Here is a 288,358-nt window from a genome sequence, read left to right on the forward strand (position 1 = left end):
CACAGATGCAACAAGCCCAACTTACACCTATCTCTAACACCCCAGCGGTGACAGTGCCACGTTTCTCCTCTTCGTGACATAACATCAAAGACAAGTGGGAATTCATGCCCTCCTATAGGCCACAGCAGTGACAGCCTCAGTTTTCCTCTCTCTGGGAGATCACTGCACTGACAAGTCCAATTGACACCTCTCTGTGACACCACGGCGCTGAAAGACCCATTATTCCCCTCTCTGGGACATCACATCAGAACCAATTTAAAACTCTCTGTCATACCACAGCCCTAACAACCCCAATTCCATCCCCTTTGTGGCAACAGACAAGTCATAGCACCTGTGGAACTTTCTCTGGGACTGCACAACTGTGATCACTCCACTTTTCCCCTCTCCGGGACACCACAGCAGTGACAGACTCACTTTTCCCCTCTTTGTGACACCACAGAAGTGACAGGCCCAATTGATGCCTCTCTGTGACACCAGTGCAGAGGCAGTCTCAGTTTTTTCCTCTCTGTGACATCACACCAATCAGGGACCCATTTTCCCCTCTCTATCACATCACTGCAGTGACAACTCTCATTTACGCCTCTCTGTGACACCACAGTGCTGACAGAGGCATTATTCCCCTCTCTGGGACATCACAGTCATGACAGCCTCAAATTCATCCCCTCTGTAACACCGCAGCAGTGACTGATCCACTTTTCCTCCATTTGTGACATCAGAGCAGTGACAGGCCCAACTTACATCTGTTGATGACACCAAAGTGGTGGCAGCCTCAGTTTCTTCCTCTCTGTGACATCACAAAAATGAGTGACCCAGCTTCACCTCTCTCTGACATCACTGCAGTCAGTGACAAGTCCAATTTACGACTCTCTGGGACACCACAGCGGTGACAGACTCATTATTCCCTTCTCTGTGACATCACAGCAGAGACAGAACCAATTCAAACCTCTCCCTGATACCATAGCCATGACATCCCCAACTGCATCCCCTCTGTGGCAACAGACAAGTCAGAACACCTCTGTAACTTTCTCTCAGACTCCACAGCTGTGATAGCCTCTCTTTTCCCCTCTCTGGGACATCACAGCAGTGGGACACCCCAATCTACGCCTCTCTGGGACATCACAGCAGTGAAAGAACTCCAGTTTCCACCCTTTAAGACATCACAGCACTGACAGACCTAATTTCACTCTTTCTGTCACACCACAGATGCAACAAGCCCAATTTACACCTATCTCTAACACCCCAGCGGTGGCAGTGCCACGTTTCTCCTCTCCGTGACATAACATCAAAGACAAGTGGGAATTCATGCCCTCCTATAGGCCACAGCAGTGACAGCCTCAGTTTTCCTCTCTCTGGGAGATCACTGCACTGACAAGTCCAATTGACACCTCTCTGTGACACCAGGGCGTTGAAAGACCCATTATTCCCCTCTCTGGGACATCACATCAGAACCAATTTAAAACTCTCTGTCATACCACAGCCCTAACAACCCCAATTCCATCCCCTTTGTGGCAACAGACAAGTCATAGCACCTGTGCAACTTTCTCTGGGACTGCACAACTGTGATCACTCCACTTTTCCCCTCTCCGGGACACCACAGCAGTGACAGACTCACTTTTCCCCTCTTTGTGACACCACAGAAGTGACAGGCCCAATTGATGCCTCTCTGTGACACCAGTGCAGAGGCAGTCTCAGTTTTTTCCTCTCTCTGACATCACACCAATCAGGGACCCATTTTCCCCTCTCTATAACATCACTGCACTGACAACTCTCATTTACGCCTCTCTGTGACACCACAGTGCCGACAGAGGCATTACTCCCCTCTCTGGGACATCACAGTCATGACAGCCAAAAATTCATCCCCTCTGTAACACTGCAGCAGTGACTGATCCACTTTTCCTCCATTTGTGACATCAGAGCAGTGACAGGCCCAACTTACATCTGTTGATGACACCAAAGTGGTGGCAGCCTCAGTTTCTTCCTCTCTGTGACATCACAAAAATGAGTGACCCAGCTTCACCTCTCTCTGACATCACTGCAGTCAGTGACAAGTCCAATTTACACCTCTCTGGGACACGACAACGGTGACAGACTCATTATTCCCATCTCTGTGACATCACAGCAGAGACAGAACCAATTCAAACCTCTCCCTGATACCATAGCCATGACATCCCCAACTGCATCCCCTCTGTGGCAACAGACAAGTCAGAACACCTGTGGAACTTTCTCTCAGACTCCACAGCTGTGATAGCCCCTCTTTTCCTTTCTCTGGGACATCACAGCAGTGGGACACCCCAATCTACGCCTCTCTGGGACATCACAGCAGTGAAAGACCCAGTTTCCACCCTTTAAGACATCACAGCACTGACAGACCTAATTTCACTCTTTCTGTCACACCACAGATGCAACAAGCCCAATTTACACCTATCTCTAACACCCCAGCGGTGACAGTGCCAGGGTTCTCCTCTCCGTGACATAACATCAAAGACAAGTGGGAATTCATCCCCTCCTATAGGCCACAGCAGTGACAGCCTCAGTTTTCCTCTCTCTGGGAGATCACTGCACTGACAAGTCCAATTGACACCTCTCTGTGACACCACGGCGCTGAAAGACCCATTATTCCCCTCTCTGGGACATCACATCAGAACCAATTTAAAACTCTCTGTCATACCACAGCCCTAACAACCCCAATTCCATCCCCTTTGTGGCAACAGACAAGTCATAGCACCTGTGGAACTTTCTCTGGGACTGCACAACAGTGATCACTCCACTTTTCCCCTCTCCGGGACACCACAGCAGTGACAGACTCACTTTTCCCCTCTTTGTGACACCACAGAAGTGACAGGCCCAATTGATGCCTCTCTGTGACACCAGTGCAGAGGCAGTCTCAGTTTTTTCCTCTCTCTGACATCACACCAATCAGGGACCCATTTTCCCCTCTCTATCACATCACTGCACTGACAACTCTCATTTACGCCTCTCTGTGACACCACAGTGCCGACAGAGGCATTACTCCCCTCTCTGGGACATCACAGTCATGACAGCCTCAAATTCATCCCCTCTGTAACACTGCAGCAGTGACTGATCCACTTTTCCTCCATTTGTGACATCAGAGCAGTGACAGGCCCAACTTACATCTGTTGATGACACCAAAGTGGTGGCAGCCTCAGTTTCTTCCTCTCTGTGACATCACAAAAATGAGTGACCCAGCTTCACCTCTCTCTGACATCACTGCAGTCAGTGACAAGTCCAATTTACAACTCTCTGGGACACGACAACGGTGACAGACTAATTATTCCCTTCTCTGTGACATCACAGCAGAGACAGAACCAATTCAAACCTCTCCCTGATACCATAGCCATGACATCCCCAACTGCATCCCCTCTGTGGCAACAGACAAGTCAGAACACCTGTGGAACTTTCTCTCAGACTCCACAGCTGTGATAGCCCCTCTTTTCCTTTCTCTGGGACATCACAGCAGTGGGACACCCCAATCTACGCCTCTCTGGGACATCACAGCAGTGAAAGACCCAGTTTCCACCCTTTAAGACATCACAGCACTGACAGACCAAATTTCACCCTTTCTGTCACACCACCGATACAACAAGCCCAATTTACACCTATCTGTAACACCCCAGCGGTGACAGTGCCAGGTTTCTCCTCTCCGTGACTTAACATCAAAGACAAGTGGGAATTCATCCCCTCCTATAGGCCACAGCAGTGACAGCCTCAGTTTTCCTCTCTCTGGGAGATCACTGCACTGACAAGTCCAATTGACACCTCTCTGTGACACCAGGGCGTTGAAAGACCCATTATTCCCCTCTCTGGGACATCACATCAGAACCAATTTAAAACTCTCTGTCATACCACAGCCCTAACAACCCCAGTTCCATCCCCTTTGTGGCAACAGACAAGTCATAGCACCTGTGCAACTTTCTCTGGGACTGCACAACTGTGATCACTCCACTTTTCCCCTCTCCGGGACACCACAGCAGTGACAGACTCACTTTTCCCCTCTTTGTGACACCACAGAAGTGACAGGCCCAATTGATGCCTCTCTGTGACACCAGTGCAGAGGCAGTCTCAGTTTTTTCCTCTCTCTGACATCACACCAATCAGGGACCCATTTTCCCCTCTCTATAACATCACTGCAGTGACAACTCTCATTTACGCCTCTCTGTGACACCACAGTGCTAACAGAGGCATTATTCCCCTCTCTGGGACATCACAGTCATGACAGCCTCAAATTCATCCCCTCTCTAACACCGCAGCACTGACTGATCCACTTTTCCTCCATTTGTGTCATCAGAGCAGTGACAGGCCCAACTTACATCTGTTGATGACACCAAAGTGGTGGCAGCCTCAGTTTCTTCCTCTCTGTGACATCACAAAAATGAGTGACCCAGTTTCACCTCTCTCTGACATCACTGCAGTCAGTGACAAGTCCAATTTACACCTCTCTGGGACACCTTAGTGGTGACAGACTCATTATTCCCTTCTCTGTGACATCACAGCAGAGACAGAACCAATTCAAACCTCTCCCTGATACCATAGCCATGACATCCCCAACTGCATCCCCTCTGTGGCAACAGACAAGTCAGAACACCTGTGGAACTTTCTCTCAGACTCCACAGCTGTGATAGCCCCTCTTTTCCCCTCTCTGGGACATCACAGCAGTGAAAGACCAAGTTTCCACCCTTTAAGACATCACAGCACTGACAGACCAAATTTCACCCTTTCTGTCACACCACCGATACAACAAGTCCAATTTACACCTCTCTGGGACACCACAGTGGTGACAGACTCATTATTCTCTTCTCTGTGACATCACAGCAGAGACAGAACCAATTCAAACCTCTCCCTGATACCATAGCCATGACATCCCCAACTGCATCCCCTCTGTGGCAACAGACAAGTCAGAACACCTGTGGAACTTTCTCTCAGACTCCACAGCTGTGATAGCCTCTCTTTTCCCCTCTCTGGGACATCACAGCAGTGGGACACCCCAATCTACGCCTCTCTGGGACATCACAGCAGTGAAAGACCCAGTTTCCACCCTTTAAGACATCACAGCACTGGCAGACCAAATTTCACCCTTTCTGTCACACCACAGATGCAACAAGCCCAATTTACACCTCTCTCTAACACCCCAGCGGTGACAGTGCCAGGTTTCTCCTCTCCGTGACTTAACATCAAAGACAAGTGGGAATTCATCCCCTCCTATAGGCCACAGCAGTGACAGCCTCAGTTTTCCTCTCTCTGGGAGATCACTGCACTGACAAGTCCAATTGACACCTCTCTGTGACACCACGGCGCTGAAAGACCCATTATTCCCCTCTCTGGGACATCACATCAGAACCAATTTAAAACTCTCTGTCATACCACAGCCCTAACAACCCCAATTCCATCCCCTTTGTGGCAACAGACAAGTCATAGCACCTGTGCAACTTTCTCTGGGACTGCACAACTGTGATCACTCCACTTTTCCCCTCTCCGGGACACCACAGCAGTGACAGACTCACTTTTCCCCTCTTTGTGACACCACAGAAGTGACAGGCCCAATTGATGCCTCTCTGTGACACCAGTGCAGAGGCAGTCTCAGTTTTTTCCTCTCTCTGACATCACACCAATCAGGGACACATTTTCCCCTCTCTATCACATCACTGCACTGACAACTCTCATTTACGCCTCTCTGTGACACCACAGTGCCGACAGAGGCATTACTCCCCTCTCTGGGACATCACAGTCATGACAGCCTCAAATTCATCCCCTCTGTAACACTGCAGCAGTGACTGATCCACTTTTCCTCCATTTGTGACATCAGAGCAGTGACAGGCCCAACTTACATCTGTTGATGACACCAAAGTGGTGGCAGCCTCAGTTTCTTCCTCTCTGTGACATCACAAAAATGAGTGACCCAGCTTCACCTCTCTGTGACATCACTGCAGTCAGTGACAAGTCCAATTTACACCTCTCTGGGACACGACAACGGTGACAGACTAATTATTCCCTTCTCTGTGACATCCCAGCAGAGACAGAACCAATTCAAACCTCTCCCTGATACCATAGCCATGACATCCCCAACTGCATCCCCTCTGTGGCAACAGACAAGTCAGAACACCTGTGGAACTTTCTCTCAGACTCCACAGCTGTGATAGCCTCTCTTTTCCTTTCTCTGGGACATCACAGCAGTGGGACACCCCAATCTACGCCTCTCTGGGACATCACAGCAGTGAAAGACCCAGTTTCCACCCTTTAAGACATCACAGCACTGACAGACCAAATTTCACCCTTTCTGTCACACCACCGATACAACAAGCCCAATTTACACCTCTCTCTAACACCCCAGCGGTGACAGTGCCAGGGTTCTCCTCTCCGTGACATAACATCAAAGACAAGTGGGAATTCATCCCCTCCTATAGGCCACAGCAGTGACAGCCTCAGTTTTCCTCTCTCTGGGAGATCACTGCACTGACAAGTCCAATTGACACCTCTCTGTGACACCAGGGCGTTGAAAGACCCATTATTCCCCTCTCTGGGACATCACATCAGAACCAATTTAAAACTCTGTCATACCACAGCCCTAACAACCCCAATTCCATCCCCTTTGTGGCAACAGACAAGTCATAGCACCTGTGCAACTTTCTCTGGGACTGCACACCTGTGATCACTCCACTTTTCCCCTCTCCGGGACACCACAGCAGTGACAGACTCACTTTTCCCCTCTTTGTGACACCACAGAAGTGACAGGCCCAATTGATGCCTCTCTGTGACACCAGTGCAGAGGCAGTCTCAGTTTTTTCCTCTCTCTGACATCACACCAATCAGGGACCCATTTTCCCCTCTCTATAACATCACTGCACTGACAACTCTCATTTACGCCTCTCTGTGACACCACAGTGCTAACAGAGGCATTATTCCCCTCTCTGGGACATCACAGTCATGACAGCCTCAAATTCATCCCCTCTCTAACACCGCAGCACTGACTGATCCACTTTTCCTCCATTTGTGTCATCAGAGCAGTGACAGGCCCAACTTACATCTGTTTATGACACCAAAGTGGTGGCAGCCTCAGTTTCTTCCTCTCTGTGACATCACAAAAATGAGTGACCCAGTTTCACCTCTCTCTGACATCACTGCAGTCAGTGACAAGTCCAATTTACACCTCTCTGGGACACCACAGTGGTGACAGACTCATTATTCTCTTCTCTGTGACATCACAGCAGAGACAGAACCAATTCAAACCTCTCCCTGATACCATAGCCATGACATCCCCAACTGCATCCCCTCTGTGGCAACAGACAAGTCAGAACACCTGTGGAACTTTCTCTCAGACTCCACAGCTGTGATAGCCTCTCTTTTCCCCTCTCTGGGACATCACAGCAGTGGGACACCCCAATCTACGCCTCTCTGGGACATCACAGCAGTGAAAGACCCAGTTTCCACCCTTTAAGACATCACAGCACTGACAGACCTAATTTCACTCTTTCTGTCACACCACAGATGCAACAAGCCCAATTTACACCTATCTCTAACACCCCAGCGGTGACAGTGCCAGGGTTCTCCTCTCCGTGACATAACATCAAAGACAAGTGGGAATTCATCCCCTCCTATAGGCCACAGCAGTGACAGCCTCAGTTTTCCTCTCTCTGGGAGATCACTGCACTGACAAGTCCAATTGACACCTCTCTGTGACACCACGGCGCTGAAAGACCCATTATTCCCCTCTCTGGGACATCACATCAGAACCAATTTAAAACTCTCTGTCATACCACAGCCCTAACAACCCCAATTCCATCCCCTTTGTGGCAACAGACAAGTCATAGCACCTGTGGAACTTTCTCTGGGACTGCACAACAGTGATCACTCCACTTTTCCCCTCTCCGGGACACCACAGCAGTGACAGACTCACTTTTCCCCTCTTTGTGACACCACAGAAGTGACAGGCCCAATTGATGCCTCTCTGTGACACCAGTGCAGAGGCAGTCTCAGTTTTTTCCTCTCTCTGACATCACACCAATCAGGGACCCATTTTCCCCTCTCTATCACATCACTGCACTGACAACTCTCATTTACGCCTCTCTGTGACACCACAGTGCCGACAGAGGCATTACTCCCCTCTCTGGGACATCACAGTCATGACAGCCTCAAATTCATCCCCTCTGTAACACTGCAGCAGTGACTGATCCACTTTTCCTCCATTTGTGACATCAGAGCAGTGACAGGCCCAACTTACATCTGTTGATGACACCAAAGTGGTGGCAGCCTCAGTTTCTTCCTCTCTGTGACATCACAAAAATGAGTGACCCAGCTTCACCTCTCTCTGACATCACTGCAGTCAGTGACAAGTCCAATTTACAACTCTCTGGGACACGACAACGGTGACAGACTAATTATTCCCTTCTCTGTGACATCACAGCAGAGACAGAACCAATTCAAACCTCTCCCTGATACCATAGCCATGACATCCCCAACTGCATCCCCTCTGTGGCAACAGACAAGTCAGAACACCTGTGGAACTTTCTCTCAGACTCCACAGCTGTGATAGCCCCTCTTTTCCTTTCTCTGGGACATCACAGCAGTGGGACACCCCAATCTACGCCTCTCTGGGACATCACAGCAGTGAAAGACCCAGTTTCCACCCTTTAAGACATCACAGCACTGACAGACCAAATTTCACCCTTTCTGTCACACCACCGATACAACAAGCCCAATTTACACCTATCTGTAACACCCCAGCGGTGACAGTGCCAGGTTTCTCCTCTCCGTGACTTAACATCAAAGACAAGTGGGAATTCATCCCCTCCTATAGGCCACAGCAGTGACAGCCTCAGTTTTCCTCTCTCTGGGAGATCACTGCACTGACAAGTCCAATTGACACCTCTCTGTGACACCAGGGCGTTGAAAGACCCATTATTCCCCTCTCTGGGACATCACATCAGAACCAATTTAAAACTCTCTGTCATACCACAGCCCTAACAACCCCAGTTCCATCCCCTTTGTGGCAACAGACAAGTCATAGCACCTGTGCAACTTTCTCTGGGACTGCACAACTGTGATCACTCCACTTTTCCCCTCTCCGGGACACCACAGCAGTGACAGACTCACTTTTCCCCTCTTTGTGACACCACAGAAGTGACAGGCCCAATTGATGCCTCTCTGTGACACCAGTGCAGAGGCAGTCTCAGTTTTTTCCTCTCTCTGACATCACACCAATCAGGGACCCATTTTCCCCTCTCTATAACATCACTGCAGTGACAACTCTCATTTACGCCTCTCTGTGACACCACAGTGCTAACAGAGGCATTATTCCCCTCTCTGGGACATCACAGTCATGACAGCCTCAAATTCATCCCCTCTCTAACACCGCAGCACTGACTGATCCACTTTTCCTCCATTTGTGTCATCAGAGCAGTGACAGGCCCAACTTACATCTGTTGATGACACCAAAGTGGTGGCAGCCTCAGTTTCTTCCTCTCTGTGACATCACAAAAATGAGTGACCCAGTTTCACCTCTCTCTGACATCACTGCAGTCAGTGACAAGTCCAATTTACACCTCTCTGGGACACCTTAGTGGTGACAGACTCATTATTCCCTTCTCTGTGACATCACAGCAGAGACAGAACCAATTCAAACCTCTCCCTGATACCATAGCCATGACATCCCCAACTGCATCCCCTCTGTGGCAACAGACAAGTCAGAACACCTGTGGAACTTTCTCTCAGACTCCACAGCTGTGATAGCCCCTCTTTTCCCCTCTCTGGGACATCACAGCAGTGAAAGACCAAGTTTCCACCCTTTAAGACATCACAGCACTGACAGACCAAATTTCACCCTTTCTGTCACACCACCGATACAACAAGTCCAATTTACACCTCTCTGGGACACCACAGTGGTGACAGACTCATTATTCTCTTCTCTGTGACATCACAGCAGAGACAGAACCAATTCAAACCTCTCCCTGATACCATAGCCATGACATCCCCAACTGCATCCCCTCTGTGGCAACAGACAAGTCAGAACACCTGTGGAACTTTCTCTCAGACTCCACAGCTGTGATAGCCTCTCTTTTCCCCTCTCTGGGACATCACAGCAGTGGGACACCCCAATCTACGCCTCTCTGGGACATCACAGCAGTGAAAGACCCAGTTTCCACCCTTTAAGACATCACAGCACTGGCAGACCAAATTTCACCCTTTCTGTCACACCACAGATGCAACAAGCCCAATTTACACCTCTCTCTAACACCCCAGCGGTGACAGTGCCAGGTTTCTCCTCTCCGTGACTTAACATCAAAGACAAGTGGGAATTCATCCCCTCCTATAGGCCACAGCAGTGACAGCCTCAGTTTTCCTCTCTCTGGGAGATCACTGCACTGACAAGTCCAATTGACACCTCTCTGTGACACCACGGCGCTGAAAGACCCATTATTCCCCTCTCTGGGACATCACATCAGAACCAATTTAAAACTCTCTGTCATACCACAGCCCTAACAACCCCAATTCCATCCCCTTTGTGGCAACAGACAAGTCATAGCACCTGTGCAACTTTCTCTGGGACTGCACAACAGTGATCACTCCACTTTTCCCCTCTCCGGGACACCACAGCAGTGACAGACTCACTTTTCCCCTCTTTGTGACACCACAGAAGTGACAGGCCCAATTGATGCCTCTCTGTGACACCAGTGCAGAGGCAGTCTCAGTTTTTTCCTCTCTCTGACATCACACCAATCAGGGACACATTTTCCCCTCTCTATCACATCACTGCACTGACAACTCTCATTTACGCCTCTCTGTGACACCACAGTGCCGACAGAGGCATTACTCCCCTCTCTGGGACATCACAGTCATGACAGCCTCAAATTCATCCCCTCTGTAACACTGCAGCAGTGACTGATCCACTTTTCCTCCATTTGTGACATCAGAGCAGTGACAGGCCCAACTTACATCTGTTGATGACACCAAAGTGGTGGCAGCCTCAGTTTCTTCCTCTCTGTGACATCACAAAAATGAGTGACCCAGCTTCACCTCTCTGTGACATCACTGCAGTCAGTGACAAGTCCAATTTACACCTCTCTGGGACACGACAACGGTGACAGACTAATTATTCCCTTCTCTGTGACATCACAGCAGAGACAGAACCAATTCAAACCTCTCCCTGATACCATAGCCATGACATCCCCAACTGCATCCCCTCTGTGGCAACAGACAAGTCAGAACACCTGTGGAACTTTCTCTCAGACTCCACAGCTGTGATAGCCTCTCTTTTCCTTTCTCTGGGACATCACAGCAGTGGGACACCCCAATCTACGCCTCTCTGGGACATCACAGCAGTGAAAGACCCAGTTTCCACCCTTTAAGACATCACAGCACTGACAGACCAAATTTCACCCTTTCTGTCACACCACCGATACAACAAGCCCAATTTACACCTCTCTCTAACACCCCAGCGGTGACAGTGCCAGGGTTCTCCTCTCCGTGACATAACATCAAAGACAAGTGGGAATTCATCCCCTCCTATAGGCCACAGCAGTGACAGCCTCAGTTTTCCTCTCTCTGGGAGATCACTGCACTGACAAGTCCAATTGACACCTCTCTGTGACACCAGGGCGTTGAAAGACCCATTATTCCCCTCTCTGGGACATCACATCAGAACCAATTTAAAACTCTCTGTCATACCACAGCCCTAACAACCCCAATTCCATCCCCTTTGTGGCAACAGACAAGTCATAGCACCTGTGCAACTTTCTCTGGGACTGCACAACTGTGATCACTCCACTTTTCCCCTCTCCGGGACACCACAGCAGTGACAGACTCACTTTTCCCCTCTTTGTGACACCACAGAAGTGACAGGCCCAATTGATGCCTCTCTGTGACACCAGTGCAGAGGCAGTCTCAGTTTTTTCCTCTCTCTGACATCACACCAATCAGGGACCCATTTTCCCCTCTCTATAACATCACTGCACTGACAACTCTCATTTACGCCTCTCTGTGACACCACAGTGCTAACAGAGGCATTATTCCCCTCTCTGGGACATCACAGTCATGACAGCCTCAAATTCATCCCCTCTCTAACACCGCAGCACTGACTGATCCACTTTTCCTCCATTTGTGTCATCAGAGCAGTGACAGGCCCAACTTACATCTGTTGATGACACCAAAGTGGTGGCAGCCTCAGTTTCTTCCTCTCTGTGACATCACAAAAATGAGTGACCCAGTTTCACCTCTCTCTGACATCACTGCAGTCAGTGACAAGTCCAATTTACACCTCTCTGGGACACCACAGTGGTGACAGACTCATTATTCTCTTCTCTGTGACATCACAGCAGAGACAGAACCAATTCAAACCTCTCCCTGATACCATAGCCATGACATCCCCAACTGCATCCCCTCTGTGGCAACAGACAAGTCAGAACACCTGTGGAACTTTCTCTCAGACTCCACAGCTGTGATAGCCTCTCTTTTCCCCTCTCTGGGACATCACAGCAGTGGGACACCCCAATCTACGCCTCTCTGGGACATCACAGCAGTGAAAGACCCAGTTTCCACCCTTGAAGACATCACAGCACTGGCAGACCAAATTTCACCCTTTCTGTCACACCACAGATGCAACAAGCCCAATTTACACCTATCTGTAACACCCCAGCGGTGACAGTGCCAGGTTTCTCCTCTCCGTGACTTAACATCAAAGACAAGTGGGAATTCATCCCCTCCTATAGGCCACAGCAGTGACAGCCTCAGTTTTCCTCTCTCTGGGAGATCACTGCACTGACAAGTCCAATTGACACCTCTCTGTGACACCAGGGCGTTGAAAGACCCATTATTCCCCTCTCTGGGACATCACATCAGAACCAATTTAAAACTCTCTGTCATACCACAGCCCTAACAACCCCAATTCCATCCCCTTTGTGGCAACAGACAAGTCATAGCACCTGTGCAACTTTCTCTGGGACTGCACAACTGTGATCACTCCACTTTTCCCCTCTCCGGGACACCACAGCAGTGACAGACTCACTTTTCCCCTCTTTGTGACACCACAGAAGTGACAGGCCCAATTGATGCCTCTCTGTGACACCAGTGCAGAGGCAGTCTCAGTTTTTTCCTCTCTCTGACATCACACCAATCAGGGACCCATTTTCCCCTCTCTATAACATCACTGCAGTGACAACTCTCATTTACGCCTCTCTGTGACACCACAGTGCTAACAGAGGCATTATTCCCCTCTCTGGGACATCACAGTCATGACAGCCTCAAATTCATCCCCTCTCTAACACCGCAGCACTGACTGATCCACTTTTCCTCCATTTGTGTCATCAGAGCAGTGACAGGCCCAACTTACATCTGTTGATGACACCAAAGTGGTGGCAGCCTCAGTTTCTTCCTCTCTGTGACATCACAAAAATGAGTGACCCAGTTTCACCTCTCTCTGACATCACTGCAGTCAGTGACAAGTCCAATTTACACCTCTCTGGGACACCACAGTGGTGACAGACTCATTATTCTCTTCTCTGTGACATCACAGCAGAGACAGAACCAATTCAAACCTCTCCCTGATACCATAGCCATGACATCCCCAACTGCATCCCCTCTGTGGCAACAGACAAGTCAGAACACCTGTGGAACTTTCTCTCAGACTCCACAGCTGTGATAGCCCCTCTTTTCCCCTCTCTGGGACATCACAGCAGTGGGACACCCCAATCTACGCCTCTCTGGGACATCACAGCAGTGAAAGACCAAGTTTCCACCCTTGAAGACATCACAGCACTGACAGACCAAATTTCACCCTTTCTGTCACACCACCGATACAACAAGCCCAATTTACACCTCTCTCTAACACCCCAGCGGTGACAGTGCCAGGGTTCTCCTCTCCGTGACATAACATCAAAGACAAGTGGGAATTCATCCCCTCCTATAGGCCACAGCAGTGACAGCCTCAGTTTTCCTCTCTCTGGGAGATCACTGCACTGACAAGTCCAATTGACACCTCTCTGTGACACCAGGGCGTTGAAAGACCCATTATTCCCCTCTCTGGGACATCACATCAGAACCAATTTAAAACTCTCTGTCATACCACAGCCCTAACAACCCCAATTCCATCCCCTTTGTGGCAACAGACAAGTCATAGCACCTGTGCAACTTTCTCTGGGACTGCACAACTGTGATCACTCCACTTTTCCCCTCTCCGGGACACCACAGCAGTGACAGACTCACTTTTCCCCTCTTTGTGACACCACAGAAGTGACAGGCCCAATTGATGCCTCTCTGTGACACCAGTGCAGAGGCAGTCTCAGTTTTTTCCTCTCTCTGACATCACACCAATCAGGGACCCATTTTCCCCTCTCTATAACATCACTGCACTGACAACTCTCATTTACGCCTCTCTGTGACACCACAGTGCTAACAGAGGCATTATTCCCCTCTCTGGGACATCACAGTCATGACAGCCTCAAATTCATCCCCTCTGTAACACCGCAGCACTGACTGATCCACTTTTCCTCCATTTGTGTCATCAGAGCAGTGACAGGCCCAACTTACATCTGTTGATGACACCAAAGTGGTGGCAGCCTCAGTTTCTTCCTCTCTGTGACATCACAAAAATGAGTGACCCAGTTTCACCTCTCTCTGACATCACTGCAGTCAGTGACAAGTCCAATTTACACCTCTCTGGGACACCACAGTGGTGACAGACTCATTATTCTCTTCTCTGTGACATCACAGCAGAGACAGAACCAATTCAAACCTCTCCCTGATACCATAGCCATGACATCCCCAACTGCATCCCCTCTGTGGCAACAGACAAGTCAGAACACCTGTGGAACTTTCTCTCAGACTCCACAGCTGTGATAGCCCCTCTTTTCCCCTCTCTGGGACATCACAGCAGTGGGACACCCCAATCTACGCCTCTCTGGGACATCACAGCAGTGAAAGACCCAGTTTCCACCCTTTAAGACATCACAGCACTGGCAGACCAAATTTCACCCTTTCTGTCACACCACAGATGCAACAAGCCCAATTTACACCTATCTGTAACACCCCAGCGGTGACAGTGCCAGGTTTCTCCTCTCCGTGACTTAACATCAAAGACAAGTGGGAATTCATCCCCTCCTATAGGCCACAGCAGTGACAGCCTCAGTTTTCCTCTCTCTGGGAGATCACTGCACTGACAAGTCCAATTGACACCTCTCTGTGACACCAGGGCGTTGAAAGACCCATTATTCCCCTCTCTGGGACATCACATCAGAACCAATTTAAAACTCTCTGTCATACCACAGCCCTAACAACCCCAATTCCATCCCCTTTGTGGCAACAGACAAGTCATAGCACCTGTGCAACTTTCTCTGGGACTGCACAACTGTGATCACTCCACTTTTCCCCTCTCCTAGACACCACAGCAGTGACAGACTCACTTTTCCCCTCTTTGTGACACCACAGAAGTGACAGGCCCAATTGATGCCTCTCTGTGACACCAGTGCAGAGGCAGTCTCAGTTTTTTCCTCTCTCTGACATCACACCAATCAGGGACCCATTTTCCCCTCTCTATCACATCACTGCACTGACAACTCTCATTTACGCCTCTCTGTGACACCACAGTGCTAACAGAGGCATTATTCCCCTCTCTGGGACATCACAGTCATGACAGCCTCAAATTCATCCCCTCTCTAACACCGCAGCACTGACTGATCCACTTTTCCTCCATTTGTGTCATCAGAGCAGTGACAGGCCCAACTTACATCTGTTCATGACACCAAAGTGGTGGCAGCCTCAGTTTCTTCCTCTCTGTGACATCACAAAAATGAGTGACCCAGTTTCACCTCTCTCTGACATCACTGCAGTCAGTGACAAGTCCAATTTACACCTCTCTGGGACACCACAGTGGTGACAGACTCATTATTCTCTTCTCTGTGACATCACAGCAGAGACAGAACCAATTCAAACCTCTCCCTGATACCATAGCCATGACATCCCCAACTGCATCCCCTCTGTGGCAACAGACAAGTCAGAACACCTGTGGAACTTTCTCTCAGACTCCACAGCTGTGATAGCCCCTCTTTTCCCCTCTCTGGGACATCACAGCAGTGGGACACCCCAATCTACGCCTCTCTGGGACATCACAGCAGTGAAAGACCCAGTTTCCACCCTTGAAGACATCACAGCACTGACAGACCAAATTTCACCCTTTCTGTCACACCACCGATACAACAAGCCCAATTTACACCTCTCTCTAACACCCCAGCGGTGACAGTGCCAGGGTTCTCCTCTCCGTGACATAACATCAAAGACAAGTGGGAATTCATCCCCTCCTATAGGCCACAGCAGTGACAGCCTCAGTTTTCCTCTCTCTGGGAGATCACTGCACTGACAAGTCCAATTGACACCTCTCTGTGACACCAGGGCGCTGAAAGACCCATTATTCCCCTCTCTGGGACATCACATCAGAACCAATTTCAAACTCTCTGTCATACCACAGCCCTAACAACCCCAATTCCATCCCCTTTGTGGCAACAGACAAGTCATAGCACCTGTGGAACTTTCTCTGGGACTGCACAACTGTGATCACTCCACTTTTCCCCTCTCCGGGACACCACAGCAGTGACAGACTCACTTTTCCCCTCTTTGTGACACCACAGAAGTGACAGGCCCAATTGATGCCTCTCTGTGACACCAGTGCAGAGGCAGTCTCAGTTTTTTCCTCTCTCTGACATCACACCAATCAGGGACCCATTTTCCCCTCTCTATAACATCACTGCAGTGACAACTCTCATTTACGCCTCTCTGTGACACCACAGTGCTAACAGAGGCATTATTCCCCTCTCTGGGACATCACAGTCATGACAGCCTCAAATTCATCCCCTCTCTAACACCGCAGCACTGACTGATCCACTTTTCCTCCATTTGTGTCATCAGAGCAGTGACAGGCCCAACTTACATCTGTTGATGACACCAAAGTGGTGGCAGCCTCAGTTTCTTCCTCTCTGTGACATCACAAAAATGAGTGACCCAGTTTCACCTCTCTCTGACATCACTGCAGTCAGTGACAAGTCCAATTTACACCTCTCTGGGACACCACAGTGGTGACAGACTCATTATTCTCTTCTCTGTGACATCACAGCAGAGACAGAACCAATTCAAACCTCTCCCTGATACCATAGCCATGACATCCCCAACTGCATCCCCTCTGTGGCAACAGACAAGTCAGAACACCTGTGGAACTTTCTCTCAGACTCCACAGCTGTGATAGCCCCTCTTTTCCCCTCTCTGGGACATCACAGCAGTGGGACACCCCAATCTACGCCTCTCTGGGACATCACAGCAGTGAAAGACCCAGTTTCCACCCTTTAAGACATCACAGCACTGGCAGACCAAATTTCACCCTTTCTGTCACACCACAGATGCAACAAGCCCAATTTACACCTATCTGTAACACCCCAGCGGTGACAGTGCCAGGTTTCTCCTCTCCGTGACTTAACATCAAAGACAAGTGGGAATTCATCCCCTCCTATAGGCCACAGCAGTGACAGCCTCAGTTTTCCTCTCTCTGGGAGATCACTGCACTGACAAGTCCAATTGACACCTCTCTGTGACACCAGGGCGTTGAAAGACCCATTATTCCCCTCTCTGGGACATCACATCAGAACCAATTTAAAACTCTCTGTCATACCACAGCCCTAACAACCCCAATTCCATCCCCTTTGTGGCAACAGACAAGTCATAGCACCTGTGCAACTTTCTCTGGGACTGCACAACTGTGATCACTCCACTTTTCCCCTCTCCGGGACACCACAGCAGTGACAGACTCACTTTTCCCCTCTTTGTGACACCACAGAAGTGACAGCCCCAATTGATGCCTCTCTGTGACACCAGTGCAGAGGCAGTCTCAGTTTTTTCCTCTCTCTGACATCACACCAATCAGGGACCCATTTTCCCCTCTCTATAACATCACTGCAGTGACAACTCTCATTTACGCCTCTCTGTGACACCACAGTGCTAACAGAGGCATTATTCCCCTCTCTGGGACATCACAGTCATGACAGCCTCAAATTCATCCCCTCTCTAACACCGCAGCACTGACTGATCCACTTTTCCTCCATTTGTGTCATCAGAGCAGTGACAGGCCCAACTTACATCTGTTGATGACACCAAAGTGGTGGCAGCCTCAGTTTCTTCCTCTCTGTGACATCACAAAAATGAGTGACCCAGTTTCACCTCTCTCTGACATCACTGCAGTCAGTGACAAGTCCAATTTACACCTCTCTGGGACACCACAGTGGTGACAGACTCATTATTCCCTTCTCTGTGACATCACAGCAGAGACAGAACCAATTCAAACCTCTCCCTGATACCATAGCCATGACATCCCCAACTGCATCCCCTCTGTGGCAACAGACAAGTCAGAACACCTGTGGAACTTTCTCTCAGACTCCACAGCTGTGATAGCCCCTCTTTTCCCCTCTCTGGGACATCACAGCAGTGGGACACCCCAATCTACGCCTCTCTGGGACATCACAGCAGTGAAAGACCAAGTTTCCACCCTTTAAGACATCACAGCACTGACAGACCAAATTTCACCCTTTCTGTCACACCACCGATACAACAAGCCCAATTTACACCTCTCTCTAACACCCCAGCGGTGACAGTGCCAGGGTTCTCCTCTCCGTGACATAACATCAAAGACAAGTGGGAATTCATCCCCTCCTATAGGCCACAGCAGTGACAGCCTCAGTTTTCCTCTCTCTGGGAGATCACTGCACTGACAAGTCCAATTGACACCTCTCTGTGACACCAGGGCGTTGAAAGACCCATTATTCCCCTCTCTGGGACATCACATCAGAACCAATTTAAAACTCTCTGTCATACCACAGCCCTAACAACCCCAATTCCATCCCCTTTGTGGCAACAGACAAGTCATAGCACCTGTGGAACTTTCTCTGGGACTGCACAACTGTGATCACTCCACTTTTCCCCTCTCCGGGACACCACAGCAGTGACAGACTCACTTTTCCCCTCTTTGTGACACCACAGAAGTGACAGGCCCAATTGATGCCTCTCTGTGACACCAGTGCAGAGGCAGTCTCAGTTTTTTCCTCTCTCTGACATCACACCAATCAGGGACCCATTTTCCCCTCTCTATAACATCACTGCAGTGACAACTCTCATTTACGCCTCTCTGTGACACCACAGTGCTAACAGAGGCATTATTCCCCTCTCTGGGACATCACAGTCATGACAGCCTCAAATTCATCCCCTCTCTAACACCGCAGCACTGACTGATCCACTTTTCCTCCATTTGTGTCATCAGAGCAGTGACAGGCCCAACTTACATCTGTTGATGACACCAAAGTGGTGGCAGCCTCAGTTTCTTCCTCTCTGTGACATCACAAAAATGAGTGACCCAGTTTCACCTCTCTCTGACATCACTGCAGTCAGTGACAAGTCCAATTTACACCTCCCTGGGACACCACAGTGGTGACAGACTCATTATTCCCTTCTCTGTGACATCACAGCAGAGACAGAACCAATTCAAACCTCTCCCTGATACCATAGCCATGACATCCCCAACTGCATCCCCTCTGTGGCAACAGACAAGTCAGAACACCTGTGGAACTTTCTCTCAGACTCCACAGCTGTGATAGCCCCTCTTTTCCCCTCTCTGGGACATCACAGCAGTGGGACACCCCAATCTACGCCTCTCTGGGACATCACAGCAGTGAAAGACCAAGTTTCCACCCTTTAAGACATCACAGCACTGACAGACCAAATTTCACCCTTTCTGTCACACCACCGATACAACAAGCCCAATTTACACCTCTCTCTAACACCCCAGCGGTGACAGTGCCAGGGTTCTCCTCTCCGTGACATAACATCAAAGACAAGTGGGAATTCATCCCCTCCTATAGGCCACAGCAGTGACAGCCTCAGTTTTCCTCTCTCTGGGAGATCACTGCACTGACAAGTCCAATTGACACCTCTCTGTGACACCAGGGCGTTGAAAGACCCATTATTCCCCTCTCTGGGACATCACATCAGAACCAATTTAAAACTCTCTGTCATACCACAGCCCTAACAACCCCAATTCCATCCCCTTTGTGGCAACAGACAAGTCATAGCACCTGTGGAACTTTCTCTGGGACTGCACAACTGTGATCACTCCACTTTTCCCCTCTCCGGGACACCACAGCAGTGACAGACTCACTTTTCCCCTCTTTGTGACACCACAGAAGTGACAGGCCCAATTGATGCCTCTCTGTGACACCAGTGCAGAGGCAGTCTCAGTTTTTTCCTCTCTCTGACATCACACCAATCAGGGACCCATTTTCCCCTCTCTATAACATCACTGCACTGACAACTCTCATTTACGCCTCTCTGTGACACCACAGTGCTAACAGAGGCATTATTCCCCTCTCTGGGACATCACAGTCATGACAGCCTCAAATTCATCCCCTCTCTAACACCGCAGCACTGACTGATCCACTTTTCCTCCATTTGTGTCATCAGAGCAGTGACAGGCCCAACTTACATCTGTTGATGACACCAAAGTGGTGGCAGCCTCAGTTTCTTCCTCTCTGTGACATCACAAAAATGAGTGACCCAGTTTCACCTCTCTCTGACATCACTGCAGTCAGTGACAAGTCCAATTTACACCTCCCTGGGACACCACAGTGGTGACAGACTCATTATTCCCTTCTCTGTGACATCACAGCAGAGACAGAACCAATTCAAACCTCTCCCTGATACCATAGCCATGACATCCCCAACTGCATCCCCTCTGTGGCAACAGACAAGTCAGAACACCTGTGGAACTTTCTCTCAGACTCCACAGCTGTGATAGCCCCTCTTTTCCCCTCTCTGGGACATCACAGCAGTGGGACACCCCAATCTACGCCTCTCTGGGACATCACAGCAGTGAAAGACCAAGTTTTCACCCTTTAAGACATCACAGCACTGACAGACCAAATTTCACCCTTTCTGTCACACCACCGATACAACAAGCCCAATTTACACCTCTCTCTAACACCCCAGCGGTGACAGTGCCAGGGTTCTCCTCTCCGTGACATAACATCAAAGACAAGTGGGAATTCATCCCCTCCTATAGGCCACAGCAGTGACAGCCTCAGTTTTCCTCTCTCTGGGAGATCACTGCACTGACAAGTCCAATTGACACCTCTCTGTGACACCAGGGCGTTGAAAGACCCATTATTCCCCTCTCTGGGACATCACATCAGAACCAATTTAAAACTCTCTGTCATACCACAGCCCTAACAACCCCAATTCCATCCCCTTTGTGGCAACAGACAAGTCATAGCACCTGTGCAACTTTCTCTGGGACTGCACAACTGTGATCACTCCACTTTTCCCCTCTCCGGGACACCACAGCAGTGACAGACTCACTTTTCCCCTCTTTGTGACACCACAGAAGTGACAGGCCCAATTGATGCCTCTCTGTGACACCAGTGCAGAGGCAGTCTCAGTTTTTTCCTCTCTCTGACATCACACCAATCAGGGACCCATTTTCCCCTCTCTATAACATCACTGCACTGACAACTCTCATTTACGCCTCTCTGTGACACCACAGTGCTAACAGAGGCATTATTCCCCTCTCTGGGACATCACAGTCATGACAGCCTCAAATTCATCCCCTCTCTAACACCGCAGCACTGACTGATCCACTTTTCCTCCATTTGTGTCATCAGAGCAGTGACAGGCCCAACTTACATCTGTTGATGACACCAAAGTGGTGGCAGCCTCAGTTTCTTCCTCTCTGTGACATCACAAAAATGAGTGACCCAGTTTCACCTCTCTCTGACATCACTGCAGTCAGTGACAAGTCCAATTTACACCTCTCTGGGACACCACAGTGGTGACAGACTCATTATTCTCTTCTCTGTGACATCACAGCAGAGACAGAACCAATTCAAACCTCTCCCTGATACCATAGCCATGACATCCCCAACTGCATCCCCTCTGTGGCAACAGACAAGTCAGAACACCTGTGGAACTTTCTCTCAGACTCCACAGCTGTGATAGCCTCTCTTTTCCCCTCTCTGGGACATCACAGCAGTGGGACACCCCAATCTACGCCTCTCTGGGACATCACAGCAGTGAAAGACCCAGTTTCCACCCTTGAAGACATCACAGCACTGGCAGACCAAATTTCACCCTTTCTGTCACACCACAGATGCAACAAGCCCAATTTACACCTATCTCTAACACCCCAGCGGTGACAGTGCCAGGTATCTCCTCTCCGTGACTTAACATCAAAGACAAGTGGGAATTCATCCCCTCCTATAGGCCACAGCAGTGACAGCCTCAGTTTTCCTCTCTCTGGGAGATCACTGCACTGACAAGTCCAATTGACACCTCTCTGTGACACCAGGGCGTTGAAAGACCCATTATTCCCCTCTCTGGGACATCACATCAGAACCAATTTAAAACTCTCTGTCATACCACAGCCCTAACAACCCCAATTCCATCCCCTTTGTGGCAACAGACAAGTCATAGCACCTGTGCAACTTTCTCTGGGACTGCACAACTGTGATCACTCCACTTTTCCCCTCTCCGGGACACCACAGCAGTGACAGACTCACTTTTCCCCTCTTTGTGACACCACAGAAGTGACAGGCCCAATTGATGCCTCTCTGTGACACCAGTGCAGAGGCAGTCTCAGTTTTTTCCTCTCTCTGACATCACACCAATCAGGGACCCATTTTCCCCTCTCTATAACATCACTGCACTGACAACTCTCATTTACGCCTCTCTGTGACACCACAGTGCTAACAGAGGCATTATTCCCCTCTCTGGGACATCACAGTCATGACAGCCTCAAATTCATCCCCTCTCTAACACCGCAGCACTGACTGATCCACTTTTCCTCCATTTGTGTCATCAGAGCAGTGACAGGCCCAACTTACATCTGTTGATGACACCAAAGTGGTGGCAGCCTCAGTTTCTTCCTCTCTGTGACATCACAAAAATGAGTGACCCAGTTTCACCTCTCTCTGACATCACTGCAGTCAGTGACAAGTCCAATTTACACCTCTCTGGGACACCACAGTGGTGACAGACTCATTATTCTCTTCTCTGTGACATCACAGCAGAGACAGAACCAATTCAAACCTCTCCCTGATACCATAGCCATGACATCCCCAACTGCATCCCCTCTGTGGCAACAGACAAGTCAGAACACCTGTGGAACTTTCTCTCAGACTCCACAGCTGTGATAGCCCCTCTTTTCCCCTCTCTGGGACATCACAGCAGTGGGACACCCCAATCTACGCCTCTCTGGGACATCACAGCAGTGAAAGACCCAGTTTCCACCCTTTAAGACATCACAGCACTGACAGACCAAATTTCACCCTTTTTGTCACACCACCGATACAACAAGCCCAATTTACACCTCTCTCTAACACCCCAGCGGTGACAGTGCCAGGGTTCTCCTCTCCGTGACATAACATCAAAGACAAGTGGGAATTCATCCCCTCCTATAGGCCACAGCAGTGACAGCCTCAGTTTTCCTCTCTCTGGGAGATCACTGCACTGACAAGTCCAATTGACACCTCTCTGTGACACCAGGGCGTTGAAAGACCCATTATTCCTTTCTCTGGGACATCACATCAGAACCAATTTAAAACTCTCTGTCATACCACAGCCCTAACAACCCCAATTCCATCCCCTTTGTGGCAACAGACAAGTCATAGCACCTGTGCAACTTTCTCTGGGACTGCACAACTGTGATCACTCCACTTTTCCCCTCTCCGGGACACCACAGCAGTGACAGACTCACTTTTCCCCTCTTTGTGACACCACAGAAGTGACAGGCCCAATTGATGCCTCTCTGTGACACCAGTGCAGAGGCAGTCTCAGTTTTTTCCTCTCTCTGACATCACACCAATCAGGGACCCATTTTCCCCTCTCTATAACATCACTGCAGTGACAACTCTCATTTACGCCTCTCTGTGACACCACAGTGCTAACAGAGGCATTATTCCCCTCTCTGGGACATCACAGTCATGACAGCCTCAAATTCATCCCCTCTCTAACACCGCAGCACTGACTGATCCACTTTTCCTCCATTTGTGTCATCAGAGCAGTGACAGGCCCAACTTACATCTGTTGATGACACCAAAGTGGTGGCAGCCTCAGTTTCTTCCTCTCTGTGACATCACAAAAATGAGTGACCCAGTTTCACCTCTCTCTGACATCACTGCAGTCAGTGACAAGTCCAATTTACACCTCTCTGGGACACCACAGTGGTGACAGACTCATTATTCTCTTCTCTGTGACATCACAGCAGAGACAGAACCAAATCAAACCTCTCCCTGATACCATAGCCATGACATCCCCAACTGCATCCCCTCTGTGGCAACAGACAAGTCAGAACACCTGTGGAACTTTCTCTCAGACTCCACAGCTGTGATAGCCCCTCTTTTCCCCTCTCTGGGACATCACAGCAGTGGAACACCCCAATCTACGCCTCTCTGGGACATCACAGCAGTGAAAGACCCAGTTTCCACCCTTTAAGACATCACAGCACTGACAGACCAAATTTCACCCTTTCTGTCACACCACAGATGCAACAAGCCCAATTTACACCTATCTGTAACACCCCAGCGGTGACAGTGCCAGGTTTCTCCTCTCCGTGACTTAACATCAAAGACAAGTGGGAATTCATCCCCTCCTATAGGCCACAGCAGTGACAGCCTCAGTTTTCCTCTCTCTGGGAGATCACTGCACTGACAAGTCCAATTGACACCTCTCTGTGACACCAGGGCGTTGAAAGACCCATTATTCCCCTCTCTGGGACATCACATCAGAACCAATTTAAAACTCTCTGTCATACCACAGCCCTAACAACCCCAATTCCATCCCCTTTGTGGCAACAGACAAGTCATAGCACCTGTGCAACTTTCTCTGGGACTGCACAACTGTGATCACTCCACTTTTCCCCTCTCCGGGACACCACAGCAGTGACAGACTCACTTTTCCCCTCTTTGTGACACCACAGAAGTGACAGGCCCAATTGATGCCTCTCTGTGACACCAGTGCAGAGGCAGTCTCAGTTTTTTCCTCTCTCTGACATCACACCAATCAGGGACCCATTTTCCCCTCTCTATAACATCACTGCACTGACAACTCTCATTTACGCCTCTCTGTGACACCACAGTGCTAACAGAGGCATTATTCCCCTCTCTGGGACATCACAGTCATGACAGCCTCAAATTCATCCCCTCTGTAACACCGCAGCACTGACTGATCCACTTTTCCTCCATTTGTGTCATCAGAGCAGTGACAGGCCCAACTTACATCTGTTGATGACACCAAAGTGGTGGCAGCCTCAGTTTCTTCCTCTCTGTGACATCACAAAAATGAGTGACCCAGTTTCGCCTCTCTCTGACATCACTGCAGTCAGTGACAAGTCCAATTTACACCTCTCTGGGACACCACAGTGGTGACAGACTCATTATTCTCTTCTCTGTGACATCACAGCAGAGACAGAACCAATTCAAACCTCTCCCTGATACCATAGCCATGACATCCCCAACTGCATCCCCTCTGTGGCAACAGACAAGTCAGAACACCTGTGGAACTTTCTCTCAGACTCCACAGCTGTGATAGCCCCTCTTTTCCCCTCTCTGGGACATCACAGCAGTGGGACACCCCAATCTACGCCTCTCTGGGACATCACAGCAGTGAAAGACCCAGTTTCCACCCTTTAAGACATCACAGCACTGACAGACCAAATTTCACCCTTTCTGTCACACCACCGATACAACAAGCCCAATTTACACCTCTCTCTAACACCCCAGCGGTGACAGTGCCAGGGTTCTCCTCTCCGTGACATAACATCAAAGACAAGTGGGAATTCATCCCCTCCTATAGGCCACAGCAGTGACAGCCTCAGTTTTCCTCTCTCTGGGAGATCACTGCACTGACAAGTCCAATTGACACCTCTCTGTGACACCAGGGCGTTGAAAGACCCATTATTCCCCTCTCTGGGACATCACATCAGAACCAATTTAAAACTCTCTGTCATACCACAGCCCTAACAACCCCAATTCCATCCCCTTTGTGGCAACAGACAAGTCATAGCACCTGTGCAACTTTCTCTGGGACTGCACAACTGTGATCACTCCACTTTTCCCCTCTCCGGGACACCACAGCAGTGACAGACTCACTTTTCCCCTCTTTGTGACACCACAGAAGTGACAGGCCCAATTGATGCCTCTCTGTGACACCAGTGCAGAGGCAGTCTCAGTTTTTTCCTCTCTCTGACATCACACCAATCAGGGACCCATTTTCCCCTCTCTATAACATCACTGCAGTGACAACTCTCATTTACGCCTCTCTGTGACACCACAGTGCTAACAGAGGCATTATTCCCCTCTCTGGGACATCACAGTCATGACAGCCTCAAATTCATCCCCTCTCTAACACCGCAGCACTGACTGATCCACTTTTCCTCCATTTGTGTCATCAGAGCAGTGACAGGCCCAACTTACATCTGTTGATGACACCAAAGTGGTGGCAGCCTCAGTTTCTTCCTCTCTGTGACATCACAAAAATGAGTGACCCAGTTTCACCTCTCTCTGACATCACTGCAGTCAGTGACAAGTCCAATTTACACCTCTCTGGGACACCACAGTGGTGACAGACTCATTATTCTCTTCTCTGTGACATCACAGCAGAGACAGAACCAATTCAAACCTCTCCCTGATACCATAGCCATGACATCCCCAACTGCATCCCCTCTGTGGCAACAGACAAGTCAGAACACCTGTGGAACTTTCTCTCAGACTCCACAGCTGTGATAGCCTCTCTTTTCCCCTCTCTGGGACATCACAGCAGTGGGACACCCCAATCTACGCCTCTCTGGGACATCACAGCAGTGAAAGACCCAGTTTCCACCCTTGAAGACATCACAGCACTGGCAGACCAAATTTCACCCTTTCTGTCACACCACAGATGCAACAAGCCCAATTTACACCTATCTGTAACACCCCAGCGGTGACAGTGCCAGGTTTCTCCTCTCCGTGACTTAACATCAAAGACAAGTGGGAATTCATCCCCTCCTATAGGCCACAGCAGTGACAGCCTCAGTTTTCCTCTCTCTGGGAGATCACTGCACTGACAAGTCCAATTGACACCTCTCTGTGACACCAGGGCGCTGAAAGACCCATTATTCCCCTCTCTGGGACATCACATCAGAACCAATTTAAAACTCTCTGTCATACCACAGCCCTAACAACCCCAATTCCATCCCCTTTGTGGCAACAGACAAGTCATAGCACCTGTGCAACTTTCTCTGGGACTGCACAACTGTGATCACTCCACTTTTCCCCTCTCCGGGACACCACAGCAGTGACAGACTCACTTTTCCCCTCTTTGTGACACCACAGAAGTGACAGGCCCAATTGATGCCTCTCTGTGACACCAGTGCAGAGGCAGTCTCAGTTTTTTCCTCTCTCTGACATCACACCAATCAGGGACCCATTTTCCCCTCTCTATAACATCACTGCACTGACAACTCTCATTTACGCCTCTCTGTGACACCACAGTGCTAACAGAGGCATTATTCCCCTCTCTGGGACATCACAGTCATGACAGCCTCAAATTCATCCCCTCTCTAACACCGCAGCACTGACTGATCCACTTTTCCTCCATTTGTGTCATCAGAGCAGTGACAGGCCCAACTTACATCTGTTGATGACACCAAAGTGGTGGCAGCCTCAGTTTCTTCCTCTCTGTGACATCACAAAAATGAGTGACCCAGTTTCGCCTCTCTCTGACATCACTGCAGTCAGTGACAAGTCCAATTTACACCTCTCTGGGACACCACAGTGGTGACAGACTCATTATTCTCTTCTCTGTGACATCACAGCAGAGACAGAACCAATTCAAACCTCTCCCTGATACCATAGCCATGACATCCCCAACTGCATCCCCTCTGTGGCAACAGACAAGTCAGAACACCTGTGGAACTTTCTCTCAGACTCCACAGCTGTGATAGCCCCTCTTTTCCCCTCTCTGGGACATCACAGCAGTGGGACACCCCAATCTACGCCTCTCTGGGACATCACAGCAGTGAAAGACCCAGTTTCCACCCTTTAAGACATCACAGCACTGACAGACCAAATTTCACCCTTTCTGTCACACCACCGATACAACAAGCCCAATTTACACCTCTCTCTAACACCCCAGCGGTGACAGTGCCAGGGTTCTCCTCTCCGTGACATAACATCAAAGACAAGTGGGAATTCATCCCCTCCTATAGGCCACAGCAGTGACAGCCTCAGTTTTCCTCTCTCTGGGAGATCACTGCACTGACAAGTCCAATTGACACCTCTCTGTGACACCAGGGCGTTGAAAGACCCATTATTCCCCTCTCTGGGACATCACATCAGAACCAATTTAAAACTCTCTGTCATACCACAGCCCTAACAACCCCAATTCCATCCCCTTTGTGGCAACAGACAAGTCATACCACCTGTGCAACTTTCTCTGGGACTGCACAACTGTGATCACTCCACTTTTCCCCTCTCCGGGACACCACAGCAGTGACAGACTCACTTTTCCCCTCTTTGTGACACCACAGAAGTGACAGGCCCAATTGATGCCTCTCTGTGACACCAGTGCAGAGGCAGTCTCAGTTTTTTCCTCTCTCTGACATCACACCAATCAGGGACCCATTTTCCCCTCTCTATAACATCACTGCACTGACAACTCTCATTTACGCCTCTCTGTGACACCACAGTGCTAACAGAGGCATTATTCCCCTCTCTGGGACATCACAGTCATGACAGCCTCAAATTCATCCCCTCTCTAACACCGCAGCACTGACTGATCCACTTTTCCTCCATTTGTGTCATCAGAGCAGTGACAGGCCCAACTTACATCTGTTGATGACACCAAAGTGGTGGCAGCCTCAGTTTCTTCCTCTCTGTGACATCACAAAAATGAGTGACCCAGTTTCACCTCTCTCTGACATCACTGCAGTCAGTGACAAGTCCAATTTACACCTCTCTGGGACACCACAGTGGTGACAGACTCATTATTCTCTTCTCTGTGACATCACAGCAGAGACAGAACCAATTCAAACCTCTCCCTGATACCATAGCCATGACATCCCCAACTGCATCCCCTCTGTGGCAACAGACAAGTCAGAACACCTGTGGAACTTTCTCTCAGACTCCACAGCTGTGATAGCCTCTCTTTTCCCCTCTCTGGGACATCACAGCAGTGGGACACCCCAATCTACGCCTCTCTGGGACATCACAGCAGTGAAAGACCCAGTTTCCACCCTTGAAGACATCACAGCACTGGCAGACCAAATTTCACCCTTTCTGTCACACCACAGATGCAACAAGCCCAATTTACACCTATCTGTAACACCCCAGCGGTGACAGTGCCAGGTTTCTCCTCTCCGTGACTTAACATCAAAGACAAGTGGGAATTCATCCCCTCCTATAGGCCACAGCAGTGACAGCCTCAGTTTTCCTCTCTCTGGGAGATCACTGCACTGACAAGTCCAATTGACACCTCTCTGTGACACCAGGGCGCTGAAAGACCCATTATTCCCCTCTCTGGGACATCACATCAGAACCAATTTAAAACTCTCTGTCATACCACAGCCCTAACAACCCCAATTCCATCCCCTTTGTGGCAACAGACAAGTCATAGCACCTGTGCAACTTTCTCTGGGACTGCACAACTGTGATCACTCCACTTTTCCCCTCTCCGGGACACCACAGCAGTGACAGACTCACTTTTCCCCTCTTTGTGACACCACAGAAGTGACAGGCCCAATTGATGCCTCTCTGTGACACCAGTGCAGAGGCAGTCTCAGTTTTTTCCTCTCTCTGACATCACACCAATCAGGGACCCATTTTCCCCTCTCTATAACATCACTGCACTGACAACTCTCATTTACGCCTCTCTGTGACACCACAGTGCTAACAGAGGCATTATTCCCCTCTCTGGGACATCACAGTCATGACAGCCTCAAATTCATCCCCTCTGTAACACCGCAGCACTGACTGATCCACTTTTCCTCCATTTGTGTCATCAGAGCAGTGACAGGCCCAACTTACATCTGTTGATGACACCAAAGTGGTGGCAGCCTCAGTTTCTTCCTCTCTGTGACATCACAAAAATGAGTGACCCAGTTTCGCCTCTCTCTGACATCACTGCAGTCAGTGACAAGTCCAATTTACACCTCTCTGGGACACCACAGTGGTGACAGACTCATTATTCTCTTCTCTGTGACATCACAGCAGAGACAGAACCAATTCAAACCTCTCCCTGATACCATAGCCATGACATCCCCAACTGCATCCCCTCTGTGGCAACAGACAAGTCAGAACACCTGTGGAACTTTCTCTCAGACTCCACAGCTGTGATAGCCCCTCTTTTCCCCTCTCTGGGACATCACAGCAGTGGGACACCCCAATCTACGCCTCTCTGGGACATCACAGCAGTGAAAGACCCAGTTTCCACCCTTGAAGACATCACAGCACTGACAGACCAAATTTCACCCTTTCTGTCACACCACCGATACAACAAGCCCAATTTACACCTCTCTCTAACACCCCAGCGGTGACAGTGCCAGGGTTCTCCTCTCCGTGACATAACATCAAAGACAAGTGGGAATTCATCCCCTCCTATAGGCCACAGCAGTGACAGCCTCAGTTTTCCTCTCTCTGGGAGATCACTGCACTGACAAGTCCAATTGACACCTCTCTGTGACACCAGGGCGTTGAAAGACCCATTATTCCCCTCTCTGGGACATCACATCAGAACCAATTTAAAACTCTCTGTCATACCACAGCCCTAACAACCCCAATTCCATCCCCTTTGTGGCAACAGACAAGTCATAGCACCTGTGCAACTTTCTCTGGGACTGCACAACTGTGATCACTCCACTTTTCCCCTCTCCGGGACACCACAGCAGTGACAGACTCACTTTTCCCCTCTTTGTGACACCACAGAAGTGACAGGCCCAATTGATGCCTCTCTGTGACACCAGTGCAGAGGCAGTCTCAGTTTTTTCCTCTCTCTGACATCACACCAATCAGGGACCCATTTTCCCCTCTCTATAACATCACTGCACTGACAACTCTCATTTACGCCTCTCTGTGACACCACAGTGCTAACAGAGGCATTATTCCCCTCTCTGGGACATCACAGTCATGACAGCCTCAAATTCATCCCCTCTCTAACACCGCAGCACTGACTGATCCACTTTTCCTCCATTTGTGTCATCAGAGCAGTGACAGGCCCAACTTACATCTGTTGATGACACCAAAGTGGTGGCAGCCTCAGTTTCTTCCTCTCTGTGACATCACAAAAATGAGTGACCCAGTTTCACCTCTCTCTGACATCACTGCAGTCAGTGACAAGTCCAATTTACACCTCTCTGGGACACCACAGTGGTGACAGACTCATTATTCTCTTCTCTGTGACATCACAGCAGAGACAGAACCAATTCAAACCTCTCCCTGATACCATAGCCATGACATCCCCAACTGCATCCCCTCTGTGGCAACAGACAAGTCAGAACACCTGTGGAACTTTCTCTCAGACTCCACAGCTGTGATAGCCTCTCTTTTCCCCTCTCTGGGACATCACAGCAGTGGGACACCCCAATCTACGCCTCTCTGGGACATCACAGCAGTGAAAGACCCAGTTTCCACCCTTGAAGACATCACAGCACTGGCAGACCAAATTTCACCCTTTCTGTCACACCACAGATGCAACAAGCCCAATTTACACCTATCTGTAACACCCCAGCGGTGACAGTGCCAGGTTTCTCCTCTCCGTGACATAACATCAAAGACAAGTGGGAATTCATCCCCTCCTATAGGCCACAGCAGTGACAGCCTCAGTTTTCCTCTCTCTGGGAGATCACTGCACTGACAAGTCCAATTGACACCTCTCTGTGACACCAGGGCGCTGAAAGACCCATTATTCCCCTCTCTGGGACATCACATCAGAACCAATTTAAAACTCTCTGTCATACCACAGCCCTAACAACCCCAATTCCATCCCCTTTGTGGCAACAGACAAGTCATAGCACCTGTGCAACTTTCTCTGGGACTGCACAACTGTGATCACTCCACTTTTCCCCTCTCCGGGACACCACAGCAGTGACAGACTCACTTTTCCCCTCTTTGTGACACCACAGAAGTGACAGGCCCAATTGATGCCTCTCTGTGACACCAGTGCAGAGGCAGTCTCAGTTTTTTCCTCTCTCTGACATCACACCAATCAGGGACCCATTTTCCCCTCTCTATAACATCACTGCACTGACAACTCTCATTTACGCCTCTCTGTGACACCACAGTGCTAACAGAGGCATTATTCCCCTCTCTGGGACATCACAGTCATGACAGCCTCAAATTCATCCCCTCTCTAACACCGCAGCACTGACTGATCCACTTTTCCTCCATTTGTGTCATCAGAGCAGTGACAGGCCCAACTTACATCTGTTGATGACACCAAAGTGGTGGCAGCCTCAGTTTCTTCCTCTCTGTGACATCACAAAAATGAGTGACCCAGTTTCACCTCTCTCTGACATCACTGCAGTCAGTGACAAGTCCAATTTACACCTCTCTGGGACACCACAGTGGTGACAGACTCATTATTCTCTTCTCTGTGACATCACAGCAGAGACAGAACCAATTCAAACCTCTCCCTGATACCATAGCCATGACATCCCCAACTGCATCCCCTCTGTGGCAACAGACAAGTCAGAACACCTGTGGAACTTTCTCTCAGACTCCACAGCTGTGATAGCCTCTCTTTTCCCCTCTCTGGGACATCACAGCAGTGGGACACCCCAATCTACGCCTCTCTGGGACATCACAGCAGTGAAAGACCCAGTTTCCACCCTTGAAGACATCACAGCACTGGCAGACCAAATTTCACCCTTTCTGTCACACCACAGATGCAACAAGCCCAATTTACACCTATCTGTAACACCCCAGCGGTGACAGTGCCAGGTTTCTCCTCTCCGTGACTTAACATCAAAGACAAGTGGGAATTCATCCCCTCCTATAGGCCACAGCAGTGACAGCCTCAGTTTTCCTCTCTCTGGGAGATCACTGCACTGACAAGTCCAATTGACACCTCTCTGTGACACCAGGGCGCTGAAAGACCCATTATTCCCCTCTCTGGGACATCACATCAGAACCAATTTAAAACTCTCTGTCATACCACAGCCCTAACAACCCCAATTCCATCCCCTTTGTGGCAACAGACAAGTCATAGCACCTGTGCAACTTTCTCTGGGACTGCACAACTGTGATCACTCCACTTTTCCCCTCTCCGGGACACCACAGCAGTGACAGACTCACTTTTCCCCTCTTTGTGACACCACAGAAGTGACAGGCCCAATTGATGCCTCTCTGTGACACCAGTGCAGAGGCAGTCTCAGTTTTTTCCTCTCTCTGACATCACACCAATCAGGGACCCATTTTCCCCTCTCTATAACATCACTGCACTGACAACTCTCATTTACGCCTCTCTGTGACACCACAGTGCTAACAGAGGCATTATTCCCCTCTCTGGGACATCACAGTCATGACAGCCTCAAATTCATCCCCTCTCTAACACCGCAGCACTGACTGATCCACTTTTCCTCCATTTGTGTCATCAGAGCAGTGACAGGCCCAACTTACATCTGTTGATGACACCAAAGTGGTGGCAGCCTCAGTTTCTTCCTCTCTGTGACATCACAAAAATGAGTGACCCAGTTTCACCTCTCTCTGACATCACTGCAGTCAGTGACAAGTCCAATTTACACCTCTCTGGGACACCACAGTGGTGACAGACTCATTATTCTCTTCTCTGTGACATCACAGCAGAGACAGAACCAATTCAAACCTCTCCCTGATACCATAGCCATGACATCCCCAACTGCATCCCCTCTGTGGCAACAGACAAGTCAGAACACCTGTGGAACTTTCTCTCAGACTCCACAGCTGTGATAGCCCCTCTTTTCCCCTCTCTGGGACATCACAGCAGTGGAACACCCCAATCTACGCCTCTCTGGGACATCACAGCAGTGAAAGACCCAGTTTCCACCCTTGAAGACATCACAGCACTGGCAGACCAAATTTCACCCTTTCTGTCACACCACAGATGCAACAAGCCCAACTTACACCTATCTCTAACACCCCAGCGGTGACAGTGCCAGGTTTCTCCTCTCCGTGACATAACATCAAAGACAAGTGGGAATTCATCCCCTCCTATAGGCCACAGCAGTGACAGCCTCAGTTTTCCTCTCTCTGGGAGATCACTGCACTGACAAGTCCAATTGACACCTCTCTGTGACACCAGGGCGCTGAAAGACCCATTATTCCCCTCTCTGGGACATCACATCAGAACCAATTTAAAACTCTCTGTCATACCACAGCCCTAACAACCCCAATTCCATCCCCTTTGTGGCAACAGACAAGTCATAGCACCTGTGCAACTTTCTCTGGGACTGCACAACTGTGATCACTCCACTTTTCCCCTCTCCGGGACACCACAGCAGTGACAGACTCACTTTTCCCCTCTTTGTGACACCACAGAAGTGACAGGCCCAATTGATGCCTCTCTGTGACACCAGTGCAGAGGCAGTCTCAGTTTTTTCCTCTCTCTGACATCACACCAATCAGGGACCCATTTTCCCCTCTCTATAACATCACTGCACTGACAACTCTCATTTACGCCTCTCTGTGACACCACAGTGCTAACAGAGGCATTATTCCCCTCTCTGGGACATCACAGTCATGACAGCCTCAAATTCATCCCCTCTCTAACACCGCAGCACTGACTGATCCACTTTTCCTCCATTTGTGTCATCAGAGCAGTGACAGGCCCAACTTACATCTGTTGATGACACCAAAGTGGTGGCAGCCTCAGTTTCTTCCTCTCTGTGACATCACAAAAATGAGTGACCCAGTTTCACCTCTCTCTGACATCACTGCAGTCAGTGACAAGTCCAATTTACACCTCTCTGGGACACCACAGTGGTGACAGACTCATTATTCTCTTCTCTGTGACATCACAGCAGAGACAGAACCAATTCAAACCTCTCCCTGATACCATAGCCATGACATCCCCAACTGCATCCCCTCTGTGGCAACAGACAAGTCAGAACACCTGTGGAACTTTCTCTCAGACTCCACAGCTGTGATAGCCCCTCTTTTCCCCTCTCTGGGACATCACAGCAGTGGGACACCCCAATCTACGCCTCTCTGGGACATCACAGCAGTGAAAGACCCAGTTTCCACCCTTTAAGACATCACAGCACTGGCAGACCAAATTTCACCCTTTCTGTCACACCACAGATGCAACAAGCCCAATTTACACCTATCTGTAACACCCCAGCGGTGACAGTGCCAGGTTTCTCCTCTCCGTGACTTAACATCAAAGACAAGTGGGAATTCATCCCCTCCTATAGGCCACAGCAGTGACAGCCTCAGTTTTCCTCTCTCTGGGAGATCACTGCACTGACAAGTCCAATTGACACCTCTCTGTGACACCAGGGCGCTGAAAGACCCATTATTCCCCTCTCTGGGACATCACATCAGAACCAATTTAAAACTCTCTGTCATACCACAGCCCTAACAACCCCAATTCCATCCCCTTTGTGGCAACAGACAAGTCATAGCACCTGTGCAACTTTCTCTGGGACTGCACAACTGTGATCACTCCACTTTTCCCCTCTCCGGGACACCACAGCAGTGACAGACTCACTTTTCCCCTCTTTGTGACACCACAGAAGTGACAGGCCCAATTGATGCCTCTCTGTGACACCAGTGCAGAGGCAGTCTCAGTTTTTTCCTCTCTCTGACATCACACCAATCAGGGACCCATTTTCCCCTCTCTATAACATCACTGCAGTGACAACTCTCATTTACGCCTCTCTGTGACACCACAGTGCTAACAGAGGCATTATTCCCCTCTCTGGGACATCACAGTCATGACAGCCTCAAATTCATCCCCTCTCTAACACCGCAGCACTGACTGATCCACTTTTCCTCCATTTGTGTCATCAGAGCAGTGACAGGCCCAACTTACATCTGTTGATGACACCAAAGTGGTGGCAGCCTCAGTTTCTTCCTCTCTGTGACATCACAAAAATGAGTGACCCAGTTTCGCCTCTCTCTGACATCACTGCAGTCAGTGACAAGTCCAATTTACACCTCTCTGGGACACCACAGTGGTGACAGACTCATTATTCTCTTCTCTGTGACATCACAGCAGAGACAGAACCAATTCAAACCTCTCCCTGATACCATAGCCATGACATCCCCAACTGCATCCCCTCTGTGGCAACAGACAAGTCAGAACACCTGTGGAACTTTCTCTCAGACTCCACAGCTGTGATAGCCTCTCTTTTCCCCTCTCTGGGACATCACAGCAGTGGGACACCCCAATCTACGCCTCTCTGGGACATCACAGCAGTGAAAGACCCAGTTTCCACCCTTGAAGACATCACAGCACTGGCAGACCAAATTTCACCCTTTCTGTCACACCACAGATGCAACAAGCCCAATTTACACCTATCTGTAACACCCCAGCGGTGACAGTGCCAGGTTTCTCCTCTCCGTGACTTAACATCAAAGACAAGTGGGAATTCATCCCCTCCTATAGGCCACAGCAGTGACAGCCTCAGTTTTCCTCTCTCTGGGAGATCACTGCACTGACAAGTCCAATTGACACCTCTCTGTGACACCAGGGCGCTGAAAGACCCATTATTCCCCTCTCTGGGACATCACATCAGAACCAATTTAAAACTCTCTGTCATACCACAGCCCTAACAACCCCAATTCCATCCCCTTTGTGGCAACAGACAAGTCATAGCACCTGTGCAACTTTCTCTGGGACTGCACAACTGTGATCACTCCACTTTTCCCCTCTCCGGGACACCACAGCAGTGACAGACTCACTTTTCCCCTCTTTGTGACACCACAGAAGTGACAGGCCCAATTGATGCCTCTCTGTGACACCAGTGCAGAGGCAGTCTCAGTTTTTTCCTCTCTCTGACATCACACCAATCAGGGACCCATTTTCCCCTCTCTATAACATCACTGCACTGACAACTCTCATTTACGCCTCTCTGTGACACCACAGTGCTAACAGAGGCATTATTCCCCTCTCTGGGACATCACAGTCATGACAGCCTCAAATTCATCCCCTCTGTAACACCGCAGCACTGACTGATCCACTTTTCCTCCATTTGTGTCATCAGAGCAGTGACAGGCCCAACTTACATCTGTTGATGACACCAAAGTGGTGGCAGCCTCAGTTTCTTCCTCTCTGTGACATCACAAAAATGAGTGACCCAGTTTCACCTCTCTCTGACATCACTGCAGTCAGTGACAAGTCCAATTTACACCTCTCTGGGACACCACAGTGGTGACAGACTCATTATTCTCTTCTCTGTGACATCACAGCAGAGACAGAACCAATTCAAACCTCTCCCTGATACCATAGCCATGACATCCCCAACTGCATCCCCTCTGTGGCAACAGACAAGTCAGAACACCTGTGGAACTTTCTCTCAGACTCCACAGCTGTGATAGCCCCTCTTTTCCCCTCTCTGGGACATCACAGCAGTGGGACACCCCAATCTACGCCTCTCTGGGACATCACAGCAGTGAAAGACCCAGTTTCCACCCTTGAAGACATCACAGCACTGACAGACCAAATTTCACCCTTTCTGTCACACCACCGATACAACAAGCCCAATTTACACCTCTCTCTAACACCCCAGCGGTGACAGTGCCAGGGTTCTCCTCTCCGTGACATAACATCAAAGACAAGTGGGAATTCATCCCCTCCTATAGGCCACAGCAGTGACAGCCTCAGTTTTCCTCTCTCTGGGAGATCACTGCACTGACAAGTCCAATTGACACCTCTCTGTGACACCAGGGCGTTGAAAGACCCATTATTCCCCTCTCTGGGACATCACATCAGAACCAATTTAAAACTCTCTGTCATACCACAGCCCTAACAACCCCAATTCCATCCCCTTTGTGGCAACAGACAAGTCATAGCACCTGTGCAACTTTCTCTGGGACTGCACAACTGTGATCACTCCACTTTTCCCCTCTCCGGGACACCACAGCAGTGACAGACTCACTTTTCCCCTCTTTGTGACACCACAGAAGTGACAGGCCCAATTGATGCCTCTCTGTGACACCAGTGCAGAGGCAGTCTCAGTTTTTTCCTCTCTCTGACATCACACCAATCAGGGACCCATTTTCCCCTCTCTATAACATCACTGCACTGACAACTCTCATTTACGCCTCTCTGTGACACCACAGTGCTAACAGAGGCATTATTCCCCTCTCTGGGACATCACAGTCATGACAGCCTCAAATTCATCCCCTCTGTAACACCGCAGCACTGACTGATCCACTTTTCCTCCATTTGTGTCATCAGAGCAGTGACAGGCCCAACTTACATCTGTTGATGACACCAAAGTGGTGGCAGCCTCAGTTTCTTCCTCTCTGTGACATCACAAAAATGAGTGACCCAGTTTCACCTCTCTCTGACATCACTGCAGTCAGTGACAAGTCCAATTTACACCTCTCTGGGACACCACAGTGGTGACAGACTCATTATTCTCTTCTCTGTGACATCACAGCAGAGACAGAACCAATTCAAACCTCTCCCTGATACCATAGCCATGACATCCCCAACTGCATCCCCTCTGTGGCAACAGACAAGTCAGAACACCTGTGGAACTTTCTCTCAGACTCCACAGCTGTGATAGCCTCTCTTTTCCCCTCTCTGGGACATCACAGCAGTGGGACACCCCAATCTACGCCTCTCTGGGACATCACAGCAGTGAAAGACCCAGTTTCCACCCTTGAAGACATCACAGCACTGGCAGACCAAATTTCACCCTTTCTGTCACACCACAGATGCAACAAGCCCAATTTACACCTATCTGTAACACCCCAGCGGTGACAGTGCCAGGTTTCTCCTCTCCGTGACTTAACATCAAAGACAAGTGGGAATTCATCCCCTCCTATAGGCCACAGCAGTGACAGCCTCAGTTTTCCTCTCTCTGGGAGATCACTGCACTGACAAGTCCAATTGACACCTCTCTGTGACACCAGGGCGCTGAAAGACCCATTATTCCCCTCTCTGGGACATCACATCAGAACCAATTTAAAACTCTCTGTCATACCACAGCCCTAACAACCCCAATTCCATCCCCTTTGTGGCAACAGACAAGTCATAGCACCTGTGCAACTTTCTCTGGGACTGCACAACTGTGATCACTCCACTTTTCCCCTCTCCGGGACACCACAGCAGTGACAGACTCACTTTTCCCCTCTTTGTGACACCACAGAAGTGACAGGCCCAATTGATGCCTCTCTGTGACACCAGTGCAGAGGCAGTCTCAGTTTTTTCCTCTCTCTGACATCACACCAATCAGGGACCCATTTTCCCCTCTCTATAACATCACTGCACTGACAACTCTCATTTACGCCTCTCTGTGACACCACAGTGCTAACAGAGGCATTATTCCCCTCTCTGGGACATCACAGTCATGACAGCCTCAAATTCATCCCCTCTGTAACACCGCAGCACTGACTGATCCACTTTTCCTCCATTTGTGTCATCAGAGCAGTGACAGGCCCAACTTACATCTGTTGATGACACCAAAGTGGTGGCAGCCTCAGTTTCTTCCTCTCTGTGACATCACAAAAATGAGTGACCCAGTTTCACCTCTCTCTGACATCACTGCAGTCAGTGACAAGTCCAATTTACACCTCTCTGGGACACCACAGTGGTGACAGACTCATTATTCTCTTCTCTGTGACATCACAGCAGAGACAGAACCAATTCAAACCTCTCCCTGATACCATAGCCATGACATCCCCAACTGCATCCCCTCTGTGGCAACAGACAAGTCAGAACACCTGTGGAACTTTCTCTCAGACTCCACAGCTGTGATAGCCCCTCTTTTCCCCTCTCTGGGACATCACAGCAGTGGGACACCCCAATCTACGCCTCTCTGGGACATCACAGCAGTGAAAGACCCAGTTTCCACCCTTGAAGACATCACAGCACTGACAGACCAAATTTCACCCTTTCTGTCACACCACCGATACAACAAGCCCAATTTACACCTCTCTCTAACACCCCAGCGGTGACAGTGCCAGGGTTCTCCTCTCCGTGACATAACATCAAAGACAAGTGGGAATTCATCCCCTCCTATAGGCCACAGCAGTGACAGCCTCAGTTTTCCTCTCTCTGGGAGATCACTGCACTGACAAGTCCAATTGACACCTCTCTGTGACACCAGGGCGTTGAAAGACCCATTATTCCCCTCTCTGGGACATCACATCAGAACCAATTTCAAACTCTCTGTCATACCACAGCCCTAACAACCCCAATTCCATCCCCTTTGTGGCAACAGACAAGTCATAGCACCTGTGCAACTTTCTCTGGGACTGCACAACTGTGATCACTCCACTTTTCCCCTCTCCGGGACACCACAGCAGTGACAGACTCACTTTTCCCCTCTTTGTGACACCACAGAAGTGACAGGCCCAATTGATGCCTCTCTGTGACACCAGTGCAGAGGCAGTCTCAGTTTTTTCTTCTCTCTGACATCACACCAATCAGGGACCCATTTTCCCCTCTCTATAACATCACTGCAGTGACAACTCTCATTTACGCCTCTCTGTGACACCACAGTGCTAACAGAGGCATTATTCCCCTCTCTGGGACATCACAGTCATGACAGCCTCAAATTCATCCCCTCTCTAACACCGCAGCACTGACTGATCCACTTTTCCTCCATTTGTGTCATCAGAGCAGTGACAGGCCCAACTTACATCTGTTGATGACACCAAAGTGGTGGCAGCCTCAGTTTCTTCCTCTCTGTGACATCACAAAAATGAGTGACCCAGTTTCACCTCTCTCTGACATCACTGCAGTCAGTGACAAGTCCAATTTACACCTCTCTGGGACACCACAGTGGTGACAGACTCATTATTCTCTTCTCTGTGACATCACAGCAGAGACAGAACCAATTCAAACCTCTCCCTGATACCATAGCCATGACATCCCCAACTGCATCCCCTCTGTGGCAACAGACAAGTCAGAACACCTGTGGAACTTTCTCTCAGACTCCACAGCTGTGATAGCCTCTCTTTTCCCCTCTCTGGGACATCACAGCAGTGGGACACCCCAATCTACGCCTCTCTGGGACATCACAGCAGTGAAAGACCCAGTTTCCACCCTTGAAGACATCACAGCACTGGCAGACCAAATTTCACCCTTTCTGTCACACCACAGATGCAACAAGCCCAATTTACACCTATCTGTAACACCCCAGCGGTGACAGTGCCAGGTTTCTCCTCTCCGTGACTTAACATCAAAGACAAGTGGGAATTCATCCCCTCCTATAGGCCACAGCAGTGACAGCCTCAGTTTTCCTCTCTCTGGGAGATCACTGCACTGACAAGTCCAATTGACACCTCTCTGTGACACCAGGGCGCTGAAAGACCCATTATTCCCCTCTCTGGGACATCACATCAGAACCAATTTAAAACTCTCTGTCATACCACAGCCCTAACAACCCCAATTCCATCCCCTTTGTGGCAACAGACAAGTCATAGCACCTGTGCAACTTTCTCTGGGACTGCACAACTGTGATCACTCCACTTTTCCCCTCTCCGGGACACCACAGCAGTGACAGACTCACTTTTCCCCTCTTTGTGACACCACAGAAGTGACAGGCCCAATTGATGCCTCTCTGTGACACCAGTGCAGAGGCAGTCTCAGTTTTTTCCTCTCTCTGACATCACACCAATCAGGGACCCATTTTCCCCTCTCTATAACATCACTGCACTGACAACTCTCATTTACGCCTCTCTGTGACACCACAGTGCTAACAGAGGCATTATTCCCCTCTCTGGGACATCACAGTCATGACAGCCTCAAATTCATCCCCTCTCTAACACCGCAGCACTGACTGATCCACTTTTCCTCCATTTGTGTCATCAGAGCAGTGACAGGCCCAACTTACATCTGTTGATGACACCAAAGTGGTGGCAGCCTCAGTTTCTTCCTCTCTGTGACATCACAAAAATGAGTGACCCAGTTTCACCTCTCTCTGACATCACTGCAGTCAGTGACAAGTCCAATTTACACCTCTCTGGGACACCACAGTGGTGACAGACTCATTATTCTCTTCTCTGTGACATCACAGCAGAGACAGAACCAATTCAAACCTCTCCCTGATACCATAGCCATGACATCCCCAACTGCATCCCCTCTGTGGCAACAGACAAGTCAGAACACCTGTGGAACTTTCTCTCAGACTCCACAGCTGTGATAGCCCCTCTTTTCCCCTCTCTGGGACATCACAGCAGTGGGACACCCCAATCTACGCCTCTCTGGGACATCACAGCAGTGAAAGACCCAGTTTCCACCCTTGAAGACATCACAGCACTGACAGACCAAATTTCACCCTTTCTGTCACACCACCGATACAACAAGCCCAATTTACACCTCTCTCTAACACCCCAGCGGTGACAGTGCCAGGGTTCTCCTCTCCGTGACATAACATCAAAGACAAGTGGGAATTCATCCCCTCCTATAGGCCACAGCAGTGACAGCCTCAGTTTTCCTCTCTCTGGGAGATCACTGCACTGACAAGTCCAATTGACACCTCTCTGTGACACCAGGGCGTTGAAAGACCCATTATTCCCCTCTCTGGGACATCACATCAGAACCAATTTAAAACTCTCTGTCATACCACAGCCCTAACAACCCCAATTCCATCCCCTTTGTGGCAACAGACAAGTCATAGCACCTGTGCAACTTTCTCTGGGACTGCACAACTGTGATCACTCCACTTTTCCCCTCTCCGGGACACCACAGCAGTGACAGACTCACTTTTCCCCTCTTTGTGACACCACAGAAGTGACAGGCCCAATTGATGCCTCTCTGTGACACCAGTGCAGAGGCAGTCTCAGTTTTTTCCTCTCTCTGACATCACACCAATCAGGGACCCATTTTCCCCTCTCTATAACATCACTGCACTGACAACTCTCATTTACGCCTCTCTGTGACACCACAGTGCTAACAGAGGCATTATTCCCCTCTCTGGGACATCACAGTCATGACAGCCTCAAATTCATCCCCTCTGTAACACCACAGCACTGACTGATCCACTTTTCCTCCATTTGTGTCATCAGAGCAGTGACAGGCCCAACTTACATCTGTTGATGACACCAAAGTGGTGGCAGCCTCAGTTTCTTCCTCTCTGTGACATCACAAAAATGAGTGACCCAGTTTCACCTCTCTCTGACATCACTGCAGTCAGTGACAAGTCCAATTTACACCTCTCTGGGACACCACAGTGGTGACAGACTCATTATTCCCTTCTCTGTGACATCACAGCAGAGACAGAACCAATTCAAACCTCTCCCTGATACCATAGCCATGACATCCCCAACTGCATCCCCTCTGTGGCAACAGACAAGTCAGAACACCTGTGGAACTTTCTCTCAGACTCCACAGCTGTGATAGCCCCTCTTTTCCCCTCTCTGGGACATCACAGCAGTGGGACACCCCAATCTACGCCTCTCTGGGACATCACAGCAGTGAAAGACCCAGTTTCCACCCTTTAAGACATCACAGCACTGACAGACCAAATTTCACCTTTTCTGTCACACCACCGATACAACAAGCCCAATTTACACCTCTCTCTAACACCCCAGCGGTGACAGTGCCAGGGTTCTCCTCTCCGTGACATAACATCAAAGACAAGTGGGAATTCATCCCCTCCTATAGGCCACAGCAGTGACAGCCTCAGTTTTCCTCTCTCTGGGAGATCACTGCACTGACAAGTCCAATTGACACCTCTCTGTGACACCACGGCGCTGAAAGACCCATTATTCCCCTCTCTGGGACATCACATCAGAACCAATTTAAAACTCTCTGTCATACCACAGCCCTAACAACCCCAATTCCATCCCCTTTGTGGCAACAGACAAGTCATAGCACCTGTGCAACTTTCTCTGGGACTGCACAACTGTGATCACTCCACTTTTCCCCTCTCCGGGACACCACAGCAGTGACAGACTCACTTTTCCCCTCTTTGTGACACCACAGAAGTGACAGGCCCAATTGATGCCTCTCTGTGACACCAGTGCAGAGGCAGTCTCAGTTTTTTCCTCTCTCTGACATCACACCAATCAGGGACCCATTTTCCCCTCTCTATAACATCACTGCAGTGACAACTCTCATTTACGCCTCTCTGTGACACCACAGTGCTAACAGAGGCATTATTCCCCTCTCTGGGACATCACAGTCATGACAGCCTCAAATTCATCCCCTCTGTAACACCGCAGCACTGACTGATCCACTTTTCCTCCATTTGTGTCATCAGAGCAGTGACAGGCCCAACTTACATCTGTTGATGACACCAAAGTGGTGGCAGCCTCAGTTTCTTCCTTTCTGTGACATCACAAAAATGAGTGACCCAGTTTCACCTCTCTCTGACATCACTGCAGTCAGTGACAAGTCCAATTTACACCTCTCTGGGACACCACAGTGGTGACAGACTCATTATTCTCTTCTCTGTGACATCACAGCAGAGACAGAACCAATTCAAACCTCTCCCTGATACCATAGCCATGACATCCCCAACTGCATCCCCTCTGTGGCAACAGACAAGTCAGAACACCTGTGGAACTTTCTCTCAGACTCCACAGCTGTGATAGCCCCTCTTTTCCCCTCTCTGGGACATCACAGCAGTGGGACACCCCAATCTACGCCTCTCTGGGACATCACAGCAGTGAAAGACCCAGTTTCCACCCTTTAAGACATCACAGCACTGACAGACCAAATTTCACCCTTTCTGTCACACCACCGATACAACAAGCCCAATTTACACCTCTCTCTAACACCCCAGCGGTGACAGTGCCACGTTTCTCCTCTCCGTGACATAACATCAAAGACAAGTGGGAATTCATCCCCTCCTATAGGCCACAGCAGTGACAGCCTCAGTTTTCCTCTCTCTGGGAGATCACTGCACTGACAAGTCCAATTGACACCTCTCTGTGACACCACGGCGCTGAAAGACCCATTATTCCCCTCTCTGGGACATCACATCAGAACCAATTTAAAACTCTCTGTCATACCACAGCCCTAACAACCCCAATTCCATCCCCTTTGTGGCAACAGACAAGTCATAGCACCTGTGCAACTTTCTCTGGGACTGCACAACTGTGATCACTCCACTTTTCCCCTCTCCGGGACACCACAGCAGTGACAGACTCACTTTTCCCCTCTTTGTGACACCACAGAAGTGACAGGCCCAATTGATGCCTCTCTGTGACACCAGTGCAGAGGCAGTCTCAGTTTTTTCCTCTCTCTGACATCACACCAATCAGGGACCCATTTTCCCCTCTCTATAACATCACTGCACTGACAACTCTCATTTACGCCTCTCTGTGACACCACAGTGCTAACAGAGGCATTATTCCCCTCTCTGGGACATCACAGTCATGACAGCCTCAAATTCATCCCCTCTCTAACACCGCAGCACTGACTGATCCACTTTTCCTCCATTTGTGTCATCAGAGCAGTGACAGGCCCAACTTACATCTGTTGATGACACCAAAGTGGTGGCAGCCTCAGTTTCTTCCTCTCTGTGACATCACAAAAATGAGTGACCCAGTTTCACCTCTCTCTGACATCACTGCAGTCAGTGACAAGTCCAATTTACACCTCTCTGGGACACCACAGTGGTGACAGACTCATTATTCTCTTCTCTGTGACATCACAGCAGAGACAGAACCAATTCAAACCTCTCCCTGATACCATAGCCATGACATCCCCAACTGCATCCCCTCTGTGGCAACAGACAAGTCAGAACACCTGTGGAACTTTCTCTCAGACTCCACAGCTGTGATAGCCCCTCTTTTCCCCTCTCTGGGACATCACAGCAGTGGGACACCCCAATCTACGCCTCTCTGGGACATCACAGCAGTGAAAGACCCAGTTTCCACCCTTGAAGACATCACAGCACTGACAGACCAAATTTCACCCTTTCTGTCACACCACCGATACAACAAGCCCAATTTACACCTCTCTCTAACACCCCAGCGGTGACAGTGCCAGGGTTCTCCTCTCCGTGACATAACATCAAAGACAAGTGGGAATTCATCCCCTCCTATAGGCCACAGCAGTGACAGCCTCAGTTTTCCTCTCTCTGGGAGATCACTGCACTGACAAGTCCAATTGACACCTCTCTGTGACACCAGGGCGTTGAAAGACCCATTATTCCCCTCTCTGGGACATCACATCAGAACCAATTTAAAACTCTCTGTCATACCACAGCCCTAACAACCCCAATTCCATCCCCTTTGTGGCAACAGACAAGTCATAGCACCTGTGCAACTTTCTCTGGGACTGCACAACTGTGATCACTCCACTTTTCCCCTCTCCGGGACACCACAGCAGTGACAGACTCACTTTTCCCCTCTTTGTGACACCACAGAAGTGACAGGCCCAATTGATGCCTCTCTGTGACACCAGTGCAGAGGCAGTCTCAGTTTTTTCCTCTCTCTGACATCACACCAATCAGGGACCCATTTTCCCCTCTCTATAACATCACTGCAGTGACAACTCTCATTTACGCCTCTCTGTGACACCACAGTGCTAACAGAGGCATTATTCCCCTCTCTGGGACATCACAGTCATGACAGCCTCAAATTCATCCCCTCTCTAACACCGCAGCACTGACTGATCCACTTTTCCTCCATTTGTGTCATCAGAGCAGTGACAGGCCCAACTTACATCTGTTGATGACACCAAAGTGGTGGCAGCCTCAGTTTCTTCCTCTCTGTGACATCACAAAAATGAGTGACCCAGTTTCACCTCTCTCTGACATCACTGCAGTCAGTGACAAGTCCAATTTACACCTCTCTGGGACACCACAGTGGTGACAGACTCATTATTCTCTTCTCTGTGACATCACAGCAGAGACAGAACCAATTCAAACCTCTCCCTGATACCATAGCCATGACATCCCCAACTGCATCCCCTCTGTGGCAACAGACAAGTCAGAACACCTGTGGAACTTTCTCTCAGACTCCACAGCTGTGATAGCCTCTCTTTTCCCCTCTCTGGGACATCACAGCAGTGGGACACCCCAATCTACGCCTCTCTGGGACATCACAGCAGTGAAAGACCCAGTTTCCACCCTTGAAGACATCACAGCACTGGCAGACCAAATTTCACCCTTTCTGTCACACCACAGATGCAACAAGCCCAATTTACACCTATCTGTAACACCCCAGCGGTGACAGTGCCAGGTTTCTCCTCTCCGTGACTTAACATCAAAGACAAGTGGGAATTCATCCCCTCCTATAGGCCACAGCAGTGACAGCCTCAGTTTTCCTCTCTCTGGGAGATCACTGCACTGACAAGTCCAATTGACACCTCTCTGTGACACCAGGGCGTTGAAAGACCCATTATTCCCCTCTCTGGGACATCACATCAGAACCAATTTAAAACTCTCTGTCATACCACAGCCCTAACAACCCCAATTCCATCCCCTTTGTGGCAACAGACAAGTCATAGCACCTGTGCAACTTTCTCTGGGACTGCACAACTGTGATCACTCCACTTTTCCCCTCTCCGGGACACCACAGCAGTGACAGACTCACTTTTCCCCTCTTTGTGACACCACAGAAGTGACAGGCCCAATTGATGCCTCTCTGTGACACCAGTGCAGAGGCAGTCTCAGTTTTTTCCTCTCTCTGACATCACACCAATCAGGGACCCATTTTCCCCTCTCTATAACATCACTGCACTGACAACTCTCATTTACGCCTCTCTGTGACACCACAGTGCTAACAGAGGCATTATTCCCCTCTCTGGGACATCACAGTCATGACAGCCTCAAATTCATCCCCTCTCTAACACCGCAGCACTGACTGATCCACTTTTCCTCCATTTGTGTCATCAGAGCAGTGACAGGCCCAACTTACATCTGTTGATGACACCAAAGTGGTGGCAGCCTCAGTTTCTTCCTCTCTGTGACATCACAAAAATGAGTGACCCAGTTTCACCTCTCTCTGACATCACTGCAGTCAGTGACAAGTCCAATTTACACCTCTCTGGGACACCACAGTGGTGACAGACTCATTATTCTCTTCTCTGTGACATCACAGCAGAGACAGAACCAATTCAAACCTCTCCCTGATACCATAGCCATGACATCCCCAACTGCATCCCCTCTGTGGCAACAGACAAGTCAGAACACCTGTGGAACTTTCTCTCAGACTCCACAGCTGTGATAGCCCCTCTTTTCCCCTCTCTGGGACATCACAGCAGTGGGACACCCCAATCTACGCCTCTCTGGGACATCACAGCAGTGAAAGACCCAGTTTCCACCCTTTAAGACATCACAGCACTGACAGACCAAATTTCACCCTTTCTGTCACACCACCGATACAACAAGCCCAATTTACACCTCTCTCTAACACCCCAGCGGTGACAGTGCCAGGGTTCTCCTCTCCGTGACATAACATCAAAGACAAGTGGGAATTCATCCCCTCCTATAGGCCACAGCAGTGACAGCCTCAGTTTTCCTCTCTCTGGGAGATCACTGCACTGACAAGTCCAATTGACACCTCTCTGTGACACCAGGGCGCTGAAAGACCCATTATTCCCCTCTCTGGGACATCACATCAGAACCAATTTAAAACTCTCTGTCATACCACAGCCCTAACAACCCCAATTCCATCCCCTTTGTGGCAACAGACAAGTCATAGCACCTGTGCAACTTTCTCTGGGACTGCACAACTGTGATCACTCCACTTTTCCCCTCTCCGGGACACCACAGCAGTGACAGACTCACTTTTCCCCTCTTTGTGACACCACAGAAGTGACAGGCCCAATTGATGCCTCTCTGTGACACCAGTGCAGAGGCAGTCTCAGTTTTTTCCTCTCTCTGACATCACACCAATCAGGGACCCATTTTCCCCTCTCTATAACATCACTGCAGTGACAACTCTCATTTACGCCTCTCTGTGACACCACAGTGCTAACAGAGGCATTATTCCCCTCTCTGGGACATCACAGTCATGACAGCCTCAAATTCATCCCCTCTCTAACACCGCAGCACTGACTGATCCACTTTTCCTCCATTTGTGTCATCAGAGCAGTGACAGGCCCAACTTACATCTGTTGATGACACCAAAGTGGTGGCAGCCTCAGTTTCTTCCTCTCTGTGACATCACAAAAATGAGTGACCCAGTTTCGCCTCTCTCTGACATCACTGCAGTCAGTGACAAGTCCAATTTACACCTCTCTGGGACACCACAGTGGTGACAGACTCATTATTCTCTTCTCTGTGACATCACAGCAGAGACAGAACCAATTCAAACCTCTCCCTGATACCATAGCCATGACATCCCCAACTGCATCCCCTCTGTGGCAACAGACAAGTCAGAACACCTGTGGAACTTTCTCTCAGACTCCACAGCTGTGATAGCCTCTCTTTTCCCCTCTCTGGGACATCACAGCAGTGGGACACCCCAATCTACGCCTCTCTGGGACATCACAGCAGTGAAAGACCCAGTTTCCACCCTTGAAGACATCACAGCACTGGCAGACCAAATTTCACCCTTTCTGTCACACCACAGATGCAACAAGCCCAATTTACACCTATCTGTAACACCCCAGCGGTGACAGTGCCAGGTTTCTCCTCTCCGTGACTTAACATCAAAGACAAGTGGGAATTCATCCCCTCCTATAGGCCACAGCAGTGACAGCCTCAGTTTTCCTCTCTCTGGGAGATCACTGCACTGACAAGTCCAATTGACACCTCTCTGTGACACCAGGGCGCTGAAAGACCCATTATTCCCCTCTCTGGGACATCACATCAGAACCAATTTAAAACTCTCTGTCATACCACAGCCCTAACAACCCCAATTCCATCCCCTTTGTGGCAACAGACAAGTCATAGCACCTGTGCAACTTTCTCTGGGACTGCACAACTGTGATCACTCCACTTTTCCCCTCTCCGGGACACCACAGCAGTGACAGACTCACTTTTCCCCTCTTTGTGACACCACAGAAGTGACAGGCCCAATTGATGCCTCTCTGTGACACCAGTGCAGAGGCAGTCTCAGTTTTTTCCTCTCTCTGACATCACACCAATCAGGGACCCATTTTCCCCTCTCTATAACATCACTGCAGTGACAACTCTCATTTACGCCTCTCTGTGACACCACAGTGCTAACAGAGGCATTATTCCCCTCTCTGGGACATCACAGTCATGACAGCCTCAAATTCATCCCCTCTGTAACACCGCAGCACTGACTGATCCACTTTTCCTCCATTTGTGTCATCAGAGCAGTGACAGGCCCAACTTACATCTGTTGATGACACCAAAGTGGTGGCAGCCTCAGTTTCTTCCTCTCTGTGACATCACAAAAATGAGTGACCCAGTTTCACCTCTCTCTGACATCACTGCAGTCAGTGACAAGTCCAATTTACACCTCTCTGGGACACCACAGTGGTGACAGACTCATTATTCTCTTCTCTGTGACATCACAGCAGAGACAGAACCAATTCAAACCTCTCCCTGATACCATAGCCATGACATCCCCAACTGCATCCCCTCTGTGGCAACAGACAAGTCAGAACACCTGTGGAACTTTCTCTCAGACTCCACAGCTGTGATAGCCCCTCTTTTCCCCTCTCTGGGACATCACAGCAGTGGGACACCCCAATCTACGCCTCTCTGGGACATCACAGCAGTGAAAGACCCAGTTTCCACCCTTGAAGACATCACAGCACTGACAGACCAAATTTCACCCTTTCTGTCACACCACCGATACAACAAGCCCAATTTACACCTCTCTCTAACACCCCAGCGGTGACAGTGCCAGGGTTCTCCTCTCCGTGACATAACATCAAAGACAAGTGGGAATTCATCCCCTCCTATAGGCCACAGCAGTGACAGCCTCAGTTTTCCTCTCTCTGGGAGATCACTGCACTGACAAGTCCAATTGACACCTCTCTGTGACACCAGGGCGTTGAAAGACCCATTATTCCCCTCTCTGGGACATCACATCAGAACCAATTTAAAACTCTCTGTCATACCACAGCCCTAACAACCCCAATTCCATCCCCTTTGTGGCAACAGACAAGTCATAGCACCTGTGCAACTTTCTCTGGGACTGCACAACTGTGATCACTCCACTTTTCCCCTCTCCGGGACACCACAGCAGTGACAGACTCACTTTTCCCCTCTTTGTGACACCACAGAAGTGACAGGCCCAATTGATGCCTCTCTGTGACACCAGTGCAGAGGCAGTCTCAGTTTTTTCCTCTCTCTGACATCACACCAATCAGGGACCCATTTTCCCCTCTCTATAACATCACTGCAGTGACAACTCTCATTTACGCCTCTCTGTGACACCACAGTGCTAACAGAGGCATTATTCCCCTCTCTGGGACATCACAGTCATGACAGCCTCAAATTCATCCCCTCTGTAACACCGCAGCACTGACTGATCCACTTTTCCTCCATTTGTGTCATCAGAGCAGTGACAGGCCCAACTTACATCTGTTGATGACACCAAAGTGGTGGCAGCCTCAGTTTCTTCCTCTCTGTGACATCACAAAAATGAGTGACCCAGTTTCACCTCTCTCTGACATCACTGCAGTCAGTGACAAGTCCAATTTACACCTCTCTGGGACACCACAGTGGTGACAGACTCATTATTCTCTTCTCTGTGACATCACAGCAGAGACAGAACCAATTCAAACCTCTCCCTGATACCATAGCCATGACATCCCCAACTGCATCCCCTCTGTGGCAACAGACAAGTCAGAACACCTGTGGAACTTTCTCTCAGACTCCACAGCTGTGATAGCCTCTCTTTTCCCCTCTCTGGGACATCACAGCAGTGGGACACCCCAATCTACGCCTCTCTGGGACATCACAGCAGTGAAAGACCCAGTTTCCACCCTTGAAGACATCACAGCACTGGCAGACCAAATTTCACCCTTTCTGTCACACCACAGATGCAACAAGCCCAATTTACACCTATCTGTAACACCCCAGCGGTGACAGTGCCAGGTTTCTCCTCTCCGTGACTTAACATCAAAGACAAGTGGGAATTCATCCCCTCCTATAGGCCACAGCAGTGACAGCCTCAGTTTTCCTCTCTCTGGGAGATCACTGCACTGACAAGTCCAATTGACACCTCTCTGTGACACCAGGGCGCTGAAAGACCCATTATTCCCCTCTCTGGGACATCACATCAGAACCAATTTAAAACTCTCTGTCATACCACAGCCCTAACAACCCCAATTCCATCCCCTTTGTGGCAACAGACAAGTCATAGCACCTGTGCAACTTTCTCTGGGACTGCACAACTGTGATCACTCCACTTTTCCCCTCTCCGGGACACCACAGCAGTGACAGACTCACTTTTCCCCTCTTTGTGACACCACAGAAGTGACAGGCCCAATTGATGCCTCTCTGTGACACCAGTGCAGAGGCAGTCTCAGTTTTTTCCTCTCTCTGACATCACACCAATCAGGGACCCATTTTCCCCTCTCTATAACATCACTGCACTGACAACTCTCATTTACGCCTCTCTGTGACACCACAGTGCTAACAGAGGCATTATTCCCCTCTCTGGGACATCACAGTCATGACAGCCTCAAATTCATCCCCTCTGTAACACCGCAGCACTGACTGATCCACTTTTCCTCCATTTGTGTCATCAGAGCAGTGACAGGCCCAACTTACATCTGTTGATGACACCAAAGTGGTGGCAGCCTCAGTTTCTTCCTCTCTGTGACATCACAAAAATGAGTGACCCAGTTTCACCTCTCTCTGACATCACTGCAGTCAGTGACAAGTCCAATTTACACCTCTCTGGGACACCACAGTGGTGACAGACTCATTATTCTCTTCTCTGTGACATCACAGCAGAGACAGAACCAATTCAAACCTCTCCCTGATACCATAGCCATGACATCCCCAACTGCATCCCCTCTGTGGCAACAGACAAGTCAGAACACCTGTGGAACTTTCTCTCAGACTCCACAGCTGTGATAGCCCCTCTTTTCCCCTCTCTGGGACATCACAGCAGTGGGACACCCCAATCTACGCCTCTCTGGGACATCACAGCAGTGAAAGACCCAGTTTCCACCCTTTAAGACATCACAGCACTGACAGACCAAATTTCACCCTTTCTGTCACACCACCGATACAACAAGCCCAATTTACACCTCTCTCTAACACCCCAGCGGTGACAGTGCCAGGGTTCTCCTCTCCGTGACATAACATCAAAGACAAGTGGGAATTCATCCCCTCCTATAGGCCACAGCAGTGACAGCCTCAGTTTTCCTCTCTCTGGGAGATCACTGCACTGACAAGTCCAATTGACACCTCTCTGTGACACCAGGGCGTTGAAAGACCCATTATTCCCCTCTCTGGGACATCACATCAGAACCAATTTAAAACTCTCTGTCATACCACAGCCCTAACAACCCCAATTCCATCCCCTTTGTGGCAACAGACAAGTCATAGCACCTGTGCAACTTTCTCTGGGACTGCACAACTGTGATCACTCCACTTTTCCCCTCTCCGGGACACCACAGCAGTGACAGACTCACTTTTCCCCTCTTTGTGACACCACAGAAGTGACAGGCCCAATTGATGCCTCTCTGTGACACCAGTGCAGAGGCAGTCTCAGTTTTTTCCTCTCTCTGACATCACACCAATCAGGGACCCATTTTCCCCTCTCTATAACATCACTGCAGTGACAACTCTCATTTACGCCTCTCTGTGACACCACAGTGCTAACAGAGGCATTATTCCCCTCTCTGGGACATCACAGTCATGACAGCCTCAAATTCATCCCCTCTCTAACACCGCAGCACTGACTGATCCACTTTTCCTCCATTTGTGTCATCAGAGCAGTGACAGGCCCAACTTACATCTGTTGATGACACCAAAGTGGTGGCAGCCTCAGTTTCTTCCTCTCTGTGACATCACAAAAATGAGTGACCCAGTTTCACCTCTCTCTGACATCACTGCAGTCAGTGACAAGTCCAATTTACACCTCTCTGGGACACCACAGTGGTGACAGACTCATTATTCTCTTCTCTGTGACATCACAGCAGAGACAGAACCAATTCAAACCTCTCCCTGATACCATAGCCATGACATCCCCAACTGCATCCCCTCTGTGGCAACAGACAAGTCAGAACACCTGTGGAACTTTCTCTCAGACTCCACAGCTGTGATAGCCTCTCTTTTCCCCTCTCTGGGACATCACAGCAGTGGGACACCCCAATCTACGCCTCTCTGGGACATCACAGCAGTGAAAGACCCAGTTTCCACCCTTGAAGACATCACAGCACTGGCAGACCAAATTTCACCCTTTCTGTCACACCACAGATGCAACAAGCCCAATTTACACCTATCTGTAACACCCCAGCGGTGACAGTGCCAGGTTTCTCCTCTCCGTGACTTAACATCAAAGACAAGTGGGAATTCATCCCCTCCTATAGGCCACAGCAGTGACAGCCTCAGTTTTCCTCTCTCTGGGAGATCACTGCACTGACAAGTCCAATTGACACCTCTCTGTGACACCAGGGCGCTGAAAGACCCATTATTCCCCTCTCTGGGACATCACATCAGAACCAATTTAAAACTCTCTGTCATACCACAGCCCTAACAACCCCAATTCCATCCCCTTTGTGGCAACAGACAAGTCATAGCACCTGTGCAACTTTCTCTGGGACTGCACAACTGTGATCACTCCACTTTTCCCCTCTCCGGGACACCACAGCAGTGACAGACTCACTTTTCCCCTCTTTGTGACACCACAGAAGTGACAGGCCCAATTGATGCCTCTCTGTGACACCAGTGCAGAGGCAGTCTCAGTTTTTTCCTCTCTCTGACATCACACCAATCAGGGACCCATTTTCCCCTCTCTATAACATCACTGCACTGACAACTCTCATTTACGCCTCTCTGTGACACCACAGTGCTAACAGAGGCATTATTCCCCTCTCTGGGACATCACAGTCATGACAGCCTCAAATTCATCCCCTCTCTAACACCGCAGCACTGACTGATCCACTTTTCCTCCATTTGTGTCATCAGAGCAGTGACAGGCCCAACTTACATCTGTTGATGACACCAAAGTGGTGGCAGCCTCAGTTTCTTCCTCTCTGTGACATCACAAAAATGAGTGACCCAGTTTCACCTCTCTCTGACATCACTGCAGTCAGTGACAAGTCCAATTTACACCTCTCTGGGACACCACAGTGGTGACAGACTCATTATTCTCTTCTCTGTGACATCACAGCAGAGACAGAACCAATTCAAACCTCTCCCTGATACCATAGCCATGACATCCCCAACTGCATCCCCTCTGTGGCAACAGACAAGTCAGAACACCTGTGGAACTTTCTCTCAGACTCCACAGCTGTGATAGCCCCTCTTTTCCCCTCTCTGGGACATCACAGCAGTGGGACACCCCAATCTACGCCTCTCTGGGACATCACAGCAGTGAAAGACCCAGTTTCCACCCTTGAAGACATCACAGCACTGACAGACCAAATTTCACCCTTTCTGTCACACCACCGATACAACAAGCCCAATTTACACCTCTCTCTAACACCCCAGCGGTGACAGTGCCAGGGTTCTCCTCTCCGTGACATAACATCAAAGACAAGTGGGAATTCATCCCCTCCTATAGGCCACAGCAGTGACAGCCTCAGTTTTCCTCTCTCTGGGAGATCACTGCACTGACAAGTCCAATTGACACCTCTCTGTGACACCAGGGCGTTGAAAGACCCATTATTCCCCTCTCTGGGACATCACATCAGAACCAATTTAAAACTCTCTGTCATACCACAGCCCTAACAACCCCAATTCCATCCCCTTTGTGGCAACAGACAAGTCATAGCACCTGTGCAACTTTCTCTGGGACTGCACAACTGTGATCACTCCACTTTTCCCCTCTCCGGGACACCACAGCAGTGACAGACTCACTTTTCCCCTCTTTGTGACACCACAGAAGTGACAGGCCCAATTGATGCCTCTCTGTGACACCAGTGCAGAGGCAGTCTCAGTTTTTTCCTCTCTCTGACATCACACCAATCAGGGACCCATTTTCCCCTCTCTATAACATCACTGCAGTGACAACTCTCATTTACGCCTCTCTGTGACACCACAGTGCTAACAGAGGCATTATTCCCCTCTCTGGGACATCACAGTCATGACAGCCTCAAATTCATCCCCTCTCTAACACCACAGCACTGACTGATCCACTTTTCCTCCATTTGTGTCATCAGAGCAGTGACAGGCCCAACTTACATCTGTTGATGACACCAAAGTGGTGGCAGCCTCAGTTTCTTCCTCTCTGTGACATCACAAAAATGAGTGACCCAGTTTCACCTCTCTCTGACATCACTGCAGTCAGTGACAAGTCCAATTTACACCTCTCTGGGACACCACAGTGGTGACAGACTCATTATTCCCTTCTCTGTGACATCACAGCAGAGACAGAACCAATTCAAACCTCTCCCTGATACCATAGCCATGACATCCCCAACTGCATCCCCTCTGTGGCAACAGACAAGTCAGAACACCTGTGGAACTTTCTCTCAGACTCCACAGCTGTGATAGCCCCTCTTTTCCCCTCTCTGGGACATCACAGCAGTGGGACACCCCAATCTACGCCTCTCTGGGACATCACAGCAGTGAAAGACCCAGTTTCCACCCTTGAAGACATCACAGCACTGACAGACCAAATTTCACCTTTTCTGTCACACCACCGATACAACAAGCCCAATTTACACCTCTCTCTAACACCCCAGCGGTGACAGTGCCAGGGTTCTCCTCTCCGTGACATAACATCAAAGACAAGTGGGAATTCATCCCCTCCTATAGGCCACAGCAGTGACAGCCTCAGTTTTCCTCTCTCTGGGAGATCACTGCACTGACAAGTCCAATTGACACCTCTCTGTGACACCACGGCGCTGAAAGACCCATTATTCCCCTCTCTGGGACATCACATCAGAACCAATTTAAAACTCTCTGTCATACCACAGCCCTAACAACCCCAATTCCATCCCCTTTGTGGCAACAGACAAGTCATAGCACCTGTGCAACTTTCTCTGGGACTGCACAACTGTGATCACTCCACTTTTCCCCTCTCTGGGACACCACAGCAGTGACAGACTCACTTTTCCCCTCTTTGTGACACCACAGAAGTGACAGGCCCAATTGATGCCTCTCTGTGACACCAGTGCAGAGGCAGTCTCAGTTTTTTCCTCTCTCTGACATCACACCAATCAGGGACCCATTTTCCCCTCTCTATAACATCACTGCAGTGACAACTCTCATTTACGCCTCTCTGTGACACCACAGTGCTAACAGAGGCATTATTCCCCTCTCTGGGACATCACAGTCATGACAGCCTCAAATTCATCCCCTCTGTAACACCGCAGCACTGACTGATCCACTTTTCCTCCATTTGTGTCATCAGAGCAGTGACAGGCCCAACTTACATCTGTTGATGACACCAAAGTGGTGGCAGCCTCAGTTTCTTCCTTTCTGTGACATCACAAAAATGAGTGACCCAGTTTCACCTCTCTCTGACATCACTGCAGTCAGTGACAAGTCCAATTTACACCTCTCTGGGACACCACAGTGGTGACAGACTCATTATTCTCTTCTCTGTGACATCACAGCAGAGACAGAACCAATTCAAACCTCTCCCTGATACCATAGCCATGACATCCCCAACTGCATCCCCTCTGTGGCAACAGACAAGTCAGAACACCTGTGGAACTTTCTCTCAGACTCCACAGCTGTGATAGCCCCTCTTTTCCCCTCTCTGGGACATCACAGCAGTGGGACACCCCAATCTACGCCTCTCTGGGACATCACAGCAGTGAAAGACCCAGTTTCCACCCTTTAAGACATCACAGCACTGACAGACCAAATTTCACCCTTTCTGTCACACCACCGATACAACAAGCCCAATTTACACCTCTCTCTAACACCCCAGCGGTGACAGTGCCACGTTTCTCCTCTCCGTGACATAACATCAAAGACAAGTGGGAATTCATCCCCTCCTATAGGCCACAGCAGTGACAGCCTCAGTTTTCCTCTCTCTGGGAGATCACTGCACTGACAAGTCCAATTGACACCTCTCTGTGACACCACGGCGCTGAAAGACCCATTATTCCCCTCTCTGGGACATCACATCAGAACCAATTTAAAACTCTCTGTCATACCACAGCCCTAACAACCCCAATTCCATCCCCTTTGTGGCAACAGACAAGTCATAGCACCTGTGCAACTTTCTCTGGGACTGCACAACTGTGATCACTCCACTTTTCCCCTCTCCGGGACACCACAGCAGTGACAGACTCACTTTTCCCCTCTTTGTGACACCACAGAAGTGACAGGCCCAATTGATGCCTCTCTGTGACACCAGTGCAGAGGCAGTCTCAGTTTTTTCCTCTCTCTGACATCACACCAATCAGGGACCCATTTTCCCCTCTCTATAACATCACTGCACTGACAACTCTCATTTACGCCTCTCTGTGACACCACAGTGCTAACAGAGGCATTATTCCCCTCTCTGGGACATCACAGTCATGACAGCCTCAAATTCATCCCCTCTGTAACACCGCAGCACTGACTGATCCACTTTTCCTCCATTTGTGTCATCAGAGCAGTGACAGGCCCAACTTACATCTGTTGATGACACCAAAGTGGTGGCAGCCTCAGTTTCTTCCTCTCTGTGACATCACAAAAATGAGTGACCCAGTTTCACCTCTCTCTGACATCACTGCAGTCAGTGACAAGTCCAATTTACACCTCTCTGGGACACCACAGTGGTGACAGACTCATTATTCTCTTCTCTGTGACATCACAGCAGAGACAGAACCAATTCAAACCTCTCCCTGATACCATAGCCATGACATCCCCAACTGCATCCCCTCTGTGGCAACAGACAAGTCAGAACACCTGTGGAACTTTCTCTCAGACTCCACAGCTGTGATAGCCCCTCTTTTCCCCTCTCTGGGACATCACAGCAGTGGGACACCCCAATCTACGCCTCTCTGGGACATCACAGCAGTGAAAGACCCAGTTTCCACCCTTGAAGACATCACAGCACTGACAGACCAAATTTCACCCTTTCTGTCACACCACCGATACAACAAGCCCAATTTACACCTCTCTCTAACACCCCAGCGGTGACAGTGCCAGGGTTCTCCTCTCCGTGACATAACATCAAAGACAAGTGGGAATTCATCCCCTCCTATAGGCCACAGCAGTGACAGCCTCAGTTTTCCTCTCTCTGGGAGATCACTGCACTGACAAGTCCAATTGACACCTCTCTGTGACACCAGGGCGTTGAAAGACCCATTATTCCCCTCTCTGGGACATCACATCAGAACCAATTTAAAACTCTCTGTCATACCACAGCCCTAACAACCCCAATTCCATCCCCTTTGTGGCAACAGACAAGTCATAGCACCTGTGCAACTTTCTCTGGGACTGCACAACTGTGATCACTCCACTTTTCCCCTCTCCGGGACACCACAGCAGTGACAGACTCACTTTTCCCCTCTTTGTGACACCACAGAAGTGACAGGCCCAATTGATGCCTCTCTGTGACACCAGTGCAGAGGCAGTCTCAGTTTTTTCCTCTCTCTGACATCACACCAATCAGGGACCCATTTTCCCCTCTCTATAACATCACTGCAGTGACAACTCTCATTTACGCCTCTCTGTGACACCACAGTGCTAACAGAGGCATTATTCCCCTCTCTGGGACATCACAGTCATGACAGCCTCAAATTCATCCCCTCTCTAACACCGCAGCACTGACTGATCCACTTTTCCTCCATTTGTGTCATCAGAGCAGTGACAGGCCCAACTTACATCTGTTGATGACACCAAAGTGGTGGCAGCCTCAGTTTCTTCCTCTCTGTGACATCACAAAAATGAGTGACCCAGTTTCACCTCTCTCTGACATCACTGCAGTCAGTGACAAGTCCAATTTACACCTCTCTGGGACACCACAGTGGTGACAGACTCATTATTCTCTTCTCTGTGACATCACAGCAGAGACAGAACCAATTCAAACCTCTCCCTGATACCATAGCCATGACATCCCCAACTGCATCCCCTCTGTGGCAACAGACAAGTCAGAACACCTGTGGAACTTTCTCTCAGACTCCACAGCTGTGATAGCCTCTCTTTTCCCCTCTCTGGGACATCACAGCAGTGGGACACCCCAATCTACGCCTCTCTGGGACATCACAGCAGTGAAAGACCCAGTTTCCACCCTTTAAGACATCACAGCACTGGCAGACCATATTTCACCCTTTCTGTCACACCACAGATGCAACAAGCCCAATTTACACCTATCTGTAACACCCCAGCGGTGACAGTGCCAGGTTTCTCCTCTCCGTGACTTAACATCAAAGACAAGTGGGAATTCATCCCCTCCTATAGGCCACAGCAGTGACAGCCTCAGTTTTCCTCTCTCTGGGAGATCACTGCACTGACAAGTCCAATTGACACCTCTCTGTGACACCAGGGCGTTGAAAGACCCATTATTCCCCTCTCTGGGACATCACATCAGAACCAATTTAAAACTCTCTGTCATACCACAGCCCTAACAACCCCAATTCCATCCCCTTTGTGGCAACAGACAAGTCATAGCACCTGTGGAACTTTCTCTGGGACTGCACAACTGTGATCACTCCACTTTTCCCCTCTCCGGGACACCACAGCAGTGACAGACTCACTTTTCCCCTCTTTGTGACACCACAGAAGTGACAGGCCCAATTGATGCCTCTCTGTGACACCAGTGCAGAGGCAGTCTCAGTTTTTTCCTCTCTCTGACATCACACCAATCAGGGACCCATTTTCCCCTCTCTATAACATCACTGCAGTGACAACTCTCATTTACGCCTCTCTGTGACACCACAGTGCTAACAGAGGCATTATTCCCCTCTCTGGGACATCACAGTCATGACAGCCTCAAATTCATCCCCTCTCTAACACCGCAGCACTGACTGATCCACTTTTCCTCCATTTGTGTCATCAGAGCAGTGACAGGCCCAACTTACATCTGTTGATGACACCAAAGTGGTGGCAGCCTCAGTTTCTTCCTCTCTGTGACATCACAAAAATGAGTGACCCAGTTTCACCTCTCTCTGACATCACTGCAGTCAGTGACAAGTCCAATTTACACCTCTCTGGGACACCACAGTGGTGACAGACTCATTATTCTCTTCTCTGTGACATCACAGCAGAGACAGAACCAATTCAAACCTCTCCCTGATACCATAGCCATGACATCCCCAACTGCATCCCCTCTGTGGCAACAGACAAGTCAGAACACCTGTGGAACTTTCTCTCAGACTCCACAGCTGTGATAGCCCCTCTTTTCCCCTCTCTGGGACATCACAGCAGTGGGACACCCCAATCTACGCCTCTCTGGGACATCACAGCAGTGAAAGACCCAGTTTCCACCCTTGAAGACATCACAGCACTGGCAGACCAAATTTCACCCTTTCTGTCACACCACAGATGCAACAAGCCCAATTTACACCTATCTCTAACACCCCAGCGGTGACAGTGCCAGGTTTCTCCTCTCCGTGACTTAACATCAAAGACAAGTGGGAATTCATCCCCTCCTATAGGCCACAGCAGTGACAGCCTCAGTTTTCCTCTCTCTGGGAGATCACTGCACTGACAAGTCCAATTGACACCTCTCTGTGACACCAGGGCGTTGAAAGACCCATTATTCCCCTCTCTGGGACATCACATCAGAACCAATTTAAAACTCTCTGTCATACCACAGCCCTAACAACCCCAATTCCATCCCCTTTGTGGCAACAGACAAGTCATAGCACCTGTGGAACTTTCTCTGGGACTGCACAACTGTGATCACTCCACTTTTCCCCTCTCCGGGACACCACAGCAGTGACAGACTCACTTTTCCCCTCTTTGTGACACCACAGAAGTGACAGGCCCAATTGATGCCTCTCTGTGACACCAGTGCAGAGGCAGTCTCAGTTTTTTCCTCTCTCTGACATCACACCAATCAGGGACCCATTTTCCCCTCTCTATAACATCACTGCACTGACAACTCTCATTTACGCCTCTCTGTGACACCACAGTGCTAACAGAGGCATTATTCCCCTCTCTGGGACATCACAGTCATGACAGCCTCAAATTCATCCCCTCTGTAACACCGCAGCACTGACTGATCCACTTTTCCTCCATTTGTGTCATCAGAGCAGTGACAGGCCCAACTTACATCTGTTCATGACACCAAAGTGGTGGCAGCCTCAGTTTCTTCCTCTCTGTGACATCACAAAAATGAGTGACCCAGTTTCACCTCTCTCTGACATCACTGCAGTCAGTGACAAGTCCAATTTACACCTCTCTGGGACACCACAGTGGTGACAGACTCATTATTCCCTTCTCTGTGACATCACAGCAGAGACAGAACCAATTCAAACCTCTCCCTGATACCATAGCCATGACATCCCCAACTGCATCCCCTCTGTGGCAACAGACAAGTCAGAACACCTGTGGAACTTTCTCTCAGACTCCACAGCTGTGATAGCCCCTCTTTTCCCCTCTCTGGGACATCACAGCAGTGGGACACCCCAATCTACGCCTCTCTGGGACATCACAGCAGTGAAAGACCCAGTTTCCACCCTTTAAGACATCACAGCACTGACAGACCAAATTTCACCTTTTCTGTCACACCACCGATACAACAAGCCCAATTTACACCTCTCTCTAACACCCCAGCGGTGACAGTGCCAGGGTTCTCCTCTCCGTGACATAACATCAAAGACAAGTGGGAATTCATCCCCTCCTATAGGCCACAGCAGTGACAGCCTCAGTTTTCCTCTCTCTGGGAGATCACTGCACTGACAAGTCCAATTGACACCTCTCTGTGACACCACGGCGCTGAAAGACCCATTATTCCCCTCTCTGGGACATCACATCAGAACCAATTTAAAACTCTCTGTCATACCACAGCCCTAACAACCCCAATTCCATCCCCTTTGTGGCAACAGACAAGTCATAGCACCTGTGGAACTTTCTCTGGGACTGCACAACTGTGATCACTCCACTTTTCCCCTCTCCGGGACACCACAGCAGTGACAGACTCACTTTTCCCCTCTTTGTGACACCACAGAAGTGACAGGCCCAATTGATGCCTCTCTGTGACACCAGTGCAGAGGCAGTCTCAGTTTTTTCCTCTCTCTGACATCACACCAATCAGGGACCCATTTTCCCCTCTCTATAACATCACTGCACTGACAACTCTCATTTACGCCTCTCTGTGACACCACAGTGCTAACAGAGGCATTATTCCCCTCTCTGGGACATCACAGTCATGACAGCCTCAAATTCATTCCCTCTGTAACACCGCAGCACTGACTGATCCACTTTTCCTCCATTTGTGTCATCAGAGCAGTGACAGGCCCAACTTACATCTGTTGATGACACCAAAGTGGTGGCAGCCTCAGTTTCTTCCTTTCTGTGACATCACAAAAATGAGTGACCCAGTTTCACCTCTCTCTGACATCACTGCAGTCAGTGACAAGTCCAATTTACACCTCTCTGGGACACCACAGTGGTGACAGACTCATTATTCTCTTCTCTGTGACATCACAGCAGAGACAGAACCAATTCAAACCTCTCCCTGATACCATAGCCATGACATCCCCAACTGCATCCCCTCTGTGGCAACAGACAAGTCAGAACACCTGTGGAACTTTCTCTCAGACTCCACAGCTGTGATAGCCCCTCTTTTCCCCTCTCTGGGACATCACAGCAGTGGGACACCCCAATCTACGCCTCTCTGGGACATCACAGCAGTGAAAGACCCAGTTTCCACCCTTGAAGACATCACAGCACTGACAGACCAAATTTCACCCTTTCTGTCACACCACCGATACAACAAGCCCAATTTACACCTCTCTCTAACACCCCAGCGGTGACAGTGCCAGGGTTCTCCTCTCCGTGACATAACATCAAAGACAAGTGGGAATTCATCCCCTCCTATAGGCCACAGCAGTGACAGCCTCAGTTTTCCTCTCTCTGGGAGATCACTGCACTGACAAGTCCAATTGACACCTCTCTGTGACACCACGGCGCTGAAAGACCCATTATTCCCCTCTCTGGGACATCACATCAGAACCAATTTAAAACTCTCTGTCATACCACAGCCCTAACAACCCCAATTCCATCCCCTTTGTGGCAACAGACAAGTCATAGCACCTGTGGAACTTTCTCTGGGACTGCACAACTGTGATCACTCCACTTTTCCCCTCTCCGGGACACCACAGCAGTGACAGACTCACTTTTCCCCTCTTTGTGACACCACAGAAGTGACAGGCCCAATTGATGCCTCTCTGTGACACCAGTGCAGAGGCAGTCTCAGTTTTTTCCTCTCTCTGACATCACACCAATCAGGGACCCATTTTCCCCTCTCTATAACATCACTGCACTGACAACTCTCATTTACGCCTCTCTGTGACACCACAGTGCTAACAGAGGCATTATTCCCCTCTCTGGGACATCACAGTCATGACAGCCTCAAATTCATCCCCTCTCTAACACCGCAGCACTGACTGATCCACTTTTCCTCCATTTGTGTCATCAGAGCAGTGACAGGCCCAACTTACATCTGTTGATGACACCAAAGTGGTGGCAGCCTCAGTTTCTTCCTCTCTGTGACATCACAAAAATGAGTGACCCAGTTTCACCTCTCTCTGACATCACTGCAGTCAGTGACAAGTCCAATTTACACCTCTCTGGGACACCACAGTGGTGACAGACTCATTATTCTCTTCTCTGTGACATCACAGCAGAGACAGAACCAATTCAAACCTCTCCCTGATACCATAGCCATGACATCCCCAACTGCATCCCCTCTGTGGCAACAGACAAGTCAGAACACCTGTGGAACTTTCTCTCAGACTCCACAGCTGTGATAGCCCCTCTTTTCCCCTCTCTGGGACATCACAGCAGTGGGACACCCCAATCTACGCCTCTCTGGGACATCACAGCAGTGAAAGACCCAGTTTCCACCCTTGAAGACATCACAGCACTGGCAGACCAAATTTCACCCTTTCTGTCACACCACAGATGCAACAAGCCCAATTTACACCTATCTGTAACACCCCAGCGGTGACAGTGCCAGGTTTCTCCTCTCCGTGACTTAACATCAAAGACAAGTGGGAATTCATCCCCTCCTATAGGCCACAGCAGTGACAGCCTCAGTTTTCCTCTCTCTGGGAGATCACTGCACTGACAAGTCCAATTGACACCTCTCTGTGACACCAGGGCGCTGAAAGACCCATTATTCCCCTCTCTGGGACATCACATCAGAACCAATTTAAAACTCTCTGTCATACCACAGCCCTAACAACCCCAATTCCATCCCCTTTGTGGCAACAGACAAGTCATAGCACCTGTGCAACTTTCTCTGGGACTGCACAACTGTGATCACTCCACTTTTCCCCTCTCCGGGACACCACAGCAGTGACAGACTCACTTTTCCCCTCTTTGTGACACCACAGAAGTGACAGGCCCAATTGATGCCTCTCTGTGACACCAGTGCAGAGGCAGTCTCAGTTTTTTCCTCTCTCTGACATCACACCAATCAGGGACCCATTTTCCCCTCTCTATAACATCACTGCACTGACAACTCTCATTTACGCCTCTCTGTGACACCACAGTGCTAACAGAGGCATTATTCCCCTCTCTGGGACATCACAGTCATGACAGCCTCAAATTCATCCCCTCTCTAACACCGCAGCACTGACTGATCCACTTTTCCTCCATTTGTGTCATCAGAGCAGTGACAGGCCCAACTTACATCTGTTGATGACACCAAAGTGGTGGCAGCCTCAGTTTCTTCCTCTCTGTGACATCACAAAAATGAGTGACCCAGTTTCACCTCTCTCTGACATCACTGCAGTCAGTGACAAGTCCAATTTACACCTCTCTGGGACACCACAGTGGTGACAGACTCATTATTCTCTTCTCTGTGACATCACAGCAGAGACAGAACCAATTCAAACCTCTCCCTGATACCATAGCCATGACATCCCCAACTGCATCCCCTCTGTGGCAACAGACAAGTCAGAACACCTGTGGAACTTTCTCTCAGACTCCACAGCTGTGATAGCCCCTCTTTTCCCCTCTCTGGGACATCACAGCAGTGGGACACCCCAATCTACGCCTCTCTGGGACATCACAGCAGTGAAAGACCCAGTTTCCACCCTTGAAGACATCACAGCACTGGCAGACCAAATTTCACCCTTTCTGTCACACCACAGATGCAACAAGCCCAATTTACACCTATCTGTAACACCCCAGCGGTGACAGTGCCAGGTTTCTCCTCTCCGTGACTTAACATCAAAGACAAGTGGGAATTCATCCCCTCCTATAGGCCACAGCAGTGACAGCCTCAGTTTTCCTCTCTCTGGGAGATCACTGCACTGACAAGTCCAATTGACACCTCTCTGTGACACCAGGGCGCTGAAAGACCCATTATTCCCCTCTCTGGGACATCACATCAGAACCAATTTAAAACTCTCTGTCATACCACAGCCCTAACAACCCCAATTCCATCCCCTTTGTGGCAACAGACAAGTCATAGCACCTGTGCAACTTTCTCTGGGACTGCACAACTGTGATCACTCCACTTTTCCCCTCTCCGGGACACCACAGCAGTGACAGACTCACTTTTCCCCTCTTTGTGACACCACAGAAGTGACAGGCCCAATTGATGCCTCTCTGTGACACCAGTGCAGAGGCAGTCTCAGTTTTTTCCTCTCTCTGACATCACACCAATCAGGGACCCATTTTCCCCTCTCTATAACATCACTGCACTGACAACTCTCATTTACGCCTCTCTGTGACACCACAGTGCTAACAGAGGCATTATTCCCCTCTCTGGGACATCACAGTCATGACAGCCTCAAATTCATCCCCTCTGTAACACCGCAGCACTGACTGATCCACTTTTCCTCCATTTGTGTCATCAGAGCAGTGACAGGCCCAACTTACATCTGTTGATGACACCAAAGTGGTGGCAGCCTCAGTTTCTTCCTCTCTGTGACATCACAAAAATGAGTGACCCAGTTTCACCTCTCTGTGACATCACTGCAGTCAGTGACAAGTCCAATTTACACCTCTCTGGGACACCACAGTGGTGACAGACTCATTATTCTCTTCTCTGTGACATCACAGCAGAGACAGAACCAATTCAAACCTCTCCCTGATACCATAGCCATGACATCCCCAACTGCATCCCCTCTGTGGCAACAGACAAGTCAGAACACCTGTGGAACTTTCTCTCAGACTCCACAGCTGTGATAGCCTCTCTTTTCCCCTCTCTGGGACATCACAGCAGTGGGACACCCCAATCTACGCCTCTCTGGGACATCACAGCAGTGAAAGACCCAGTTTCCACCCTTTAAGACATCACAGCACTGGCAGACCAAATTTCACCCTTTCTGTCACACCACAGATGCAACAAGCCCAATTTACACCTATCTGTAACACCCCAGCGGTGACAGTGCCAGGTTTCTCCTCTCCGTGACTTAACATCAAAGACAAGTGGGAATTCATCCCCTCCTATAGGCCACAGCAGTGACAGCCTCAGTTTTCCTCTCTCTGGGAGATCACTGCACTGACAAGTCCAATTGACACCTCTCTGTGACACCAGGGCGTTGAAAGACCCATTATTCCCCTCTCTGGGACATCACATCAGAACCAATTTAAAACTCTCTGTCATACCACAGCCCTAACAACCCCAATTCCATCCCCTTTGTGGCAACAGACAAGTCATAGCACCTGTGCAACTTTCTCTGGGACTGCACAACTGTGATCACTCCACTTTTCCCCTCTCCGGGACACCACAGCAGTGACAGACTCACTTTTCCCCTCTTTGTGACACCACAGAAGTGACAGGCCCAATTGATGCCTCTCTGTGACACCAGTGCAGAGGCAGTCTCAGTTTTTTCCTCTCTCTGACATCACACCAATCAGGGACCCATTTTCCCCTCTCTATAACATCACTGCACTGACAACTCTCATTTACGCCTCTCTGTGACACCACAGTGCTAACAGAGGCATTATTCCCCTCTCTGGGACATCACAGTCATGACAGCCTCAAATTCATCCCCTCTCTAACACCGCAGCACTGACTGATCCACTTTTCCTCCATTTGTGACATCAGAGCAGTGACAGGCCCAACTTACATCTGTTGATGACACCAAAGTGGTGGCAGCCTCAGTTTCTTCCTCTCTGTGACATCACAAAAATGAGTGACCCAGTTTCACCTCTCTCTGACATCACTGCAGTCAGTGACAAGTCCAATTTACACCTCTCTGGGACACCACAGTGGTGACAGACTCATTATTCTCTTCTCTGTGACATCACAGCAGAGACAGAACCAATTCAAACCTCTCCCTGATACCATAGCCATGACATCCCCAACTGCATCCCCTCTGTGGCAACAGACAAGTCAGAACACCTGTGGAACTTTCTCTCAGACTCCACAGCTGTGATAGCCTCTCTTTTCCCCTCTCTGGGACATCACAGCAGTGGGACACCCCAATCTACGCCTCTCTGGGACATCACAGCAGTGAAAGACCCAGTTTCCACCCTTTAAGACATCACAGCACTGACAGACCAAATTTCACCCTTTCTGTCACACCACCGATACAACAAGCCCAATTTACACCTCTCTCTAACACCCCAGCGGTGACAGTGCCAGGGTTCTCCTCTCCGTGACATAACATCAAAGACAAGTGGGAATTCATCCCCTCCTATAGGCCACAGCAGTGACAGCCTCAGTTTTCCTCTCTCTGGGAGATCACTGCACTGACAAGTCCAATTGACACCTCTCTGTGACACCAGGGCGTTGAAAGACCCATTATTCCCCTCTCTGGGACATCACATCAGAACCAATTTAAAACTCTCTGTCATACCACAGCCCTAACAACCCCAATTCCATCCCCTTTGTGGCAACAGACAAGTCATAGCACCTGTGCAACTTTCTCTGGGACTGCACAACTGTGATCACTCCACTTTTCCCCTCTCCGGGACACCACAGCAGTGACAGACTCACTTTTCCCCTCTTTGTGACACCACAGAAGTGACAGGCCCAATTGATGCCTCTCTGTGACACCAGTGCAGAGGCAGTCTCAGTTTTTTCCTCTCTCTGACATCACACCAATCAGGGACCCATTTTCCCCTCTCTATAACATCACTGCAGTGACAACTCTCATTTACGCCTCTCTGTGACACCACAGTGCTAACAGAGGCATTATTCCCCTCTCTGGGACATCACAGTCATGACAGCCTCAAATTCATCCCCTCTGTAACACCGCAGCACTGACTGATCCACTTTTCCTCCATTTGTGTCATCAGAGCAGTGACAGGCCCAACTTACATCTGTTGATGACACCAAAGTGGTGGCAGCCTCAGTTTCTTCCTCTCTGTGACATCACAAAAATGAGTGACCCAGTTTCACCTCTCTGTGACATCACTGCAGTCAGTGACAAGTCCAATTTACACCTCTCTGGGACACCACAGTGGTGACAGACTCATTATTCTCTTCTCTGTGACATCACAGCAGAGACAGAACCAATTCAAACCTCTCCCTGATACCATAGCCATGACATCCCCAACTGCATCCCCTCTGTGGCAACAGACAAGTCAGAACACCTGTGGAACTTTCTCTCAGACTCCACAGCTGTGATAGCCTCTCTTTTCCCCTCTCTGGGACATCACAGCAGTGGGACACCCCAATCTACGCCTCTCTGGGACATCACAGCAGTGAAAGACCCAGTTTCCACCCTTTAAGACATCACAGCACTGGCAGACCAAATTTCACCCTTTCTGTCACACCACAGATGCAACAAGCCCAATTTACACCTATCTGTAACACCCCAGCGGTGACAGTGCCAGGTTTCTCCTCTCCGTGACTTAACATCAAAGACAAGTGGGAATTCATCCCCTCCTATAGGCCACAGCAGTGACAGCCTCAGTTTTCCTCTCTCTGGGAGATCACTGCACTGACAAGTCCAATTGACACCTCTCTGTGACACCAGGGCGTTGAAAGACCCATTATTCCCCTCTCTGGGACATCACATCAGAACCAATTTAAAACTCTCTGTCATACCACAGCCCTAACAACCCCAATTCCATCCCCTTTGTGGCAACAGACAAGTCATAGCACCTGTGCAACTTTCTCTGGGACTGCACAACTGTGATCACTCCACTTTTCCCCTCTCCGGGACACCACAGCAGTGACAGACTCACTTTTCCCCTCTTTGTGACACCACAGAAGTGACAGGCCCAATTGATGCCTCTTTGTGACAACAGTGCAGAGGCAGTCTCAGTTTTTTCCTCTCTCTGACATCACACCAATCAGGGACCCATTTTCCCCTCTCTATAACATCACTGCACTGACAACTCTCATTTACGCCTCTCTGTGACACCACAGTGCTAACAGAGGCATTATTCCCCTCTCTGGGACATCACAGTCATGACAGCCTCAAATTCATCCCCTCTCTAACACCGCAGCACTGACTGATCCACTTTTCCTCCATTTGTGACATCAGAGCAGTGACAGGCCCAACTTACATCTGTTGATGACACCAAAGTGGTGGCAGCCTCAGTTTCTTCCTCTCTGTGACATCACAAAAATGAGTGACCCAGTTTCACCTCTCTCTGACATCACTGCAGTCAGTGACAAGTCCAATTTACACCTCTCTGGGACACCACAGTGGTGACAGACTCATTATTCCCTTCTCTGTGACATCACAGCAGAGACAGAACCAATTCAAACCTCTCCCTGATACCATAGCCATGACATCCCCAACTGCATCCCCTCTGTGGCAACAGACAAGTCAGAACACCTGTGGAACTTTCTCTCAGACTCCACAGCTGTGATAGCCCCTCTTTTCCCCTCTCTGGGACATCACAGCAGTGGGACACCCCAATCTACGCCTCTCTGGGACATCACAGCAGTGAAAGACCCAGTTTCCACCCTTTAAGACATCACAGCACTGACAGACCAAATTTCACCCTTTCTGTCACACCACCGATACAACAAGCCCAATTTACACCTCTCTCTAACACCCCAGCGGTGACAGTGCCAGGGTTCTCCTCTCCGTGACATAACATCAAAGACAAGTGGGAATTCATCCCCTCCTATAGGCCACAGCAGTGACAGCCTCAGTTTTCCTCTCTCTGGGAGATCACTGCACTGACAAGTCCAATTGACACCTCTCTGTGACACCAGGGCGTTGAAAGACCCATTATTCCCCTCTCTGGGACATCACATCAGAACCAATTTAAAACTCTCTGTCATACCACAGCCCTAACAACCCCAATTCCATCCCCTTTGTGGCAACAGACAAGTCATAGCACCTGTGCAACTTTCTCTGGGACTGCACAACTGTGATCACTCCACTTTTCCCCTCTCCGGGACACCACAGCAGTGACAGACTCACTTTTCCCCTCTTTGTGACACCACAGAAGTGACAGGCCCAATTGATGCCTCTCTGTGACACCAGTGCAGAGGCAGTCTCAGTTTTTTCCTCTCTCTGACATCACACCAATCAGGGACCCATTTTCCCCTCTCTATCACATCACTGCAGTGACAACTCTCATTTACGCCTCTGTGACACCACAGTGCTAACAGAGGCATTATTCCCCTCTCTGGGACATCACAGTCATGACAGCCTCAAATTCATCCCCTCTCTAACACCGCAGCACTGACTGATCCACTTTTCCTCCATTTGTGTCATCAGAGCAGTGACAGGCCCAACTTACATCTGTTGATGACACCAAAGTGGTGGCAGCCTCAGTTTCTTCCTCTCTGTGACATCACAAAAATGAGTGACCCAGCTTCACCTCTCTCTGACATCACTGCAGTCAGTGACAAGTCCAATTTACACCTCTCAGGGACACCACAGTTGTGACAGACTCATTATTCCCTTCTCTGTGACATCACAGCAGAGACAGAACCAATTCAAACCTCTCCCTGATACCATAGCCATGACATCCCCAACTGCATCCCCTCTGTGGCAACAGACAAGTCAGAACACCTGTGGAACTTTCTCTCAGACTCCACAGCTGTGATAGCCCCTCTTTTCCCCTCTCTGGGACATCACAGCAGTGGGACACCCCAATCTACGCCTCTCTGGGACATCACAGCAGTGAAAGACCAAGTTTCCACCCTTTAAGACATCACAGCACTGACAGACCAAATTTCACCCTTTCTGTCACACCACAGATGCAACAAGCCCAATTTACACCTCTCTCTAACACCCCAGCGGTGACAGTGCCAGGGTTCTCCTCTCCGTGACATAACATCAAAGACAAGTGGGAATTCATCCCCTCCTATAGGCCACAGCAGTGACAGCCTCAGTTTTCCTCTCTCTGGGAGATCACTGCACTGACAAGTCCAATTGACACCTCTCTGTGACACCAGGGCGTTGAAAGACCCATTATTCCCCTCTCTGGGACATCACATCAGAACCAATTTAAAACTCTCTGTCATACCACAGCCCTAACAACCCCAATTCCATCCCCTTTGTGGCAACAGACAAGTCATAGCACCTGTGCAACTTTCTCTGGGACTGCACAACTGTGATCACTCCACTTTTCCCCTCTCCGGGACACCACAGCAGTGACAGACTCACTTTTCCCCTCTTTGTGACACCACAGAAGTGACAGGCCCAATTGATGCCTCTCTGTGACACCAGTGCAGAGGCAGTCTCAGTTTTTTCCTCTCTCTGACATCACACCAATCAGGGACCCATTTTCCCCTCTCTATCACATCACTGCACTGACAACTCTCATTTACGCCTCTGTGACACCACAGTGCTAACAGAGGCATTATTCCCCTCTCTGGGACATCACAGTCATGACAGCCTCAAATTCATCCCCTCTCTAACACCGCAGCACTGACTGATCCACTTTTCCTCCATTTGTGTCATCAGAGCAGTGACAGGCCCAACTTACATCTGTTGATGACACCAAAGTGGTGGCAGCCTCAGTTTCTTCCTCTCTGTGACATCACAAAAATGAGTGACCCAGCTTCACCTCTCTCTGACATCACTGCAGTCAGTGACAAGTCCAATTTACACCTCTCAGGGACACCACAGTTGTGACAGACTCATTATTCCCTTCTCTGTGACATCACAGCAGAGACAGAACCAATTCAAACCTCTCCCTGATACCATAGCCATGACATCCCCAACTGCATCCCCTCTGTGGCAACAGACAAGTCAGAACACCTGTGGAACTTTCTCTCAGACTCCACAGCTGTGATAGCCCCTCTTTTCCCCTCTCTGGGACATCACAGCAGTGGGACACCCCAATCTACGCCTCTCTGGGACATCACAGCAGTGAAAGACCAAGTTTCCACCCTTTAAGACATCACAGCACTGACAGACCAAATTTCACCCTTTCTGTCACACCACAGATGGAACAAGCCCAACTTACACCTCTCTCTAACACCCCAGCGGTGGCAGTGCCAGGGTTCTCCTCTCCGTGACATAACATCAAAGACAAGTGGGAATTCATCCCCTCCTATAGGCCACAGCAGTGACAGCCTCAGTTTTCCTCTCTCTGGGAGATCACTGCACTGACAAGTCCAATTGACACCTCTCTGTGACACCAGGGCGTTGAAAGACCCATTATTCCCCTCTCTGGGACATCACATCAGAACCAATTTAAAACTCTCTGTCATACCACAGCCCTAACAACCCCAATTCCATCCCCTTTGTGGCAACAGACAAGTCATAGCACCTGTGCAACTTTCTCTGGGACTGCACAACTGTGATCACTCCACTTTTCCCCTCTCCGGGACACCACTGCAGTGACAGACTCACTTTTCCCCTCTTTGTGACACCACAGAAGTGACAGGCCCAATTGATGCCTCTCTGTGACACCAGTGCAGAGGCAGTCTCAGTTTTTTCCTCTCTCTGACATCACACCAATCAGGGACCCATTTTCCCCTCTCTATCACATCACTGCAGTGACAACTCTCATTTACGCCTCTGTGACACCACAGTGCTAACAGAGGCATTATTCCCCTCTCTGGGACATCACAGTCATGACAGCCTCAAATTCATCCCCTCTCTAACACCGCAGCACTGACTGATCCACTTTTCCTCCATTTGTGTCATCAGAGCAGTGACAGGCCCAACTTACATCTGTTGATGACACCAAAGTGGTGGCAGCCTCAGTTTCTTCCTCTCTGTGACATCACAAAAATGAGTGACCCAGCTTCACCTCTCTCTGACATCACTGCAGTCAGTGACAAGTCCAATTTACACCTCTCAGGGACACCACAGTTGTGACAGACTCATTATTCCCTTCTCTGTGACATCACAGCAGAGACAGAACCAATTCAAACCTCTCCCTGATACCATAGCCATGACATCCCCAACTGCATCCCCTCTGTGGCAACAGACAAGTCAGAACACCTGTGGAACTTTCTCTCAGACTCCACAGCTGTGATAGCCCCTCTTTTCCCCTCTCTGGGACATCACAGCAGTGGGACACCCCAATCTACGCCTCTCTGGGACATCACAGCAGTGAAAGACCAAGTTTCCACCCTTTAAGACATCACAGCACTGACAGACCAAATTTCACCCTTTCTGTCACACCACAGATGGAACAAGCCCAACTTACACCTCTCTCTAACACCCCAGCGGTGACAGTGCCACGTTTCTCCTCTCCGTGACATAACATCAAAGACAAGTGGGAATTCATCCCCTCCTATAGGCCACAGCAGTGACAGCCTCAGTTTTCCTCTCTCTGGGAGATCACTGCACTGACAAGTCCAATTGACACCTCTCTGTGACACCAGGGCGTTGAAAGACCCATTATTCCCCTCTCTGGGACATCACATCAGAACCAATTTAAAACTCTCTGTCATACCACAGCCCTAACAACCCCAATTCCATCCCCTTTGTGGCAACAGACAAGTCATAGCACCTGTGCAACTTTCTCTGGGACTGCACAACTGTGATCACTCCACTTTTCCCCTCTCCGGGACACCACAGCAGTGACAGACTCACTTTTCCCCTCTTTGTGACACCACAGAAGTGACAGGCCCAATTGATGCCTCTCTGTGACAACAGTGCAGAGGCAGTCTCAGTTTTTTCCTCTCTCTGACATCACACCAATCAGGGACCCATTTTCCCCTCTCTATCACATCACTGCAGTGACAACTCTCATTTACGCCTCTCTGTGACACCACAGTGCTGACAGAGGCATTATTCCCCTCTCTGGGACATCACAGTCATGACAGCCTCAAATTCATCACCTCTGTAACACCGCAGCACTGACTGATCCACTTTTCCTCCATTTGTGTCATCAGAGCAGTGACAGGCCCAACTTACATCTGTTGATGACACCAAAGTGGTGGCAGCCTCAGTTTTTTCCTCTCTGTGACATCACAAAAATGAGTGACCCAGCTTCACCTCTCTGTGACATCACTGCAGTCAGTGACAAGTCCAATTTACACCTCTCTGGGACACCACAGTGGTGACAGACTCATTATTCCCTTCTCCGTGACATCACAGCAGAGACAGAACCAATTCAAACCTCTCCCTGATACCATAGCCATGACATCCCCAACTGCATCCCCTCTGTGGCAACAGACAAGTCAGAACACCTCTGTAACTTTCTCTCAGACTCCACAGCTGTGATAGCCTCTCTTTTCCTTTCTCTGGGACATCACAGCAGTGGGACACCCCAATCTACGCCTCTCTGGGACATCACAGCAGTGAAAGACCCAATTTCCACCCTTTAAGACATCACAGCACTGACAGACCAAATTTCACCCTTTCTGTCACACCACCGATACAACAAGCCCAATTTACACCTCTCTCTAACACCCCAGCGGTGACAGTGCCAGGGTTCTCCTCTCCGTGACATAACATCAAAGACAAGTGGGAATTCATCCCCTCCTATAGGCCACAGCAGTGACAGCCTCAGTTTTCCTCTCTCTGGGAGATCACTGCACTGACAAGTCCAATTGACACCTCTCTGTGACACCAGGGCGCTGAAAGACCCATTATTCCCCTCTCTGGGACATCACATCAGAACCAATTTAAAACTCTCTGTCATACCACAGCCCTAACAACCCCAATTCCATCCCCTTTGTGGCAACAGACAAGTCATAGCACCTGTGCAACTTTCTCTGGGACTGCACAACTGTGATCACTCCACTTTTCCCCTCTCCGGGACACCACAGCAGTGACAGACTCACTTTTCCCCTCTTTGTGACACCACAGAAGTGACAGGCCCAATTGATGCCTCTCTGTGACACCAGTGCAGAGGCAGTCTCAGTTTTTTCCTCTCTCTGACATCACACCAATCAGGGACCCATTTTCCCCTCTCTATCACATCACTGCAGTGACAACTCTCATTTACGCCTCTCTGTGACACCACAGTGCTGACAGAGGCATTATTCCCCTCTCTGGGACATCACAGTCATGACAGCCTCAAATTCATCCCCTCTGTAACACCGCAGCACTGACTGATCCACTTTTCCTCCATTTGTGTCATCAGAGCAGTGACAGGCCCAACTTACATCTGTTGATGACACCAAAGTGGTGGCAGCCTCAGTTTCTTCCTCTCTGTGACATCACAAAAATGAGTGACCCAGTTTCACCTCTCTCTGACATCACTGCAGTCAGTGACAAGTCCAATTTACACCTCTCTGGGACACCACAGTGGTGACAGACTCATTATTCCCTTCTCTGTGACATCACAGCAGAGACAGAACCAATTCAAACCTCTCCCTGATACCATAGCCATGACATCCCCAACTGCATCCCCTCTGTGGCAACAGACAAGTCAGAACACCTGTGGAACTTTCTCTCAGACTCCACAGCTGTGATAGCCTCTCTTTTCCCCTCTCTGGGACATCACAGCAGTGGGACACCCCAATCTACGCCTCTCTGGGACATCACAGCAGTGAAAGACCAAGTTTCCACCCTTTAAGACATCACAGCACTGACAGACCAAATTTCACCCTTTCTGTCACACCACAGATACAACAAGCCCAATTTACACCTCTCTCTAACACCCCAGCGGTGACAGTGCCAGGGTTCTCCTCTCCGTGACATAACATCAAAGACAAGTGGGAATTCATCCCCTCCTATAGGCCACAGCAGTGACAGCCTCAGTTTTCCTCTCTCTGGGAGATCACTGCACTGACAAGTCCAATTGACACCTCTCTGTGACACCAGGGCGTTGAAAGACCCATTATTCCCCTCTCTGGGACATCACATCAGAACCAATTTAAAACTCTCTGTCATACCACAGCCCTAACAACCCCAATTCCATCCCCTTTGTGGCAACAGACAAGTCATAGCACCTGTGCAACTTTCTCTGGGACTGCACAACTGTGATCACTCCACTTTTCCCCTCTCCGGGACACCACAGCAGTGACAGACTCACTTTTCCCCTCTTTGTGACACCACAGAAGTGACAGGCCCAATTGATGCCTCTCTGTGACACCAGTGCAGAGGCAGTCTCAGTTTTTTCCTCTCTCTGACATCACACCAATCAGGGACCCATTTTCCCCTCTCTATAACATCACTGCAGTGACAACTCTCATTTACGCCTCTCTGTGACACCACAGTGCTAACAGAGGCATTATTCCCCTCTCTGGGACATCACAGTCATGACAGCCTCAAATTCATCCCCTCTGTAACACCGCAGCACTGACTGATCCACTTTTCCTCCATTTGTGTCATCAGAGCAGTGACAGGCCCAACTTACATCTGTTGATGACACCAAAGTGGTGGCAGCCTCAGTTTCTTCCTCTCTGTGACATCACAAAAATGAGTGACCCAGTTTCACCTCTCTCTGACATCACTGCAGTCAGTGACACGTCCAATTTACACCTCTCTGTGACACCACAGCGGTGACAGACTCATTATTCTCTTCTCTGTGACATCACAGCAGAGACAGAACCAATTCAAACCTCTCCCTGATACCATAGCCATGACATCCCCAACTGCATCCCCTCTGTGGCAACAGACAAGTCAGAACACCTGTGGAACTTTCTCTCAGACTCCACAGCTGTGATAGCCCCTCTTTTCCCCTCTCTGGGACATCACAGCAGTGGGACACCCCAATCTACGCCTCTCTGGGACATCACAGCAGTGAAAGACCCAGTTTCCACCCTTTAAGACATCACAGCACTGACAGACCAAATTTCACCCTTTCTGTCACACCACCGATACAACAAGCCCAATTTACACCTCTCTCTAACACCCCAGCGGTGACAGTGCCACGTTTCTCCTCTCCGTGACATAACATCAAAGACAAGTGGGAATTCATCCCCTCCTATAGGCCACAGCAGTGACAGCCTCAGTTTTCCTCTCTCTGGGAGATCACTGCACTGACAAGTCCAATTGACACCTCTCTGTGACACCAGGGCGCTGAAAGACCCATTATTCCCCTCTCTGGGACATCACATCAGAACCAATTTAAAACTCTCTGTCATACCACAGCCCTAACAACCCCAATTCCATCCCCTTTGTGGCAACAGACAAGTCATAGCACCTGTGCAACTTTCTCTGGGACTGCACTGTTGCTATATTTTATATATTAGTAAAGGCCTGTATGCACAAACCAGCCTTTGAAATAAGTCGTGATATTAAGGGCTAAAATCCTTGAAACTTACCTGCAGAAAGTAAAACAATGTTCTTGTGCAATAAGACAAGAATGTAAACTGTGTGTGTTAACCAATAGTAGCTCACTCTGCCTGCAAACCCTGTAGAACCCTATAAAAGTGTGCTGATAATAGAAATAAACTGGCGTTCACAATTACTTCTGTGAAGACTGGTGAATTGCTCGGGGGTTCTTCAATATTTGGCGCTCCGACCAAGGCCACCCCTGCAGGCAGAGGGGCTTTGGAGTCAGCGGAGTGGATCTGGGCATTAATCGTCGCGGGCTCGGATCGGCACCAGATAGGCAGCCTGAGCGCGGTGAGACGCGGAGCGGTTAGACGTGGAAGTAGGGCTGCCGGGGGGGACCCAGGAGGCAAGTGCGTGTGAGAGGGATCGCGACCTTCCGACTTGCGGGTGCTGTCGGCATGGAGACAGAATTTGCGACAGCGAAAAAACTGCTTCTCTGCATCCTCGTTAAACGAGGCGAAGCAGCCCAGGAAAGGGACCTGGATATGCTCATTATATGGGCTAATTGTCTTGAGCATTTGCAGTGCTCACTGCTTCTTGCGGGGCAAGAACGGACTGATAGATCGGCACTGATATGGGAAACGGCAATTACGGAAAAGAGCAAGGACACTGTGTTTCTCGGTCGAACTTGGCAGATTGTAATTAATACCCTAAAAAACAGAAAAGTGAGATATGCTGAAGCTGTGAGCTCCGTGGTTCTACCTGCGTCACAGCGGCAAATGCCTTTACCTCCCACTGCTGGGCAAGCTCTCCTATTTATATTGCCCATGGAGAGAGGGAGGGAGAGTTAGGGAAAAGAAAATAATGAGAAAAAAAGTTCCACAGGGAACGCTGAAACAACGAACAGAATCTGTTCAGTTATGGCAGGATGTGATACATCCAGAACTATTTGCTTCATTTTTGGAGTCACTTTTAGCACTACAACCTTATTTAAGTTCCATCTTTACCACCCTGAAAGAAAAGAAGCCGGATTTGGACTGGTTTCCACCTAAACCAGGGGGAAATGAGGGAGCAGCGAGGTGAGCGCAAAGAACAAAGGCACCCTGGGGGTAGAAGCAGCGCAAGAAAAGTTCCAAGGCCACTCTGAACAATTACGGAAACAACTGAGCAAAAACAGGTGGCTCAGACAGCTTCAAAGAGAGACAAACTAGTCAAAAAATCTCAAACTAAATGGTATCTAGTTCAAAATTCATCCTTGTAATTAGAAGCTGATAAACCGCAATGATCACCGTTGCTAGCACCTGGCCGTGAGAGACTTTTCGTGTAAAATCTCCTGCTTTTGCAAAATCATGCCTTTTTCCTCTATCAGCAAACAACAAGAGAGATTGAGGGAAAAAACTGCATTTGTTAAAGTTAACTTTGTGAGGCTTTTTTTTTTTTTTCTTTCTCTCCGTTTTTCCTCGCTGCAAGAGTATGTGGAGAATGTGAAGAAAGATAAGAGCAGAGCTGCAGCAGCGGCGGGGCGGGCAGTCCACCCCCCCGCTCCCTCTCTCGGGGGGGGGGCACTGGGACGGTGCCTGGCTTGTTGCAGAGTCGTGATTTATTGGGTTTTCAAAATGTTTTTATATACCATTGTAGAGTTAATTTTGTGTTTTAAGTAATTATGAGTTTATGCAATTGTAGTTTTTAGGATTTTACTATAGAAATTATTGTGGTTTTTAAAAGTTAAGAAAAAAAAAAAAAAAAGTGTTTAAGGTGAATACTAATAAAAGTTGCCTTGCAATAATTGGTTTTAGAACCCAAGGTTAAAACATGGTGTGATTTACAGCTTCTAGGAAAACCTTCTAATTAATGTTATTTATAGAAGAGATTTGTGGTTTAAACAATAATTAGTTAAGAGAATTTTACTGTATAAGATAAAGCTAAGTTAAAGTATATATTATCCATTTGTTCGTTTTTTTCCACAATTTTAATAAGGTAGTTTTAATGTAAGTTTTTTTTTTGCTATATAAAACACATATAACTGTATATTTACCAATTTGGATTTTGGGTTTTAGTTTAAAAACTGGACTTAATGTTTTTGAAAAGTGCTACAAAAGCTGGATGGCAACTTGCCAAATCCCATGTTGTTGTGGTGGTTTTTCTTTAGAAAAACTGCACTTTAACATCCTAACCAATTTAAGCATATATTAGGCAAATTTCTATTATGAATAAGTATTTTTAGTAACATTTGCAGTTATTGTGAGTTATTTTTAAAGCTAGATGACATAAAATTGTGACATGTTTGGTACATTTTTATAATCTTTATAGTGAATTTATGTTATTGTTATATTGTGTTTAAAAGGTATATATCAAATTTTTAGTTGCTCTTTTATAATAACAGAATAAGATTAAGTTATGTTTTCATTTAATATAGATTAAGTGTTAATAAAATTAAAGATAGTCAAGTTTTATAATATTTAGGCTTGAATGCTTTTAAGTTAAGTTTTTTAACTTAGATATTTTTTTAAGGTTAAGTTTGTTATTTCCTTTTATCATATATAATTATTGTTAAGTTTAGATATTGTTTAATTTAAATTGTTTTATGTTTTTTTGGAGACACTTGTTTAAACTGTAAAGTATAGCTGTTTTCCTAGAGAGAGGAGGACGGCCACAGCTGAGACAGCTGTGATGGAGCACTGGTGAACACCTGCTTGTGGATGGAAGTGAATGCAGTCTGTGACACCCTTGACTTTATCAGGAGTTCTATTGGTTGTTGCAATTTCTGCAGTTTTGTTTGTCATAGCTTTCTTATTTTCAGTGTTTCCAGAATTTTAAGAAGATGTGCCATTGTTGAGGATCAGCTGCCATAGGAGAGGCTTCAGATTAAACCAACTGCTGCATGGTTTAATTGGTCTGGTACCTACGGCTTCTGATCATTTGCTTTATACAAATGCATTTTAACAGTTTGCTATGCTATAAGCATCTCATAGCTGCTACTATTGAGAACCTTGTTTTAAAAATAAGTTAAGAGACATCTTTCCAGTTTAAAGCCTAGGCCCTGGCCAAGCCTTGACTTTACCTGGACAGAATGTTTGCCAACAAATCCAGATATTTTCTGTCCCAAATCAGTATTTGAGTCACTTTTTGACTCAGCAATTTGACCCTATTAATATGACAGCTGGATCAATTCTGAAGTGGGCTTGGAGAATCATTTTCCGGAGGTGATTATCCAATCCTTCACTGATTTTTGTTTCTGTTTGTTTGCTAACTATGGGATGCTAGTGCAGTGTTTTAATAATTAATAGTAGTTTTATATTATATATGTTATTAATAATGTTTAAAATTTAATTGATTTTTAACTAGTATAAGTTCTTATTAATTGTGTATAAAGTTTTGTGTTGATGTTGTTGCTTATAACAAAAGTACATCTCATTTTTATTTTTTTTTAAGAAAAACGGGGGGAAATGGATGCCCCACAAGCATTTAATTAGTGTAATTCATTAACTTCAAGGAGAGAAGTGTCTGTGTTTTGTTGGCAGGTTCAAAAAGGTCACCTGTCCATCTGACCAGACTGTCTGCCTCTGAACACATGAGATCCAGTGAACAGAGAAGTCATCACACAGCCTTGGTATTCCAGCCATGGATCAGAAGTGGACCTGTCAGGACACAGTTGTGTCTGAACACTATATAGACAGTTGCCAACAGAAATTCTATGTTGTTATTATGATGTTGTGTCTCTACCAATTTTTCAGGTATCCTTTGTTTTAAGATTTAAAAAGATCTGAAGAACAACTTGAACATCAAAGCCCTCAGTCACCGATCAACTGCCAGCTGACATCATAGGAGCAGTGAACGTTCCAGGACTGAATCGTGCTGGAGAAATTCTGTAGAAGATCTAAGAAGTGTAGAGACTCCATTTAATTGTATATAAAGTAAATTGTAGTTGTGTGTTTACCCTTTTAGCAAATTGCTTTTACGCTTAGACTACATATATACCAGAGCACGTGTGTTAAAAGTAGTTAGATAATAGTTTAAGTGTTTAGCTTGTGTAGTAATTGTTATATTAGTATAAAGTATAAGCATTCCCTCTTCAAGAGGTAGTGTAAGCATCTTTGAAAGTTCATTTAACGATTGAAGTTCTAGCTGTGAGTCTGCAAATATGGTGTCATTTACATGGTAAAATGCTTATGGTAATTGTGTTGTGTATAGTCATGACCAACTGTCTGCTAACTAACATCCAAAAGTGACAGAACATATGGGTCACTCTGGCACATTGAACTGGCCAAAGGTCAATGTGTCTGAGCTTAGCCACCCCTGGAGATCCTTTCGCACCTGTCTCGTAGGAGTCCCTGAATGGGATCCTCCAGCATTTAAAGTTTAATTAGTAATGAGACTCAAATGAATCGATTGGCAGTGTTGCAAGAGTGCAGTCGCACTGTTGGCTTCACATTAAGACAATTTGAAGCCTGTTAGCAAACAAAAATTACCAAAGTTCTTAATGTTACAACCCTCAGAAGAATTAGATTTGTTATGTTCCACCAATACCTCACGTGGATGGATAATGTTTAAACCCCCGACAAAAAGTCATTCTAACAAAGTAATACAGCACTGGGTTGCAGTCAACCCTATAGCTGATCTCGTTACTACCACTGTAAGTAAAGCCTTTATTTGTGGTGCAATCTCACAAGACAATTACCAAAACGATCACCTAGTTCCATATTCCTAATCTGTAGAGATAGAGCATGGAATTAGATTCTTGCTAATCCACATGGAAGACCCTGTTATCTTGGAAAACTCACTTTGTTCCACCCAAGCTTACATCAATTGTTGAATATAGCTAGCAAAATGAAGAACATCAAACAGTCAAAGCGAAGCCTGAATGAATTAAAGTTTAGTCACCCTAAAAGGGCTCGCTTGCTGGACTAGGAAAGAATTAAACTTAACATCCACAATGTTAAGTGAGCTTTCAGCTGATGTGAGTAGTGTGTATCATGCAGTATTATGAAATCAAGTTGCAATTGACTTTTTGCTCTTAGCACAAGGACATGGTTGTGGAGAGTTTGAAGGCATGTGCTGCTTGGATCTTACTGATCATTCAGCTTCCATCCATGAGCAACTACATCAGCTACAGGATGGGTTACATGCCCTGAAGGAAGACAGTGATCCCATTGAAAGTTGGTTCGCCAGCTGAGGCATCACTAGATGGTTGAAGTCTCTTATGCTAGAAGGGGGACAGACTTTACTTATAATGTTAATTGGGATGACAGTCTAAGTTGTATGTTATCTTATCCAAAGCCTGGTTTGTGCAAAAAGAGAAAGGGGGATTTGTTGCTATATTTTATATATTAGTAAAGGCCTGTATGCACAAACCAGCCTTTGAAATAAGTCGTGATATTAAGGGCTAAAATCCTTGAAACTTACCTGCAGAAAGTAAAACAATGTTCTTGTGTAATAAGACAAGAATGTAAACTGTGTGTGTTAACCAATAGTAGCTCACTCTGCCTGCAAACCCTGTAGAACCCTATAAAAGTGTGCTGATAATAGAAATAAACTGGCGTTCACAATTACTTCTGTGAAGACTGGTGAATTGCTCGGGGGTTCTTCAATACTGCACAACTGTGATCACTCCACTTTTCCCCTCTCCGGGACACCACAGCAGTGACAGACTCGCTTTTCCCCTCTTTGTGACACCACAGAAGTGACAGGCCCAATTGATGCCTCTCTGTGACACCAGTGCAGAGGCAGTCTCAGTTTTTTCCTCTCTCTGACATCACACCAATCAGGGACCCATTTTCCCCTCTCTATCACATCACTGCACTGACAACTCTCATTTACGCCTCTCTGTGACACCACAGTGCTAACAGAGGCATTATTCCCCTCTCTGGGACATCACAGTCATGACAGCCTCAAATTCATCCCCTCTCTAACACCGCAGCACTGACTGATTCAGTTTTCCTCCATTTGTGACATCAGAGCAGTGACAGGCCCAACTTACATCTGTTGATGACACCAAAGTGGTGGCAGCCTCAGTTTCTTCCTCTCTGTGACATCACAAAAATGAGTGACCCAGTTTCACCTCTCTGTGACATCACTGCAGTCAGTGACAAGTCCAATTTACACCTCTCTGGGACACCACAGTGGTGACAGACTCATTATTCCCTTCTCTGTGACATCACAGCAGAGACAGAACCAATTCAAACCTCTCCCTGATACCATAGCCATGACATCCCCAACTGCATCTCCTCTGTGGCAACAGACAAGTCAGAACACCTGTGGAACTTTCTCTCAGACTCCACAGCTGTGATAGCCCCTCTTTTCCCCTCTCTGGGACATCACAGCAGTGGGACACCCCAATCTACGCCTCTCTGGGACATCACAGCAGTGAAAGACCCAGTTTCCACCCTTTAAGACATCACAGCACTGACAGACCAAATTTCACCCTTTCTGTCACACCACCGATACAACAAGCCCAATTTACACCTCTCTCTAACACCCCAGCGGTGACAGTGCCAGGGTTCTCCTCTCCGTGACATAACATCAAAGACAAGTGGGAATTCATCCCCTCCTATAGGCCACAGCAGTGACAGCCTCAGTTTTCCTCTCTCTGGGAGATCACTGCACTGACAAGTCCAATTGACACCTCTCTTTGACACCAGGGCGTTGAAAGACCCATTATTCCCCTCTCTGGGACATCACATCAGAACCAATTTAAAACTCTCTGTCATACCACAGCCCTAACAACCCCAATTCCATCCCCTTTGTGGCAACAGACAAGTCATAGCACCTGTGCAACTTTCTCTGGGACTGCACAACTGTGATCACTCCACTTTTCCCCTCTCCGGGACACCACAGCAGTGACAGACTCACTTTTCCCCTCTTTGTGACACCACAGAAGTGACAGGCCCAATTGATGCCTCTCTGTGACACCAGTGCAGAGGCAGTCTCAGTTTTTTCCTCTCTCTGACATCACACCAATCAGGGACCCATTTTCCCCTCTCTATAACATCACTGCAGTGACAACTCTCATTTACGCCTCTCTGTGACACCACAGTGCTGACAGAGGCATTATTCCCCTCTCTGGGACATCACAGTCATGACAGCCTCAAATTCATCCCCTCTCTAACACCGCAGCACTGACTGATCCACTTTTCCTCCATTTGTGACATCAGAGCAGTGACAGGCCCAGCTTACATCTGTTGATGACACCAAAGTGGCGGCAGCCTCAGGTTTTTCCTCTCTGTGACATCACAAAAATGAGTGACCCAGTTTCACCTCTCTCTGACATCACTGCAGTCAGTGACAAGTCCAATTTACACCTCTCTGGGACACCACAGTGGTGACAGACTCATTATTCCCTTCTCTGTGACATCACAGCAGAGACAGAACCAATTCAAACCTCTCCCTGATACCATAGCCATGACATCCCCAACTGCATCCCCTCTGTGGCAACAGACAAGTCAGAACACCTGTGGAACTTTCTCTCAGACTCCACAGTTGTGATAGCCCCTCTTTTCCCCTCTCTGGGACATCACAGCAGTGGGACACCCCAATCTACGCCTCTCTGGGACATCACAGCAGTGAAAGACCAAGTTTCCACCCTTTAAGACATCACAGCACTGACAGACCAAATTTCACCCTTTCTGTCACACCACCGATACAACAAGCCCAATTTACACCTCTCTCTAACACCCCAGCGGTGACAGTGCCAGGGTTCTCCTCTCCGTGACATAACATCAAAGACAAGTGGGAATTCATCCCCTCCTATAGGCCACAGCAGTGACAGCCTCAGTTTTCCTCTCTCTGGGAGATCACTGCACTGACAAGTCCAATTGACACCTCTCTGTGACACCAGGGCGTTGAAAGACCCATTATTCCCCTCTCTGGGACATCACATCAGAACCAATTTAAAACTCTCTGTCATACCACAGCCCTAACAACCCCAATTCCATCCCCTTTGTGGCAACAGACAAGTCATAGCACCTGTGCAACTTTCTCTGGGACTGCACAACAGTGATCACTCCACTTTTCCCCTCTCCGGGACACCACAGCAGTGACAGACTCACTTTTCCCCTCTTTGTGACACCACAGAAGTGACAGGCCCAATTGATGCCTCTCTGTGACACCAGTGCAGAGGCAGTCTCAGTTTTTTCCTCTCTCTGACATCACACCAATGAGGGACCCATTTTCCCCTCTCTATCACATCACTGCAGTGACAACTCTCATTTACGCCTCTCTGTGACACCACAGTGCTAACAGAGGCATTATTCCCCTCTCTGGGACATCACAGTCATGACAGCCTCAAATTCATCCCCTCTGTAACACCGCAGCACTGACTGATCCACTTTTCCTCCATTTGTGTCATCAGAGCAGTGACAGGCCCAACTTACATCTGTTGATGACACCAAAGTGGTGGCAGCCTCAGTTTCTTCCTCTCTGTGACATCACAAAAATGAGTGACCCAGCTTCACCTCTCTCTGACATCACTGCAGTCAGTGACAAGTCCAATTTACACCTCTCTGGGACACCACAGTTGTGACAGACTCATTATTCTCTTCTCTGTGACATCACAGCAGAGACAGAACCAATTCAAACCTCTCCCTGATACCATAGCCATGACATCCCCAACTGCATCCCCTCTGTGGCAACAGACAAGTCAGAACACCTCTGTAACTTTCTCTCAGACTCCACAGCTGTGATAGCCTCTCTTTTCCCCTCTCTGGGACATCACAGCAGTGGGACACCCCAATCTACGCCTCTCTGGGACATCACAGCAGTGAAAGACCAAGTTTCCACCCTTTAAGACATCACAGCACTGACAGACCAAATTTCACCCTTTCTGTCACACCACACATGCAACAAGCCCAATTTACACCTATCTCTAACACCCCAGCGGTGACAGTGCCAGGGTTCTCCTCTCCGTGACATAACATCAAAGACAAGTGGGAATTCATCCCCTCCTATAGGCCACAGCAGTGACAGCCTCAGTTTTCCTCTCTCTGGGAGATCGCTGCACTGACAAGTCCAATTGACACCTCTCTGTGACACCACGGCGCTGAAAGACCCATTATTCTCCTCTCTGGGACATCACATCAGAACCAATTTAAAACTCTCTGTCATACCACAGCCCTAACAACCCCAATTCCATCCCCTTTGTGGCAACAGACAAGTCATAGCACCTGTGCAACTTTCTCTGGGACTGCACAACAGTGATCACTCCACTTTTCCCCTCTCCGGGACACCACAGCAGTGACAGACTCACTTTTCCCCTCTTTGTGACACCACAGAAGTGACAGGCCCAATTGATCCCTCTCTGTGACACCAGTGCAGAGGCAGTCTCAGTTTTTTCCTCTCTCTGACATCACACCAATCAGGGACCCATTTTCCCCTCTCTATAACATCACTGCACTGACAACTCTCATTTACACCTCTCTGTGACACCACAGTGCTGACAGAGGCATTATTCCCCTCTCTGGGACATCACAGTCATGACAGCCTCAAATTCATCCCCTCTCTAACACCGCAGCACTGACTGATCCACTTTTCCTCCATTTGTGTCATCAGAGCAGTGACAGGCCCAACTTACATCTGTTGATGACACCAAAGTGGTGGCAGCCTCAGTTTTTTCCTCTCTGTGACATCACAAAAATGAGTGACCCAGTTTCACCTCTCTCTGACATCACTGCAGTCAGTGACACGTCCAATTTACACCTCTCTGGGACACCACAGTGGTGACAGACTCATTATTCCCTTCTCTGTGACATCACAGCAGAGACAGAACCAATTCAAACCTCTCCCTGATACCATAGCCATGACATCCCCAACTGCATCCCCTCTGTGGCAACAGACAAGTCAGAACACCTGTGGAACTTTCTCTCAGACTCCACAGCTGTGATAGCCTCTCTTTTCCCCTCTCTGGGACATCACAGCAGTGGGACACCCCAATCTACGCCTCTCTGGGACATCACAGCAGTGAAAGACCAAGTTTCCACCCTTTAAGGCATCACAGCACTGACAGACCAAATTTCACACTTTCTGTCACACCACCGATACAACAAGCCCAATTTACACCTCTCTCTAACACCCCAGCGGTGACAGTGCCAGGGTTCTCCTCTCCGTGACATAACATCAAAGACAAGTGGGAATTCATCCCCTCCTATAGGCCACAGCAGTGACAGCCTCAGTTTTCCTCTCTCTGGGAGATCACTGCACTGACAAGTCCAATTGACACCTCTCTGTGACACCAGGGCGTTGAAAGACCCATTATTCCCCTCTCTGGGACATCACATCAGAACCAATTTAAAACTCTCTGTCATACCACAGCCCTAACAACCCCAATTCCATCCCCTTTGTGGCAACAGACAAGTCATAGCACCTGTGCAACTTTCTCTGGGACTGCACAACAGTGATCACTCCACTTTTCCCCTCTCCGGGACACCACAGCAGTGACAGACTCACTTTTCCCCTCTTTGTGACACCACAGAAGTGACAGGCCCAATTGATGCCTCTCTGTGACACCAGTGCAGAGGCAGTCTCAGTTTTTTCCTCTCTCTGACATCACACCAATCAGGGACCCATTTTCCCCTCTCTATAACATCACTGCACTGACAACTCTCATTTACGCCTCTCTGTGACACCACAGTGCTAACAGAGGCATTATTCCCCTCTCTGGGACATCACAGTCATGACAGCCTCAAATTCATCCCCTCTGTAACACCGCAGCACTGACTGATCCACTTTTCCTCCATTTGTGTCATCAGAGCAGTGACAGGCCCAACTTACATCTGTTGATGACACCAAAGTGGTGGCAGCCTCAGTTTCTTCCTCTCTGTGACATCACAAAAATGAGTGACCCAGTTTCACCTCTCTCTGACATCACTGCAGTCAGTGACAAGTCCAATTTACACCTCTCTGGGACACCACAGTTGTGACAGACTCATTATTCTCTTCTCTGTGACATCACAGCAGAGACAGAACCAATTCAAACCTCTCCCTGATACCATAGCCATGACATCCCCAACTGCATCCCCTCTGTGGCAACAGACAAGTCAGAACACCTGTGGAACTTTCTCTCAGACTCCACAGCTTTGATAGCCTCTCTTTTCCCCTCTCTGGGACATCACAGCAGTGGGACACCCCAATCTACGCCTCTCTGGGACATCACAGCAGTGAAAGACCAAGTTTCCACCCTTTAAGACATCACAGCACTGACAGACCAAATTTCACCCTTTCTGTCACACCACAGATGGAACAAGCCCAACTTACACCTATCTCTAACACCCCAGCGGTGGCAGTGCCAGGGTTCTCCTCTCCGTGACATAACATCAAAGACAAGTGGGAATTCATCCCCTCCTATAGGCCACAGCAGTGACAGCCTCAGTTTTCCTCTCTCTGGGAGATCACTGCACTGACAAGTCCAATTGACACCTCTCTGTGACACCACGGCACTGAAAGACCCATTATTCCCCTCTCTGGGACATCACATCAGAACCAATTTAAAACTCTCTGTCATACCACAGCCCTAACAACCCCAATTCCATCCCCTTTGTGGCAACAGACAAGTCATAGCACCTGTGCAACTTTCTCTGGGACTGCACAACAGTGATCACTCCACTTTTCCCCTCTCCGGGACACCACAGCAGTGACAGACTCACTTTTCCCCTCTTTGTGACACCACAGAAGTGACAGGCCCAATTGATGCCTCTCTGTGACACCAGTGCAGAGGCAGTCTCAGTTTTTTCCTCTCTCTGACATCACACCAATCAGGGACCCATTTTCCCCTCTCTATAACATCACTGCAGTGACAACTCTCATTTACGCCTCTCTGTGACACCACAGAGCTACCAGAGGCATTATTCCCCTCTCTGGGACATCACAGTCATGACAGCCTCAAATTCATCCCCTCTGTAACACCGCAGCACTGACTGATCCACTTTTCCTCCATTTGTGTCATCAGAGCAGTGACAGGCCCAACTTACATGTGTTGATGACACCAAAGTGGTGGCAGCCTCAGTTTCTTCCTCTCTGTGACATCACAAAAATGAGTGACCCAGCTTCACCTCTCTCTGACATCACTGCAGTCAGTGACAAGTCCAATTTACACCTCTCTGGGACACCACAGCGGTGACAGACTCATTATTCCCTTCTCTGTGACATCACAGCAGAGACAGAACCAATTCAAACCTCTCCCTGATACCATAGCCATGACATCCCCAACTGCATCCCCTCTGTGGCAACAGACAAGTCAGAACACCTCTAACTTTCTCTCTGACTCCACAGCTGTGATAGCCTCTCTTTTCCTTTCTCTGGGACATCACAGCAGTGGGACACCCCAATCTACGCCTCTCTGGGACATCACAGCAGTGAAAGACCAAGTTTCCACCCTTTAAGACATCACAGCACTGACAGACCAAATTTCACCCTTTCTGTCACACCACACATGCAACAAGCCCAATTTACACCTATCTCTAACACCCCAGCGGTGACAGTGCCAGGGTTCTCCTCTCCGTGACATAACATCAAAGACAAGTGGGAATTCATCCCCTCCTATAGGCCACAGCAGTGACAGCCTCAGTTTTCCTCTCTCTGGGAGATCGCTGCACTGACAAGTCCAATTGACACCTCTCTGTGACACCACGGCGCTGAAAGACCCATTATTCTCCTCTCTGGGACATCACATCAGAACCAATTTAAAACTCTCTGTCATACCACAGCCCTAACAACCCCAATTCCATCCCCTTTGTGGCAACAGACAAGTCATAGCACCTGTGGAACTTTCTCTGGGACTGCACAACAGTGATCACTCCACTTTTCCCCTCTCCGGGACACCACAGCAGTGACAGACTCACTTTTCCCCTCTTTGTGACACCACAGAAGTGACAGGCCCAATTGATGCCTCTCTGTGACACCAGTGCAGAGGCAGTCTCAGTTTTTTCCTCTCTCTGACATCACACCAATCAGGGACCCATTTTCCCCTCTCTATCACATCACTGCACTGACAACTCTCATTTACACCTCTCTGTGACACCACAGTGCTGACAGAGGCATTATTCCCCTCTCTGGGACATCACAGTCATGACAGCCTCAAATTCATCCCCTCTCTAACACCGCAGCACTGACTGATCCACTTTTCCTCCATTTGTGACATCAGAGCAGTGACAGGCCCAACTTACATCTGTTTATGACACCAAAGTGGTGGCAGCCTCAGTTTCTTCCTCTCTGTGACATCACAAAAATGAGTGACCCAGCTTCACCTCTCTCTGACATCACTGCAGTCAGTGACAAGTCCAATTTACACCTCTCTGGGACACCACAGTGGTGACAGACTCATTATTCCCTTCTCTGTGACATCACAGCAGAGACAGAACCAATTCAAACCTCTCCCTGATACCATAGCCATGACATCCCCAACTGCATCCCCTCTGTGGCAACAGACAAGTCAGAACACCTCTGTAACTTTCTCTCAGACTCCACAGCTTTGATAGCCTCTCTTTTCCCCTCTCTGGGACATCACAGCAGTGGGACACCCCAATCTACGCCTCTCTGGGACATCACAGCAGTGAAAGAACCCCAGTTTCCACCCTTTAAGACATCACAGCACTGACAGACCAAATTTCACCCTTTCTGTCACACCACAGATGGAACAAGCCCAACTTACACCTATCTCTAACACCCCAGCGGTGGCAGTGCCAGGGTTCTCCTCTCCGTGACATAACATCAAAGACAAGTGGGAATTCATCCCCTCCTATAGGCCACAGCAGTGACAGCCTCAGTTTTCCTCTCTCTGGGAGATCGCTGCACTGACAAGTCCAATTGACACCTCTCTGTGACACCACGGCACTGAAAGACCCATTATTCCCCTCTCTGGGACATCACATCAGAACCAATTTAAAACTCTCTGTCATACCACAGCCCTAACAACCCCAATTCCATCCCCTTTGTGGCAACAGACAAGTCATAGCACCTGTGCAACTTTCTCTGGGACTGCACAACAGTGATCACTCCACTTTTCCCCTCTCCGGGACACCACAGCAGTGACAGACTCACTTTTCCCCTCTTTGTGACACCACAGAAGTGACAGGCCCAATTGATGCCTCTCTGTGACACCAGTGCAGAGGCAGTCTCAGTTTTTTCCTCTCTCTGACATCACACCAATCAGGGACCCATTTTCCCCTCTCTATAACATCACTGCAGTGACAACTCTCATTTACGCCTCTCTGTGACACCACAGTGCTAACAGAGGCATTATTCCCCTCTCTGGGACATCACAGTCATGACAGCCTCAAATTCATCCCCTCTGTAACACCGCAGCACTGACTGATCCACTTTTCCTCCATTTGTGTCATCAGAGCAGTGACAGGCCCAACTTACATCTGTTGATGACACCAAAGTGGTGGCAGCCTCAGTTTCTTCCTCTCTGTGACATCACAAAAATGAGTGACCCAGCTTCACCTCTCTCTGACATCACTGCAGTCAGTGACAAGTCCAATTTACACCTCTCTGGGACACCACAGTTGTGACAGACTCATTATTCTCTTCTCTGTGACATCACAGCAGAGACAGAACCAATTCAAACCTCTCCCTGATACCATAGCCATGACATCCCCAACTGCATCCCCTCTGTGGCAACAGACAAGTCAGAACACCTCTGTAACTTTCTCTCAGACTCCACAGCTGTGATAGCCTCTCTTTTCCCCTCTCTGGGACATCACAGCAGTGGGACACCCCAATCTACGCCTCTCTGGGACATCACAGCAGTGAAAGACCAAGTTTCCACCCTTTAAGACATCACAGCACTGACAGACCAAATTTCACCCTTTCTGTCACACCACACATGCAACAAGCCCAATTTACACCTATCTCTAACACCCCAGCGGTGACAGTGCCAGGGTTCTCCTCTCCGTGACATAACATCAAAGACAAGTGGGAATTCATCCCCTCCTATAGGCCACAGCAGTGACAGCCTCAGTTTTCCTCTCTCTGGGAGATCGCTGCACTGACAAGTCCAATTGACACCTCTCTGTGACACCACGGCGCTGAAAGACCCATTATTCTCCTCTCTGGGACATCACATCAGAACCAATTTAAAACTCTCTGTCATACCACAGCCCTAACAACCCCAATTCCATCCCCTTTGTGGCAACAGACAAGTCATAGCACCTGTGCAACTTTCTCTGGGACTGCACAACAGTGATCACTCCACTTTTCCCCTCTCCGGGACACCACAGCAGTGACAGACTCACTTTTCCCCTCTTTGTGACACCACAGAAGTGACAGGCCCAATTGATCCCTCTCTGTGACACCAGTGCAGAGGCAGTCTCAGTTTTTTCCTCTCTCTGACATCACACCAATCAGGGACCCATTTTCCCCTCTCTATAACATCACTGCACTGACAACTCTCATTTACACCTCTCTGTGACACCACAGTGCTGACAGAGGCATTATTCCCCTCTCTGGGACATCACAGTCATGACAGCCTCAAATTCATCCCCTCTCTAACACCGCAGCACTGACTGATCCACTTTTCCTCCATTTGTGTCATCAGAGCAGTGACAGGCCCAACTTACATCTGTTGATGACACCAAAGTGGTGGCAGCCTCAGTTTTTTCCTCTCTGTGACATCACAAAAATGAGTGACCCAGTTTCACCTCTCTCTGACATCACTGCAGTCAGTGACACGTCCAATTTACACCTCTCTGGGACACCACAGTGGTGACAGACTCATTATTCCCTTCTCTGTGACATCACAGCAGAGACAGAACCAATTCAAACCTCTCCCTGATACCATAGCCATGACATCCCCAACTGCATCCCCTCTGTGGCAACAGACAAGTCAGAACACCTGTGGAACTTTCTCTCAGACTCCACAGCTGTGATAGCCTCTCTTTTCCCCTCTCTGGGACATCACAGCAGTGGGACACCCCAATCTACGCCTCTCTGGGACATCACAGCAGTGAAAGACCAAGTTTCCACCCTTTAAGGCATCACAGCACTGACAGACCAAATTTCACACTTTCTGTCACACCACCGATACAACAAGCCCAATTTACACCTCTCTCTAACACCCCAGCGGTGACAGTGCCAGGGTTCTCCTCTCCGTGACATAACATCAAAGACAAGTGGGAATTCATCCCCTCCTATAGGCCACAGCAGTGACAGCCTCAGTTTTCCTCTCTCTGGGAGATCACTGCACTGACAAGTCCAATTGACACCTCTCTGTGACACCAGGGCGTTGAAAGACCCATTATTCCCCTCTCTGGGACATCACATCAGAACCAATTTAAAACTCTCTGTCATACCACAGCCCTAACAACCCCAATTCCATCCCCTTTGTGGCAACAGACAAGTCATAGCACCTGTGCAACTTTCTCTGGGACTGCACAACAGTGATCACTCCACTTTTCCCCTCTCCGGGACACCACAGCAGTGACAGACTCACTTTTCCCCTCTTTGTGACACCACAGAAGTGACAGGCCCAATTGATGCCTCTCTGTGACACCAGTGCAGAGGCAGTCTCAGTTTTTTCCTCTCTCTGACATCACACCAATCAGGGACCCATTTTCCCCTCTCTATAACATCACTGCACTGACAACTCTCATTTACGCCTCTCTGTGACACCACAGTGCTAACAGAGGCATTATTCCCCTCTCTGGGACATCACAGTCATGACAGCCTCAAATTCATCCCCTCTGTAACACCGCAGCACTGACTGATCCACTTTTCCTCCATTTGTGTCATCAGAGCAGTGACAGGCCCAACTTACATCTGTTGATGACACCAAAGTGGTGGCAGCCTCAGTTTCTTCCTCTCTGTGACATCACAAAAATGAGTGACCCAGTTTCACCTCTCTCTGACATCACTGCAGTCAGTGACAAGTCCAATTTACACCTCTCTGGGACACCACAGTTGTGACAGACTCATTATTCTCTTCTCTGTGACATCACAGCAGAGACAGAACCAATTCAAACCTCTCCCTGATACCATAGCCATGACATCCCCAACTGCATCCCCTCTGTGGCAACAGACAAGTCAGAACACCTGTGGAACTTTCTCTCAGACTCCACAGCTTTGATAGCCTCTCTTTTCCCCTCTCTGGGACATCACAGCAGTGGGACACCCCAATCTACGCCTCTCTGGGACATCACAGCAGTGAAAGACCAAGTTTCCACCCTTTAAGACATCACAGCACTGACAGACCAAATTTCACCCTTTCTGTCACACCACAGATGGAACAAGCCCAACTTACACCTATCTCTAACACCCCAGCGGTGGCAGTGCCAGGGTTCTCCTCTCCGTGACATAACATCAAAGACAAGTGGGAATTCATCCCCTCCTATAGGCCACAGCAGTGACAGCCTCAGTTTTCCTCTCTCTGGGAGATCACTGCACTGACAAGTCCAATTGACACCTCTCTGTGACACCACGGCACTGAAAGACCCATTATTCCCCTCTCTGGGACATCACATCAGAACCAATTTAAAACTCTCTGTCATACCACAGCCCTAACAACCCCAATTCCATCCCCTTTGTGGCAACAGACAAGTCATAGCACCTGTGCAACTTTCTCTGGGACTGCACAACAGTGATCACTCCACTTTTCCCCTCTCCGGGACACCACAGCAGTGACAGACTCACTTTTCCCCTCTTTGTGACACCACAGAAGTGACAGGCCCAATTGATGCCTCTCTGTGACACCAGTGCAGAGGCAGTCTCAGTTTTTTCCTCTCTCTGACATCACACCAATCAGGGACCCATTTTCCCCTCTCTATAACATCACTGCAGTGACAACTCTCATTTACGCCTCTCTGTGACACCACAGAGCTACCAGAGGCATTATTCCCCTCTCTGGGACATCACAGTCATGACAGCCTCAAATTCATCCCCTCTGTAACACCGCAGCACTGACTGATCCACTTTTCCTCCATTTGTGTCATCAGAGCAGTGACAGGCCCAACTTACATGTGTTGATGACACCAAAGTGGTGGCAGCCTCAGTTTCTTCCTCTCTGTGACATCACAAAAATGAGTGACCCAGCTTCACCTCTCTCTGACATCACTGCAGTCAGTGACAAGTCCAATTTACACCTCTCTGGGACACCACAGCGGTGACAGACTCATTATTCCCTTCTCTGTGACATCACAGCAGAGACAGAACCAATTCAAACCTCTCCCTGATACCATAGCCATGACATCCCCAACTGCATCCCCTCTGTGGCAACAGACAAGTCAGAACACCTCTAACTTTCTCTCTGACTCCACAGCTGTGATAGCCTCTCTTTTCCTTTCTCTGGGACATCACAGCAGTGGGACACCCCAATCTACGCCTCTCTGGGACATCACAGCAGTGAAAGACCAAGTTTCCACCCTTTAAGACATCACAGCACTGACAGACCAAATTTCACCCTTTCTGTCACACCACACATGCAACAAGCCCAATTTACACCTATCTCTAACACCCCAGCGGTGACAGTGCCAGGGTTCTCCTCTCCGTGACATAACATCAAAGACAAGTGGGAATTCATCCCCTCCTATAGGCCACAGCAGTGACAGCCTCAGTTTTCCTCTCTCTGGGAGATCGCTGCACTGACAAGTCCAATTGACACCTCTCTGTGACACCACGGCGCTGAAAGACCCATTATTCTCCTCTCTGGGACATCACATCAGAACCAATTTAAAACTCTCTGTCATACCACAGCCCTAACAACCCCAATTCCATCCCCTTTGTGGCAACAGACAAGTCATAGCACCTGTGGAACTTTCTCTGGGACTGCACAACAGTGATCACTCCACTTTTCCCCTCTCCGGGACACCACAGCAGTGACAGACTCACTTTTCCCCTCTTTGTGACACCACAGAAGTGACAGGCCCAATTGATGCCTCTCTGTGACACCAGTGCAGAGGCAGTCTCAGTTTTTTCCTCTCTCTGACATCACACCAATCAGGGACCCATTTTCCCCTCTCTATCACATCACTGCACTGACAACTCTCATTTACACCTCTCTGTGACACCACAGTGCTGACAGAGGCATTATTCCCCTCTCTGGGACATCACAGTCATGACAGCCTCAAATTCATCCCCTCTCTAACACCGCAGCACTGACTGATCCACTTTTCCTCCATTTGTGACATCAGAGCAGTGACAGGCCCAACTTACATCTGTTTATGACACCAAAGTGGTGGCAGCCTCAGTTTCTTCCTCTCTGTGACATCACAAAAATGAGTGACCCAGCTTCACCTCTCTCTGACATCACTGCAGTCAGTGACAAGTCCAATTTACACCTCTCTGGGACACCACAGTGGTGACAGACTCATTATTCCCTTCTCTGTGACATCACAGCAGAGACAGAACCAATTCAAACCTCTCCCTGATACCATAGCCATGACATCCCCAACTGCATCCCCTCTGTGGCAACAGACAAGTCAGAACACCTCTGTAACTTTCTCTCAGACTCCACAGCTTTGATAGCCTCTCTTTTCCCCTCTCTGGGACATCACAGCAGTGGGACACCCCAATCTACGCCTCTCTGGGACATCACAGCAGTGAAAGAACCCCAGTTTCCACCCTTTAAGACATCACAGCACTGACAGACCAAATTTCACCCTTTCTGTCACACCACAGATGGAACAAGCCCAACTTACACCTATCTCTAACACCCCAGCGGTGGCAGTGCCAGGGTTCTCCTCTCCGTGACATAACATCAAAGACAAGTGGGAATTCATCCCCTCCTATAGGCCACAGCAGTGACAGCCTCAGTTTTCCTCTCTCTGGGAGATCGCTGCACTGACAAGTCCAATTGACACCTCTCTGTGACACCACGGCACTGAAAGACCCATTATTCCCCTCTCTGGGACATCACATCAGAACCAATTTAAAACTCTCTGTCATACCACAGCCCTAACAACCCCAATTCCATCCCCTTTGTGGCAACAGACAAGTCATAGCACCTGTGCAACTTTCTCTGGGACTGCACAACAGTGATCACTCCACTTTTCCCCTCTCCGGGACACCACAGCAGTGACAGACTCACTTTTCCCCTCTTTGTGACACCACAGAAGTGACAGGCCCAATTGATGCCTCTCTGTGACACCAGTGCAGAGGCAGTCTCAGTTTTTTCCTCTCTCTGACATCACACCAATCAGGGACCCATTTTCCCCTCTCTATAACATCACTGCACTGACAACTCTCATTTACGCCTCTCTGTGACACCACAGTGCTAACAGAGGCATTATTCCCCTCTCTGGGACATCACAGTCATGACAGCCTCAAATTCATCCCCTCTCTAACACCGCAGCACTGACTGATCCACTTTTCCTCCATTTGTGTCATCAGAGCAGTGACAGGCCCAACTTACATCTGTTGATGACACCAAAGTGGTGGCAGCCTCAGTTTTTTCCTCTCTGTGACATCACAAAAATGAGTGACCCAGTTTCACCTCTCTCTGACATCACTGCAGTCAGTGACAAGTCCAATTTACACCTCTCTGGGACACCACAGTGGTGACAGACTCATTATTCTCTTCTCTGTGACATCACAGCAGAGACAGAACCAATTCAAACCTCTCCCTGATACCATAGCCATGACATCCCCAACTGCATCCCCTCTGTGGCAACAGACAATTCAGAACACCTCTGTAACTTTCTCTCAGACTCCACAGCTGTGATAGCCTCTCTTTTCCCCTCTCTGGGACATCACAGCAGTGGGACACCCCAATCTACGCCTCTCTGGGACATCACAGCAGTGAAAGACCCAGTTTCCACCCTTTAAGACATCACAGCACTGACAGACCAAATTTCACCCTTTCTGTCACACCACCGATACAACAAGCCCAATTTACACCTCTCTCTAACACCCCAGCGGTGACAGTGCCAGGGTTCTCCTCTCCGTGACATAACATCAAAGACAAGTGGGAATTCATCCCCTCCTATAGGCCACAGCAGTGACAGCCTCAGTTTTCCTCTCTCTGGGAGATCACTGCACTGACAAGTCCAATTGACACTTGTCTGTGACACCACGGCGCTGAAAGACCCATTATTCTCCTCTCTGGGACATCACATCAGAACCAATTTCAAACTCTCTGTCATACCACAGCCCTAACAACCCCAATTCCATCCCCTTTGTGGCAACAGACAAGTCATAGCACCTGTGCAACTTTCTCTGGGACTGCACAACAGTGATCACTCCACTTTTCCCCTCTCCGGGACACCACAGCAGTGACAGACTCACTTTTCCCCTCTTTGTGACACCACAGAAGTGACAGGCCCAATTGATGCCTCTCTGTGACACCAGTGCAGAGGCAGTCTCAGTTTTTTCCTCTCTCTGACATCACACCAATCAGGGACCCATTTTCCCCTCTCTATAACATCACTGCACTGACAACTCTCATTTACACCTCTCTGTGACACCACAGTGCTGACAGAGGCATTATTCCCCTCTCTGGGACATCACAGTCATGACAGCCTCAAATTCATCCCCTCTCTAACACCGCAGCACTGACTGATCCACTTTTCCTCCATTTGTGTCATCAGAGCAGTGACAGGCCCAACTTACATCTGTTGATGACACCAAAGTGGTGGCAGCCTCAGTTTCTTCCTCTCTGTGACATCACAAAAATGAGTGACCCAGCTTCACCTCTCTGTGACATCACTGCAGTCAGTGACAAGTCCAATTTACACCTCTCTGGGACACCACAGTGTTGACAGACTCATTATTCCCTTCTCCGTGACATCACAGCAGAGACAGAACCAATTCAAACCTCTCCCTGATACCATAGCCATGACATCCCCAACTGCATCCCCTCTGTGGCAACAGACAAGTCAGAACACCTCTGTAACTTTCTCTCAGACTCCACAGCTGTGATAGCCTCTCTTTTCCTTTCTCTGGGACATCACAGCAGTGGGACACCCCAATCTACGCCTCTCTGGGACATCACAGCAGTGAAAGACCCAATTTCCACCCTTTAAGACATCACAGCACTGACAGACCAAATTTCACCCTTTCTGTCACACCACCGATACAACAAGCCCAATTTACACCTCTCTCTAACACCCCAGCGGTGACAGTGCCAGGGTTCTCCTCTCCGTGACATAACATCAAAGACAAGTGGGAATTCATCCCCTCCTATAGGCCACAGCAGTGACAGCCTCAGTTTTCCTCTCTCTGGGAGATCGCTGCACTGACAAGTCCAATTGACACCTCTCTGTGACACCAGGGCGCTGAAAGACCCATTATTCCCCTCTCTGGGACATCACATCAGAACCAATTTAAAACTCTCTGTCATACCACAGCCCTAACAACCCCAATTCCATCCCCTTTGTGGCAACAGACAAGTCATAGCACCTGTGCAACTTTCTCTGGGACTGCACAACTGTGATCACTCCACTTTTCCCCTCTCTGGGACACCACAGCAGTGACAGACTCACTTTTCCCCTCTTTGTGACACCACAGAAGTGACAGGCCCAATTGATGCCTCTCTGTGACACCAGTGCAGAGGCAGTCTCAGTTTTTTCCTCTCTCTGACATCACACCAATCAGGGACCCATTTTCCCCTCTCTATCACATCACTGCACTGACAACTCTCATTTACGCCTCTCTGTGACACCACAGTGCTAACAGAGGCATTATTCCCCTCTCTGGGACATCACAGTCATGACAGCCTCAAATTCATCCCCTCTGTAACACCGCAGCACTGACTGATCCACTTTTCCTCCATTTGTGTCATCAGAGCAGTGACAGGCCCAACTTACATCTGTTGATGACACCAAAGTGGTGGCAGCCTCAGTTTCTTCCTCTCTGTGACATCACAAAAATGAGTGACCCAGTTTCACCTCTCTCTGACATCACTGCAGTCAGTGACAAGTCCAATTTACACCTCTCTGGGACACCACAGTTGTGACAGACTCATTATTCTCTTCTCTGTGACATCACAGCAGAGACAGAACCAATTCAAACCTCTCCCTGATACCATAGCCATGACATCCCCAACTGCATCCCCTCTGTGGCAACAGACAAGTCAGAACACCTGTGGAACTTTCTCTCAGACTCCACAGCTTTGATAGCCTCTCTTTTCCCCTCTCTGGGACATCACAGCAGTGGGACACCCCAATCTACGCCTCTCTGGGACATCACAGCAGTGAAAGACCAAGTTTCCACCCTTTAAGACATCACAGCACTGACAGACCAAATTTCACCCTTTCTGTCACACCACAGATGGAACAAGCCCAACTTACACCTATCTCTAACACCCCAGCGGTGGCAGTGCCAGGGTTCTCCTCTCCGTGACATAACATCAAAGACAAGTGGGAATTCATCCCCTCCTATAGGCCACAGCAGTGACAGCCTCAGTTTTCCTCTCTCTGGGAGATCACTGCACTGACAAGTCCAATTGACACCTCTCTGTGACACCACGGCACTGAAAGACCCATTATTCCCCTCTCTGGGACATCACATCAGAACCAATTTAAAACTCTCTGTCATACCACAGCCCTAACAACCCCAATTCCATCCCCTTTGTGGCAACAGACAAGTCATAGCACCTGTGCAACTTTCTCTGGGACTGCACAACAGTGATCACTCCACTTTTCCCCTCTCCGGGACACCACAGCAGTGACAGACTCACTTTTCCCCTCTTTGTGACACCACAGAAGTGACAGGCCCAATTGATGCCTCTCTGTGACACCAGTGCAGAGGCAGTCTCAGTTTTTTCCTCTCTCTGACATCACACCAATCAGGGACCCATTTTCCCCTCTCTATAACATCACTGCAGTGACAACTCTCATTTACGCCTCTCTGTGACACCACAGAGCTACCAGAGGCATTATTCCCCTCTCTGGGACATCACAGTCATGACAGCCTCAAATTCATCCCCTCTCTAACACCGCAGCACTGACTGATCCACTTTTCCTCCATTTGTGTCATCAGAGCAGTGACAGGCCCAACTTACATCTGTTGATGACACCAAAGTGGTGGCAGCCTCAGTTTCTTCCTCTCTGTGACATCACAAAAATGAGTGACCCAGCTTCACCTCTCTCTGACATCACTGCAGTCAGTGACAAGTCCAATTTACACCTCTCTGGGACACCACAGCGGTGACAGACTCATTATTCCCTTCTCTGTGACATCACAGCAGAGACAGAACCAATTCAAACCTCTCCCTGATACCATAGCCATGACATCCCCAACTGCATCCCCTCTGTGGCAACAGACAAGTCAGAACACCTCTAACTTTCTCTCTGACTCCACAGCTGTGATAGCCTCTCTTTTCCTTTCTCTGGGACATCACAGCAGTGGGACACCCCAATCTACGCCTCTCTGGGACATCACAGCAGTGAAAGACCAAGTTTCCACCCTTTAAGACATCACAGCACTGACAGACCAAATTTCACCCTTTCTGTCACACCACACATGCAACAAGCCCAATTTACACCTATCTCTAACACCCCAGCGGTGACAGTGCCAGGGTTCTCCTCTCCGTGACATAACATCAAAGACAAGTGGGAATTCATCCCCTCCTATAGGCCACAGCAGTGACAGCCTCAGTTTTCCTCTCTCTGGGAGATCGCTGCACTGACAAGTCCAATTGACACCTCTCTGTGACACCACGGCGCTGAAAGACCCATTATTCTCCTCTCTGGGACATCACATCAGAACCAATTTAAAACTCTCTGTCATACCACAGCCCTAACAACCCCAATTCCATCCCCTTTGTGGCAACAGACAAGTCATAGCACCTGTGGAACTTTCTCTGGGACTGCACAACAGTGATCACTCCACTTTTCCCCTCTCCGGGACACCACAGCAGTGACAGACTCACTTTTCCCCTCTTTGTGACACCACAGAAGTGACAGGCCCAATTGATGCCTCTCTGTGACACCAGTGCAGAGGCAGTCTCAGTTTTTTCCTCTCTCTGACATCACACCAATCAGGGACCCATTTTCCCCTCTCTATCACATCACTGCACTGACAACTCTCATTTACACCTCTCTGTGACACCACAGTGCTGACAGAGGCATTATTCCCCTCTCTGGGACATCACAGTCATGACAGCCTCAAATTCATCCCCTCTCTAACACCGCAGCACTGACTGATCCACTTTTCCTCCATTTGTGACATCAGAGCAGTGACAGGCCCAACTTACATCTGTTTATGACACCAAAGTGGTGGCAGCCTCAGTTTCTTCCTCTCTGTGACATCACAAAAATGAGTGACCCAGCTTCACCTCTCTCTGACATCACTGCAGTCAGTGACAAGTCCAATTTACACCTCTCTGGGACACCACAGTGGTGACAGACTCATTATTCCCTTCTCTGTGACATCACAGCAGAGACAGAACCAATTCAAACCTCTCCCTGATACCATAGCCATGACATCCCCAACTGCATCCCCTCTGTGGCAACAGACAAGTCAGAACACCTCTGTAACTTTCTCTCAGACTCCACAGCTGTGATAGCCTCTCTTTTCCCCTCTCTGGGACATCACAGCAGTGGGACACCCCAATCTACGCCTCTCTGGGACATCACAGCAGTGAAAGAACCCCAGTTTCCACCCTTTAAGACATCACAGCACTGACAGACCAAATTTCACCCTTTCTGTCACACCACAGATGGAACAAGCCCAACTTACACCTATCTCTAACACCCCAGCGGTGGCAGTGCCAGGGTTCTCCTCTCCGTGACATAACATCAAAGACAAGTGGGAATTCATCCCCTCCTATAGGCCACAGCAGTGACAGCCTCAGTTTTCCTCTCTCTGGGAGATCGCTGCACTGACAAGTCCAATTGACACCTCTCTGTGACACCACGGCACTGAAAGACCCATTATTCCCCTCTCTGGGACATCACATCAGAACCAATTTAAAACTCTCTGTCATACCACAGCCCTAACAACCCCAATTCCATCCCCTTTGTGGCAACAGACAAGTCATAGCACCTGTGCAACTTTCTCTGGGACTGCACAACAGTGATCACTCCACTTTTCCCCTCTCCGGGACACCACAGCAGTGACAGACTCACTTTTCCCCTCTTTGTGACACCACAGAAGTGACAGGCCCAATTGATGCCTCTCTGTGACACCAGTGCAGAGGCAGTCTCAGTTTTTTCCTCTCTCTGACATCACACCAATCAGGGACCCATTTTCCCCTCTCTATAACATCACTGCAGTGACAACTCTCATTTACGCCTCTCTGTGACACCACAGTGCTAACAGAGGCATTATTCCCCTCTCTGGGACATCACAGTCATGACAGCCTCAAATTCATCCCCTCTCTAACACCGCAGCACTGACTGATCCACTTTTCCTCCATTTGTGTCATCAGAGCAGTGACAGGCCCAACTTACATCTGTTGATGACACCAAAGTGGTGGCAGCCTCAGTTTTTTCCTCTCTGTGACATCACAAAAATGAGTGACCCAGTTTCACCTCTCTCTGACATCACTGCAGTCAGTGACAAGTCCAATTTACACCTCTCTGGGACACCACAGTGGTGACAGACTCATTATTCTCTTCTCTGTGACATCACAGCAGAGACAGAACCAATTCAAACCTCTCCCTGATACCATAGCCATGACATCCCCAACTGCATCCCCTCTGTGGCAACAGACAATTCAGAACACCTCTGTAACTTTCTCTCAGACTCCACAGCTGTGATAGCCTCTCTTTTCCCCTCTCTGGGACATCACAGCAGTGGGACACCCCAATCTACGCCTCTCTGGGACATCACAGCAGTGAAAGACCCAGTTTCCACCCTTTAAGACATCACAGCACTGACAGACCAAATTTCACCCTTTCTGTCACACCACCGATACAACAAGCCCAATTTACACCTCTCTCTAACACCCCAGCGGTGACAGTGCCAGGGTTCTCCTCTCCGTGACATAACATCAAAGACAAGTGGGAATTCATCCCCTCCTATAGGCCACAGCAGTGACAGCCTCAGTTTTCCTCTCTCTGGGAGATCACTGCACTGACAAGTCCAATTGACACCTCTCTGTGACACCAGGGCGTTGAAAGACCCATTATTCCCCTCTCTGGGACATCACATCAGAACCAATTTAAAACTCTCTGTCATACCACAGCCCTAACAACCCCAATTCCATCCCCTTTGTGGCAACAGACAAGTCATAGCACCTGTGCAACTTTCTCTGGGACTGCACAACTGTGATCACTCCACTTTTCCCCTCTCCGGGACACCACAGCAGTGACAGACTCACTTTTCCCCTCTTTGTGACACCACAGAAGTGACAGGCCCAATTGATGCCTCTCTGTGACACCAGTGCAGAGGCAGTCTCAGTTTTTTCCTCTCTCTGACATCACACCAATCAGGGACCCATTTTCCCCTCTCTATAACATCACTGCAGTGACAACTCTCATTTACGCCTCTCTGTGACACCACAGTGCTGACAGAGGCATTATTCCCCTCTCTGGGACATCACAGTCATGACAGCCTCAAATTCATCCCCTCTCTAACACCGCAGCACTGACTGATCCACTTTTCCTCCATTTGTGTCATCAGAGCAGTGACAGGCCCAACTTACATCTGTTGATGACACCAAAGTGGTGGCAGCCTCAGTTTCTTCCTCTCTGTGACATCACAAAAATGAGTGACCCAGTTTCACCTCTCTCTGACATCACTGCAGTCAGTGACACGTCCAATTTACACCTCTCTGGGACACCACAGTGGTGACAGACTCATTATTCTCTTCTCTGTGACATCACAGCAGAGACAGAACCAATTCAAACCTCTCCCTGATACCATAGCCATGACATCCCCAACTGCATGCCCTCTGTGGCAACAGACAAGTCAGAACACCTGTGGAACTTTCTCTCAGACTCCACAGCTGTGATAGCCCCTCTTTTCCCCTCTCTGGGACATCACAGCAGTGGGACACCCCAATCTACGCCTCTCTGGGACATCACAGCAGTGAAAGACCCAGTTTCCACCCTTTAAGACATCACAGCACTGACAGACCAAATTTCACCCTTTCTGTCACACCACCGATACAACAAGCCCAATTTACACCTCTCTCTAACACCCCAGCGGTGACAGTGCCACGTTTCTCCTCTCCGTGACATAACATCAAAGACAAGTGGGAATTCATCCCCTCCTATAGGCCACAGCAGTGACAGCCTCAGTTTTCCTCTCTCTGGGAGATCACTGCACTGACAAGTCCAATTGACACCTCTCTGTGACACCAGGGCGCTGAAAGACCCATTATTCCCCTCTCTGGGACATCACATCAGAACCAATTTAAAACTCTCTGTCATACCACAGCCCTAACAACCCCAATTCCATCCCCTTTGTGGCAACAGACAAGTCATAGCACCTGTGCAACTTTCTCTGGGACTGCACAACTGTGATCACTCCACTTTTCCCCTCTCCGGGACACCACAGCAGTGACAGACTCGCTTTTCCCCTCTTTGTGACACCACAGAAGTGACAGGCCCAATTGATGCCTCTCTGTGACACCAGTGCAGAGGCAGTCTCAGTTTTTTCCTCTCTCTGACATCACACCAATCAGGGACCCATTTTCCCCTCTCTATAACATCACTGCAGTGACAACTCTCATTTACGCCTCTCTGTGACACCACAGTGCTAACAGAGGCATTATTCCCCTCTCTGGGACATCACAGTCATGACAGCCTCAAATTCATCCCCTCTGTAACACCGCAGCACTGACTGATCCACTTTTCCTCCATTTGTGACATCAGAGCAGTGACAGGCCCAGCTTACATCTGTTGATGACACCAAAGTGGCGGCAGCCTCAGGTTTTTCCTCTCTGTGACATCACAAAAATGAGTGACCCAGTTTCACCTCTCTCTGACATCACTGCAGTCAGTGACAAGTCCAATTTACACCTCTCTGGGACACCACAGTGGTGACAGACTCATTATTCCCTTCTCTGTGACATCACAGCAGAGACAGAACCAATTCAAACCTCTCCCTGATACCATAGCCATGACATCCCCAACTGCATCCCCTCTGTGGCAACAGACAAGTCAGAACACCTGTGGAACTTTCTCTCAGACTCCACAGCTGTGATAGCCCCTCTTTTCCCCTCTCTGGGACATCACAGCAGTGGGACACCCCAATCTACGCCTCTCTGGGACATCACAGCAGTGAAAGACCAAGTTTCCACCCTTTAAGACATCACAGCACTGACAGACCAAATTTCACCCTTTCTGTCACACCACCGATACAACAAGCCCAATTTACACCTCTCTCTAACACCCCAGCGGTGACAGTGCCAGGTTTCTCCTCTCCATGACATAACATCAAAGACAAGTGGGAATTCATCCCCTCCTATAGGCCACAGCAGTGACAGCCTCAGTTTTCCTCTCTCTGGGAGATCACTGCACTGACAAGTCCAATTGACACCTCTCTGTGACACCAGGGCGTTGAAAGACCCATTATTCCCCTCTCTGGGACATCACATCAGAACCAATTTAAAACTCTCTGTCATACCACAGCCCTAACAACCCCAATTCCATCCCCTTTGTGGCAACAGACAAGTCATAGCACCTGTGGAACTTTCTCTGGGACTGCACAACTGTGATCACTCCACTTTTCCCCTCTCCGGGACACCACAGCAGTGACAGACTCACTTTTCCCCTCTTTGTGACACCACAGAAGTGACAGGCCCAATTGATGCCTCTCTGTGACACCAGTGCAGAGGCAGTCTCAGTTTTTTCCTCTCTCTGACATCACACCAATCAGGGACCCATTTTCCCCTCTCTATAACATCACTGCACTGACAACTCTCATTTACGCCTCTCTGTGACACCACAGTGCTAACAGAGGCATTATTCCCCTCTCTGGGACATCACAGTCATGACAGCCTCAAATTCATCCCCTCTCTAACACCGCAGCACTGACTGATCCACTTTTCCTCCATTTGTGTCATCAGAGCAGTGACAGGCCCAACTTACATCTGTTGATGACACCAAAGTGGTGGCAGCCTCAGTTTCTTCCTCTCTGTGACATCACAAAAATGAGTGACCCAGTTTCACCTCTCTCTGACATCACTGCAGTCAGTGACACGTCCAATTTACACCTCTCTGTGACACCACAGCGGTGACAGACTCATTATTCTCTTCTCTGTGACATCACAGCAGAGACAGAACCAATTCAAACCTCTCCCTGATACCATAGCCATGACATCCCCAACTGCATCCCCTCTGTGGCAACAGACAAGTCAGAACACCTGTGGAACTTTCTCTCAGACTCCACAGCTGTGATAGCCCCTCTTTTCCCCTCTCTGGGACATCACAGCAGTGGGACACCCCAATCTACGCCTCTCTGGGACATCACAGCAGTGAAAGACCAAGTTTCCACCCTTTAAGACATCACAGCACTGACAGACCAAATTTCACCCTTTCTGTCACACCACCGATACAACAAGCCCAATTTACACCTCTCTCTAACACCCCAGCGGTGACAGTGCCAGGTTTCTCCTCTCCGTGACATAACATCAAAGACAAGTGGGAATTCATCCCCTCCTATAGGCCACAGCAGTGACAGCCTCAGTTTTCCTCTCTCTGGGAGATCACTGCACTGACAAGTCCAATTGACACCTCTCTGTGACACCAGGGCGTTGAAAGACCCATTATTCCCCTCTCTGGGACATCACATCAGAACCAATTTAAAACTCTCTGTCATACCACAGCCCTAACAACCCCAATTCCATCCCCTTTGTGGCAACAGACAAGTCATAGCACCTGTGCAACTTTCTCTGGGACTGCACAACAGTGATCACTCCACTTTTCCCCTCTCTGGGACACCACAGCAGTGAGAGACTCACTTTTCCCCTCTTTGTGACACCACAGAAGTGACAGGCCCCATTGATGCCTCTCTGTGACACCAGTGCAGAGGCAGTCTCAGTTTTTTCCTCTCTCTGACATCACACCAATCAGGGACCCATTTTCCCCTCTCTATAACATCACTGCAGTGACAACTCTCATTTACGCCTCTCTGTGACACCACAGTGCTGACAGAGGCATTATTCCCCTCTCTGGGACATCACAGTCATGACAGCCTCAAATTCATCCCCTCTCTAACACCGCAGCACTGACTGATCCACTTTTCCTCCATTTGTGACATCAGAGCAGTGACAGGCCCAGCTTACATCTGTTGATGACACCAAAGTGGCGGCAGCCTCAGGTTTTTCCTCTCTGTGACATCACAAAAATGAGTGACCCAGTTTCACCTCTCTCTGACATCACTGCAGTCAGTGACAAGTCCAATTTACACCTCTCTGGGACACCACAGTGGTGACAGACTCATTATTCCCTTCTCTGTGACATCACAGCAGAGACAGAACCAATTCAAACCTCTCCCTGATACCATAGCCATGACATCCCCAACTGCATCCCCTCTGTGGCAACAGACAAGTCAGAACACCTGTGGAACTTTCTCTCAGACTCCACAGCTGTGATAGCCCCTCTTTTCCCCTCTCTGGGACATCACAGCAGTGGGACACCCCAATCTACGCCTCTCTGGGACATCACAGCAGTGAAAGACCAAGTTTCCACCCTTTAAGACATCACAGCACTGACAGACCAAATTTCACCCTTTCTGTCACACCACCGATACAACAAGCCCAATTTACACCTCTCTCTAACACCCCAGCGGTGACAGTGCCAGGGTTCTCCTCTCCGTGACATAACATCAAAGACAAGTGGGAATTCATCCCCTCCTATAGGCCACAGCAGTGACAGCCTCAGTTTTCCTCTCTCTGGGAGATCACTGCACTGACAAGTCCAATTGACACCTCTCTGTGACACCAGGGCGTTGAAAGACCCATTATTCCCCTCTCTGGGACATCACATCAGAACCAATTTAAAACTCTCTGTCATACCACAGCCCTAACAACCCCAATTCCATCCCCTTTGTGGCAACAGACAAGTCATAGCACCTGTGCAACTTTCTCTGGGACTGCACAACAGTGATCACTCCACTTTTCCCCTCTCTGGGACACCACAGCAGTGACAGACTCACTTTTCCCCTCTTTGTGACACCACAGAAGTGACAGGCCCAATTGATGCCTCTCTGTGACACCAGTGCAGAGGCAGTCTCAGTTTTTTCCTCTCTCTGACATCACACCAATCAGGGACCCATTTTCCCCTCTCTATAACATCACTGCAGTGACAACTCTCATTTACGCCTCTCTGTGACACCACAGTGCTAACAGAGGCATTATTCCCCTCTCTGGGACATCACAGTCATGACAGCCTCAAATTCATCCCCTCTCTAACACCGCAGCACTGACTGATACACTTTTCCTCCATTTGTGTCATCAGAGCAGTGACAGGCCCAACTTACATCTGTTGATGACACCAAAGTGGTGGCAGCCTCAGTTTCTTCCTCTCTGTGACATCACAAAAATGAGTGACCCAGTTTCACCTCTCTCTGACATCACTGCAGTCAGTGACACGTCCAATTTACACCTCTCTGTGACACCACAGCGGTGACAGACTCATTATTCTCTTCTCTGTGACATCACAGCAGAGACAGAACCAATTCAAACCTCTCCCTGATACCATAGCCATGACATCCCCAACTGCATCCCCTCTGTGGCAACAGACAAGTCAGAACACCTGTGGAACTTTCTCTCAGACTCCACAGCTGTGATAGCCCCTCTTTTCCCCTCTCTGGGACATCACAGCAGTGAAAGACCCAGTTTCCACCCTTTAAGACATCACAGCACTGACAGACCAAATTTCACCCTTTCTGTCACACCACACATGCAAAAAGCCCAATTTACACCTCTCTCTAACACCCCAGCGGTGACAGTGCCAGGGTTCTCCTCTCCGTGACATAACATCAAAGACAAGTGGGAATTCATCCCCTCCTATAGGCCACAGCAGTGACAGCCTCAGTTTTCCTCTCTCTGGGAGATCACTGCACTGACAAGTCCAATTGACACCTCTCTGTGACACCAGGGCGTTGAAAGACCCATTATTCCCCTCTCTGGGACATCACATCAGAACCAATTTAAAACTCTCTGTCATACCACAGCCCTAACAACCCCAATTCCATCCCCTTTGTGGCAACAGACAAGTCATAGCACCTGTGCAACTTTCTCTGGGACTGCACAACTGTGATCACTCCACTTTTCCCCTCTCCGGGACACCACAGCAGTGACAGACTCACTTTTCCCCTCTTTGTGACACCACAGAAGTGACAGGCCCAATTGATGCCTCTCTGTGACACCAGTGCAGAGGCAGTCTCAGTTTTTTCCTCTCTCTGACATCACACCAATCAGGGACCCATTTTCCCCTCTCTATAACATCACTGCAGTGACAACTCTCATTTACGCCTCTCTGTGACACCACAGTGCTAACAGAGGCATTATTCCCCTCTCTGGGACATCACAGTCATGACAGCCTCAAATTCATCCCCTCTCTAACACCGCAGCACTGACTGATCCACTTTTCCTCCATTTGTGTCATCAGAGCAGTGACAGGCCCAACTTACATCTGTTGATGACACCAAAGTGGTGGCAGCCTCAGTTTTTTCCTCTCTGTGACATCACAAAAATGAGTGACCCAGTTTCACCTCTCTCTGACATCACTGCAGTCAGTGACACGTCCAATTTACACCTCTCTGGGACACCACAGTGGTGACAGACTCATTATTCCCTTCTCTGTGACATCACAGCAGAGACAGAACCAATTCAAACCTCTCCCTGATACCATAGCCATGACATCCCCAACTGCATCCCCTCTGTGGCAACAGACAAGTCAGAACACCTCTGTAACTTTCTCTCAGACTCCACAGCTGTGATAGCCTCTCTTTTCCCCTCTCTGGGACATCACAGCAGTGGGACACCCCAATCTACGCCTCTCTGGGACATCACAGCAGTGAAAGACCAAGTTTCCACCCTTTAAGACATCACAGCACTGACAGACCAAATTTCACCCTTTCTGTCACACCACACATGCAACAAGCCCAATTTACACCTATCTCTAACACCCCAGCGGTGACAGTGCCAGGGTTCTCCTCTCCGTGACATAACATCAAAGACAAGTGGGAATTCATCCCCTCCTATAGGCCACAGCAGTGACAGCCTCAGTTTTCCTCTCTCTGGGAGATCACTGCACTGACAAGTCCAATTGACACCTCTCTGTGACACCAGGGCGTTGAAAGACCCATTATTCCCCTCTCTGGGACATCACATCAGAACCAATTTAAAACTCTCTGTCATACCACAGCCCTAACAACCCCAATTCCATCCCCTTTGTGGCAACAGACAAGTCATAGCACCTGTGCAACTTTCTCTGGGACTGCACAACAGTGATCACTCCACTTTTCCCCTCTCCGGGACACCACAGCAGTGACAGACTCACTTTTCCCCTCTTTGTGACACCACAGAAGTGACAGGCCCAATTGATGCCTCTCTGTGACACCAGTGCAGAGGCAGTCTCAGTTTTTTCCTCTCTCTGACATCACACCAATCAGGGACCCATTTTCCCCTCTCTATAACATCACTGCAGTGACAACTCTCATTTACGCCTCTCTGTGACACCACAGTGCTAACAGAGGCATTATTCCCCTCTCTGGGACATCACAGTCATGACAGCCTCAAATTCATCCCCTCTCTAACACCGCAGCACTGACTGATCCACTTTTCCTCCATTTGTGTCATCAGAGCAGTGACAGGCCCAACTTACATCTGTTGATGACACCAAAGTGGTGGCAGCCTCAGTTTCTTCCTCTCTGTGACATCACAAAAATGAGTGACCCAGCTTCACCTCTCTGTGACATCACTGCAGTCAGTGACAAGTACAATTTACACCTCTCTGGGACACCACAGTGTTGACAGAGTCATTATTCTCTTCTCTGTGACATCACAGCAGAGACAGAACCAATTCAAACCTCTCCCTGATACCATAGCCATGACATCCCCAACTGCATCCCCTCTGTGGCAACAGACAAGTCAGAACACCTCTGTAACTTTCTCTCAGACTCCACAGCTGTGATAGCCTCTCTTTTCCCCTCTCTGGGACATCACAGCAGTGGGACACCCCAATCTACGCCTCTCTGGGACATCACAGCAGTGAAAGACCAAGTTTCCACCCTTTAAGACATCACAGCACTGACAGACCAAATTTCACCCTTTCTGTCACACCACACATGCAACAAGCCCAATTTACACCTATCTCTAACACCCCAGCGGTGACAGTGCCAGGGTTCTCCTCTCCGTGACATAACATCAAAGACAAGTGGGAATTCATCCCCTCCTATAGGCCACAGCAGTGACAGCCTCAGTTTTCCTCTCTCTGGGAGATCGCTGCACTGACAAGTCCAATTGACACCTCTCTGTGACACCACGGCGCTGAAAGACCCATTATTCTCCTCTCTGGGACATCACATCAGAACCAATTTAAAACTCTCTGTCATACCACAGCCCTAACAACCCCAATTCCATCCCCTTTGTGGCAACAGACAAGTCATAGCACCTGTGCAACTTTCTCTGGGACTGCACAACAGTGATCACTCCACTTTTCCCCTCTCCGGGACACCACAGCAGTGACAGACTCACTTTTCCCCTCTTTGTGACACCACAGAAGTGACAGGCCCAATTGATGCCTCTCTGTGACACCAGTGCAGAGGCAGTCTCAGTTTTTTCCTCTCTCTGACATCACACCAATCAGGGACCCATTTTCCCCTCTCTATAACATCACTGCACTGACAACTCTCATTTACACCTCTCTGTGACACCACAGTGCTGACAGAGGCATTATTCCCCTCTCTGGGACATCACAGTCATGACAGCCTCAAATTCATCCCCTCTCTAACACCGCAGCACTGACTGATCCACTTTTCCTCCATTTGTGTCATCAGAGCAGTGACAGGCCCAACTTACATCTGTTGATGACACCAAAGTGGTGGCAGCCTCAGTTTCTTCCTCTCTGTGACATCACAAAAATGAGTGACCCAGTTTCACCTCTCTCTGACATCACTGCAGTCAGTGACAAGTCCAATTTACACCTCTCTGGGACACCACAGTTGTGACAGACTCATTATTCTCTTCTCTGTGACATCACAGCAGAGACAGAACCAATTCAAACCTCTCCCTGATACCATAGCCATGACATCCCCAACTGCATCCCCTCTGTGGCAACAGACAAGTCAGAACACCTCTGTAACTTTCTCTCAGACTCCACAGCTTTGATAGCCTCTCTTTTCCCCTCTCTGGGACATCACAGCAGTGGGACACCCCAATCTACGCCTCTCTGGGACATCACAGCAGTGAAAGACCAAGTTTCCACCCTTTAAGACATCACAGCACTGACAGACCAAATTTCACCCTTTCTGTCACACCACACATGCAACAAGCCCAATTTACACCTATCTCTAACACCCCAGCGGTGACAGTGCCAGGGTTCTCCTCTCCGTGACATAACATCAAAGACAAGTGGGAATTCATCCCCTCCTATAGGCCACAGCAGTGACAGCCTCAGTTTTCCTCTCTCTGGGAGATCGCTGCACTGACAAGTCCAATTGACACCTCTCTGTGACACCACGGCGCTGAAAGACCCATTATTCCCCTCTCTGGGACATCACATCAGAACCAATTTAAAACTCTCTGTCATACCACAGCCCTAACAACCCCAATTCCATCCCCTTTGTGGCAACAGACAAGTCATAGCACCTGTGCAACTTTCTCTGGGACTGCACAACTGTGATCACTCCACTTTTCCCCTCTCCGGGACACCACAGCAGTGACAGACTCACTTTTCCCCTCTTTGTGACACCACAGAAGTGACAGGCCCAATTGATGCCTCTCTGTGACACCAGTGCAGAGGCAGTCTCAGTTTTTTCCTCTCTCTGACATCACACCAATCAGGGACCCATTTTCCCCTCTCTATCACATCACTGCAGTGACAACTCTCATTTACGCCTCTCTGTGACACCACAGTGCTGACAGAGGCATTATTCCCCTCTCTGGGACATCACAGTCATGACAGCCTCAAATTCATCCCCTCTGTAACACCGCAGCACTGACTGATCCACTTTTCCTCCATTTGTGTCATCAGAGCAGTGACAGGCCCAACTTACATCTGTTGATGACACCAAAGTGGTGGCAGCCTCAGTTTCTTCCTCTCTGTGACATCACAAAAATGAGTGACCCAGCTTCACCTCTCTGTGACATCACTGCAGTCAGTGACAAGTCCAATTTACACCTCTCTGGGACACCACAGCGGTGACAGACTCATTATTCCCTTCTCTGTGACATCACAGCAGAGACAGAACCAATTCAAACCTCTCCCTGATACCATAGCCATGACATCCCCAACTGCATCCCCTCTGTGGCAACAGACAAGTCAGAACACCTCTAACTTTCTCTCTGACTCCACAGCTGTGATAGCCTCTCTTTTCCTTTCTCTGGGACATCACAGCAGTGGGACACCCCAATCTACGCCTCTCTGGGACATCACAGCAGTGAAAGACCAAGTTTCCACCCTTTAAGACATCACAGCACTGACAGACCAAATTTCACCCTTTCTGTCACACCACCGATACAACAAGCCCAATTTACACCTCTCTCTAACACCCCAGCGGTGACAGTGCCAGGGTTCTCCTCTCCGTGACATAACATCAAAGACAAGTGGGAATTCATCCCCTCCTATAGGCCACAGCAGTGACAGCCTCAGTTTTCCTCTCTCTGGGAGATCACTGCACTGACAAGTCCAATTGACACCTCTCTGTGACACCAGGGCGTTGAAAGACCCATTATTCCCCTCTCTGGGACATCACATCAGAACCAATTTAAAACTCTCTGTCATACCACAGCCCTAACAACCCCAATTCCATCCCCTTTGTGGCAACAGACAAGTCATAGCACCTGTGCAACTTTCTCTGGGACTGCACAACAGTGATCACTCCACTTTTCCCCTCTCCGGGACACCACAGCAGTGACAGACTCACTTTTCCCCTCTTTGTGACACCACAGAAGTGACAGGCCCAATTGATGCCTCTCTGTGACACCAGTGCAGAGGCAGTCTCAGTTTTTTCCTCTCTCTGACATCACACCAATCAGGGACCCATTTTCCCCTCTCTATCACATCACTGCACTGACAACTCTCATTTACGCCTCTCTGTGACACCACAGTGCTGACAGAGGCATTATTCCCCTCTCTGGGACATCACAGTCATGACAGCCTCAAATTCATCCCCTCTCTAACACCGCAGCACTGACTGATCCACTTTTCCTCCATTTGTGTCATCAGAGCAGTGACAGGCCCAACTTACATCTGTTGATGACACCAAAGTGGTGGCAGCCTCAGTTTCTTCCTCTCTGTGACATCACAAAAATGAGTGACCCAGCTTCACCTCTCTCTGACATCACTGCAGTCAGTGACAAGTCCAATTTACACCTCTCTGGGACACCACAGCGGTGACAGACTCATTATTCCCTTCTCTGTGACATCACAGCAGAGACAGAACCAATTCAAACCTCTCCCTGATACCATAGCCATGACATCCCCAACTGCATCCCCTCTGTGGCAACAGACAAGTCAGAACACCTCTAACTTTCTCTCTGACTCCACAGCTGTGATAGCCTCTCTTTTCCTTTCTCTGGGACATCACAGCAGTGGGACACCCCAATCTACGCCTCTCTGGGACATCACAGCAGTGAAAGACCAAGTTTCCACCCTTTAAGACATCACAGCACTGACAGACCAAATTTCACCCTTTCTGTCACACCACACATGCAACAAGCCCAATTTACACCTATCTCTAACACCCCAGCGGTGACAGTGCCAGGGTTCTCCTCTCCGTGACATAACATCAAAGACAAGTGGGAATTCATCCCCTCCTATAGGCCACAGCAGTGACAGCCTCAGTTTTCCTCTCTCTGGGAGATCGCTGCACTGACAAGTCCAATTGACACCTCTCTGTGACACCACGGCGCTGAAAGACCCATTATTCTCCTCTCTGGGACATCACATCAGAACCAATTTAAAACTCTCTGTCATACCACAGCCCTAACAACCCCAATTCCATCCCCTTTGTGGCAACAGACAAGTCATAGCACCTGTGCAACTTTCTCTGGGACTGCACAACAGTGATCACTCCACTTTTCCCCTCTCCGGGACACCACAGCAGTGACAGACTCACTTTTCCCCTCTTTGTGACACCACAGAAGTGACAGGCCCAATTGATGCCTCTCTGTGACACCAGTGCAGAGGCAGTCTCAGTTTTTTCCTCTCTCTGACATCACACCAATCAGGGACCCATTTTCCCCTCTCTATAACATCACTGCACTGACAACTCTCATTTACACCTCTCTGTGACACCACAGTGCTGACAGAGGCATTATTCCCCTCTCTGGGACATCACAGTCATGACAGCCTCAAATTCATCCCCTCTCTAACACCGCAGCACTGACTGATCCACTTTTCCTCCATTTGTGACATCAGAGCAGTGACAGGCCCAACTTACATCTGTTTATGACACCAAAGTGGTGGCAGCCTCAGTTTCTTCCTCTCTGTGACATCACAAAAATGAGTGACCCAGCTTCTCCTCTCTGTGACATCACTGCAGTCAGTGACAAGTCCAATTTACACCTCTCTGGGACACCACAGTGGTGACAGACTCATTATTCCCTTCTCTGTGACATCACAGCAGAGACAGAACCAATTCAAACCTCTCCCTGATACCATAGCCATGACATCCCCAACTGCATCCCCTCTGTGGCAACAGACAAGTCAGAACACCTCTGTAACTTTCTCTCAGACTCCACAGCTGTGATAGCCTCTCTTTTCCCCTCTCTGGGACATCACAGCAGTGGGACACCCCAATCTACGCCTCTCTGGGACATCACAGCAGTGAAAGAACCCCAGTTTCCACCCTTTAAGACATCACAGCACTGACAGACCAAATTTCACCCTTTCTGTCACACCACAGATGGAACAAGCCCAACTTACACCTATCTCTAACACCCCAGCGGTGGCAGTGCCAGGGTTCTCCTCTCCGTGACATAACATCAAAGACAAGTGGGAATTCATCCCCTCCTATAGGCCACAGCAGTGACAGCCTCAGTTTTCCTCTCTCTGGGAGATCACTGCACTGACAAGTCCAATTGACACCTCTCTGTGACACCACGGCACTGAAAGACCCATTATTCCCCTCTCTGGGACATCACATCAGAACCAATTTAAAACTCTCTGTCATACCACAGCCCTAACAACCCCAATTCCATCCCCTTTGTGGCAACAGACAAGTCATAGCACCTGTGCAACTTTCTCTGGGACTGCACAACAGTGATCACTCCACTTTTCCCCTCTCCGGGACACCACAGCAGTGACAGACTCACTTTTCCCCTCTTTGTGACACCACAGAAGTGACAGGCCCAATTGATGCCTCTCTGTGACACCAGTGCAGAGGCAGTCTCAGTTTTTTCCTCTCTCTGACATCACACCAATCAGGGACCCATTTTCCCCTCTCTATAACATCACTGCAGTGACAACTCTCATTTACGCCTCTCTGTGACACCACAGAGCTACCAGAGGCATTATTCCCCTCTCTGGGACATCACAGTCATGACAGCCTCAAATTCATCCCCTCTGTAACACCGCAGCACTGACTGATCCACTTTTCCTCCATTTGTGTCATCAGAGCAGTGACAGGCCCAACTTACATCTGTTGATGACACCAAAGTGGTGGCAGCCTCAGTTTCTTCCTCTCTGTGACATCACAAAAATGAGTGACCCAGCTTCACCTCTCACTGACATCACTGCAGTCAGTGACAAGTCCAATTTACACCTCTCTGGGACACCACAGCGGTGACAGACTCATTATTCCCTTCTCTGTGACATCACAGCAGAGACAGAACCAATTCAAACCTCTCCCTGATACCATAGCCATGACATCCCCAACTGCATCCCCTCTGTGGCAACAGACAAGTCAGAACACCTCTAACTTTCTCTCTGACTCCACAGCTGTGATAGCCTCTCTTTTCCTTTCTCTGGGACATCACAGCAGTGGGACACCCCAATCTACGCCTCTCTGGGACATCACAGCAGTGAAAGACCAAGTTTCCACCCTTTAAGACATCACAGCACTGACAGACCAAATTTCACCCTTTCTGTCACACCACACATGCAACAAGCCCAATTTACACCTATCTCTAACACCCCAGCGGTGACAGTGCCAGGGTTCTCCTCTCCGTGACATAACATCAAAGACAAGTGGGAATTCATCCCCTCCTATAGGCCACAGCAGTGACAGCCTCAGTTTTCCTCTCTCTGGGAGATCGCTGCACTGACAAGTCCAATTGACACCTCTCTGTGACACCACGGCGCTGAAAGACCCATTATTCTCCTCTCTGGGACATCACATCAGAACCAATTTAAAACTCTCTGTCATACCACAGCCCTAACAACCCCAATTCCATCCCCTTTGTGGCAACAGACAAGTCATAGCACCTGTGGAACTTTCTCTGGGACTGCACAACAGTGATCACTCCACTTTTCCCCTCTCCGGGACACCACAGCAGTGACAGACTCACTTTTCCCCTCTTTGTGACACCACAGAAGTGACAGGCCCAATTGATGCCTCTCTGTGACACCAGTGCAGAGGCAGTCTCAGTTTTTTCCTCTCTCTGACATCACACCAATCAGGGACCCATTTTCCCCTCTCTATCACATCACTGCACTGACAACTCTCATTTACACCTCTCTGTGACACCACAGTGCTGACAGAGGCATTATTCCCCTCTCTGGGACATCACAGTCATGACAGCCTCAAATTCATCCCCTCTCTAACACCGCAGCACTGACTGATCCACTTTTCCTCCATTTGTGACATCAGAGCAGTGACAGGCCCAACTTACATCTGTTTATGACACCAAAGTGGTGGCAGCCTCAGTTTCTTCCTCTCTGTGACATCACAAAAATGAGTGACCCAGCTTCTCCTCTCTGTGACATCACTGCAGTCAGTGACAAGTCCAATTTACACCTCTCTGGGACACCACAGTGGTGACAGACTCATTATTCCCTTCTCTGTGACATCACAGCAGAGACAGAACCAATTCAAACCTCTCCCTGATACCATAGCCATGACATCCCCAACTGCATCCCCTCTGTGGCAACAGACAAGTCAGAACACCTCTGTAACTTTCTCTCAGACTCCACAGCTGTGATAGCCTCTCTTTTCCCCTCTCTGGGACATCACAGCAGTGGGACACCCCAATCTACGCCTCTCTGGGACATCACAGCAGTGAAAGAACCCCAGTTTCCACCCTTTAAGACATCACAGCACTGACAGACCAAATTTCACCCTTTCTGTCACACCACAGATGGAACAAGCCCAACTTACACCTATCTCTAACACCCCAGCGGTGGCAGTACCAGGGTTCTCCTCTCCGTGACATAACATCAAAGACAAGTGGGAATTCATCCCCTCCTATAGGCCACAGCAGTGACAGCCTCAGTTTTCCTCTCTCTGGGAGATCACTGCACTGACAAGTCCAATTGACACCTCTCTGTGACACCACGGCACTGAAAGACCCATTATTCCCCTCTCTGGGACATCACATCAGAACCAATTTAAAACTCTCTGTCATACCACAGCCCTAACAACCCCAATTCCATCCCCTTTGTGGCAACAGACAAGTCATAGCACCTGTGCAACTTTCTCTGGGACTGCACAACAGTGATCACTCCACTTTTCCCCTCTCCGGGACACCACAGCAGTGACAGACTCACTTTTCCCCTCTTTGTGACACCACAGAAGTGACAGGCCCAATTGATGCCTCTCTGTGACACCAGTGCAGAGGCAGTCTCAGTTTTTTCCTCTCTCTGACATCACACCAATCAGGGACCCATTTTCCCCTCTCTATCACATCACTGCACTGACAACTCTCATTTACGCCTCTCTGTGACACCACAGTGCTGACAGAGGCATTATTCCCCTCTCTGGGACATCACAGTCATGACAGCCTCAAATTCATCCCCTCTCTAACACCGCAGCACTGACTGATCCACTTTTCCTCCATTTGTGTCATCAGAGCAGTGACAGGCCCAACTTACATCTGTTCATGACACCAAAGTGGTGGCAGCCTCAGTTTCTTCCTCTCTGTGACATCACAAAAATGAGTGACCCAGCTTCACCTCTCTCTGACATCACTGCAGTCAGTGACAAGTCCAATTTACACCTCTCTGGGACACCACAGCGGTGACAGACTCATTAGTCCCTTCTCTGTGACATCACAGCAGAGACAGAACCAATTCAAACCTCTCCCTGATACCATAGCCATGACATCCCCAACTGCATCCCCTCTGTGGCAACAGACAAGTCAGAACACCTCTAACTTTCTCTCTGACTCCACAGCTGTGATAGCCTCTCTTTTCCTTTCTCTGGGACATCACAGCAGTGGGACACCCCAATCTACGCCTCTCTGGGACATCACAGCAGTGAAAGACCAAGTTTCCACCCTTTAAGACATCACAGCACTGACAGACCAAATTTCACCCTTTCTGTCACACCACACATGCAACAAGCCCAATTTACACCTATCTCTAACACCCCAGCGGTGACAGTGCCAGGGTTCTCCTCTCCGTGACATAACATCAAAGACAAGTGGGAATTCATCCCCTCCTATAGGCCACAGCAGTGACAGCCTCAGTTTTCCTCTCTCTGGGAGATCGCTGCACTGACAAGTCCAATTGACACCTCTCTGTGACACCACGGCGCTGAAAGACCCATTATTCTCCTCTCTGGGACATCACATCAGAACCAATTTAAAACTCTCTGTCATACCACAGCCCTAACAACCCCAATTCCATCCCCTTTGTGGCAACAGACAAGTCATAGCACCTGTGCAACTTTCTCTGGGACTGCACAACAGTGATCACTCCACTTTTCCCCTCTCCGGGACACCACAGCAGTGACAGACTCACTTTTCCCCTCTTTGTGACACCACAGAAGTGACAGGCCCAATTGATGCCTCTCTGTGACACCAGTGCAGAGGCAGTCTCAGTTTTTTCCTCTCTCTGACATCACACCAATCAGGGACCCATTTTCCCCTCTCTATAACATCACTGCACTGACAACTCTCATTTACACCTCTCTGTGACACCACAGTGCTGACAGAGGCATTATTCCCCTCTCTGGGACATCACAGTCATGACAGCCTCAAATTCATCCCCTCTCTAACACCGCAGCACTGACTGATCCACTTTTCCTCCATTTGTGACATCAGAGCAGTGACAGGCCCAACTTACATCTGTTTATGACACCAAAGTGGTGGCAGCCTCAGTTTCTTCCTCTCTGTGACATCACAAAAATGAGTGACCCAGCTTCTCCTCTCTGTGACATCACTGCAGTCAGTGACAAGTCCAATTTACACCTCTCTGGGACACCACAGTGGTGACAGACTCATTATTCCCTTCTCTGTGACATCACAGCAGAGACAGAACCAATTCAAACCTCTCCCTGATACCATAGCCATGACATCCCCAACTGCATCCCCTCTGTGGCAACAGACAAGTCAGAACACCTGTGGAACTTTCTCTCAGACTCCACAGCTGTGATAGCCTCTCTTTTCCCCTCTCTGGGACATCACAGCAGTGGGACACCCCAATCTACGCCTCTCTGGGACATCACAGCAGTGAAAGAACCCCAGTTTCCACCCTTTAAGACATCACAGCACTGACAGACCAAATTTCACCCTTTCTGTCACACCACAGATGGAACAAGCCCAACTTACACCTATCTCTAACACCCCAGCGGTGGCAGTGCCAGGGTTCTCCTCTCCGTGACATAACATCAAAGACAAGTGGGAATTCATCCCCTCCTATAGGCCACAGCAGTGACAGCCTCAGTTTTCCTCTCTCTGGGAGATCACTGCACTGACAAGTCCAATTGACACCTCTCTGTGACACCACGGCACTGAAAGACCCATTATTCCCCTCTCTGGGACATCACATCAGAACCAATTTAAAACTCTCTGTCATACCACAGCCCTAACAACCCCAATTCCATCCCCTTTGTGGCAACAGACAAGTCATAGCACCTGTGCAACTTTCTCTGGGACTGCACAACAGTGATCACTCCACTTTTCCCCTCTCCGGGACACCACAGCAGTGACAGACTCACTTTTCCCCTCTTTGTGACACCACAGAAGTGACAGGCCCAATTGATGCCTCTCTGTGACACCAGTGCAGAGGCAGTCTCAGTTTTTTCCTCTCTCTGACATCACACCAATCAGGGACCCATTTTCCCCTCTCTATAACATCACTGCAGTGACAACTCTCATTTACGCCTCTCTGTGACACCACAGTGCTAACAGAGGCATTATTCCCCTCTCTGGGACATCACAGTCATGACAGCCTCAAATTCATCCCCTCTGTAACACCGCAGCACTGACTGATCCACTTTTCCTCCATTTGTGTCATCAGAGCAGTGACAGGCCCAACTTACATCTGTTGATGACACCAAAGTGGTGGCAGCCTCAGTTTCTTCCTCTCTGTGACATCACAAAAATGAGTGACCCAGCTTCACCTCTCTGTGACATCACTGCAGTCAGTGACAAGTCCAATTTACACCTCTCTGGGACACCACAGCGGTGACAGACTCATTATTCCCTTCTCTGTGACATCACAGCAGAGACAGAACCAATTCAAACCTCTCCCTGATACCATAGCCATGACATCCCCAACTGCATCCCCTCTGTGGCAACAGACAAGTCAGAACACCTCTAACTTTCTCTCTGACTCCACAGCTGTGATAGCCTCTCTTTTCCTTTCTCTGGGACATCACAGCAGTGGGACACCCCAATCTACGCCTCTCTGGGACATCACAGCAGTGAAAGACCAAGTTTCCACCCTTTAAGACATCACAGCACTGACAGACCAAATTTCACCCTTTCTGTCACACCACAGATGCAACAAGCCCAATTTACACCTATCTCTAACACCCCAGCGGTGACAGTGCCAGGGTTCTCCTCTCCGTGACATAACATCAAAGACAAGTGGGAATTCATCCCCTCCTATAGGCCACAGCAGTGACAGCCTCAGTTTTCCTCTCTCTGGGAGATCGCTGCACTGACAAGTCCAATTGACACCTCTCTGTGACACCACGGCGCTGAAAGACCCGTTATTCTCCTCTCTGGGACATCACATCAGAACCAATTTAAAACTCTCTGTCATACCACAGCCCTAACAACCCCAATTCCATCCCCTTTGTGGCAACAGACAAGTCATAGCACCTGTGCAACTTTCTCTGGGACTGCACAACAGTGATCACTCCACTTTTCCCCTCTCCGGGACACCACAGCAGTGACAGACTCACTTTTCCCCTCTTTGTGACACCACAGAAGTGACAGGCCCAATTGATGCCTCTCTGTGACACCAGTGCAGAGGCAGTCTCAGTTTTTTCCTCTCTCTGACATCACACCAATCAGGGACCCATTTTCCCCTCTCTATAACATCACTGCACTGACAACTCTCATTTACACCTCTCTGTGACACCACAGTGCTGACAGAGGCATTATTCCCCTCTCTGGGACATCACAGTCATGACAGCCTCAAATTCATCCCCTCTCTAACACCGCAGCACTGACTGATCCACTTTTCCCCCATTTGTGACATCAGAGCAGTGACAGGCCCAACTTACATCTGTTTATGACACCAAAGTGGTGGCAGCCTCAGTTTCTTCCTCTCTGTGACATCACAAAAATGAGTGACCCAGCTTCTCCTCTCTGTGACATCACTGCAGTCAGTGACAAGTCCAATTTACACCTCTCTGGGACACCACAGTGGTGACAGACTCATTATTCCCTTCTCTGTGACATCACAGCAGAGACAGAACCAATTCAAACCTCTCCCTGATACCATAGCCATGACATCCCCAACTGCATCCCCTCTGTGGCAACAGACAAGTCAGAACACCTGTGGAACTTTCTCTCAGACTCCACAGCTGTGATAGCCTCTCTTTTCCCCTCTCTGGGACATCACAGCAGTGGGACACCCCAATCTACGCCTCTCTGGGACATCACAGCAGTGAAAGACCCCCAGTTTCCACCCTTTAAGACATCACAGCACTGACAGACCAAATTTCACCCTTTCTGTCACACCACAGATGGAACAAGCCCAACTTACACCTATCTCTAACACCCCAGCGGTGGCAGTGCCAGGGTTCTCCTCTCCGTGACATAACATCAAAGACAAGTGGGAATTCATCCCCTCCTATAGGCCACAGCAGTGACAGCCTCAGTTTTCCTCTCTCTGGGAGATCACTGCACTGACAAGTCCAATTGACACCTCTCTGTGACACCACGGCACTGAAAGACCCATTATTCCCCTCTCTGGGACATCACATCAGAACCAATTTAAAACTCTCTGTCATACCACAGCCCTAACAACCCCAATTCCATCCCCTTTGTGGCAACAGACAAGTCATAGCACCTGTGCAACTTTCTCTGGGACTGCACAACAGTGATCACTCCACTTTTCCCCTCTCCGGGACACCACAGCAGTGACAGACTCACTTTTCCCCTCTTTGTGACACCACAGAAGTGACAGGCCCAATTGATGCCTCTCTGTGACACCAGTGCAGAGGCAGTCTCAGTTTTTTCCTCTCTCTGACATCACACCAATCAGGGACCCATTTTCCCCTCTCTATAACATCACTGCAGTGACAACTCTCATTTACGCCTCTCTGTGACACCACAGTGCTAACAGAGGCATTATTCCCCTCTCTGGGACATCACAGTCATGACAGCCTCAAATTCATCCCCTCTCTAACACCGCAGCACTGACTGATCCACTTTTCCTCCATTTGTGTCATCAGAGCAGTGACAGGCCCAACTTACATCTGTTGATGACACCAAAGTGGTGGCAGCCTCAGTTTCTTCCTCTCTGTGACATCACAAAAATGAGTGACCCAGCTTCACCTCTCTCTGACATCACTGCAGTCAGTGACAAGTCCAATTTACACCTCTCTGGGACACCACAGCGGTGACAGACTCATTATTCCCTTCTCTGTGACATCACAGCAGAGACAGAACCAATTCAAACCTCTCCCTGATACCATAGCCATGACATCCCCAACTGCATCCCCTCTGTGGCAACAGACAAGTCAGAACACCTCTAACTTTCTCTCTGACTCCACAGCTGTGATAGCCTCTCTTTTCCTTTCTCTGGGACATCACAGCAGTGGGACACCCCAATCTACGCCTCTCTGGGACATCACAGCAGTGAAAGACCAAGTTTCCACCCTTTAAGACATCACAGCACTGACAGACCAAATTTCACCCTTTCTGTCACACCACACATGCAACAAGCCCAATTTACACCTATCTCTAACACCCCAGCGGTGACAGTGCCAGGGTTCTCCTCTCCGTGACATAACATCAAAGACAAGTGGGAATTCATCCCCTCCTATAGGCCACAGCAGTGACAGCCTCAGTTTTCCTCTCTCTGGGAGATCGCTGCACTGACAAGTCCAATTGACACCTCTCTGTGACACCACGGCGCTGAAAGACCCATTATTCTCCTCTCTGGGACATCACATCAGAACCAATTTAAAACTCTCTGTCATACCACAGCCCTAACAACCCCAATTCCATCCCCTTTGTGGCAACAGACAAGTCATAGCACCTGTGCAACTTTCTCTGGGACTGCACAACTGTGATCACTCCACTTTTCCCCTCTCTGGGACACCACAGCAGTGACAGACTCACTTTTCCCCTCTTTGTGACACCACAGAAGTGACAGGCCCAATTGATGCCTCTCTGTGACACCAGTGCAGAGGCAGTCTCAGTTTTTTCCTCTCTCTGACATCACACCAATCAGGGACCCATTTTCCCCTCTCTATCACATCACTGCAGTGACAACTCTCATTTACGCCTCTCTGTGACACCACAGTGCTAACAGAGGCATTATTCCCCTCTCTGGGACATCACAGTCATGACAGCCTCAAATTCATCCCCTCTGTAACACCGCAGCACTGACTGATCCACTTTTCCTCCATTTGTGTCATCAGAGCAGTGACAGGCCCAACTTACATCTGTTGATGACACCAAAGTGGTGGCAGCCTCAGTTTCTTCCTCTCTGTGACATCACAAAAATGAGTGACCCAGTTTCACCTCTCTCTGACATCACTGCAGTCAGTGACAAGTCCAATTTACACCTCTCTGGGACACCACAGTTGTGACAGACTCATTATTCTCTTCTCTGTGACATCACAGCAGAGACAGAACCAATTCAAACCTCTCCCTGATACCATAGCCATGACATCCCCAACTGCATCCCCTCTGTGGCAACAGACAAGTCAGAACACCTCTGTAACTTTCTCTCAGACTCCACAGCTGTGATAGCCTCTCTTTTCCCCTCTCTGGGACATCACAGCAGTGGGACACCCCAATCTACGCCTCTCTGGGACATCACAGCAGTGAAAGACCAAGTTTCCACCCTTTAAGACATCACAGCACTGACAGACCAAATTTCACCCTTTCTGTCACACCACACATGCAACAAGCCCAATTTACACCTATCTCTAACACCCCAGCGGTGACAGTGCCAGGGTTCTCCTCTCCGTGACATAACATCAAAGACAAGTGGGAATTCATCCCCTCCTATAGGCCACAGCAGTGACAGCCTCAGTTTTCCTCTCTCTGGGAGATCGCTGCACTGACAAGTCCAATTGACACCTCTCTGTGACACCACGGCGCTGAAAGACCCATTATTCCCCTCTCTGGGACATCACATCAGAACCAATTTAAAACTCTCTGTCATACCACAGCCCTAACAACCCCAATTCCATCCCCTTTGTGGCAACAGACAAGTCATAGCACCTGTGGAACTTTCTCTGGGACTGCACAACAGTGATCACTCCACTTTTCCCCTCTCCGGGACACCACAGCAGTGACAGACTCACTTTTCCCCTCTTTGTGACACCACAGAAGTGACAGGCCCAATTGATGCCTCTCTGTGACACCAGTGCAGAGGCAGTCTCAGTTTTTTCCTCTCTCTGACATCACACCAATCAGGGACCCATTTTCCCCTCTCTATCACATCACTGCACTGACAACTCTCATTTACGCCTCTCTGTGACACCACAGTGCTGACAGAGGCATTATTCCCCTCTCTGGGACATCACAGTCATGACAGCCTCAAATTCATCCCCTCTCTAACACCGCAGCACTGACTGATCCACTTTTCCTCCATTTGTGTCATCAGAGCAGTGACAGGCCCAACTTACATCTGTTGATGACACCAAAGTGGTGGCAGCCTCAGTTTCTTCCTCTCTGTGACATCACAAAAATGAGTGACCCAGTTTCACCTCTCTCTGACATCACTGCAGTCAGTGACAAGTCCAATTTACACCTCTCTGGGACACCACAGTTGTGACAGACTCATTATTCTCTTCTCTGTGACATCACAGCAGAGACAGAACCAATTCAAACCTCTCCCTGATACCATAGCCATGACATCCCCAACTGCATCCCCTCTGTGGCAACAGACAAGTCAGAACACCTCTGTAACTTTCTCTCAGACTCCACAGCTGTGATAGCCTCTCTTTTCCCCTCTCTGGGACATCACAGCAGTGGGACACCCCAATCTACGCCTCTCTGGGACATCACAGCAGTGAAAGACCAAGTTTCCACCCTTTAAGACATCACAGCACTGACAGACCAAATTTCACCCTTTCTGTCACACCACACATGCAACAAGCCCAATTTACACCTATCTCTAACACCCCAGCGGTGACAGTGCCAGGGTTCTCCTCTCCGTGACATAACATCAAAGACAAGTGGGAATTCATCCCCTCCTATAGGCCACAGCAGTGACAGCCTCAGTTTTCCTCTCTCTGGGAGATCGCTGCACTGACAAGTCCAATTGACACCTCTCTGTGACACCACGGCGCTGAAAGACCCATTATTCCCCTCTCTGGGACATCACATCAGAACCAATTTAAAACTCTCTGTCATACCACAGCCCTAACAACCCCAATTCCATCCCCTTTGTGGCAACAGACAAGTCATAGCACCTGTGCAACTTTCTCTGGGACTGCACAACAGTGATCACTCCACTTTTCCCCTCTCCGGGACACCACAGCAGTGACAGACTCACTTTTCCCCTCTTTGTGACACCACAGAAGTGACAGGCCCAATTGATGCCTCTCTGTGACACCAGTGCAGAGGCAGTCTCAGTTTTTTCCTCTCTCTGACATCACACCAATCAGGGACCCATTTTCCCCTCTCTATCACATCACTGCACTGACAACTCTCATTTACGCCTCTCTGTGACACCACAGTGCTGACAGAGGCATTATTCCCCTCTCTGGGACATCACAGTCATGACAGCCTCAAATTCATCCCCTCTCTAACACCGCAGCACTGACTGATCCACTTTTCCTCCATTTGTGTCATCAGAGCAGTGACAGGCCCAACTTACATCTGTTGATGACACCAAAGTGGTGGCAGCCTCAGTTTCTTCCTCTCTGTGACATCACAAAAATGAGTGACCCAGCTTCACCTCTCTCTGACATCACTGCAGTCAGTGACAAGTCCAATTTACACCTCTCTGGGACACCACAGCGGTGACAGACTCATTATTCCCTTCTCTGTGACATCACAGCAGAGACAGAACCAATTCAAACCTCTCCCTGATACCATAGCCATGACATCCCCAACTGCATCCCCTCTGTGGCAACAGACAAGTCAGAACACCTCTAACTTTCTCTCTGACTCCACAGCTGTGATAGCCTCTCTTTTCCTTTCTCTGGGACATCACAGCAGTGGGACACCCCAATCTACGCCTCTCTGGGACATCACAGCAGTGAAAGACCAAGTTTCCACCCTTTAAGACATCACAGCACTGACAGACCAAATTTCACCCTTTCTGTCACACCACACATGCAACAAGCCCAATTTACACCTATCTCTAACACCCCAGCGGTGACAGTGCCAGGGTTCTCCTCTCCGTGACATAACATCAAAGACAAGTGGGAATTCATCCCCTCCTATAGGCCACAGCAGTGACAGCCTCAGTTTTCCTCTCTCTGGGAGATCGCTGCACTGACAAGTCCAATTGACACTTCTCTGTGACACCACGGCGCTGAAAGACCCATTATTCTCCTCTCTGGGACATCACATCAGAACCAATTTAAAACTCTCTGTCATACCACAGCCCTAACAACCCCAATTCCATCCCCTTTGTGGCAACAGACAAGTCATAGCACCTGTGGAACTTTCTCTGGGACTGCACAACAGTGATCACTCCACTTTTCCCCTCTCCGGGACACCACAGCAGTGACAGACTCACTTTTCCCCTCTTTGTGACACCACAGAAGTGACAGGCCCAATTGATGCCTCTCTGTGACACCAGTGCAGAGGCAGTCTCAGTTTTTTCCTCTCTCTGACATCACACCAATCAGGGACCCATTTTCCCCTCTCTATAACATCACTGCAGTGACAACTCTCATTTACACCTCTCTGTGACACCACAGTGCTGACAGAGGCATTATTCCCCTCTCTGGGACATCACAGTCATGACAGCCTCAAATTCATTCCCTCTCTAACACCGCAGCACTGACTGATCCACTTTTCCTCCATTTGTGACATCAGAGCAGTGACAGGCCCAACTTACATCTGTTGATGACACCAAAGTGGTGGCAGCCTCAGTTTCTTCCTCTCTGTGACATCACAAAAATGAGTGACCCAGCTTCACCTCTCTGTGACATCACTGCAGTCAGTGACAAGTCCAATTTACACCTCTCTGAGACACCACAGTGGTGACAGACTCATTATTCCCTTCTCTGTGACATCACAGCAGAGACAGAACCAATTCAAACCTCTCCCTGATACCATAGCCATGACATCCCCAACTGCATCCCCTCTGTGGCAACAGACAAGTCAGAACACCTGTGGAACTTTCTCTCAGACTCCACAGCTGTGATAGCCTCTCTTTTCCCCTCTCTGGGACATCACAGCAGTGGGACACCCCAATCTACGCCTCTCTGGGACATCACAGCAGTGAAAGACCAAGTTTCCACCCTTTAAGACATCACAGCACTGACAGACCAAATTTCACCCTTTCTGTCACACCACCGATACAACAAGCCCAATTTACACCTCTCTCTAACACCCCAGCGGTGACAGTGCCAGGGTTCTCCTCTCCGTGACATAACATCAAAGACAAGTGGGAATTCATCCCCTCCTATAGGCCACAGCAGTGACAGCCTCAGTTTTCCTCTCTCTGGGAGATCGCTGCACTGACAAGTCCAATTGACACCTCTCTGTGACACCACGGCGCTGAAAGACCCATTATTCTCCTCTCTGGGACATCACATCAGAACCAATTTAAAACTCTCTGTCATACCACAGCCCTAACAACCCCAATTCCATCCCCTCTGTGGCAACAGACAAGTCATAGCACCTGTGGAACTTTCTCTGGGACTGCACAACAGTGATCACTCCACTTTTCCCCTCTCCGGGACACCACAGCAGTGACAGACTCACTTTTCCCCTCTTTGTGACACCACAGAAGTGACAGGCCCAATTGATGCCTCTCTGTGACACCAGTGCAGAGGCAGTCTCAGTTTTTTCCTCTCTCTGACATCACACCAATCAGGGACCCATTTTCCCCTCTCTATAACATCACTGCACTGACAACTCTCATTTACACCTCTCTGTGACACCACAGTGCTGACAGAGGCATTATTCCCCTCTCTGGGACATCACAGTCATGACAGCCTCAAATTCATCCCCTCTCTAACACCGCAGCACTGACTGATCCACTTTTCCTCCATTTGTGACATCAGAGCAGTGACAGGCCCAACTTACATCTGTTTATGACACCAAAGTGGTGGCAGCCTCAGTTTCTTCCTCTCTGTGACATCACAAAAATGAGTGACCCAGCTTCTCCTCTCTGTGACATCACTGCAGTCAGTGACAAGTCCAATTTACACCTCTCTGGGACACCACAGTGGTGACAGACTCATTATTCCCTTCTCTGTGACATCACAGCAGAGACAGAACCAATTCAAACCTCTCCCTGATACCATAGCCATGACATCCCCAACTGCATCCCCTCTGTGGCAACAGACAAGTCAGAACACCTCTGTAACTTTCTCTCAGACTCCACAGCTGTGATAGCCTCTCTTTTCCCCTCTCTGGGACATCACAGCAGTGGGACACCCCAATCTACGCCTCTCTGGGACATCACAGCAGTGAAAGAACCCCAGTTTCCACCCTTTAAGACATCACAGCACTGACAGACCAAATTTCACCCTTTCTGTCACACCACAGATGGAACAAGCCCAACTTACACCTATCTCTAACACCCCAGCGGTGGCAGTGCCAGGGTTCTCCTCTCCGTGACATAACATCAAAGACAAGTGGGAATTCATCCCCTCCTATAGGCCACAGCAGTGACAGCCTCAGTTTTCCTCTCTCTGGGAGATCACTGCACTGACAAGTCCAATTGACACCTCTCTGTGACACCACGGCACTGAAAGACCCATTATTCCCCTCTCTGGGACATCACATCAGAACCAATTTAAAACTCTCTGTCATACCACAGCCCTAACAACCCCAATTCCATCCCCTTTGTGGCAACAGACAAGTCATAGCACCTGTGCAACTTTCTCTGGGACTGCACAACAGTGATCACTCCACTTTTCCCCTCTCCGGGACACCACAGCAGTGACAGACTCACTTTTCCCCTCTTTGTGACACCACAGAAGTGACAGGCCCAATTGATGCCTCTCTGTGACACCAGTGCAGAGGCAGTCTCAGTTTTTTCCTCTCTCTGACATCACACCAATCAGGGACCCATTTTCCCCTCTCTATAACATCACTGCAGTGACAACTCTCATTTACGCCTCTCTGTGACACCACAGAGCTACCAGAGGCATTATTCCCCTCTCTGGGACATCACAGTCATGACAGCCTCAAATTCATCCCCTCTGTAACACCGCAGCACTGACTGATCCACTTTTCCTCCATTTGTGTCATCAGAGCAGTGACAGGCCCAACTTACATCTGTTGATGACACCAAAGTGGTGGCAGCCTCAGTTTCTTCCTCTCTGTGACATCACAAAAATGAGTGACCCAGCTTCACCTCTCTCTGACATCACTGCAGTCAGTGACAAGTCCAATTTACACCTCTCTGGGACACCACAGCGGTGACAGACTCATTATTCCCTTCTCTGTGACATCACAGCAGAGACAGAACCAATTCAAACCTCTCCCTGATACCATAGCCATGACATCCCCAACTGCATCCCCTCTGTGGCAACAGACAAGTCAGAACACCTCTAACTTTCTCTCTGACTCCACAGCTGTGATAGCCTCTCTTTTCCTTTCTCTGGGACATCACAGCAGTGGGACACCCCAATCTACGCCTCTCTGGGACATCACAGCAGTGAAAGACCAAGTTTCCACCCTTTAAGACATCACAGCACTGACAGACCAAATTTCACCCTTTCTGTCACACCACACATGCAACAAGCCCAATTTACACCTATCTCTAACACCCCAGCGGTGACAGTGCCACGTTTCTCCTCTCCGTGACATAACATCAAAGACAAGTGGGAATTCATCCCCTCCTATAGGCCACAGCAGTGACAGCCTCAGTTTTCCTCTCTCTGGGAGATCGCTGCACTGACAAGTCCAATTGACACCTCTCTGTGACACCACGGCGCTGAAAGACCCATTATTCTCCTCTCTGGGACATCACATCAGAACCAATTTAAAACTCTCTGTCATACCACAGCCCTAACAACCCCAATTCCATCCCCTTTGTGGCAACAGACAAGTCATAGCACCTGTGGAACTTTCTCTGGGACTGCACAACAGTGATCACTCCACTTTTCCCCTCTCCAGGACACCACAGCAGTGACAGACTCACTTTTCCCCTCTTTGTGACACCACAGAAGTGACAGGCCCAATTGATGCCTCTCTGTGACACCAGTGCAGAGGCAGTCTCAGTTTTTTCCTCTCTCTGACATCACACCAATCAGGGACCCATTTTCCCCTCTCTATCACATCACTGCACTGACAACTCTCATTTACACCTCTCTGTGACACCACAGTGCTGACAGAGGCATTATTCCCCTCTCTGGGACATCACAGTCATGACAGCCTCAAATTCATCCCCTCTCTAACACCGCAGCACTGACTGATCCACTTTTCCTCCATTTGTGACATCAGAGCAGTGACAGGCCCAACTTACATCTGTTTATGACACCAAAGTGGTGGCAGCCTCAGTTTCTTCCTCTCTGTGACATCACAAAAATGAGTGACCCAGCTTCTCCTCTCTGTGACATCACTGCAGTCAGTGACAAGTCCAATTTACACCTCTCTGGGACACCACAGTGGTGACAGACTCATTATTCCCTTCTCTGTGACATCACAGCAGAGACAGAACCAATTCAAACCTCTCCCTGATACCATAGCCATGACATCCCCAACTGCATCCCCTCTGTGGCAACAGACAAGTCAGAACACCTCTGTAACTTTCTCTCAGACTCCACAGCTGTGATAGCCTCTCTTTTCCCCTCTCTGGGACATCACAGCAGTGGGACACCCCAATCTACGCCTCTCTGGGACATCACAGCAGTGAAAGAACCCCAGTTTCCACCCTTGAAGACATCACAGCACTGACAGACCAAATTTCACCCTTTCTGTCACACCACAGATGGAACAAGCCCAACTTACACCTATCTCTAACACCCCAGCGGTGGCAGTGCCAGGGTTCTCCTCTCCGTGACATAACATCAAAGACAAGTGGGAATTCATCCCCTCCTATAGGCCACAGCAGTGACAGCCTCAGTTTTCCTCTCTCTGGGAGATCACTGCACTGACAAGTCCAATTGACACCTCTCTGTGACACCACGGCACTGAAAGACCCATTATTCCCCTCTCTGGGACATCACATCAGAACCAATTTAAAACTCTCTGTCATACCACAGCCCTAACAACCCCAATTCCATCCCCTTTGTGGCAACAGACAAGTCATAGCACCTGTGCAACTTTCTCTGGGACTGCACAACTGTGATCACTCCACTTTTCCCCTCTCCGGGACACCACAGCAGTGACAGACTCACTTTTCCCCTCTTTGTGACACCACAGAAGTGACAGGCCCAATTGATGCCTCTCTGTGACACCAGTGCAGAGGCAGTCTCAGTTTTTTCCTCTCTCTGACATCACACCAATCAGGGACCCATTTTCCCCTCTCTATAACATCACTGCAGTGACAACTCTCATTTACGCCTCTCTGTGACACCACAGTGCTGACAGAGGCATTATTCCCCTCTCTGGGACATCACAGTCATGACAGCCTCAAATTCATCCCCTCTCTAACACCGCAGCACTGACTGATCCACTTTTCCTCCATTTGTGTCATCAGAGCAGTGACAGGCCCAACTTACATCTGTTGATGACACCAAAGTGGTGGCAGCCTCAGTTTCTTCCTCTCTGTGACATCACAAAAATGAGTGACCCAGCTTCACCTCTCTCTGACATCACTGCAGTCAGTGACAAGTCCAATTTACACCTCTCTGGGACACCACAGCGGTGACAGACTCATTATTCCCTTCTCTGTGACATCACAGCAGAGACAGAACCAATTCAAACCTCTCCCTGATACCATAGCCATGACATCCCCAACTGCATCCCCTCTGTGGCAACAGACAAGTCAGAACACCTCTAACTTTCTCTCTGACTCCACAGCTGTGATAGCCTCTCTTTTCCTTTCTCTGGGACATCACAGCAGTGGGACACCCCAATCTACGCCTCTCTGGGACATCACAGCAGTGAAAGACCAAGTTTCCACCCTTTAAGACATCACAGCACTGACAGACCAAATTTCACCCTTTCTGTCACACCACACATGCAACAAGCCCAATTTACACCTATCTCTAACACCCCAGCGGTGACAGTGCCAGGGTTCTCCTCTCCGTGACATAACATCAAAGACAAGTGGGAATTCATCCCCTCCTATAGGCCACAGCAGTGACAGCCTCAGTTTTCCTCTCTCTGGGAGATCGCTGCACTGACAAGTCCAATTGACACCTCTCTGTGACACCACGGCGCTGAAAGACCCATTATTCTCCTCTCTGGGACATCACATCAGAACCAATTTAAAACTCTCTGTCATACCACAGCCCTAACAACCCCAATTCCATCCCCTTTGTGGCAACAGACAAGTCATAGCACCTGTGCAACTTTCTCTGGGACTGCACAACAGTGATCACTCCACTTTTCCCCTCTCCGGGACACCACAGCAGTGACAGACTCACTTTTCCCCTCTTTGTGACACCACAGAAGTGACAGGCCCAATTGATGCCTCTCTGTGACACCAGTGCAGAGGCAGTCTCAGTTTTTTCCTCTCTCTGACATCACACCAATCAGGGACCCATTTTCCCCTCTCTATAACATCACTGCACTGACAACTCTCATTTACACCTCTCTGTGACACCACAGTGCTGACAGAGGCATTATTCCCCTCTCTGGGACATCACAGTCATGACAGCCTCAAATTCATCCCCTCTCTAACACCGCAGCACTGACTGATCCACTTTTCCTCCATTTGTGACATCAGAGCAGTGACAGGCCCAACTTACATCTGTTGATGACACCAAAGTGGTGGCAGCCTCAGTTTCTTCCTCTCTGTGACATCACAAAAATGAGTGACCCAGCTTCACCTCTCTGTGACATCACTGCAGTCAGTGACAAGTCCAATTTACACCTCTCTGGGACACCACAGTGGTGACAGACTCATTATTCCCTTCTCTGTGACATCACAGCAGAGACAGAACCAATTCAAACCTCTCCCTGATACCATAGCCATGACATCCCCAACTGCATCCCCTCTGTGGCAACAGACAAGTCAGAACACCTCTGTAACTTTCTCTCAGACTCCACAGCTGTGATAGCCTCTCTTTTCCCCTCTCTGGGACATCACAGCAGTGGGACACCCCAATCTACGCCTCTCTGGGACATCACAGCAGTGAAAGAACCCCAGTTTCCACCCTTTAAGACATCACAGCACTGACAGACCAAATTTCACCCTTTCTGTCACACCACAGATGGAACAAGCCCAACTTACACCTATCTCTAACACCCCAGCGGTGGCAGTGCCAGGGTTCTCCTCTCCGTGACATAACATCAAAGACAAGTGGGAATTCATCCCCTCCTATAGGCCACAGCAGTGACAGCCTCAGTTTTCCTCTCTCTGGGAGATCACTGCACTGACAAGTCCAATTGACACCTCTCTGTGACACCACGGCACTGAAAGACCCATTATTCCCCTCTCTGGGACATCACATCAGAACCAATTTAAAACTCTCTGTCATACCACAGCCCTAACAACCCCAATTCCATCCCCTTTGTGGCAACAGACAAGTCATAGCACCTGTGGAACTTTCTCTGGGACTGCACAACAGTGATCACTCCACTTTTCCCCTCTCCGGGACACCACAGCAGTGACAGACTCACTTTTCCCCTCTTTGTGACACCACAGAAGTGACAGGCCCAATTGATGCCTCTCTGTGACACCAGTGCAGAGGCAGTCTCAGTTTTTTCCTCTCTCTGACATCACACCAATCAGGGACCCATTTTCCCCTCTCTATCACATCACTGCAGTGACAACTCTCATTTACGCCTCTCTGTGACACCACAGTGCTGACAGAGGCATTATTCCCCTCTCTGGGACATCACAGTCATGACAGCCTCAAATTCATCCCCTCTGTAACACCGCAGCACTGACTGATCCACTTTTCCTCCATTTGTGTCATCAGAGCAGTGACAGGCCCAACTTACATCTGTTGATGACACCAAAGTGGTGGCAGCCTCAGTTTCTTCCTCTCTGTGACATCACAAAAATGAGTGACCCAGCTTCACCTCTCTCTGACATCACTGCAGTCAGTGACAAGTCCAATTTACACCTCTCTGGGACACCACAGCGGTGACAGACTCATTATTCCCTTCTCTGTGACATCACAGCAGAGACAGAACCAATTCAAACCTCTCCCTGATACCATAGCCATGACATCCCCAACTGCATCCCCTCTGTGGCAACAGACAAGTCAGAACACCTCTAACTTTCTCTCTGACTCCACAGCTGTGATAGCCTCTCTTTTCCTTTCTCTGGGACATCACAGCAGTGGGACACCCCAATCTACGCCTCTCTGGGACATCACAGCAGTGAAAGACCAAGTTTCCACCCTTTAAGACATCACAGCACTGACAGACCAAATTTCACCCTTTCTGTCACACCACACATGCAACAAGCCCAATTTACACCTATCTCTAACACCCCAGCGGTGACAGTGCCAGGGTTCTCCTCTCCGTGACATAACATCAAAGACAAGTGGGAATTCATCCCCTCCTATAGGCCACAGCAGTGACAGCCTCAGTTTTCCTCTCTCTGGGAGATCACTGCACTGACAAGTCCAATTGACACCTCTCTGTGACACCAGGGCGCTGAAAGACCCATTATTCCCCTCTCTGGGACATCACATCAGAACCAATTTAAAACTCTCTGTCATACCACAGCCCTAACAACCCCAATTCCATCCCCTTTGTGGCAACAGACAAGTCATAGCACCTGTGCAACTTTCTCTGGGACTGCACAACTGTGATCACTCCACTTTTCCCCTCTCCGGGACACCACAGCAGTGACAGACTCACTTTTCCCCTCTTTGTGACACCACAGAAGTGACAGGCCCAATTGATGCCTCTCTGTGACACCAGTGCAGAGGCAGTCTCAGTTTTTTCCTCTCTCTGACATCACACCAATCAGGGACCCATTTTCCCCTCTCTATCACATCACTGCAGTGACAACTCTCATTTACGCCTCTCTGTGACACCACAGTACTGACAGAGGCATTATTCCCCTCTCTGGGACATCACAGTCATGACAGCCTCAAATTCATCCCCTCTGTAACACCGCAGCACTGACTGATCCACTTTTCCTCCATTTGTGTCATCAGAGCAGTGACAGGCCCAACTTACATCTGTTGATGACACCAAAGTGGTGGCAGCCTCAGTTTCTTCCTCTCTGTGACATCACAAAAATGAGTGACCCAGCTTCACCTCTCTCTGACATCACTGCAGTCAGTGACAAGTCCAATTTACACCTCTCTGGGACACCACAGTGGTGACAGACTCATTATTCCCTTCTCTGTGACATCACAGCAGAGACAGAACCAATTCAAACCTCTCCCTGATACCATAGCCATGACATCCCCAACTGCATCCCCTCTGTGGCAACAGACAAGTCAGAACACCTCTAACTTTCTCTCTGACTCCACAGCTGTGATAGCCTCTCTTTTCCTTTCTCTGGGACATCACAGCAGTGGGACACCCCAATCTACGCCTCTCTGGGACATCACAGCAGTGAAAGACCAAGTTTCCACCCTTTAAGACATCACAGCACTGACAGACCAAATTTCACCCTTTCTGTCACACCACACATGCAACAAGCCCAATTTACACCTATCTCTAACACCCCAGCGGTGACAGTGCCAGGGTTCTCCTCTCCGTGACATAACATCAAAGACAAGTGGGAATTCATCCCCTCCTATAGGCCACAGCAGTGACAGCCTCAGTTTTCCTCTCTCTGGGAGATCACTGCACTGACAAGTCCAATTGACACCTCTCTGTGACACCAGGGCGCTGAAAGACCCATTATTCCCCTCTCTGGGACATCACATCAGAACCAATTTAAAACTCTCTGTCATACCACAGCCCTAACAACCCCAATTCCATCCCCTTTGTGGCAACAGACAAGTCATAGCACCTGTGCAACTTTCTCTGGGACTGCACAACTGTGATCACTCCACTTTTCCCCTCTCCGGGACACCACAGCAGTGACAGACTCACTTTTCCCCTCTTTGTGACACCACAGAAGTGACAGGCCCAATTGATGCCTCTCTGTGACACCAGTGCAGAGGCAGTCTCAGTTTTTTCCTCTCTCTGACATCACACCAATCAGGGACCCATTTTCCCCTCTCTATCACATCACTGCACTGACAACTCTCATTTACGCCTCTCTGTGACACCACAGTGCTGACAGAGGCATTATTCCCCTCTCTGGGACATCACAGTCATGACAGCCTCAAATTCATCCCCTCTCTAACACCGCAGCACTGACTGATCCACTTTTCCTCCATTTGTGTCATCAGAGCAGTGACAGGCCCAACTTACATCTGTTGATGACACCAAAGTGGTGGCAGCCTCAGTTTCTTCCTCTCTGTGACATCACAAAAATGAGTGACCCAGCTTCACCTCTCTCTGACATCACTGCAGTCAGTGACAAGTCCAATTTACACCTCTCTGGGACACCACAGCGGTGACAGACTCATTATTCCCTTCTCTGTGACATCACAGCAGAGACAGAACCAATTCAAACCTCTCCCTGATACCATAGCCATGACATCCCCAACTGCATCCCCTCTGTGGCAACAGACAAGTCAGAACACCTCTGTAACTTTCTCTCAGACTCCACAGCTGTGATAGCCTCTCTTTTCCTTTCTCTGGGACATCACAGCAGTGGGACACCCCAATCTACGCCTCCCTGGGACATCACAGCAGTGAAAGAACCCCAGTTTCCACCCTTTAAGACATCACAGCACTGACAGACCAAATTTCACCCTTTCTGTCACACCACAGATGGAACAAGCCCAACTTACACCTATCTCTAACACCCCAGCGGTGGCAGTGCCAGGGTTCTCCTCTCCGTGACATAACATCAAAGACAAGTGGGAATTCATCCCCTCCTATAGGCCACAGCAGTGACAGCCTCAGTTTTCCTCTCTCTGGGAGATCACTGCACTGACAAGTCCAATTGACACCTCTCTGTGACACCACGGCACTGAAAGACCCATTATTCCCCTCTCTGGGACATCACATCAGAACCAATTTAAAACTCTCTGTCATACCACAGCCCTAACAACCCCAATTCCATCCCCTTTGTGGCAACAGACAAGTCATAGCACCTGTGCAACTTTCTCTGGGACTGCACAACTGTGATCACTCCACTTTTCCCCTCTCCGGGACACCACAGCAGTGACAGACTCACTTTTCCCCTCTTTGTGACACCACAGAAGTGACAGGCCCAATTGATGCCTCTCTGTGACACCAGTGCAGAGGCAGTCTCAGTTTTTTCCTCTCTCTGACATCACACCAATCAGGGACCCATTTTCCCCTCTCTATCACATCACTGCACTGACAACTCTCATTTACGCCTCTCTGTGACACCACAGTGCTGACAGAGGCATTATTCCCCTCTCTGGGACATCACAGTCATGACAGCCTCAAATTCATCCCCTCTCTAACACCGCAGCACTGACTGATCCACTTTTCCTCCATTTGTGTCATCAGAGCAGTGACAGGCCCAACTTACATCTGTTGATGACACCAAAGTGGTGGCAGCCTCAGTTTCTTCCTCTCTGTGACATCACAAAAATGAGTGACCCAGCTTCACCTCTCTCTGACATCACTGCAGTCAGTGACAAGTCCAATTTACACCTCTCTGGGACACCACAGCGGTGACAGACTAATTATTCCCTTCTCTGTGACATCACAGCAGAGACAGAACCAATTCAAACCTCTCCCTGATACCATAGCCATGACATCCCCAACTGCATCCCCTCTGTGGCAACAGACAAGTCAGAACACCTCTGTAACTTTCTCTCAGACTCCACAGCTGTGATAGCCTCTCTTTTCCCCTCTCTGGGACATCACAGCAGTGGGACACCCCAATCTACGCCTCTCTGGGACATCACAGCAGTGAAAGAATCCCAGTTTCCACCCTTTAAGACATCACAGCACTGACAGACCAAATTTCACCCTTTCTGTCACACCACAGATGGAACAAGCCCAACTTACACCTATCTCTAACACCCCAGCGGTGGCAGTGCCAGGGTTCTCCTCTCCGTGACATAACATCAAAGACAAGTGGGAATTCATCCCCTCCTATAGGCCACAGCAGTGACAGCCTCAGTTTTCCTCTCTCTGGGAGATCACTGCACTGACAAGTCCAATTGACACCTCTCTGTGACACCACGGCACTGAAAGACCCATTATTCCCCTCTCTGGGACATCACATCAGAACCAATTTAAAACTCTCTGTCATACCACAGCCCTAACAACCCCAATTCCATCCCCTTTGTGGCAACAGACAAGTCATAGCACCTGTGCAACTTTCTCTGGGACTGCACAACTGTGATCACTCCACTTTTCCCCTCTCCGGGACACCACAGCAGTGACAGACTCACTTTTCCCCTCTTTGTGACACCACAGAAGTGACAGGCCCAATTGATGCCTCTCTGTGACACCAGTGCAGAGGCAGTCTCAGTTTTTTCCTCTCTCTGACATCACACCAATCAGGGACCCATTTTCCCCTCTCTATCACATCACTGCAGTGACAACTCTCATTTACGCCTCTCTGTGACACCACAGTGCTGACAGAGGCATTATTCCCCTCTCTGGGACATCACAGTCATGACAGCCTCAAATTCATCCCCTCTCTAACACCGCAGCACTGACTGATCCACTTTTCCTCCATTTGTGTCATCAGAGCAGTGACAGGCCCAACTTACATCTGTTGATGACACCAAAGTGGTGGCAGCCTCAGTTTCTTCCTCTCTGTGACATCACAAAAATGAGTGACCCAGCTTCACCTCTCTCTGACATCACTGCAGTCAGTGACAAGTCCAATTTACACCTCTCTGGGACACCACAGCGGTGACAGACTCATTATTCCCTTCTCTGTGACATCACAGCAGAGACAGAACCAATTCAAACCTCTCCCTGATACCATAGCCATGACATCCCCAACTGCATCCCCTCTGTGGCAACAGACAAGTCAGAACACCTCTAACATTCTCTCAGACTCCACAGCTGTGATAGCCTCTCTTTTCCTTTCTCTGGGACATCACAGCAGTGGGACACCCCAATCTACGCCTCTCTGGGACATCACAGCAGTGAAAGACCCAGTTTCCACCCTTTAAGACATCACAGCACTGACAGACCAAATTTCACCCTTTCTGTCACACCACCGATACAACAAGCCCAATTTACACCTCTCTCTAACACCCCAGCGGTGACAGTGCCAGGGTTCTCCTCTCCATGACATAACATCAAAGACAAGTGGGAATTCATCCCCTCCTATAGGCCACAGCAGTGACAGCCTCAGTTTTCCTCTCTCTGGGAGATCACTGCACTGACAAGTCCAATTGACACCTCTCTGTGACACCAGGGCGTTGAAAGACCCATTATTCCCCTCTCTGGGACATCACATCAGAACCAATTTAAAACTCTCTGTCATACCACAGCCCTAACAACCCCAATTCCATCCCCTTTGTGGCAACAGACAAGTCATAGCACCTGTGCAACTTTCTCTGGGACTGCACAACTGTGATCACTCCACTTTTCCCCTCTCCGGGACACCACAGCAGTGACAGACTCACTTTTCCCCTCTTTGTGACACCACAGAAGTGACAGGCCCAATTGATGCCTCTCTGTGACACCAGTGCAGAGGCAGTCTCAGTTTTTTCCTCTCTCTGACATCACACCAATCAGGGACCCATTTTCCCCTCTCTATCACATCACTGCACTGACAACTCTCATTTACGCCTCTCTGTGACACCACAGTGCTGACAGAGGCATTATTCCCCTCTCTGGGACATCACAGTCATGACAGCCTCAAATTCATCCCCTCTGTAACACCGCAGCACTGACTGATCCACTTTTCCTCCATTTGTGTCATCAGAGCAGTGACAGGCCCAACTTACATCTGTTGATGACACCAAAGTGGTGGCAGCCTCAGTTTCTTCCTCTCTGTGACATCACAAAAATGAGTGACCCAGCTTCACCTCTCTCTGACATCACTGCAGTCAGTGACAAGTCCAATTTACACCTCTCTGGGACACCACAGCGGTGACAGACTCATTATTCCCTTCTCTGTGACATCACAGCAGAGACTGAACCAATTCAAACCTCTCCCTGATACCATAGCCATGACATCCCCAACTGCATCCCCTCTGTGGCAACAGACAAGTCAGAACACCTCTAACTTTCTCTCTGACTCCACAGCTGTGATAGCCTCTCTTTTCCTTTCTCTGGAACATCACAGCAGTGGGACACCCCAATCTACGCCTCTCTGGGACATCACAGCAGTGAAAGACCCAGTTTCCACCCTTTAAGACATCACAGCACTGACAGACCAAATTTCACCCTTTCTGTCACACCACCGATACAACAAGCCCAATTTACACCTCTCTCTAACACCCCAGCGGTGACAGTGCCAGGGTTCTCCTCTCCATGACATAACATCAAAGACAAGTGGGAATTCATCCCCTCCTATAGGCCACAGCAGTGACAGCCTCAGTTTTCCTCTCTCTGGGAGATCGCTGCACTGACAAGTCCAATTGACACCTCTCTGTGACACCAGGGCGCTGAAAGACCCATTATTCCCCTCTCTGGGACATCACATCAGAACCAATTTAAAACTCTCTGTCATACCACAGCCCTAACAACCCCAATTCCATCCCCTTTGTGGCAACAGACAAGTCATAGCACCTGTGCAACTTTCTCTGGGACTGCACAACTGTGATCACTCCACTTTTCCCCTCTCCGGGACACCACAGCAGTGACAGACTCACTTTTCCCCTCTTTGTGACACCACAGAAGTGACAGGCCCAATTGATGCCTCTCTGTGACACCAGTGCAGAGGCAGTCTCAGTTTTTTCCTCTCTCTGACATCACACCAATCAGGGACCCATTTTCCCCTCTCTATCACATCACTGCACTGACAACTCTCATTTACGCCTCTCTGTGACACCACAGTGCTGACAGAGGCATTATTCCCCTCTCTGGGACATCACAGTCATGACAGCCTCAAATTCATCCCCTCTGTAACACCGCAGCACTGACTGATCCACTTTTCCTCCATTTGTGTCATCAGAGCAGTGACAGGCCCAACTTACATCTGTTGATGACACCAAAGTGGTGGCAGCCTCAGTTTCTTCCTCTCTGTGACATCACAAAAATGAGTGACCCAGCTTCACCTCTCTCTGACATCACTGCAGTCAGTGACAAGTCCAATTTACACCTCTCTGGGACACCACAGCGGTGACAGACTCATTATTCCCTTCTCTGTGACATCACAGCAGAGACAGAACCAATTCAAACCTCTCCCTGATACCATAGCCATGACATCCCCAACTGCATCCCCTCTGTGGCAACAGACAAGTCAGAACACCTCTGTAACTTTCTCTCTGACTCCACAGCTGTGATAGCCTCTCTTTTCCTTTCTCTGGGACATCACAGCAGTGGGACACCCCAATCTACGCCTCCCTGGGACATCACAGCAGTGAAAGAACCCCAGTTTCCACCCTTTAAGACATCACAGCACTGACAGACCAAATTTCACCCTTTCTGTCACACCACAGATGGAACAAGCCCAACTTACACCTATCTCTAACACCCCAGCGGTGGCAGTGCCAGGGTTCTCCTCTCCGTGACATAACATCAAAGACAAGTGGGAATTCATCCCCTCCTATAGGCCACAGCAGTGACAGCCTCAGTTTTCCTCTCTCTGGGAGATCACTGCACTGACAAGTCCAATTGACACCTCTCTGTGACACCACGGCACTGAAAGACCCATTATTCCCCTCTCTGGGACATCACATCAGAACCAATTTAAAACTCTCTGTCATACCACAGCCCTAACAACCCCAATTCCATCCCCTTTGTGGCAACAGACAAGTCATAGCACCTGTGCAACTTTCTCTGGGACTGCACAACTGTGATCACTCCACTTTTCCCCTCTCCGGGACACCACAGCAGTGACAGACTCACTTTTCCCCTCTTTGTGACACCACAGAAGTGACAGGCCCAATTGATGCCTCTCTGTGACACCAGTGCAGAGGCAGTCTCAGTTTTTTCCTCTCTCTGACATCACACCAATCAGGGACCCATTTTCCCCTCTCTATCACATCACTGCACTGACAACTCTCATTTACGCCTCTCTGTGACACCACAGTGCTGACAGAGGCATTATTCCCCTCTCTGGGACATCACAGTCATGACAGCCTCAAATTCATCCCCTCTGTAACACCGCAGCACTGACTGATCCACTTTTCCTCCATTTGTGTCATCAGAGCAGTGACAGGCCCAACTTACATCTGTTGATGACACCAAAGTGGTGGCAGCCTCAGTTTCTTCCTCTCTGTGACATCACAAAAATGAGTGACCCAGCTTCACCTCTCTCTGACATCATTGCAGTCAGTGACAAGTCCAATTTACACCTCTCTGGGACACCACAGCGGTGACAGACTCATTATTCCCTTCTCTGTGACATCACAGCAGAGACAGAACCAATTCAAACCTCTCCCTGATACCATAGCCATGACATCCCCAACTGCATCCCCTCTGTGGCAACAGACAAGTCAGAACACCTCTAACATTCTCTCAGACTCCACAGCTGTGATAGCCTCTCTTTTCCTTTCTCTGGGACATCACAGCAGTGGGACACCCCAATCTACGCCTCTCTGGGACATCACAGCAGTGAAAGACCCAGTTTCCACCCTTTAAGACATCACAGCACTGACAGACCAAATTTCACCCTTTCTGTCACACCACCGATACAACAAGCCCAATTTACACCTCTCTCTAACACCCCAGCGGTGACAGTGCCAGGGTTCTCCTCTCCATGACATAACATCAAAGACAAGTGGGAATTCATCCCCTCCTATAGGCCACAGCAGTGACAGCCTCAGTTTTCCTCTCTCTGGGAGATCGCTGCACTGACAAGTCCAATTGACACCTCTCTGTGACACCAGGGCGCTGAAAGACCCATTATTCCCCTCTCTGGGACATCACATCAGAACCAATTTAAAACTCTCTGTCATACCACAGCCCTAACAACCCCAATTCCATCCCCTTTGTGGCAACAGACAAGTCATAGCACCTGTGCAACTTTCTCTGGGACTGCACAACTGTGATCACTCCACTTTTCCCCTCTCCGGGACACCACAGCAGTGACAGACTCACTTTTCCCCTCTTTGTGACACCACAGAAGTGACAGGCCCAATTGATGCCTCTCTGTGACACCAGTGCAGAGGCAGTCTCAGTTTTTCCTCTCTCTGACATCACACCAATCAGGGACCCATTTTCCCCTCTCTATAACATCACTGCAGTGACAACTCTCATTTACGCCTCTCTGTGACACCACAGTGCTAACAGAGGCATTATTCCCCTCTCTGGGACATCACAGTCATGACAGCCTCAAATTCATCACCTCTGTAACACCGCAGCACTGACTGATCCACTTTTCCTCCATTTGTGTCATCAGAGCAGTGACAGGCCCAACTTACATCTGTTGATGACACCAAAGTGGTGGCAGCCTCAGTTTCTTCCTCTCTGTGACATCACAAAAATGAGTGACCCAGCTTCACCTCTCTCTGACATCACTGCAGTCAGTGACAAGTCCAATTTACACCTCTCTGGGACACCACAGCGGTGACAGACTCATTATTCCCTTCTCTGTGACATCACAGCAGAGACAGAACCAATTCAAACCTCTCCCTGATACCATAGCCATGACATCCCCAACTGCATCCCCTCTGTGGCAACAGACAAGTCAGAACACCTCTAACTTTCTCTCTGACTCCACAGCTGTGATAGCCTCTCTTTTCCTTTCTCTGGGACATCACAGCAGTGGGACACCCCAATCTACGCCTCTCTGGGACATCACAGCAGTGAAAGACCAAGTTTCCACCCTTTAAGACATCACAGCACTGACAGACCAAATTTCACCCTTTCTGTCACACCACCGATACAACAAGCCCAATTTACACCTCTCTCTAACACCCCAGCGGTGACAGTGCCAGGGTTCTCCTCTCCGTGACATAACATCAAAGACAAGTGGGAATTCATCCCCTCCTATAGGCCACAGCAGTGACAGCCTCAGTTTTCCTCTCTCTGGGAGATCGCTGCACTGACAAGTCCAATTGACACCTCTCTGTGACACCAGGGCGCTGAAAGACCCATTATTCCCCTCTCTGGGACATCACATCAGAACCAATTTAAAACTCTCTGTCATACCACAGCCCTAACAACCCCAATTCCATCCCCTTTGTGGCAACAGACAAGTCATAGCACCTGTGCAACTTTCTCTGGGACTGCACAACTGTGATCACTCCACTTTTCCCCTCTCCGGGACACCACAGCAGTGACAGACTCACTTTTCCCCTCTTTGTGACACCACAGAAGTGACAGGCCCAATTGATGCCTCTCTGTGACACCAGTGCAGAGGCAGTCTCAGTTTTTTCCTCTCTCTGACATCACACCAATCAGGGACCCATTTTCCCCTCTCTATCACATCACTGCACTGACAACTCTCATTTACGCCTCTCTGTGACACCACAGTGCTGACAGAGGCATTATTCCCCTCTCTGGGACATCACAGTCATGACAGCCTCAAATTCATCCCCTCTGTAACACCGCAGCACTGACTGATCCACTTTTCCTCCATTTGTGTCATCAGAGCAGTGACAGGCCCAACTTACATCTGTTGATGACACCAAAGTGGTGGCAGCCTCAGTTTCTTCCTCTCTGTGACATCACAAAAATGAGTGACCCAGCTTCACCTCTCTCTGACATCACTGCAGTCAGTGACAAGTCCAATTTACACCTCTCTGGGACACCACAGCGGTGACAGACTCATTATTCCCTTCTCTGTGACATCACAGCAGAGACAGAACCAATTCAAACCTCTCCCTGATACCATAGCCATGACATCCCCAACTGCATCCCCTCTGTGGCAACAGACAAGTCAGAACACCTCTGTAACTTTCTCTCTGACTCCACAGCTGTGATAGCCTCTCTTTTCCTTTCTCTGGGACATCACAGCAGTGGGACACCCCAATCTACGCCTCCCTGGGACATCACAGCAGTGAAAGAACCCCAGTTTCCACCCTTTAAGACATCACAGCACTGACAGACCAAATTTCACCCTTTCTGTCACACCACAGATACAACAAGCCCAACTTACACCTATCTCTAACACCCCAGCGGTGGCAGTGCCAGGGTTCTCCTCTCCGTGACATAACATCAAAGACAAGTGGGAATTCATCCCCTCCTATAGGCCACAGCAGTGACAGCCTCAGTTTTCCTCTCTCTGGGAGATCACTGCACTGACAAGTCCAATTGACACCTCTCTGTGACACCACGGCACTGAAAGACCCATTATTCCCCTCTCTGGGACATCACATCAGAACCAATTTAAAACTCTCTGTCATACCACAGCCCTAACAACCCCAATTCCATCCCCTTTGTGGCAACAGACAAGTCATAGCACCTGTGCAACTTTCTCTGGGACTGCACAACTGTGATCACTCCACTTTTCCCCTCTCCGGGACACCACAGCAGTGACAGACTCACTTTTCCCCTCTTTGTGACACCACAGAAGTGACAGGCCCAATTGATGCCTCTCTGTGACACCAGTGCAGAGGCAGTCTCAGTTTTTTCCTCTCTCTGACATCACACCAATCAGGGACCCATTTTCCCCTCTCTATCACATCACTGCACTGACAACTCTCATTTACGCCTCTCTGTGACACCACAGTGCTGACAGAGGCATTATTCCCCTCTCTGGGACATCACAGTCATGACAGCCTCAAATTCATCCCCTCTGTAACACCGCAGCACTGACTGATCCACTTTTCCTCCATTTGTGTCATCAGAGCAGTGACAGGCCCAACTTACATCTGTTGATGACACCAAAGTGGTGGCAGCCTCAGTTTCTTCCTCTCTGTGACATCACAAAAATGAGTGACCCAGCTTCACCTCTCTCTGACATCACTGCAGTCAGTGACAAGTCCAATTTACACCTCTCTGGGACACCACAGCGGTGACAGACTCATTATTCCCTTCTCTGTGACATCACAGCAGAGACAGAACCAATTCAAACCTCTCCCTGATACCATAGCCATGACATCCCCAACTGCATCCCCTCTGTGGCAACAGACAAGTCAGAACACCTCTAACATTCTCTCAGACTCCACAGCTGTGATAGCCTCTCTTTTCCTTTCTCTGGGACATCACAGCAGTGGGACACCCCAATCTACGCCTCTCTGGGACATCACAGCAGTGAAAGACCCAGTTTCCACCCTTTAAGACATCACAGCACTGACAGACCAAATTTCACCCTTTCTGTCACACCACCGATACAACAAGCCCAATTTACACCTCTCTCTAACACCCCAGCGGTGACAGTGCCAGGGTTCTCCTCTCCATGACATAACATCAAAGACAAGTGGGAATTCATCCCCTCCTATAGGCCACAGCAGTGACAGCCTCAGTTTTCCTCTCTCTGGGAGATCGCTGCACTGACAAGTCCAATTGACACCTCTCTGTGACACCAGGGCGCTGAAAGACCCATTATTCCCCTCTCTGGGACATCACATCAGAACCAATTTAAAACTCTCTGTCATACCACAGCCCTAACAACCCCAATTCCATCCCCTTTGTGGCAACAGACAAGTCATAGCACCTGTGCAACTTTCTCTGGGACTGCACAACTGTGATCACTCCACTTTTCCCCTCTCCGGGACACCACAGCAGTGACAGACTCACTTTTCCCCTCTTTGTGACACCACAGAAGTGACAGGCCCAATTGATGCCTCTCTGTGACACCAGTGCAGAGGCAGTCTCAGTTTTTTCCTCTCTCTGACATCACACCAATCAGGGACCCATTTTCCCCTCTCTATAACATCACTGCAGTGACAACTCTCATTTACGCCTCTCTGTGACACCACAGTGCTAACAGAGGCATTATTCCCCTCTCTGGGACATCACAGTCATGACAGCCTCAAATTCATCACCTCTGTAACACCGCAGCACTGACTGATCCACTTTTCCTCCATTTGTGTCATCAGAGCAGTGACAGGCCCAACTTACATCTGTTGATGACACCAAAGTGGTGGCAGCCTCAGTTTCTTCCTCTCTGTGACATCACAAAAATGAGTGACCCAGCTTCACCTCTCTCTGACATCACTGCAGTCAGTGACAAGTCCAATTTACACCTCTCTGGGACACCACAGCGGTGACAGACTCATTATTCCCTTCTCTGTGACATCACAGCAGAGACAGAACCAATTCAAACCTCTCCCTGATAACATAGCCATGACATCCCCAACTGCATCCCCTCTGTGGCAACAGACAAGTCAGAACACCTCTAACTTTCTCTCAGACTCCACAGCTGTGATAGCCTCTCTTTTCCTTTCTCTGGGACATCACAGCAGTGGGACACCCCAATCTACGCCTCTCTGGGACATCACAGCAGTGAAAGACCAAGTTTCCACCCTTTAAGACATCACAGCACTGACAGACCAAATTTCACCCTTTCTGTCACACCACCGATACAACAAGCCCAATTTACACCTCTCTCTAACACCCCAGCGGTGACAGTGCCAGGGTTCTCCTCTCCGTGACATAACATCAAAGACAAGTGGGAATTCATCCCCTCCTATAGGCCACAGCAGTGACAGCCTCAGTTTTCCTCTCTCTGGGAGATCGCTGCACTGACAAGTCCAATTGACACCTCTCTGTGACACCAGGGCGCTGAAAGACCCATTATTCCCCTCTCTGGGACATCACATCAGAACCAATTTAAAACTCTCTGTCATACCACAGCCCTAACAACCCCAATTCCATCCCCTTTGTGGCAACAGACAAGTCATAGCACCTGTGCAACTTTCTCTGGGACTGCACAACTGTGATCACTCCACTTTTCCCCTCTCCGGGACACCACAGCAGTGACAGACTCACTTTTCCCCTCTTTGTGACACCACAGAAGTGACAGGCCCAATTGATGCCTCTCTGTGACACCAGTGCAGAGGCAGTCTCAGTTTTTTCCTCTCTCTGACATCACACCAATCAGGGACCCATTTTCCCCTCTCTATCACATCACTGCAGTGACAACTCTCATTTACGCCTCTCTGTGACACCACAGTGCTGACAGAGGCATTATTCCCCTCTCTGGGACATCACAGTCATGACAGCCTCAAATTCATCCCCTCTGTAACACCGCAGCACTGACTGATCCACTTTTCCTCCATTTGTGTCATCAGAGCAGTGACAGGCCCAACTTACATCTGTTGATGACACCAAAGTGGTGGCAGCCTCAGTTTCTTCCTCTCTGTGACATCACAAAAATGAGTGACCCAGCTTCACCTCTCTCTGACATCACTGCAGTCAGTGACAAGTCCAATTTACACCTCTCTGGGACACCACAGCGGTGACAGACTCATTATTCCCTTCTCTGTGACATCACAGCAGAGACAGAACCAATTCAAACCTCTCCCTGATACCATAGCCATGACATCCCCAACTGCATCCCCTCTGTGGCAACAGACAAGTCAGAACACCTCTGTAACTTTCTCTCTGACTCCACAGCTGTGATAGCCTCTCTTTTCCTTTCTCTGGGACATCACAGCAGTGGGACACCCCAATCTACGCCTCCCTGGGACATCACAGCAGTGAAAGAACCCCAGTTTCCACCCTTTAAGACATCACAGCACTGACAGACCAAATTTCACCCTTTCTGTCACACCACAGATGGAACAAGCCCAACTTACACCTATCTCTAACACCCCAGCGGTGGCAGTGCCAGGGTTCTCCTCTCCGTGACATAACATCAAAGACAAGTGGGAATTCATCCCCTCCTATAGGCCACAGCAGTGACAGCCTCAGTTTTCCTCTCTCTGGGAGATCACTGCACTGACAAGTCCAATTGACACCTCTCTGTGACACCACGGCACTGAAAGACCCATTATTCCCCTCTCTGGGACATCACATCAGAACCAATTTAAAACTCTCTGTCATACCACAGCCCTAACAACCCCAATTCCATCCCCTTTGTGGCAACAGACAAGTCATAGCACCTGTGCAACTTTCTCTGGGACTGCACAACTGTGATCACTCCACTTTTCCCCTCTCCGGGACACCACAGCAGTGACAGACTCACTTTTCCCCTCTTTGTGACACCACAGAAGTGACAGGCCCAATTGATGCCTCTCTGTGACACCAGTGCAGAGGCAGTCTCAGTTTTTTCCTCTCTCTGACATCACACCAATCAGGGACCCATTTTCCCCTCTCTATCACATCACTGCACTGACAACTCTCATTTACGCCTCTCTGTGACACCACAGTGCTGACAGAGGCATTATTCCCCTCTCTGGGACATCACAGTCATGACAGCCTCAAATTCATCCCCTCTCTAACACCGCAGCACTGACTGATCCACTTTTCCTCCATTTGTGTCATCAGAGCAGTGACAGGCCCAAGTTACATCTGTTGATGACACCAAAGTGGTGGCAGCCTCAGTTTCTTCCTCTCTGTGACATCACAAAAATGAGTGACCCAGCTTCACCTCTCTCTGACATCACTGCAGTCAGTGACAAGTCCAATTTACACCTCTCTGGGACACCACAGCGGTGACAGACTCATTATTCCCTTCTCTGTGACATCACAGCAGAGACAGAACCAATTCAAACCTCTCCCTGATACCATAGCCATGACATCCCCAACTGCATCCCCTCTGTGGCAACAGACAAGTCAGAACACCTCTGTAACTTTCTCTCAGACTCCACAGCTGTGATAGCCTCTCTTTTCCCCTCTCTGGGACATCACAGCAGTGGGACACCCCAATCTACGCCTCTCTGGGACATCACAGCAGTGAAAGAATCCCAGTTTCCACCCTTTAAGACATCACAGCACTGACAGACCAAATTTCACCCTTTCTGTCACACCACAGATGGAACAAGCCCAACTTACACCTATCTCTAACACCCCAGCGGTGGCAGTGCCAGGGTTCTCCTCTCCGTGACATAACATCAAAGACAAGTGGGAATTCATCCCCTCCTATAGGCCACAGCAGTGACAGCCTCAGTTTTCCTCTCTCTGGGAGATCACTGCACTGACAAGTCCAATTGACACCTCTCTGTGACACCACGGCACTGAAAGACCCATTATTCCCCTCTCTGGGACATCACATCAGAACCAATTTCAAACTCTCTGTCATACCACAGCCCTAACAACCCCAATTCCATCCCCTTTGTGGCAACAGACAAGTCATAGCACCTGTGCAACTTTCTCTGGGACTGCACAACTGTGATCACTCCACTTTTCCCCTCTCCGGGACACCACAGCAGTGACAGACTCACTTTTCCCCTCTTTGTGACACCACAGAAGTGACAGGCCCAATTGATGCCTCTCTGTGACACCAGTGCAGAGGCAGTCTCAGTTTTTTCCTCTCTCTGACATCACACCAATCAGGGACCCATTTTCCCCTCTCTATCACATCACTGCACTGACAACTCTCATTTACGCCTCTCTGTGACACCACAGTGCTGACAGAGGCATTATTCCCCTCTCTGGGACATCACAGTCATGACAGCCTCAAATTCATCCCCTCTGTAACACCGCAGCACTGACTGATCCACTTTTCCTCCATTTGTGTCATCAGAGCAGTGACAGGCCCAACTTACATCTGTTGATGACACCAAAGTGGTGGCAGCCTCAGTTTCTTCCTCTCTGTGACATCACAAAAATGAGTGACCCAGCTTCACCTCTCTCTGACATCACTGCAGTCAGTGACAAGTCCAATTTACACCTCTCTGGGACACCACAGCGGTGACAGACTCATTATTCCCTTCTCTGTGACATCACAGCAGAGACAGAACCAATTCAAACCTCTCCCTGATACCATAGCCATGACATCCCCAACTGCATCCCCTCTGTGGCAACAGACAAGTCAGAACACCTCTAACTTTCTCTCTGACTCCACAGCTGTGATAGCCTCTCTTTTCCTTTCTCTGGGACATCACAGCAGTGGGACACCCCAATCTACGCCTCTCTGGGACATCACAGCAGTGAAAGACCAAATTTCACCCTTTCTGTCACACCACCGATACAACAAGCCCAATTTACACCTCTCTCTAACACCCCAGCGGTGACAGTGCCAGGGTTCTCCTCTCCATGACATAACATCAAAGACAAGTGGGAATTCATCCCCTCCTATAGGCCACAGCAGTGACAGCCTCAGTTTTCCTCTGTCTGGGAGATCGCTGCACTGACAAGTCCAATTGACACCTCTCTGTGACACCAGGGCGCTGAAAGACCCATTATTCCCCTCTCTGGGACATCACATCAGAACCAATTTAAAACTCTCTGTCATACCACAGCCCTAACAACCCCAATTCCATCCCCTTTGTGGCAACAGACAAGTCATAGCACCTGTGCAACTTTCTCTGGGACTGCACAACTGTGATCACTCCACTTTTCCCCTCTCCGGGACACCACAGCAGTGACAGACTCACTTTTCCCCTCTTTGTGACACCACAGAAGTGACAGGCCCAATTGATGCCTCTCTGTGACACCAGTGCAGAGGCAGTCTCAGTTTTTTCCTCTCTCTGACATCACACCAATCAGGGACCCATTTTCCCCTCTCTATAACATCACTGCAGTGACAACTCTCATTTACGCCTCTCTGTGACACCACAGTGCTAAAAGAGGCATTATTCCCCTCTCTGGGACATCACAGTCATGACAGCCTCAAATTCATCACCTCTGTAACACCGCAGCACTGACTGATCCACTTTTCCTCCATTTGTGTCATCAGAGCAGTGACAGGCCCAACTTACATGTGTTGATGACACCAAAGTGGTGGCAGCCTCAGTTTCTTCCTCTCTGTGACATCACAAAAATGAGTGACCCAGCTTCACCTCTCTCTGACATCACTGCAGTCAGTGACAAGTCCAATTTACACCTCTCTGGGACACCACAGTGTTGACAGACTCATTATTCCCTTCTCCGTGACATCACAGCAGAGACTGAACCAATTCAAACCTCTCCCTGATACCATAGCCATGACATCCCCAACTGCATCCCCTCTGTGGCAACAGACAAGTCAGAACACCTCTGTAACTTTCTCTCAGACTCCACAGCTGTGATAGCCTCTCTTTTCCTTTCTCTGGGACATCACAGCAGTGGGACACCCCAATCTACGCCTCTCTGGGACATCACAGCAGTGAAAGACCCAGTTTCCACCCTTTAAGACATCACAGCACTGACAGACCAAATTTCACCCTTTCTGTCACACCACCGATACAACAAGCCCAATTTACACCTCTCTCTAACACCCCAGCGGTGACAGTGCCAGGGTTCTCCTCTCCATGACATAACATCAAAGACAAGTGGGAATTCATCCCCTCCTATAGGCCACAGCAGTGACAGCCTCAGTTTTCCTCTCTCTGGGAGATCACTGCACTGACAAGTCCAATTGACAACTCTCTGTGACACCAGGGCGTTGAAAGACCCATTATTCCCCTCTCTGGGACATCACATCAGAACCAATTTAAAACTCTCTGTCATACCACAGCCCTAAAAACCCCAATTCCATCCCCTTTGTGGCAACAGACAAGTCATAGCACCTGTGCAACTTTCTCTGGGACTGCACAACTGTGATCACTCCACTTTTCCCCTCTTTGTGACACCACAGAAGTGACAGGCCCAATTGATGCCTCTCTGTGACACCAGTGCAGAGGCAGTCTCAGTTTTTTCCTCTCTCTGACATCACACCAATCAGGGACCCATTTTCCCCTCTCTATCACATCACTGCACTGACAACTCTCATTTACGCCTCTCTGTGACACCACAGTGCTGACAGAGGCATTATTCCCCTCTCTGGGACATCACAGTCATGACAGCCTCAAATTCATCCCCTCTGTAACACCGCAGCACTGACTGATCCACTTTTCCTCCATTTGTGTCATCAGAGCAGTGACAGGCCCAAGTTACATCTGTTGATGACACCAAAGTGGTGGCAGCCTCAGTTTCTTCCTCTCTGTGACATCACAAAAATGAGTGACCCAGCTTCACCTCTCTCTGACATCACTGCAGTCAGTGACAAGTCCAATTTACACCTCTCTGGGACACCACAGCGGTGACAGACTAATTATTCCCTTCTCTGTGACATCACAGCAGAGACAGAACCAATTCAAACCTCTCCCTGATACCATAGCCATGACATCCCCAACTGCATCCCCTCTGTGGCAACAGACAAGTCAGAACACCTGTGGAACTTTCTCTCAGACCCAACAGCTGTGATAGCCTCTCTTTTCCCCTCTCTGGGACATCACAGCAGTGGGACACCCCAATCTACGCCTCTCTGGGACATCACAGCAGTGAAAGAATCCCAGTTTCCACCCTTTAAGACATCACAGCACTGACAGACCAAATTTCACCCTTTCTGTCACACCACAGATGGAACAAGCCCAACTTACACCTATCTCTAACACCCCAGCGGTGGCAGTGCCAGGGTTCTCCTCTCCGTGACATAACATCAAAGACAAGTGGGAATTCATCCCCTCCTATAGGCCACAGCAGTGACAGCCTCAGTTTTCCTCTCTCTGGGAGATCACTGCACTGACAAGTCCAATTGACACCTCTCTGTGACACCACGGCACTGAAAGACCCATTATTCCCCTCTCTGGGACATCACATCAGAACCAATTTCAAACTCTCTGTCATACCACAGCCCTAACAACCCCAATTCCATCCCCTTTGTGGCAACAGACAAGTCATAGCACCTGTGCAACTTTCTCTGGGACTGCACAACTGTGATCACTCCACTTTTCCCCTCTCCGGGACACCACAGCAGTGACAGACTCACTTTTCCCCTCTTTGTGACACCACAGAAGTGACAGGCCCAATTGATGCCTCTCTGTGACACCAGTGCAGAGGCAGTCTCAGTTTTTTCCTCTCTCTGACATCACACCAATCAGGGACCCATTTTCCCCTCTCTATCACATCACTGCACTGACAACTCTCATTTACGCCTCTCTGTGACACCACAGTGCTGACAGAGGCATTATTCCCCTCTCTGGGACATCACAGTCATGACAGCCTCAAATTCATCCCCTCTGTAACACCGCAGCACTGACTGATCCACTTTTCCTCCATTTGTGTCATCAGAGCAGTGACAGGCCCAACTTACATCTGTTGATGACACCAAAGTGGTGGCAGCCTCAGTTTCTTCCTCTCTGTGACATCACAAAAATGAGTGACCCAGCTTCACCTCTCTCTGACATCACTGCAGTCAGTGACAAGTCCAATTTACACCTCTCTGGGACACCACAGCGGTGACAGACTCATTATTCCCTTCTCTGTGACATCACAGCAGAGACAGAACCAATTCAAACCTCTCCCTGATACCATAGCCATGACATCCCCAACTGCATCCCCTCTGTGGCAACAGACAAGTCAGAACACCTCTAACATTCTCTCAGACTCCACAGCTGTGATAGCCTCTCTTTTCCTTTCTCTGGGACATCACAGCAGTGGGACACCCCAATCTACGCCTCTCTGGGACATCACAGCAGTGAAAGACCCAGTTTCCACCCTTTAAGACATCACAGCACTGACAGACCAAATTTCACCCTTTCTGTCACACCACCGATACAACAAGCCCAATTTACACCTCTCTCTAACACCCCAGCGGTGACAGTGCCAGGGTTCTCCTCTCCATGACATAACATCAAAGACAAGTGGGAATTCATCCCCTCCTATAGGCCACAGCAGTGACAGCCTCAGTTTTCCTCTGTCTGGGAGATCGCTGCACTGACAAGTCCAATTGACACCTCTCTGTGACACCAGGGCGCTGAAAGACCCATTATTCCCCTCTCTGGGACATCACATCAGAACCAATTTAAAACTCTCTGTCATACCACAGCCCTAACAACCCCAATTCCATCCCCTTTGTGGCAACAGACAAGTCATAGCACCTGTGCAACTTTCTCTGGGACTGCACAACTGTGATCACTCCACTTTTCCCCTCTCCGGGACACCACAGCAGTGACAGACTCACTTTTCCCCTCTTTGTGACACCACAGAAGTGACAGGCCCAATTGATGCCTCTCTGTGACACCAGTGCAGAGGCAGTCTCAGTTTTTTCCTCTCTCTGACATCACACCAATCAGGGACCCATTTTCCCCTCTCTATAACATCACTGCAGTGACAACTCTCATTTACGCCTCTCTGTGACACCACAGTGCTAAAAGAGGCATTATTCCCCTCTCTGGGACATCACAGTCATGACAGCCTCAAATTCATCACCTCTGTAACACCGCAGCACTGACTGATCCACTTTTCCTCCATTTGTGTCATCAGAGCAGTGACAGGCCCAACTTACATGTGTTGATGACACCAAAGTGGTGGCAGCCTCAGTTTCTTCCTCTCTGTGACATCACAAAAATGAGTGACCCAGCTTCACCTCTCTCTGACATCACTGCAGTCAGTGACAAGTCCAATTTACACCTCTCTGGGACACCACAGTGTTGACAGACTCATTATTCCCTTCTCCGTGACATCACAGCAGAGACTGAACCAATTCAAACCTCTCCCTGATACCATAGCCATGACATCCCCAACTGCATCCCCTCTGTGGCAACAGACAAGTCAGAACACCTCTGTAACTTTCTCTCAGACTCCACAGCTGTGATAGCCTCTCTTTTCCTTTCTCTGGGACATCACAGCAGTGGGACACCCCAATCTACGCCTCTCTGGGACATCACAGCAGTGAAAGACCCAGTTTCCACCCTTTAAGACATCACAGCACTGACAGACCAAATTTCACCCTTTCTGTCACACCACCGATACAACAAGCCCAATTTACACCTCTCTCTAACACCCCAGCGGTGACAGTGCCAGGGTTCTCCTCTCCATGACATAACATCAAAGACAAGTGGGAATTCATCCCCTCCTATAGGCCACAGCAGTGACAGCCTCAGTTTTCCTCTCTCTGGGAGATCACTGCACTGACAAGTCCAATTGACAACTCTCTGTGACACCAGGGCGTTGAAAGACCCATTATTCCCCTCTCTGGGACATCACATCAGAACCAATTTAAAACTCTCTGTCATACCACAGCCCTAAAAACCCCAATTCCATCCCCTTTGTGGCAACAGACAAGTCATAGCACCTGTGCAACTTTCTCTGGGACTGCACAACTGTGATCACTCCACTTTTCCCCTCTTTGTGACACCACAGAAGTGACAGGCCCAATTGATGCCTCTCTGTGACACCAGTGCAGAGGCAGTCTCAGTTTTTTCCTCTCTCTGACATCACACCAATCAGGGACCCATTTTCCCCTCTCTATCACATCACTGCACTGACAACTCTCATTTACGCCTCTCTGTGACACCACAGTGCTGACAGAGGCATTATTCCCCTCTCTGGGACATCACAGTCATGACAGCCTCAAATTCATCCCCTCTGTAACACCGCAGCACTGACTGATCCACTTTTCCTCCATTTGTGTCATCAGAGCAGTGACAGGCCCAAGTTACATCTGTTGATGACACCAAAGTGGTGGCAGCCTCAGTTTCTTCCTCTCTGTGACATCACAAAAATGAGTGACCCAGCTTCACCTCTCTCTGACATCACTGCAGTCAGTGACAAGTCCAATTTACACCTCTCTGGGACACCACAGCGGTGACAGACTAATTATTCCCTTCTCTGTGACATCACAGCAGAGACAGAACCAATTCAAACCTCTCCCTGATACCATAGCCATGACATCCCCAACTGCATCCCCTCTGTGGCAACAGACAAGTCAGAACACCTGTGGAACTTTCTCTCAGACCCAACAGCTGTGATAGCCTCTCTTTTCCCCTCTCTGGGACATCACAGCAGTGGGACACCCCAATCTACGCCTCTCTGGGACATCACAGCAGTGAAAGAATCCCAGTTTCCACCCTTTAAGACATCACAGCACTGACAGACCAAATTTCACCCTTTCTGTCACACCACAGATGGAACAAGCCCAACTTACACCTATCTCTAACACCCCAGCGGTGGCAGTGCCAGGGTTCTCCTCTCCGTGACATAACATCAAAGACAAGTGGGAATTCATCCCCTCCTATAGGCCACAGCAGTGACAGCCTCAGTTTTCCTCTCTCTGGGAGATCACTGCACTGACAAGTCCAATTGACACCTCTCTGTGACACCACGGCACTGAAAGACCCATTATTCCCCTCTCTGGGACATCACATCAGAACCAATTTAAAACTCTCTGTCATACCACAGCCCTAACAACCCCAATTCCATCCCCTTTGTGGCAACAGACAAGTCATAGCACCTGTGCAACTTTCTCTGGGACTGCACAACTGTGATCACTCCACTTTTCCCCTCTCCGGGACACCACAGCAGTGACAGACTCACTTTTCCCCTCTTTGTGACACCACAGAAGTGACAGGCCCAATTGATGCCTCTCTGTGACACCAGTGCAGAGGCAGTCTCAGTTTTTTCCTCTCTCTGACATCACACCAATCAGGGACCCATTTTCCCCTCTCTATCACATCACTGCACTGACAACTCTCATTTACGCCTCTCTGTGACACCACAGTGCTGACAGAGGCATTATTCCCCTCTCTGGGACATCACAGTCATGACAGCCTCAAATTCATCCCCTCTGTAACACCGCAGCACTGACTGATCCACTTTTCCTCCATTTGTGTCATCAGAGCAGTGACAGGCCCAACTTACATCTGTTGATGACACCAAAGTGGTGGCAGCCTCAGTTTCTTCCTCTCTGTGACATCACAAAAATGAGTGACCCAGCTTCACCTCTCTCTGACATCACTGCAGTCAGTGACAAGTCCAATTTACACCTCTCTGGGACACCACAGCGGTGACAGACTCATTATTCCCTTCTCTGTGACATCACAGCAGAGACAGAACCAATTCAAACCTCTCCCTGATACCATAGCCATGACATCCCCAACTGCATCCCCTCTGTGGCAACAGACAAGTCAGAACACCTCTAACTTTCTCTCTGACTCCACAGCTGTGATAGCCTCTCTTTTCCTTTCTCTGGGACATCACAGCAGTGGGACACCCCAATCTACGCCTCTCTGGGACATCACAGCAGTGAAAGACCCAGTTTCCACCCTTTAAGACATCACAGCACTGACAGACCAAATTTCACCCTTTCTGTCACACCACCGATACAACAAGCCCAATTTACACCTCTCTCTAACACCCCAGCGGTGACAGTGCCAGGGTTCTCCTCTCCATGACATAACATCAAAGACAAGTGGGAATTCATCCCCTCCTATAGGCCACAGCAGTGACAGCCTCAGTTTTCCTCTCTCTGGGAGATCACTGCACTGACAAGTCCAATTGACACCTCTCTGTGACACCAGGGCGTTGAAAGACCCATTATTCCCCTCTCTGGGACATCACATCAGAACCAATTTAAAACTCTCTGTCATACCACAGCCCTAACAACCCCAATTCCATCCCCTTTGTGGCAACAGACAAGTCATAGCACCTGTGCAACTTTCTCTGGGACTGCACAACTGTGATCACTCCACTTTTCCCCTCTCCGGGACACCACAGCAGTGACAGACTCACTTTTCCCCTCTTTGTGACACCACAGAAGTGACAGGCCCAATTGATGCCTCTCTGTGACACCAGTGCAGAGGCAGTCTCAGTTTTTTCCTCTCTCTGACATCACACCAATCAGGGACCCATTTTCCCCTCTCTATCACATCACTGCACTGACAACTCTCATTTACGCCTCTCTGTGACACCACAGTGCTGACAGAGGCATTATTCCCCTCTCTGGGACATCACAGTCATGACAGCCTCAAATTCATCCCCTCTCTAACACCGCAGCACTGACTGATCCACTTTTCCTCCATTTGTGTCATCAGAGCAGTGACAGGCCCAACTTACATCTGTTGATGACACCAAAGTGGTGGCAGCCTCAGTTTCTTCCTCTCTGTGACATCACAAAAATGAGTGACCCAGCTTCACCTCTCTCTGACATCACTGCAGTCAGTGACAAGTCCAATTTACACCTCTCTGGGACACCACAGCGGTGACAGACTAATTATTCCCTTCTCTGTGACATCACAGCAGAGACAGAACCAATTCAAACCTCTCCCTGATACCATAGCCATGACATCCCCAACTGCATCCCCTCTGTGGCAACAGACAAGTCAGAACACCTGTGGAACTTTCTCTCAGACTCCACAGCTGTGATAGCCTCTCTTTTCCCCTCTCTGGGACATCACAGCAGTGGGACACCCCAATCTACGCCTCTCTGGGACATCACAGCAGTGAAAGACCCAGTTTCCACCCTTTAAGACATCACAGCACTGACAGACCAAATTTCACCCTTTCTGTCACACCACCGATACAACAAGCCCAATTTACACCTCTCTCTAACACCCCAGCGGTGACAGTGCCAGGTTTCTCCTCTCCATGACATAACATCAAAGACAAGTGGGAATTCATCCCCTCCTATAGGCCACAGCAGTGACAGCCTCAGTTTTCCTCTCTCTGGGAGATCACTGCACTGACAAGTCCAATTGACACCTCTCTGTGACACCAGGGCGTTGAAAGACCCATTATTCCCCTCTCTGGGACATCACATCAGAACCAATTTAAAACTCTCTGTCATACCACAGCCCTAACAACCCCAATTCCATCCCCTTTGTGGCAACAGACAAGTCATAGCACCTGTGCAACTTTCTCTGGGACTGCACAACTGTGATCACTCCACTTTTCCCCTCTCCGGGACACCACAGCAGTGACAGACTCACTTTTCCCCTCTTTGTGACACCACAGAAGTGACAGGCCCAATTGATGCCTCTCTGTGACACCAGTGCAGAGGCAGTCTCAGTTTTTTCCTCTCTCTGACATCACACCAATCAGGGACCCATTTTCCCCTCTCTATCACATCACTGCACTGACAACTCTCATTTACGCCTCTCTGTGACACCACAGTGCTAACAGAGGCATTATTCCCCTCTCTGGGACATCACAGTCATGACAGCCTCAAATTCATCACCTCTGTAACACCGCAGCACTGACTGATCCACTTTTCCTCCATTTGTGTCATCAGAGCAGTGACAGGCCCAACTTACATCTGTTGATGACACCAAAGTGGTGGCAGCCTCAGTTTCTTCCTCTCTGTGACATCACAAAAATGAGTGACCCAGCTTCACCTCTCTCTGACATCACTGCAGTCAGTGACAAGTCCAATTTACACCTCTCTGGGACACCACAGCGGTGACAGACTAATTATTCCCTTCTCTGTGACATCACAGCAGAGACAGAACCAATTCAAACCTCTCCCTGATACCATAGCCATGACATCCCCAACTGCATCCCCTCTGTGGCAACAGACAAGTCAGAACACCTGTGGAACTTTCTCTCAGACTCCACAGCTGTGATAGCCTCTCTTTTCCCCTCTCTGGGACATCACAGCAGTGGGACACCCCAATCTACGCCTCTCTGGGACATCACAGCAGTGAAAGAATCCCAGTTTCCACCCTTTAAGACATCACAGCACTGACAGACCAAATTTCACCCTTTCTGTCACACCACAGATGGAACAAGCCCAACTTACACCTATCTCTAACACCCCAGCGGTGGCAGTGCCAGGGTTCTCCTCTCCGTGACATAACATCAAAGACAAGTGGGAATTCATCCCCTCCTATAGGCCACAGCAGTGACAGCCTCAGTTTTCCTCTCTCTGGGAGATCACTGCACTGACAAGTCCAATTGACACCTCTCTGTGACACCACGGCACTGAAAGACCCATTATTCCCCTCTCTGGGACATCACATCAGAACCAATTTAAAACTCTCTGTCATACCACAGCCCTAACAACCCCAATTCCATCCCCTTTGTGGCAACAGACAAGTCATAGCACCTGTGCAACTTTCTCTGGGACTGCACAACTGTGATCACTCCACTTTTCCCCTCTCCGGGACACCACAGCAGTGACAGACTCACTTTTCCCCTCTTTGTGACACCACAGAAGTGACAGGCCCAATTGATGCCTCTCTGTGACACCAGTGCAGAGGCAGTCTCAGTTTTTTCCTCTCTCTGACATCACACCAATCAGGGACCCATTTTCCCCTCTCTATCACATCACTGCACTGACAACTCTCATTTACGCCTCTCTGTGACACCACAGTGCTGACAGAGGCATTATTCCCCTCTCTGGGACATCACAGTCATGACAGCCTCAAATTCATCCCCTCTGTAACACCGCAGCACTGACTGATCCACTTTTCCTCCATTTGTGTCATCAGAGCAGTGACAGGCCCAAGTTACATCTGTTGATGACACCAAAGTGGTGGCAGCCTCAGTTTCTTCCTCTCTGTGACATCACAAAAATGAGTGACCCAGCTTCACCTCTCTCTGACATCACTGCAGTCAGTGACAAGTCCAATTTACACCTCTCTGGGACACCACAGCTGTGACAGACTCATTATTCCCTTCTCTGTGACATCACAGCAGAGACAGAACCAATTCAAACCTCTCCCTGATACCATAGCCATGACATCCCCAACTGCATCCCCTCTGTGGCAACAGACAAGTCAGAACACCTCTAACTTTCTCTCTGACTCCACAGCTGTGATAGCCTCTCTTTTCCTTTCTCTGGAACATCACAGCAGTGGGACACCCCAATCTACGCCTCTCTGGGACATCACAGCAGTGAAAGACCCAGTTTCCACCCTTTAAGACATCACAGCACTGACAGACCAAATTTCACCCTTTCTGTCACACCACCGATACAACAAGCCCAATTTACACCTCTCTCTAACACCCCAGCGGTGACAGTGCCAGGTTTCTCCTCTCCATGACATAACATCAAAGACAAGTGGGAATTCATCCCCTCCTATAGGCCACAGCAGTGACAGCCTCAGTTTTCCTCTCTCTGGGAGATCACTGCACTGACAAGTCCAATTGACACCTCTCTGTGACACCAGGGCGTTGAAAGACCCATTATTCCCCTCTCTGGGACATCACATCAGAACCAATTTAAAACTCTCTGTCATACCACAGCCCTAACAACCCCAATTCCATCCCCTTTGTGGCAACAGACAAGTCATAGCACCTGTGCAACTTTCTCTGGGACTGCACAACTGTGATCACTCCACTTTTCCCCTCTCCGGGACACCACAGCAGTGACAGACTCACTTTTCCCCTCTTTGTGACACCACAGAAGTGACAGGCCCAATTGATGCCTCTCTGTGACACCAGTGCAGAGGCAGTCTCAGTTTTTTCCTCTCTCTGACATCACACCAATCAGGGACCCATTTTCCCCTCTCTATCACATCACTGCACTGACAACTCTCATTTACGCCTCTCTGTGACACCACAGTGCTGACAGAGGCATTATTCCCCTCTCTGGGACATCACAGTCATGACAGCCTCAAATTCATCCCCTCTCTAACACCGCAGCACTGACTGATCCACTTTTCCTCCATTTGTGTCATCAGAGCAGTGACAGGCCCAACTTACATCTGTTGATGACACCAAAGTGGTGGCAGCCTCAGTTTCTTCCTCTCTGTGACATCACAAAAATGAGTGACCCAGCTTCACCTCTCTCTGACATCACTGCAGTCAGTGACAAGTCCAATTTACACCTCTCTGGGACACCACAGCGGTGACAGACTAATTATTCCCTTCTCTGTGACATCACAGCAGAGACAGAACCAATTCAAACCTCTCCCTGATACCATAGCCATGACATCCCCAACTGCATCCCCTCTGTGGCAACAGACAAGTCAGAACACCTGTGGAACTTTCTCTCAGACTCCACAGCTGTGATAGCCTCTCTTTTCCCCTCTCTGGGACATCACAGCAGTGGGACACCCCAATCTACGCCTCTCTGGGACATCACAGCAGTGAAAGAATCCCAGTTTCCACCCTTTAAGACATCACAGCACTGACAGACCAAATTTCACCCTTTCTGTCACACCACAGATGGAACAAGCCCAACTTACACCTATCTCTAACACCCCAGCGGTGGCAGTGCCAGGGTTCTCCTCTCCGTGACATAACATCAAAGACAAGTGGGAATTCATCCCCTCCTATAGGCCACAGCAGTGACAGCCTCAGTTTTCCTCTCTCTGGGAGATCACTGCACTGACAAGTCCAATTGACACCTCTCTGTGACACCACGGCACTGAAAGACCCATTATTCCCCTCTCTGGGACATCACATCAGAACCAATTTAAAACTCTCTGTCATACCACAGCCCTAACAACCCCAATTCCATCCCCTTTGTGGCAACAGACAAGTCATAGCACCTGTGCAACTTTCTCTGGGACTGCACAACTGTGATCACTCCACTTTTCCCCTCTCCGGGACACCACAGCAGTGACAGACTCACTTTTCCCCTCTTTGTGACACCACAGAAGTGACAGGCCCAATTGATGCCTCTCTGTGACACCAGTGCAGAGGCAGTCTCAGTTTTTTCCTCTCTCTGACATCACACCAATCAGGGACCCATTTTCCCCTCTCTATCACATCACTGCACTGACAACTCTCATTTACGCCTCTCTGTGACACCACAGTGCTGACAGAGGCATTATTCCCCTCTCTGGGACATCACAGTCATGACAGCCTCAAATTCATCCCCTCTCTAACACCGCAGCACTGACTGATCCACTTTTCCTCCATTTGTGTCATCAGAGCAGTGACAGGCCCAACTTACATCTGTTGATGACACCAAAGTGGTGGCAGCCTCAGTTTCTTCCTCTCTGTGACATCACAAAAATGAGTGACCCAGCTTCACCTCTCTCTGACATCACTGCAGTCAGTGACAAGTCCAATTTACACCTCTCTGGGACACCACAGCGGTGACAGACTCATTATTCCCTTCTCTGTGACATCACAGCAGAGACAGAACCAATTCAAACCTCTCCCTGATACCATAGCCATGACATCCCCAACTGCATCCCCTCTGTGGCAACAGACAAGTCAGAACACCTGTGGAACTTTCTCTCAGACTCCACAGCTGTGATAGCCTCTCTTTTCCCCTCTCTGGGACATCACAGCAGTGGGACACCCCAATCTACGCCTCTCTGGGACATCACAGCAGTGAAAGAATCCCAGTTTCCACCCTTTAAGACATCACAGCACTGACAGACCAAATTTCACCCTTTCTGTCACACCACAGATGGAACAAGCCCAACTTACACCTATCTCTAACACCCCAGCGGTGGCAGTGCCAGGGTTCTCCTCTCCGTGACATAACATCAAAGACAAGTGGGAATTCATCCCCTCCTATAGGCCACAGCAGTGACAGCCTCAGTTTTCCTCTCTCTGGGAGATCACTGCACTGACAAGTCCAATTGACACCTCTCTGTGACACCAGGGCACTGAAAGACCCATTATTCCCCTCTCTGGGACATCACATCAGAACCAATTTAAAACTCTCTGTCATACCACAGCCCTAACAACCCCAATTCCATCCCCTTTGTGGCAACAGACAAGTCATAGCACCTGTGCAACTTTCTCTGGGACTGCACAACTGTGATCACTCCACTTTTCCCCTCTCCGGGACACCACAGCAGTGACAGACTCACTTTTCCCCTCTTTGTGACACCACAGAAGTGACAGGCCCAATTGATGCCTCTCTGTGACACCAGTGCAGAGGCAGTCTCAGTTTTTTCCTCTCTCTGACATCACACCAATCAGGGACCCATTTTCCCCTCTCTATCACATCACTGCACTGACAACTCTCATTTACGCCTCTCTGTGACACCACAGTGCTGACAGAGGCATTATTCCCCTCTCTGGGACATCACAGTCATGACAGCCTCAAATTCATCCCCTCTCTAACACCGCAGCACTGACTGATCCACTTTTCCTCCATTTGTGTCATCAGAGCAGTGACAGGCCCAACTTACATCTGTTGATGACACCAAAGTGGTGGCAGCCTCAGTTTCTTCCTCTCTGTGACATCACAAAAATGAGTGACCCAGCTTCACCTCTCTCTGACATCACTGCAGTCAGTGACAAGTCCAATTTACACCTCTCTGGGACACCACAGCGGTGACAGACTCATTATTCCCTTCTCTGTGACATCACAGCAGAGACAGAACCAATTCAAACCTCTCCCTGATACCATAGCCATGACATCCCCAACTGCATCCCCTCTGTGGCAACAGACAAGTCAGAACACCTGTGGAACTTTCTCTCAGACCCAACAGCTGTGATAGCCTCTCTTTTCCCCTCTCTGGGACATCACAGCAGTGGGACACCCCAATCTACGCCTCTCTGGGACATCACAGCAGTGAAAGAATCCCAGTTTCCACCCTTTAAGACATCACAGCACTGACAGACCAAATTTCACCCTTTCTGTCACACCACAGATGGAACAAGCCCAACTTACACCTATCTCTAACACCCCAGCGGTGGCAGTGCCAGGGTTCTCCTCTCCGTGACATAACATCAAAGACAAGTGGGAATTCATCCCCTCCTATAGGCCACAGCAGTGACAGCCTCAGTTTTCCTCTCTCTGGGAGATCACTGCACTGACAAGTCCAATTGACACCTCTCTGTGACACCACGGCACTGAAAGACCCATTATTCCCCTCTCTGGGACATCACATCAGAACCAATTTAAAACTCTCTGTCATACCACAGCCCTAACAACCCCAATTCCATCCCCTTTGTGGCAACAGACAAGTCATAGCACCTGTGCAACTTTCTCTGGGACTGCACAACTGTGATCACTCCACTTTTCCCCTCTCCGGGACACCACAGCAGTGACAGACTCACTTTTCCCCTCTTTGTGACACCACAGAAGTGACAGGCCCAATTGATGCCTCTCTGTGACACCAGTGCAGAGGCAGTCTCAGTTTTTTCCTCTCTCTGACATCACACCAATCAGGGACCCATTTTCCCCTCTCTATCACATCACTGCACTGACAACTCTCATTTACGCCTCTCTGTGACACCACAGTGCTGACAGAGGCATTATTCCCCTCTCTGGGACATCACAGTCATGACAGCCTCAAATTCATCCCCTCTGTAACACCGCAGCACTGACTGATCCACTTTTCCTCCATTTGTGTCATCAGAGCAGTGACAGGCCCAACTTACATCTGTTGATGACACCAAAGTGGTGGCAGCCTCAGTTTCTTCCTCTCTGTGACATCACAAAAATGAGTGACCCAGCTTCACCTCTCTCTGACATCACTGCAGTCAGTGACAAGTCCAATTTACACCTCTCTGGGACACCACAGCGGTGACAGACTCATTATTCCCTTCTCTGTGACATCACAGCAGAGACAGAACCAATTCAAACCTCTCCCTGATACCATAGCCATGACATTCCCAACTGCATCCCCTCTGTGGCAACAGACAAGTCAGAACACCTCTAACTTTCTCTCTGACTCCACAGCTGTGATAGCCTCTCTTTTCCTTTCTCTGGGACATCACAGCAGTGGGACACCCCAATCTACGCCTCTCTGGGACATCACAGCAGTGAAAGACCCAGTTTCCACCCTTTAAGACATCACAGCACTGACAGACCAAATTTCACCCTTTCTGTCACACCACCGATACAACAAGCCCAATTTACACCTCTCTCTAACACCCCAGCGGTGACAGTGCCAGGGTTCTCCTCTCCATGACATAACATCAAAGACAAGTGGGAATTCATCCCCTCCTATAGGCCACAGCAGTGACAGCCTCAGTTTTCCTCTCTCTGGGAGATCACTGCACTGACAAGTCCAATTGACACCTCTCTGTGACACCAGGGCGTTGAAAGACCCATTATTCCCCTCTCTGGGACATCACATCAGAACCAATTTAAAACTCTCTGTCATACCACAGCCCTAACAACCCCAATTCCATCCCCTTTGTGGCAACAGACAAGTCATAGCACCTGTGCAACTTTCTCTGGGACTGCACAACTGTGATCACTCCACTTTTCCCCTCTCCGGGACACCACAGCAGTGACAGACTCACTTTTCCCCTCTTTGTGACACCACAGAAGTGACAGGCCCAATTGATGCCTCTCTGTGACACCAGTGCAGAGGCAGTCTCAGTTTTTTCCTCTCTCTGACATCACACCAATCAGGGACCCATTTTCCCCTCTCTATCACATCACTGCACTGACAACTCTCATTTACGCCTCTCTGTGACACCACAGTGCTGACAGAGGCATTATTCCCCTCTCTGGGACATCACAGTCATGACAGCCTCAAATTCATCCCCTCTCTAACACCGCAGCACTGACTGATCCACTTTTCCTCCATTTGTGTCATCAGAGCAGTGACAGGCCCAACTTACATCTGTTGATGACACCAAAGTGGTGGCAGCCTCAGTTTCTTCCTCTCTGTGACATCACAAAAATGAGTGACCCAGCTTCACCTCTCTCTGACATCACTGCAGTCAGTGACAAGTCCAATTTACACCTCTCTGGGACACCACAGCGGTGACAGACTAATTATTCCCTTCTCTGTGACATCACAGCAGAGACAGAACCAATTCAAACCTCTCCCTGATACCATAGCCATGACATCCCCAACTGCATCCCCTCTGTGGCAACAGACAAGTCAGAACACCTGTGGAACTTTCTCTCAGACTCCACAGCTGTGATAGCCTCTCTTTTCCCCTCTCTGGGACATCACAGCAGTGGGACACCCCAATCTACGCCTCTCTGGGACATCACAGCAGTGAAAGAATCCCAGTTTCCACCCTTTAAGACATCACAGCACTGACAGACCAAATTTCACCCTTTCTGTCACACCACAGATGGAACAAGCCCAACTTACACCTATCTCTAACACCCCAGCGGTGGCAGTGCCAGGGTTCTCCTCTCCGTGACATAACATCAAAGACAAGTGGGAATTCATCCCCTCCTATAGGCCACAGCAGTGACAGCCTCAGTTTTCCTCTCTCTGGGAGATCACTGCACTGACAAGTCCAATTGACACCTCTCTGTGACACCACGGCACTGAAAGACCCATTATTCCCCTCTCTGGGACATCACATCAGAACCAATTTCAAACTCTCTGTCATACCACAGCCCTAACAACCCCAATTCCATCCCCTTTGTGGCAACAGACAAGTCATAGCACCTGTGCAACTTTCTCTGGGACTGCACAACTGTGATCACTCCACTTTTCCCCTCTCCGGGACACCACAGCAGTGACAGACTCACTTTTCCCCTCTTTGTGACACCACAGAAGTGACAGGCCCAATTGATGCCTCTCTGTGACACCAGTGCAGAGGCAGTCTCAGTTTTTTCCTCTCTCTGACATCACACCAATCAGGGACCCATTTTCCCCTCTCTATCACATCACTGCAGTGACAACTCTCATTTACGCCTCTCTGTGACACCACAGTGCTGACAGAGGCATTATTCCCCTCTCTGGGACATCACAGTCATGACAGCCTCAAATTCATCCCCTCTCTAACACCGCAGCACTGACTGATCCACTTTTCCTCCATTTGTGTCATCAGAGCAGTGACAGGCCCAAGTTACATCTGTTGATGACACCAAAGTGGTGGCAGCCTCAGTTTCTTCCTCTCTGTGACATCACAAAAATGAGTGACCCAGCTTCACCTCTCTCTGACATCACTGCAGTCAGTGACAAGTCCAATTTACACCTCTCTGGGACACCACAGCGGTGACAGACTCATTATTCCCTTCTCTGTGACATCACAGCAGAGACAGAACCAATTCAAACCTCTCCCTGATACCATAGCCATGACATCCCCAACTGCATCCCCTCTGTGGCAACAGACAAGTCAGAACACCTCTAACTTTCTCTCTGACTCCACAGCTGTGATAGCCTCTCTTTTCCTTTCTCTGGAACATCACAGCAGTGGGACACCCCAATCTACGCCTCTCTGGGACATCACAGCAGTGAAAGACCCAGTTTCCACCCTTTAAGACATCACAGCACTGACAGACCAAATTTCACCCTTTCTGTCACACCACCGATACAACAAGCCCAATTTACACCTCTCTCTAACACCCCAGCGGTGACAGTGCCAGGTTTCTCCTCTCCATGACATAACATCAAAGACAAGTGGGAATTCATCCCCTCCTATAGGCCACAGCAGTGACAGCCTCAGTTTTCCTCTCTCTGGGAGATCACTGCACTGACAAGTCCAATTGACACCTCTCTGTGACACCAGGGCGTTGAAAGACCCATTATTCCCCTCTCTGGGACATCACATCAGAACCAATTTAAAACTCTCTGTCATACCACAGCCCTAACAACCCCAATTCCATCCCCTTTGTGGCAACAGACAAGTCATAGCACCTGTGGAACTTTCTCTGGGACTGCACAACTGTGATCACTCCACTTTTCCCCTCTCCGGGACACCACAGCAGTGACAGACTCACTTTTCCCCTCTTTGTGACACCACAGAAGTGACAGGCCCAATTGATGCCTCTCTGTGACACCAGTGCAGAGGCAGTCTCAGTTTTTTCCTCTCTCTGACATCACACCAATCAGGGACCCATTTTCCCCTCTCTATCACATCACTGCACTGACAACTCTCATTTACGCCTCTCTGTGACACCACAGTGCTGACAGAGGCATTATTCCCCTCTCTGGGACATCACAGTCATGACAGCCTCAAATTCATCCCCTCTCTAACACCGCAGCACTGACTGATCCACTTTTCCTCCATTTGTGTCATCAGAGCAGTGACAGGCCCAACTTACATCTGTTGATGACACCAAAGTGGTGGCAGCCTCAGTTTCTTCCTCTCTGTGACATCACAAAAATGAGTGACCCAGCTTCACCTCTCTCTGACATCACTGCAGTCAGTGACAAGTCCAATTTACACCTCTCTGGGACACCACAGCGGTGACAGACTCATTATTCCCTTCTCTGTGACATCACAGCAGAGACAGAACCAATTCAAACCTCTCCCTGATACCATAGCCATGACATCCCCAACTGCATCCCCTCTGTGGCAACAGACAAGTCAGAACACCTGTGGAACTTTCTCTCAGACTCCACAGCTTTGATAGCCTCTCTTTTCCCCTCTCTGGGACATCACAGCAGTGGGACACCCCAATCTACGCCTCTCTGGGACATCACAGCAGTGAAAGAATCCCAGTTTCCACCCTTTAAGACATCACAGCACTGACAGACCAAATTTCACCCTTTCTGTCACACCACCGATACAACAAGCCCAATTTACACCTCTCTCTAACACCCCAGCGGTGACAGTGCCAGGGTTCTCCTCTCCATGACATAACATCAAAGACAAGTGGGAATTCATCCCCTCCTATAGGCCACAGCAGTGACAGCCTCAGTTTTCCTCTCTCTGGGAGATCACTGCACTGACAAGTCCAATTGACACCTCTCTGTGACACCAGGGCGTTGAAAGACCCATTATTCCCCTCTCTGGGACATCACATCAGAACCAATTTAAAACTCTCTGTCATACCACAGCCCTAACAACCCCAATTCCATCCCCTTTGTGGCAACAGACAAGTCATAGCACCTGTGCAACTTTCTCTGGGACTGCACAACTGTGATCACTCCACTTTTCCCCTCTCCGGGACACCACAGCAGTGACAGACTCACTTTTCCCCTCTTTGTGACACCACAGAAGTGACAGGCCCAATTGATGCCTCTCTGTGACACCAGTGCAGAGGCAGTCTCAGTTTTTTCCTCTCTCTGACATCACACCAATCAGGGACCCATTTTCCCCTCTCTATCACATCACTGCACTGACAACTCTCATTTACGCCTCTCTGTGACACCACAGTGCTGACAGAGGCATTATTCCCCTCTCTGGGACATCACAGTCATGACAGCCTCAAATTCATCCCCTCTCTAACACCGCAGCACTGACTGATCCACTTTTCCTCCATTTGTGTCATCAGAGCAGTGACAGGCCCAACTTACATCTGTTGATGACACCAAAGTGGTGGCAGCCTCAGTTTCTTCCTCTCTGTGACATCACAAAAATGAGTGACCCAGCTTCACCTCTCTCTGACATCACTGCAGTCAGTGACAAGTCCAATTTACACCTCTCTGGGACACCACAGCGGTGACAGACTCATTATTCCCTTCTCTGTGACATCACAGCAGAGACAGAACCAATTCAAACCTCTCCCTGATACCATAGCCATGACATCCCCAACTGCATCCCCTCTGTGGCAACAGACAAGTCAGAACACCTGTGGAACTTTCTCTCAGACTCCACAGCTGTGATAGCCTCTCTTTTCCCCTCTCTGGGACATCACAGCAGTGGGACACCCCAATCTACGCCTCTCTGGGACATCACAGCAGTGAAAGAATCCCAGTTTCCACCCTTTAAGACATCACAGCACTGACAGACCAAATTTCACCCTTTCTGTCACACCACAGATGGAACAAGCCCAACTTACACCTATCTCTAACACCCCAGCGGTGGCAGTGCCAGGGTTCTCCTCTCCGTGACATAACATCAAAGACAAGTGGGAATTCATCCCCTCCTATAGGCCACAGCAGTGACAGCCTCAGTTTTCCTCTCTCTGGGAGATCACTGCACTGACAAGTCCAATTGACACCTCTCTGTGACACCAGGGCACTGAAAGACCCATTATTCCCCTCTCTGGGACATCACATCAGAACCAATTTAAAACTCTCTGTCATACCACAGCCCTAACAACCCCAATTCCATCCCCTTTGTGGCAACAGACAAGTCATAGCACCTGTGCAACTTTCTCTGGGACTGCACAACTGTGATCACTCCACTTTTCCCCTCTCCGGGACACCACAGCAGTGACAGACTCACTTTTCCCCTCTTTGTGACACCACAGAAGTGACAGGCCCAATTGATGCCTCTCTGTGACACCAGTGCAGAGGCAGTCTCAGTTTTTTCCTCTCTCTGACATCACACCAATCAGGGACCCATTTTCCCCTCTCTATCACATCACTGCACTGACAACTCTCATTTACGCCTCTCTGTGACACCACAGTGCTGACAGAGGCATTATTCCCCTCTCTGGGACATCACAGTCATGACAGCCTCAAATTCATCCCCTCTGTAACACCGCAGCACTGACTGATCCACTTTTCCTCCATTTGTGTCATCAGAGCAGTGACAGGCCCAACTTACATCTGTTGATGACACCAAAGTGGTGGCAGCCTCAGTTTCTTCCTCTCTGTGACATCACAAAAATGAGTGACCCAGCTTCACCTCTCTCTGACATCACTGCAGTCAGTGACAAGTCCAATTTACACCTCTCTGGGACACCACAGCGGTGACAGACTCATTATTCCCTTCTCTGTGACATCACAGCAGAGACAGAACCAATTCAAACCTCTCCCTGATACCATAGCCATGACATCCCCAACTGCATCCCCTCTGTGGCAACAGACAAGTCAGAACACCTGTGGAACTTTCTCTCAGACCCAACAGCTGTGATAGCCTCTCTTTTCCCCTCTCTGGGACATCACAGCAGTGGGACACCCCAATCTACGCCTCTCTGGGACATCACAGCAGTGAAAGAATCCCAGTTTCCACCCTTTAAGACATCACAGCACTGACAGACCAAATTTCACCCTTTCTGTCACACCACAGATGGAACAAGCCCAACTTACACCTATCTCTAACACCCCAGCGGTGGCAGTGCCAGGGTTCTCCTCTCCGTGACATAACATCAAAGACAAGTGGGAATTCATCCCCTCCTATAGGCCACAGCAGTGACAGCCTCAGTTTTCCTCTCTCTGGGAGATCACTGCACTGACAAGTCCAATTGACACCTCTCTGTGACACCACGGCACTGAAAGACCCATTATTCCCCTCTCTGGGACATCACATCAGAACCAATTTAAAACTCTCTGTCATACCACAGCCCTAACAACCCCAATTCCATCCCCTTTGTGGCAACAGACAAGTCATAGCACCTGTGGAACTTTCTCTGGGACTGCACAACTGTGATCACTCCACTTTTCCCCTCTCCGGGACACCACAGCAGTGACAGACTCACTTTTCCCCTCTTTGTGACACCACAGAAGTGACAGGCCCAATTGATGCCTCTCTGTGACACCAGTGCAGAGGCAGTCTCAGTTTTTTCCTCTCTCTGACATCACACCAATCAGGGACCCATTTTCCCCTCTCTATCACATCACTGCACTGACAACTCTCATTTACGCCTCTCTGTGACACCACAGTGCTGACAGAGGCATTATTCCCCTCTCTGGGACATCACAGTCATGACAGCCTCAAATTCATCCCCTCTCTAACACCGCAGCACTGACTGATCCACTTTTCCTCCATTTGTGTCATCAGAGCAGTGACAGGCCCAACTTACATCTGTTGATGACACCAAAGTGGTGGCAGCCTCAGTTTCTTCCTCTCTGTGACATCACAAAAATGAGTGACCCAGCTTCACCTCTCTCTGACATCACTGCAGTCAGTGACAAGTCCAATTTACACCTCTCTGGGACACCACAGCGGTGACAGACTCATTATTCCCTTCTCTGTGACATCACAGCAGAGACAGAACCAATTCAAACCTCTCCCTGATACCATAGCCATGACATTCCCAACTGCATCCCCTCTGTGGCAACAGACAAGTCAGAACACCTCTAACTTTCTCTCTGACTCCACAGCTGTGATAGCCTCTCTTTTCCTTTCTCTGGGACATCACAGCAGTGGGACACCCCAATCTACGCCTCTCTGGGACATCACAGCAGTGAAAGACCCAGTTTCCACCCTTTAAGACATCACAGCACTGACAGACCAAATTTCACCCTTTCTGTCACACCACCGATACAACAAGCCCAATTTACACCTCTCTCTAACACCCCAGCGGTGACAGTGCCAGGGTTCTCCTCTCCATGACATAACATCAAAGACAAGTGGGAATTCATCCCCTCCTATAGGCCACAGCAGTGACAGCCTCAGTTTTCCTCTCTCTGGGAGATCACTGCACTGACAAGTCCAATTGACACCTCTCTGTGACACCAGGGCGTTGAAAGACCCATTATTCCCCTCTCTGGGACATCACATCAGAACCAATTTAAAACTCTCTGTCATACCACAGCCCTAACAACCCCAATTCCATCCCCTTTGTGGCAACAGACAAGTCATAGCACCTGTGCAACTTTCTCTGGGACTGCACAACTGTGATCACTCCACTTTTCCCCTCTCCGGGACACCACAGCAGTGACAGACTCACTTTTCCCCTCTTTGTGACACCACAGAAGTGACAGGCCCAATTGATGCCTCTCTGTGACACCAGTGCAGAGGCAGTCTCAGTTTTTTCCTCTCTCTGACATCACACCAATCAGGGACCCATTTTCCCCTCTCTATCACATCACTGCACTGACAACTCTCATTTACGCCTCTCTGTGACACCACAGTGCTGACAGAGGCATTATTCCCCTCTCTGGGACATCACAGTCATGACAGCCTCAAATTCATCCCCTCTCTAACACCGCAGCACTGACTGATCCACTTTTCCTCCATTTGTGTCATCAGAGCAGTGACAGGCCCAACTTACATCTGTTGATGACACCAAAGTGGTGGCAGCCTCAGTTTCTTCCTCTCTGTGACATCACAAAAATGAGTGACCCAGCTTCACCTCTCTCTGACATCACTGCAGTCAGTGACAAGTCCAATTTACACCTCTCTGGGACACCACAGCGGTGACAGACTAATTATTCCCTTCTCTGTGACATCACAGCAGAGACAGAACCAATTCAAACCTCTCCCTGATACCATAGCCATGACATCCCCAACTGCATCCCCTCTGTGGCAACAGACAAGTCAGAACACCTGTGGAACTTTCTCTCAGACTCCACAGCTGTGATAGCCTCTCTTTTCCCCTCTCTGGGACATCACAGCAGTGGGACACCCCAATCTACGCCTCTCTGGGACATCACAGCAGTGAAAGAATCCCAGTTTCCACCCTTTAAGACATCACAGCACTGACAGACCAAATTTCACCCTTTCTGTCACACCACAGATGGAACAAGCCCAACTTACACCTATCTCTAACACCCCAGCGGTGGCAGTGCCAGGGTTCTCCTCTCCGTGACATAACATCAAAGACAAGTGGGAATTCATCCCCTCCTATAGGCCACAGCAGTGACAGCCTCAGTTTTCCTCTCTCTGGGAGATCACTGCACTGACAAGTCCAATTGACACCTCTCTGTGACACCACGGCACTGAAAGACCCATTATTCCCCTCTCTGGGACATCACATCAGAACCAATTTCAAACTCTCTGTCATACCACAGCCCTAACAACCCCAATTCCATCCCCTTTGTGGCAACAGACAAGTCATAGCACCTGTGCAACTTTCTCTGGGACTGCACAACTGTGATCACTCCACTTTTCCCCTCTCCGGGACACCACAGCAGTGACAGACTCACTTTTCCCCTCTTTGTGACACCACAGAAGTGACAGGCCCAATTGATGCCTCTCTGTGACACCAGTGCAGAGGCAGTCTCAGTTTTTTCCTCTCTCTGACATCACACCAATCAGGGACCCATTTTCCCCTCTCTATCACATCACTGCACTGACAACTCTCATTTACGCCTCTCTGTGACACCACAGTGCTGACAGAGGCATTATTCCCCTCTCTGGGACATCACAGTCATGACAGCCTCAAATTCATCCCCTCTCTAACACCGCAGCACTGACTGATCCACTTTTCCTCCATTTGTGTCATCAGAGCAGTGACAGGCCCAACTTACATCTGTTGATGACACCAAAGTGGTGGCAGCCTCAGTTTCTTCCTCTCTGTGACATCACAAAAATGAGTGACCCAGCTTCACCTCTCTCTGACATCACTGCAGTCAGTGACAAGTCCAATTTACACCTCTCTGGGACACCACAGCGGTGACAGACTCATTATTCCCTTCTCTGTGACATCACAGCAGAGACAGAACCAATTCAAACCTCTCCCTGATACCATAGCCATGACATCCCCAACTGCATCCCCTCTGTGGCAACAGACAAGTCAGAACACCTCTAACTTTCTCTCTGACTCCACAGCTGTGATAGCCTCTCTTTTCCTTTCTCTGGAACATCACAGCAGTGGGACACCCCAATCTACGCCTCTCTGGGACATCACAGCAGTGAAAGACCCAGTTTCCACCCTTTAAGACATCACAGCACTGACAGACCAAATTTCACCCTTTCTGTCACACCACCGATACAACAAGCCCAATTTACACCTCTCTCTAACACCCCAGCGGTGACAGTGCCAGGTTTCTCCTCTCCATGACATAACATCAAAGACAAGTGGGAATTCATCCCCTCCTATAGGCCACAGCAGTGACAGCCTCAGTTTTCCTCTCTCTGGGAGATCACTGCACTGACAAGTCCAATTGACACCTCTCTGTGACACCAGGGCGTTGAAAGACCCATTATTCCCCTCTCTGGGACATCACATCAGAACCAATTTAAAACTCTCTGTCATACCACAGCCCTAACAACCCCAATTCCATCCCCTTTGTGGCAACAGACAAGTCATAGCACCTGTGGAACTTTCTCTGGGACTGCACAACTGTGATCACTCCACTTTTCCCCTCTCCGGGACACCACAGCAGTGACAGACTCACTTTTCCCCTCTTTGTGACACCACAGAAGTGACAGGCCCAATTGATGCCTCTCTGTGACACCAGTGCAGAGGCAGTCTCAGTTTTTTCCTCTCTCTGACATCACACCAATCAGGGACCCATTTTCCCCTCTCTATCACATCACTGCACTGACAACTCTCATTTACGCCTCTCTGTGACACCACAGTGCTAACAGAGGCATTATTCCCCTCTCTGGGACATCACAGTCATGACAGCCTCAAATTCATCCCCTCTCTAACACCGCAGCACTGACTGATCCACTTTTCCTCCATTTGTGTCATCAGAGCAGTGACAGGCCCAACTTACATCTGTTGATGACACCAAAGTGGTGGCAGCCTCAGTTTCTTCCTCTCTGTGACATCACAAAAATGAGTGACCCAGCTTCACCTCTCTCTGACATCACTGCAGTCAGTGACAAGTCCAATTTACACCTCTCTGGGACACCACAGCGGTGACAGACTAATTATTCCCTTCTCTGTGACATCACAGCAGAGACAGAACCAATTCAAACCTCTCCCTGATACCATAGCCATGACATCCCCAACTGCATCCCCTCTGTGGCAACAGACAAGTCAGAACACCTGTGGAACTTTCTCTCAGACTCCACAGCTGTGATAGCCTCTCTTTTCCCCTCTCTGGGACATCACAGCAGTGGGACACCCCAATCTACGCCTCTCTGGGACATCACAGCAGTGAAAGAATCCCAGTTTCCACCCTTTAAGACATCACAGCACTGACAGACCAAATTTCACCCTTTCTGTCACACCACAGATGGAACAAGCCCAACTTACACCTATCTCTAACACCCCAGCGGTGGCAGTGCCAGGGTTCTCCTCTCCGTGACATAACATCAAAGACAAGTGGGAATTCATCCCCTCCTATAGGCCACAGCAGTGACAGCCTCAGTTTTCCTCTCTCTGGGAGATCACTGCACTGACAAGTCCAATTGACACCTCTCTGTGACACCACGGCACTGAAAGACCCATTATTCCCCTCTCTGGGACATCACATCAGAACCAATTTAAAACTCTCTGTCATACCACAGCCCTAACAACCCCAATTCCATCCCCTTTGTGGCAACAGACAAGTCATAGCACCTGTGCAACTTTCTCTGGGACTGCACAACTGTGATCACTCCACTTTTCCCCTCTCCGGGACACCACAGCAGTGACAGACTCACTTTTCCCCTCTTTGTGACACCACAGAAGTGACAGGCCCAATTGATGCCTCTCTGTGACACCAGTGCAGAGGCAGTCTCAGTTTTTTCCTCTCTCTGACATCACACCAATCAGGGACCCATTTTCCCCTCTCTATCACATCACTGCACTGACAACTCTCATTTACGCCTCTCTGTGACACCACAGTGCTGACAGAGGCATTATTCCCCTCTCTGGGACATCACAGTCATGACAGCCTCAAATTCATCCCCTCTCTAACACCGCAGCACTGACTGATCCACTTTTCCTCCATTTGTGTCATCAGAGCAGTGACAGGCCCAACTTACATCTGTTGATGACACCAAAGTGGTGGCAGCCTCAGTTTCTTCCTCTCTGTGACATCACAAAAATGAGTGACCCAGCTTCACCTCTCTCTGACATCACTGCAGTCAGTGACAAGTCCAATTTACACCTCTCTGGGACACCACAGCGGTGACAGACTCATTATTCCCTTCTCTGTGACATCACAGCAGAGACAGAACCAATTCAAACCTCTCCCTGATACCATAGCCATGACATCCCCAACTGCATCCCCTCTGTGGCAACAGACAAGTCAGAACACCTCTAACTTTCTCTCTGACTCCACAGCTGTGATAGCCTCTCTTTTCCTTTCTCTGGGACATCACAGCAGTGGGACACCCCAATCTACGCCTCTCTGGGACATCACAGCAGTGAAAGACCCAGTTTCCACCCTTTAAGACATCACAGCACTGACAGACCAAATTTCACCCTTTCTGTCACACCACCGATACAACAAGCCCAATTTACACCTCTCTCTAACACCCCAGCGGTGACAGTGCCAGGGTTCTCCTCTCCATGACATAACATCAAAGACAAGTGGGAATTCATCCCCTCCTATAGGCCACAGCAGTGACAGCCTCAGTTTTCCTCTCTCTGGGAGATCACTGCACTGACAAGTCCAATTGACACCTCTCTGTGACACCAGGGCGTTGAAAGACCCATTATTCCCCTCTCTGGGACATCACATCAGAACCAATTTAAAACTCTCTGTCATACCACAGCCCTAACAACCCCAATTCCATCCCCTTTGTGGCAACAGACAAGTCATAGCACCTGTGCAACTTTCTCTGGGACTGCACAACTGTGATCACTCCACTTTTCCCCTCTCCGGGACACCACAGCAGTGACAGACTCACTTTTCCCCTCTTTGTGACACCACAGAAGTGACAGGCCCAATTGATGCCTCTCTGTGACACCAGTGCAGAGGCAGTCTCAGTTTTTTCCTCTCTCTGACATCACACCAATCAGGGACCCATTTTCCCCTCTCTATCACATCACTGCACTGACAACTCTCATTTACGCCTCTCTGTGACACCACAGTGCTGACAGAGGCATTATTCCCCTCTCTGGGACATCACAGTCATGACAGCCTCAAATTCATCCCCTCTCTAACACCGCAGCACTGACTGATCCACTTTTCCTCCATTTGTGTCATCAGAGCAGTGACAGGCCCAACTTACATCTGTTGATGACACCAAAGTGGTGGCAGCCTCAGTTTCTTCCTCTCTGTGACATCACAAAAATGAGTGACCCAGCTTCACCTCTCTCTGACATCACTGCAGTCAGTGACAAGTCCAATTTACACCTCTCTGGGACACCACAGCGGTGACAGACTCATTATTCCCTTCTCTGTGACATCACAGCAGAGACAGAACCAATTCAAACCTCTCCCTGATACCATAGCCATGACATCCCCAACTGCATCCCCTCTGTGGCAACAGACAAGTCAGAACACCTGTGGAACTTTCTCTCAGACTCCACAGCTGTGATAGCCTCTCTTTTCCCCTCTCTGGGACATCACAGCAGTGGGACACCCCAATCTACGCCTCTCTGGGACATCACAGCAGTGAAAGAATCCCAGTTTCCACCCTTTAAGACATCACAGCACTGACAGACCAAATTTCACCCTTTCTGTCACACCACAGATGGAACAAGCCCAACTTACACCTATCTCTAACACCCCAGCGGTGGCAGTGCCAGGGTTCTCCTCTCCGTGACATAACATCAAAGACAAGTGGGAATTCATCCCCTCCTATAGGCCACAGCAGTGACAGCCTCAGTTTTCCTCTCTCTGGGAGATCACTGCACTGACAAGTCCAATTGACACCTCTCTGTGACACCACGGCACTGAAAGACCCATTATTCCCCTCTCTGGGACATCACATCAGAACCAATTTCAAACTCTCTGTCATACCACAGCCCTAACAACCCCAATTCCATCCCCTTTGTGGCAACAGACAAGTCATAGCACCTGTGCAACTTTCTCTGGGACTGCACAACTGTGATCACTCCACTTTTCCCCTCTCCGGGACACCACAGCAGTGACAGACTCACTTTTCCCCTCTTTGTGACACCACAGAAGTGACAGGCCCAATTGATGCCTCTCTGTGACACCAGTGCAGAGGCAGTCTCAGTTTTTTCCTCTCTCTGACATCACACCAATCAGGGACCCATTTTCCCCTCTCTATCACATCACTGCAGTGACAACTCTCATTTACGCCTCTCTGTGACACCACAGTGCTGACAGAGGCATTATTCCCCTCTCTGGGACATCACAGTCATGACAGCCTCAAATTCATCCCCTCTGTAACACCGCAGCACTGACTGATCCACTTTTCCTCCATTTGTGTCATCAGAGCAGTGACAGGCCCAACTTACATCTGTTGATGACACCAAAGTGGTGGCAGCCTCAGTTTCTTCCTCTCTGTGACATCACAAAAATGAGTGACCCAGCTTCACCTCTCTCTGACATCACTGCAGTCAGTGACAAGTCCAATTTACACCTCTCTGGGACACCACAGCGGTGACAGACTAATTATTCCCTTCTCTGTGACATCACAGCAGAGACAGAACCAATTCAAACCTCTCCCTGATACCATAGCCATGACATCCCCAACTGCATCCCCTCTGTGGCAACAGACAAGTCAGAACACCTCTAACTTTCTCTCTGACTCCACAGCTGTGATAGCCTCTCTTTTCCTTTCTCTGGAACATCACAGCAGTGGGACACCCCAATCTACGCCTCTCTGGGACATCACAGCAGTGAAAGACCCAGTTTCCACCCTTTAAGACATCACAGCACTGACAGACCAAATTTCACCCTTTCTGTCACACCACAGATGGAACAAGCCCAACTTACACCTATCTCTAACACCCCAGCGGTGGCAGTGCCAGGGTTCTCCTCTCCGTGACATAACATCAAAGACAAGTGGGAATTCATCCCCTCCTATAGGCCACAGCAGTGACAGCCTCAGTTTTCCTCTCTCTGGGAGATCACTGCACTGACAAGTCCAATTGACACCTCTCTGTGACACCACGGCACTGAAAGACCCATTATTCCCCTCTCTGGGACATCACATCAGAACCAATTTAAAACTCTCTGTCATACCACAGCCCTAACAACCCCAATTCCATCCCCTTTGTGGCAACAGACAAGTCATAGCACCTGTGCAACTTTCTCTGGGACTGCACAACTGTGATCACTCCACTTTTCCCCTCTCCGGGACACCACAGCAGTGACAGACTCACTTTTCCCCTCTTTGTGACACCACAGAAGTGACAGGCCCAATTGATGCCTCTCTGTGACACCAGTGCAGAGGCAGTCTCAGTTTTTTCCTCTCTCTGACATCACACCAATCAGGGACCCATTTTCCCCTCTCTATCACATCACTGCACTGACAACTCTCATTTACGCCTCTCTGTGACACCACAGTGCTGACAGAGGCATTATTCCCCTCTCTGGGACATCACAGTCATGACAGCCTCAAATTCATCCCCTCTCTAACACCGCAGCACTGACTGATCCACTTTTCCTCCATTTGTGTCATCAGAGCAGTGACAGGCCCAACTTACATCTGTTGATGACACCAAAGTGGTGGCAGCCTCAGTTTCTTCCTCTCTGTGACATCACAAAAATGAGTGACCCAGCTTCACCTCTCTCTGACATCACTGCAGTCAGTGACAAGTCCAATTTACACCTCTCTGGGACACCACAGCGGTGACAGACTCATTATTCCCTTCTCTGTGACATCACAGCAGAGACAGAACCAATTCAAACCTCTCCCTGATACCATAGCCATGACATCCCCAACTGCATCCCCTCTGTGGCAACAGACAAGTCAGAACACCTCTGTAACTTTCTCTCTGACTCCACAGCTGTGATAGCCTCTCTTTTCCTTTCTCTGGGACATCACAGCAGTGGGACACCCCAATCTACGCCTCTCTGGGACATCACAGCAGTGAAAGACCCAGTTTCCACCCTTTAAGACATCACAGCACTGACAGACCAAATTTCACCCTTTCTGTCACACCACCGATACAACAAGCCCAATTTACACCTCTCTCTAACACCCCAGCGGTGACAGTGCCAGGGTTCTCCTCTCCATGACATAACATCAAAGACAAGTGGGAATTCATCCCCTCCTATAGGCCACAGCAGTGACAGCCTCAGTTTTCCTCTCTCTGGGAGATCACTGCACTGACAAGTCCAATTGACACCTCTCTGTGACACCAGGGCGTTGAAAGACCCATTATTCCCCTCTCTGGGACATCACATCAGAACCAATTTAAAACTCTCTGTCATACCACAGCCCTAACAACCCCAATTCCATCCCCTTTGTGGCAACAGACAAGTCATAGCACCTGTGCAACTTTCTCTGGGACTGCACAACTGTGATCACTCCACTTTTCCCCTCTCCGGGACACCACAGCAGTGACAGACTCACTTTTCCCCTCTTTGTGACACCACAGAAGTGACAGGCCCAATTGATGCCTCTCTGTGACACCAGTGCAGAGGCAGTCTCAGTTTTTTCCTCTCTCTGACATCACACCAATCAGGGACCCATTTTCCCCTCTCTATCACATCACTGCACTGACAACTCTCATTTACGCCTCTCTGTGACACCACAGTGCTGACAGAGGCATTATTCCCCTCTCTGGGACATCACAGTCATGACAGCCTCAAATTCATCCCCTCTCTAACACCGCAGCACTGACTGATCCACTTTTCCTCCATTTGTGTCATCAGAGCAGTGACAGGCCCAACTTACATCTGTTGATGACACCAAAGTGGTGGCAGCCTCAGTTTCTTCCTCTCTGTGACATCACAAAAATGAGTGACCCAGCTTCACCTCTCTCTGACATCACTGCAGTCAGTGACAAGTCCAATTTACACCTCTCTGGGACACCACAGCGGTGACAGACTAATTATTCCCTTCTCTGTGACATCACAGCAGAGACAGAACCAATTCAAACCTCTCCCTGATACCATAGCCATGACATCCCCAACTGCATCCCCTCTGTGGCAACAGACAAGTCAGAACACCTGTGGAACTTTCTCTCAGACTCCACAGCTGTGATAGCCTCTCTTTTCCCCTCTCTGGGACATCACAGCAGTGGGACACCCCAATCTACGCCTCTCTGGGACATCACAGCAGTGAAAGAATCCCAGTTTCCACCCTTTAAGACATCACAGCACTGACAGACCAAATTTCACCCTTTCTGTCACACCACAGATGGAACAAGCCCAACTTACACCTATCTCTAACACCCCAGCGGTGGCAGTGCCAGGGTTCTCCTCTCCGTGACATAACATCAAAGACAAGTGGGAATTCATCCCCTCCTATAGGCCACAGCAGTGACAGCCTCAGTTTTCCTCTCTCTGGGAGATCACTGCACTGACAAGTCCAATTGACACCTCTCTGTGACACCACGGCACTGAAAGACCCATTATTCCCCTCTCTGGGACATCACATCAGAACCAATTTCAAACTCTCTGTCATACCACAGCCCTAACAACCCCAATTCCATCCCCTTTGTGGCAACAGACAAGTCATAGCACCTGTGCAACTTTCTCTGGGACTGCACAACTGTGATCACTCCACTTTTCCCCTCTCCGGGACACCACAGCAGTGACAGACTCACTTTTCCCCTCTTTGTGACACCACAGAAGTGACAGGCCCAATTGATGCCTCTCTGTGACACCAGTGCAGAGGCAGTCTCAGTTTTTTCCTCTCTCTGACATCACACCAATCAGGGACCCATTTTCCCCTCTCTATCACATCATTGCAGTGACAACTCTCATTTACGCCTCTCTGTGACACCACAGTGCTGACAGAGGCATTATTCCCCTCTCTGGGACATCACAGTCATGACAGCCTCAAATTCATCCCCTCTGTAACACCGCAGCACTGACTGATCCACTTTTCCTCCATTTGTGTCATCAGAGCAGTGACAGGCCCAACTTACATCTGTTGATGACACCAAAGTGGTGGCAGCCTCAGTTTCTTCCTCTCTGTGACATCACAAAAATGAGTGACCCAGCTTCACCTCTCTCTGACATCACTGCAGTCAGTGACAAGTCCAATTTACACCTCTCTGGGACACCACAGCGGTGACAGACTAATTATTCCCTTCTCTGTGACATCACAGCAGAGACAGAACCAATTCAAACCTCTCCCTGATACCATAGCCATGACATCCCCAACTGCATCCCCTCTGTGGCAACAGACAAGTCAGAACACCTCTAACTTTCTCTCTGACTCCACAGCTGTGATAGCCTCTCTTTTCCTTTCTCTGGAACATCACAGCAGTGGGACACCCCAATCTACGCCTCTCTGGGACATCACAGCAGTGAAAGACCCAGTTTCCACCCTTTAAGACATCACAGCACTGACAGACCAAATTTCACCCTTTCTGTCACACCACCGATACAACAAGCCCAATTTACACCTCTCTCTAACACCCCAGCGGTGACAGTGCCAGGGTTCTCCTCTCCATGACATAACATCAAAGACAAGTGGGAATTCATCCCCTCCTATAGGCCACAGCAGTGACAGCCTCAGTTTTCCTCTCTCTGGGAGATCACTGCACTGACAAGTCCAATTGACACCTCTCTGTGACACCAGGGCGTTGAAAGACCCATTATTCCCCTCTCTGGGACATCACATCAGAACCAATTTAAAACTCTCTGTCATACCACAGCCCTAACAACCCCAATTCCATCCCCTTTGTGGCAACAGACAAGTCATAGCACCTGTGCAACTTTCTCTGGGACTGCACAACTGTGATCACTCCACTTTTCCCCTCTCCGGGACACCACAGCAGTGACAGACTCACTTTTCCCCTCTTTGTGACACCACAGAAGTGACAGGCCCAATTGATGCCTCTCTGTGACACCAGTGCAGAGGCAGTCTCAGTTTTTTCCTCTCTCTGACATCACACCAATCAGGGACCCATTTTCCCCTCTCTATCACATCACTGCACTGACAACTCTCATTTACGCCTCTCTGTGACACCACAGTGCTGACAGAGGCATTATTCCCCTCTCTGGGACATCACAGTCATGACAGCCTCAAATTCATCCCCTCTCTAACACCGCAGCACTGACTGATCCACTTTTCCTCCATTTGTGTCATCAGAGCAGTGACAGGCCCAACTTACATCTGTTGATGACACCAAAGTGGTGGCAGCCTCAGTTTCTTCCTCTCTGTGACATCACAAAAATGAGTGACCCAGCTTCACCTCTCTCTGACATCACTGCAGTCAGTGACAAGTCCAATTTACACCTCTCTGGGACACCACAGCGGTGACAGACTCATTATTCCCTTCTCTGTGACATCACAGCAGAGACAGAACCAATTCAAACCTCTCCCTGATACCATAGCCATGACATTCCCAACTGCATCCCCTCTGTGGCAACAGACAAGTCAGAACACCTCTAACTTTCTCTCTGACTCCACAGCTGTGATAGCCTCTCTTTTCCTTTCTCTGGGACATCACAGCAGTGGGACACCCCAATCTACGCCTCTCTGGGACATCACAGCAGTGAAAGACCCAGTTTCCACCCTTTAAGACATCACAGCACTGACAGACCAAATTTCACCCTTTCTGTCACACCACCGATACAACAAGCCCAATTTACACCTCTCTCTAACACCCCAGCGGTGACAGTGCCAGGGTTCTCCTCTCCATGACATAACATCAAAGACAAGTGGGAATTCATCCCCTCCTATAGGCCACAGCAGTGACAGCCTCAGTTTTCCTCTCTCTGGGAGATCACTGCACTGACAAGTCCAATTGACACCTCTCTGTGACACCAGGGCGTTGAAAGACCCATTATTCCCCTCTCTGGGACATCACATCAGAACCAATTTAAAACTCTCTGTCATACCACAGCCCTAACAACCCCAATTCCATCCCCTTTGTGGCAACAGACAAGTCATAGCACCTGTGCAACTTTCTCTGGGACTGCACAACTGTGATCACTCCACTTTTCCCCTCTCCGGGACACCACAGCAGTGACAGACTCACTTTTCCCCTCTTTGTGACACCACAGAAGTGACAGGCCCAATTGATGCCTCTCTGTGACACCAGTGCAGAGGCAGTCTCAGTTTTTTCCTCTCTCTGACATCACACCAATCAGGGACCCATTTTCCCCTCTCTATCACATCACTGCACTGACAACTCTCATTTACGCCTCTCTGTGACACCACAGTGCTGACAGAGGCATTATTCCCCTCTCTGGGACATCACAGTCATGACAGCCTCAAATTCATCCCCTCTCTAACACCGCAGCACTGACTGATCCACTTTTCCTCCATTTGTGTCATCAGAGCAGTGACAGGCCCAACTTACATCTGTTGATGACACCAAAGTGGTGGCAGCCTCAGTTTCTTCCTCTCTGTGACATCACAAAAATGAGTGACCCAGCTTCACCTCTCTCTGACATCACTGCAGTCAGTGACAAGTCCAATTTACACCTCTCTGGGACACCACAGCGGTGACAGACTAATTATTCCCTTCTCTGTGACATCACAGCAGAGACAGAACCAATTCAAACCTCTCCCTGATACCATAGCCATGACATCCCCAACTGCATCCCCTCTGTGGCAACAGACAAGTCAGAACACCTGTGGAACTTTCTCTCAGACTCCACAGCTGTGATAGCCTCTCTTTTCCCCTCTCTGGGACATCACAGCAGTGGGACACCCCAATCTACGCCTCTCTGGGACATCACAGCAGTGAAAGAATCCCAGTTTCCACCCTTTAAGACATCACAGCACTGACAGACCAAATTTCACCCTTTCTGTCACACCACAGATGGAACAAGCCCAACTTACACCTATCTCTAACACCCCAGCGGTGGCAGTGCCAGGGTTCTCCTCTCCGTGACATAACATCAAAGACAAGTGGGAATTCATCCCCTCCTATAGGCCACAGCAGTGACAGCCTCAGTTTTCCTCTCTCTGGGAGATCACTGCACTGACAAGTCCAATTGACACCTCTCTGTGACACCACGGCACTGAAAGACCCATTATTCCCCTCTCTGGGACATCACATCAGAACCAATTTCAAACTCTCTGTCATACCACAGCCCTAACAACCCCAATTCCATCCCCTTTGTGGCAACAGACAAGTCATAGCACCTGTGCAACTTTCTCTGGGACTGCACAACTGTGATCACTCCACTTTTCCCCTCTCCGGGACACCACAGCAGTGACAGACTCACTTTTCCCCTCTTTGTGACACCACAGAAGTGACAGGCCCAATTGATGCCTCTCTGTGACACCAGTGCAGAGGCAGTCTCAGTTTTTTCCTCTCTCTGACATCACACCAATCAGGGACCCATTTTCCCCTCTCTATCACATCACTGCACTGACAACTCTCATTTACGCCTCTCTGTGACACCACAGTGCTGACAGAGGCATTATTCCCCTCTCTGGGACATCACAGTCATGACAGCCTCAAATTCATCCCCTCTCTAACACCGCAGCACTGACTGATCCACTTTTCCTCCATTTGTGTCATCAGAGCAGTGACAGGCCCAAGTTACATCTGTTGATGACACCAAAGTGGTGGCAGCCTCAGTTTCTTCCTCTCTGTGACATCACAAAAATGAGTGACCCAGCTTCACCTCTCTCTGACATCACTGCAGTCAGTGACAAGTCCAATTTACACCTCTCTGGGACACCACAGCGGTGACAGACTCATTATTCCCTTCTCTGTGACATCACAGCAGAGACAGAACCAATTCAAACCTCTCCCTGATACCATAGCCATGACATCCCCAACTGCATCCCCTCTGTGGCAACAGACAAGTCAGAACACCTCTAACTTTCTCTCTGACTCCACAGCTGTGATAGCCTCTCTTTTCCTTTCTCTGGAACATCACAGCAGTGGGACACCCCAATCTACGCCTCTCTGGGACATCACAGCAGTGAAAGACCCAGTTTCCACCCTTTAAGACATCACAGCACTGACAGACCAAATTTCACCCTTTCTGTCACACCACCGATACAACAAGCCCAATTTACACCTCTCTCTAACACCCCAGCGGTGACAGTGCCAGGTTTCTCCTCTCCATGACATAACATCAAAGACAAGTGGGAATTCATCCCCTCCTATAGGCCACAGCAGTGACAGCCTCAGTTTTCCTCTCTCTGGGAGATCACTGCACTGACAAGTCCAATTGACACCTCTCTGTGACACCAGGGCGTTGAAAGACCCATTATTCCCCTCTCTGGGACATCACATCAGAACCAATTTAAAACTCTCTGTCATACCACAGCCCTAACAACCCCAATTCCATCCCCTTTGTGGCAACAGACAAGTCATAGCACCTGTGCAACTTTCTCTGGGACTGCACAACTGTGATCACTCCACTTTTCCCCTCTCCGGGACACCACAGCAGTGACAGACTCACTTTTCCCCTCTTTGTGACACCACAGAAGTGACAGGCCCAATTGATGCCTCTCTGTGACACCAGTGCAGAGGCAGTCTCAGTTTTTTCCTCTCTCTGACATCACACCAATCAGGGACCCATTTTCCCCTCTCTATCACATCACTGCACTGACAACTCTCATTTACGCCTCTCTGTGACACCACAGTGCTAACAGAGGCATTATTCCCCTCTCTGGGACATCACAGTCATGACAGCCTCAAATTCATCCCCTCTCTAACACCGCAGCACTGACTGATCCACTTTTCCTCCATTTGTGTCATCAGAGCAGTGACAGGCCCAACTTACATCTGTTGATGACACCAAAGTGGTGGCAGCCTCAGTTTCTTCCTCTCTGTGACATCACAAAAATGAGTGACCCAGCTTCACCTCTCTCTGACATCACTGCAGTCAGTGACAAGTCCAATTTACACCTCTCTGGGACACCACAGCGGTGACAGACTAATTATTCCCTTCTCTGTGACATCACAGCAGAGACAGAACCAATTCAAACCTCTCCCTGATACCATAGCCATGACATCCCCAACTGCATCCCCTCTGTGGCAACAGACAAGTCAGAACACCTGTGGAACTTTCTCTCAGACTCCACAGCTGTGATAGCCTCTCTTTTCCCCTCTCTGGGACATCACAGCAGTGGGACACCCCAATCTACGCCTCTCTGGGACATCACAGCAGTGAAAGAATCCCAGTTTCCACCCTTTAAGACATCACAGCACTGACAGACCAAATTTCACCCTTTCTGTCACACCACAGATGGAACAAGCCCAACTTACACCTATCTCTAACACCCCAGCGGTGGCAGTGCCAGGGTTCTCCTCTCCGTGACATAACATCAAAGACAAGTGGGAATTCATCCCCTCCTATAGGCCACAGCAGTGACAGCCTCAGTTTTCCTCTCTCTGGGAGATCACTGCACTGACAAGTCCAATTGACACCTCTCTGTGACACCACGGCACTGAAAGACCCATTATTCCCCTCTCTGGGACATCACATCAGAACCAATTTAAAACTCTCTGTCATACCACAGCCCTAACAACCCCAATTCCATCCCCTTTGTGGCAACAGACAAGTCATAGCACCTGTGCAACTTTCTCTGGGACTGCACAACTGTGATCACTCCACTTTTCCCCTCTCCGGGACACCACAGCAGTGACAGACTCACTTTTCCCCTCTTTGTGACACCACAGAAGTGACAGGCCCAATTGATGCCTCTCTGTGACACCAGTGCAGAGGCAGTCTCAGTTTTTTCCTCTCTCTGACATCACACCAATCAGGGACCCATTTTCCCCTCTCTATCACATCACTGCACTGACAACTCTCATTTACGCCTCTCTGTGACACCACAGTGCTGACAGAGGCATTATTCCCCTCTCTGGGACATCACAGTCATGACAGCCTCAAATTCATCCCCTCTCTAACACCGCAGCACTGACTGATCCACTTTTCCTCCATTTGTGTCATCAGAGCAGTGACAGGCCCAACTTACATCTGTTGATGACACCAAAGTGGTGGCAGCCTCAGTTTCTTCCTCTCTGTGACATCACAAAAATGAGTGACCCAGCTTCACCTCTCTCTGACATCACTGCAGTCAGTGACAAGTCCAATTTACACCTCTCTGGGACACCACAGCGGTGACAGACTCATTATTCCCTTCTCTGTGACATCACAGCAGAGACAGAACCAATTCAAACCTCTCCCTGATACCATAGCCATGACATCCCCAACTGCATCCCCTCTGTGGCAACAGACAAGTCAGAACACCTGTGGAACTTTCTCTCAGACTCCACAGCTGTGATAGCCTCTCTTTTCCCCTCTCTGGGACATCACAGCAGTGGGACACCCCAATCTACGCCTCTCTGGGACATCACAGCAGTGAAAGAATCCCAGTTTCCACCCTTTAAGACATCACAGCACTGACAGACCAAATTTCACCCTTTCTGTCACACCACAGATGGAACAAGCCCAACTTACACCTATCTCTAACACCCCAGCGGTGGCAGTGCCAGGGTTCTCCTCTCCGTGACATAACATCAAAGACAAGTGGGAATTCATCCCCTCCTATAGGCCACAGCAGTGACAGCCTCAGTTTTCCTCTCTCTGGGAGATCACTGCACTGACAAGTCCAATTGACACCTCTCTGTGACACCACGGCACTGAAAGACCCATTATTCCCCTCTCTGGGACATCACATCAGAACCAATTTCAAACTCTCTGTCATACCACAGCCCTAACAACCCCAATTCCATCCCCTTTGTGGCAACAGACAAGTCATAGCACCTGTGCAACTTTCTCTGGGACTGCACAACTGTGATCACTCCACTTTTCCCCTCTCCGGGACACCACAGCAGTGACAGACTCACTTTTCCCCTCTTTGTGACACCACAGAAGTGACAGGCCCAATTGATGCCTCTCTGTGACACCAGTGCAGAGGCAGTCTCAGTTTTTTCCTCTCTCTGACATCACACCAATCAGGGACCCATTTTCCCCTCTCTATCACATCACTGCAGTGACAACTCTCATTTACGCCTCTCTGTGACACCACAGTGCTGACAGAGGCATTATTCCCCTCTCTGGGACATCACAGTCATGACAGCCTCAAATTCATCCCCTCTGTAACACCGCAGCACTGACTGATCCACTTTTCCTCCATTTGTGTCATCAGAGCAGTGACAGGCCCAACTTACATCTGTTGATGACACCAAAGTGGTGGCAGCCTCAGTTTCTTCCTCTCTGTGACATCACAAAAATGAGTGACCCAGCTTCACCTCTCTCTGACATCACTGCAGTCAGTGACAAGTCCAATTTACACCTCTCTGGGACACCACAGCGGTGACAGACTAATTATTCCCTTCTCTGTGACATCACAGCAGAGACAGAACCAATTCAAACCTCTCCCTGATACCATAGCCATGACATCCCCAACTGCATCCCCTCTGTGGCAACAGACAAGTCAGAACACCTCTAACTTTCTCTCTGACTCCACAGCTGTGATAGCCTCTCTTTTCCTTTCTCTGGAACATCACAGCAGTGGGACACCCCAATCTACGCCTCTCTGGGACATCACAGCAGTGAAAGACCCAGTTTCCACCCTTTAAGACATCACAGCACTGACAGACCAAATTTCACCCTTTCTGTCACACCACAGATGGAACAAGCCCAACTTACACCTATCTCTAACACCCCAGCGGTGGCAGTGCCAGGGTTCTCCTCTCCGTGACATAACATCAAAGACAAGTGGGAATTCATCCCCTCCTATAGGCCACAGCAGTGACAGCCTCAGTTTTCCTCTCTCTGGGAGATCACTGCACTGACAAGTCCAATTGACACCTCTCTGTGACACCACGGCACTGAAAGACCCATTATTCCCCTCTCTGGGACATCACATCAGAACCAATTTAAAACTCTCTGTCATACCACAGCCCTAACAACCCCAATTCCATCCCCTTTGTGGCAACAGACAAGTCATAGCACCTGTGCAACTTTCTCTGGGACTGCACAACTGTGATCACTCCACTTTTCCCCTCTCCGGGACACCACAGCAGTGACAGACTCACTTTTCCCCTCTTTGTGACACCACAGAAGTGACAGGCCCAATTGATGCCTCTCTGTGACACCAGTGCAGAGGCAGTCTCAGTTTTTTCCTCTCTCTGACATCACACCAATCAGGGACCCATTTTCCCCTCTCTATCACATCACTGCACTGACAACTCTCATTTACGCCTCTCTGTGACACCACAGTGCTGACAGAGGCATTATTCCCCTCTCTGGGACATCACAGTCATGACAGCCTCAAATTCATCCCCTCTCTAACACCGCAGCACTGACTGATCCACTTTTCCTCCATTTGTGTCATCAGAGCAGTGACAGGCCCAACTTACATCTGTTGATGACACCAAAGTGGTGGCAGCCTCAGTTTCTTCCTCTCTGTGACATCACAAAAATGAGTGACCCAGCTTCACCTCTCTCTGACATCACTGCAGTCAGTGACAAGTCCAATTTACACCTCTCTGGGACACCACAGCGGTGACAGACTCATTATTCCCTTCTCTGTGACATCACAGCAGAGACAGAACCAATTCAAACCTCTCCCTGATACCATAGCCATGACATCCCCAACTGCATCCCCTCTGTGGCAACAGACAAGTCAGAACACCTCTGTAACTTTCTCTCTGACTCCACAGCTGTGATAGCCTCTCTTTTCCTTTCTCTGGGACATCACAGCAGTGGGACACCCCAATCTACGCCTCTCTGGGACATCACAGCAGTGAAAGACCCAGTTTCCACCCTTTAAGACATCACAGCACTGACAGACCAAATTTCACCCTTTCTGTCACACCACCGATACAACAAGCCCAATTTACACCTCTCTCTAACACCCCAGCGGTGACAGTGCCAGGGTTCTCCTCTCCATGACATAACATCAAAGACAAGTGGGAATTCATCCCCTCCTATAGGCCACAGCAGTGACAGCCTCAGTTTTCCTCTCTCTGGGAGATCACTGCACTGACAAGTCCAATTGACACCTCTCTGTGACACCAGGGCGTTGAAAGACCCATTATTCCCCTCTCTGGGACATCACATCAGAACCAATTTAAAACTCTCTGTCATACCACAGCCCTAACAACCCCAATTCCATCCCCTTTGTGGCAACAGACAAGTCATAGCACCTGTGCAACTTTCTCTGGGACTGCACAACTGTGATCACTCCACTTTTCCCCTCTCCGGGACACCACAGCAGTGACAGACTCACTTTTCCCCTCTTTGTGACACCACAGAAGTGACAGGCCCAATTGATGCCTCTCTGTGACACCAGTGCAGAGGCAGTCTCAGTTTTTTCCTCTCTCTGACATCACACCAATCAGGGACCCATTTTCCCCTCTCTATCACATCACTGCACTGACAACTCTCATTTACGCCTCTCTGTGACACCACAGTGCTGACAGAGGCATTATTCCCCTCTCTGGGACATCACAGTCATGACAGCCTCAAATTCATCCCCTCTCTAACACCGCAGCACTGACTGATCCACTTTTCCTCCATTTGTGTCATCAGAGCAGTGACAGGCCCAACTTACATCTGTTGATGACACCAAAGTGGTGGCAGCCTCAGTTTCTTCCTCTCTGTGACATCACAAAAATGAGTGACCCAGCTTCACCTCTCTCTGACATCACTGCAGTCAGTGACAAGTCCAATTTACACCTCTCTGGGACACCACAGCGGTGACAGACTAATTATTCCCTTCTCTGTGACATCACAGCAGAGACAGAACCAATTCAAACCTCTCCCTGATACCATAGCCATGACATCCCCAACTGCATCCCCTCTGTGGCAACAGACAAGTCAGAACACCTGTGGAACTTTCTCTCAGACTCCACAGCTGTGATAGCCTCTCTTTTCCCCTCTCTGGGACATCACAGCAGTGGGACACCCCAATCTACGCCTCTCTGGGACATCACAGCAGTGAAAGAATCCCAGTTTCCACCCTTTAAGACATCACAGCACTGACAGACCAAATTTCACCCTTTCTGTCACACCACAGATGGAACAAGCCCAACTTACACCTATCTCTAACACCCCAGCGGTGGCAGTGCCAGGGTTCTCCTCTCCGTGACATAACATCAAAGACAAGTGGGAATTCATCCCCTCCTATAGGCCACAGCAGTGACAGCCTCAGTTTTCCTCTCTCTGGGAGATCACTGCACTGACAAGTCCAATTGACACCTCTCTGTGACACCACGGCACTGAAAGACCCATTATTCCCCTCTCTGGGACATCACATCAGAACCAATTTCAAACTCTCTGTCATACCACAGCCCTAACAACCCCAATTCCATCCCCTTTGTGGCAACAGACAAGTCATAGCACCTGTGCAACTTTCTCTGGGACTGCACAACTGTGATCACTCCACTTTTCCCCTCTCCGGGACACCACAGCAGTGACAGACTCACTTTTCCCCTCTTTGTGACACCACAGAAGTGACAGGCCCAATTGATGCCTCTCTGTGACACCAGTGCAGAGGCAGTCTCAGTTTTTTCCTCTCTCTGACATCACACCAATCAGGGACCCATTTTCCCCTCTCTATCACATCATTGCAGTGACAACTCTCATTTACGCCTCTCTGTGACACCACAGTGCTGACAGAGGCATTATTCCCCTCTCTGGGACATCACAGTCATGACAGCCTCAAATTCATCCCCTCTCTAACACCGCAGCACTGACTGATCCACTTTTCCTCCATTTGTGTCATCAGAGCAGTGACAGGCCCAACTTACATCTGTTGATGACACCAAAGTGGTGGCAGCCTCAGTTTCTTCCTCTCTGTGACATCACAAAAATGAGTGACCCAGCTTCACCTCTCTCTGACATCACTGCAGTCAGTGACAAGTCCAATTTACACCTCTCTGGGACACCACAGCGGTGACAGACTAATTATTCCCTTCTCTGTGACATCACAGCAGAGACAGAACCAATTCAAACCTCTCCCTGATACCATAGCCATGACATCCCCAACTGCATCCCCTCTGTGGCAACAGACAAGTCAGAACACCTCTAACTTTCTCTCTGACTCCACAGCTGTGATAGCCTCTCTTTTCCTTTCTCTGGAACATCACAGCAGTGGGACACCCCAATCTACGCCTCTCTGGGACATCACAGCAGTGAAAGACCCAGTTTCCACCCTTTAAGACATCACAGCACTGACAGACCAAATTTCACCCTTTCTGTCACACCACCGATACAACAAGCCCAATTTACACCTCTCTCTAACACCCCAGCGGTGACAGTGCCAGGGTTCTCCTCTCCATGACATAACATCAAAGACAAGTGGGAATTCATCCCCTCCTATAGGCCACAGCAGTGACAGCCTCAGTTTTCCTCTCTCTGGGAGATCACTGCACTGACAAGTCCAATTGACACCTCTCTGTGACACCAGGGCGTTGAAAGACCCATTATTCCCCTCTCTGGGACATCACATCAGAACCAATTTCAAACTCTCTGTCATACCACAGCCCTAACAACCCCAATTCCATCCCCTTTGTGGCAACAGACAAGTCATAGCACCTGTGCAACTTTCTCTGGGACTGCACAACTGTGATCACTCCACTTTTCCCCTCTCCGGGACACCACAGCAGTGACAGACTCACTTTTCCCCTCTTTGTGACACCACAGAAGTGACAGGCCCAATTGATGCCTCTCTGTGACACCAGTGCAGAGGCAGTCTCAGTTTTTTCCTCTCTCTGACATCACACCAATCAGGGACCCATTTTCCCCTCTCTATCACATCACTGCACTGACAACTCTCATTTACGCCTCTCTGTGACACCACAGTGCTGACAGAGGCATTATTCCCCTCTCTGGGACATCACAGTCATGACAGCCTCAAATTCATCCCCTCTGTAACACCGCAGCACTGACTGATCCACTTTTCCTCCATTTGTGTCATCAGAGCAGTGACAGGCCCAACTTACATCTGTTGATGACACCAAAGTGGTGGCAGCCTCAGTTTCTTCCTCTCTGTGACATCACAAAAATGAGTGACCCAGCTTCACCTCTCTCTGACATCACTGCAGTCAGTGACAAGTCCAATTTACACCTCTCTGGGACACCACAGCGGTGACAGACTCATTATTCCCTTCTCCGTGACATCACAGCAGAGACTGAACCAATTCAAACCTCTCCCTGATACCATAGCCATGACATCCCCAACTGCATCCCCTCTGTGGCAACAGACAAGTCAGAACACCTCTGTAACTTTCTCTCAGACTCCACAGCTGTGATAGCCTCTCTTTTCCTTTCTCTGGGACATCACAGCAGTGGGACACCCCAATCTACGCCTCTCTGGGACATCACAGCAGTGAAAGACCCAGTTTCCACCCTTTAAGACATCACAGCACTGACAGACCAAATTTCACCCTTTCTGTTACACCACCGATACAACAAGCCCAATTTACACCTCTCTCTAACACCCCAGCGGTGACAGTGCCAGGTTTCTCCTCTCCATGACATAACATCAAAGACAAGTGGGAATTCATCCCCTCCTATAGGCCACAGCAGTGACAGCCTCAGTTTTCCTCTCTCTGGGAGATCACTGCACTGACAAGTCCAATTGACACCTCTCTGTGACACCAGGGCGTTGAAAGACCCATTATTCCCCTCTCTGGGACATCACATCAGAACCAATTTAAAACTCTCTGTCATACCACAGCCCTAACAACCCCAATTCCATCCCCTTTGTGGCAACAGACAAGTCATAGCACCTGTGCAACTTTCTCTGGGACTGCACAACTGTGATCACTCCACTTTTCCCCTCTCCGGGACACCACAGCAGTGACAGACTCACTTTTCCCCTCTTTGTGACACCACAGAAGTGACAGGCCCAATTGATGCCTCTCTGTGACACCAGTGCAGAGGCAGTCTCAGTTTTTTCCTCTCTCTGACATCACACCAATCAGGGACCCATTTTCCCCTCTCTATCACATCACTGCACTGACAACTCTCATTTACGCCTCTCTGTGACACCACAGTGCTGACAGAGGCATTATTCCCCTCTCTGGGACATCACAGTCATGACAGCCTCAAATTCATCCCCTCTCTAACACCGCAGCACTGACTGATCCACTTTTCCTCCATTTGTGTCATCAGAGCAGTGACAGGCCCAACTTACATCTGTTGATGACACCAAAGTGGTGGCAGCCTCAGTTTCTTCCTCTCTGTGACATCACAAAAATGAGTGACCCAGCTTCACCTCTCTCTGACATCACTGCAGTCAGTGACAAGTCCAATTTACACCTCTCTGGGACACCACAGCGGTGACAGACTAATTATTCCCTTCTCTGTGACATCACAGCAGAGACAGAACCAATTCAAACCTCTCCCTGATACCATAGCCATGACATCCCCAACTGCATCCCCTCTGTGGCAACAGACAAGTCAGAACACCTCTGTAACTTTCTCTCAGACTCCACAGCTGTGATAGCCTCTCTTTTCCCCTCTCTGGGACATCACAGCAGTGGGACACCCCAATCTACGCCTCTCTGGGACATCACAGCAGTGAAAGACCCAGTTTCCACCCTTTAAGACATCACAGCACTGACAGACCAAATTTCACCCTTTCTGTCACACCACAGATGGAACAAGCCCAACTTACACCTATCTCTAACACCCCAGCGGTGGCAGTGCCAGGGTTCTCCTCTCCGTGACATAACATCAAAGACAAGTGGGAATTCATCCCCTCCTATAGGCCACAGCAGTGACAGCCTCAGTTTTCCTCTCTCTGGGAGATCACTGCACTGACAAGTCCAATTGACACCTCTCTGTGACACCACGGCACTGAAAGACCCATTATTCCCCTCTCTGGGACATCACATCAGAACCAATTTAAAACTCTCTGTCATACCACAGCCCTAACAACCCCAATTCCATCCCCTTTGTGGCAACAGACAAGTCATAGCACCTGTGCAACTTTCTCTGGGACTGCACAACTGTGATCACTCCACTTTTCCCCTCTCCGGGACACCACAGCAGTGACAGACTCACTTTTCCCCTCTTTGTGACACCACAGAAGTGACAGGCCCAATTGATGCCTCTCTGTGACACCAGTGCAGAGGCAGTCTCAGTTTTTTCCTCTCTCTGACATCACACCAATCAGGGACCCATTTTCCCCTCTCTATCACATCACTGCACTGACAACTCTCATTTACGCCTCTCTGTGACACCACAGTGCTGACAGAGGCATTATTCCCCTCTCTGGGACATCACAGTCATGACAGCCTCAAATTCATCCCCTCTGTAACACCGCAGCACTGACTGATCCACTTTTCCTCCATTTGTGTCATCAGAGCAGTGACAGGCCCAACTTACATCTGTTGATGACACCAAAGTGGTGGCAGCCTCAGTTTCTTCCTCTCTGTGACATCACAAAAATGAGTGACCCAGCTTCACCTCTCTCTGACATCACTGCAGTCAGTGACAAGTCCAATTTACACCTCTCTGGGACACCACAGCGGTGACAGACTAATTATTCCCTTCTCTGTGACATCACAGCAGAGACAGAACCAATTCAAACCTCTCCCTGATACCATAGCCATGACATCCCCAACTGCATCCCCTCTGTGGCAACAGACAAGTCAGAACACCTCTAACTTTCTCTCTGACTCCACAGCTGTGATAGCCTCTCTTTTCCTTTCTCTGGAACATCACAGCAGTGGGACACCCCAATCTACGCCTCTCTGGGACATCACAGCAGTGAAAGACCCAGTTTCCACCCTTTAAGACATCACAGCACTGACAGACCAAATTTCACCCTTTCTGTCACACCACCGATACAACAAGCCCAATTTACACCTCTCTCTAACACCCCAGCGGTGACAGTGCCAGGGTTCTCCTCTCCATGACATAACATCAAAGACAAGTGGGAATTCATCCCCTCCTATAGGCCACAGCAGTGACAGCCTCAGTTTTCCTCTCTCTGGGAGATCACTGCACTGACAAGTCCAATTGACACCTCTCTGTGACACCACGGCACTGAAAGACCCATTATTCCCCTCTCTGGGACATCACATCAGAACCAATTTAAAACTCTCTGTCATACCACAGCCCTAACAACCCCAATTCCATCCCCTTTGTGGCAACAGACAAGTCATAGCACCTGTGCAACTTTCTCTGGGACTGCACAACTGTGATCACTCCACTTTTCCCCTCTCCGGGACACCACAGCAGTGACAGACTCACTTTTCCCCTCTTTGTGACACCACAGAAGTGACAGGCCCAATTGATGCCTCTCTGTGACACCAGTGCAGAGGCAGTCTCAGTTTTTTCCTCTCTCTGACATCACACCAATCAGGGACCCATTTTCCCCTCTCTATCACATCACTGCACTGACAACTCTCATTTACGCCTCTCTGTGACACCACAGTGCTGACAGAGGCATTATTCCCCTCTCTGGGACATCACAGTCATGACAGCCTCAAATTCATCCCCTCTCTAACACCGCAGCACTGACTGATCCACTTTTCCTCCATTTGTGTCATCAGAGCAGTGACAGGCCCAAGTTACATCTGTTGATGACACCAAAGTGGTGGCAGCCTCAGTTTCTTCCTCTCTGTGACATCACAAAAATGAGTGACCCAGCTTCACCTCTCTCTGACATCACTGCAGTCAGTGACAAGTCCAATTTACACCTCTCTGGGACACCACAGCGGTGACAGACTAATTATTCCCTTCTCTGTGACATCACAGCAGAGACAGAACCAATTCAAACCTCTCCCTGATACCATAGCCATGACATCCCCAACTGCATCCCCTCTGTGGCAACAGACAAGTCAGAACACCTCTGTAACTTTCTCTCAGACTCCACAGCTGTGATAGCCTCTCTTTTCCTTTCTCTGGGACATCACAGCAGTGGGACACCCCAATCTACGCCTCTCTGGGACATCACAGCAGTGAAAGACCCAGTTTCCACCCTTTAAGACATCACAGCACTGACAGACCAAATTTCACCCTTTCTGTTACACCACCGATACAACAAGCCCAATTTACACCTCTCTCTAACACCCCAGCGGTGACAGTGCCAGGTTTCTCCTCTCCATGACATAACATCAAAGACAAGTGGGAATTCATCCCCTCCTATAGGCCACAGCAGTGACAGCCTCAGTTTTCCTCTCTCTGGGAGATCACTGCACTGACAAGTCCAATTGACACCTCTCTGTGACACCAGGGCGTTGAAAGACCCATTATTCCCCTCTCTGGGACATCACATCAGAACCAATTTAAAACTCTCTGTCATACCACAGCCCTAACAACCCCAATTCCATCCCCTTTGTGGCAACAGACAAGTCATAGCACCTGTGCAACTTTCTCTGGGACTGCACAACTGTGATCACTCCACTTTTCCCCTCTCCGGGACACCACAGCAGTGACAGACTCACTTTTCCCCTCTTTGTGACACCACAGAAGTGACAGGCCCAATTGATGCCTCTCTGTGACACCAGTGCAGAGGCAGTCTCAGTTTTTTCCTCTCTCTGACATCACACCAATCAGGGACCCATTTTCCCCTCTCTATCACATCACTGCACTGACAACTCTCATTTACGCCTCTCTGTGACACCACAGTGCTGACAGAGGCATTATTCCCCTCTCTGGGACATCACAGTCATGACAGCCTCAAATTCATCCCCTCTCTAACACCGCAGCACTGACTGATCCACTTTTCCTCCATTTGTGTCATCAGAGCAGTGACAGGCCCAACTTACATCTGTTGATGACACCAAAGTGGTGGCAGCCTCAGTTTCTTCCTCTCTGTGACATCACAAAAATGAGTGACCCAGCTTCACCTCTCTCTGACATCACTGCAGTCAGTGACAAGTCCAATTTACACCTCTCTGGGACACCACAGCGGTGACAGACTAATTATTCCCTTCTCTGTGACATCACAGCAGAGACAGAACCAATTCAAACCTCTCCCTGATACCATAGCCATGACATCCCCAACTGCATCCCCTCTGTGGCAACAGACAAGTCAGAACACCTGTGGAACTTTCTCTCAGACTCCACAGCTGTGATAGCCTCTCTTTTCCCCTCTCTGGGACATCACAGCAGTGGGACACCCCAATCTACGCCTCTCTGGGACATCACAGCAGTGAAAGAATCCCAGTTTCCACCCTTTAAGACATCACAGCACTGACAGACCAAATTTCACCCTTTCTGTCACACCACAGATGGAACAAGCCCAACTTACACCTATCTCTAACACCCCAGCGGTGGCAGTGCCAGGGTTCTCCTCTCCGTGACATAACATCAAAGACAAGTGGGAATTCATCCCCTCCTATAGGCCACAGCAGTGACAGCCTCAGTTTTCCTCTCTCTGGGAGATCACTGCACTGACAAGTCCAATTGACACCTCTCTGTGACACCACGGCACTGAAAGACCCATTATTCCCCTCTCTGGGACATCACATCAGAACCAATTTAAAACTCTCTGTCATACCACAGCCCTAACAACCCCAATTCCATCCCCTTTGTGGCAACAGACAAGTCATAGCACCTGTGCAACTTTCTCTGGGACTGCACAACTGTGATCACTCCACTTTTCCCCTCTCCGGGACACCACAGCAGTGACAGACTCACTTTTCCCCTCTTTGTGACACCACAGAAGTGACAGGCCCAATTGATGCCTCTCTGTGACACCAGTGCAGAGGCAGTCTCAGTTTTTTCCTCTCTCTGACATCACACCAATCAGGGACCCATTTTCCCCTCTCTATCACATCACTGCACTGACAACTCTCATTTACGCCTCTCTGTGACACCACAGTGCTGACAGAGGCATTATTCCCCTCTCTGGGACATCACAGTCATGACAGCCTCAAATTCATCCCCTCTCTAACACCGCAGCACTGACTGATCCACTTTTCCTCCATTTGTGTCATCAGAGCAGTGACAGGCCCAACTTACATCTGTTGATGACACCAAAGTGGTGGCAGCCTCAGTTTCTTCCTCTCTGTGACATCACAAAAATGAGTGACCCAGCTTCACCTCTCTCTGACATCACTGCAGTCAGTGACAAGTCCAATTTACACCTCTCTGGGACACCACAGCGGTGACAGACTCATTATTCCCTTCTCTGTGACATCACAGCAGAGACTGAACCAATTCAAACCTCTCCCTGATACCATAGCCATGACATCCCCAACTGCATCCCCTCTGTGGCAACAGACAAGTCAGAACACCTCTGTAACTTTCTCTCAGACTCCACAGCTGTGATAGCCTCTCTTTTCCTTTCTCTGGGACATCACAGCAGTGGGACACCCCAATCTACGCCTCTCTGGGACATCACAGCAGTGAAAGACCCAGTTTCCACCCTTTAAGACATCACAGCACTGACAGACCAAATTTCACCCTTTCTGTTACACCACCGATACAACAAGCCCAATTTACACCTCTCTCTAACACCCCAGCGGTGACAGTGCCAGGGTTCTCCTCTCCATGACATAACATCAAAGACAAGTGGGAATTCATCCCCTCCTATAGGCCACAGCAGTGACAGCCTCAGTTTTCCTCTCTCTGGGAGATCACTGCACTGACAAGTCCAATTGACACCTCTCTGTGACACCACGGCGCTGAAAGACCCATTATTCCCCTCTCTGGGACATCACATCAGAACCAATTTAAAACTCTCTGTCATACCACAGCCCTAACAACCCCAATTCCATCCCCTTTGTGGCAACAGACAAGTCATAGCACCTGTGCAACTTTCTCTGGGACTGCACAACTGTGATCACTCCACTTTTCCCCTCTCCGGGACACCACAGCAGTGACAGACTCACTTTTCCCCTCTTTGTGACACCACAGAAGTGACAGGCCCAATTGATGCCTCTCTGTGACACCAGTGCAGAGGCAGTCTCAGTTTTTTCCTCTCTCTGACATCACACCAATCAGGGACCCATTTTCCCCTCTCTATCACATCACTGCACTGACAACTCTCATTTACGCCTCTCTGTGACACCACAGTGCTGACAGAGGCATTATTCCCCTCTCTGGGACATCACAGTCATGACAGCCTCAAATTCATCCCCTCTGTAACACCGCAGCACTGACTGATCCACTTTTCCTCCATTTGTGTCATCAGAGCAGTGACAGGCCCAAGTTACATCTGTTGATGACACCAAAGTGGTGGCAGCCTCAGTTTCTTCCTCTCTGTGACATCACAAAAATGAGTGACCCAGCTTCACCTCTCTCTGACATCACTGCAGTCAGTGACAAGTCCAATTTACACCTCTCTGGGACACCACAGCGGTGACAGACTAATTATTCCCTTCTCTGTGACATCACAGCAGAGACAGAACCAATTCAAACCTCTCCCTGATACCATAGCCATGACATCCCCAACTGCATCCCCTCTGTGGCAACAGACAAGTCAGAACACCTCTGTAACTTTCTCTCAGACTCCACAGCTGTGATAGCCTCTCTTTTCCCCTCTCTGGGACATCACAGCAGTGGGACACCCCAATCTACGCCTCTCTGGGACATCACAGCAGTGAAAGACCCAGTTTCCACCCTTTAAGACATCACAGCACTGACAGACCAAATTTCACCCTTTCTGTCACACCACCGATACAACAAGCCCAATTTACACCTCTCTCTAACACCCCAGCGGTGACAGTGCCAGGGTTCTCCTCTCCATGACATAACATCAAAGACAAGTGGGAATTCATCCCCTCCTATAGGCCACGGCAGTGACAGCCTCAGTTTTCCTCTCTCTGGGAGATCACTGCACTGACAAGTCCAATTGACACCTCTCTGTGACACCACGGCGCTGAAAGACCCATTATTCCCCTCTCTGGGACATCACATCAGAACCAATTTAAAACTCTCTGTCATACCACAGCCCTAACAACCCCAATTCCATCCCCTTTGTGGCAACAGACAAGTCATAGCACCTGTGCAACTTTCTCTGGGACTGCACAACTGTGATCACTCCACTTTTCCCCTCTCCGGGACACCACAGCAGTGACAGACTCACTTTTCCCCTCTTTGTGACACCACAGAAGTGACAGGCCCAATTGATGCCTCTCTGTGACACCAGTGCAGAGGCAGTCTCAGTTTTTTCCTCTCTCTGACATCACACCAATCAGGGACCCATTTTCCCCTCTCTATCACATCACTGCACTGACAACTCTCATTTACGCCTCTCTGTGACACCACAGTGCTGACAGAGGCATTATTCCCCTCTCTGGGACATCACAGTCATGACAGCCTCAAATTCATCCCCTCTCTAACACCGCAGCACTGACTGATCCACTTTTCCTCCATTTGTGTCATCAGAGCAGTGACAGGCCCAACTTACATCTGTTGATGACACCAAAGTGGTGGCAGCCTCAGTTTCTTCCTCTCTGTGACATCACAAAAATGAGTGACCCAGCTTCACCTCTCTCTGACATCACTGCAGTCAGTGACAAGTCCAATTTACACCTCTCTGGGACACCACAGCGGTGACAGACTAATTATTCCCTTCTCTGTGACATCACAGCAGAGACAGAACCAATTCAAACCTCTCCCTGATACCATAGCCATGACATCCCCAACTGCATCCCCTCTGTGGCAACAGACAAGTCAGAACACCTCTAACTTTCTCTCTGACTCCACAGCTGTGATAGCCTCTCTTTTCCTTTCTCTGGAACATCACAGCAGTGGGACACCCCAATCTACGCCTCTCTGGGACATCACAGCAGTGAAAGACCCAGTTTCCACCCTTTAAGACATCACAGCACTGACAGACCAAATTTCACCCTTTCTGTCACACCACCGATACAACAAGCCCAATTTACACCTCTCTCTAACACCCCAGCGGTGACAGTGCCAGGGTTCTCCTCTCCATGACATAACATCAAAGACAAGTGGGAATTCATCCCCTCCTATAGGCCACAGCAGTGACAGCCTCAGTTTTCCTCTCTCTGGGAGATCACTGCACTGACAAGTCCAATTGACACCTCTCTGTGACACCAGGGCGTTGAAAGACCCATTATTCCCCTCTCTGGGACATCACATCAGAACCAATTTAAAACTCTCTGTCATACCACAGCCCTAACAACCCCAATTCCATCCCCTTTGTGGCAACAGACAAGTCATAGCACCTGTGCAACTTTCTCTGGGACTGCACAACTGTGATCACTCCACTTTTCCCCTCTCCGGGACACCACAGCAGTGACAGACTCACTTTTCCCCTCTTTGTGACACCACAGAAGTGACAGGCCCAATTGATGCCTCTCTGTGACACCAGTGCAGAGGCAGTCTCAGTTTTTTCCTCTCTCTGACATCACACCAATCAGGGACCCATTTTCCCCTCTCTATCACATCACTGCACTGACAACTCTCATTTACGCCTCTCTGTGACACCACAGTGCTGACAGAGGCATTATTCCCCTCTCTGGGACATCACAGTCATGACAGCCTCAAATTCATCCCCTCTCTAACACCGCAGCACTGACTGATCCACTTTTCCTCCATTTGTGTCATCAGAGCAGTGACAGGCCCAACTTACATCTGTTGATGACACCAAAGTGGTGGCAGCCTCAGTTTCTTCCTCTCTGTGACATCACAAAAATGAGTGACCCAGCTTCACCTCTCTCTGACATCACTGCAGTCAGTGACAAGTCCAATTTACACCTCTCTGGGACACCACAGCGGTGACAGACTAATTATTCCCTTCTCTGTGACATCACAGCAGAGACAGAACCAATTCAAACCTCTCCCTGATACCATAGCCATGACATCCCCAACTGCATCCCCTCTGTGGCAACAGACAAGTCAGAACACCTGTGGAACTTTCTCTCAGACTCCACAGCTGTGATAGCCTCTCTTTTCCGCTCTCTGGGACATCACAGCAGTGGGACACCCCAATCTACGCCTCTCTGGGACATCACAGCAGTGAAAGAATCCCAGTTTCCACCCTTTAAGACATCACAGCACTGACAGACCAAATTTCACCCTTTCTGTCACACAACAGATGGAACAAGCCCAACTTACACCTATCTCTAACACCCCAGCGGTGGCAGTGCCAGGGTTCTCCTCTCCGTGACATAACATCAAAGACAAGTGGGAATTCATCCCCTCCTATAGGCCACAGCAGTGACAGCCTCAGTTTTCCTCTCTCTGGGAGATCACTGCACTGACAAGTCCAATTGACACCTCTCTGTGACACCACGGCACTGAAAGACCCATTATTCCCCTCTCTGGGACATCACATCAGAACCAATTTAAAACTCTCTGTCATACCACAGCCCTAACAACCCCAATTCCATCCCCTTTGTGGCAACAGACAAGTCATAGCACCTGTGCAACTTTCTCTGGGACTGCACAACTGTGATCACTCCACTTTTCCCCTCTCCGGGACACCACAGCAGTGACAGACTCACTTTTCCCCTCTTTGTGACACCACAGAAGTGACAGGCCCAATTGATGCCTCTCTGTGACACCAGTGCAGAGGCAGTCTCAGTTTTTTCCTCTCTCTGACATCACACCAATCAGGGACCCATTTTCCCCTCTCTATCACATCACTGCACTGACAACTCTCATTTACGCCTCTCTGTGACACCACAGTGCTGACAGAGGCATTATTCCCCTCTCTGGGACATCACAGTCATGACAGCCTCAAATTCATCCCCTCTCTAACACCGCAGCACTGACTGATCCACTTTTCCTCCATTTGTGTCATCAGAGCAGTGACAGGCCCAACTTACATCTGTTGATGACACCAAAGTGGTGGCAGCCTCAGTTTCTTCCTCTCTGTGACATCACAAAAATGAGTGACCCAGCTTCACCTCTCTCTGACATCACTGCAGTCAGTGACAAGTCCAATTTACACCTCTCTGGGACACCACAGCGGTGACAGACTAATTATTCCCTTCTCTGTGACATCACAGCAGAGACAGAACCAATTCAAACCTCTCCCTGATACCATAGCCATGACATCCCCAACTGCATCCCCTCTGTGGCAACAGACAAGTCAGAACACCTCTAACTTTCTCTCTGACTCCACAGCTGTGATAGCCTCTCTTTTCCTTTCTCTGGAACATCACAGCAGTGGGACACCCCAATCTACGCCTCTCTGGGACATCACAGCAGTGAAAGACCCAGTTTCCACCCTTTAAGACATCACAGCACTGACAGACCAAATTTCACCCTTTCTGTCACACCACCGATACAACAAGCCCAATTTACACCTCTCTCTAACACCCCAGCGGTGACAGTGCCAGGGTTCTCCTCTCCATGACATAACATCAAAGACAAGTGGGAATTCATCCCCTCCTATAGGCCACAGCAGTGACAGCCTCAGTTTTCCTCTCTCTGGGAGATCACTGCACTGACAAGTCCAATTGACACCTCTCTGTGACACCAGGGCGTTGAAAGACCCATTATTCCCCTCTCTGGGACATCACATCAGAACCAATTTAAAACTCTCTGTCATACCACAGCCCTAACAACCCCAATTCCATCCCCTTTGTGGCAACAGACAAGTCATAGCACCTGTGCAACTTTCTCTGGGACTGCACAACTGTGATCACTCCACTTTTCCCCTCTCCGGGACACCACAGCAGTGACAGACTCACTTTTCCCCTCTTTGTGACACCACAGAAGTGACAGGCCCAATTGATGCCTCTCTGTGACACCAGTGCAGAGGCAGTCTCAGTTTTTTCCTCTCTCTGACATCACACCAATCAGGGACCCATTTTCCCCTCTCTATCACATCACTGCACTGACAACTCTCATTTACGCCTCTCTGTGACACCACAGTGCTGACAGAGGCATTATTCCCCTCTCTGGGACATCACAGTCATGACAGCCTCAAATTCATCCCCTCTCTAACACCGCAGCACTGACTGATCCACTTTTCCTCCATTTGTGTCATCAGAGCAGTGACAGGCCCAACTTACATCTGTTGATGACACCAAAGTGGTGGCAGCCTCAGTTTCTTCCTCTCTGTGACATCACAAAAATGAGTGACCCAGCTTCACCTCTCTCTGACATCACTGCAGTCAGTGACAAGTCCAATTTACACCTCTCTGGGACACCACAGCGGTGACAGACTCATTATTCCCTTCTCCGTGACATCACAGCAGAGACTGAACCAATTCAAACCTCTCCCTGATACCATAGCCATGACATCCCCAACTGCATCCCCTCTGTGGCAACAGACAAGTCAGAACACCTCTGTAACTTTCTCTCAGACTCCACAGCTGTGATAGCCTCTCTTTTCCTTTCTCTGGGACATCACAGCAGTGGGACACCCCAATCTACGCCTCTCTGGGACATCACAGCAGTGAAAGACCCAGTTTCCACCCTTTAAGACATCACAGCACTGACAGACCAAATTTCACCCTTTCTGTTACACCACCGATACAACAAGCCCAATTTACACCTCTCTCTAACACCCCAGCGGTGACAGTGCCAGGTTTCTCCTCTCCATGACATAACATCAAAGACAAGTGGGAATTCATCCCCTCCTATAGGCCACAGCAGTGACAGCCTCAGTTTTCCTCTCTCTGGGAGATCACTGCACTGACAAGTCCAATTGACACCTCTCTGTGACACCAGGGCGTTGAAAGACCCATTATTCCCCTCTCTGGGACATCACATCAGAACCAATTTAAAACTCTCTGTCATACCACAGCCCTAACAACCCCAATTCCATCCCCTTTGTGGCAACAGACAAGTCATAGCACCTGTGCAACTTTCTCTGGGACTGCACAACTGTGATCACTCCACTTTTCCCCTCTCCGGGACACCACAGCAGTGACAGACTCACTTTTCCCCTCTTTGTGACACCACAGAAGTGACAGGCCCAATTGATGCCTCTCTGTGACACCAGTGCAGAGGCAGTCTCAGTTTTTTCCTCTCTCTGACATCACACCAATCAGGGACCCATTTTCCCCTCTCTATCACATCACTGCACTGACAACTCTCATTTACGCCTCTCTGTGACACCACAGTGCTGACAGAGGCATTATTCCCCTCTCTGGGACATCACAGTCATGACAGCCTCAAATTCATCCCCTCTCTAACACCGCAGCACTGACTGATCCACTTTTCCTCCATTTGTGTCATCAGAGCAGTGACAGGCCCAAGTTACATCTGTTGATGACACCAAAGTGGTGGCAGCCTCAGTTTCTTCCTCTCTGTGACATCACAAAAATGAGTGACCCAGCTTCACCTCTCTCTGACATCACTGCAGTCAGTGACAAGTCCAATTTACACCTCTCTGGGACACCACAGCGGTGACAGACTAATTATTCCCTTCTCTGTGACATCACAGCAGAGACAGAACCAATTCAAACCTCTCCCTGATACCATAGCCATGACATCCCCAACTGCATCCCCTCTGTGGCAACAGACAAGTCAGAACACCTCTGTAACTTTCTCTCAGACTCCACAGCTGTGATAGCCTCTCTTTTCCCCTCTCTGGGACATCACAGCAGTGGGACACCCCAATCTACGCCTCTCTGGGACATCACAGCAGTGAAAGAATCCCAGTTTCCACCCTTTAAGACATCACAGCACTGACAGACCAAATTTCACCCTTTCTGTCACACCACAGATGGAACAAGCCCAACTTACACCTATCTCTAACACCCCAGCGGTGGCAGTGCCAGGGTTCTCCTCTCCGTGACATAACATCAAAGACAAGTGGGAATTCATCCCCTCCTATAGGCCACAGCAGTGACAGCCTCAGTTTTCCTCTCTCTGGGAGATCACTGCACTGACAAGTCCAATTGACACCTCTCTGTGACACCACGGCACTGAAAGACCCATTATTCCCCTCTCTGGGACATCACATCAGAACCAATTTAAAACTCTCTGTCATACCACAGCCCTAACAACCCCAATTCCATCCCCTTTGTGGCAACAGACAAGTCATAGCACCTGTGCAACTTTCTCTGGGACTGCACAACTGTGATCACTCCACTTTTCCCCTCTCCGGGACACCACAGCAGTGACAGACTCACTTTTCCCCTCTTTGTGACACCACAGAAGTGACAGGCCCAATTGATGCCTCTCTGTGACACCAGTGCAGAGGCAGTCTCAGTTTTTTCCTCTCTCTGACATCACACCAATCAGGGACCCATTTTCCCCTCTCTATCACATCACTGCACTGACAACTCTCATTTACGCCTCTCTGTGACACCACAGTGCTGACAGAGGCATTATTCCCCTCTCTGGGACATCACAGTCATGACAGCCTCAAATTCATCCCCTCTCTAACACCGCAGCACTGACTGATCCACTTTTCCTCCATTTGTGTCATCAGAGCAGTGACAGGCCCAACTTACATCTGTTGATGACACCAAAGTGGTGGCAGCCTCAGTTTCTTCCTCTCTGTGACATCACAAAAATGAGTGACCCAGCTTCACCTCTCTCTGACATCACTGCAGTCAGTGACAAGTCCAATTTACACCTCTCTGGGACACCACAGCGGTGACAGACTAATTATTCCCTTCTCTGTGACATCACAGCAGAGACAGAACCAATTCAAACCTCTCCCTGATACCATAGCCATGACATCCCCAACTGCATCCCCTCTGTGGCAACAGACAAGTCAGAACACCTCTAACTTTCTCTCTGACTCCACAGCTGTGATAGCCTCTCTTTTCCTTTCTCTGGAACATCACAGCAGTGGGACACCCCAATCTACGCCTCTCTGGGACATCACAGCAGTGAAAGACCCAGTTTCCACCCTTTAAGACATCACAGCACTGACAGACCAAATTTCACCCTTTCTGTCACACCACCGATACAACAAGCCCAATTTACACCTCTCTCTAACACCCCAGCGGTGACAGTGCCAGGGTTCTCCTCTCCATGACATAACATCAAAGACAAGTGGGAATTCATCCCCTCCTATAGGCCACAGCAGTGACAGCCTCAGTTTTCCTCTCTCTGGGAGATCACTGCACTGACAAGTCCAATTGACACCTCTCTGTGACACCACGGCGCTGAAAGACCCATTATTCCCCTCTCTGGGACATCACATCAGAACCAATTTAAAACTCTCTGTCATACCACAGCCCTAACAACCCCAATTCCATCCCCTTTGTGGCAACAGACAAGTCATAGCACCTGTGCAACTTTCTCTGGGACTGCACAACTGTGATCACTCCACTTTTCCCCTCTCCGGGACACCACAGCAGTGACAGACTCACTTTTCCCCTCTTTGTGACACCACAGAAGTGACAGGCCCAATTGATGCCTCTCTGTGACACCAGTGCAGAGGCAGTCTCAGTTTTTTCCTCTCTCTGACATCACACCAATCAGGGACCCATTTTCCCCTCTCTATCACATCACTGCACTGACAACTCTCATTTACGCCTCTCTGTGACACCACAGTGCTGACAGAGGCATTATTCCCCTCTCTGGGACATCACAGTCATGACAGCCTCAAATTCATCCCCTCTCTAACACCGCAGCACTGACTGATCCACTTTTCCTCCATTTGTGTCATCAGAGCAGTGACAGGCCCAAGTTACATCTGTTGATGACACCAAAGTGGTGGCAGCCTCAGTTTCTTCCTCTCTGTGACATCACAAAAATGAGTGACCCAGCTTCACCTCTCTCTGACATCACTGCAGTCAGTGACAAGTCCAATTTACACCTCTCTGGGACACCACAGCGGTGACAGACTCATTATTCCCTTCTCCGTGACATCACAGCAGAGACTGAACCAATTCAAACCTCTCCCTGATACCATAGCCATGACATCCCCAACTGCATCCCCTCTGTGGCAACAGACAAGTCAGAACACCTCTGTAACTTTCTCTCAGACTCCACAGCTGTGATAGCCTCTCTTTTCCTTTCTCTGGGACATCACAGCAGTGGGACACCCCAATCTACGCCTCTCTGGGACATCACAGCAGTGAAAGACCCAGTTTCCACCCTTTAAGACATCACAGCACTGACAGACCAAATTTCACCCTTTCTGTCACACCACCGATACAACAAGCCCAATTTACACCTCTCTCTAACACCCCAGCGGTGACAGTGCCAGGTTTCTCCTCTCCATGACATAACATCAAAGACAAGTGGGAATTCATCCCCTCCTATAGGCCACAGCAGTGACAGCCTCAGTTTTCCTCTCTCTGGGAGATCACTGCACTGACAAGTCCAATTGACACCTCTCTGTGACACCAGGGCGTTGAAAGACCCATTATTCCCCTCTCTGGGACATCACATCAGAACCAATTTAAAACTCTCTGTCATACCACAGCCCTAACAACCCCAATTCCATCCCCTTTGTGGCAACAGACAAGTCATAGCACCTGTGCAACTTTCTCTGGGACTGCACAACTGTGATCACTCCACTTTTCCCCTCTCCGGGACACCACAGCAGTGACAGACTCACTTTTCCCCTCTTTGTGACACCACAGAAGTGACAGGCCCAATTGATGCCTCTCTGTGACACCAGTGCAGAGGCAGTCTCAGTTTTTTCCTCTCTCTGACATCACACCAATCAGGGACCCATTTTCCCCTCTCTATCACATCACTGCACTGACAACTCTCATTTACGCCTCTCTGTGACACCACAGTGCTGACAGAGGCATTATTCCCCTCTCTGGGACATCACAGTCATGACAGCCTCAAATTCATCCCCTCTCTAACACCGCAGCACTGACTGATCCACTTTTCCTCCATTTGTGTCATCAGAGCAGTGACAGGCCCAACTTACATCTGTTGATGACACCAAAGTGGTGGCAGCCTCAGTTTCTTCCTCTCTGTGACATCACAAAAATGAGTGACCCAGCTTCACCTCTCTCTGACATCACTGCAGTCAGTGACAAGTCCAATTTACACCTCTCTGGGACACCACAGCGGTGACAGACTAATTATTCCCTTCTCTGTGACATCACAGCAGAGACAGAACCAATTCAAACCTCTCCCTGATACCATAGCCATGACATCCCCAACTGCATCCCCTCTGTGGCAACAGACAAGTCAGAACACCTCTGTAACTTTCTCTCAGACTCCACAGCTGTGATAGCCTCTCTTTTCCCCTCTCTGGGACATCACAGCAGTGGGACACCCCAATCTACGCCTCTCTGGGACATCACAGCAGTGAAAGAATCCCAGTTTCCACCCTTTAAGACATCACAGCACTGACAGACCAAATTTCACCCTTTCTGTCACACCACCGATACAACAAGCCCAATTTACACCTCTCTCTAACACCCCAGCGGTGACAGTGCCAGGGTTCTCCTCTCCATGACATAACATCAAAGACAAGTGGGAATTCATCCCCTCCTATAGGCCACAGCAGTGACAGCCTCAGTTTTCCTCTCTCTGGGAGATCACTGCACTGACAAGTCCAATTGACACCTCTCTGTGACACCACGGCGCTGAAAGACCCATTATTCCCCTCTCTGGGACATCACATCAGAACCAATTTAAAACTCTCTGTCATACCACAGCCCTAACAACCCCAATTCCATCCCCTTTGTGGCAACAGACAAGTCATAGCACCTGTGCAACTTTCTCTGGGACTGCACAACTGTGATCACTCCACTTTTCCCCTCTCCGGGACACCACAGCAGTGACAGACTCACTTTTCCCCTCTTTGTGACACCACAGAAGTGACAGGCCCAATTGATGCCTCTCTGTGACACCAGTGCAGAGGCAGTCTCAGTTTTTTCCTCTCTCTGACATCACACCAATCAGGGACCCATTTTCCCCTCTCTATCACATCACTGCACTGACAACTCTCATTTACGCCTCTCTGTGACACCACAGTGCTGACAGAGGCATTATTCCCCTCTCTGGGACATCACAGTCATGACAGCCTCAAATTCATCCCCTCTCTAACACCGCAGCACTGACTGATCCACTTTTCCTCCATTTGTGTCATCAGAGCAGTGACAGGCCCAAGTTACATCTGTTGATGACACCAAAGTGGTGGCAGCCTCAGTTTCTTCCTCTCTGTGACATCACAAAAATGAGTGACCCAGCTTCACCTCTCTCTGACATCACTGCAGTCAGTGACAAGTCCAATTTACACCTCTCTGGGACACCACAGCGGTGACAGACTCATTATTCCCTTCTCCGTGACATCACAGCAGAGACTGAACCAATTCAAACCTCTCCCTGATACCATAGCCATGACATCCCCAACTGCATCCCCTCTGTGGCAACAGACAAGTCAGAACACCTCTGTAACTTTCTCTCAGACTCCACAGCTGTGATAGCCTCTCTTTTCCCCTCTCTGGGACATCACAGCAGTGGGACACCCCAATCTACGCCTCTCTGGGACATCACAGCAGTGAAAGACCCAGTTTCCACCCTTTAAGACATCACAGCACTGACAGACCAAATTTCACCCTTTCTGTCACACCACCGATACAACAAGCCCAATTTACACCTCTCTCTAACACCCCAGCGGTGACAGTGCCAGGGTTCTCCTCTCCATGACATAACATCAAAGACAAGTGGGAATTCATCCCCTCCTATAGGCCACAGCAGTGACAGCCTCAGTTTTCCTCTCTCTGGGAGATCACTGCACTGACAAGTCCAATTGACACCTCTCTGTGACACCACGGCGCTGAAAGACCCATTATTCCCCTCTCTGGGACATCACATCAGAACCAATTTAAAACTCTCTGTCATACCACAGCCCTAACAACCCCAATTCCATCCCCTTTGTGGCAACAGACAAGTCATAGCACCTGTGCAACTTTCTCTGGGACTGCACAACTGTGATCACTCCACTTTTCCCCTCTCCGGGACACCACAGCAGTGACAGACTCACTTTTCCCCTCTTTGTGACACCACAGAAGTGACAGGCCCAATTGATGCCTCTCTGTGACACCAGTGCAGAGGCAGTCTCAGTTTTTTCCTCTCTCTGACATCACACCAATCAGGGACCCATTTTCCCCTCTCTATCACATCACTGCACTGACAACTCTCATTTACGCCTCTCTGTGACACCACAGTGCTGACAGAGGCATTATTCCCCTCTCTGGGACATCACAGTCATGACAGCCTCAAATTCATCCCCTCTCTAACACCGCAGCACTGACTGATCCACTTTTCCTCCATTTGTGTCATCAGAGCAGTGACAGGCCCAACTTACATCTGTTGATGACACCAAAGTGGTGGCAGCCTCAGTTTCTTCCTCTCTGTGACATCACAAAAATGAGTGACCCAGCTTCACCTCTCTCTGACATCACTGCAGTCAGTGACAAGTCCAATTTACACCTCTCTGGGACACCACAGCGGTGACAGACTAATTATTCCCTTCTCTGTGACATCACAGCAGAGACAGAACCAATTCAAACCTCTCCCTGATACCATAGCCATGACATCCCCAACTGCATCCCCTCTGTGGCAACAGACAAGTCAGAACACCTCTAACTTTCTCTCTGACTCCACAGCTGTGATAGCCTCTCTTTTCCTTTCTCTGGAACATCACAGCAGTGGGACACCCCAATCTACGCCTCTCTGGGACATCACAGCAGTGAAAGACCCAGTTTCCACCCTTTAAGACATCACAGCACTGACAGACCAAATTTCACCCTTTCTGTCACACCACCGATACAACAAGCCCAATTTACACCTCTCTCTAACACCCCAGCGGTGACAGTGCCAGGGTTCTCCTCTCCATGACATAACATCAAAGACAAGTGGGAATTCATCCCCTCCTATAGGCCACAGCAGTGACAGCCTCAGTTTTCCTCTCTCTGGGAGATCACTGCACTGACAAGTCCAATTGACACCTCTCTGTGACACCAGGGCGTTGAAAGACCCATTATTCCCCTCTCTGGGACATCACATCAGAACCAATTTAAAACTCTCTGTCATACCACAGCCCTAACAACCCCAATTCCATCCCCTTTGTGGCAACAGACAAGTCATAGCACCTGTGCAACTTTCTCTGGGACTGCACAACTGTGATCACTCCACTTTTCCCCTCTCCGGGACACCACAGCAGTGACAGACTCACTTTTCCCCTCTTTGTGACACCACAGAAGTGACAGGCCCAATTGATGCCTCTCTGTGACACCAGTGCAGAGGCAGTCTCAGTTTTTTCCTCTCTCTGACATCACACCAATCAGGGACCCATTTTCCCCTCTCTATCACATCACTGCACTGACAACTCTCATTTACGCCTCTCTGTGACACCACAGTGCTGACAGAGGCATTATTCCCCTCTCTGGGACATCACAGTCATGACAGCCTCAAATTCATCCCCTCTCTAACACCGCAGCACTGACTGATCCACTTTTCCTCCATTTGTGTCATCAGAGCAGTGACAGGCCCAACTTACATCTGTTGATGACACCAAAGTGGTGGCAGCCTCAGTTTCTTCCTCTCTGTGACATCACAAAAATGAGTGACCCAGCTTCACCTCTCTCTGACATCACTGCAGTCAGTGACAAGTCCAATTTACACCTCTCTGGGACACCACAGCGGTGACAGACTAATTATTCCCTTCTCTGTGACATCACAGCAGAGACAGAACCAATTCAAACCTCTCCCTGATACCATAGCCATGACATCCCCAACTGCATCCCCTCTGTGGCAACAGACAAGTCAGAACACCTCTAACTTTCTCTCTGACTCCACAGCTGTGATAGCCTCTCTTTTCCTTTCTCTGGAACATCACAGCAGTGGGACACCCCAATCTACGCCTCTCTGGGACATCACAGCAGTGAAAGACCCAGTTTCCACCCTTTAAGACATCACAGCACTGACAGACCAAATTTCACCCTTTCTGTCACACCACCGATACAACAAGCCCAATTTACACCTCTCTCTAACACCCCAGCGGTGACAGTGCCAGGGTTCTCCTCTCCATGACATAACATCAAAGACAAGTGGGAATTCATCCCCTCCTATAGGCCACAGCAGTGACAGCCTCAGTTTTCCTCTCTCTGGGAGATCACTGCACTGACAAGTCCAATTGACACCTCTCTGTGACACCACGGCGCTGAAAGACCCATTATTCCCCTCTCTGGGACATCACATCAGAACCAATTTAAAACTCTCTGTCATACCACAGCCCTAACAACCCCAATTCCATCCCCTTTGTGGCAACAGACAAGTCATAGCACCTGTGCAACTTTCTCTGGGACTGCACAACTGTGATCACTCCACTTTTCCCCTCTCCGGGACACCACAGCAGTGACAGACTCACTTTTCCCCTCTTTGTGACACCACAGAAGTGACAGGCCCAATTGATGCCTCTCTGTGACACCAGTGCAGAGGCAGTCTCAGTTTTTTCCTCTCTCTGACATCACACCAATCAGGGACCCATTTTCCCCTCTCTATCACATCACTGCACTGACAACTCTCATTTACGCCTCTCTGTGACACCACAGTGCTGACAGAGGCATTATTCCCCTCTCTGGGACATCACAGTCATGACAGCCTCAAATTCATCCCCTCTCTAACACCGCAGCACTGACTGATCCACTTTTCCTCCATTTGTGTCATCAGAGCAGTGACAGGCCCAAGTTACATCTGTTGATGACACCAAAGTGGTGGCAGCCTCAGTTTCTTCCTCTCTGTGACATCACAAAAATGAGTGACCCAGCTTCACCTCTCTCTGACATCACTGCAGTCAGTGACAAGTCCAATTTACACCTCTCTGGGACACCACAGCGGTGACAGACTCATTATTCCCTTCTCCGTGACATCACAGCAGAGACTGAACCAATTCAAACCTCTCCCTGATACCATAGCCATGACATCCCCAACTGCATCCCCTCTGTGGCAACAGACAAGTCAGAACACCTCTGTAACTTTCTCTCAGACTCCACAGCTGTGATAGCCTCTCTTTTCCTTTCTCTGGGACATCACAGCAGTGGGACACCCCAATCTACGCCTCTCTGGGACATCACAGCAGTGAAAGACCCAGTTTCCACCCTTTAAGACATCACAGCACTGACAGACCAAATTTCACCCTTTCTGTCACACCACCGATACAACAAGCCCAATTTACACCTCTCTCTAACACCCCAGCGGTGACAGTGCCAGGTTTCTCCTCTCCATGACATAACATCAAAGACAAGTGGGAATTCATCCCCTCCTATAGGCCACAGCAGTGACAGCCTCAGTTTTCCTCTCTCTGGGAGATCACTGCACTGACAAGTCCAATTGACACCTCTCTGTGACACCAGGGCGTTGAAAGACCCATTATTCCCCTCTCTGGGACATCACATCAGAACCAATTTAAAACTCTCTGTCATACCACAGCCCTAACAACCCCAATTCCATCCCCTTTGTGGCAACAGACAAGTCATAGCACCTGTGCAACTTTCTCTGGGACTGCACAACTGTGATCACTCCACTTTTCCCCTCTCCGGGACACCACAGCAGTGACAGACTCACTTTTCCCCTCTTTGTGACACCACAGAAGTGACAGGCCCAATTGATGCCTCTCTGTGACACCAGTGCAGAGGCAGTCTCAGTTTTTTCCTCTCTCTGACATCACACCAATCAGGGACCCATTTTCCCCTCTCTATCACATCACTGCACTGACAACTCTCATTTACGCCTCTCTGTGACACCACAGTGCTGACAGAGGCATTATTCCCCTCTCTGGGACATCACAGTCATGACAGCCTCAAATTCATCCCCTCTCTAACACCGCAGCACTGACTGATCCACTTTTCCTCCATTTGTGTCATCAGAGCAGTGACAGGCCCAACTTACATCTGTTGATGACACCAAAGTGGTGGCAGCCTCAGTTTCTTCCTCTCTGTGACATCACAAAAATGAGTGACCCAGCTTCACCTCTCTCTGACATCACTGCAGTCAGTGACAAGTCCAATTTACACCTCTCTGGGACACCACAGCGGTGACAGACTAATTATTCCCTTCTCTGTGACATCACAGCAGAGACAGAACCAATTCAAACCTCTCCCTGATACCATAGCCATGACATCCCCAACTGCATCCCCTCTGTGGCAACAGACAAGTCAGAACACCTCTGTAACTTTCTCTCAGACTCCACAGCTGTGATAGCCTCTCTTTTCCCCTCTCTGGGACATCACAGCAGTGGGACACCCCAATCTACGCCTCTCTGGGACATCACAGCAGTGAAAGAATCCCAGTTTCCACCCTTTAAGACATCACAGCACTGACAGACCAAATTTCACCCTTTCTGTCACACCACCGATACAACAAGCCCAATTTACACCTCTCTCTAACACCCCAGCGGTGACAGTGCCAGGGTTCTCCTCTCCATGACATAACATCAAAGACAAGTGGGAATTCATCCCCTCCTATAGGCCACAGCAGTGACAGCCTCAGTTTTCCTCTCTCTGGGAGATCACTGCACTGACAAGTCCAATTGACACCTCTCTGTGACACCACGGCGCTGAAAGACCCATTATTCCCCTCTCTGGGACATCACATCAGAACCAATTTAAAACTCTCTGTCATACCACAGCCCTAACAACCCCAATTCCATCCCCTTTGTGGCAACAGACAAGTCATAGCACCTGTGCAACTTTCTCTGGGACTGCACAACTGTGATCACTCCACTTTTCCCCTCTCCGGGACACCACAGCAGTGACAGACTCACTTTTCCCCTCTTTGTGACACCACAGAAGTGACAGGCCCAATTGATGCCTCTCTGTGACACCAGTGCAGAGGCAGTCTCAGTTTTTTCCTCTCTCTGACATCACACCAATCAGGGACCCATTTTCCCCTCTCTATCACATCACTGCACTGACAACTCTCATTTACGCCTCTCTGTGACACCACAGTGCTGACAGAGGCATTATTCCCCTCTCTGGGACATCACAGTCATGACAGCCTCAAATTCATCCCCTCTCTAACACCGCAGCACTGACTGATCCACTTTTCCTCCATTTGTGTCATCAGAGCAGTGACAGGCCCAAGTTACATCTGTTGATGACACCAAAGTGGTGGCAGCCTCAGTTTCTTCCTCTCTGTGACATCACAAAAATGAGTGACCCAGCTTCACCTCTCTCTGACATCACTGCAGTCAGTGACAAGTCCAATTTACACCTCTCTGGGACACCACAGCGGTGACAGACTCATTATTCCCTTCTCCGTGACATCACAGCAGAGACTGAACCAATTCAAACCTCTCCCTGATACCATAGCCATGACATCCCCAACTGCATCCCCTCTGTGGCAACAGACAAGTCAGAACACCTCTGTAACTTTCTCTCAGACTCCACAGCTGTGATAGCCTCTCTTTTCCCCTCTCTGGGACATCACAGCAGTGGGACACCCCAATCTACGCCTCTCTGGGACATCACAGCAGTGAAAGACCCAGTTTCCACCCTTTAAGACATCACAGCACTGACAGACCAAATTTCACCCTTTCTGTCACACCACCGATACAACAAGCCCAATTTACACCTCTCTCTAACACCCCAGCGGTGACAGTGCCAGGGTTCTCCTCTCCATGACATAACATCAAAGACAAGTGGGAATTCATCCCCTCCTATAGGCCACAGCAGTGACAGCCTCAGTTTTCCTCTCTCTGGGAGATCACTGCACTGACAAGTCCAATTGACACCTCTCTGTGACACCACGGCGCTGAAAGACCCATTATTCCCCTCTCTGGGACATCACATCAGAACCAATTTAAAACTCTCTGTCATACCACAGCCCTAACAACCCCAATTCCATCCCCTTTGTGGCAACAGACAAGTCATAGCACCTGTGCAACTTTCTCTGGGACTGCACAACTGTGATCACTCCACTTTTCCCCTCTCCGGGACACCACAGCAGTGACAGACTCACTTTTCCCCTCTTTGTGACACCACAGAAGTGACAGGCCCAATTGATGCCTCTCTGTGACACCAGTGCAGAGGCAGTCTCAGTTTTTTCCTCTCTCTGACATCACACCAATCAGGGACCCATTTTCCCCTCTCTATCACATCACTGCACTGACAACTCTCATTTACGCCTCTCTGTGACACCACAGTGCTGACAGAGGCATTATTCCCCTCTCTGGGACATCACAGTCATGACAGCCTCAAATTCATCCCCTCTCTAACACCGCAGCACTGACTGATCCACTTTTCCTCCATTTGTGTCATCAGAGCAGTGACAGGCCCAACTTACATCTGTTGATGACACCAAAGTGGTGGCAGCCTCAGTTTCTTCCTCTCTGTGACATCACAAAAATGAGTGACCCAGCTTCACCTCTCTCTGACATCACTGCAGTCAGTGACAAGTCCAATTTACACCTCTCTGGGACACCACAGCGGTGACAGACTAATTATTCCCTTCTCTGTGACATCACAGCAGAGACAGAACCAATTCAAACCTCTCCCTGATACCATAGCCATGACATCCCCAACTGCATCCCCTCTGTGGCAACAGACAAGTCAGAACACCTCTAACTTTCTCTCTGACTCCACAGCTGTGATAGCCTCTCTTTTCCTTTCTCTGGAACATCACAGCAGTGGGACACCCCAATCTACGCCTCTCTGGGACATCACAGCAGTGAAAGACCCAGTTTCCACCCTTTAAGACATCACAGCACTGACAGACCAAATTTCACCCTTTCTGTCACACCACCGATACAACAAGCCCAATTTACACCTCTCTCTAACACCCCAGCGGTGACAGTGCCAGGGTTCTCCTCTCCATGACATAACATCAAAGACAAGTGGGAATTCATCCCCTCCTATAGGCCACAGCAGTGACAGCCTCAGTTTTCCTCTCTCTGGGAGATCACTGCACTGACAAGTCCAATTGACACCTCTCTGTGACACCAGGGCGTTGAAAGACCCATTATTCCCCTCTCTGGGACATCACATCAGAACCAATTTAAAACTCTCTGTCATACCACAGCCCTAACAACCCCAATTCCATCCCCTTTGTGGCAACAGACAAGTCATAGCACCTGTGCAACTTTCTCTGGGACTGCACAACTGTGATCACTCCACTTTTCCCCTCTCCGGGACACCACAGCAGTGACAGACTCACTTTTCCCCTCTTTGTGACACCACAGAAGTGACAGGCCCAATTGATGCCTCTCTGTGACACCAGTGCAGAGGCAGTCTCAGTTTTTTCCTCTCTCTGACATCACACCAATCAGGGACCCATTTTCCCCTCTCTATCACATCACTGCACTGACAACTCTCATTTACGCCTCTCTGTGACACCACAGTGCTGACAGAGGCATTATTCCCCTCTCTGGGACATCACAGTCATGACAGCCTCAAATTCATCCCCTCTCTAACACCGCAGCACTGACTGATCCACTTTTCCTCCATTTGTGTCATCAGAGCAGTGACAGGCCCAACTTACATCTGTTGATGACACCAAAGTGGTGGCAGCCTCAGTTTCTTCCTCTCTGTGACATCACAAAAATGAGTGACCCAGCTTCACCTCTCTCTGACATCACTGCAGTCAGTGACAAGTCCAATTTACACCTCTCTGGGACACCACAGCGGTGACAGACTAATTATTCCCTTCTCTGTGACATCACAGCAGAGACAGAACCAATTCAAACCTCTCCCTGATACCATAGCCATGACATCCCCAACTGCATCCCCTCTGTGGCAACAGACAAGTCAGAACACCTCTAACTTTCTCTCTGACTCCACAGCTGTGATAGCCTCTCTTTTCCTTTCTCTGGAACATCACAGCAGTGGGACACCCCAATCTACGCCTCTCTGGGACATCACAGCAGTGAAAGACCCAGTTTCCACCCTTTAAGACATCACAGCACTGACAGACCAAATTTCACCCTTTCTGTCACACCACCGATACAACAAGCCCAATTTACACCTCTCTCTAACACCCCAGCGGTGACAGTGCCAGGGTTCTCCTCTCCATGACATAACATCAAAGACAAGTGGGAATTCATCCCCTCCTATAGGCCACAGCAGTGACAGCCTCAGTTTTCCTCTCTCTGGGAGATCACTGCACTGACAAGTCCAATTGACACCTCTCTGTGACACCAGGGCGTTGAAAGACCCATTATTCCCCTCTCTGGGACATCACATCAGAACCAATTTAAAACTCTCTGTCATACCACAGCCCTAACAACCCCAATTCCATCCCCTTTGTGGCAACAGACAAGTCATAGCACCTGTGCAACTTTCTCTGGGACTGCACAACTGTGATCACTCCACTTTTCCCCTCTCCGGGACACCACAGCAGTGACAGACTCACTTTTCCCCTCTTTGTGACACCACAGAAGTGACAGGCCCAATTGATGCCTCTCTGTGACACCAGTGCAGAGGCAGTCTCAGTTTTTTCCTCTCTCTGACATCACACCAATCAGGGACCCATTTTCCCCTCTCTATCACATCACTGCACTGACAACTCTCATTTACGCCTCTCTGTGACACCACAGTGCTGACAGAGGCATTATTCCCCTCTCTGGGACATCACAGTCATGACAGCCTCAAATTCATCCCCTCTCTAACACCGCAGCACTGACTGATCCACTTTTCCTCCATTTGTGTCATCAGAGCAGTGACAGGCCCAACTTACATCTGTTGATGACACCAAAGTGGTGGCAGCCTCAGTTTCTTCCTCTCTGTGACATCACAAAAATGAGTGACCCAGCTTCACCTCTCTCTGACATCACTGCAGTCAGTGACAAGTCCAATTTACACCTCTCTGGGACACCACAGCGGTGACAGACTAATTATTCCCTTCTCTGTGACATCACAGCAGAGACAGAACCAATTCAAACCTCTCCCTGATACCATAGCCATGACATCCCCAACTGCATCCCCTCTGTGGCAACAGACAAGTCAGAACACCTGTGGAACTTTCTCTCAGACTCCACAGCTGTGATAGCCTCTCTTTTCCCCTCTCTGGGACATCACAGCAGTGGGACACCCCAATCTACGCCTCTCTGGGACATCACAGCAGTGAAAGAATCCCAGTTTCCACCCTTTAAGACATCACAGCACTGACAGACCAAATTTCACCCTTTCTGTCACACAACAGATGGAACAAGCCCAACTTACACCTATCTCTAACACCCCAGCGGTGGCAGTGCCAGGGTTCTCCTCTCCGTGACATAACATCAAAGACAAGTGGGAATTCATCCCCTCCTATAGGCCACAGCAGTGACAGCCTCAGTTTTCCTCTCTCTGGGAGATCACTGCACTGACAAGTCCAATTGACACCTCTCTGTGACACCACGGCACTGAAAGACCCATTATTCCCCTCTCTGGGACATCACATCAGAACCAATTTAAAACTCTCTGTCATACCACAGCCCTAACAACCCCAATTCCATCCCCTTTGTGGCAACAGACAAGTCATAGCACCTGTGCAACTTTCTCTGGGACTGCACAACTGTGATCACTCCACTTTTCCCCTCTCCGGGACACCACAGCAGTGACAGACTCACTTTTCCCCTCTTTGTGACACCACAGAAGTGACAGGCCCAATTGATGCCTCTCTGTGACACCAGTGCAGAGGCAGTCTCAGTTTTTTCCTCTCTCTGACATCACACCAATCAGGGACCCATTTTCCCCTCTCTATCACATCACTGCACTGACAACTCTCATTTACGCCTCTCTGTGACACCACAGTGCTGACAGAGGCATTATTCCCCTCTCTGGGACATCACAGTCATGACAGCCTCAAATTCATCCCCTCTCTAACACCGCAGCACTGACTGATCCACTTTTCCTCCATTTGTGTCATCAGAGCAGTGACAGGCCCAACTTACATCTGTTGATGACACCAAAGTGGTGGCAGCCTCAGTTTCTTCCTCTCTGTGACATCACAAAAATGAGTGACCCAGCTTCACCTCTCTCTGACATCACTGCAGTCAGTGACAAGTCCAATTTACACCTCTCTGGGACACCACAGCGGTGACAGACTCATTATTCCCTTCTCCGTGACATCACAGCAGAGACTGAACCAATTCAAACCTCTCCCTGATACCATAGCCATGACATCCCCAACTGCATCCCCTCTGTGGCAACAGACAAGTCAGAACACCTCTGTAACTTTCTCTCAGACTCCACAGCTGTGATAGCCTCTCTTTTCCCCTCTCTGGGACATCACAGCAGTGGGACACCCCAATCTACGCCTCTCTGGGACATCACAGCAGTGAAAGACCCAGTTTCCACCCTTTAAGACATCACAGCACTGACAGACCAAATTTCACCCTTTCTGTTACACCACCGATACAACAAGCCCAATTTACACCTCTCTCTAACACCCCAGCGGTGACAGTGCCAGGTTTCTCCTCTCCATGACATAACATCAAAGACAAGTGGGAATTCATCCCCTCCTATAGGCCACAGCAGTGACAGCCTCAGTTTTCCTCTCTCTGGGAGATCACTGCACTGACAAGTCCAATTGACACCTCTCTGTGACACCAGGGCGTTGAAAGACCCATTATTCCCCTCTCTGGGACATCACATCAGAACCAATTTAAAACTCTCTGTCATACCACAGCCCTAACAACCCCAATTCCATCCCCTTTGTGGCAACAGACAAGTCATAGCACCTGTGCAACTTTCTCTGGGACTGCACAACTGTGATCACTCCACTTTTCCCCTCTCCGGGACACCACAGCAGTGACAGACTCACTTTTCCCCTCTTTGTGACACCACAGAAGTGACAGGCCCAATTGATGCCTCTCTGTGACACCAGTGCAGAGGCAGTCTCAGTTTTTTCCTCTCTCTGACATCACACCAATCAGGGACCCATTTTCCCCTCTCTATCACATCACTGCACTGACAACTCTCATTTACGCCTCTCTGTGACACCACAGTGCTGACAGAGGCATTATTCCCCTCTCTGGGACATCACAGTCATGACAGCCTCAAATTCATCCCCTCTCTAACACCGCAGCACTGACTGATCCACTTTTCCTCCATTTGTGTCATCAGAGCAGTGACAGGCCCAACTTACATCTGTTGATGACACCAAAGTGGTGGCAGCCTCAGTTTCTTCCTCTCTGTGACATCACAAAAATGAGTGACCCAGCTTCACCTCTCTCTGACATCACTGCAGTCAGTGACAAGTCCAATTTACACCTCTCTGGGACACCACAGCGGTGACAGACTAATTATTCCCTTCTCTGTGACATCACAGCAGAGACAGAACCAATTCAAACCTCTCCCTGATACCATAGCCATGACATCCCCAACTGCATCCCCTCTGTGGCAACAGACAAGTCAGAACACCTCTGTAACTTTCTCTCAGACTCCACAGCTGTGATAGCCTCTCTTTTCCCCTCTCTGGGACATCACAGCAGTGGGACACCCCAATCTACGCCTCTCTGGGACATCACAGCAGTGAAAGAATCCCAGTTTCCACCCTTTAAGACATCACAGCACTGACAGACCAAATTTCACCCTTTCTGTCACACCACAGATGCAACAAGCCCAACTTACACCTATCTCTAACACCCCAGCGGTGGCAGTGCCAGGGTTCTCCTCTCCGTGACATAACATCAAAGACAAGTGGGAATTCATCCCCTCCTATAGGCCACAGCAGTGACAGCCTCAGTTTTCCTCTCTCTGGGAGATCACTGCACTGACAAGTCCAATTGACACCTCTCTGTGACACCACGGCACTGAAAGACCCATTATTCCCCTCTCTGGGACATCACATCAGAACCAATTTCAAACTCTCTGTCATACCACAGCCCTAACAACCCCAATTCCATCCCCTTTGTGGCAACAGACAAGTCATAGCACCTGTGCAACTTTCTCTGGGACTGCACAACTGTGATCACTCCACTTTTCCCCTCTCCGGGACACCACAGCAGTGACAGACTCACTTTTCCCCTCTTTGTGACACCACAGAAGTGACAGGCCCAATTGATGCCTCTCTGTGACACCAGTGCAGAGGCAGTCTCAGTTTTTTCCTCTCTCTGACATCACACCAATCAGGGACCCATTTTCCCCTCTCTATCACATCACTGCAGTGACAACTCTCATTTACGCCTCTCTGTGACACCACAGTGCTGACAGAGGCATTATTCCCCTCTCTGGGACATCACAGTCATGACAGCCTCAAATTCATCCCCTCTGTAACACCGCAGCACTGACTGATCCACTTTTCCTCCATTTGTGTCATCAGAGCAGTGACAGGCCCAACTTACATCTGTTGATGACACCAAAGTGGTGGCAGCCTCAGTTTCTTCCTCTCTGTGACATCACAAAAATGAGTGACCCAGCTTCACCTCTCTCTGACATCACTGCAGTCAGTGACAAGTCCAATTTACACCTCTCTGGGACACCACAGCGGTGACAGACTCATTATTCCCTTCTCTGTGACATCACAGCAGAGACAGAACCAATTCAAACCTCTCCCTGATACCATAGCCATGACATCCCCAACTGCATCCCCTCTGTGGCAACAGACAAGTCAGAACACCTCTAACTTTCTCTCTGACTCCACAGCTGTGATAGCCTCTCTTTTCCTTTCTCTGGAACATCACAGCAGTGGGACACCCCAATCTACGCCTCTCTGGGACATCACAGCAGTGAAAGACCCAGTTTCCACCCTTTAAGACATCACAGCACTGACAGACCAAATTTCACCCTTTCTGTCACACCACCGATACAACAAGCCCAATTTACACCTCTCTCTAACACCCCAGCGGTGACAGTGCCAGGGTTCTCCTCTCCATGACATAACATCAAAGACAAGTGGGAATTCATCCCCTCCTATAGGCCACAGCAGTGACAGCCTCAGTTTTCCTCTCTCTGGGAGATCGCTGCACTGACAAGTCCAATTGACACCTCTCTGTGACACCAGGGCGCTGAAAGACCCATTATTCCCCTCTCTGGGACATCACGTCAGAACCAATTTAAAACTCTCTGTCATACCACAGCCCTAACAACCCCAATTCCATCCCCTTTGTGGTAACAGACAAGTCATAGCACCTGTGCAACTTTCTCTGGGACTGCACAACTGTGATCACTCCACTTTTCCCCTCTCCGGGACACCACAGCAGTGACAGACTCACTTTTCCCCTCTTTGTGACACCACAGAAGTGACAGGCCCAATTGATGCCTCTCTGTGACACCAGTGCAGAGGCAGTCTCAGTTTTTTCCTCTCTCTGACATCACACCAATCATGGACCCATTTTCCCCTCTCTATCACATCACTGCACTGACAACTCTCATTTACGCCTCTCTGTGACACCACAGTGCTAACAGAGGCATTATTCCCCTCTCTGGGACATCACAGTCATGACAGCCTCAAATTCATCCCCTCTCTAACACCGCAGCACTGACTGATCCACTTTTCCTCCATTTGTGTCATCAGAGCAGTGACAGGCCCAAGTTACATCTGTTGATGACACCAAAGTGGTGGCAGCCTCAGTTTCTTCCTCTCTGTGACATCACAAAAATGAGTGACCCAGCTTCACCTCTCTCTGACATCACTGCAGTCAGTGACAAGTCCAATTTACACCTCTCTGGGACACCACAGCGGTGACAGACTCATTATTCCCTTCTCCGTGACATCACAGCAGAGACAGAACCAATTCAAACCTCTCCCTGATACCATAGCCATGACATCCCCAACTGCATCCCCTCTGTGGCAACAGACAAGTCAGAACACCTCTGTAACTTTCTCTCTGACTCCACAGCTGTGATAGCCTCTCTTTTCCCCTCTCTGGGACATCACAGCAGTGGGACACCCCAATCTACGCCTCTCTGGGACATCACAGCAGTGAAAGAATCCCAGTTTCCACCCTTTAAGACATCACAGCACTGACAGACCAAATTTCACCCTTTCTGTCACACCACAGATGGAACAAGCCCAACTTACACCTATCTCTAACACCCCAGCGGTGGCAGTGCCAGGGTTCTCCTCTCCGTGACATAACATCAAAGACAAGTGGGAATTCATCCCCTCCTATAGGCCACAGCAGTGACAGCCTCAGTTTTCCTCTCTCTGGGAGATCACTGCACTGACAAGTCCAATTGACACCTCTCTGTGACACCACGGCACTGAAAGACCCATTATTCCCCTCTCTGGGACATCACATCAGAACCAATTTAAAACTCTCTGTCATACCACAGCCCTAACAACCCCAATTCCATCCCCTTTGTGGCAACAGACAAGTCATAGCACCTGTGCAACTTTCTCTGGGACTGCACAACTGTGATCACTCCACTTTTCCCCTCTCCGGGACACCACAGCAGTGACAGACTCACTTTTCCCCTCTTTGTGACACCACAGAAGTGACAGGCCCAATTGATGCCTCTCTGTGACACCAGTGCAGAGGCAGTCTCAGTTTTTTCCTCTCTCTGACATCACACCAATCAGGGACCCATTTTCCCCTCTCTATCACATCACTGCACTGACAACTCTCATTTACGCCTCTCTGTGACACCACAGTGCTGACAGAGGCATTATTCCCCTCTCTGGGACATCACAGTCATGACAGCCTCAAATTCATCCCCTCTCTAACACCGCAGCACTGACTGATCCACTTTTCCTCCATTTGTGTCATCAGAGCAGTGACAGGCCCAACTTACATCTGTTGATGACACCAAAGTGGTGGCAGCCTCAGTTTCTTCCTCTCTGTGACATCACAAAAATGAGTGACCCAGCTTCACCTCTCTCTGACATCACTGCAGTCAGTGACAAGTCCAATTTACACCTCTCTGGGACACCACAGCGGTGACAGACTCATTATTCCCTTCTCTGTGACATCACAGCAGAGACAGAACCAATTCAAACCTCTCCCTGATACCATAGCCATGACATCCCCAACTGCATCCCCTCTGTGGCAACAGACAAGTCAGAACACCTCTGTAACTTTCTCTCAGACTCCACAGCTGTGATAGCCTCTCTTTTCCTTTCTCTGGGACATCACAGCAGTGGGACACCCCAATCTACGCCTCTCTGGGACATCACAGCAGTGAAAGACCCAGTTTCCACCCTTTAAGACATCACAGCACTGACAGACCAAATTTCACCCTTTCTGTCACACCACCGATACAACAAGCCCAATTTACACCTCTCTCTAACACCCCAGCGGTGACAGTGCCAGGGTTCTCCTCTCCATGACATAACATCAAAGACAAGTGGGAATTCATCCCCTCCTATAGGCCACAGCAGTGACAGCCTCAGTTTTCCTCTCTCTGGGAGATCGCTGCACTGACAAGTCCAATTGACACCTCTCTGTGACACCAGGGCGCTGAAAGACCCATTATTCCCCTCTCTGGGACATCACATCAGAACCAATTTAAAACTCTCTGTCATACCACAGCCCTAACAACCCCAATTCCATCCCCTTTGTGGCAACAGACAAGTCATAGCACCTGTGCAACTTTCTCTGGGACTGCACAACTGTGATCACTCCACTTTTCCCCTCTCCGGGACACCACAGCAGTGACAGACTCACTTTTCCCCTCTTTGTGACACCACAGAAGTGACAGGCCCAATTGATGCCTCTCTGTGACACCAGTGCAGAGGCAGTCTCAGTTTTTTCCTCTCTCTGACATCACACCAATCAGGGACCCATTTTCCCCTCTCTATAACATCACTGCACTGACAACTCTCATTTACGCCTCTCTGTGACACCACAGTGCTAACAGAGGCATTATTCCCCTCTCTGGGACATCACAGTCATGACAGCCTCAAATTCATCCCCTCTCTAACACCGCAGCACTGACTGATCCACTTTTCCTCCATTTGTGTCATCAGAGCAGTGACAGGCCCAACTTACATCTGTTGATGACACCAAAGTGGTGGCAGCCTCAGTTTCTTCCTCTCTGTGACATCACAAAAATGAGTGACCCAGCTTCACCTCTCTCTGACATCACTGCAGTCAGTGACAAGTCCAATTTACACCTCTCTGGGACACCACAGTGGTGACAGACTCATTATTCCCTTCTCCGTGACATCACAGCAGAGACTGAACCAATTCAAACCTCTCCCTGATACCATAGCCATGACATCCCCAACTGCATCCCCTCTGTGGCAACAGACAAGTCAGAACACCTCTGTAACTTTCTCTCAGACTCCACAGCTGTGATAGCCTCTCTTTTCCTTTCTCTGGGACATCACAGCAGTGGGACACCCCAATCTACGCCTCTCTGGGACATCACAGCAGTGAAAGACCCAGTTTCCACCCTTTAAGACATCACAGCACTGACAGACCAAATTTCACCCTTTCTGTCACACCACCGATACAACAAGCCCAATTTACACCTCTCTCTAACACCCCAGCGGTGACAGTGCCAGGGTTCTCCTCTCCATGACATAACATCAAAGACAAGTGGGAATTCATCCCCTCCTATAGGCCACAGCAGTGACAGCCTCAGTTTTCCTCTCTCTGGGAGATCACTGCACTGACAAGTCCAATTGACACCTCTCTGTGACACCACGGCGCTGAAAGACCCATTATTCCCCTCTCTGGGACATCACATCAGAACCAATTTAAAACTCTCTGTCATACCACAGCCCTAACAACCCCAATTCCATCCCCTTTGTGGCAACAGACAAGTCATAGCACCTGTGCAACTTTCTCTGGGACTGCACAACTGTGATCACTCCACTTTTCCCCTCTCCGGGACACCACAGCAGTGACAGACTCACTTTTCCCCTCTTTGTGACACCACAGAAGTGACAGGCCCAATTGATGCCTCTCTGTGACACCAGTGCAGAGGCAGTCTCAGTTTTTTCCTCTCTCTGACATCACACCAATCAGGGACCCATTTTCCCCTCTCTATCACATCACTGCACTGACAACTCTCATTTACGCCTCTCTGTGACACCACAGTGCTGACAGAGGCATTATTCCCCTCTCTGGGACATCACAGTCATGACAGCCTCAAATTCATCCCCTCTGTAACACCGCAGCACTGACTGATCCACTTTTCCTCCATTTGTGTCATCAGAGCAGTGACAGGCCCAACTTACATCTGTTGATGACACCAAAGTGGTGGCAGCCTCAGTTTCTTCCTCTCTGTGACATCACAAAAATGAGTGACCCAGCTTCACCTCTCTCTGACATCACTGCAGTCAGTGACAAGTCCAATTTACACCTCTCTGGGACACCACAGCGGTGACAGACTAATTATTCCCTTCTCTGTGACATCACAGCAGAGACAGAACCAATTCAAACCTCTCCCTGATACCATAGCCATGACATCCCCAACTGCATCCCCTCTGTGGAAACAGACAAGTCAGAACACCTCTGTAACTTTCTCTCAGACTCCACAGCTGTGATAGCCTCTCTTTTCCCCTCTCTGGGACATCACAGCAGTGGGACACCCCAATCTACGCCTCTCTGGGACATCACAGCAGTGAAAGAATCCCAGTTTCCACCCTTTAAGACATCACAGCACTGACAGACCAAATTTCACCCTTTCTGTCACACCACAGATGGAACAAGCCCAACTTACACCTATCTCTAACACCCCAGCGGTGGCAGTGCCAGGGTTCTCCTCTCCGTGACATAACATCAAAGACAAGTGGGAATTCATCCCCTCCTATAGGCCACAGCAGTGACAGCCTCAGTTTTCCTCTCTCTGGGAGATCACTGCACTGACAAGTCCAATTGACACCTCTCTGTGACACCACGGCACTGAAAGACCCATTATTCCCCTCTCTGGGACATCACATCAGAACCAATTTCAAACTCTCTGTCATACCACAGCCCTAACAACCCCAATTCCATCCCCTTTGTGGCAACAGACAAGTCATAGCACCTGTGCAACTTTCTCTGGGACTGCACAACAGTGATCACTCCACTTTTCCCCTCTCCGGGACACCACAGCAGTGACAGACTCACTTTTCCCCTCTTTGTGACACCACAGAAGTGACAGGCCCAATTGATGCCTCTCTGTGACACCAGTGCAGAGGCAGTCTCAGTTTTTTCCTCTCTCTGACATCACACCAATCAGGGACCCATTTTCCCCTCTCTATAACATCACTGCAGTGACAACTCTCATTTACGCCTCTCTGTGACACCACAGTGCTAACAGAGGCATTATTCCCCTCTCTGGGACATCACAGTCATGACAGCCTCAAATTCATCCCCTCTCTAACACCGCAGCACTGACTGATCCACTTTTCCTCCATTTGTGTCATCAGAGCAGTGACAGGCCCAACTTACATCTGTTGATGACACCAAAGTGGTGGCAGCCTCAGTTTCTTCCTCTCTGTGACATCACAAAAATGAGTGACCCAGCTTCACCTCTCTCTGACATCACTGCAGTCAGTGACAAGTCCAATTTACACCTCTCTGGGACACCACAGTGTTGACAGACTCATTATTCCCTTCTCCGTGACATCACAGCAGAGACAGAACCAATTCAAACCTCTCCCTGATACCATAGCCATGACATCCCCAACTGCATCCCCTCTGTGGCAACAGACAAGTCAGAACACCTCTAACTTTCTCTCTGACTCCACAGCTGTGATAGCCTCTCTTTTCCTTTCTCTGGAACATCACAGCAGTGGGACACCCCAATCTACGCCTCTCTGGGACATCACAGCAGTGAAAGACCCAGTTTCCACCCTTTAAGACATCACAGCACTGACAGACCAAATTTCACCCTTTCTGTCACACCACCGATACAACAAGCCCAATTTACACCTCTCTCTAACACCCCAGCGGTGACAGTGCCAGGGTTCTCCTCTCCATGACATAACATCAAAGACAAGTGGGAATTCATCCCCTCCTATAGGCCACAGCAGTGACAGCCTCAGTTTTCCTCTCTCTGGGAGATCACTGCACTGACAAGTCCAATTGACACCTCTCTGTGACACCAGGGCGTTGAAAGACCCATTATTCCCCTCTCTGGGACATCACATCAGAACCAATTTAAAACTCTCTGTCATACCACAGCCCTAACAACCCCAATTCCATCCCCTTTGTGGCAACAGACAAGTCATAGCACCTGTGCAACTTTCTCTGGGACTGCACAACTGTGATCACTCCACTTTTCCCCTCTCCGGGACACCACAGCAGTGACAGACTCACTTTTCCCCTCTTTGTGACACCACAGAAGTGACAGGCCCAATTGATGCCTCTCTGTGACACCAGTGCAGAGGCAGTCTCCGTTTTTTCCTCTCTCTGACATCACACCAATCAGGGACCCATTTTCCCCTCTCTATCACATCACTGCACTGACAACTCTCATTTACGCCTCTCTGTGACACCACAGTGCTGACAGAGGCATTATTCCCCTCTCTGGGACATCACAGTCATGACAGCCTCAAATTCATCCCCTCTCTAACACCGCAGCACTGACTGATCCACTTTTCCTCCATTTGTGTCATCAGAGCAGTGACAGGCCCAAGTTACATCTGTTGATGACACCAAAGTGGTGGCAGCCTCAGTTTCTTCCTCTCTGTGACATCACAAAAATGAGTGACCCAGCTTCACCTCTCTCTGACATCACTGCAGTCAGTGACAAGTCCAATTTACACCTCTCTGGGACACCACAGCGGTGACAGACTAATTATTCCCTTCTCTGTGACATCACAGCAGAGACAGAACCAATTCAAACCTCTCCCTGATACCATAGCCATGACATCCCCAACTGCATCCCCTCTGTGGCAACAGACAAGTCAGAACACCTCTGTAACTTTCTCTCAGACTCCACAGCTGTGATAGCCCCTCTTTTCCCCTCTCTGGGACATCACAGCAGTGGGACACCCCAATCTACGCCTCTCTGGGACATCACAGCAGTGAAAGAATCCCAGTTTCCACCCTTTAAGACATCACAGCACTGACAGACCAAATTTCACCCTTTCTGTCACACCACAGATGCAACAAGCCAAACTTACACCTATCTCTAACACCCCAGCGGTGGCAGTGCCAGGGTTCTCCTCTCCGTGACATAACATCAAAGACAAGTGGGAATTCATCCCCTCCTATAGGCCACAGCAGTGACAGCCTCAGTTTTCCTCTCTCTGGGAGATCACTGCACTGACAAGTCCAATTGACACCTCTCTGTGACACCACGGCACTGAAAGACCCATTATTCCCCTCTCTGGGACATCACATCAGAACCAATTTAAAACTCTCTGTCATACCACAGCCCTAACAACCCCAATTCCATCCCCTTTGTGGCAACAGACAAGTCATAGCACCTGTGCAACTTTCTCTGGGACTGCACAACTGTGATCACTCCACTTTTCCCCTCTCCGGGACACCACAGCAGTGACAGACTCACTTTTCCCCTCTTTGTGACACCACAGAAGTGACAGGCCCAATTGATGCCTCTCTGTGACACCAGTGCAGAGGCAGTCTCAGTTTTTTCCTCTCTCTGACATCACACCAATCAGGGACCCATTTTCCCCTCTCTATCACATCACTGCACTGACAACTCTCATTTACGCCTCTCTGTGACACCACAGTGCTGACAGAGGCATTATTCCCCTCTCTGGGACATCACAGTCATGACAGCCTCAAATTCATCCCCTCTGTAACACCGCAGCACTGACTGATCCACTTTTCCTCCATTTGTGTCATCAGAGCAGTGACAGGCCCAACTTACATCTGTTGATGACACCAAAGTGGTGGCAGCCTCAGTTTCTTCCTCTCTGTGACATCACAAAAATGAGTGACCCAGCTTCACCTCTCTCTGACATCACTGCAGTCAGTGACAAGTCCAATTTACACCTCTCTGGGACACCACAGCGGTGACAGACTCATTATTCCCTTCTCTGTGACATCACAGCAGAGACAGAACCAATTCAAACCTCTCCCTGATACCATAGCCATGACATCCCCAACTGCATCCCCTCTGTGGCAACAGACAAGTCAGAACACCTCTGTAACTTTCTCTCAGACTCCACAGCTGTGATAGCCTCTCTTTTCCCCTCTCTGGGACATCACAGCAGTGGGACACCCCAATCTACGCCTCTCTGGGACATCACAGCAGTGAAAGAACCCCAGTTTCCACCCTTTAAGACATCACAGCACTGACAGACCAAATTTCACCCTTTCTGTCACACCACAGATGGAACAAGCCCAACTTACACCTATCTCTAACACCCCAGCGGTGACAGTGCCAGGGTTCTCCTCTCCATGACATAACATCAAAGACAAGTGGGAATTCATCCCCTCCTATAGGCCACAGCAGTGACAGCCTCAGTTTTCCTCTCTCTGGGAGATCGCTGCACTGACAAGTCCAATTGACACCTCTCTGTGACACCAGGGCGCTGAAAGACCCATTATTCCCCTCTCTGGGACATCACATCAGAACCAATTTAAAACTCTCTGTCATACCACAGCCCTAACAACCCCAATTCCATCCCCTTTGTGGCAACAGACAAGTCATAGCACCTGTGCAACTTTCTCTGGGACTGCACAACTGTGATCACACCACTTTTCCCCTCTCCGGGACACCACAGCAGTGACAGACTCACTTTTCCCCTCTTTGTGACACCACAGAAGTGACAGGCCCAATTGATGCCTCTCTGTGACACCAGTGCAGAGGCAGTCTCAGTTTTTTCCTCTCTCTGACATCACACCAATCAGGGACCCATTTTCCCCTCTCTATAACATCACTGCACTGACAACTCTCATTTACGCCTCTCTGTGACACCACAGTGCTAACAGAGGCATTATTCCCCTCTCTGGGACATCACAGTCATGACAGCCTCAAATTCATCCCCTCTCTAACACCGCAGCACTGACTGATCCACTTTTCCTCCATTTGTGTCATCAGAGCAGTGACAGGCCCAACTTACATCTGTTGATGACACCAAAGTGGTGGCAGCCTCAGTTTCTTCCTCTCTGTGACATCACAAAAATGAGTGACCCAGCTTCACCTCTCTCTGACATCACTGCAGTCAGTGACAAGTCCAATTTACACCTCTCTGGGACACCACAGTGTTGACAGACTCATTATTCCCTTCTCCATGACATCACAGCAGAGACTGAACCAATTCAAACCTCTCCCTGATACCATAGCCATGACATCCCCAACTGCATCCCCTCTGTGGCAACAGACAAGTCAGAACACCTCTGTAACTTTCTCTCAGACTCCACAGCTGTGATAGCCTCTCTTTTCCCCTCTCTGGGACATCACAGCAGTGGGACACCCCAATCTACGCCTCTCTGGGACATCACAGCAGTGAAAGACCCAGTTTCCACCCTTTAAGACATCACAGCACTGACAGACCAAATTTCACCCTTTCTGTCACACCACCGATACAACAAGCCCAATTTACACCTCTCTCTAACACCCCAGCGGTGACAGTGCCAGGGTTCTCCTCTCCATGACATAACATCAAAGACAAGTGGGAATTCATCCCCTCCTATAGGCCACAGCAGTGACAGCCTCAGTTTTCCTCTCTCTGGGAGATCACTGCACTGACAAATCCAATTGACACCTCTCTGTGACACCAGGGCGTTGAAAGACCCATTATTCCCCTCTCTGGGACATCACATCAGAACCAATTTAAAACTCTCTGTCATACCACAGCCCTAACAACCCCAATTCCATCCCCTTTGTGGCAACAGACAAGTCATAGCACCTGTGCAACTTTCTCTGGGACTGCACAACAGTGATCACTCCACTTTTCCCCTCTCCGGGACACCACAGCAGTGACAGACTCACTTTTCCCCTCTTTGTGACACCACAGAAGTGACAGGCCCAATTGATGCCTCTCTGTGACACCAGTGCAGAGGCAGTCTCAGTTTTTTCCTCTCTCTGACATCACACCAATCAGGGACCCATTTTCCCCTCTCTATCACATCACTGCAGTGACAACTCTCATTTACGCCTCTCTGTGACACCACAGTGCTGACAGAGGCATTATTCCCCTCTCTGGGACATCACAGTCATGACAGCCTCCAATTCATCCCCTCTGTAACACCGCAGCACTGACTGATCCACTTTTCCTCCATTTGTGTCATCAGAGCAGTGACAGGCCCAACTTACATCTGTTGATGACACCAAAGTGGTGGCAGCCTCAGTTTCTTCCTCTCTGTGACATCACAAAAATGAGTGACCCAGCTTCACCTCTCTCTGACACTGCAGTCAGTGACAAGTCCAATTTACACCTCTCTGGGACACCACAGTGTTGACAGACTCATTATTCCCTTCTCCGTGACATCACAGCAGAGACAGAACCAATTCAAACCTCTCCCTGATACCATAGCCATGACATCCCCAACTGCATCCCCTCTGTGGCAACAGACAAGTCAGAACACCTCTGTAACTTTCTCTCAGACTCCACAGCTGTGATAGCCTCTCTTTTCCTTTCTCTGGGACATCACAGCAGTGGGACACCCCAATCTACGCCTCTCTGGGACATCACAGCAGTGAAAGACCCAGTTTCCACCCTTTAAGACATCACAGCACTGACAGACCAAATTTCACCCTTTCTGTCACACCACCGATACAACAAGCCCAATTTACACCTCTCTCTAACACCCCAGCGGTGACAGTGCCAGGGTTCTCCTCTCCGTGACATAACATCAAAGACAAGTGGGAATTCATCCCCTCCTATAGGCCACAGCAGTGACAGCCTCAGTTTTCCTCTCTCTGGGAGATCACTGCACTGACAAGTCCAATTGACACCTCTCTGTGACACCACGGCACTGAAAGACCCATTATTCCCCTCTCTGGGACATCACATCAGAACCAATTTAAAACTCTCTGTCATACCACAGCCCTAACAACCCCAATTCCATCCCCTTTGTGGCAACAGACAAGTCATAGCACCTGTGCAACTTTCTCTGGGACTGCACAACTGTGATCACTCCACTTTTCCCCTCTCCGGGACACCACAGCAGTGACAGACTCACTTTTCCCCTCTTTGTGACACCACAGAAGTGACAGGCCCAATTGATGCCTCTCTGTGACACCAGTGCAGAGGCAGTCTCAGTTTTTTCCTCTCTCTGACATCACACCAATCAGGGACCCATTTTCCCCTCTCTATCACATCACTGCACTGACAACTCTCACTTACGCCTCTCTGTGACACCACAGTGCTGACAGAGGCATTATTCCCCTCTCTGGGACATCACAGTCATGACAGCCTCAAATTCATCCCCTCTGTAACACCGCAGCACTGACTGATCCACTTTTCCTCCATTTGTGTCATCAGAGCAGTGACAGGCCCAACTTACATCTGTTGATGACACCAAAGTGGTGGCAGCCTCAGTTTCTTCCTCTCTGTGACATCACAAAAATGAGTGACCCAGCTTCACCTCTCTCTGACATCACTGCAGTCAGTGACAAGTCCAATTTACACCTCTCTGGGACACCACAGCGGTGACAGACTCATTATTCCCTTCTCTGTGACATCACAGCAGAGACAGAACCAATTCAAACCTCTCCCTGATACCATAGCCATGACATCCCCAACTGCATCCCCTCTGTGGCAACAGACAAGTCAGAACACCTCTGTAACTTTCTCTCAGACTCCACAGCTGTGATAGCCTCTCTTTTCCCCTCTCTGGGACATCACAGCAGTGGGACACCCCAATCTACGCCTCTCTGGGACATCACAGCAGTGAAAGAATCCCAGTTTCCACCCTTTAAGACATCACAGCACTGACAGACCAAATTTCACCCTTTCTGTCACACCACAGATGGAACAAGCCCAACTTACACCTATCTCTAACACCCCAGCGGTGACAGTGCCAGGGTTCTCCTCTCCGTGACATAACATCAAAGACAAGTGGGAATTCATCCCCTCCTATAGGCCACAGCAGTGACAGCCTCAGTTTTCCTCTCTCTGGGAGATCACTGCACTGACAAGTCCAATTGACACCTCTCTGTGACACCACGGCACTGAAAGACCCATTATTCCCCTCTCTGGGACATCACATCAGAACCAATTTAAAACTCTCTGTCATACCACAGCCCTAACAACCCCAATTCCATCCCCTTTGTGGCAACAGACAAGTCATAGCACCTGTGCAACTTTCTCTGGGACTGCACAACTGTGATCACTCCACTTTTCCCCTCTCCGGGACACCACAGCAGTGACAGACTCACTTTTCCCCTCTTTGTGACACCACAGAAGTGACAGGCCCAATTGATGCCTCTCTGTGACACCAGTGCAGAGGCAGTCTCCGTTTTTTCCTCTCTCTGACATCACACCAATCAGGGACCCATTTTCCCCTCTCTATCACATCACTGCACTGACAACTCTCATTTACGCCTCTCTGTGACACCACAGTGCTGACAGAGGCATTATTCCCCTCTCTGGGACATCACAGTCATGACAGCCTCAAATTCATCCCCTCTCTAACACCGCAGCACTGACTGATCCACTTTTCCTCCATTTGTGTCATCAGAGCAGTGACAGGCCCAACTTACATCTGTTGATGACACCAAAGTGGTGGCAGCCTCAGTTTCTTCCTCTCTGTGACATCACAAAAATGAGTGACCCAGCTTCACCTCTCTCTGACATCACTGCAGTCAGTGACAAGTCCAATTTACACCTCTCTGGGACACCACAGCGGTGACAGACTCATTATTCCCTTCTCTGTGACATCACAGCAGAGACAGAACCAATTCAAACCTCTCCCTGATACCATAGCCATGACATCCCCAACTGCATCCCCTCTGTGGCAACAGACAAGTCAGAACACCTCTAACTTTCTCTCTGACTCCACAGCTGTGATAGCCTCTCTTTTCCTTTCTCTGGAACATCACAGCAGTGGGACACCCCAATCTACGCCTCTCTGGGACATCACAGCAGTGAAAGACCCAATTTCCACCCTTTAAGACATCACAGCACTGACAGACCAAATTTCACCCTTTCTGTCACACCACCGATACAACAAGCCCAATTTACACCTCTCTCTAACACCCCAGCGGTGACAGTGCCAGGGTTCTCCTCTCCGTGACATAACATCAAAGACAAGTGGGAATTCATCCCCTCCTATAGGCCACAGCAGTGACAGCCTCAGTTTTCCTCTCTCTGGGAGATCGCTGCACTGACAAGTCCAATTGACACCTCTCTGTGACACCACGGCGCTGAAAGACCCATTATTCCCCTCTCTGGGACATCACATCAGAACCAATTTAAAACTCTCTGTCATACCACAGCCCTAACAACCCCAATTCCATCCCCTTTGTGGCAACAGACAAGTCATAGCACCTGTGCAACTTTCTCTGGGACTGCACAACTGTGATCACTCCACTTTTCCCCTCTCCGGGACACCACAGCAGTGACAGACTCACTTTTCCCCTCTTTGTGACACCACAGAAGTGACAGGCCCAATTGATGCCTCTCTGTGACACCAGTGCAGAGGCAGTCTCAGTTTTTTCCTCTCTCTGACATCACACCAATCAGGGACCCATTTTCCCCTCTCTATCACATCACTGCACTGACAACTCTCATTTACGCCTCTCTGTGACACCACAGTGCTGACAGAGGCATTATTCCCCTCTCTGGGACATCACAGTCATGACAGCCTCAAATTCATCCCCTCTCTAACACCGCAGCACTGACTGATCCACTTTTCCTCCATTTGTGTCATCAGAGCAGTGACAGGCCCAACTTACATCTGTTGATGACACCAAAGTGGTGGCAGCCTCAGTTTCTTCCTCTCTGTGACATCACAAAAATGAGTGACCCAGCTTCACCTCTCTCTGACATCACTGCAGTCAGTGACAAGTCCAATTTACACCTCTCTGGGACACCACAGCGGTGACAGACTCATTATTCCCTTCTCTGTGACATCACAGCAGAGACAGAACCAATTCAAACCTCTCCCTGATACCATAGCCATGACATCCCCAACTGCATCCCCTCTGTGGCAACAGACAAGTCAGAACACCTCTGTAACTTTCTCTCAGACTCCACAGCTGTGATAGCCTCTCTTTTCCCCTCTCTGGGACATCACAGCAGTGGGACACCCCAATCTACGCCTCTCTGGGACATCACAGCAGTGAAAGAATCCCAGTTTCCACCCTTTAAGACATCACAGCACTGACAGACCAAATTTCACCCTTTCTGTCACACCACCGATACAACAAGCCCAATTTACACCTCTCTCTAACACCCCAGCGGTGACAGTGCCAGGGTTCTCCTCTCCATGACATAACATCAAAGACAAGTGGGAATTCATCCCCTCCTATAGGCCACAGCAGTGACAGCCTCAGTTTTCCTCTCTCTGGGAGATCGCTGCACTGACAAGTCCAATTGACACCTCTCTGTGACACCACGGCACTGAAAGACCCATTATTCCCCTCTCTGGGACATCACATCAGAACCAATTTAAAACTCTCTGTCATACCACAGCCCTAACAACCCCAATTCCATCCCCTTTGTGGCAACAGACAAGTCATAGCACCTGTGCAACTTTCTCTGGGACTGCACAACTGTGATCACTCCACTTTTCCCCTCTCCGGGACACCACAGCAGTGACAGACTCACTTTTCCCCTCTTTGTGACACCACAGAAGTGACAGGCCCAATTGATGCCTCTCTGTGACACCAGTGCAGAGGCAGTCTCAGTTTTTTCCTCTCTCTGACATCACACCAATCAGGGACCCATTTTCCCCTCTCTATCACATCACTGCACTGACAACTCTCATTTACGCCTCTCTGTGACACCACAGTGCTAACAGAGGCATTATTCCCCTCTCTGGGACATCACAGTCATGACAGCCTCAAATTCATCCCCTCTGTAACACCGCAGCACTGACTGATCCACTTTTCCTCCATTTGTGTCATCAGAGCAGTGACAGGCCCAACTTACATGTGTTGATGACACCAAAGTGGTGGCAGCCTCAGTTTCTTCCTCTCTGTGACATCACAAAAATGAGTGACCCAGCTTCACCTCTCTCTGACATCACTGCAGTCAGTGACAAGTCCAATTTACACCTCTCTGGGACACCACAGTGTTGACAGACTCATTATTCCCTTCTCCGTGACATCACAGCAGAGACTGAACCAATTCAAACCTCTCCCTGATACCATAGCCATGACATCCCCAACTGCATCCCCTCTGTGGCAACAGACAAGTCAGAACACCTCTGTAACTTTCTCTCAGACTCCACAGCTGTGATAGCCTCTCTTTTCCTTTCTCTGGGACATCACAGCAGTGGGACACCCCAATCTACGCCTCTCTGGGACATCACAGCAGTGAAAGACCCAATTTCCACCCTTTAAGACATCACAGCACTGACAGACCAAATTTCACCCTTTCTGTCACACCACCGATACAACAAGCCCAATTTACACCTCTCTCTAACACCCCAGCGGTGACAGTGCCAGGGTTCTCCTCTCCGTGACATAACATCAAAGACAAGTGGGAATTCATCCCCTCCTATAGGCCACAGCAGTGACAGCCTCAGTTTTCCTCTCTCTGGGAGATCGCTGCACTGACAAGTCCAATTGACACCTCTCTGTGACACCAGGGCGCTGAAAGACCCATTATTCCCCTCTCTGGGACATCACATCAGAACCAATTTAAAACTCTCTGTCATACCACAGCCCTAACAACCCCAATTCCATCCCCTTTGTGGCAACAGACAAGTCATAGCACCTGTGCAACTTTCTCTGGGACTGCACAACTGTGATCACTCCACTTTTCCCCTCTCTGGGACACCACAGCAGTGACAGACTCACTTTTCCCCTCTTTGTGACACCACAGAAGTGACAGGCCCAATTGATGCCTCTCTGTGACACCAGTGCAGAGGCAGTCTCAGTTTTTTCCTCTCTCTGACATCACACCAATCAGGGACCCATTTTCCCCTCTCTATCACATCACTGCACTGACAACTCTCATTTACGCCTCTCTGTGACACCACAGTGCTAACAGAGGCATTATTCCCCTCTCTGGGACATCACAGTCATGACAGCCTCAAATTCATCCCCTCTGTAACACCGCAGCACTGACTGATCCACTTTTCCTCCATTTGTGTCATCAGAGCAGTGACAGGCCCAAGTTACATCTGTTGATGACACCAAAGTGGTGGCAGCCTCAGTTTCTTCCTCTCTGTGACATCACAAAAATGAGTGACCCAGTTTCACCTCTCTCTGACATCACTGCAGTCAGTGACAAGTCCAATTTACACCTCTCTGGGACACCACAGTTGTGACAGACTAATTATTCCCTTCTCTGTGACATCACAGCAGAGACAGAACCAATTCAAACCTCTCCGTGATACCATAGCCATGACATCCCCAAGTGCATCCCCTCTGTGGCAACAGACAAGTCAGAACACCTCTGTAACTTTCTCTCAGACTCCACAGCTGTGATAGCCTCTCTTTTCCCCTCTCTGGGACATCACAGCAGTGGGACACCCCAATCTACGCCTCTCTGGGACATCACAGCAGTGAAAGAATCCCAGTTTCCACCCTTTAAGACATCACAGCACTGACAGACCAAATTTCACCCTTTCTGTCACACCACAGATGGAACAAGCCCAACTTACACCTATCTCTAACACCCCAGCGGTGGCAGTGCCAGGGTTCTCCTCTCCGTGACATAACATCAAAGACAAGTGGGAATTCATCCCCTCCTATAGGCCACAGCAGTGACAGCCTCAGTTTTCCTCTCTCTGGGAGATCACTGCACTGACAAGTCCAATTGACACCTCTCTGTGACACCACGGCACTGAAAGACCCGTTATTCCCCTCTCTGGGACATCACATCAGAACCAATTTCAAACTCTCTGTCATACCACAGCCCTAACAACCCCAATTCCATCCCCTTTGTGGCAACAGACAAGTCATAGCACCTGTGCAACTTTCTCTGGGACTGCACAACTGTGATCACTCCACTTTTCCCCTCTCCGGGACACCACAGCAGTGACAGACTCACTTTTCCCCTCTTTGTGACACCACAGAAGTGACAGGCCCAATTGATGCCTCTCTGTGACACCAGTGCAGAGGCAGTCTCAGTTTTTTCCTCTCTCTGACATCACACCAATCAGGGACCCATTTTCCCCTCTCTATCACATCACTGCACTGACAACTCTCATTTACGCCTCTCTGTGACACCACAGTGCTGACAGAGGCATTATTCCCCTCTCTGGGACATCACAGTCATGACAGCCTCAAATTCATCCCCTCTCTAACACCGCAGCACTGACTGATCCACTTTTCCTCCATTTGTGTCATCAGAGCAGTGACAGGCCCAACTTACATCTGTTGATGACACCAAAGTGGTGGCAGCCTCAGTTTCTTCCTCTCTGTGACATCACAAAAATGAGTGACCCAGCTTCACCTCTCTCTGACATCACTGCAGTCAGTGACAAGTCCAATTTACACCTCTCTGGGACACCACAGTGGTGACAGACTCATTATTCCCTTCTCTGTGACATCACAGCAGAGACAGAACCAATTCAAACCTCTCCCTGATACCATAGCCATGACATCCCCAACTGCATCCCCTCTGTGGCAACAGACAAGTCAGAACACCTCTAACTTTCTCTCTGACTCCACAGCTGTGATAGCCTCTCTTTTCCTTTCTCTGGAACATCACAGCAGTGGGACACCCCAATCTACGCCTCTCTGGGACATCACAGCAGTGAAAGACCCAGTTTCCACCCTTTAAGACATCACAGCACTGACAGACCAAATTTCACCCTTTCTGTCACACCACCGATACAACAAGCCCAATTTACACCTCTCTCTAACACCCCAGCGGTGACAGTGCCAGGGTTCTCCTCTCCATGACATAACATCAAAGACAAGTGGGAATTCATCCCCTCCTATAGGCCACAGCAGTGACAGCCTCAGTTTTCCTCTCTCTGGGAGATCGCTGCACTGACAAGTCCAATTGACACCTCTCTGTGACACCACGGCACTGAAAGACCCATTATTCCCCTCTCTGGGACATCACATCAGAACCAATTTAAAACTCTCTGTCATACCACAGCCCTAACAACCCCAATTCCATCCCCTTTGTGGCAACAGACAAGTCATAGCACCTGTGCAACTTTCTCTGGGACTGCACAACTGTGATCACTCCACTTTTCCCCTCTCCGGGACACCACAGCAGTGACAGACTCACTTTTCCCCTCTTTGTGACACCACAGAAGTGACAGGCCCAATTGATGCCTCTCTGTGACACCAGTGCAGAGGCAGTCTCAGTTTTTTCCTCTCTCTGACATCACACCAATCAGGGACCCATTTTCCCCTCTCTATCACATCACTGCAGTGACAACTCTCATTTACGCCTCTCTGTGACACCACAGTGCTGACAGAGGCATTATTCCCCTCTCTGGGACATCACAGTCATGACAGCCTCAAATTCATCCCCTCTGTAACACCGCAGCACTGACTGATCCACTTTTCCTCCATTTGTGTCATCAGAGCAGTGACAGGCCCAACTTACATCTGTTGATGACACCAAAGTGGTGGCAGCCTCAGTTTCTTCCTCTCTGTGACATCACAAAAATGAGTGACCCAGCTTCACCTCTCTCTGACATCACTGCAGTCAGTGACAAGTCCAATTTACACCTCTCTGGGACACCACAGTGGTGACAGACTCATTATTCCCTTCTCTGTGACATCACAGCAGAGACAGAACCAATTCAAACCTCTCCCTGATACCATAGCCATGACATCCCCAACTGCATCCCCTCTGTGGCAACAGACAAGTCAGAACACCTCTAACTTTCTCTCTGACTCCACAGCTGTGATAGCCTCTCTTTTCCTTTCTCTGGAACATCACAGCAGTGGGACACCCCAATCTACGCCTCTCTGGGACATCACAGCAGTGAAAGACCCAGTTTCCACCCTTTAAGACATCACAGCACTGACAGACCAAATTTCACCCTTTCTGTCACACCACCGATACAACAAGCCCAATTTACACCTCTCTCTAACACCCCAGCGGTGACAGTGCCAGGGTTCTCCTCTCCATGACATAACATCAAAGACAAGTGGGAATTCATCCCCTCCTATAGGCCACAGCAGTGACAGCCTCAGTTTTCCTCTCTCTGGGAGATCGCTGCACTGACAAGTCCAATTGACACCTCTCTGTGACACCACGGCACTGAAAGACCCATTATTCCCCTCTCTGGGACATCACATCAGAACCAATTTAAAACTCTCTGTCATACCACAGCCCTAACAACCCCAATTCCATCCCCTTTGTGGCAACAGACAAGTCATAGCACCTGTGCAACTTTCTCTGGGACTGCACAACTGTGATCACTCCACTTTTCCCCTCTCCGGGACACCACAGCAGTGACAGACTCACTTTTCCCCTCTTTGTGACACCACAGAAGTGACAGGCCCAATTGATGCCTCTCTGTGACACCAGTGCAGAGGCAGTCTCAGTTTTTTCCTCTCTCTGACATCACACCAATCAGGGACCCATTTTCCCCTCTCTATCACATCACTGCACTGACAACTCTCATTTACGCCTCTCTGTGACACCACAGTGCTAACAGAGGCATTATTCCCCTCTCTGGGACATCACAGTCATGACAGCCTCAAATTCATCCCCTCTCTAACACCGCAGCACTGACTGATCCACTTTTCCTCCATTTGTGTCATCAGAGCAGTGACAGGCCCAACTTACATGTGTTGATGACACCAAAGTGGTGGCAGCCTCAGTTTCTTCCTCTCTGTGACATCACAAAAATGAGTGACCCAGCTTCACCTCTCTCTGACATCACTGCAGTCAGTGACAAGTCCAATTTACACCTCTCTGGGACACCACAGTGTTGACAGACTCATTATTCCCTTCTCCGTGACATCACAGCAGAGACTGAACCAATTCAAACCTCTCCCTGATACCATAGCCATGACATCCCCAACTGCATCCCCTCTGTGGCAACAGACAAGTCAGAACACCTCTGTAACTTTCTCTCAGACTCCACAGCTGTGATAGCCTCTCTTTTCCTTTCTCTGGGACATCACAGCAGTGGGACACCCCAATCTACGCCTCTCTGGGACATCACAGCAGTGAAAGACCCAATTTCCACCCTTTAAGACATCACAGCACTGACAGACCAAATTTCACCCTTTCTGTCACACCACCGATACAACAAGCCCAATTTACACCTCTCTCTAACACCCCAGCGGTGACAGTGCCAGGGTTCTCCTCTCCGTGACATAACATCAAAGACAAGTGGGAATTCATCCCCTCCTATAGGCCACAGCAGTGACAGCCTCAGTTTTCCTCTCTCTGGGAGATCGCTGCACTGACAAGTCCAATTGACACCTCTCTGTGACACCAGGGCGCTGAAAGACCCATTATTCCCCTCTCTGGGACATCACATCAGAACCAATTTAAAACTCTCTGTCATACCACAGCCCTAACAACCCCAATTCCATCCCCTTTGTGGCAACAGACAAGTCATAGCACCTGTGCAACTTTCTCTGGGACTGCACAACTGTGATCACTCCACTTTTCCCCTCTCTGGGACACCACAGCAGTGACAGACTCACTTTTCCCCTCTTTGTGACACCACAGAAGTGACAGGCCCAATTGATGCCTCTCTGTGACACCAGTGCAGAGGCAGTCTCAGTTTTTTCCTCTCTCTGACATCACACCAATCAGGGACCCATTTTCCCCTCTCTATCACATCACTGCACTGACAACTCTCATTTACGCCTCTCTGTGACACCACAGTGCTAACAGAGGCATTATTCCCCTCTCTGGGACATCACAGTCATGACAGCCTCAAATTCATCCCCTCTGTAACACCGCAGCACTGACTGATCCACTTTTCCTCCATTTGTGTCATCAGAGCAGTGACAGGCCCAAGTTACATCTGTTGATGACACCAAAGTGGTGGCAGCCTCAGTTTCTTCCTCTCTGTGACATCACAAAAATGAGTGACCCAGTTTCACCTCTCTCTGACATCACTGCAGTCAGTGACAAGTCCAATTTACACCTCTCTGGGACACCACAGTTGTGACAGACTAATTATTCCCTTCTCTGTGACATCACAGCAGAGACAGAACCCATTCAAACCTCTCCGTGATACCATAGCCATGACATCCCCAACTGCATCCCCTCTGTGGCAACAGACAAGTCAGAACACCTCTGTAACTTTCTCTCAGACTCCACAGCTGTGATAGCCTCTCTTTTCCCCTCTCTGGGACATCACAGCAGTGGGACACCCCAATCTACGCCTCTCTGGGACATCACAGCAGTGAAAGAATCCCAGTTTCCACCCTTTAAGACATCACAGCACTGACAGACCAAATTTCACCCTTTCTGTCACACCACAGATGGAACAAGCCCAACTTACACCTATCTCTAACACCCCAGCGGTGGCAGTGCCAGGGTTCTCCTCTCCGTGACATAACATCAAAGACAAGTGGGAATTCATCCCCTCCTATAGGCCACAGCAGTGACAGCCTCAGTTTTCCTCTCTCTGGGAGATCACTGCACTGACAAGTCCAATTGACACCTCTCTGTGACACCACGGCACTGAAAGACCCGTTATTCCCCTCTCTGGGACATCACATCAGAACCAATTTCAAACTCTCTGTCATACCACAGCCCTAACAACCCCAATTCCATCCCCTTTGTGGCAACAGACAAGTCATAGCACCTGTGCAACTTTCTCTGGGACTGCACAACTGTGATCACTCCACTTTTCCCCTCTCCGGGACACCACAGCAGTGACAGACTCACTTTTCCCCTCTTTGTGACACCACAGAAGTGACAGGCCCAATTGATGCCTCTCTGTGACACCAGTGCAGAGGCAGTCTCAGTTTTTTCCTCTCTCTGACATCACACCAATCAGGGACCCATTTTCCCCTCTCTATCACATCACTGCACTGACAACTCTCATTTACGCCTCTCTGTGACACCACAGTGCTGACAGAGGCATTATTCCCCTCTCTGGGACATCACAGTCATGACAGCCTCAAATTCATCCCCTCTCTAACACCGCAGCACTGACTGATCCACTTTTCCTCCATTTGTGTCATCAGAGCAGTGACAGGCCCAACTTACATCTGTTGATGACACCAAAGTGGTGGCAGCCTCAGTTTCTTCCTCTCTGTGACATCACAAAAATGAGTGACCCAGCTTCACCTCTCTCTGACATCACTGCAGTCAGTGACAAGTCCAATTTACACCTCTCTGGGACACCACAGTGGTGACAGACTCATTATTCCCTTCTCTGTGACATCACAGCAGAGACAGAACCAATTCAAACCTCTCCCTGATACCATAGCCATGACATCCCCAACTGCATCCCCTCTGTGGCAACAGACAAGTCAGAACACCTCTAACTTTCTCTCTGACTCCACAGCTGTGATAGCCTCTCTTTTCCTTTCTCTGGAACATCACAGCAGTGGGACACCCCAATCTACGCCTCTCTGGGACATCACAGCAGTGAAAGACCCAGTTTCCACCCTTTAAGACATCACAGCACTGACAGACCAAATTTCACCCTTTCTGTCACACCACCGATACAACAAGCCCAATTTACACCTCTCTCTAACACCCCAGCGGTGACAGTGCCAGGGTTCTCCTCTCCATGACATAACATCAAAGACAAGTGGGAATTCATCCCCTCCTATAGGCCACAGCAGTGACAGCCTCAGTTTTCCTCTCTCTGGGAGATCGCTGCACTGACAAGTCCAATTGACACCTCTCTGTGACACCACGGCACTGAAAGACCCATTATTCCCCTCTCTGGGACATCACATCAGAACCAATTTAAAACTCTCTGTCATACCACAGCCCTAACAACCCCAATTCCATCCCCTTTGTGGCAACAGACAAGTCATAGCACCTGTGCAACTTTCTCTGGGACTGCACAACTGTGATCACTCCACTTTTCCCCTCTCCGGGACACCACAGCAGTGACAGACTCACTTTTCCCCTCTTTGTGACACCACAGAAGTGACAGGCCCAATTGATGCCTCTCTGTGACACCAGTGCAGAGGCAGTCTCAGTTTTTTCCTCTCTCTGACATCACACCAATCAGGGACCCATTTTCCCCTCTCTATAACATCACTGCACTGACAACTCTCATTTACGCCTCTCTGTGACACCACAGTGCTAACAGAGGCATTATTCCCCTCTCTGGGACATCACAGTCATGACAGCCTCAAATTCATCCCCTCTGTAACACCGCAGCACTGACTGATCCACTTTTCCTCCATTTGTGTCATCAGAGCAGTGACAGGCCCAACTTACATCTGTTGATGACACCAAAGTGGTGGCAGCCTCAGTTTCTTCCTCTCTGTGACATCACAAAAATGAGTGACCCAGCTTCACCTCTCTCTGACATCACTGCAGTCAGTGACAAGTCCAATTTACACCTCTCTGGGACACCACAGTGTTGACAGACTCATTATTCCCTTCTCCGTGACATCACAGCAGAGACTGAACCAATTCAAACCTCTCCCTGATACCATAGCCATGACATCCCCAACTGCATCCCCTCTGTGGCAACAGACAAGTCAGAACACCTCTGTAACTTTCTCTCAGACTCCACAGCTGTGATAGCCTCTCTTTTCCTTTCTCTGGGACATCACAGCAGTGGGACACCCCAATCTACGCCTCTCTGGGACATCACAGCAGTGAAAGACCCAATTTCCACCCTTTAAGACATCACAGCACTGACAGACCAAATTTCACCCTTTCTGTCACACCACCGATACAACAAGCCCAATTTACACCTATCTCTAACACCCCAGCGGTGGCAGTGCCAGGGTTCTCCTCTCCGTGACATAACATCAAAGACAAGTGGGAATTCATCCCCTCCTATAGGCCACAGCAGTGACAGCCTCAGTTTTCCTCTCTCTGGGAGATCGCTGCACTGACAAGTCCAATTGACACCTCTCTGTGACACCAGGGCGCTGAAAGACCCATTATTCCCCTCTCTGGGACATCACATCAGAACCAATTTAAAACTCTCTGTCATACCACAGCCCTAACAACCCCAATTCCATCCCCTTTGTGGCAACAGACAAGTCATAGCACCTGTGCAACTTTCTCTGGGACTGCACAACTGTGATCACTCCACTTTTCCCCTCTCTGGGACACCACAGCAGTGACAGACTCACTTTTCCCCTCTTTGTGACACCACAGAAGTGACAGGCCCAATTGATGCCTCTCTGTGACACCAGTGCAGAGGCAGTCTCAGTTTTTTCCTCTCTCTGACATCACACCAATCAGGGACCCATTTTCCCCTCTCTATCACATCACTGCACTGACAACTCTCATTTACGCCTCTCTGTGACACCACAGTGCTAACAGAGGCATTATTCCCCTCTCTGGGACATCACAGTCATGACAGCCTCAAATTCATCCCCTCTGTAACACCGCAGCACTGACTGATCCACTTTTCCTCCATTTGTGTCATCAGAGCAGTGACAGGCCCAAGTTACATCTGTTGATGACACCAAAGTGGTGGCAGCCTCAGTTTCTTCCTCTCTGTGACATCACAAAAATGAGTGACCCAGTTTCACCTCTCTCTGACATCACTGCAGTCAGTGACAAGTCCAATTTACACCTCTCTGGGACACCACAGTTGTGACAGACTAATTATTCCCTTCTCTGTGACATCACAGCAGAGACAGAACCAATTCAAACCTCTCCCTGATACCATAGCCATGACATCCCCAACTGCATCCCCTCTGTGGCAACAGACAAGTCAGAACACCTCTGTAACTTTCTCTCAGACTCCACAGCTGTGATAGCCTCTCTTTTCCCCTCTCTGGGACATCACAGCAGTGGGACACCCCAATCTACGCCTCTCTGGGACATCACAGCAGTGAAAGAATCCCAGTTTCCACCCTTTAAGACATCACAGCACTGACAGACCAAATTTCACCCTTTCTGTCACACCACAGATGCAACAAGCCCAACTTACACCTATCTCTAACACCCCAGCGGTGGCAGTGCCAGGTTTCTCCTCTCCGTGACATAACATCAAAGACAAGTGGGAATTCATCCCCTCCTATAGGCCACAGCAGTGACAGCCTCAGTTTTCCTCTCTCTGGGAGATCACTGCACTGACAAGTCCAATTGACACCTCTCTGTGACACCACGGCACTGAAAGACCCATTATTCCCCTCTCTGGGACATCACATCAGAACCAATTTAAAACTCTCTGTCATACCACAGCCCTAACAACCCCAATTCCATCCCCTTTGTGGCAACAGACAAGTCATAGCACCTGTGGAACTTTCTCTGGGACTGCACAACTGTGATCACTCCACTTTTCCCCTCTCCGGGACACCACAGCAGTGACAGACTCACTTTTCCCCTCTTTGTGACACCACAGAAGTGACAGGCCCAATTGATGCCTCTCTGTGACACCAGTGCAGAGGCAGTCTCAGTTTTTTCCTCTCTCTGACATCACACCAATCAGGGACCCATTTTCCCCTCTCTATCACATCACTGCACTGACAACTCTCATTTACGCCTCTCTGTGACACCACAGTGCTGACAGAGGCATTATTCCCCTCTCTGGGACATCACAGTCATGACAGCCTCAAATTCATCCCCTCTCTAACACCGCAGCACTGACTGATCCACTTTTCCTCCATTTGTGTCATCAGAGCAGTGACAGGCCCAACTTACATCTGTTGATGACACCAAAGTGGTGGCAGCCTCAGTTTCTTCCTCTCTGTGACATCACAAAAATGAGTGACCCAGCTTCACCTCTCTCTGACATCACTGCAGTCAGTGACAAGTCCAATTTACACCTCTCTGGGACACCACAGCGGTGACAGACTAATTATTCCCTTCTCTGTGACATCACAGCAGAGACAGAACCAATTCAAACCTCTCCCTGATACCATAGCCATGACATCCCCAACTGCATCCCCTCTGTGGCAACAGACAAGTCAGAACACCTCTAACTTTCTCTCTGACTCCACAGCTGTGATAGCCTCTCTTTTCCTTTCTCTGGGACATCACAGCAGTGGGACACCCCAATCTACGCCTCTCTGGGACATCACAGCAGTGAAAGACCCAGTTTCCACCCTTTAAGACATCACAGCACTGACAGACCAAATTTCACCCTTTCTGTCACACCACACATGCAACAAGCCCAATTTACACCTCTCTCTAACACCCCAGCGGTGGCAGTGCCAGGTTTCTCCTCTCCGTGACATAACATCAAAGACAAGTGGGAATTCATCCCCTCCTATAGGCCACAGCAGTGACAGCCTCAGTTTTCCTCTCTCTGGGAGATCACTGCACTGACAAGTCCAATTGACACCTCTCTGTGACACCAGGGCGTTGAAAGACCCATTATTCCCCTCTCTGGGACATCACATCAGAACCAATTTAAAACTCTCTGTCATACCACAGCCCTAACAACCCCAATTCCATCCCCTTTGTGGCAACAGACAAGTCATAGCACCTGTGCAACTTTCTCTGGGACTGCACAACTGTGATCACTCCACTTTTCCCCTCTCCGGGACACCACAGCAGTGACAGACTCACTTTTCCCCTCTTTGTGACACCACAGAAGTGACAGGCCCAATTGATGCCTCTCTGTGACACCAGTGCAGAGGCAGTCTCAGTTTTTTCCTCTCTCTGACATCACACCAATCAGGGACCCATTTTCCCCTCTCTATCACATCACTGCAGTGACAACTCTCATTTACGCCTCTCTGTGACACCACAGTGCTGACAGAGGCATTATTCCCCTCTCTGGGACATCACAGTCATGACAGCCTCAAATTCATCCCCTCTCTAACACCGCAGCACTGACTGATCCACTTTTCCTCCATTTGTGTCATCAGAGCAGTGACAGGCCCAACTTACATCTGTTGATGACACCAAAGTGGTGGCAGCCTCAGTTTCTTCCTCTCTGTGACATCACAAAAATGAGTGACCCAGCTTCACCTCTCTCTGACATCACTGCAGTCAGTGACAAGTCCAATTTACACCTCTCTGGGACACCACAGCGGTGACAGACTCATTATTCCCTTCTCTGTGACATCACAGCAGAGACAGAACCAATTCAAACCTCTCCCTGATACCATAGCCATGACATCCCCAACTGCATCCCCTCTGTGGCAACAGACAAGTCAGAACACCTCTAACTTTCTCTCTGACTCCACAGCTGTGATAGCCTCTCTTTTCCTTTCTCTGGGACATCACAGCAGTGGGACACCCCAATCTACGCCTCTCTGGGACATCACAGCAGTGAAAGAACCCCAGTTTCCACCCTTTAAGACATCACAGCACTGACAGACCAAATTTCACCCTTTCTGTCACACCACCGATACAACAAGCCCAATTTACACCTCTCTCTAACACCCCAGCGGTGACAGTGCCAGGGTTCTCCTCTCCATGACATAACATCAAAGACAAGTGGGAATTCATCCCCTCCTATAGGCCACAGCAGTGACAGCCTCAGTTTTCCTCTCTCTGGGAGATCACTGCACTGACAAGTCCAATTGACACCTCTCTGTGACACCAGGGCGTTGAAAGACCCATTATTCCCCTCTCTGGGACATCACATCAGAACCAATTTAAAACTCTCTGTCATACCACAGCCCTAACAACCCCAATTCCATCCCCTTTGTGGCAACAGACAAGTCATAGCACCTGTGGAACTTTCTCTGGGACTGCACAACTGTGATCACTCCACTTTTCCCCTCTCCGGGACACCACAGCAGTGACAGACTCACTTTTCCCCTCTTTGTGACACCACAGAAGTGACAGGCCCAATTGATGCCTCTCTGTGACACCAGTGCAGAGGCAGTCTCAGTTTTTTCCTCTCTCTGACATCACACCAATCAGGGACCCATTTTCCCCTCTCTATCACATCACTGCAGTGACAACTCTCATTTACGCCTCTCTGTGACACCACAGTGCTGACAGAGGCATTATTCCCCTCTCTGGGACATCACAGTCATGACAGCCTCAAATTCATCCCCTCTGTAACACCGCAGCACTGACTGATCCACTTTTCCTCCATTTGTGTCATCAGAGCAGTGACAGGCCCAACTTACATCTGTTGATGACACCAAAGTGGTGGCAGCCTCAGTTTCTTCCTCTCTGTGACATCACAAAAATGAGTGACCCAGCTTCACCTCTCTCTGACATCACTGCAGTCAGTGACAAGTCCAATTTACACCTCTCTGGGACACCACAGCGGTGACAGACTAATTATTCCCTTCTCTGTGACATCACAGCAGAGACAGAACCAATTCAAACCTCTCCCTGATACCATAGCCATGACATCCCCAACTGCATCCCCTCTGTGGCAACAGACAAGTCAGAACACCTGTGGAACTTTCTCTCAGACTCCACAGCTGTGATAGCCTCTCTTTTCCCCTCTCTGGGACATCACAGCAGTGGGACACCCCAATCTACGCCTCTCTGGGACATCACAGCAGTGAAAGACCCAGTTTCCACCCTTTAAGACATCACAGCACTGACAGACCAAATTTCACCCTTTCTGTCACACCACCGATACAACAAGCCCAATTTACACCTCTCTCTAACACCCCAGCGGTGACAGTGCCAGGGTTCTCCTCTCCATGACATAACATCAAAGACAAGTGGGAATTCATCCCCTCCTATAGGCCACAGCAGTGACAGCCTCAGTTTTCCTCTCTCTGGGAGATCGCTGCACTGACAAGTCCAATTGACACCTCTCTGTGACACCACGGCACTGAAAGACCCATTATTCCCCTCTCTGGGACATCACATCAGAACCAATTTAAAACTCTCTGTCATACCACAGCCCTAACAACCCCAATTCCATCCCCTTTGTGGCAACAGACAAGTCATAGCACCTGTGCAACTTTCTCTGGGACTGCACAACTGTGATCACTCCACTTTTCCCCTCTCCGGGACACCACAGCAGTGACAGACTCACTTTTCCCCTCTTTGTGACACCACAGAAGTGACAGGCCCAATTGATGCCTCTCTGTGACACCAGTGCAGAGGCAGTCTCAGTTTTTTCCTCTCTCTGACATCACACCAATCAGGGACCCATTTTCCCCTCTCTATAACATCACTGCACTGACAACTCTCATTTACGCCTCTCTGTGACACCACAGTGCTAACAGAGGCATTATTCCCCTCTCTGGGACATCACAGTCATGACAACCTCAAATTCATCCCCTCTGTAACACCGCAGCACTGACTGATCCACTTTTCCTCCATTTGTGTCATCAGAGCAGTGACAGGCCCAACTTACATCTGTTGATGACACCAAAGTGGTGGCAGCCTCAGTTTCTTCCTCTCTGTGACATCACAAAAATGAGTGACCCAGTTTCACCTCTCTCTGACATCACTGCAGTCAGTGACAAGTCCAATTTACACCTCTCTGGGACACCACAGTGTTGACAGACTCATTATTCCCTTCTCCGTGACATCACAGCAGAGACTGAACCAATTCAAACCTCTCCCTGATACCATAGCCATGACATCCCCAACTGCATCCCCTCTGTGGCAACAGACAAGTCAGAACACCTCTGTAACTTTCTCTCAGACTCCACAGCTGTGATAGCCTCTCTTTTCCTTTCTCTGGGACATCACAGCAGTGGGACACCCCAATCTACGCCTCTCTGGGACATCACAGCAGTGAAAGACCCAGTTTCCACCCTTTAAGACATCACAGCACTGACAGACCAAATTTCACCCTTTCTGTCACACCACCGATACAACAAGCCCAATTTACACCTCTCTCTAACACCCCAGCGGTGACAGTGCCAGGGTTCTCCTCTCCGTGACATAACATCAAAGACAAGTGGGAATTCATCCCCTCCTATAGGCCACAGCAGTGACAGCCTCAGTTTTCCTCTCTCTGGGAGATCGCTGCACTGACAAGTCCAATTGACACCTCTCTGTGACACCAGGGCGCTGAAAGACCCATTATTCCCCTCTCTGGGACATCACATCAGAACCAATTTAAAACTCTCTGTCATACCACAGCCCTAACAACCCCAATTCCATCCCCTTTGTGGCAACAGACAAGTCATAGCACCTGTGCAACTTTCTCTGGGACTGCACAACTGTGATCACTCCACTTTTCCCCTCTCTGGGACACCACAGCAGTGACAGACTCACTTTTCCCCTCTTTGTGACACCACAGAAGTGACAGGCCCAATTGATGCCTCTCTGTGACACCAGTGCAGAGGCAGTCTCAGTTTTTTCCTCTCTCTGACATCACACCAATCAGGGACCCATTTTCCCCTCTCTATCACATCACTGCACTGACAACTCTCATTTACGCCTCTCTGTGACACCACAGTGCTAACAGAGGCATTATTCCCCTCTCTGGGACATCACAGTCATGACAGCCTCAAATTCATCCCCTCTGTAACACCGCAGCACTGACTGATCCACTTTTCCTCCATTTGTGTCATCAGAGCAGTGACAGGCCCAACTTACATCTGTTGATGACACCAAAGTGGTGGCAGCCTCAGTTTCTTCCTCTCTGTGACATCACAAAAATGAGTGACCCAGTTTCACCTCTCTCTGACATCACTGCAGTCAGTGACAAGTCCAATTTACACCTCTCTGGGACACCACAGTTGTGACAGACTAATTATTCCCTTCTCTGTGACATCACAGCAGAGACAGAACCAATTCAAACCTCTCCCTGATACCATAGCCATGACATCCCCAACTGCATCCCCTCTGTGGCAACAGACAAGTCAGAACACCTCTGTAACTTTCTCTCAGACTCCACAGCTGTGATAGCCTCTCTTTTCCCCTCTCTGGGACATCACAGCAGTGGGACACCCCAATCTACGCCTCTCTGGGACATCACAGCAGTGAAAGACCAAGTTTCCACCCTTTAAGACATCACAGCACTGACAGACCAAATTTCACCCTTTCTGTCACACCACACATGCAACAAGCCCAATTTACACCTATCTCTAACACCCCAGCGGTGACAGTGCCAGGTTTCTCCTCTCCGTGACATAACATCAAAGACAAGTGGGAATTCATCCCCTCCTATAGGCCACAGCAGTGACAGCCTCAGTTTTCCTCTCTCTGGGAGATCGCTGCACTGACAAGTCCAATTGACACCTCTCTGTGACACCACGGCGCTGAAAGACCCATTATTCCCCTCTCTGGGACATCACATCAGAACCAATTTAAAACTCTCTGTCATACCACAGCCCTAACAACCCCAATTCCATCCCCTTTGTGGCAACAGACAAGTCATAGCACCTGTGGAACTTTCTCTGGGACTGCACAACAGTGATCACTCCACTTTTCCCCTCTCCGGGACACCACAGCAGTGACAGACTCACTTTTCCCCTCTTTGTGACACCACAGAAGTGACAGGCCCAATTGATGCCTCTCTGTGACACCAGTGCAGAGGCAGTCTCAGTTTTTTCCTCTCTCTGACATCACACCAATCAGGGACCCATTTTCCCCTCTCTATAACATCACTGCACTGACAACTCTCATTTACACCTCTCTGTGACACCACAGTGCTGACAGAGGCATTATTCCCCTCTCTGGGACATCACAGTCATGACAGCCTCAAATTCATCCCCTCTGTAACACCGCAGCACTGACTGATCCACTTTTCCTCCATTTGTGTCATCAGAGCAGTGACAGGCCCAACTTACATCTGTTGATGACACCAAAGTGGTGGCAGCCTCAGTTTCTTCCTCTCTGTGACATCACAAAAATGAGTGACCCAGCTTCTCCTCTCTGTGACATCACTGCAGTCAGTGACAAGTCCAATTTACACCTCTCTGGGACACCACAGTGGTGACAGACTAATTATTCCCTTCTCTGTGACATCACAGCAGAGACAGAACCAATTCAAACCTCTCCGTGATACCATAGCCATGACATCCCCAACTGCATCCCCTCTGTGGCAACAGACAAGTCAGAACACCTCTGTAACTTTCTCTCAGACTCCACAGCTGTGATAGCCTCTCTTTTCCCCTCTCTGGGACATCACAGCAGTGGGACACCCCAATCTACGCCTCTCTGGGACATCACAGCAGTGAAAGAACCCCAGTTTCCACCCTTTAAGACATCACAGCACTGACAGACCAAATTTCACCCTTTCTGTCACACCACAGATGGAACAAGCCCAACTTACACCTATCTCTAACACCCCAGCGGTGGCAGTGCCACGTTTCTCCTCTCCGTGACATAACATCAAAGACAAGTGGGAATTCATCCCCTCCTATAGGCCACAGCAGTGACAGCCTCAGTTTTCCTCTCTCTGGGAGATCACTGCACTGACAAGTCCAATTGACACCTCTCTGTGACACCACGGCACTGAAAGACCCATTATTCCCCTCTCTGGGACATCACATCAGAACCAATTTAAAACTCTCTGTCATACCACAGCCCTAACAACCCCAATTCCATCCCCTTTGTGGCAACAGACAAGTCATAGCACCTGTGCAACTTTCTCTGGGACTGCACAACTGTGATCACTCCACTTTTCCCCTCTCCGGGACACCACAGCAGTGACAGACTCACTTTTCCCCTCTTTGTGACACCACAGAAGTGACAGGCCCAATTGATGCCTCTCTGTGACACCAGTGCAGAGGCAGTCTCAGTTTTTTCCTCTCTCTGACATCACACCAATCAGGGACCCATTTTCCCCTCTCTATCACATCACTGCACTGACAACTCTCATTTACGCCTCTCTGTGACACCACAGTGCTGACAGAGGCATTATTCCCCTCTCTGGGACATCACAGTCATGACAGCCTCAAATTCATCCCCTCTGTAACACCGCAGCACTGACTGATCCACTTTTCCTCCATTTGTGTCATCAGAGCAGTGACAGGCCCAACTTACATCTGTTGATGACACCAAAGTGGTGGCAGCCTCAGTTTCTTCCTCTCTGTGACATCACAAAAATGAGTGACCCAGCTTCACCTCTCTCTGACATCACTGCAGTCAGTGACAAGTCCAATTTACACCTCTCTGGGACACCACAGCGGTGACAGACTAATTATTCCCTTCTCTGTGACATCACAGCAGAGACAGAACCAATTCAAACCTCTCCCTGATACCATAGCCATGACATCCCCAACTGCATCCCCTCTGTGGCAACAGACAAGTCAGAACACCTCTGTAACTTTCTCTCAGACTCCACAGCTGTGATAGCCTCTCTTTTCCTTTCTCTGGGACATCACAGCAGTGGGACACCCCAATCTACGCCTCTCTGGGACATCACAGCAGTGAAAGACCCAGTTTCCACCCTTTAAGACATCACAGCACTGACAGACCAAATTTCACCCTTTCTGTCACACCACACATGCAACAAGCCCAATTTACACCTCTCTCTAACACCCCAGCGGTGGCAGTGCCAGGGTTCTCCTCTCCGTGACATAACATCAAAGACAAGTGGGAATTCATCCCCTCCTATAGGCCACAGCAGTGACAGCCTCAGTTTTCCTCTCTCTGGGAGATCACTGCACTGACAAGTCCAATTGACACCTCTCTGTGACACCAGGGCGTTGAAAGACCCATTATTCCCCTCTCTGGGACATCACATCAGAACCAATTTAAAACTCTCTGTCATACCACAGCCCTAACAACCCCAATTCCATCCCCTTTGTGGCAACAGACAAGTCATAGCACCTGTGCAACTTTCTCTGGGACTGCACAACTGTGATCACTCCACTTTTCCCCTCTCCGGGACACCACAGCAGTGACAGACTCACTTTTCCCCTCTTTGTGACACCACAGAAGTGACAGGCCCAATTGATGCCTCTCTGTGACACCAGTGCAGAGGCAGTCTCAGTTTTTTCCTCTCTCTGACATCACACCAATCAGGGACCCATTTTCCCCTCTCTATCACATCACTGCAGTGACAACTCTCATTTACGCCTCTCTGTGACACCACAGTGCTGACAGAGGCATTATTCCCCTCTCTGGGACATCACAGTCATGACAGCCTCAAATTCATCCCCTCTCTAACACCGCAGCACTGACTGATCCACTTTTCCTCCATTTGTGTCATCAGAGCAGTGACAGGCCCAACTTACATCTGTTGATGACACCAAAGTGGTGGCAGCCTCAGTTTCTTCCTCTCTGTGACATCACAAAAATGAGTGACCCAGCTTCACCTCTCTCTGACATCACTGCAGTCAGTGACAAGTCCAATTTACACCTCTCTGGGACACCACAGCGGTGACAGACTCATTATTCCCTTCTCTGTGACATCACAGCAGAGACAGAACCAATTCAAACCTCTCCCTGATACCATAGCCATGACATCCCCAACTGCATCCCCTCTGTGGCAACAGACAAGTCAGAACACCTCTAACTTTCTCTCTGACTCCACAGCTGTGATAGCCTCTCTTTTCCTTTCTCTGGGACATCACAGCAGTGGGACACCCCAATCTACGCCTCTCTGGGACATCACAGCAGTGAAAGAACCCCAGTTTCCACCCTTTAAGACATCACAGCACTGACAGACCAAATTTCACCCTTTCTGTCACACCACCGATACAACAAGCCCAATTTACACCTCTCTCTAACACCCCAGCGGTGACAGTGCCAGGGTTCTCCTCTCCATGACATAACATCAAAGACAAGTGGGAATTCATCCCCTCCTATAGGCCACAGCAGTGACAGCCTCAGTTTTCCTCTCTCTGGGAGATCACTGCACTGACAAGTCCAATTGACACCTCTCTGTGACACCAGGGCGTTGAAAGACCCATTATTCCCCTCTCTGGGACATCACATCAGAACCAATTTAAAACTCTCTGTCATACCACAGCCCTAACAACCCCAATTCCATCCCCTTTGTGGCAACAGACAAGTCATAGCACCTGTGCAACTTTCTCTGGGACTGCACAACTGTGATCACTCCACTTTTCCCCTCTCCGGGACACCACAGCAGTGACAGACTCACTTTTCCCCTCTTTGTGACACCACAGAAGTGACAGGCCCAATTGATGCCTCTCTGTGACACCAGTGCAGAGGCAGTCTCAGTTTTTTCCTCTCTCTGACATCACACCAATCAGGGACCCATTTTCCCCTCTCTATCACATCACTGCAGTGACAACTCTCATTTACGCCTCTCTGTGACACCACAGTGCTGACAGAGGCATTATTCCCCTCTCTGGGACATCACAGTCATGACAGCCTCAAATTCATCCCCTCTCTAACACCGCAGCACTGACTGATCCACTTTTCCTCCATTTGTGTCATCAGAGCAGTGACAGGCCCAAGTTACATCTGTTGATGACACCAAAGTGGTGGCAGCCTCAGTTTCTTCCTCTCTGTGACATCACAAAAATGAGTGACCCAGCTTCACCTCTCTCTGACATCACTGCAGTCAGTGACAAGTCCAATTTACACCTCTCTGGGACACCACAGCGGTGACAGACTAATTATTCCCTTCTCTGTGACATCACAGCAGAGACAGAACCAATTCAAACCTCTCCCTGATACCATAGCCATGACATCCCCAACTGCATCCCCTCTGTGGCAACAGACAAGTCAGAACACCTGTGGAACTTTCTCTCAGACTCCACAGCTGTGATAGCCTCTCTTTTCCCCTCTCTGGGACATCACAGCAGTGGGACACCCCAATCTACGCCTCTCTGGGACATCACAGCAGTGAAAGAATCCCAGTTTCCACCCTTTAAGACATCACAGCACTGACAGACCAAATTTCACCCTTTCTGTCACACCACAGATGGAACAAGCCCAACTTACACCTATCTCTAACACCCCAGCGGTGGCAGTGCCAGGGTTCTCCTCTCCGTGACATAACATCAAAGACAAGTGGGAATTCATCCCCTCCTATAGGCCACAGCAGTGACAGCCTCAGTTTTCCTCTCTCTGGGAGATCACTGCACTGACAAGTCCAATTGACACCTCTCTGTGACACCACGGCACTGAAAGACCCATTATTCCCCTCTCTGGGACATCACATCAGAACCAATTTAAAACTCTCTGTCATACCACAGCCCTAACAACCCCAATTCCATCCCCTTTGTGGCAACAGACAAGTCATAGCACCTGTGCAACTTTCTCTGGGACTGCACAACTGTGATCACTCCACTTTTCCCCTCTCCGGGACACCACAGCAGTGACAGACTCACTTTTCCCCTCTTTGTGACACCACAGAAGTGACAGGCCCAATTGATGCCTCTCTGTGACACCAGTGCAGAGGCAGTCTCAGTTTTTTCCTCTCTCTGACATCACACCAATCAGGGACCCATTTTCCCCTCTCTATCACATCACTGCAGTGACAACTCTCATTTACGCCTCTCTGTGACACCACAGTGCTGACAGAGGCATTATTCCCCTCTCTGGGACATCACAGTCATGACAGCCTCAAATTCATCCCCTCTGTAACACCGCAGCACTGACTGATCCACTTTTCCTCCATTTGTGTCATCAGAGCAGTGACAGGCCCAACTTACATCTGTTGATGACACCAAAGTGGTGGCAGCCTCAGTTTCTTCCTCTCTGTGACATCACAAAAATGAGTGACCCAGCTTCACCTCTCTCTGACATCACTGCAGTCAGTGACAAGTCCAATTTACACCTCTCTGGGACACCACAGCGGTGACAGACTCATTATTCCCTTCTCTGTGACATCACAGCAGAGACAGAACCAATTCAAACCTCTCCCTGATACCATAGCCATGACATCCCCAACTGCATCCCCTCTGTGGCAACAGACAAGTCAGAACACCTCTAACTTTCTCTCTGACTCCACAGCTGTGATAGCCTCTCTTTTCCTTTCTCTGGGACATCACAGCAGTGGGACACCCCAATCTACGCCTCTCTGGGACATCACAGCAGTGAAAGACCCAGTTTCCACCCTTTAAGACATCACAGCACTGACAGACCAAATTTCACCCTTTCTGTCACACCACCGATACAACAAGCCCAATTTACACCTCTCTCTAACACCCCAGCGGTGACAGTGCCAGGGTTCTCCTCTCCATGACATAACATCAAAGACAAGTGGGAATTCATCCCCTCCTATAGGCCACAGCAGTGACAGCCTCAGTTTTCCTCTCTCTGGGAGATCACTGCACTGACAAGTCCAATTGACACCTCTCTGTGACACCAGGGCGTTGAAAGACCCATTATTCCCCTCTCTGGGACATCACATCAGAACCAATTTAAAACTCTCTGTCATACCACAGCCCTAACAACCCCAATTCCATCCCCTTTGTGGCAACAGACAAGTCATAGCACCTGTGCAACTTTCTCTGGGACTGCACAACTGTGATCACTCCACTTTTCCCCTCTCCGGGACACCACAGCAGTGACAGACTCACTTTTCCCCTCTTTGTGACACCACAGAAGTGACAGGCCCAATTGATGCCTCTCTGTGACACCAGTGCAGAGGCAGTCTCAGTTTTTTCCTCTCTCTGACATCACACCAATCAGGGACCCATTTTCCCCTCTCTATCACATCACTGCACTGACAACTCTCATTTACGCCTCTCTGTGACACCACAGTGCTGACAGAGGCATTATTCCCCTCTCTGGGACATCACAGTCATGACAGCCTCAAATTCATCCCCTCTGTAACACCGCAGCACTGACTGATCCACTTTTCCTCCATTTGTGTCATCAGAGCAGTGACAGGCCCAACTTACATCTGTTGATGACACCAAAGTGGTGGCAGCCTCAGTTTCTTCCTCTCTGTGACATCACAAAAATGAGTGACCCAGCTTCACCTCTCTCTGACATCACTGCAGTCAGTGACAAGTCCAATTTACACCTCTCTGGGACACCACAGCGGTGACAGACTAATTATTCCCTTCTCTGTGGCATCACAGCAGAGACAGAACCAATTCAAACCTCTCCCTGATACCATAGCCATGACATCCCCAACTGCATCCCCTCTGTGGCAACAGACAAGTCAGAACACCTCTAACTTTCTCTCTGACTCCACAGCTGTGATAGCCTCTCTTTTCCTTTCTCTGGGACATCACAGCAGTGGGACACCCCAATCTACGCCTCTCTGGGACATCACAGCAGTGAAAGACCCAGTTTCCACCCTTTAAGACATCACAGCACTGACAGACCAAATTTCACCCTTTCTGTCACACCACCGATACAACAAGCCCAATTTACACCTCTCTCTAACACCCCAGCGGTGACAGTGCCAGGGTTCTCCTCTCCATGACATAACATCAAAGACAAGTGGGAATTCATCCCCTCCTATAGGCCACAGCAGTGACAGCCTCAGTTTTCCTCTCTCTGGGAGATCACTGCACTGACAAGTCCAATTGACACCTCTCTGTGACACCAGGGCGTTGAAAGACCCATTATTCCCCTCTCTGGGACATCACATCAGAACCAATTTAAAACTCTCTGTCATACCACAGCCCTAACAACCCCAATTCCATCCCCTTTGTGGCAACAGACAAGTCATAGCACCTGTGCAACTTTCTCTGGGACTGCACAACTGTGATCACTCCACTTTTCCCCTCTCCGGGACACCACAGCAGTGACAGACTCACTTTTCCCCTCTTTGTGACACCACAGAAGTGACAGGCCCAATTGATGCCTCTCTGTGACACCAGTGCAGAGGCAGTCTCAGTTTTTTCCTCTCTCTGACATCACACCAATCAGGGACCCATTTTCCCCTCTCTATCACATCACTGCACTGACAACTCTCATTTACGCCTCTCTGTGACACCACAGTGCTGACAGAGGCATTATTCCCCTCTCTGGGACATCACAGTCATGACAGCCTCAAATTCATCCCCTCTGTAACACCGCAGCACTGACTGATCCACTTTTCCTCCATTTGTGTCATCAGAGCAGTGACAGGCCCAAGTTACATCTGTTGATGACACCAAAGTGGTGGCAGCCTCAGTTTCTTCCTCTCTGTGACATCACAAAAATGAGTGACCCAGCTTCACCTCTCTCTGACATCACTGCAGTCAGTGACAAGTCCAATTTACACCTCCCTGGGACACCACAGCGGTGACAGACTCATTATTCCCTTCTCTGTGACATCACAGCAGAGACAGAACCAATTCAAACCTCTCCCTGATACCATAGCCATGACATCCCCAACTGCATCCCCTCTGTGGCAACAGACAAGTCAGAACACCTCTAACTTTCTCTCTGACTCCACAGCTGTGATAGCCTCTCTTTTCCTTTCTCTGGGACATCACAGCAGTGGGACACCCCAATCTACGCCTCTCTGGGACATCACAGCAGTGAAAGACCCAGTTTCCACCCTTTAAGACATCACAGCACTGACAGACCAAATTTCACCCTTTCTGTCACACCACCGATACAACAAGCCCAATTTACACCTCTCTCTAACACCCCAGCGGTGACAGTGCCAGGGTTCTCCTCTCCATGACATAACATCAAAGACAAGTGGGAATTCATCCCCTCCTATAGGCCACAGCAGTGACAGCCTCAGTTTTCCTCTCTCTGGGAGATCACTGCACTGACAAGTCCAATTGACACCTCTCTGTGACACCAGGGCGTTGAAAGACCCATTATTCCCCTCTCTGGGACATCACATCAGAACCAATTTAAAACTCTCTGTCATACCACAGCCCTAACAACCCCAATTCCATCCCCTTTGTGGCAACAGACAAGTCATAGCACCTGTGCAACTTTCTCTGGGACTGCACAACTGTGATCACTCCACTTTTCCCCTCTCCGGGACACCACAGCAGTGACAGACTCACTTTTCCCCTCTTTGTGACACCACAGAAGTGACAGGCCCAATTGATGCCTCTCTGTGACACCAGTGCAGAGGCAGTCTCAGTTTTTTCCTCTCTCTGACATCACACCAATCAGGGACCCATTTTCCCCTCTCTATCACATCACTGCACTGACAACTCTCATTTACGCCTCTCTGTGACACCACAGTGCTGACAGAGGCATTATTCCCCTCTCTGGGACATCACAGTCATGACAGCCTCAAATTCATCCCCTCTCTAACACCGCAGCACTGACTGATCCACTTTTCCTCCATTTGTGTCATCAGAGCAGTGACAGGCCCAACTTACATCTGTTGATGACACCAAAGTGGTGGCAGCCTCAGTTTCTTCCTCTCTGTGACATCACAAAAATGAGTGACCCAGCTTCACCTCTCTCTGACATCACTGCAGTCAGTGACAAGTCCAATTTACACCTCTCTGGGACACCACAGCGGTGACAGACTAATTATTCCCTTCTCTGTGACATCACAGCAGAGACAGAACCAATTCAAACCTCTCCCTGATACCATAGCCATGACATCCCCAACTGCATCCCCTCTGTGGCAACAGACAAGTCAGAACACCTCTAACTTTCTCTCTGACTCCACAGCTGTGATAGCCTCTCTTTTCCTTTCTCTGGGACATCACAGCAGTGGGACACCCCAATCTACGCCTCTCTGGGACATCACAGCAGTGAAAGACCCAGTTTCCACCCTTTAAGACATCACAGCACTGACAGACCAAATTTCACCCTTTCTGTCACACCACCGATACAACAAGCCCAATTTACACCTCTCTCTAACACCCCAGCGGTGACAGTGCCAGGGTTCTCCTCTCCATGACATAACATCAAAGACAAGTGGGAATTCATCCCCTCCTATAGGCCACAGCAGTGACAGCCTCAGTTTTCCTCTCTCTGGGAGATCACTGCACTGACAAGTCCAATTGACACCTCTCTGTGACACCAGGGCGTTGAAAGACCCATTATTCCCCTCTCTGGGACATCACATCAGAACCAATTTAAAACTCTCTGTCATACCACAGCCCTAACAACCCCAATTCCATCCCCTTTGTGGCAACAGACAAGTCATAGCACCTGTGCAACTTTCTCTGGGACTGCACAACTGTGATCACTCCACTTTTCCCCTCTCCGGGACACCACAGCAGTGACAGACTCACTTTTCCCCTCTTTGTGACACCACAGAAGTGACAGGCCCAATTGATGCCTCTCTGTGACACCAGTGCAGAGGCAGTCTCAGTTTTTTCCTCTCTCTGACATCACACCAATCAGGGACCCATTTTCCCCTCTCTATCACATCACTGCAGTGACAACTCTCATTTACGCCTCTCTGTGACACCACAGTGCTGACAGAGGCATTATTCCCCTCTCTGGGACATCACAGTCATGACAGCCTCAAATTCATCCCCTCTCTAACACCGCAGCACTGACTGATCCACTTTTCCTCCATTTGTGTCATCAGAGCAGTGACAGGCCCAACTTACATCTGTTGATGACACCAAAGTGGTGGCAGCCTCAGTTTCTTCCTCTCTGTGACATCACAAAAATGAGTGACCCAGCTTCACCTCTCTCTGACATCACTGCAGTCAGTGACAAGTCCAATTTACACCTCTCTGGGACACCACAGCGGTGACAGACTAATTATTCCCTTCTCTGTGACATCACAGCAGAGACAGAACCAATTCAAACCTCTCCCTGATACCATAGCCATGACATCCCCAACTGCATCCCCTCTGTGGCAACAGACAAGTCAGAACACCTCTGTAACTTTCTCTCAGACTCCACAGCTGTGATAGCCTCTCTTTTCCCCTCTCTGGGACATCACAGCAGTGGGACACCCCAATCTACGCCTCTCTGGGACATCACAGCAGTGAAAGAATCCCAGTTTCCACCCTTTAAGACATCACAGCACTGACAGACCAAATTTCACCCTTTCTGTCACACCACAGATGCAACAAGCCCAACTTACACCTATCTCTAACACCCCAGCGGTGGCAGTGCCAGGGTTCTCCTCTCCGTGACATAACATCAAAGACAAGTGGGAATTCATCCCCTCCTATAGGCCACAGCAGTGACAGCCTCAGTTTTCCTCTCTCTGGGAGATCACTGCACTGACAAGTCCAATTGACACCTCTCTGTGACACCAGGGCGTTGAAAGACCCATTATTCCCCTCTCTGGGACATCACATCAGAACCAATTTAAAACTCTCTGTCATACCACAGCCCTAACAACCCCAATTCCATCCCCTTTGTGGCAACAGACAAGTCATAGCACCTGTGCAACTTTCTCTGGGACTGCACAACTGTGATCACTCCACTTTTCCCCTCTCCGGGACACCACAGCAGTGACAGACTCACTTTTCCCCTCTTTGTGACACCACAGAAGTGACAGGCCCAATTGATGCCTCTCTGTGACACCAGTGCAGAGGCAGTCTCAGTTTTTTCCTCTCTCTGACATCACACCAATCAGGGACCCATTTTCCCCTCTCTATCACATCACTGCACTGACAACTCTCATTTACGCCTCTCTGTGACACCACAGTGCTGACAGAGGCATTATTCCCCTCTCTGGGACATCACAGTCATGACAGCCTCAAATTCATCCCCTCTCTAACACCGCAGCACTGACTGATCCACTTTTCCTCCATTTGTGTCATCAGAGCAGTGACAGGCCCAACTTACATCTGTTGATGACACCAAAGTGGTGGCAGCCTCAGTTTCTTCCTCTCTGTGACATCACAAAAATGAGTGACCCAGCTTCACCTCTCTCTGACATCACTGCAGTCAGTGACAAGTCCAATTTACACCTCTCTGGGACACCACAGCGGTGACAGACTAATTATTCCCTTCTCTGTGACATCACAGCAGAGACAGAACCAATTCAAACCTCTCCCTGATACCATAGCCATGACATCCCCAACTGCATCCCCTCTGTGGCAACAGACAAGTCAGAACACCTCTGTAACTTTCTCTCAGACTCCACAGCTGTGATAGCCTCTCTTTTCCCCTCTCTGGGACATCACAGCAGTGGGACACCCCAATCTACGCCTCTCTGGGACATCACAGCAGTGAAAGAATCCCAGTTTCCACCCTTTAAGACATCACAGCACTGACAGACCAAATTTCACCCTTTCTGTCACACCACAGATGCAACAAGCCCAACTTACACCTATCTCTAACACCCCAGCGGTGGCAGTGCCAGGGTTCTCCTCTCCGTGACATAACATCAAAGACAAGTGGGAATTCATCCCCTCCTATAGGCCACAGCAGTGACAGCCTCAGTTTTCCTCTCTCTGGGAGATCACTGCACTGACAAGTCCAATTGACACCTCTCTGTGACACCAGGGCGTTGAAAGACCCATTATTCCCCTCTCTGGGACATCACATCAGAACCAATTTAAAACTCTCTGTCATACCACAGCCCTAACAACCCCAATTCCATCCCCTTTGTGGCAACAGACAAGTCATAGCACCTGTGCAACTTTCTCTGGGACTGCACAACTGTGATCACTCCACTTTTCCCCTCTCCGGGACACCACAGCAGTGACAGACTCACTTTTCCCCTCTTTGTGACACCACAGAAGTGACAGGCCCAATTGATGCCTCTCTGTGACACCAGTGCAGAGGCAGTCTCAGTTTTTTCCTCTCTCTGACATCACACCAATCAGGGACCCATTTTCCCCTCTCTATCACATCACTGCACTGACAACTCTCATTTACGCCTCTCTGTGACACCACAGTGCTGACAGAGGCATTATTCCCCTCTCTGGGACATCACAGTCATGACAGCCTCAAATTCATCCCCTCTCTAACACCGCAGCACTGACTGATCCACTTTTCCTCCATTTGTGTCATCAGAGCAGTGACAGGCCCAACTTACATCTGTTGATGACACCAAAGTGGTGGCAGCCTCAGTTTCTTCCTCTCTGTGACATCACAAAAATGAGTGACCCAGCTTCACCTCTCTCTGACATCACTGCAGTCAGTGACAAGTCCAATTTACACCTCTCTGGGACACCACAGCGGTGACAGACTAATTATTCCCTTCTCTGTGACATCACAGCAGAGACAGAACCAATTCAAACCTCTCCCTGATACCATAGCCATGACATCCCCAACTGCATCCCCTCTGTGGCAACAGACAAGTCAGAACACCTCTGTAACTTTCTCTCAGACTCCACAGCTGTGATAGCCTCTCTTTTCCCCTCTCTGGGACATCACAGCAGTGGGACACCCCAATCTACGCCTCTCTGGGACATCACAGCAGTGAAAGAATCCCAGTTTCCACCCTTTAAGACATCACAGCACTGACAGACCAAATTTCACCCTTTCTGTCACACCACAGATGGAACAAGCCCAACTTACACCTATCTCTAACACCCCAGCGGTGGCAGTGCCAGGTTTCTCCTCTCCGTGACATAACATCAAAGACAAGTGGGAATTCATCCCCTCCTATAGGCCACAGCAGTGACAGCCTCAGTTTTCCTCTCTCTGGGAGATCACTGCACTGACAAGTCCAATTGACACCTCTCTGTGACACCACGGCACTGAAAGACCCATTATTCCCCTCTCTGGGACATCACATCAGAACCAATTTAAAACTCTCTGTCATACCACAGCCCTAACAACCCCAATTCCATCCCCTTTGTGGCAACAGACAAGTCATAGCACCTGTGCAACTTTCTCTGGGACTGCACAACTGTGATCACTCCACTTTTCCCCTCTCCGGGACACCACAGCAGTGACAGACTCACTTTTCCCCTCTTTGTGACACCACAGAAGTGACAGGCCCAATTGATGCCTCTCTGTGACACCAGTGCAGAGGCAGTCTCAGTTTTTTCCTCTCTCTGACATCACACCAATCAGGGACCCATTTTCCCCTCTCTATCACATCACTGCACTGACAACTCTCATTTACGCCTCTCTGTGACACCACAGTGCTGACAGAGGCATTATTCCCCTCTCTGGGACATCACAGTCATGACAGCCTCAAATTCATCCCCTCTGTAACACCGCAGCACTGACTGATCCACTTTTCCTCCATTTGTGTCATCAGAGCAGTGACAGGCCCAACTTACATCTGTTGATGACACCAAAGTGGTGGCAGCCTCAGTTTCTTCCTCTCTGTGACATCACAAAAATGAGTGACCCAGCTTCACCTCTCTCTGACATCACTGCAGTCAGTGACAAGTCCAATTTACACCTCTCTGGGACACCACAGCGGTGACAGACTCATTATTCCCTTCTCTGTGACATCACAGCAGAGACAGAACCAATTCAAACCTCTCCCTGATACCATAGCCATGACATCCCCAACTGCATCCCCTCTGTGGCAACAGACAAGTCAGAACACCTCTGTAACTTTCTCTCAGACTCCACAGCTGTGATAGCCTCTCTTTTCCCCTCTCTGGGACATCACAGCAGTGGGACACCCCAATCTACGCCTCTCTGGGACATCACAGCAGTGAAAGAATCCCAGTTTCCACCCTTTAAGACATCACAGCACTGACAGACCAAATTTCACCCTTTCTGTCACACCACAGATGGAACAAGCCCAACTTACACCTATCTCTAACACCCCAGCGGTGGCAGTGCCAGGTTTCTCCTCTCCGTGACATAACATCAAAGACAAGTGGGAATTCATCCCCTCCTATAGGCCACAGCAGTGACAGCCTCAGTTTTCCTCTCTCTGGGAGATCACTGCACTGACAAGTCCAATTGACACCTCTCTGTGACACCACGGCACTGAAAGACCCATTATTCCCCTCTCTGGGACATCACATCAGAACCAATTTAAAACTCTCTGTCATACCACAGCCCTAACAACCCCAATTCCATCCCCTTTGTGGCAACAGACAAGTCATAGCACCTGTGCAACTTTCTCTGGGACTGCACAACTGTGATCACTCCACTTTTCCCCTCTCCGGGACACCACAGCAGTGACAGACTCACTTTTCCCCTCTTTGTGACACCACAGAAGTGACAGGCCCAATTGATGCCTCTCTGTGACACCAGTGCAGAGGCAGTCTCAGTTTTTTCCTCTCTCTGACATCACACCAATCAGGGACCCATTTTCCCCTCTCTATCACATCACTGCACTGACAACTCTCATTTACGCCTCTCTGTGACACCACAGTGCTGACAGAGGCATTATTCCCCTCTCTGGGACATCACAGTCATGACAGCCTCAAATTCATCCCCTCTCTAACACCGCAGCACTGACTGATCCACTTTTCCTCCATTTGTGTCATCAGAGCAGTGACAGGCCCAACTTACATCTGTTGATGACACCAAAGTGGTGGCAGCCTCAGTTTCTTCCTCTCTGTGACATCACAAAAATGAGTGACCCAGCTTCACCTCTCTCTGACATCACTGCAGTCAGTGACAAGTCCAATTTACACCTCTCTGGGACACCACAGCGGTGACAGACTCATTATTCCCTTCTCTGTGACATCACAGCAGAGACAGAACCAATTCAAACCTCTCCCTGATACCATAGCCATGACATCCCCAACTGCATCCCCTCTGTGGCAACAGACAAGTCAGAACACCTCTGTAACTTTCTCTCAGACTCCACAGCTGTGATAGCCTCTCTTTTCCTTTCTCTGGGACATCACAGCAGTGGGACACCCCAATCTACGCCTCTCTGGGACATCACAGCAGTGAAAGACCCAGTTTCCACCCTTTAAGACATCACAGCACTGACAGACCAAATTTCACCCTTTCTGTCACACCACCGATACAACAAGCCCAATTTACACCTCTCTCTAACACCCCAGCGGTGGCAGTGCCAGGGTTCTCCTCTCCATGACATAACATCAAAGACAAGTGGGAATTCATCCCCTCCTATAGGCCACAGCAGTGACAGCCTCAGTTTTCCTCTCTCTGGGAGATCGCTGCACTGACAAGTCCAATTGACACCTCTCTGTGACACCACGGCACTGAAAGACCCATTATTCCCCTCTCTGGGACATCACATCAGAACCAATTTAAAACTCTCTGTCATACCACAGCCCTAACAACCCCAATTCCATCCCCTTTGTGGCAACAGACAAGTCATAGCACCTGTGCAACTTTCTCTGGGACTGCACAACTGTGATCACTCCACTTTTCCCCTCTCCGGGACACCACAGCAGTGACAGACTCACTTTTCCCCTCTTTGTGACACCACAGAAGTGACAGGCCCAATTGTTGCCTCTCTGTGACACCAGTGCAGAGGCAGTCTCAGTTTTTTCCTCTCTCTGACATCACACCAATCAGGGACCCATTTTCCCCTCTCTATCACATCACTGCACTGACAACTCTCATTTACGCCTCTCTGTGACACCACAGTGCTGACAGAGGCATTATTCCCCTCTCTGGGACATCACAGTCATGACAGCCTCAAATTCATCCCCTCTGTAACACCGCAGCACTGACTGATCCACTTTTCCTCCATTTGTGTCATCAGAGCAGTGACAGGCCCAAGTTACATCTGTTGATGACACCAAAGTGGTGGCAGCCTCAGTTTCTTCCTCTCTGTGACATCACAAAAATGAGTGACCCAGCTTCACCTCTCTCTGACATCACTGCAGTCAGTGACAAGTCCAATTTACACCTCTCTGGGACACCACAGCGGTGACAGACTAATTATTCCCTTCTCTGTGACATCACAGCAGAGACAGAACCAATTCAAACCTCTCCCTGATACCATAGCCATGACATCCCCAACTGCATCCCCTCTGTGGCAACAGACAAGTCAGAACACCTCTAACTTTCTCTCTGACTCCACAGCTGTGATAGCCTCTCTTTTCCTTTCTCTGGGACATCACAGCAGTGGGACACCCCAATCTACGCCTCTCTGGGACATCACAGCAGTGAAAGACCCAGTTTCCACCCTTTAAGACATCACAGCACTGACAGACCAAATTTCACCCTTTCTGTCACACCACCGATACAACAAGCCCAATTTACACCTATCTCTAACACCCCAGCGGTGACAGTGCCAGGGTTCTCCTCTCCATGACATAACATCAAAGACAAGTGGGAATTCATCCCCTCCTATAGGCCACAGCAGTGACAGCCTCAGTTTTCCTCTCTCTGGGAGATCACTGCACTGACAAGTCCAATTGACACCTCTCTGTGACACCAGGGCGTTGAAAGACCCATTATTCCCCTCTCTGGGACATCACATCAGAACCAATTTAAAACTCTCTGTCATACCACAGCCCTAACAACCCCAATTCCATCCCCTTTGTGGCAACAGACAAGTCATAGCACCTGTGCAACTTTCTCTGGGACTGCACAACTGTGATCACTCCACTTTTCCCCTCTCCGGGACACCACAGCAGTGACAGACTCACTTTTCCCCTCTTTGTGACACCACAGAAGTGACAGGCCCAATTGTTGCCTCTCTGTGACACCAGTGCAGAGGCAGTCTCAGTTTTTTCCTCTCTCTGACATCACACCAATCAGGGACCCATTTTCCCCTCTCTATCACATCACTGCAGTGACAACTCTCATTTACGCCTCTCTGTGACACCACAGTGCTGACAGAGGCATTATTCCCCTCTCTGGGACATCACAGTCATGACAGCCTCAAATTCATCCCCTCTGTAACACCGCAGCACTGACTGATCCACTTTTCCTCCATTTGTGTCATCAGAGCAGTGACAGGCCCAAGTTACATCTGTTGATGACACCAAAGTGGTGGCAGCCTCAGTTTCTTCCTCTCTGTGACATCACAAAAATGAGTGACCCAGCTTCACCTCTCTCTGACATCACTGCAGTCAGTGACAAGTCCAATTTACACCTCTCTGGGACACCACAGCGGTGACAGACTAATTATTCCCTTCTCTGTGACATCACAGCAGAGACAGAACCAATTCAAACCTCTCCCTGATACCATAGCCATGACATCCCCAACTGCATCCCCTCTGTGGCAACAGACAAGTCAGAACACCTCTAACTTTCTCTCTGACTCCACAGCTGTGATAGCCTCTCTTTTCCTTTCTCTGGGACATCACAGCAGTGGGACACCCCAATCTACGCCTCTCTGGGACATCACAGCAGTGAAAGACCCAGTTTCCACCCTTTAAGACATCACAGCACTGACAGACCAAATTTCACCCTTTCTGTCACACCACCGATACAACAAGCCCAATTTACACCTCTCTCTAACACCCCAGCGGTGACAGTGCCAGGGTTCTCCTCTCCATGACATAACATCAAAGACAAGTGGGAATTCATCCCCTCCTATAGGCCACAGCAGTGACAGCCTCAGTTTTCCTCTCTCTGGGAGATCACTGCACTGACAAGTCCAATTGACACCTCTCTGTGACACCAGGGCGTTGAAAGACCCATTATTCCCCTCTCTGGGACATCACATCAGAACCAATTTAAAACTCTCTGTCATACCACAGCCCTAACAACCCCAATTCCATCCCCTTTGTGGCAACAGACAAGTCATAGCACCTGTGCAACTTTCTCTGGGACTGCACAACTGTGATCACTCCACTTTTCCCCTCTCCGGGACACCACAGCAGTGACAGACTCACTTTTCCCCTCTTTGTGACACCACAGAAGTGACAGGCCCAATTGATGCCTCTCTGTGACACCAGTGCAGAGGCAGTCTCAGTTTTTTCCTCTCTCTGACATCACACCAATCAGGGACCCATTTTCCCCTCTCTATCACATCACTGCAGTGACAACTCTCATTTACGCCTCTCTGTGACACCACAGTGCTGACAGAGGCATTATTCCCCTCTCTGGGACATCACAGTCATGACAGCCTCAAATTCATCCCCTCTCTAACACCGCAGCACTGACTGATCCACTTTTCCTCCATTTGTGTCATCAGAGCAGTGACAGGCCCAACTTACATCTGTTGATGACACCAAAGTGGTGGCAGCCTCAGTTTCTTCCTCTCTGTGACATCACAAAAATGAGTGACCCAGCTTCACCTCTCTCTGACATCACTGCAGTCAGTGACAAGTCCAATTTACACCTCTCTGGGACACCACAGCGGTGACAGACTCATTATTCCCTTCTCTGTGACATCACAGCAGAGACAGAACCAATTCAAACCTCTCCCTGATACCATAGCCATGACATCCCCAACTGCATCCCCTCTGTGGCAACAGACAAGTCAGAACACCTCTAACTTTCTCTCTGACTCCACAGCTGTGATAGCCTCTCTTTTCCTTTCTCTGGGACATCACAGCAGTGGGACACCCCAATCTACGCCTCTCTGGGACATCACAGCAGTGAAAGACCCAGTTTCCACCCTTTAAGACATCACAGCACTGACAGACCAAATTTCACCCTTTCTGTCACACCACCGATACAACAAGCCCAATTTACACCTCTCTCTAACACCCCAGCGGTGACAGTGCCAGGGTTCTCCTCTCCATGACATAACATCAAAGACAAGTGGGAATTCATCCCCTCCTATAGGCCACAGCAGTGACAGCCTCAGTTTTCCTCTCTCTGGGAGATCACTGCACTGACAAGTCCAATTGACACCTCTCTGTGACACCAGGGCGTTGAAAGACCCATTATTCCCCTCTCTGGGACATCACATCAGAACCAATTTAAAACTCTCTGTCATACCACAGCCCTAACAACCCCAATTCCATCCCCTTTGTGGCAACAGACAAGTCATAGCACCTGTGCAACTTTCTCTGGGACTGCACAACTGTGATCACTCCACTTTTCCCCTCTCCGGGACACCACAGCAGTGACAGACTCACTTTTCCCCTCTTTGTGACACCACAGAAGTGACAGGCCCAATTGATGCCTCTCTGTGACACCAGTGCAGAGGCAGTCTCAGTTTTTTCCTCTCTCTGACATCACACCAATCAGGGACCCATTTTCCCCTCTCTATCACATCACTGCACTGACAACTCTCATTTACGCCTCTCTGTGACACCACAGTGCTGACAGAGGCATTATTCCCCTCTCTGGGACATCACAGTCATGACAGCCTCAAATTCATCCCCTCTGTAACACCGCAGCACTGACTGATCCACTTTTCCTCCATTTGTGTCATCAGAGCAGTGACAGGCCCAACTTACATCTGTTGATGACACCAAAGTGGTGGCAGCCTCAGTTTCTTCCTCTCTGTGACATCACAAAAATGAGTGACCCAGCTTCACCTCTCTCTGACATCACTGCAGTCAGTGACAAGTCCAATTTACACCTCTCTGGGACACCACAGCGGTGACAGACTCATTATTCCCTTCTCTGTGACATCACAGCAGAGACAGAACCAATTCAAACCTCTCCCTGATACCATAGCCATGACATCCCCAACTGCATCCCCTCTGTGGCAACAGACAAGTCAGAACACCTCTAACTTTCTCTCTGACTCCACAGCTGTGATAGCCTCTCTTTTCCTTTCTCTGGGACATCACAGCAGTGGGACACCCCAATCTACGCCTCTCTGGGACATCACAGCAGTGAAAGACCCAGTTTCCACCCTTTAAGACATCACAGCACTGACAGACCAAATTTCACCCTTTCTGTCACACCACCGATACAACAAGCCCAATTTACACCTCTCTCTAACACCCCAGCGGTGACAGTGCCAGGGTTCTCCTCTCCATGACATAACATCAAAGACAAGTGGGAATTCATCCCCTCCTATAGGCCACAGCAGTGACAGCCTCAGTTTTCCTCTCTCTGGGAGATCACTGCACTGACAAGTCCAATTGACACCTCTCTGTGACACCAGGGCGTTGAAAGACCCATTATTCCCCTCTCTGGGACATCACATCAGAACCAATTTAAAACTCTCTGTCATACCACAGCCCTAACAACCCCAATTCCATCCCCTTTGTGGCAACAGACAAGTCATAGCACCTGTGCAACTTTCTCTGGGACTGCACAACTGTGATCACTCCACTTTTCCCCTCTCCGGGACACCACAGCAGTGACAGACTCACTTTTCCCCTCTTTGTGACACCACAGAAGTGACAGGCCCAATTGATGCCTCTCTGTGACACCAGTGCAGAGGCAGTCTCAGTTTTTTCCTCTCTCTGACATCACACCAATCAGGGACCCATTTTCCCCTCTCTATCACATCACTGCAGTGACAACTCTCATTTACGCCTCTCTGTGACACCACAGTGCTGACAGAGGCATTATTCCCCTCTCTGGGACATCACAGTCATGACAGCCTCAAATTCATCCCCTCTCTAACACCGCAGCACTGACTGATCCACTTTTCCTCCATTTGTGTCATCAGAGCAGTGACAGGCCCAACTTACATCTGTTGATGACACCAAAGTGGTGGCAGCCTCAGTTTCTTCCTCTCTGTGACATCACAAAAATGAGTGACCCAGCTTCACCTCTCTCTGACATCACTGCAGTCAGTGACAAGTCCAATTTACACCTCTCTGGGACACCACAGCGGTGACAGACTAATTATTCCCTTCTCTGTGACATCACAGCAGAGACAGAACCAATTCAAACCTCTCCCTGATACCATAGCCATGACATCCCCAACTGCATCCCCTCTGTGGCAACAGACAAGTCAGAACACCTCTAACTTTCTCTCTGACTCCACAGCTGTGATAGCCTCTCTTTTCCTTTCTCTGGGACATCACAGCAGTGGGACACCCCAATCTACGCCTCTCTGGGACATCACAGCAGTGAAAGACCCAGTTTCCACCCTTTAAGACATCACAGCACTGACAGACCAAATTTCACCCTTTCTGTCACACCACCGATACAACAAGCCCAATTTACACCTATCTCTAACACCCCAGCGGTGACAGTGCCAGGGTTCTCCTCTCCATGACATAACATCAAAGACAAGTGGGAATTCATCCCCTCCTATAGGCCACAGCAGTGACAGCCTCAGTTTTCCTCTCTCTGGGAGATCACTGCACTGACAAGTCCAATTGACACCTCTCTGTGACACCAGGGCGTTGAAAGACCCATTATTCCCCTCTCTGGGACATCACATCAGAACCAATTTAAAACTCTCTGTCATACCACAGCCCTAACAACCCCAATTCCATCCCCTTTGTGGCAACAGACAAGTCATAGCACCTGTGCAACTTTCTCTGGGACTGCACAACTGTGATCACTCCACTTTTCCCCTCTCCGGGACACCACAGCAGTGACAGACTCACTTTTCCCCTCTTTGTGACACCACAGAAGTGACAGGCCCAATTGTTGCCTCTCTGTGACACCAGTGCAGAGGCAGTCTCAGTTTTTTCCTCTCTCTGACATCACACCAATCAGGGACCCATTTTCCCCTCTCTATCACATCACTGCAGTGACAACTCTCATTTACGCCTCTCTGTGACACCACAGTGCTGACAGAGGCATTATTCCCCTCTCTGGGACATCACAGTCATGACAGCCTCAAATTCATCCCCTCTGTAACACCGCAGCACTGACTGATCCACTTTTCCTCCATTTGTGTCATCAGAGCAGTGACAGGCCCAAGTTACATCTGTTGATGACACCAAAGTGGTGGCAGCCTCAGTTTCTTCCTCTCTGTGACATCACAAAAATGAGTGACCCAGCTTCACCTCTCTCTGACATCACTGCAGTCAGTGACAAGTCCAATTTACACCTCTCTGGGACACCACAGCGGTGACAGACTAATTATTCCCTTCTCTGTGACATCACAGCAGAGACAGAACCAATTCAAACCTCTCCCTGATACCATAGCCATGACATCCCCAACTGCATCCCCTCTGTGGCAACAGACAAGTCAGAACACCTCTAACTTTCTCTCTGACTCCACAGCTGTGATAGCCTCTCTTTTCCTTTCTCTGGGACATCACAGCAGTGGGACACCCCAATCTACGCCTCTCTGGGACATCACAGCAGTGAAAGACCCAGTTTCCACCCTTTAAGACATCACAGCACTGACAGACCAAATTTCACCCTTTCTGTCACACCACCGATACAACAAGCCCAATTTACACCTCTCTCTAACACCCCAGCGGTGACAGTGCCAGGGTTCTCCTCTCCATGACATAACATCAAAGACAAGTGGGAATTCATCCCCTCCTATAGGCCACAGCAGTGACAGCCTCAGTTTTCCTCTCTCTGGGAGATCACTGCACTGACAAGTCCAATTGACACCTCTCTGTGACACCAGGGCGTTGAAAGACCCATTATTCCCCTCTCTGGGACATCACATCAGAACCAATTTAAAACTCTCTGTCATACCACAGCCCTAACAACCCCAATTCCATCCCCTTTGTGGCAACAGACAAGTCATAGCACCTGTGCAACTTTCTCTGGGACTGCACAACTGTGATCACTCCACTTTTCCCCTCTCCGGGACACCACAGCAGTGACAGACTCACTTTTCCCCTCTTTGTGACACCACAGAAGTGACAGGCCCAATTGATGCCTCTCTGTGACACCAGTGCAGAGGCAGTCTCAGTTTTTTCCTCTCTCTGACATCACACCAATCAGGGACCCATTTTCCCCTCTCTATCACATCACTGCAGTGACAACTCTCATTTACGCCTCTCTGTGACACCACAGTGCTGACAGAGGCATTATTCCCCTCTCTGGGACATCACAGTCATGACAGCCTCAAATTCATCCCCTCTCTAACACCGCAGCACTGACTGATCCACTTTTCCTCCATTTGTGTCATCAGAGCAGTGACAGGCCCAACTTACATCTGTTGATGACACCAAAGTGGTGGCAGCCTCAGTTTCTTCCTCTCTGTGACATCACAAAAATGAGTGACCCAGCTTCACCTCTCTCTGACATCACTGCAGTCAGTGACAAGTCCAATTTACACCTCTCTGGGACACCACAGCGGTGACAGACTCATTATTCCCTTCTCTGTGACATCACAGCAGAGACAGAACCAATTCAAACCTCTCCCTGATACCATAGCCATGACATCCCCAACTGCATCCCCTCTGTGGCAACAGACAAGTCAGAACACCTCTAACTTTCTCTCTGACTCCACAGCTGTGATAGCCTCTCTTTTCCTTTCTCTGGGACATCACAGCAGTGGGACACCCCAATCTACGCCTCTCTGGGACATCACAGCAGTGAAAGACCCAGTTTCCACCCTTTAAGACATCACAGCACTGACAGACCAAATTTCACCCTTTCTGTCACACCACCGATACAACAAGCCCAATTTACACCTCTCTCTAACACCCCAGCGGTGACAGTGCCAGGGTTCTCCTCTCCATGACATAACATCAAAGACAAGTGGGAATTCATCCCCTCCTATAGGCCACAGCAGTGACAGCCTCAGTTTTCCTCTCTCTGGGAGATCACTGCACTGACAAGTCCAATTGACACCTCTCTGTGACACCAGGGCGTTGAAAGACCCATTATTCCCCTCTCTGGGACATCACATCAGAACCAATTTAAAACTCTCTGTCATACCACAGCCCTAACAACCCCAATTCCATCCCCTTTGTGGCAACAGACAAGTCATAGCACCTGTGCAACTTTCTCTGGGACTGCACAACTGTGATCACTCCACTTTTCCCCTCTCCGGGACACCACAGCAGTGACAGACTCACTTTTCCCCTCTTTGTGACACCACAGAAGTGACAGGCCCAATTGATGCCTCTCTGTGACACCAGTGCAGAGGCAGTCTCAGTTTTTTCCTCTCTCTGACATCACACCAATCAGGGACCCATTTTCCCCTCTCTATCACATCACTGCACTGACAACTCTCATTTACGCCTCTCTGTGACACCACAGTGCTGACAGAGGCATTATTCCCCTCTCTGGGACATCACAGTCATGACAGCCTCAAATTCATCCCCTCTGTAACACCGCAGCACTGACTGATCCACTTTTCCTCCATTTGTGTCATCAGAGCAGTGACAGGCCCAACTTACATCTGTTGATGACACCAAAGTGGTGGCAGCCTCAGTTTCTTCCTCTCTGTGACATCACAAAAATGAGTGACCCAGCTTCACCTCTCTCTGACATCACTGCAGTCAGTGACAAGTCCAATTTACACCTCTCTGGGACACCACAGCGGTGACAGACTCATTATTCCCTTCTCTGTGACATCACAGCAGAGACAGAACCAATTCAAACCTCTCCCTGATACCATAGCCATGACATCCCCAACTGCATCCCCTCTGTGGCAACAGACAAGTCAGAACACCTCTAACTTTCTCTCTGACTCCACAGCTGTGATAGCCTCTCTTTTCCTTTCTCTGGGACATCACAGCAGTGGGACACCCCAATCTACGCCTCTCTGGGACATCACAGCAGTGAAAGACCCAGTTTCCACCCTTTAAGACATCACAGCACTGACAGACCAAATTTCACCCTTTCTGTCACACCA

The sequence above is a fragment of the Poecile atricapillus genome, chromosome 1 (genome assembly GCF_030490865.1).
Source record: "Poecile atricapillus isolate bPoeAtr1 chromosome 1, bPoeAtr1.hap1, whole genome shotgun sequence".
Lineage (NCBI taxonomy): Eukaryota > Metazoa > Chordata > Aves > Passeriformes > Paridae > Poecile > Poecile atricapillus.